The 288,358-nt window shown below is 37.3% G+C and overlaps 2 protein-coding genes across 3 annotated transcripts; one reads left to right on the top strand and one right to left on the bottom strand.

The window, feature by feature from the left end:
• Positions 1-111,759: 111,759 nt before the first annotated feature.
• Positions 111,760-114,350, top strand: SP8 (Sp8 transcription factor). Of its 2 annotated transcripts, XM_042927599.1 has the most exons (3): positions 111,760-111,828; positions 112,595-112,691; positions 112,848-114,350. In XM_042927599.1, the coding sequence occupies exon 3, from the start codon at positions 112,881-112,883 to the stop codon at positions 114,348-114,350; it is 1,470 nt and encodes a 489-aa protein (XP_042783533.1). In that variant the 5' UTR covers positions 111,760-111,828; positions 112,595-112,691; positions 112,848-112,880. The 2 variants fall into 2 exon arrangements, with proteins under 2 accessions (XP_042783533.1, XP_042783532.1); XM_042927598.1 differs by lacking the exon at positions 112,595-112,691 and having other exon boundaries at positions 111,808-111,828.
• Positions 114,351-137,986: 23,636 nt separating this feature from the next.
• ABCB5 (ATP binding cassette subfamily B member 5) lies at positions 137,987-265,303 on the bottom strand. Its single transcript, XM_042927597.1, has 28 exons — positions 265,276-265,303; positions 248,397-248,469; positions 246,108-246,162; positions 244,117-244,267; positions 240,647-240,701; positions 231,957-232,148; positions 231,700-231,871; positions 229,185-229,309; positions 228,927-229,104; positions 227,506-227,619; positions 227,085-227,195; positions 223,990-224,115; positions 222,507-222,710; positions 215,653-215,823; positions 199,556-199,717; positions 195,883-196,023; positions 185,164-185,307; positions 183,903-184,007; positions 183,649-183,726; positions 179,306-179,389; positions 170,838-171,041; positions 167,816-167,916; positions 166,803-166,943; positions 154,628-154,784; positions 151,762-151,959; positions 146,941-147,147; positions 140,496-140,642; positions 137,987-138,959 (listed from the first exon to the last, which is right to left on the bottom strand). Exons 2-28 carry the CDS (start codon positions 248,447-248,449, stop codon positions 138,762-138,764), a joined length of 3,774 nt encoding a protein of 1,257 aa, XP_042783531.1. The 5' UTR covers positions 248,450-248,469; positions 265,276-265,303; the 3' UTR covers positions 137,987-138,761.
• Positions 265,304-288,358: the final 23,055 nt, after the last annotated feature.

The following is a 288,358-nucleotide window of genomic DNA, read 5'->3' as shown; positions in this document are numbered from 1 at the left end:
TCCAAGGGATTGAATCAGGGCATGCTCAGTAAGGAAAGGGGTCTAATGAATTATTCCCGTTTCCCATCCAAAGTCAGAACCAATAAAAAGATAGACGTGGCAGTCTGGCAGGTGAAGAGCAAATAGTCAGTTTCATGCCTGATTAAGTTCTGGAAAACAATGCTTACGTATGTGAGGACTGTTGGATTCTTATAAACAGTCTAGAATTTAGCTAGACTCACCATCAGGTTCTGGCATATGAGCTGACTACTTTGCTGTACTACAGAGAACAGCTGAATGCACCCAGCATACAGAAGGGAGAATTCAAAAAAGGGCTTAACAGGAATGGAACCACACAGGTCTTCTCTTCCTCTATCGCTCACCATTCCTGCGTGTCCTAGTTAGCCACGCTTCCTTCCCTTGAGAGGTGGAAGTGAATGGGCCAAGAGTGGCCAGGAGTGTGTCCTCTAAACTAGCAGTTTTCCAAGTGTGGTCCAAAGACCAGCAACATCAGCAGCATATGGGAACCTGTGAGAAATGCAAATTCTGAGGCCCCATACCTGACTGGCTTGATCAGGCATACTTGGGCCTAACAATCTGCGTTGACAGGCTTTCCTGTAATTGTGATGCTCACAAAGGTTTGAGGACCACTACTCCATAGAGTAAATCTCAACACAGAATCCCTTGAGGCATTTTTTTAAATATCAGGCTGTCCAGACCCTCCTCCAGACCAAATAAACCAGAATCTCTCCGGTGGGGCCACATATCAGTATTTTTAATACTGTTGCTGGTGACTGAATATGAGGGCTTTCTGTACAGAGCAGATGTTTAAAACTAACTCTTTCATGGACACATTTGTGAGTTTAGGGAGACCTTATCCCACCCACTCACCCACATTGCTAGGTATCTCTCTCCTATAACTATCTAGAATGGTAGTTCTCAACTCAGGGCAATTTTGTCCCCCAGGGAAGATTTAAGAATGTCTGGAGACAGTTTTGATTTATAACACTGAAAAAGGGTGTGTAATTGACATCTAGTGACTGGAAGAAGCCAGGGATGCCACTAAACACCCCACAGTGCACAGGAAACTCCTCACAAGAAAGAATTACCCTGTATATGATGTCAAGGTTGAGAAACCCTGCTCAGTGGCATATATTTCTGAACCTATCATATAGTTGTATATATCAAGGTTTTTATGCAATAAACCTGTATTTTAGAACGATTTACAAAACCCTTTCCTATAAATCAGACTAATTTTTCTCCTCCACATGTAAATGAAGGAGATGATGGATCCTTGGTCAACATTTTTTCAAGTTATTTCCTTTATGATTCCATTGCAGTATAGATATCTACATTACAGGCTAACCAAGGCCATCTGCCATATTTGTTTTCTCACTCTGTGAAAACACTTGACACAGTGTCCCATGTAGAAGGCACTTGATGAATGCTATTTGATGATGACTGAATTAGCCTTTCCTAGCTGGGAAATGCAACTTAAAAAAAATTTTTTTAAGTTTATTTACTTTTGAGAGAGAGAGACAGAAAGCACAAGCAGCGGAGGGACAGAGAGAGAGAGGGAGACACAGAATCTGAAGCAGGCACCAGGCTCCAAGCTGTCGGTGCAGAGCCCGATGCAGGGCTCAAACCCATGAACCATGAGATCATGACCTGAGCCAAAGTCAGATGCTTAACCAACCAGGTGCCCCAAAATGCAACTTTTTAAATGCAGTGCCACCTTTTTTCCTCTTAGTATAACTTCAAAATCACTTTATTATGTGCAACCTTTGTATCCTATAGTTCTAGAGCTCTGCAGCTAACAGTTCTTCCCATATATCTGAAATTCCAGAGCAGCTCTCTGTCAAGTATGCTCAAGCGATCTCAGTGTGCTGGGCTCCCTGTAAGCATACATTTCCCTTCTCTTTCATTTAACATCTTCAATATGATACTGATACATTTCCTGCTAAATATATTCTATTTAGGGTTACCATACAGAATACAGGGCTCCAGGTAAATCTGAATATCAGATGGACAATTAATAAAGTTTTAGTATAAGTATTTCCTAATATTTCCTGGGAAATATTTGGGACATACTGACACTTAAAAAAGTGTTTGTTGTTTATCTGATATTCAACACTTATACTTCAGTGAAGTATGTCCCAAATATTTCTTGGGAAATGATTCCATTCCTTTTTTCCCAGGAAATATTTGGGACATACTTACACTTTAAAAAGTATTTGTTGTTTATATGATATTTAAATTTCACGGACATTTCATGACTTACCTTGTAATATATCTATCATCTCTTTGAAGAAATTTAAATATTTTCGATACAATTACTTGATAATTTTCTATTAGAATGAGTGCTGACAGTTCAATGGTATACCCAAAACAGTCACATTGTTTGCCAAAATATCAATATCTTCCATAGATGTTAGAAAATATGCACTACTCTGAGCCTCCTAAGTGACTTTCCAACCTCCTTCCACCTTCTTTTTTTTTTTTTTTTTCTATCATATTATTTATTTATTTTATTATTTTTTTTTTTAATATATGAAATTTACTGTCAAATTGGTTTCCATACAACACCCAGTGCTCATCCCAAAAGGTGCCCTCCTCAATACCCATCACCCACCCTGCCCTCCCTCCCACCCCCCATCAACCCTCAGTTTGTTCTCAGTTTTTAACAGTCTCTTATGCTTTGGCTCTCTCCCACTCTAGCCTCTTTTTTTTTTTTCCTTCCCCTCCCCCATGGGTTTCTGTTATGTTTCTCAGGATCCACATAAGAGTGAAACCATACGGTATCTGTCTTTCTCTGTATGGCTTATTTCACTTAGCATCACACTCTCCAGTTCCATCCATGTTGCTACAAAAGGCCATATTTCATTTTTTCTCATTGCCACGTAGTATTCCATTCTGTATATAAACCACAATTTCTTTATCCATTCATCAGTTGATGGACATTTAGGCTCTTTCCATAATTTGGCTATTGTTGAGAGTGCCGCTATAAACATTGGGGTACAGGTGCCCCTATGCATCAGTACTCCTGTATCCCTTGGGTAAATTCCTAGCAGTGCTATTGCTGGGTCATAGGGTAGGTCTATTTTTAATTTTCTGAGGAACCTCCACACTGCTTTCCAGAGCGGCTGCACCAATTTGCATTCCCACCAACAGTGCAAGAGGGTTCCTGTTTCTCCACATCCTCTCCAGCATCTATAGTCTCCTGATTTCTTCATTTTGGCCACTCTGACTGGCGTGAGGTGATATCTGAGTGTGGTTTTGATTTGTATTTCCCTGATAAGGAGCGACGTTGAACATCTTTTCATGTGCCTGTTGGCCATCCGGATGTCTTCTTTAGAGAAGTGTCTATTCATGTTTTCTGCCCATTTCTTCACTGGGTTATTTGTTTTTCGGGTGTGGAGTTTGATGAGCTCTTTATAGATTTTGGATACTAGCCCTTTGTCCGTTGTGTCATTTGCAAATATCTTTTCCCATTCCGTTGGTTGCCTTTTAGTTTTGTTGGTTGTTTCCTTTGCTGTGCAGAAGCTTTTTATCTTCATAAGGTCCCAGTAATTCACTTTTGCTTTTAATTCCCTTGCCTTTGGGGATGTGCCGAGTAAGAGATTGCTACGGCTGAGGTCAGAGAGGTCTTTTCCTGCTTTCTCCTCTAAGGTTTTGATGGTTTCCTGTCTCACATTCAGGTCCTTTATCCATTTTGAGTTTATTTTTGTGAATGGTGTGAGAAAGTGGTCTAGTTTCAACCTTCTGCATGTTGCTGTCCAGTTCTCCCAGCACCATTTGTTAAAGAGACTGTCTTTTTTCCACTGGATGTTCTTTCCTGCTTTGTCAAAGATGAGTTGGCCATACGTTTGTGGGTCTAGTTCTGGGGTTTCTATTCTATTCCATTGGTCTATGTGTCTGTTTTTATGCCAATACCATGCTGACTTGATGATGACAGCTTTGTAGTAGAGGCTAAAGTCTGGGATTGTGATGCCTCCTGCTTTGGTCTTCTTCTTCAAAATTACTTTGGCTATTCGGGGCCTTTTGTGGTTCCATATGAATTTTAGGATTGCTTGTTCTAGTTTCGAGAAGAATGCTGGTGCAATTTTGATTGGGATTGCATTGAATGTATAGATAGCTTTGGGTAGTATTGACATTTTGACAATATTTATTCTTCCAATCCATGAGCAGGGAATGTCTTTCCATTTCTTTATATCTTCTTCAATTACCTGCATAAGCTTTCTATAGTTTTCAGCATACAGATCTTTTACATCTTTGGTTAGATTTATTCCTAGGTATTTTATGCTTCTTGGTGCAATTGTGAATGGGATCAGTTTCTTCATTTGTCTTTCTGTTGCTTCATTGTTAGTGTATAAGAATGCAACTGATTTCTGCACATTGATTTTGTATCCTGCAACTTTGCTGAATTCATGTATCAGTTCTAGCAGACTTTTGGTCTTCCACCTTCTTTTGAATCAGCAACTAAAGGGTTAACATCCAGCCCTTGGCTGGGGTCTCCTAGACCTGGCTCAGGTACCTTCACTGTGACATCTGTTCTCACTGGTCAGTGCCTGGACACACTGCCATTAAATAGTTTTAATATCAGCCCTAATAATGACTCTCATTTTAAAGCACCCAGATGATTCCTCCAAAGAATCCAAACACAGATATAATTACATCCTGTGTATATATTTGAATAAACACATTTTTAAAGTCAAGTGTACTTTCATCTCAATTTCCAATCATGTCTTCTCCCATCTTTCCCCTTCCTAAGTAAACAGTGACAGTGCCTCCTTTTTTGAGGTTGCTTTTCTACCATAACAATTCTCCAGCTTTCCCAAGGGATTAGCCATGGTGCGATTTACTTTTCAAGGAGGGCCCATTTATCTTCCCCCTGACAAATTTCAACACATGCACAGCGCTAGCATGAACATTTCTGCAGATTAATCCCTCACCCTTCTCAAAGAGAAGAATTATTCTTAAACAATCTATTTCAATACGGAGTTCCTGGTGTGAAGTTAATTTCCACAAACCTTGCGAGCATGCTACCCAAACACCATCTCTGTTATTCACTGAGAACAACAGAAGCCCTCTGGCTTGTAGTTTTTCATCCTTATTGTTTAAATGTAAACAGGAAAGAAAGACAGGCCAAACCATGCTTTTTAAAAAAATCAGTGTTTCCTGCAAGCTCTTGGGATGGATTCTGGGTACAACACACTGTGGTCATTAACTATTAGTAAATATTTATTCAGCATCTACTATCCAAGCACTATATATATATATATATATATATATATATATATATATATATATATAGCATGCAATGAATGGTGAGATTTTACATATATGTGCAATTGGACATTATGTGGTTTTGAAAAACAGCAATGCAATATCAGCTATGTGTTCAGATCAGTCTAACAACCCAAAGAGATAATAGTGCTTTATAAAACATACCCATATCTTGCTGTAAAAAGAAAATAATACTTGATTAGATTATTAGGAGCAGCTAAAAACTATTTAGTAGGGCAAGTACAGAGTAATATACCCTGGAAAAATTACCAGGCATTACAAATATATAATGGCGAAAAACAAGTATGAACAAATAAAGCAGAAAGAGAGCTAGGGGACAGCCACAAGCTGAATATGAATCAGCAATTCAGTGCTATTGTGATAAAAGTCAATATGATACCAGCACAAATCAATAGGAGTAGAGTCGGCAAGGCTGAAACATAATTCTTCTTCTCTCCTCCCCATTAGTCAGAGGGAGGAAAGTATCCTGTTTTGGACAGCACACTCAAAAATCTGTGAGAAAGCCAACAGTATTCAAAAAGAGAAAGCCAACTAGGTAAAGGGATGGGAAGGGAGTCTGAACAGAAGAAGTGAAAACGCTTTCAAAAAGTGGCTCTAGGGTGACAGGAAAGCTGTTTCTAAGTATCTGTAGATTTTCAGGATAATTCTGGCTGGTGACTCTAACAATGGAGGTTCAAATAAGAAAAAATATCATTCTAAAATGAACCTTATGGACATTTCTGCTAGACTTAAGGAAACTCTTGCCTACCCAGCAGGACAATAAAACAAAAAAGGAGGTGTTGTCCTGAGATAAAGATTCTGAAGGGTTTATCCCTTAATTTTTAAAACAATATTTAATGCAATCTTTATGAGTTGATCAATCTACATGAAGATTAGGGGAATAGTCATGTTCACCTATATCCTAATTTATACAGAGACCATAAGACTTATATATCTACATCCTAAATGAACATTTTATTATAAAATTTATTATAAAATATAAAAAATTATAAAATTTATATAAAAATAAAATTGCACTGGATCCAGTGCAACAAGGCCAGCTGGGAAAAGTGGTAATATACTATCCAGCTACTTCTCAATCAACACACATCACTAATATGAAAGCAGACCATGCTCCTCTCTAAGGAACACCTACCTATACAGATTCCCCATTTCGGTCTCTGACTCAGGCACACAGCCATACAATAATTGCCTAAGAGCTAGACAGAATCTAACTACCTTCTAGATCATTCTGGATTGTTTCAAATTTACTGACTGAGGAGATCATATGGTTTAAATATTGATGTGAGGCATGTACATTTTTGTTATTGGATAATAGAAAAATTAAACTCATTAATTTGACTAATTTTCTGGCTAATTACTTTTTTTAGCGTGTAGTTTTATATAGTCTGATGGATATAAAGACCACACTGAATTGAGGAATAAGGACGTGGTCTGTTACGATGTGGCTATGGTTTTTCTCTTCAATAGACCCTTGTAAGGAATTTTTTTTTAAGATTTTTTTTTAAAGATTTTTTTTTTTCAATTTTTAAGTAACCTCTACACACAAACTCACAACCCCAAGATCAGGAGTCATATGCTCCACCAACTGAGCCAGCCAGGTGCGCCTATAAGGAATTTTCTTAATCTTAATCTTATAAGGAAAGGATAATAGCACTTTCACCCTTAATTTAACTTTTCACTCTTTCCTGAAATTGCCTTACTTTTCACATTGCTATTATGCTCATCTGATCATTAAGATACCTATAGAAGGAAGAGTCAGGCTCTGTGGTCTGGATTATATTTTTAGGAGAAGGAAGGTTACTTTTATACAGAAGGTTATGATGCTAATTATGCACATTACAGCTTGCTAAGAAGTTTGAGCATCAACATACTACCTCACGTTAAAAGTTCTTTTGTGTTTAAGAATCGTTCCTAGTGTTGAATGAAATAATTGTCCACATTTCTTAAACTGTAACTGCATTAATATTTCAGCACATACCTGTTCAGCTATTTTGTCACACAAGCCCTGTTCTTGCAATGATCTCACTCGTCTTCATCAGATGGCCCACATAACCATCCCTCCTAATCCACCCCCCAGCATGATAGACAATGATTGAGTGTGAAGAGGCAAGGACTGAGAAATGTCCTGCTCTTATCTTCCTGGGACTTCCTATGGAAACATCCTGGGAACTCCCTTAAGTCAGCTAGTCAGGAATCTCAAAGAGGACTCAGAATTAAAACCAGCGACTGTGGGCATAGTGACTGCATATTTGGAGCACAGACTGAATGCTTATCAAGGTGCAGACATTGCATTAGATACTCTCTGGGGATATAAAGATAAATCAGAAGCAAGATTCTACGTGGAAAACCTAAATTCTTGGGATTTGCAATATTGATTTTTGGAATTAGCATTTTTCAACAAAATTTTCTATAGAATATTTAAATCTTGAGATAGTTTTAATTCTCTTAACACGGAGATTTTCATATATTCCAAGTTCAAGATCTACATAAACAATAAGTATTTTAAAAACACTAAACTCTATGAGGAAATGATACTACATGATCTTCTGATAGGTGGAAATATATTTTTTTTAGTTTTTATTTTCTCCAGGTTTTTGTTGTTGTTGTTGTTGTTTGTTTGTTTGTTTGAGAGACAGAGGAAGCGCAAGCAGGGGAGGCACAGAGAGAGAGGAAAAATCCCAAGCAGGCTCAGCACTGTCAGTGCAAAGCCGATGTGAGGCTTGAACCGATGAACTGTGAGAAACTGAGCCAAAATCAAGAGTCAGACACTTAACACACTGAGCCACCCAAGTGCCCCTAGGTGGAAATATTTTTTTATGCAGAATCATGCTGTGCAATTGTATTGATTGGAAGAGAGATTTATTTTTACTCACCAACCTTCACCATTGAGAACCTTAATGCAGGATGTCTGTAGCCAGCAGTCAGGCTCATGTATCATGATTTCCACCTGAAAAACAGGTAGCAAAGGCAGCTTAATATGTTTTGGCATCATTGTCTAAAAATTGCGAGAGAGGTGTCTTGGTATGTCTGTGGTCTTACATCTTATGACAAAGTGGCTGATTAAGGGGACAGACACTAAAAATAACTGAGCTACAGTATCTTGTGTCAGTGACTAAAATGTGAGTTCTTACATCTCAATGCTTTTATTTATTTTTACTTTTTTTTCTCACTCTGTGTCATTGGTATGTACTTAAAAAATCAGGCACAAAATCATATTTTTGGGCTCAGTTGCCCTAATTGGCCTTTGCTATAGCTGCCTTGGAAAACTCTTTTCAATACCGAAGTATGTAAGATCAAAGTTCTGGTCACAATTTAGTACATTTTGAGACACATTGGCATAGTCCTAAAATTCAAGCTTTGCATTCTGTATGCACAAAATGGAAAAATGTGGACTCCAAATGAGTTAGAAGAATCTGTAGTACTTCGTAAGACAACATTCTAAATAGAAATTTTAAGTTCTAAACAGATATTTCAAAGTCTCAATCCAAGTACAAATCCCTTTCCCTGTCTTCCGGTGGTTCTAATATTAGATCCCTACTTAAAACCATTGCTGCACTAGTCAATTTGTCTAATCACTATGTATTAGTTTCCTATCGACACTGTGACAAATTACCAAAATCTTAGTGGCTTCAAACAGTACAAATTTATTATCTTACAGCTGTAGAAGTCAAAAGCCTGCAGCAAGTGTTCTGGGGCTCAACTCAGGGTATCAGCAGGGCTGCTTTCTTTCTGGAGCCTCTGAGGCAAAGTTCATTTCCTTGTCTTTTCCAGCTATTGGCTGCCTGCATTCCTTGATCTATGAACACTTCTTCCATCTTCAAACTTACCACTTCAGCCTCTTCATTTAAATTGTGTGGCTCCAAATGTACTTGTGTTTGCCTTTTCTAGGAACCACAGACTATCTAGCCTGGATACTTTTAAACTATATTATCAGTCTGAGTTGTTTTTCCATATACTAGTACAGTAGCATGAATTCTGGACCCAAAATTAAGGATGAACTGGCTTTAAGGTCAGTCCGCAAAGGAGACTTTAAAAAGCTCTTTATCCAGAGCTAAGGTCAATATGGACAGGTATCTGCATACTGTCTCCCTTTGGTGGAGGGCGGGGAGGGGGGCAGTTCGAGGGCACTCTCTGAGCATCTTTTTGATGTCCCTTCTTCACCAATCTCCAAACAAACTCCCACACTATTCTGGCCTTGGACTTTGCTTCCCGTCTCCCTACAGATAGAACTCACCTACAGATAGAACTCACATTCTAGGGTTTCAATGCTTGCTAAACTCCACATTTTCACCTTCTCCTTGTTTCTGGCCTCTAAGTATTTCCCTTACATTCCATTCGATTCAGTCATGCATTTACATTAATCTACCATTCTTTTTTTATTTTTTATTTATTTTTTATTTTTTTTCAACGTTTTTTATTTATTTTTGGGACAGAGAGAGACATAGCATGAACGGGGGAGGGGCAGAGAGAGAGGGAGACACAGAAACGGAAGCAGGCTCCAGGCTCTGAGCCATCAACCCAGAGCCCGACGCGGGGCTCGAACTCACGGACCGCGAGATCGTGACCTGAGCCGAAGTCGGCCGCTTAACTGACTGAGCCACCCAGGCGCCCCTAATCTACCATTCTTGAAAGGTCTATATTGGGAAAATTTCTCCAAATATTTAGTCCACCTTAAAAAGACCCTCCTTAAAGTTAAACTTTGAAGAATGGGTCTTTGGACTTTAAAAGGCTCATAACATGTTGAAAAGTATAGTAGATATTTTTAAAAATAAGATACCCATAATTGTACAAAACAATTTTATGATTAAAGTCATAAAGTTAAACAGAATTACCTAAGTGAATTAGGTTATGTTTCTCTGTTTTTAATTCTAAGAAAACCATAGAAATGAAGAGAGAGGGAGAGCTAGAGCGAGAGCGGGAGCGAGAGTGAGAGTGAGAGAGAGAAAAAACACTCAAACAATTACAGAGCCACTAGGGGCGCCTGGGTGACTCAGTCAGTTAAGCATCCAACTTTGGCTCAGCTCATGATCTCACATTTCACGAATTCGAGCCCCACATTGGGCTCTGGTGCCAGCTCAGAGCCTGGAGCCTGCTTTGGATTCTGTGACTCCCTCTCCCTCTCTGTCCCTCCCCCGCTCATGCTCTGTCTCTCTCTCAAAAAATAAATAATTTTTTTTTTTTTAAATTACAGAGCCACTCAACAAGGGATTGAGTTCTAAATAAACTGTTCAACAGACAAATGGATCATAAGATAAACTTGTTTTAGATAATATGGTTTTTGGTGAATTAACACAGAGCTGTACTGCACAGAGATCTCTGTTACATCTCTTTCTATATTAACTTTTATCTCAGTTTTTTTTTTTAATTTGTACAATTAAGCTGGGTTGAATGACATGTGGGTGTGGCTCAGCTTTCTACTGAATAACAAGTGTCATTTTCTTCACCAAATACAATAGCTACTTGAGAAACCCCACAAGAAGATAATTAATAAAACAGTTGGATTGGAATATTTTCCTTTGGCTTATGTATCCAGCAATTACTGCCTAATAATATTTCAAACAAATTAGCTAACTTCTATAGTATTTATTTTGATGATAGCATTGTTAGAAATATATGATTGCCATCAACAGAGACATATTAACTTTCTCAACCAGCATCATAAAACAACTGGCCAAGTACCTATGCTGTTCAATGATTCTGGCTCCTTCATTTTGAAATTGCATTTGAGTGCTCAATGTTGAAAGATGATTGACCACAAGGGATGCTGAAATCTAAAAATACATAATGCAATTGATTCATAAAGCCAAGGTTGCTAATTGGGTAATATTGTGCCTGCCCATCAATTGACTATCATAAATTTGACTAAGGTACCCTAGGATATTACATGGATTCTTTCACCCATAAAGTATATTTCATTAAATTGGACATTGCCTAGCACATTATGTATATTATAGTTTAAACAAAACTATTATACTATCACAAAACTGTTTCTTGAGTCCTTTAACCAGCCAGCACAAAATCCATGGATGCAAAACAGGAGTCATTAGAATAGGAAATAAAAAACTAATTAAAATGCCATGGTTGTATGCCAAAATTTGTTTTCCTAATGGCACTATTAGAGATCTAACATAGTTTTCTCTTATTTGTTTCAAAAGATTTAAAAACACAAGTTCCCTCTTACCTATTCTGGCATAAATAAAAAATCATTTGTGAGAAACATGCATAAATTATATACTGGTTTAATAAGATATTCTGTTCTCTTTGTTCATTCATTAAACATTGGTTTGTACACTAACTTATTCCTTTGTGTCAAAGGAAGCTAGGCACAAACAGCCTATGAACTGGTCACAGACATGGCATTTCCAAGTTACCAAGTTACTTCTGTAGTTAGTTACTGTTCAAAACTATATGTACCTCCAAATAAGGAACACTATTCTTGGGGTACAAATAAAGTAAAAAATAAGAACAGACAATATAAATCCAGTACACTGTAAGATCCATAAGGGCTAAGACTCTTTCTTGGCCACCATCAGCAGAGTGCCTTACACACACCAGGCACGCAATGTGTATAATCTTAACAAATGATGGAATGTTTAGTACAGAAGGACCCATTCTCGAAAGCTCACCATGTGCATGCACATGAGTGTGCACACACATGCATGCACACTCACACACGTATGCCCCTTTGGAAGAGGAAATACAATTACATTCTTTTAATGTTTATTTTTGAGAGGGCGAGAGACTGAGTATGAGTGGGAGAGGGGCAGAGAGAGGGAGACACAGAATCAGAAGTAGGCTCCCGGCTCTGATCTGCCAACACAGAGCCCTACGGTGGGCTCAAACTCATGAACCATGAAATCGTGACCTAAGCTGAAGTGACCTGAGCCGAAGTCAGACGCTTAACCTACTGAGCCACCCAGGTGCCCTGATTAGATCCAGATATTTAAAAACATACTCCCTGCCTCAGTTTCAGCTAAGCTTCCCTAAACAAACCAAGACTGAGGAACATCTCAGTCCCACGTCAGTCATTAAAATAGTCCCAATGCCACTGAAATTTTAATGCTTAATGCGAAAAAAAAGAGGAACAGATTCCGTGTTCTGGTGAATGGGATTTCTTATCTCCTCCTAAAACTGAGCGCCACTGGCTACTCTATATTCTCCTTCCCTGCCTGTTTATTTGTTGAGGGGTATACAGCGATGACCAGAACCACAGGTCTAGGGACAAATTTAAGACATGTTATTTCTTCCTCACAGAAGACCTAGCCATGAAATATTTTAGAATAGTGTTGTGAGAATCTACTTTGAAAATGAAAGAATGTTTATTGAATCTTCAATATAATAATTATGTTTTTTCTACCAGCTCCTCAACGATGAGGAGTGAGTACCTCTTAAATTCAATGCTTGTGTCCAAATGACTCATGAGTCTACAGACAAGAATATCAGTATCTTAAGAACCACTTTTTGAAAGCCTCCCTGAGGCTACCCAAGTATATTAATAGCCAAGACATGTGCTGGGATGCTGTCAAATGAGAATTTAAGGTGAAAAGGACCCTATTTATCTTACCTGAAAAATGATTTTAGAAGACTAGTATTTAGCTTCGTTTATTGACTTTTTGAACTTTCTAACAGCTGGTAGACTTCTTGTGCCTAGTTTTGCAATCTTCTGCTCTTTCTTCCAACCTTCTAAACACTATATTTTTATAAGATTATTATTTCTCTGAGCTGAGATTGGAAAATGTTTTATCGAGAAGCATTTTCGGTTGCCTACAACTTGGTGAAAAGATACTTACTCTTGTTGTTGAATTTCTGCACTGTTACGGTATTTGGAGAAATATTGATTAATATGAGCATATTTTCAAACTGCTTCTAGTTCACCAGTCAACTTTTAACCTTTCTTTAGGCTGCAGTCTCCTCGAAAGATGCACTAAGGAGTGATTTTTGCTACTACTGCCTCACCTTTCCTCTACCTTTATTTTTAAATCTTTTCTAAATGTTTTCACTTGGGAAAAAACTAAACTTTATGCTTAGAGGCCCTTAGCAATCTGAAATATGACCAGAAGCACAAAAAAAAAAAAACCCAAAAAACAAACAAACAAAAAACACAGAAAAATGACAAGAAATGTGGGTAGATATGAATGTATATCAAGCATTCCAAGCACACTTATTGTCCCATGGTTAACAAACATACAAGTGAACAATATATGTGTAAGTCAGGAAACAGAGATGGGTCATCCTATTTACAAAATCCCTGGAAATCCCAATCACTATTATTGTCATTCATCAAGAGATTTCATTCTCATAATTTGCAAAGAAAATAATTTTAATTTCTACCACTAAAAAAATATGTTGTACAAAATACATTTGCATGAACAGAATGGACAAGTTAGGAATGATGTATGGACATTAATCTTGCAATTTTACATTTAAACACTGCACTGATTAAAATGTGTGTCATTCACTTCCAAGTTACTCATGTCACTCTGTATCAGGGAATACAGATCCTTCCCAAACCCAAAAGGGTCTGGGAAAATAACGCATCCCTGTTCTTTATCTTTCTACATGCTATCTCAACAACGTCTCTTGAGAAGCTGTTTCCCCAATTACCCTTTGCTACACAACAAATTGTCAGAAAACTAGTGGATTGCTTTAATAAAACAATTGCTGTGCTGATTTTGCGATTCATGTGGCTGAATCAGCTGGAAGATGAGAGACTGGAAGATCTAAGCTGACTTTACTCACAAGTCTGATACTTGGTTCTGGTTGTGACCTGGGAAGCCTCAGTTCGCCAAATGGCTTCCCATCCTTCAATAAGTGAGTCTCTTCATGTGGAGGTCTCAGGGTGGCCTTTCCAGAATGCAAAGATAGAAACCACAAATTCTCTGAAGAGAATTCACAGTGTCACTTCTGGCACATTTTCTGCTGGTCAAACAAATTATAAGATCAGCCCAGATTCAAGGTGTAGAGAAAAAGACTCCACTTGTGGATGGAAGGAACACTAAAGTCATATTGCGAAGGGGACTGGTACAGAGGTTGGAGGAATCTGTGGTCATCAAATAATCTACCACACCTGGTTAGAAAGGCCAATTTCCCAGTTCATAGGGCAGGTGGACATCTATCCTGGACACTGGACTGTGGCACATACAGATATGGACTATAGCACATATGATATGTGTCAAGCATTTGAAAAACATGTTGTCCAATATTATAAATATTAAACATCCCACACAATTTTCAAGTAGAGTAATCTAAAACTATGGTAAATAATTTTCTCCCAGTCAAGCCAAGAACTTGATGTCGTAAGCCTCATGCTTTATGCTTCAAATGTTTATTTATCTTGAGAGAGAGCATGAGCAGAGGAGGGGCAGAGAGAGAGAGAGAGAGAAAGAGAATCCCAAGTGGGCTCTGCACTGGGCTGTGCAGAGCCCAATGCGGGGCTTGAACCACAAAATGCGAGTTCATGACATGAGCCAAAATCAAGAGTTGGATGCTTAACTGACCAAGCCACCCGGGCACTCCCATGCTTCAATCCAATATTTCTTATTTTGTGTCTTACAAGACAATACAGTGGCTCAGAATTCAGCTCACGATAGGCCAACTGGGTCACCATTTCTAAACTAAATAGTGTTTTAAATCTTCTTTTGAACAATACTATATGCCAAGAGATATGAGATAGGCCTATATAAGATAGGCTTTGGATAGAAAAAATAGGTAAGGGCATACTGAAATGGTAGAGATTCACTCCAAGTGATTTGAGAGAATAGGGGAAAGGAATCTCATCCACCTTAAACTGGAAGACAGCTGAAATAATGATTTGACTACCATAAAGATACATCTCTGTTATCACCTTTTGTACTGTATTTTCTTTTTTAAAATGTTTATTTATTTATTTTGAGAGAAAGAGAGAGCATGAGCATGAGCAGGGGAGGGGCAGAGAGAGAAGGAGACAGAGAATTCCAAGCACGTTCCACCCCCAGCGTGGAGCCCAACATGGGGCTTGATCTCACAAACTTGAGATCACGACCCAAGTGGAAACCAACAGTTGGATGCCCAACCAATGGAGCCACCCAGGCAGCCCTGCACTGTGTTTTACAAATGTCAGATTATATCCTACAGAATCTACAAGAAAAGCATAAAAAAAATTTTTAAAGCCATGTAAACAGAGAAGTTTGGTTAAAATTCAGATCTACTTTATATTATTTAAATTCCAGTGACAGCATCTAAATGACACAACCTAGTAAGCTTTCACTAGCTATGCCTTGATGAATGTAAAGATAGATAAATAACATAATTAATAGTATTTATTTTATCTAATTTAAACATCTCCAATATTTGCACTATAAATAACGCTGGTCATTAATACTGTAAGTACTTTTTAATTTTATCTCATTATAGCAAATACCTACAAAACACAGCTTCCTGTCCCTTTGCTTCTAGGTAAAGAATCTCTAGATTACAGAGAGGGTCATTTCCTACGCATATATGCACATATGTCTTTGTGCACTGAAAGTGGAAGATTTCTTTCAATTTTAAACGTTTTCCTTGGACAATGATCAATTTTTTTGTGAGCAGTATTTTATCTTTTAATTTATTTTAACTGCTTGAAATGGACCAGCTGCAGAGTGGGAAGTGTGTTGACATTTATCTGAAGTCTTATCTTTATTAAATCACTTGTATTATTGCACTACATAAACAACTTAATAAACACAGCAAATACTTATCTAACTAGATTCAGTAAGTCTATTGAGCTAGCCAATTTACTCTTAATTTTCTGAAAAAGATAAAACCTCCTGTATCAGTTGAGTCACTGGGGAAATTAAGTCTTCAGTTATCAAATCTGTTACCAAATCCGAAGTACCCCCCATGAGTACTTGGAAGGCTTTTGATTCTTTCTTTTCTATAGACACCCAACGGAACTGTATAGTGACCTTTCTACTCATTCCACTTGACAAATATAAATAGTCAGGACGGTTTTTTTATTCCTACCCTCCCCCAATACCCCAATAACTTTCAGTTGTCCTTTGCCATACTTGACATTAGCAAGAGATTATTGTTTTTTTTCTTCAAATATACACACTCATATTCACCATAAAGAAAAATGAGATTGGGTTTTCCCAAAATGAAATCAAGTGTAAAGTTTATAATGCTCTTTGTGGTCTGTGCTGTCCAATATGGTACCATTGACCACATTAAAATTTAAATTAATTTAAAACTTAGATTAATTATAATTATATAAAATTAAAAATTCCATTTCTCAGTCACACTAGCTATATCTCAAGTGCTTAGCAGCCATATGTGGCTAGTGCCTACCTGGTTGGACATCACAGAGATAGAACATTTCCTTCATCGAAGGAAGTTCTGTGGGACAGTGTTAGTCTAAACAACAGAAACAATGACCAATATGTGGTCTGGTATGAACACCTTCAGTTTTTTTGTGGGTTTTTTTTTTATTCTAAGGCCATTTCTTCTAATCATATTTTAAGGTACTTTTTATCACATTTTTTAAATGCAAAAAAAGTATACTGAAGGCTCTTTGTCCCATTTTTCAAGACAATCCCTTCACCACCCGTGGAAACCACCATACTGAAGTTGATGAGCATCTCTCCCACCCATTTTTAAAATATATTTTTCCTGGGGTGCCTGGGTGGCTCAGTCAGTTAAGTGTCTGACTCTTGGTTTTGGCTCAGGTCATGATCTCGTGGTCCAGTAGTTTGAGCCTCTCATCGGGCTCTGTGCTGACAGTGCAGAGCCTGCTTGGGATTCTCTGCGACTCTACTGCTCATGCTTGCTCTCTCCTTCTCTCTCTCTCAAAATAAATAAACTAAAAATATATATATATATATAATAAAACTTTCCAGTGAAAAGAAAGAATTAATAATATTATCTTTTCATAGTTTCATGTAATGCTTCTTACATTTACTTTTTGCTCTACTAGAGGGCAGATATATGATCTCTGTCATGTGGTAAAAGGTGCTTGAATGAACCACCAACGGCAGGCTGTAAGCAGTATGACACAACCCACCTTCCTGAGAAACAACATAAAAAGTCAAATATTTATTTTTAATATTCAAGTTAGTTACTTGAGTTCTTATAGTATCTGGGTTACAATTGCCTCCCTCCTGTGACATGCAAACATCAGATTTCTTAGTTTGAAGGTGAAAGTAATTTTTCTAGTCATCTCTAAGACAAAGCTGGAGAATATGCTAAACTGACCTCAGGTCCTGGTTCACCTCTGCTTGTTCTGTCTCCAGGATTTGGCAGGCATGTTGAAAATAGGCCACCCATATTATCAGAATGAGTTATTATATGCCAAGTACTTTACATATCATATTTTATTTAATCCTAATGAAAACCCACAGAAGAATGCATATTTGGATTCAAGGCTCAGAGAAATTAAGAAATTAGCAAAGATTGTGGAACTAGGAAACAATAGACCTTAAGTTCAAGACATTTGTCTGAAATTAAAGCTCTTTAAACACCAATTTTTTAATAAAGACTTAAGAATCATACACCTAATTAAGTAATTCAGAAAAACTAAATTCCAGCCCATTTTGACCAAAGTAGTTATGTGAACCTGGCAACAGTATTACTGACCACAACTCTTTCTAGTATTTTACTTAAAAAAAATAAATACAGGGGCGCCTGGGTGGCTCAGTTGGTTAAGCGTCCGACTTCGGCTCAGGTCATGATCTCACGGTCTGTGAGTTCGAGCCCCGCATCGGGCTCTGTGCTGACAGCTCGGAGCCTGGAGCCTGTTTCAGATTCTGTGTCTCCCTCTCTCTCTGCCCCTCCCCCATTCATGCTCTGTCTCTCTCTGTCTCAAAAATAAAATAAACGTTAAAAAAAATTTAAAAAAATAAATAAATACATACTATCACCTAAAGCCTCCATAGTCTCACTTATACAACTGGAGAATTAAATTATATGATTGTTAAGACTTCTTCCAAGGCTAAAATTGTGTGAATCTAAACGGAAAAAAAAAAAAATCATTAACAAATGTTGATTAAGATACATTTGTTATAAGTCTTCTATCAAAGAGAGACAAAAAAACAAATCCCTGTTCTCAAGGATCCAATAATATAAAGTAAATACCAACAAGTCACACATATAAAACATGAAATAGAGGAATAAACAAATATGACATACCTGTTAAATCTAGTGAATGTTAAAGGTTCAAATAAAAATGAATAGTGGAAAATGTAAGCCACAATTCAACTTTCAGTTATGTATATAATGGAAGCTCCATGAGGGCAAGAGATATGTCTGTTTGGTTTGCTTACCACCATTGTACACCTAGAATTGTGATTCCCATCAAATGATCACTCAGTAAATATGTGTTGACTGGACAAATAAATGAATGAATAGGCATTATTAAATAAACGGCGGAGAGCGGGCGGGGAGGGTGGGGTGCGGGGAGGTGGAGATGGGAGCAGGAAGAAGAGCAGCTCCAGGCATCCCAACTTCTTCACAAAGGCTCTGGGCACCAGGCATCTGACACGTGCCCTCCCCACTGCCCACATGCCCAACAGGAAGGTCAGCTCAGATCCTCAGTTCCTCTAGAGAACTCTAGAGATCGGCAAGGTTATCAGCCAAAACTGGTCTGCAAGAGTGGAAACGGAAATAAAAAATGGCAGCAGGAGAGGTTAAATCTTTGGACAAAAGGATGAAACAAAAGGGGAGAGGAGAGCAAAGGGAAAACAGGTTAAGTGTCTATCCAAGAAACTCAAGATTAAGCTGCAGAAAATGGAGAAACTAAACAAGAGGAGAGTCTAGCCTCCGAAGAAGCAGCAGAGGAAGAAACCAAATCTGATTCACACCACCTACATGTCTTATTAATGGTCCCTGTCTCCCTTCCTGAACAATCCAGAGGAATATTTTTTACCAATTATTTTGTAAACAGGCATTTTTTGGTGAAAACACTTTTAATAGGGAGGGTATCCCCCTTTCCTATTTTTTACATGTAAGTGCTTTTTTGGAAGGGGCAAAATCATTTGCTCATTGTTTATGTTTTCGTACAACCAGTAAATAGTGAAATATTGAATTATTCCAGGCTTTGAGTGTCTTGGGTATTGGCTTAACATTCCATAGATTGGGGGAGTGCTAGTTTCTACACCTATAACACAAAACATGCTGAATGGCAATTTTGAGTCAAGGTTGTGCATTTAATAGGTCTTGAACATTTTAAGTCAATTTTATTCCCATGTTTTTAGTAAAATCATTCCCAAAAGAAAACCACTTCTTGATCCTGGCTCTTCCCTGTCAGAATTGTATGTCCTCTGCCACATCATTCAGGGGTCGTGGTAGCCCAACTTTTCTAATAACTTTGTTAATGTGCCGGGAAAGTCTGAAATTTGGGGTATGTAGCATATATATTATATTGTGAATTAGTGGGACCTATAATGTAACAGCCAATCAATATTTGAAGATATTGGTAACTGACATCCTCTTAAAGAAGATCTGCCTGTGAATTTTGAGCTGGAAAGTCACCAGAATAACTGCTTAGAAAAGGGTCACAACTGTAGGACTTTTGAGATCATCAGCATGAATGTTGAGAATTGTGTATAAATTGAAATATCTATGTATTGATCCTCAAAATAAACAATAAAATCTCAATTATGAAAGAAAATAAATAATACATACATACATACATACATACAGTAACACGATCTTTTATATCTCAATTCAATGCCTCTTAGGGCCCTATGCAGCAAAAAAAAAATAGTCAGTGAAAGTATAATTTACTGATGCCAGTTTACAGAAGTTAAGAGACAGAGTTTGTCTGTTCATTGACTAACACAAGGGACATGAGAATACCTACCTATCTTGGTCAGTTAGAACTTCTATAACAAAATACCATAGACTGAGTAGCATAAACAACATATATCAATTTCTCACAGTTCTGGAGGCTGGGAAGTCCAAAATCAAGCTACTGGTAAGGACCCTATTCCTGAAATGCCATCTTCCCAGTGCATCCTTCCATGGCAGAGAACAGAAAAAGCTCTCTCATGTCCCTTTTTATAAGGGCACTAATTCCATCATGAGGGCTTTGTTCATATAATCTAATTACTTTCCAAAGGCCCATCTACAAATACCATCACATTAGGGATTAGAGTTTTGTGATATGAATTTGGGATGGCGGGAGAGCAAATATTTAGCCCACAGCGCTAGCTCAATGGGCTTCTATTATGTGGCTTCATTGGTATGTTTGTTATTAAAAGGTCATCTTCTCCCAGCCTGACCTTGGCAGGAACTGGAAGCTAAGGCATGATTTTGGAGGACTGGAGGAGAAGGGATGTTGCTCAGAGAGGGCCTACTTGGGACAGCTACACCAGACTACGCGCTATCACCAACAGCACTGATAAGCACTCTCAGTGCCTTGCTGTAGGCAATTCTTCTGGCCATCCTTGGGGAGTGGTCACTGTGCTCATCGGAAATTCTCACCACTGTGGGGTAAGGACCCGTTTACCCAGCTACCCACCTACATCGGGCATTGTCCAGTAGAAAGGCTTACACGCCTACCCTGAGACTTTGCTAGGCTCCAATGTTGACTGCCTGTGTACAGGTAGCAAGCATCCTACAGGAGAGTGTGAGGCAGGATAGTGTGAAGGCGAAAGCACATACCCCAGGTGCCAGATGAGGCCAGCTGATCAGGGAACCCACCCCAATTGCATTAACGTTTCCAGATCTGAGATACGTCAACAATCTGTGCTATGTGTTTCAAAGAGAAAAAGGATGCACAGCCACAGAAACTCCACATATCCATTCATCAATGGCATTAAATACATTATTTTAAAATGCATTATTTATTATTAACCAAAAATTTCTATCACCGATACAACAACAATTAGCTAAAGAGAATAATGGTAGGTGTTTATTCTAAATTGTTTATTTGCTTTCATGGCTAACATTTTTTTTAAATATCAACCTGTGCGAAAGCTTTTCAGAGCAGTAATTTGACACAGAAAGTATCTTAATAATCTTTACTCATTTCCACATTTTATGAATGAGAAACTGGGGCCTGGAGGGGTTAAATAACTTGTGTTAATGTTGGGAATGCAATTCTCCCTTTCACCATTTACTCAAGCCTTTCTCTGGCAAGGAGTTCTTTTTATTGCCCAGGAAATAAAGGTGTATGATTTTTCCAAGAAGTTGGAAAATTTCTGACTGTAATATTTTGATTGTCTTTGAACTCATCAAGATATCTTTATTTTTCATAACATGTGTAAATCATGAGTGGCAGGGGGGAAGCAATTATTTCTCTATTTCCAAAAATACATGGTAGCACCACATGGCCACTGAACTTCTAAAAAATTCTAGCCGTGTTGCTCTGATGCCAACTACTCACACACAATCTTTGCATATAGGAAATCTGAACCAGGAGAATTTTTGTAGCTTCAAATAGGAGATTAATGAGACTATTAGAACCACATGAATCTACCATCAAACACTTCAGAATGACCCCTTTGTCACCCACCGCCAAATAAGGTTTAAGAGATGATATTCTTAAAGCAGTTCAAGCACATCTTGAAGGAGAATTAAGAAATGGGTGATGGAAGTCCCTTATCTTGATTCCAACTAAAGAAAGCTCTAGCTATAATTATAGCTACAGACAGATGAAATAGATTAACTCACTTCCATCAGAATTAAACGTGCGGGTTTAGGAATCATCAGGTCTCAGCTGCAATTATGGAATCCTAGTGTTGATCCAGCTCGGTGACCTCAGGCAAATAATACCATTTCTCTGGGTCTGTTTCTTTAACTGCAAAATGGGGACAATAACAAGAACTTCCTCCCGGGATTGTTACAAGGATTAAAGGAGTCATCTGGAAGTGCTAGGAGTTGACCTCTGTTCCCCCTCAAAATATGTTGAAGCCCTCACTCCCAGTACCTGAAAATGTGAGCTAATTTGGAAAAAGAGTGTCTTTGCAAACATGACCAAATTAAGATGATGTCCTACTGAATTAGGGTGGGTCTTTAGCCAATGTGACTGGTGTCCTTCTAAGAGGAGGAGACACTCGGAGGGAAGAAATCCACAGGAAGACAGAGGCAGAGAGGGGTGTTGAGCTGTCGTGAGCTAAATTGTGTGCAGCTACAGGAGCCAGAAGAGGCATTGGGGGAAATGTGGCCCTACCAACACCTGGATTTTGAGCTTCTAGCCTTTAGAATTGTAGAAAAAGATTTTTTGTTGTTGTTTTAAGCCTCCCAGTTTATGGTATTTGTTTAGAGCAGCCACAGGAAATTAATTCAGTAAAGTTTTCACACAGTGCTTGGCACAGAGTGAGAGCTCAGGATATTATTATTATTACTCAGGAGTGATGTGTGTTTTGCTTTACATAGGGAGGGGTAATTCATACATTGTATTCTAAATCCTATCATAAGCTTCGGGGTCTTTCTTAGCACAGACCCCTCAGGGAAGTCACCTTTCCAGTGTCCAGGGCTCTTAAGAGCTACTTTGTCCCATCAAGGAAATTGTACCACTTGTCTTGTTATATAGCAGAAAAAGTCTGTGGAATCCCTTCTGGCCCAAGGCCCAGCCCAGGGAAGTTGTCTCTAGTTCATTCTCAAATCTTCACAACTGCCATTTCCCCCACAGAATTACAAATAACCTCCTACCAGAAGTGATGGATTCCCATTGGTGTGTGGAAAATCCACACGCCCACTTTTAGCCACACTCTGCTTGAACAAACTGAAGCACACGCCCTTCCCCCCTTACAGAAAATACAGAAAAGCCTTCAGCACTCAGCAAAGGTATAGGTTCTTCAGATTACTAGCTCCTCATAGTGTCTTGAAGGATCATTGTATTGTAAAGTTCAGGTTAAATTTGCATTTTCATGAATTGGGTTTCCTTAAAGCAGCAGCTGTGAGGAGACATTGCTATGATGGGCCTGTACAGTTCATTCAGTTTATTAAAGGAGCAAGCATGGATGCCATTAAAAAACAAAAAATCTGGGGCACCTGGGTGGCCCAGTCAGTTAAAAGTCTGACTTTTGATTTCGGCCCAGGTCAGGATCTGATGGTTCGTGAGTTCGAGCCCCATGTCAGGCTCTACACTGACAACACAGTGGCTGCTTGAGACTCTCTCTCATGCTCTCTGGCCCTCCTGAACTCTCTTTCTCTTGCTCTGTCTCTCAAAATAAGTAAATAAACTTAGAAAAAATATCTAAGAAGTCATGTGCAGGCCAGTTGTTAAGTGTTTATTCCTTTGCTTTTCACATTGTAGCATCACACAAGGCAGTAATCGTCGGCTGGGGAGACCAAGTCAAGTTTGGATGCAGTGTTCCAGGGAGACTTCAGTCTATCAGCAGAGTTCACCAATTAACGAGGCAGCACCTTGACCACATGGTGCCAAAGGAAACTGTATGTGGGGAATTCAATACTTTTCTCAATACATTCTACAAAAGACCTTGAAAACTATGAAATTATCTCCTCACTAACAAGGGGAAATCTGATTTACCTAACATCTTTATTTCTTTGGGGGTGGAGTGGGCAAAAGAGTGGAGGGGAGACGAGGGCTTCAGCAGGACATTTTTGGGTAGAAGAGCGGGAAGACAAAAGGGATGGGAATAGCAATTTACATTTATCCCAATCCCTCCTGATTGTGCCACATCTACAGTGAAATTCACATTTACCTCATGTGCAGAACTCACTTTTAGTTCATCGGGAACTCCATGTTTTCCAGGAATACAGAGGCAATGAGGCACAGTCATGATGAAAAATAATCCTGGAAGCATGATGCAGTCCCCAGAAGTAATGCAAACTTAGCACGGGTACACGCATTTCCATTTTAGGTCAGACCACCAAGATGAAGTTCTAATAGTGTTCCAATTCATTCTGACCTGAAATAGATTAGCAATTAGATTTTGAAAAATGTGTGGCATGCTACATTGTTAAATCACTGTAAATCAAGGGATGATGAACTAACCTGATGTTAATTGTGAATATTGCTTCCAGTCCTCATTTCTTTAACAATGTAGAACTATGCTTTATTTTCAATAGCTTTTCCAATATGCTTAATTGCATATTATAACTGAAAGCTCTTTGTAAAATTCTAAAGCCTTATCTCTTAAAGCCTTATCTATTAAACATTCTTCCATTATTATTTAACTACATTCAGTTCTTACACAGAAAATCTTCCCATTTACCACCCTCAAATAAAACTTTAGTAATTCTCAGTTTTCCTAATAAAATGATCTTTACAAATCCAATAAACTCCTCTCTTCTCCCCCTTTGATTGATAGAGATTTTAATCTGATAATACAACTCAGCAAGTATCCACTTTCATAAGTGCTGAATATAAAACACAGAAACATTTATTATTAGAATATCCCTAAATCATCTATTGAATAGATCCTAACACTAAAAGCATTTTCAAAAGAAAAGGGGAAAAGACACAATCCCATCACTACATTATTTTCTTTGCACTGGAAAAAAAAGTTCCATGACCCATTTTATTAGCAGTTTTCCAAGCCAAGTTTATAATGATTTCTGGCCTCTGCCCTTGGGTGCTTTCCAAGGGATTTAGAGGGATATATCACCTTGACTGATATGCGATATAACTATTTAGTATGGCTATGAAATTAACTGTTCACCCCTTACCCTGGGACTTAATGGGATCCAGGCTTGATATCATGAGCATTATTTAATAACTCAACACTCAAACTCTTTGCTTTACAAAGTTCAACATTTTAACAAATACTGACCACTTGTTGCTTTTGCTGAGAACCTCATTAGCCTCACAAAAGCAGAACATTCTTTCTACTCATTCCACAAATATTTATTGAGTCCTACTGTGTGCCAGGTCCTAAAATATGAGGGTGAACCAAATAAACCCTTTCCTCATGGAGTTTACAGTGAGAGCCTTCAAGAAAACTGGCTAGCATTCATGGTCTTTTAAAGTTTGTATAGATTCCCTACTACATTTACCTAGTTTTCATTTGCCTGAAATTCTGGGATGTTTTTTTTTAATCATCTCAACTCCCCGTGTTTTAAATACAGTATCTACTTATGTGGGGAAAAGGCTGAAGGAGTCCAAATAATTCAGTTTGTTGGGAAGACATTGTATTATATGTCAAACAATAATTCTAGAACATGCTTTTCCCAGATGATCTGAATTTATGAGACAGCACTGAATTCCATGTTACTACTGCAGTGTTTTGGAACCATCATCTTGTTACATGACTTTGCTTCATTGTTTCTCATGAATTGGAGGTGGAAGGGAGGCGGAGAGAATTAAGAAACTTAGCAACTTTGTTTTAAGGTATCACAAGCAATTTTTGCTATGTGTCCCCACAGTACTCAACACATAAATCTATATATTGCATATTATTTTCTATAACCTGCCTTTTCCATTCCAATTTCCAATTTCTACCCTATAATTTCTAAGTACACATAATTACTACTTCAGGTGTTAAATTCTACATTCGAAAGTATCTACACCCCAGCCCTCCAAAACAAAAGACATCAGCTAGCTAGATACAATTACCATATTATAAAATGTGCAAATTTTAGCAATAACCATGGTCTAAGAATATTTAAACATAGATACTCTTCCTCAAGGAGCTGAATTAAAAGACCTAATGGTGAAATCTAGGCTTTACTTTGACAATTCTGACATCAGGATATATCTTTACTAAGTGACTCATCTCCAAATGTTAGGAAAGCGAAATACATTTTGGGCACTCTGACTACTACCAGGCATTTTTCTAAGTGGTGAAGATAATGTCATAGGAAATAAAAACAACTTCCTGGCCCCATAAGGCTTACCTTCTAGAGAAAGAGGCAGATAGACTCTTTGCTCTAGTCACCTACTCAGTCACATGGGCAGGGAACCCTGCATGGTATTAATGTTGACAGGCAATGCTGAATTTGTCTTTGTCATGAATAGCTTACTACATTGAATACATAGTTTGAATATAGCAATTTACTACTAGGCAATCTACCAGTGGTTTCCAAGTAACATTTTGTGGGCAATAATGTTCATACAAAAACCACTGAGATTTAGCAAATTCTATAAATGGAAATAATTATGGAGGAGTATGGTCCCATAAATATCATTTAAAGGAAACCAAGCAGTTACATGTTTAGAGGGCAATTTGACAGTGCTCTCTCTCATCTGATACCTAGCCTTGACCAGTTGCCTGACAGCTGGCATCCATTCTGAGGGATGAGAGCCTGTGCTGTACCAATTGTTAAAGATTAAAACATCACTCTGGCAATACTTGCCAAAATTTTAGTTAAATGTGCCCTTTGACCCAGCAATTCCACCCACGAATATAACCTGTAGATATGCTTGCACATGTAACAAATAATCTATGTATAGCAAGGAATTGGAAAAACCTAAATTCCATCAGTGGAGGTCTGGTTAAATAAATTATGATACATCTAATGAATAGATTATTGCACAGCTTTTTTTAAAGTATGAGACAAGAAAAAAAAGGGGGGGCGCCTGGGTGGCTCAGTCGGTTAAGCGTCCAGCTTCTGCTCAGGTCATGATCTCGCCGTCCGTGAGTTCGAGCCCTGCGTCGGGCTCTGTGCTGACAGCTAAGAGCCTGGAGCCTGTTTCAGATTCTGTGTCTCCCTCTCTCTCTCTGACCCCCCACCCCATTCATGCTCTGTCTCTCCCTGTCTCAAAAGTAAATAAACGTTAAAAAAAAAAAAAAAAGTATGAGACAAGAGTGTGTAATGATATGGAAAACTCTTTTAAAAGCATTGTTAAATGAAAAAAATCGAGATGGAGAACACTGCAATGTGCTACCATTTGTGTATACATGCACACATATATACATACACACATAGTTGTTAAGTGCACTGCATGTTTCTCTAGAAGTATATACAAAAAACAGGTAACTGGTTGCTTGCAGGGAGATGATTAGGTAGCTAACTACTGGATAGTAGAAGGATCGCTTACTTTTTACCCCAAATCCCTTTGCTACTTTTTGAACTTTATAATATGTGCATGTATAGCTTTGTGTATACTACTTTTTGAAAGAAAGCCAAATAAACATAGTGCCCCATATTTTCTTTACACCAGGGAAAATTTTAACTTTATTGTAGACATTAAAATGAAGGACATAAAAATCTAACATCCTCAAGTAATTTCTACTCTAACCCCAAATTGTACCATGCATATACCTGCTCTTGGGGGTTTTCCCCTTCTTTGTCTTGTAATTCTAATAAAATGTTACTAAACTGTATTTTCTACATTTTCCATGATGTCTAATTCAGAAGACTGGTAAATAGCTCACGTGTAGTTTAGAACCCGTTCCTGATTTTTTTCCCTTAGGCATAATGTTGTTAAGTAGGGCGGAAAGTTACTTGCAAAGCCCGCACTCGTCAAGATAAAAGCTTAGGGGCTAGGACTGTATCAAAATCAGACTCATTATTCATCCTCTAGCATATTACTTGTCAATTTCTAGTCACAGGCATAAAGAAGAGTCAAACCTGTTGAACTTGACCTTTAGTTTTTAGAAAATTCAGAATTTCTTTAGAAACCACCAAGGTAGATACTTGAAAACCTTTGCAAGGAAGGAAGGAAGGAAGGAAGGAAGGAAGGAAGGAAGGAAGGAAGGAAGGAAGGAAAGAATTCAATTTAACTATTTAAATGCAATGTCTTTAATTTTTCACTTTACTTACTGTCAACTGTTGATGCACATTGACATAAGTAAAAATAGATTATTTTCAAAAGCTATCAGGGAAGATTTTTAATCTATAATAAACAAAGAAAAGTTTGCATCTCCAGAAAAGTAATGAAATTTGTGTCAAGATAAATTTAGCACTTACCATTTGCTGCAGATTTAAATCAATGCAGATAGCACTAAATAAAACAAAACAAAACAAAAAAAATTCCAAGGGAAGATTCAGAAACATTGATCATGGCCAAAATACGCCCCAACACTGTTAAGAGGTTTACTTCAGTAATATCTGTGGTCATTGCCTAGATCAATGAAACTCATTCTTTCAAGAGCATCCAATTACAGTTTACTGTTGAGTGAGCATTCTAATAAATCAGCATACTTTACATAGAATTAGACAAAGCCAACACACAGGTTAAGAACACAACATGAGAAATTTAGGATCAACTTCCCTTAGACCCAGAAAAATAGTCTTATGATATATTATTTCATTTAAGTTTGATTCATAGATGCAAACATTTCAAAGCCATGTCTTTCTGATAGATAGTTTATGACCAGCAGTATTAATAGAGTTTGATTAAGCACTTAAGACACAAGATCAATATACTTCTGTCATATTTACACAGTAAAAAAATGGCATGTTCAGTGAGTGCAAACCAACATGAACTGAGGTACTAAATTATTCACAAAGTTAACAATGATATTTTTCACAACTACTTTGGTCATTTGGAAAACGGGCCTTTTTAATAGAATTCAGCAGCTTCGATGTAATGGACTGAAACGTGAGTAAAGTAAGAGAAATATCAGAAACAAAATAAATCAAGTCAGTTAATATTGGCTTGAGAATTTTTTTTCGAAAGAAATATCCATTGATCATGAGTAAAGAATATTTGGTTGACAGCCAACCAAAATACTGCTAAAAACAAATGACTTAGGGTTTTTTGGCCACTGGTGGTGAAAGAAGGAATTCAGACCTTAAGCTCTCTTACAAGATGCATTGAGAGTTAGAGTTCATTACGAGAAATGTTACACTAAAATTGACATCTGATTTTTATCCAGTCAGACTGCTTAGTGTAGATAGCAAATCCTGATCATTAACATCCCAGAGTCAACTGAAGCACAATGTACAGATGAATTTAATTCCTGATGATTCACAGCAAATGTTTGCACAAGAAGAAAGCAGCTTCTAGAAGTGCGCATCAGGAAGCTCAAGGGAATCTCTTTTGTTTCTCTAGGATTGGAGGCACTGGAATGCTCCTCGAGTGCAAGTATTTGGGCTTCAGACCTTGGACTGACAGACACAATTTTGATCCCCAAAAGGAGTCTAATAAGTTTGGGTCATGACTGGAGTGAATCTTAAATGGAGGAGCTGGAAGATTAGAGTGGAGAGTCAGAAATGTCAAGTTACTGTCTTGGATTTGAACCAGGTAAACAAGGGCTAGGAACCAGCTACTGGGAAATGGATGAAAAGAGAAAGCTTTTGAAAAGCAGTAGAAAGATGATGAAGTTTGGAGCCCAAAACATCTGGGTTTGACTCCCTCACTACCTCTCTGCCTCGCCTCAATATTCTCATCTACGAAATGAGGATATTAATTGTACTTCTCTGTAGTGTTATAAGAATTTAATGAAAGTGTATGGAAAATACCTAGGACAGGACTCAAAAATGAATATTTAGGTAGATCCCCATGCTTTCTAATACTATAACTCAGAAGTACAGGGGGAACATGGCTTCATTATTTTGTCTTTAAATATTCTTATAACAGCAAGTATGAAGGAAAACTAAATATGGTCAAATTTGTTTTAGAAAATAGTGATTTTAAAATTTTAAACCAATGATTCTCATCCATAGCTGCTGTTGAGTTTTAGAAATATTAACGTTCTGTCTCACTCTAGACCAATTAAATCAGTATTCATGCCAAGCCTCAGTATTTCTTCAGCTCCTCAGTTGAATATACTATGTCACCAAGTTGGACAACTGTTGATTTATACAGTTTCTTTTGGGTACTTTTCAGTTATTTTAGATTACTATGATTTACTTAAACCTTCAAGTTTCATCCCTTGCGGCTGGGTACAAGTGTCACCCCAAAGTCTGGATTCTGTTAGCAAGATTACAAGAGGGGAATAGATGCTAAGGAGGCAACCCACATTGTCTCCCACATTTGCTAGATTTCCAATGTCCTCTAGTATCCAAATTTGGTTTTCAAGAGTCTTCCTAATCCTATTCTCTCCTACTTTGGAAAAATTAATCTCCTGATATAATCTTGGAGAAGTTTACAAATGTGTACTAAGGAGGAGATGAAACCATATCAATTTAATATTTGCAAAAGTTTATTCCCTGTACACTACTTTGTTATCAGAAATGGGCATCTTGGCCAAAACCATGACAACTGGAGCCCATGTGTTTAGGCAAACACATATAAGCACAATTTTGTCACATTTCTCCTACCTTCTGCTCCCCTATTTCCTCTGACATTGCATGGGGGCAGTGTCCTGCTGTAGGTACAATAGTAGCTATACAGTGATATGCATTTAGAATGGGAGTTAAAATTACAGGGCATCACAGTCTACTTGTTATTCTGTCAAGCATCAGGGAAGAATGCCAATTATAAAAAAAGAAAAAACCTGAACAATCAATTAAAATTGATCCTGGTTTGCTCCCCATTGATTCTCTGGCTGAAACTTGGACAAGAGGGAGTGCCTCTAGGAGACAATAACTATAAAGTAGAGTTCCTCCTGTCCATATTCCTGGGAGCTGTGGTATATTGAACTCCCTTTGGAAGGGGCAAGCACTGGAAGATGCAGATCATTTAAATGTGAAAAATTCTTATGTGGAAAAAAATGCAAGAAAAGAACAAGTTTCCTGCAAGCCAATATTCCATAATAGACTACTCTATTAGTAATCTATCACTATTATTCATATTTTCAGAGAAAAACTAGATGTAGCATTACTAATTGAGAAAAGTGTAAATTGATAGGAGCTGATAATTGACTAAGTTCAATGTGTAACTGACCTACAGATGGTTACTCTGTAAAGAGGCAATTTTGCTGCCAGTTAAGCTCCTTACCCTAGTGGCTTCTTCTCTAGGCTTAGCTACTCATCTCTGACAGCCAAATTCCACCAGGAACACCTTCAGTCATTATGCTTTAACTTCCATATTCTCTATGGTACTACTTTGACTCTCCTTGGGTTAGTCTCTATAGACTATCTATTGCCAACCCTACCTGCAGCCACTACCCTTCACCTTATAAACGCTACTTAACATCTTATTGCAACCTCACCTTTCACTCAAATGGAAGACACCAGTGTAATTACAGTGAAGAGTGCTTCAAATCCAGTAGGCCACTGATTCTCAAAGTGTGGTCTTGGGAGCAGCAGCAGCATATCTGGAATTTGATAGAAATGCAAATTCTTGTGCCCCATCTTAGACCCAGTGAACCAGAAGCACTGGGGATAGGGTCCAGCAATCTATGTTTTGACACATGGCTCTGATGCATGCTCAAATCTGAGAACCACTGCAGTATAATAAACTTTGCACTGAGATCTTTCTGTCAGTGACCATCCCTTTCCATTTGAGGGTGAGTGTGGATGGTTTGGTAGGTACTGCTCTTGTTCTTAAAAGAGATATTGTTGGCAGTTCCTCGATGCCGTAGCCACATGATAAGTTGGCTACAATCACCACTGTGTAAACCTTGACTTTAGGCTGAAGGTCAACGGCAAATTAATACTACATTCCTCTGTCTCAGGCTTCACGGCACACTTTGAACTTCTTGAAGCAAATTTGTCTTTTTCTACTAGGTATCATTTGCCAGAGAATGGACGACAAGTGGTGAGCCTTCGGGGAGAGTTGACACTCCTGATTTGAAGGTCTCCTTACATAAGCAGATGAACAGCCTGAGTTATTAGTGAGAAGAAACTTCCAGATAATTGTCTCTAGAACAATTCTTGAAGACTGTGACATGAAGAACTAAAAGAGTTTGCCAGAGGATGAGAGGCAGACTCAAACAAGACTGTCAGGTAACTTGGGACTTCGAGTAAGTTCATGAACTAGGACAACCAGGACTGAGCCAATGAATAAGCAAAGCTGTGCTCTCTTCATTTGCTAATAAAGCATGGATTTGATGGGATGCTGACACAACAGGAATCCAACCAGCCACATCTTTAGACAGTAGCCTTGGACCTAAGTAGGTCACCTTAAACTTCCAAACATAAAATCGGGCAACCTGGGAACAACAAGAAACTTTAGTAAATATAGTACAATTCCCTCCTCCTGTAGATTAGGAAACTAAGGCACAGAGATGTTAATGCTGCTGAGGTCTTACAAGTGGATTATGGAAAAGCTGAGACTAGAACCCAGCAATCCTGTCTTCCCCTCAGGGTCCTTACCTGCCAGGACTCAGATCTACCCATGCTGAAGGATGCTCTCATTAACTAATGATGACTGTTGTTCACAGGCATTCTATGTACCATGACTGAAATGGGGACAAAAGTTCTATCTCCTACACTTCCTGACAGACTTGATCATCTTGATTAAGAGTAGGGGTGACAGACCAAACACTGAGCCAATTAGTTGTTAGTAATTTCATTCCTGGAATAGAGCCTGAGGAAGTTACCTAAAATGTAAACAGTGGTTTATACTTAAAAAAAAAAAAAAACCTATAAAGAGCTTAATTGTGTGACAATAGAGGAATGATTGCATACATTTTGCAATTTCTGTATGATGGAATACCATGAAAATATTAAAATTATATTACAAAGAATTTTTAATGATTTGTCTTAAACATGCTTAATAAGCATAATGACAAGCAAAGAAAAAAGGAGGATATAAAAGACTACATGTGATACAATTTCAACTATATTTTAGATTATATAAATTTCTATTTTATATTATATTTAGAAAAATCCTATAAAGAAATATATCAAAATATTAATGTGTTTATCACAGTTGTTTAGGGAGAGAAAGATTTTATTCTTTTCTTTTTACTGCATGTATGTCTGATCTATGTTTTATAATCTGAGCACGTATTATATTTGTATCAGAATAAAAAACTTAGGAGGGAGAAAATGTGAGCAAATATTCTTAACGTTGGTGATTTCTTAAGTTCCCTTACACACAGGGAAATAAAGCAAATGTATTTTCAAGTTTCATGTCTCTATGTCCACCAAAAAAAACCAACTTCCTTAGAAAAAGTAAAATTTCAATTGCTCTCAAGAATGTCTTTTCTAAGTCCGCTGAAGAATTTAGTTAAAGTTTAGCTTTTGAGATAATTCACATTCCCAAACTCAGATGGATTTGTAACCATGATAAGATAAAGACAGCCTGCAGGAGCTTCTGATTAACCTTAGGAGTTACAGTCCTATAAAGAGGCATGTAAAATTTTAGAAGCCACATGCTATGATTATCTACACTACTGAACATGACTTTTTAATTTAGTAATAACACACACAGTATTTTAGCAATTATTTCACCACCAAAATGCTTCTGATAGGTTTGTCTGGCATATTTGCAGGAGTTTTTATGTCCATAATTTAAAACCCTTCTCCAATATTCTGGTCAGTTACTAAATAAATATAACATAGTCCCTGTTAAACGCCTAGAATCCCCTCTGGAATGAAGTAGAGTATAAGTAAATAACAAAAAGAATTTTTTTTTTATGATATCCTCATTTTGTAACTGAGAATGGATGAGTTCCTGAGAGGGATGATTCTGGAGAAGTGGGAGAACTTTCAAGATAGAAAAGTCTCCATATCCTCAACACTATTACCATCCAAGACTGTGGAGAGACTGGATCAGATAGGTTAACCCTATGAGGAGGGGAGATCAAAAAGAAGCTGGAGTCAGAAAGAGACAGATTTAGAGCAGGAAAAGATAAGATTATTGTAAAGTCATCCAGGCTGAGAAACAAGAGGCAACTCAAGAAAGAAAAGCTGAGTCTTAACTTCAGGGATTCTCTGTGAGTAAAATGAAGGAAACCTCATTGTTGCATATGTTCTAGTCACCCAGCACTTACTGAATGTGTATTCCAAACAAGACCAAATGCTCAAGTTTTGTGTGTGTGATGGAAAGCAATATGGACAAGAAGTGGGGAGGTGGACCAAAAAGATTGGACTTCTTCAAAGGCTAAGAGAGCTGAATGTGAGAGATCATGTTGGAATTAAGAAGAAGTAGGAGAGCTCTTTTCCTCCCTGGCTGTTTGAAGCTTGGCCACCATCATGAACAACACAATAACTATCTGGACCAGGAAGTTCATGACCAACTGACTACTTCAGCAAAAACAAATAGTCGTTGATATTCTTCATCCTAGAAAGGCAACAGTACCTAAGACAAAAATTTGGGAAAACTAGCCAAAATGTACAAGACCACACCAGATGTCATCTTTGTATTTGAATTCAGAACCCATTTTGGTGGTGGCAAGACAGCCAGCTTTGGCATAATTTAGGATTCCTTGGATTATGCAAAGAAAATGAACCCAAACATAGACTTGCAAGACATGGCCTATATGAGAAGAAAAAGACCTCGAACTTAAAAAAAAAAAAGGAACTAGGAGACTCAGCAGCCTGATGTAGCCACCCATACCATTCAAGTATGACAAGTGACAAGGAAGACCTCTAAACTCTGTAGTGGAGCAAATGAACCCAGGATCTATCATTAGGTAAAGAAGCAAGAGACAGAAGAATACGTGTGTTTACAGGCTACCTTTGTGTAAGAAGAGAGGGGCATTCTATGTTGTGTGTGTGTGTGTGTGTGTGTGTGTGTGTGTGTGTGTGTGTGTTTACAGAAGAAACTATGGAAGGATCACTCCACCTGCCCCCCCCCCAAAAAAAAACAAAAAAGGAAAAGAGTTACCTACTTGGGATAAGAAAGAAAAAGAGACAAGAGAACTAAGACAAAAGTTAGATCTCTCTGAGTTGTTTTATGGTTTTGACTCAGGAACTATGCAGCTGTTTTACATAATTTAAAATAAAATTTTTAAAGAGGGAATCCTTTAAAATTGAAAACAGGGGTGCCTGGGTGGCTCAGTTGGTTAAGTGGTCAACTTCTGCTCAGGTCATGATTTCTTGGTTCATGGGCTCAAGCCCCACATCAAGCTCTCTCCTGTCAGTGCAGAGCCTGCTTCGGAAGTTCTGTCTCCCTCTCTCTGCCCCTCCCCTGCTCATGTGCACGTGCTCTCTCTCTCTCAAAAATAAATAAACATTTAAAAAATAAATAAAATTGAAAACATACTTAAAATGAATATGGCCATGTATTAATATTAATAATATTAATATTTCAAACACTTTGAAACAAAGAATTTGACTATTCTAGCAGTATAGATCAAAAAGAGAAAAGGAACCACGATGAAATATTAAATTGCATTCAGTTTAAGAGTCTCTTATGAAGAGCTATTGGTAAAAATATCATACACACACACACACACACACACACACATGCACACACATATAAACATGCATATTCATATACAAATGGAGAGAAAGAGAGGAGAATAAAGCAAACAATTGATTACGGATTATGTTCATGCTATTGGGAAGTCAGATTTTCAGTTAAGAGAAAAGAGATACAAATATAAAGTCAAAAGCATTAAGTAAAAAAAGGGGTACTTTTATATTTGGATTGGAAATATCAATGCATGTTCATAATTTATTTCTCTTTCTTAAAAAGCATATCATACCTGCCAAATAAAAAGATTTAGAGCCAGTGACAACCCAGTAGCCTTGAGCACCCCATATCATGACATTTAAATACCATTTCCCACTAAACAGGAACCAGGGCTGATTCCAGGGCTGGAGCAGAAATTACACAGAATGTGCCTAGGATATATGATTGCTATCAATGTCTACCAGAGTCATATCAAATGAACACAGCAATCAATTTGAAATCATTCTTCCAGTTGAAAATGGGACAATGTAGGTATCAAGAAGAATCATGACTACAATGCATTGAAAGCTGTAAGCTTATAGTGCTAACCAAAAATAACGTGAGTTTCCTTTAAAGATTACCAGAACATCAAATTCATTACTATGAAAATTAATAGGCAAAAAATCAAGCATTTAACTGCATTTTCCATACAAATTGATTTCAGATTAATTAAATAGTTGATGAGCAAAAGTCCTCCTTTATAGAAGAAATGTGGTTAACAAATGCAAAAGGAATGGTTGAATTAGAATATCACCATTTTGCAACTTCTGATGAAATAACCCATCTCGCAACAATCTTCAATGGCTAAAAGCCATTAGATAAAAGATTGAGGGGGGACGTTATAATGGAAGTTTCAGATTAGCAAGATGTGACTTCACTGATCAATCTTACCATCCATTAAAAGTAGGACAACCAGATGTTACATGCCTCCTGCTGTTTTGCATTAGGCAATATACGTATTTATGAAGTATGCTCACAAATAATCAGAGTCGATATGTAATCAAGGGTCTAGATCTTAAAAACCATTTACAGGAAATACAAGGAAAAGAATGTGTGCTAAACAACAAAACACAATCAGCCAAATCTAAAATGTAGATAATTCTATAAGAGAAACATTAAAATAACACCAGTGGTAAAACAGACTAGGCATTTAGGAAGCCCTCCGTCTGGGTGTGTCTGAACAAACAGTCACAATTAGATCTATTTACAAATATAGAGACCTGGGATCTATTGAGTTTGACTCTTTGACACTGAGAATTGGTACCTTGGGAACTGCTTCCTGACAAAGGATTGTTGACATGATTTTACAACCTTTACAAATGGTGCGCAATGCGCATACACAGGAGATGGGTGTTAAACAGCTCCCACTTTAGAGCCTGGAACCGGACTTAAAAGGTTAGCTGCACATTAGAATCACAGGGGGCACTCAAGGCTGGGCCCTACCCGCCAGAGATTAAGTTTTCTTTTGAAATACCTGTCATGTGATTGTAATGAGAAGCCAGAATTGAGAACCACACTGACCAAAAAACCAGAAATAAAAGTTCCAGCCGGTCTCCTTCAGATACTATGGTTAAGAGCTCAGCTTTGGGATCAGACCCCTTCAGCTGAATCTCATCTTCACTACTCAGCAGTCATCTGATCTTGGGCAAGTTATATAACCTTAATGCCTCAGCGTCCTCATCTGTAGAATGGGGATAAATGAATAAATACATTAAAACATTTCCCCCCTATGATTTTTGAGAAGATTCACTGATTTAAGCATGTAAAGCATTTACAACAGTGCCTGGCATAAAATAATGGCAATTATTATACCTCACAGTATTTTCTAAAGGAGAACTGCCTTTGAGGTCTCACATTGGCTGAATGCCCTTGCAGTCTGGATTCTGCAATCTGCCATTTACACATCTCACAATACCCCAAAATGTTTCTTTTCGTGTCTAAATCCTCCCACTATACCAAGTTCTTGAGGGCACTCTACAGCAAGGAAAATATTGATCACATCCAAAACAGGAAATAATGTGGGGAAATGAGCAATTTAAAATTAACCATGGACTCCTTAGCTACCCTGTCACACTGGAAAACAGAATGGAGAGATTGAGGGATAAATTATAGGACGTGTTATGGCAGAAAAAGAAAATAAAGTGGGAGGAGAGAATGAGTTAGGAAAGGGATTAGTACAGACTAGACTAGAACATCACCAGAAAGGTGGGTGGGGGTGTACACAGAGAGGGTGAGGTGGGTAACAGAGATCCAAAAATACACCTATTATTCTTGTTTTTTTCCAATATATGAAATTTACTGTCAAATTGGTTTCCATACAACACCCAGTGCTCATCCCAAAAGTGCCCTCCTCAATACCCATCACCCACCCTCCCCTCCCTCCCACCCCCCATCAACCCTCAGTTTGTTCTCAGTTTTTAACAGTCTCCTATGCTTTGGCTCTCTCCCACTCTAACCTCTTTTTTTTGTTGTTGTTTTTTTTTGTTTCCTTCCCCTCCCCCATGGGTTTCTGTTAAGTTTCTCAGGATCCACATAAGAGTGAAACCATATGGTATCTGTCTTTCTCTGTATGGCTTATTTCACTTAGCATCACACTCTCCAGTTCCATCCACGTTGCTACAAAAGGCCATATTTCATTCTTTCTCATTGCCACGTAGTATTCCATTGTGTATATAAACCACAATTTCTTTATCCATTCATCAGTCTATTACTCTTCACAGTACTACAAAGGAGGCAGAGATTCCATTTTTCCTAACTTCTTAGCCAGAAGATTAGCTAGAATCTGAATCTTGCACAAAATACAATATCCTAAATATGGTGGAAAATCAAGAAGCTAATGAATCAAAACATACAGCCAGTAAATTAATGCCCATCTTTGATTATCTTAACTACAAAATCTGTCAGGGAACAGTGATATTCAGAGGAGGGAGCAGCCGATGAGCAGAAACCACAGAGACACTTGGTAGTAGAAAATGCAATTCATATTGCATGCTTCTTAATTAGCTAGCATATTTCCCAAGTTCATTTACCCATCAGCATAGGTCCTGTATAGAAAGTAGCATTTTTCCATGTAATTGGTACCCTATGTTTCACTATATGCTCAATTGGAATATTTCTTTTTATTTAGGCAGCTGCATAAACGTTCTGCTTTTCTTTTCAATCATACTCCAGTCTTCACCTCATCTCATGCATAAAAATATTGTGTGGAAACTGTCAGTTCATTGCATACACATTTTCTTTTTATTTTAAATGAATTTAACTTAAATCTGACTGAAAACTGGACTATTCTTACATGAGAAAAAGATAACAGCCATCAATACAAATGATTGCTTGATAAAGATTTTACTAGTGATCGTTTGTTGATTTCTTAACTGGTTTGTTTGTATAACACTCTGTAGCCTGCTAGGAAAGGATCGAAGCAATATCATTTACCTATAAAGAAGGCTAGCTACACTGAATGGAGGCATAGAGCACCTTGATAGTTCCCTGCACATCATTAGCAGAAAGCAGCGACCCTGTAGAAGAATAACTAGGAAGAAGAAAATCAGATTAAATAATTAGTGTCAATTAGCTCCAGCAAAATCATTCTATAAACAATTGGTCTCCAGCGCCCTGCTTAATTATGTGAGACTTCCATGTTCCTTACCAAGACTGCTTTGATTCATGTTGACTCTTGGGCTTCCCAGAGGTGTAATTAATTATTGTCTTGTAAATAAACTCTTGCCAATTAATGGAAGCAGAAAACAATCAGTACTTTTTTTAAAAAAGTATTCAAGGAGAGGACCTTGACTATACAAATGACCTTTGCGTTATTTTTTTAAGGGAGACCCATCTTATAGTTACTGGGAGTTGTGTATGAAAGCTGACAAGTGAAAACACATCCTTTCTACTTTACATACCAGGAAGGAAAACACTTTATGTTGTGTTGCTTTTGAAAATGTTTGGTATTCACTAGACACCATTCTAATTTGATCTTGAACCTAATTAAAATACATTTTCAAACATCCAATTTAAATAATCAAACAGTTCATTTTGAGGATATTATAGATATTGAATTCACAACCCACCAAACACACACACACACACACACACACACACACACACACACACACAATACAGATATGAAAATAACATTCCATTATTTAGGTATGCCTTTAAAAGCTAGCACCTGATTTCTTCAGCTCTTAAACATCATTTTAATCTCTCAAGAATGGTAGATGCCAACAAGGCTATCACCCCCAACAAACTAGCTCAATATCTTGCAAATCAGTGATGGAAGTTTCTTTCATATGTGTATTTAGGTCCTATCAATTATTTATGTGGCATTTTTTTGGCCTTAAAAATCATCACACTATCATATGGGAGTCCCATTTTTAAACAAACCCTTAAAGATTCTAATTTAATGAGACATTAGCCAAATTCCAAGACAAGGCCATCTGTATACAGTTGTCATACTGGGATATTTTAGGAAGTTTTAGGACCCCGTCCATATTACCAACTGGCCTATGTGCTCACAGGATTCTAAAAGACACACAGCATGGAACCTACTCTCTAAATTACTGCTCAGAAATGTTAATATTAAGATTGCATTCAGTGTGGTCACATTTCCCTTGCCATGTCCTTCCTTGCAACAACCATTGATGTTATGGCTGAGATCTTGGCCTCTAGTTCATTGCATCTCATAAATCTTTGGTGACTGGGAGAGTCAACCTTAAGTGAGAGTGATAAAGCATGATTATATTGAATTCCATGTATTAGATAACAAATAAATAAATAAATTACGTGGAATGATAAATCATAAGTTTTTAGTCTTTTACATAAAAATATTTTTTCTTTAATAAGCTGTCAAGTTCCATTCAGTGTTAATAACAGTGTCAACTTTAATTCTGTAAAGTAAATTAAAGGGAAAAATTAAGTAAAACTAGAAGCCAAAATCAGAGTTCTCATACTTTTAGATAAAGGCTTCATCACATCTAGAAAAACTAAGATCACTGAAAAATAAATCTCTGAAATGTGTAAGTGATATTTTAACTACAACACATAAGTAAATAAGAATATTAAAAATTAACATGGATTGAGTTAATGATTTCAAGAGCTTTTTCCATGACATATCAGATTTTAAGACATACATAGGATTGGGGAAAGGAAAAATCCAAAAGGAAAAGAGTTTCCTAATAAGTTGTATTATATATATAGTGTAAGGGGAACCAATTAAAAAGCCAAGGCATATTTTTGTCCCCAAACATATTAGGTAATATTTATGAAATGCTTAACATGTCTAAAAAAATAAGTATGCATAATGGAAAGTGTACAGCAAAAGGAGAGGGATGCTTCTGTGCAGAACTCAGTGGCATCAGAGATACAACTTTGAAACTCAGGGCTGTGCACACTCAAAGCAGACAGCAGGCACAATGACATGTTAAATTACCCACATGATGTATAGCTTAATGAACCCCCTTGTGTTGATCACGCTTGGCATTAATCAAGAGCCATGAACAGATTCCCTTATTTTCTCAATGCTGCTCTGATAAACTGCAATTTCATTTAACCTTGGACAGCAACTTTAATAGCTTCCACGGGACAACTGTCGATACCTTCCTGGGTATACAGTGATTAAACCGCAACCCAAGATGCATGTCATGAATTTTCTTCATTTGAAATTAGAATTTTTATTCTTAACAACTATTTGCATAAAATATGCTGAAGACACTGAGATGTGTAGAGATTTGCATTTATCTGAAGTCAGGATTTGCCACACTAAGTTAGAAAATATTAATTAATACCATATCCATGAGCATGTTTACTGATGTGTTTGTTTGACTCCTTCCAAATAACCCCTGCCCTGGACAGAAGCAGCAGAAGGAAGAAATTCAGAGTCAAAGTAACTTTGAAGCAACCCCCCCCCCCCCGAAATACCTAGTGCATGTACCTAAGATACACCCTGCAGGTACTTGGGAATAAATGGGCAGATCTTCCCGTTAGGTCCAATTGGGAAGTGAGTGATGTCTTCCCTTCATTAAAACTGCACATGTAATGGCTACATAATATGACTAAATCTGACTAAAGATGGATTGCTAAATATAACAAAATCATCCAGTTTCAATTTCCTTCCTTGACCTTAAATGTATTTGTTTGCTAAACATATCTGATGGCTGGTCCATTTCCTAAATTTTAAAAACAACAGCTGGATGAAAAATATGATTAGGCCATTTTCTTTACACATGGTGATCCATAATGCTAAGACATTTCTCCACAGCCAATTCTCTTGAAATTAGATTATGTGGAGTTTTCAGATGTGGGTTTTGTTTTAAGAGTTTGTCACAACTCTAACATCAGTAAAAGGTTGGATTAAGAGTCCAAAATGCATCAAAGGATAACCAATGACAATATTTCTTTTCCTCTGAAAGGAGAAAATTAATGAGACAAAGGCACATAGAGTATGATGAGCGGGGTAGGGCTGGAGAGGGGCATAGGAAGGTTACAGATTTGGTCACAGAACATATGCAATCCTCTATTTTTTGAGAAAATATTCATGGCAATCAGTGTGATATAGCCAGTATTTTCAAAATTTGGAAATTGGCCTCAGTGGCTACAAGGTGTTCAAAATGATAACTTTTTAATAAGTACCTGAGATTAGATATAATCTTATAAATCATTTTGTTTTATTTTCAGTAATTTGTTTTTCCTTTTTTCATGTTAATACAAGAATTTGGTTATTTGGGGGTTAGTAAGGCCTAGAGGGAAAACCATCAGATTAGAAATTAGGTCACTTGGTTCTAGACTTAGCTCACATCTGTGTGACTTTTGGCAAGTCATTTCATGTCTATACATAGATAGTCACTTCACCTCTCTGGGACCCCATGTGTCTAGAATGAGGGGATTAGGATTTTGCCATCTTTGAGCTTTTTCCTGGGATTTATAGTCTATGATCCATGACTAATTCCTGTGAAAGTATTTGGGTCTGAGTTGAGAGGTACATTTCCTTATTGTGAAAGAAACGAAAGCCCTATAATAGAGTCCGAACTTCCTCCCCAAGAGCAACATGACTTCCATTGTTCGGTGTTTGATTTCACACGTCTGCTCAGAACCTAGATCATTTGTGCCTCTGTTTAAAGCTGTGTCTGGTTGGTTGGCAATATTCAGAAGACTACAAAGAACTGAATACAACTTTCGTCTAAAGTTCAACTGCTATTCCAGAGAGAGATTTTTTTTGTCATTCTTTATGCAAAAGGAAGAAAACCTAGAGTTGGATCGATGGCGTCTTCACAGTACTTTCACTAACTTTTCATTCTGTGCCTCAAATTCCTGACCTACTAAAGAGAAAACGCATCACTGGTGGAACCCAGGAAGTTTTTATTACGATACAAAGTCATTCTGTTTTAATGTGAACAGCACATATGCCAGTCAGATTCTAATCAGAAATCCCTTCAGAGTAGAAATCCCTGAATCAAATGCGATGGAACAGGGTGTATGTAAATTATCGTCTAGGCACACAACTCTTCCTCTGCCCATCTAGATCTCATATAAGACAAATCATGGATTTTCAGGGCACAGGCAAATAGTCTACCATAAGCCACTCAGGTTCATGACTTGGCCTGCTCCCAGAGTCCAGTATCTGGCTTTCATCCATATTCTTGAATATACCCATCTTTTTCTGCCTCAGGGTCATTGCACATGCTATTCTCTCTGCCTGAATCATTTTTGTTTTTTGTTTCTACAGATTTTTAAAACATATTTATTTTTGTAAGAGAGAGAGAAAGCAGGGGAGAGGCAGAGGGAGAGGGAGACAGAGGATCCGAGTGGGCTCTGCGCTAACAGCCAAGAGCCCAACGTGGGACTTAAACTCACCAACCGCAAGATCATGACCTGAGCCGAAGTGAAATGGGACTCTTAACTGACTGAGCCACCCAGTAGCCCCTGCTCTTTTCTAAGTTTATTTATTTATTTATTTATTTATTTATTTATTTAGAGAGAGCATGCACAAGTGGGGGAGGCACAATGTGAGAGAGAGAGAGAGAGAGAGAGAGAGAGAGAGAGAGAGAGAGAGAGAATCCCAAGCAGGCTCCACACTGTCAGTGCACAGCTCAACACAGGGCTCAATCTCACAAACCGGGAGATCCTGACCTGAGCCAAAACCAAGAGTCAGATACTCAAGCGACTAAGCCACACAAGCACCCAATTCTTTTCCTCCTTCTTAGACTTCTCAGCTTTCACACCTGTTTCAATTGTCATGTCCCGAAAGAGGTCTCCTCCTGACAGACTCCTCCTATCTCCAAACCAATGAAATCTGAATTATGTCACCAAACAAATAAGATGTATTTTAAAGAAACTTTAGTATCCCTAAAATAAGGTTATTCATTTACAAAGAAATGATATGAAACCAACTCAAGAAATATTCATGGAGTTTGTAGTCAATGATAGTGGAAGGTGTGAATTAGTCCTGCCTTTAGGCTCATATATTATGATAAGTAGAACATTAATATATTTTGTGGTACACAAGTGTATTTGTTCCCAACAACAACAAATCTCATTAATATGGTGTTAAAATTAACATATCAATTTTTGTCACTTAGGCCAGGGCTTTCTGTGACCCCAATGTTTAAAATACTTAATAAAACTTGTGGCCCATTTTACTTGAATCATAATTTTGATTTTTAGTTGAGACCAATCAAGCAGCAAGTTATACAAGTCATAATATATATGTTCTAAAATGTGGCTATTTCCACAAATACTCAGTTAAAATGTTAATTATTCCATGATAATGAGAAAACAAAGACCCTTTTTCCAATGCAAAAACTTAGATTGCTTGAATATAGTAAAAGAAGCACAAAAGTTTGTTTTTCCTCACAAAGATGAAATCTCAAGAATCTGTGTAAAGAGAAAAAGAGAAGGAAATTTTCAACTTAAATCCAAAAATAACAGTAAAATACATAATTAAATAATTTAAGCTAAAGTTTAAATCCTTATTGTTGAAGGAATGTATCATCTCTAAAACAACAACTTTCTACTTTAGTTAATATTTGGTCTTATCTCCATAAAAACTCTTATTATGTAGGTATCATATAATATAGACCTTTCTCTTTCTTTTATTTTTACAGATTTAGACAGATTTAAGTCATTTTCCCAAAATCACACCCTTAGTAAATTTCAGAGTCAAGATTCCAGCCTGTATCTGTGTCTCCAAAACCAGATCTCTTATCTTTCTTTCTTTCTTTCTTTCTTTCTTTCTTTCTTTCATGAGAGAGAGAGAATGAGCTGAGAGCTGGGGAGGGGCAGAGAGAGAGAGAGAGAGAGAGAGAGAATCCCAAGCAGACTCTGCTCTGTCAACACAGAGCTCAACTCGGGGCTCAATCTCATGAACTGAGGTCATGACCTGAGCTGAAATCGGAGAGTCAGATGCTTAACTGACTGAGCCACGTAGATGCCCCTCCAAAACCAAGCTTGTTAATCATAAAAGCATTGTACCAAATCACCTCCATCCCACCATTGTGAGGTAGGGTTAGAGGAAAGAAAATCAAATCGAATTTAGAGGGCTACCTAAGTTGTCCTACATTATGATTTAACGAAGCACAAATCACGCCAATTTGCTACATAACTAAAAATCAACAAGGGAAAGTTTATAAGGCAAAACACCATATTCCAAGAGTCAAAACACAGACTTTCTGTTCTCACTTATTCCTACTGATTTATAAATTAACCTCAAAGAGTTTGGCTTTTAGTCTGTGCATATGTTTTTTCATTCACCCAGTAGGAATTGTGATAAATACCTCCAACTTACCTTATAGGAAAGTTCTCAAAATTAGTGAAATCCAAAAAGCTTTCATAGCTCTTAAAGATGCAATGAAAAACTTTTTTTTATCCCAAACAATCAAAGTGAATACCAATGAAAATTCCTTTTAAAGGATTAGAACCATCACTGTGTTATAGTATGTTAAATTAAGAATTAAAAATCAAAGGATAAAAGTTATAATCCATCAGTAAGAGGTGCTTGATGCTGGGCTAGCAAAGCTTAAATATCAACCACATCCATAAAAAATCTGAAAAAAAAAATCTGCTTGAAAAGCTGTCCACTGCTACAATTAAATATCCTCAAGATATAGATTTTTTCCTACTATGATATTTACCCATGACCTATATTTACATTATAAGATGTCTTAACTTTTATTTGTCCTTTCTACAGTTGACTCTATTGAGATTTTAGCATTTTCTTAACTTTGTTAACAAAAGAAGAGCATTCTATATTCGTATGCTTGCATACTTAATTATAAGACTATGACTATTCTTTTATGCTTTACTGTAAAAACTAACTTAAAAATAATAATTTTAACTTATTTTTCCTCTCTGGTTTTAAATCTTTTTATTTAAAACCTCTATTAACTTTTGAGCTCTAAAAAAGAAACCTTAGACCCAGGCAATGGAATACAAGTGCGTGCCAAAAAGAAATGATCTATCAAGCTATGAAAAAACATGCAGATACCTTAAATGTATGGTGCTAAGGGAAAGAAGCCAATCTGAAAAGGCTAATACTGTATGATTACAAATATATGACATTGTAGGAAAGGCAAAATCATGGAGCCAGTAAAATGTCAGTGGATGCCAGAAGTTATTGGGGAGGGAGAGATGATTAGGCAGAGCACAGAGGAATTTTAGGGCAGTGAAACTATTAGGTATATTCTAATGGTGGGTACATGTCATTATACGTTTGTCAAAACCCATAGCGTGTACAGTAACAAAAGTGAACCTTAATGTAAACTATGGACCTTAACTGATAATCATATGTCAATGTAAGTTCACTGATGGTAACAAACAGGTCATTCTGGCAGGAGATGTCGATAGTGGGGGAGGCTGCGAAGAAGGGGGCAGAGTATTTAGGAACTCTCTGTACCTTTCCCTCAAGTTTGCTGTGGACAAAAAACTGCTCTATAAAATAAATCTTTTTAAAAAAAAAAACTTTAAAGGAATCTAAAACCAGTCCTATGTTCTTTGTTCAGAGGAATTATCTCACTTTTGTATTATTTTATTGAATGTGAATTAAAAAGGGGCACCTGGCTGCCTCAGTTGGTAAAGCATGCAACTCTTGATCTCGGGGATCATGAGTTTAAACCCCACGTTGGGTGTTGAGCTGACTTAAAAAAATAACAAAAATTATAAATTAACAATAGTGAATAAAAAATGCTTCTGGTCCTAAAACTATCTTCAGAAGAGGTGAAAGGAAAATGAATTCTTCTAATTCTTTGTATACTTAGTCAAAAAATAAATAAAGGAAAGGAAAGAAAACGCACTCTCCATTAAAGTGAACGTCGCTCACCTTTTAAGGTGCAATAATTTGGCCTGGTCATTAGGGATCCACTTAGTGTCCTGGAAGAAGTAATTAAATAAATGGGCCCTTGTGGCCCAAAGAAGCTAATAGAGCTGCCTTTTCAATAATAAAACATACCATTTCATCCTGACAACATAGCAGTTAATTTCTAATCTGAAAAATAGGAGCTGCCAGGCTGGGCTGTGTTGCTCCTTTCAGATACGCTGTTGATGACTCAGAATTACAGTTTTTTAGCCAACTTACCTATATTCAATTTTAAACTCTTCACTGAGTTTAGATGAAATGGAAAATGTGAAGATGCAAGAGATCTGTTTTTCTAAGCTTCCAACTCCATTCCCTTAATGCCCCACATGATCATTTTCTGCTTTTATGTCTCTACGTATTTAATTGACTCTGTTTTAAGGAGTGGTCGCCATCCCTGTGTTCTGGGCTTGGCTAATGCAACTTCAGCCAAGTAACTTAAGATTTGGGGGCCTCAGGTGGACTAGATGAGCTATTTGTTAATCTCAAATTTAAAATTGTCATAAAAATTATATTAAACTCTGAAGATTGTTTCTGGAACAACAGTCCATGGCTTTTTTATGTGGTTGATTTCTTCTCATTCTTCAGGTCTATATCATGCCCTCTCTGACGACCCAATCTACAGTACCACATACCTAAACACACACACACACACACACACACACACACACACACACGCACACACGCACACAAAACACACATATGTACACACAAACAGGGGCATATGCACATAACACTTAGTTGCCAAGAACAATGATTCTGGGCATTTTTCCTTCATGGCACTCATCAAAATATCTAATTATGTTGTTTACTTCTTTTCCATCTCTCCCACAAAAATAGAAGCTCCCTGAAGGCTGAGACTTCACCTATCTTATCCACAGATGTATTTCTGGAGGCTGGTACAGTGCCTGGCTCATGGAGGGCCCTCAAATATTTACTAAATACATGACATGAAATGAAACCAGACTGCATATATTATAAAAACAAAATTTAAATCTCAATCTATGACGAGTCCATGTTAGCGATATGTATACTTAGACATATGTGGATATATAAAAACCATTAAAAACATTATGACTGTTTATTGAAATATCTCTGTGTGCCAGCACTAAATAAAAGTAGATGAATGAATGAATGAATGAATGAATGAATGAATCCATTCTGGAATTTCAGTGCACCACCATAATCAGGATTCCAAAGACTAAGCTGTAATCACATGATGCTGCCCTAATTTCAGCTTAAGTTTCTTGACAAGAAGTCATCAATTATTACCTTTGTTTCCTTTCATGTACATGTTGGTATAAATATGAAGAAAAATTTACAAGATACTTAATTAGACATCTTATATTGACTCTAGTGTAAATTGGCCATTCTCTTTGGTTGCATTTTTTTTTTGCATATTGTTAAGGCTAAAAATCCATACTCATTTCAAAATTATCTAATAAAATTTTTTAAATTCCAAAAGTGCCAAGAGGCTGAAAATAATTTCAGAAATTATATGGAAACAATTATGATAGATCCATCAATGTTATATATAACTTTATATTCTGGGTTATTCTCACACAGATACAAACAAAAAGGAAAAAATACAACATGGTGAAACAATGAATAAAGCAGAGGGCACTGGTTAATTCAAAGATTTTTCAGCCCATCACTAAATTGATCAATAGCTGAATACACAGATTCACTGGTTACTTTATGTGCACTTTAAAAAAATCATTAAAAATATTTTTATTGCCTTATATATCAGCGCCATTTTGTAGAGTGAAGAGAAGACTCCCGGGTTCTCATACCTTTCCTATCATCCTTGACCGAAACAAATCTCTCTCTATCCTATTTTTGCTTCCAATGAGAACGCAGCTGTCTTTTATTAGAGATGTTTAACTTACTGACTATATATATGTGGAGTTTTACATGCTTAACAGAAGATTTTAATACAGTTTTAGCTGCTGCTTGAGATAAATCAAACTCAAACTGACAAGTAAGCAACCGTGTCTGCAGAAAGTGGGGGGTTGTCTGATTTAAAACTCCAAGGAGCTTAGAAAGCCTTCAATCTCAGGTTGCACAAAATACACATTTTATTCAGCAAGACATGATAGATACTTTATGGCACGGTTGTTCTTTTTTTTAAATTCACTAGATGCAACTGAGAATAATCCAAAGCTATAGTATATTAATAAAATTAGCCAGATATGGAGAAAGAAAAAACTCGTAATATAAGTAGTATAATTTATCAGTTGCTTTAAAAATTTTACATAAACATTTTCTAATCTTAAACGCCTTAGCCAGTTCCCTTGTTTTCATATTTCTCTTCTATTACACTTGGTGCCAAACTCTTTTTTTTCCATGCCGTCCAAACATTTTCCTGATTATTACTGTGCATGATTGTGTATAAATGCAAAGCAGTTTAAGATTATGCAGGGAGAAATGGTTGATGCACGCATTTTACTTCATATACCTAGCTTATTACCATCCTGCTGCTTGATGAAAAATGCAGAGTATTTGTTGCAATATCTTTGTTCTTCAATGGGGCTATTCTTTACTTTTGTCTTTCCAGATTAATTACCTGAAATAATATTGCATTCTTCTGGTTGTCTACAGATATATTAAACCCCAGGACAACCCCCTCTTTTACAATAAAAGAAAATTGCTGGTAAAAATTTCTGCTTGACCAGATTTATAAAAAAATATTTGGTAGCTAATATAGTAATAATTAATTTAGGCAAATTTTTTTGGTAAACATTACAACCTCTGGGCAAAAACCAGCTGTGGAACAGGATCTAAGTATCTTATCTTGGTTTACCTATTAATTACCAAAGGGAATGAGATCTTTTTTATTTATTTTTGAGAGAGACAGAGATCACAAGGGGAGAGAGGCAGAGAAGGAGGGAGACAAAGAATCAGAAGCACGCTCCAGGCTCCCAGCTGTCAGCACAAAGCACAACAAGGGGCTCGAACTTATGAACCGCAAGATCATGACCTGAACAAAGTGGGATGCTTAACCAACTGAGCCATCCAGGCGCCCCAAGGGAATGATACCTTTAAATAGAGACAGTAGCAGACACTTCCTGAAGAAAGCAGTAAAGTTAGCATCACTGATAATGGGATACACTGACACTGTGTGACATGGTGTGATCACACACTGACACTGCGTTGACATAATGCAGGGAGGACATAACGCAGAGTAGCTAGGACTCCTGACAAAAATGCATAACCTGAATCTAATCATGAGGAAACAATCAAAAACAAATTTAGGGATGTTATACAAAATAACTGACCTGTTCTTTTCAAAATATCATGAAGAAACAAAATCTTGACGGGCTAGTCCAGATTAAGGAGACTAAAGAGACACAATAACTAAACACAATGTGTAATTCTGGATTGATGCCTGGGTAGGAAAAAAAGGTTTTGTTTGTTTTCTTCTAAATGACATTACTAGGACAACTGGAAAAAATATGAATATGGACTGTATATTAGGTAATTTGTGTTGTATTAATGTTAAAGCTCCTAAATTTGATGATTAGACTATATTAAATCACGGGGCGCCTGGGTGGCTTGGTCGGTTAAGCGTCCGACCTCGGCTCAGGTCATGATCTCCCGGTCCGTGAGTTCGAGCCCCTCGTCGGGCTCTGTGCTGACAGCTCAGAACCTGGAGCCTGTTTCAGATTCTGTGTCTCCCTCTCTCTCTGCCCCTCCCCTGTTCATGCTCTGTCTCTCTCTGTCTCAAAAATAAATAAACGTTAAAAAAAAATTTAAAAAAAAGACTATATTAAATCAAATTATAACTGTGAAATTTAGTTAATTAATTGATAATTAATCTGTATTAAATTAATATAGAAGACTGTGAGGATATATGCTTTAAGTATTTAGGGGTGAAGAATCATGATGTCTGCAACTTAGTCTCTAAAAATTCAGCATGTTAGATAATGATAAGGCATATATATTCATAAAGAAATAAAACAAACGTGAGAAAATATTGATAAATGGAGAATCTAGATGAAGTGTATATAGGTATTCTAAAATTCTGTAAAGTTTTCTATAAGTTTTCTGAAAGTCTGAAGTTTTTCAAACTTAAAACATAAAACTGAGAAAAATTTCTATAAATGATATCACAGCGACAAATGCATAAATATTCTTAAAGAAGAGGAAAAAATCAAGGTTAAAAAAAGTAAGTGTTCTAGAGTTGAATGGACTTGTTACCCATCCTTCAACATTGAACTATATTATTCATACTGAATATTTTTAATGTGTTAGCTTTTCTGTAAGGCTTTAAGAATTTTCCATTTGTCCAGTCTGGTATATATGCCTACTTGTCTAAATTAAGGTACTATTTTAATTGCTGAAGTTTTTCATTCACTTTTGCCATAATTAGCCAGTAATAGATTGAATTTCAGAGTTACAAACTTGAATATCTGAAACACATTTCAAATTTTCTATTCTCACTTATAATTTAGTTTAAACTTAAAAAAAAATCCTTTTGATGTCACAGAGGAAAGTACTGCTTTCAAAATAATGAGTTTAAGCATAAAAATAAAGTTTGGTTAAGTAATTGTATGTCTTTACAGACTCTTCTTTCACCATCCCAATTGTGTGTGTGTGTGTGTGTGTGTGTGTGTGTTTCAGAGAGTTTTAACATTATTACTTTCTATACATTTAGAAGGAAGCTAATGACACATTCCTGGTCTTCCTCATTCTTCCACTTTAAAGCTTCACTTTGACCTAAGATTCAAAAGAAAGATACCTTTAATAATTTTACTTCTTGACTCTTGTCCTCAAGTCTAACTACTGTCATTGCTTTACTAACTTGCCTGTGAATACCTATAAATTGCCTTAATTATGAAAAGAAAATATTTTATTCTAGGAAAATCTCTGTTTTTTCCTTCTTTAGAATTTCAGGGTCAATAAAGAACAGATGAGAAATATGCAAAGAGGATCAAAATATGCTCTCTCTTCCTGAGAGCCAATTATTACACTAGGATGTTCTACTTGTAAAGGCAATGGGAAAAGACCTCAGTTTGACTTGCACTTATTACAAAGATGGAAACTATGAAACTATCCCAAACAGTAATATTCATGAAATTAGGAAACTGGACAAATGATGAGTTGACTCCGAAGTCTACATTATTCTGTAAACTCCAACCTCTAACCAGCAATGTTTGAAAAGAGATCCCCTCATCCTTGGCAACACTATAATGTAAAATTTTGCATTATATAGAGCAGGCCAAGCTCACCAGATCTAAAATAAAAAATTGTAGATTCTCTTAATGTTAATTTTTCTGTTTTTAAAAGAGATAATGGCATAATCCATGAAAAGCTACTAGCATAGTGTCTGACACATAAACAACACCCTGCAAATGTTAGATATCTAATTTTATTTTTTTTCCTGTGTCTGCCTACCCTCAAAGGACTTTTCTTTCCATTACTTGCATTTTTAAAATTTTTTTAAATTTATTTATTATTTGAGAAGGAGAGTATGCATGCACATGGGAAGAGCAGAGTGAGAATCCTAAGCAGGCTCCATGCCAATAGCATGGAGCCTGACGTAGGGCTCAGTTGCACAACTGTGAGGTCATGATCTGAGCCAAAACCAAGAGTCAGACACCTAACCTACTGATCCACCCAGGTGCCCCCTTATCACTTGCATTTTTGATGCTCAGGCTCAAAAGCACCTTGCAGAAATCTATGTAGTCCTGATATTTGGCAAGTTCCATTTACCCAATTTAGAGCCATAACTTGGATTTTCCATGTTTGTACCCAGTTAGCTACATAACCACTCAAAACTCGCAGTTTGACCAAACTAAGTGACCTTTTTTTTTTTTTTTTAGCAAGCTGGCAGGTCTTTTGCTAGTATGACTCCTCTAGCACCTTGGCAGGCTTTCTGTGTGTCAGATTCTATTCTACTCTATTTAGCATAAGATTAGCAGATTGTTGAAATAATAGCCCCAAATTTGTCCACACCTTTCTGAATTCTTAGTTCTGAATTTATCACCTCCCTCCCAAAAGCTTACTTTTGGATAATTCCCTCCCACACTCACACTGGTCTGGCCTTGGTCATATTATTTGCTTTAAATTATGTGACAACAGTAAATGTGACATGAGAGAGACTTTAAAAGGGTGTGCACATTGGGGTTTGCCCTCTCTGGCCGATCTTGGAGACCCTGCCATCACTGCCATGTGAACAGGCCCAGGGCAGCCAGCTTGATAATGAGAGACATGTGGCCCTGTGTCCTGGTTGGCCTCTCAGTAGCCAGCCAACCTCTGGAGTCAAGCCTCTTCTCTAATCGTCAAAGACCACAGATGCATAAGTGAGCCCAGCCAAGACCAGTCAATCTCTGCCCTGAGCTCAGCTCAAATTTCCCAACACACGTGTCACGAGTCTTAAGTGACACAAACGATTGTTTTAAGCCGCTAAGTTTTGCGATGCTTTGTTTTGCAGCCACAATTACTGATAAAGAAACTGGTACTTACAAGTGGGATGTTTCTGTAACAAAACTCAAAAATACGAGGCATTGGCTTTGGAAGAGATGGCTGGTAGAGGCTGAAAAAGCTGAAAAGAAACTATGAAGACTGGAAAAACTTGAGGGTACTGTTAGTAGATGCTACAAAAGTGATGAGGAAACTATTATGGCAGGCTACCTACCTGAGTTAGGTAGTCTGAAATAAGCAGTAAAAATGGTGCCAGTAACTAATAAATGTCTGAACTTGGCTAGGGAGACTGCCTCACAGAAAATTAAACTTGTTCATCGACTTCTTTTGGCTGCCTATGATAAGGTAGTGGAAAGGAAAGATGAGCTCAAAAAATTCTGTTTGTAAGCAGCACTTAGGGGGAATACAGAGGGACCAGGACAGGCTGGGAAGTAAACTGTTCCTTATCTCCAGTCTCCCCAGCAAAAAATTGTCAAAGTAATAAATGGCTTCAGGGTAAAGATCAAATCAAAGTGTAGCTGTAAGTCCCTTTGTTAAGAACTCTAAAAAATTTAAGAACACGCATAATAGACACTCTCAAAGAAAACATGGCATTTAAAATTCTGAAGGGTATTTTCCCCCAGCAGCCTGACACACTCAAGTAAAAAGAAGCTTGTCTCAATTAGAATTGTGGATATAGTTTCCGGATTGGAATCAGATTCACAGAAAGCTCTCAACATGTTGGACTTAACTATACTGATAAAAACACCGCCATCTTGGATTGAAAGAGACCATGTCAGCTCAAAACAAAAAGAGGACTCTGGGCCCCCAACTTTCTACAGGAATGAAGAAGAAGGCTGAGGAAGCTATTTGGCTGCACACAAAAGCCTTATCTAATAAATCAGGATGACACCTCAGAAGGCCAAACCAAAACAAGAACAATGGACTAGGGTACCATTCCCAGAGAGCTGTAGAAAACAATATATTGGACAAATGCTCCCAGCCTAACCAAGGTGTATGACCCTGGAGTATGGGAATCTGGCCACAGATGCCTGGCTAGATTTCAGAATTTATATGGACAGGTGACTGCTAAGTGTCCCCCATTCTTTCCCTTTCAAATGGTTGTCTCTACTACACTTATCATATTCTTATCACTGTATGTTGTAACTTATCTTTCCAGTGCAACTGAATCAAGAGAAGCTGCATCCAAAAAGTCACTTCCAGACATGATTGTCTATCAAGAAATCTTAGACTTGGAACCCAATGTTGTGACTAGATGAAATTTAGGGGGTCTTGGGAGGGAGAGAGTATATTTGGCATGTGCGAGAGATATAAATCATGACAGCAGAGGCCTTCTGCAGTAGGTTGTGGCAGTAACCAACCCTAATTATTCACAGTTGTCTGTATCCATACCTTAGTCCTCTCCCACACTGGACTTGGCCATGTGACTTGTTTGAGACAATAGCAAAATGGAATCAGCAGAACCTTGAAAAGTACTCATACATTTGAACTTGCATGCTTTTGCTGCTCTTATAACCACCAGGTGAAAGAGCACAGACTAGCCTGCTGGCTGACGCCCAGTAAGATTGATTACCCCAGCCAACAGCGAGTAATCCCTACAAGCAGAACTAACTAGATGACCAATAGCTGACCACAAATACATGCATCAGAATAGTTAATAACCACCCAGTTGATATATGGAATTGTCAACACACTATTTGTACACCTGTAACAAATATAACACTGTATGTTAACTGCACTGGAATTGAAATTTTAAAAAGAAATAACATTAAAAAAAAACAGCAACAACAAAACTGATGACTGGCTCTTCATATGTGGTAGTAAAATAAACTTAAGCTAAAAAAAAAAAAAAACAAACAAAAAACAAAACAAAAACATAGAAGCAGCCAGTTGAGCCGATCCCAAATTGCCAACCAACAAATGGTAAACTGGGGGCCTGGGTGGCTCAGTCAGTTGAGCGCCAACTCTTGATTTTGGCTCAAGTCATGATCTCAGGGCCATGGTATCAAGCCCTGTGTTGGGCTCTGTGCTGAGCAGAGTCTGCTTGAGATTCTCTCTCTCCCTCTTCCCCTCATGCTCTCTTTCTCTAAAAGAAAAGAAATTTTTAAAAAAATGGTAAGCTAAGTGAATACATAAATAGTTGTTTTAAACCACTAAATGTGTGGTGCATCGTAGCATAGCAAAGAATAATGTTCTAGTACATCCAGCAAGTTAGAGACTTCAGGTCAAATCCAGCCCACCCTCTGTTTTTATACAACCTACAAACTAAGAGTGGTTTTTACATTTGTAAGTGGATGAAAAAAAAATCAAAAGAATATTTTATGAGATATGCAAGTTATATGAAACTCAAATTTCAGTGTCCATAAATAAATTTTATTGGAACACAGCCACACCTATTTGTTTATATATCACCCAGACCTGCTTTTTGCCTTCAGTGGCAAAGTTGAATACTTATAACAGAGACTCTCTTGCCAGCAAAAAACAAAAACATTTATTATCCGGACCTTCAAAAAAGTTTGATGACCCCTGTTCCAGCTCTAGTTCTTCGATGTTTATATGTGATCAAAAATAGCATAGCTGATATTTGGCATTAAGAAGGAAAGTGGGTGTTCCACATCTGGGCAGCCCAGGCATGGGCTTCAAGCCACCATCCACCCCCACATGAGGCCATCCATCTCTGAGTTCAGTGAGATCCTATCAGAAAAGTCAGAGAGCACTACCGATGACCAGAACCCTCAGGAGTGAATGAAAGGTGGTAACACGGCACAAGTGACCTAAAAGTTCAAGAGAAGAAACTGTGTGCTGTCCCTGGCTCTTTTTGCTGCCTGATGGTTATTGCAGCTGAGCAATTATTTATTAGCAGAACTCCAACTGTAGCAATTCAACAGTTAGCTCCTGCATGGGGAAATCCAAGCTTACATCAAAACAAACAAGTGACTAAGATTCTAATCTCATTGTAAATATTCTGCAAGTGGGGCGCCTGGATGGCTTAGTTGGTTGAGCATCGGACCTGGGCTCTGGTCATGATCTTGAGGTTCATTATTAGTTCCAGCCCCGCTTCAGGCTCCCTGCTGTCAGGGTGGGGCCTCTGTCCTCCCCTCTCTCTGCCCCTCCCCTGTTCATGCAATCTCAAAAATAAACTTTTAAAAAGTGAATAAATAAATAAAAATAAATATTCTGCAAGTGTAGATAGGGTGAGAGAGGATTGGAAACAAAGGACTAATGTAGCTCCTACGGCCTTACTCTCATTATTTCCATGCTACTGTCTTTGCTCACTCATTCCCCCTACGTTCTCTTTTTTCCCGACTCTTACTTTTGGTTGTCCCAACAGAACAAAACTGATGAATTGAAACTCGTTACACTTGAGTTTGACCAGCGATGAAGAAGAAACCAGAATATTTACCAGTGGGTGCTCTACGTCCCTTCACACATTCCCTGGTCTCTGACAATCCACATTTTGGGGAATGGGAATGAGAGCCAGCAAGAGACAACAGGTAGACAGAAAATGAGAGAAAGAAAAAGAGGAGGGAGATGAGAAAGAAAAGACAAAAACTAAAACAAAACAAAGCCAAAAACCTATTCTGATCTCTTTATACATGATCAGAAATAGTACAAAGGAATTTCAGCTATCAGAAGGAAAGCAGGAATATTAGTCCCTATACTCCCCATTTCGATAATTGTCTTTCAGTCTGAAAGTACAGTCAAATGGCTACAAATGAGAACCAAAGTGACCAGGGATTCTGAAGTGCATTGGCCACTTAGGTACCTTCAGTGTCTTCTAAGTTAGTATATAACATCTGGAAAAAAAAGAGTGATAAGCCTCTGATGGCAATTCCTACAACATTTGCCTGACTTTAAATTAAACCCATTTGCTTATTTCTAATGACAGACCAAGGTAAGAGGGTGGGAGGAGCATTCTGCCTGGGTGTCTGCAATCAGGGGGCACATTCATAGCAAATTTAACAACATAATAAAATTTAGTAAAAACTAGTCTGCTTTTATTATCACCGTGCACAGAAAATCCTAAATGATGTGCATGATAAATATTCCTTCCTACCTGAAAGAGCCACCCAACCACACTCCACCTTAGTACACCACTGCTTACTTTCATCAAAACTCTGGTTTCCATTCTTTCATATCCGTTGACACTTTAAAGCCAGCCTCACACATACATCCAGAATCATAAACAAAGAGACACACTGCAAAAGCACCGATCAACAACTGAATTTTACTTGAGGTTTTGTGGGGTGGCTGAGAGAGGAAATACATAATAGGTGATACACAGATCTTTAAAATTCTTTCTCTCCCATCCCTGATCCCTTTTCTCTTTTTTTGAAATCCCTCAGACTCTCCTCCCTCTTCCTGGCACCTGAATCTTCTTCCATTTTCTCCTCATACTCTGATCTCCCCTTTAATATCTCTGTCCCTTTCTTATTTAAGGAAATTTCTCCAATTTACATCTTCACCTATCAGCCCCTCCACAAAGCAAATAATGCATATGTTCCTGGGATGTTTTATTCTCCTTGGCCTAAAAAGGCCTGAGATAAGTGGAGGGTATAAATAATTAATACTAACTTAACACATCTAGTTGGTAATAGGATAATGTGGGTGATGACATTAAAAATTAATTTAGGGGTGCCTGAGTGGCTCAGTCGATTAAGCATCCAACTTCAGCCCAGCACATGATTTCATTATTTGTGAGTTTGAGCCCCGCGTCGGGCTCTGTGTTGACAACTCAGAGCCTGGAGCCTGCTTTGGATTCTGTGGCTCCCTCTTTCTCTGCCCCCTCACCTGCTTGTGCTCTGCCTCTCTCCCTCAAAAATAAATAAACATTAAAAAATTATTTAAATAATTTAAAATATATATAGGATGAACTGTAACACCTATTTAAAAATATCATAGAAAAACGCAAAGGTCATAAAATGTGAGTGAGAAATATTTTCTAGAGGTATTTCTTTTTATTTGCATTACATCATCTACTATGAAGATAACGTGTATCTCCACCATATTAGTTTAGCATTGGTGGTTTTCAATTTTATACCATTTATAATATTAAGAGACAATTCCTGATAAATTAAAAGAAAGCAGGCTTGCATTCTGAGACCACATAAGCCTTCTAGAGTGCTTACCACAGAGGGTGTTTTTCTATGGTATCCCCTTTGTGAAGTTGCTTATAGTGAAATTCTCCAATAGTGAAGTGGAATAAAAGGCCTAAATTGCTTCAGCACAATTCAGCACGGTTTCATTCTACTTTTCGAAGTACACTTTTACCTACAAGCATGTACCACTGTTAAGTGATGCACTTATCACACGCTGCAAGGGTGAAAAGTGCTTATATCGAAATGCTCCCTGTCTGCTTTCCCAGAAAGCAAAAATGAGAAACAAAAGTGGGTTCCCTTCCTGAAGGCTAAAATGACCAGGAAACTCTGCTGGATGAACTTTAGCTTTTCGCCGGTAATGCCTCCCCCAGCATCAGGCTCAAAAAAAAAGAGGTAGAGCCCATGAGTGGCTCAGTCTGATGAGCCTCTGACTCATGGTTTCTGCTCAGGTCATGATCCCAGGGTCGTGGGATCCAGCCTCACACTGGGCTAAGCATAGAGCCTGCTTAAGATTCTCTCTACCTCTCCCTCTTCCCCTCTCCCCTGCTCATTGTCTCTCTTTCTCTAAAATGACTAAAATGGAAAAAATTGTTTTTAAAGTGGGGGGTAGAGAAAAGTAGAATAAAATAGATTCAGTTTTGTCAGGTATTCATTGTCCCATAGTCTATTTTCAAGATAGAGAACTAAACATCAATTCTAGACTATACAAGTATCTGACCTTTCCAGAAGTGTGTTATCCTTTGCAATGTACAGTAAATAGAATTCTCATCAGGTGCCATACATGCAAATCTATGTTATTTTAAAATAGACTCCAAAAGTATCACATGAAAGTGATCTACTAGGTGATAAATCTAAGCCAGGACCCCATTCTCTTATCTATGAAGGCCGAAAATTATATTCCTCCTCTGTAGACTTTTTATCAGTGGACAATAAGATAAATGTTATTTCCTATTCAATAACATGCAAGAGAGATATTACAGAATATCCTTGATATTTTGGAATGTCATTTTCAAAACTATTTTTGGGTACCACAGTCCATCAATAGAAGATGTTCAGGGGCACCTGGGTGGCTCAGTCGGTTAAGCAACTTACTCTTAATTTTGGCTCAGGTCATGATCTCACAGTTCATGGTATAGAGCCCCACATCAGGCTCTGTGCTGGCAGCATGAAGCCTGCTTGGGATTTTCTATCTCTCTTCCTCTCTCTCTCTCCTTCCCCTGCTTTCCTGCCCATGTATGGTCTCTCTCTCTCTCAAAATAAATAAACATTAAAAAAATGTTCAAGGATGAACTGCAAACAGTCATAAATTTACTTTTAAATTATATACTGCCATACTATGTACATCTAAAACACAAAAATAGCAAAATTTACAGAATAGGATATTGAAGTATACAATATTTTAAAATATTTTATTGGTCAACAGTATTTTTAAAAAATATGATTCTCACTAAAAACATAATATTAATTACATTCATAGTATAATAATATGCTTCAATAGTTTCATAAATTTTGGTTTAATACCTTGCAACAGGATTTCAAAGTCTGCTTCTAAGTTCAGATTCTTTTGAGACACGGATTTTATAAGTGAAAAAGATTTCTCATAAGATATGAAGATCTCAAATGAAAGAAATGTGTCATTTGGCTGCACTTACTAATTTGTGATGCTCATTTTTCAATACCACCCAAAAATTATATGAAGGTTTTTGGTGAAACTTAGCTAGTAAATTTCTACCTTTGGGGCCCCTGACTGGCTCTGTTGGTTAAGTGCCTGACTTCAGCTCAGGCCATGATCTCATGGTTTGTGAGTTTGAGCCCCACTTCAGGCTCTGTGCTGACAGCTCAAAGCCTGAAGCCGGCTTCAGATTCTGTGTCTCCCTCTCTCTCTCTGCCTTTCCTCTGCTCACACTCTGTCTCTCCATCTCTCTCATAAATAAATAAAAATTAAAATTTTTTTAAAAAAATGTCTACCTTCTCTAATGTCCAACAATAGTTGCAAACTGGTCACAAATATCCAAACACATGGAAACTCAAGTTGGAAGATTTTAAAATGAATTTTTCAATTGTTTCCAAATTTAAGTGTGGCAAATCATTTTAAGCAATACTATGTAATAGTGAAAATATTTCCCCATATCTGTTTTTAAAATACTTCTCTAAAAAAAGGAATTTTCCCACTAATTGTGAAAACTGCTTCTATCTCATTGGTACATAGTAACTGAATGTCTTTGTCTATGTGAATTTCTACTAGGTAGCATTCTATTCATAGTTACTTATCACAGAAAGGTCAGGAAATTTGGAAACATGCATTTTGTAAAAGAAAAATACACTATTCATCTTAAAATTTGATAGTTCCTTCAAATGTTTTGTCTTGAAATAAACACTGAACTTCTGTAAGACATAAGAAATGTCCATGGTGACTCCCTATCTTACTAAATATCGTGAAGATTCTATTGTTTAGGGTAAGACGCTATGATACATAAATCTGCTTAGAAGGGACACATATAGTAGCACCTTGGTGGCTCAGTTGGTTAAGCGACTGACTTGATTTTGGCTCAGTTCATGATCTGTCAGTTTCTGGGATGGAGCCCTACATCACGCTCTGTGCTGACAGCATGGAACCTACTTGGGATTCTCTCTCTCCCTTCCCTCACACTCTGTCCCTGCCCCACTCACACACACACTCTCTCTTTCTCAAAATAAATAAACATCTAAAAAAAAAGAAGGGACATATGTAAACCTCAGTGCTCCAAAAGAGATGAAAGAAAACAAAGCATCTTCTTGTGTTCCAAGGTCCCCCTATTTGGAGAATAGCATGCCCTGAGAATAAAATGACCACCCAATTAATAGTCAAGCTTAATTTCTTTATAATTTCTTAGACCAAGCAAATATATAAATAAAAATTTGGAAATTTGGGTAGAACAGACCAATGAAACTAGAAGATGTTTCTTTGAAAGTATTAACAAAATTGATAAATGCTAGCCACTGTGATCAAAAAGAAAAAGGAAAGGACCCAAATAAATAAAATCAAGAATGAAAGAGGAGAGATCAGAACCAACACCACAGAAATACAAATAATCATAAGAAGATATTATGAGCAATTATATGCCAATAAAATGGGCAGTCTGGAATAAATGGGCAAATTCCTAGAAACATATACACTACCAACACTGAAACAGGAAGAAATAGAAAATTTGAACAGACCCATAACCAGTAAAGAAATCAAATTAATAATAAAAAATCTCCCAAAACACAAGAGTCCAGGGCCAGATGGCTTTCCAGGGGAATTCTACCAAATATTTAAGGAAGAGTTAACACCTACTCTCTCGAAGCTGTTCCAAAAAATAGAAATGGAAGGAAACCTTCCAACCTCTTTCTATGAAGCCAGCATTACCTTGATTCCAAAAGCAGACAGAGACCACACTAAAAAGGAGAACTATAGACCAATTTCCCTGATGAACATGGATGCAAAAGTCCTCAATAAGATATTAGCCAACCAGCTCCAACAATACATTAAAAAAATTATTCACCACAACCAACTCGGATTTACACCTGGGATGCAGGGCTGGTTCAATATCCATAAAACAATCAACGTGATTCATCGCATCAATAAAAGAAAGGACAAGAACCATATGATCCTCTCAATAGATGCAGAGAAAACATTTGACAAAATACAGCATCCTTTCTTGATAAAAACCCTCAAGAAAGTAGGGATAGAAGGAGCATACCTCGAGATCATAAAAGCCATATATGAGCGACCCAATGCTAATATCATCCTCAATGGGGAAAAACTGAGAGCTTTCCCCCTAAGGTCAGGAACAAGACAGGGATATCCACTCTCGCCACTGTTATTCAACATAGTATTGGAAGTCCTGGCCTCTGCAATCAGACAACACAAAGAAATAAAAGGCATCCCAATTGGCCAGGAGGAGGTCAAACTTTCACTATTCGCAGATGACGTGATACTCTATATGGAAAACCCAAAAGATTCCACCAAAAAACTACTAGAACTGATTCATGAATTCAGCAAAGTGGCAAGATATAAAATCAATGCACAGAAATAGGTTGCATTCCTATACGCCAACAATGAAGCAACAGAAAGAGAAATCAAGGAATCGATCCCATTTACAATTGCACCAAAAACCATAAAATACCTAGGAATAAATCTAACCAAAGAGGTGAAAAATCTATACACTGAAAACTATAGAAAGCTTATGAAAGAAATTGAAGAAGATACAAAAAAAAATGGGAAAAGATTCCATGTTCCTGGATAGGAAGAACAAATATTGTTAAAATGTCGGTACTACCCAAAGCAATCTACATATTTAATACAATCCCTATCAAAATAACACCAGCATTCTTCACAGAGCTAGAACAAATAATCCTAAAATTTGTATGGAACCAGAAAAGACCCCAAATAGCCAAAGCAATCTTGAAAAAGAAAATCAAAGCAGGAGCCATCACAACCCCAGACTTCAAGCTATACTAGAAATCTGTAATCATCAAGACAGTATGGTACTGGCACAAGAATAGACACTCAGATCAATGGAACAGAATAGAGAACCCAGAAATGGACCCACAAATGTATGACCAACTTATCTTTAACAAAGCAGGAAAGAATATCCAATGGAATAAAGACAGTCTCTTCAGCAAGTGGTGCTGGGAAAACTGGATAGCGACATGCAGAAGAATGAACCTGGACCACTTACAGCATACACAAAAATAAACTCAAAATGAATGAAAGACCGCAATGTAAGACAGGAAGCCATCAAAATCCTCGAGGAGAAAGCAGGCAAAAACCTCTTTGATCTTGGCCACAGCAACTTCTTACTCAACAAGTCTCTGGAGGCAAGAGAAACAAAAGCAAAAATGAACTACTGGTACCTCATCAAAATAAAAACCTTCTGCACAGCGAAGGAAACAATCAACAAAACTAAAACGCAACCGACAGAATGGGAGAAGATATTTGCAAGCAACATACCAGATAAAGGGTTAGTATGCAAAACCTCAAAAGAACCTATCAAAGTCAACACCCAAAAAACACATAATCCAATGAAGAAATGGGCAAAAGACATGAATAAACACTTCTCCAAAGAAGACATCCAGATGGCCAACCGACACATGAAAAAATGCTCATCACTCATTATCAGGGAAATACAAATCAAAACCACAAATCAAAACCACACCTGTCAGAATGGCTAACATTAACAACACAGGCAACAACAGATGTTGGCGAGGATGCAGAGAAAGAGAATCTCTTTTGCACTGCTGGTGGGAATGCAAACTGGTGCAGCCACTCTGGAAAACAGTTGGAGGTTCCTCAAAAAATTAAAAATAGAAGTACCCTATGATCCAGCAATTATACTACTAGATATTTATCCAAGGGATACAGGTGTGCTGTTTCAAAGGGACACATACACCCCAATGTTTATAGCAGCACTATCAACAATAGCCAAAGTATGGAAAGAGCCCAAATGTCCATCGATTAATGAACAGATAAAGAAGAAGTGGTATATATATATAATGGAGTATTACTCGGCAATCAAAAAGAATGAAATCTTGCCATTTGCAACTACATGGATGGAACTGGAGGGTATTATGCGAAGCAAAATTAGTCAGAGAAAGACCAATATCATATGACTTCACTCATATGAGGACTTTAAGACACAAAACAGATGAACATAAGGGAAGGGAAGCAAAAATAATATAAAAACAGGGAGGGGGACAAAACATAAGAGACTCTTAAATATGGAGAACAAACAGGGTTACTAGAGGGGTTATGGGAGGGGAGATGGGCTAAATGGGTAAGGGGCATTAAGGAATCTACTCCTGAAATCATTGTTGCACTATATGCTAACTAATTTGGATGTAAATTTAAAAAAATTTTTTTTCTAATTTTTGAAAATGTGGGGGCTCTTGGGTGGCTCAGTCAGTTAAGAGTACAACTCTTCATTTCGGCTCAGGTCATGATCTCATGGTTTGTGAGTTCGAGCCCCACATCAAGTTCTGTGCTAACAGTGTGGAGCCTGCTTGGGACTCTGTCTCTATCCCTCCCTCTGTCTCTCAAATAAACAAATGAACTTTAAACCTTAAAAAAAACTTTGAACATTTTCTTCATATTTGACAATAAATTTCTTGAGCATTCCTGGGTGTACTTCAGAGTAATGATCCCAATGAATGGTTCTGAAAAATACTACCTGGCATTTGAATTATTCCAGGATCTTGTGAAAATAGAGATCCTGGGCCTCATCCAAACCATTTGAGTCTGAAACTCTATGGAAGATGCCAAGTTGTTAGCAATTAATAACAAGTAAGTTATTTATTGTTGATAACTAACCATCCCAAAACAGAGTGGCCTAAAATGATGATTTTTGCCTTAAAATTCTGTGGATTGGTTGATTTGTGTCCCACTTGGTATCTGGCAGGTTCTGCTTATACTGTTGCCTTCAGCTGGGAGCTCCATTGGTCTGAATTATCCACCAAAGTCTCGTGCTGTTTGGGGATGTGGTGCTGATCATAGATGGGGCATCCTAGTCCTCCTTCATGTGGAACATCTTTCTCCCATGGTCCCTCACTAGTCATAGGCTAACCTGAGTTTCTTGCCATGGCAGCTGGTTTCCAAGATCATAGAAGCAAAAACTGATGGGTCTCTTAAAACCTAATCATAGAACTCAGAGACTCTTCTGCTTTCTACTGGTCACATGGACTGCCCAGATTCAAGGGGAAGGAAAATAATATTCTACCTCTTGAAGGAAGGAGCAGCATTCATGTATAGAGATAGGAAGAACTGTTAGTCACCATTGGACATAAGCATTTACACAGATCTTACATTTAAAATTTGAGCTCTTATAAAGTGATAAATCCAGCAATGACTGCTGAATTTAACCTAAGAGAAGTTTTCTGTATTCATATATGTTGTTACCTAGCTTTTGCCTCAAACTAGCTGTTACTGGTGAGAGTAACAACCCTAGATCAAAATATATGTACACACACAATAGAATATTCTAGAAAAGGAATTTCTCATGATGCTAAATTATATCACAATAATTAGTTTTCTAACCATTCTTTCCTAAAACATCGGTTTTATCCTTGCAAAAACAATTATAAATAAATACACGATTTGGGTAAAAAAAATGTTTATTAATGAAAGAAAATACCAACTATTTCAATGCCATGGTTTTACCTAAACCAAACCAGCCATATGTATTGGCAGAGTTGGCAGTGGCTGCCCTCATTACTGTCTGTAAGACCTTGGGTTAATCAATTTTCCTCTATTGATCTTTATTAGTTGGGGACTCAACTCAACAGGACACAGTTGGGGACTCAATATTTAATACCTAGCTAATTCTTATGTTTGAAGATTTTATAACATATTATTCTTTTTTTAATGTTTATTTTTGAGAGAGAGAGAGAGAGAACGAGTGCGCATTAGTGGGGGAGGGGCAGAGAGAGAGGGAGACACAGAATCTGAAGCAGGTTCCAGGCTCCAAGCTGTCACCACAGAGCCCCATGCGGGGCTCGAACTCACGAACTGTGAGATATGACCTGAGTTGAAGTTGGACGCCCAACTGACTGAGCCAGCCAGGTGCCACTATAATTTATTATTCTAAATAGAAACTTTCTCCCGGTCTTATTTGGGTATGAATCTCCAAAACACACTTCCACTCACATGTGAGGAACTGAATGCAGTTATTGATCTTTTTTAACTTCCTCAAACAAAGCTTTCTCTGCAAGTTAGTGTTTTATTAGAAAAGGGCTTGGGTGGCTCGGTTAGGCGTCTGACTCTTGATTTCAACTCAGGTCATGATCTCACGGTTCAGTTCATGGGATCCAGCACCACATCGGGCTCTGTGCAGACAAGTGCTGAGCCTGCTTGGGATTCTCTCTCTGCCCCTCCCTCTCTCTGTGTCTTTCTCTGTCTCTCAAAATAAATAAATAAACATTAAAAATGGCAGGGTATTATAAAGATATGCTTTGGGGAGCAAGCATTGGCATTACCATAAAAAAACATTAAACTCTAGTATAAGATTTGAAAAGCGTAGTCTGGGTAGACTTTCCAGCGAATCTTAGCTGAAATAACCAGTCTTCAGCACTATCAGCTTTGTACTGACTGAAGAGTCATTTGGCTACATGTGACTTTTACACATCTGTCAACTAAATCAGAGCTCCAAATGAAAAATCTGGCACCTAGAAACATTATGGGGATTTGTGAGTCCCCCTGGAGAATTTTGGGTCCATAAACCAATGAATAGATTACTATCACACATAAATAGAGTATTTTCATCTGTGACAGATATAATCTCGCTCCAGAACTCTTTGTGTCATGTAGCAGAAAACTATACTTGCTGTTCTCAAACCAGCCTTGGAAAAAGTTCAAAGATGAGCAACAACATTGAACATGGACCAAATCTACAGGATAAAGAAATGAACCACATTTGGGAAGATCTAAATTCAATCTCTGCCAATACCACTAACTTCAATCTTTGACTTAGCCCACTAACTCTGGCCCTAATATAAAGTACCTCACATTTCAAATCATCTCAACAGTTAAGATTTTCCAACAAATCTGTGACATCGTGTAACTAGTAAGAAAACCAAGACTCACTGAGTTTGTAACTTACCTAAAGTCACAGAGATAATAAACATGCCTCTATCTATATCCAGCTATTCTCTCACTATGTCATAAATCTCTTAAATCTATACAATGAAAATATAACAACTCTTTATTAAGTTTTAGATTCTGTTTATTCATTCAGAAAATGTGTTATCTATAACTAGGATGGATCAAAACATGGGTATGTAAAAAGAGGAATTTATGTGTCTGTAGAAGGCCAAGAAAAGATTGCAAGGGAAATATTTAATGTTCTTTGAAAGCACATTGGTATCAAGCACAGCAGAAGCACCCGTGAATGTGGAAGTATAGATGAAACAAGCATCCCAAGCTCTGGGGACACTTTTGGGGGAATTTTTTTGAGATCATGGTCTAGAGAACTCTGGTTTCACTGTGCAGAGGAGTGTTGAACATTCACATGTTGAGAATGTTGACATCCCTTTAGAAAGTCTCTGTAAGTGCGTCCTGGGCTCCTTGGAGATAGGTGAGGTCTCTGTACAAGTCTGATTATTCTGAAAGTGCAAATTATTAGCATTTAAAAGTAGAAGTGTTAGATTTGTATAGTGAGAAAAACTCCCGTGCATTTTATATTCTTTCTTGTAAAATGCTTCCACAAAGAGATAACGTATGGAAAATTCATTGTTTAAGTTTTAAGTCAAGCCATTAGAAATAAAATCTTCCCACTGAGCATACTGGGATCTTAATTTTAGTCCTTTCGCCCATTTAACAATTATTGACACAGCTTAACACTGGCATACAGCTAACAGCAAAGCGTTTTTTGGAGTTACCCCCATCTCCTCCACTGCCTCAACCCAAAGATCAAAATAGCATATTTCCTAAGTTAATCATCCCCATTGGGGACTGAATTTTCTTTTTACTTTTCATTTTTTAAATAAATATAGAACTATAGGAAGTTGCAAAAAGTGGTTCCCTAGCAACCCCTCATCTCTTCTTCATCTCTGTAATTCTTGGTATTTTGAGGATATTATAAAACTAGATTAATTTAATATATAACCTTTTGCTTATCATTTTTCTCATTCAGCATAATTGTCTTACGGCCACTCAAGTTATACATATACTCCAGTAGCTGATTTCTTTTTGTTGCAGAGTAGTATTCCATGCTTTTAGCATCATGTCTAAAACATTTCATCTAGCCTTAATCCTGGGGATTTTCTCCTTTGTTTTCTTCTAATGTGTACACATATACCCAGTGCACTAATACTTTTATTGATTTATTTTGAGAGAGAAAGCACAAGTCAGAGAGGGACAGAGAGAATGACAATCCCAAGCAGGTTCTGCTCTGACAGTGCAAAAGCTGAACTGATGCTTGAACCCATGAATCATGAGATCATGACCTGAGCTGAAGTCAGATGCTTTACACAGCTGAGCCACCCAGGTGCCCCTGTACTAATACTTTTTTTTTTTAAGATTTTAAAAAAATGTATTCATTTTTATTTTTTAATTTTTTTAATGTATATTTATTTTTGAGAGAGAGACAGAGCATGAGAAGGGGAGGGACAGAGAGATAGAGGGAGACACAGAATCTGAAGCAGGCAGGCTCAGGCTCTAAGCTGTCAGCACAGAGCCCGATGCAGGGCTGGAACTCATGAACTACAAGATCATGACCTAAGCCAAAGTTGTATGCTCAACTGACTGAGCCACCCAGGCGCCCCAAGATGGTTTTTTTTAATTTTTAAGTAATCTCTACACTCAACGTGGGGCTCAAACTCAGAACCCTGAGATCAAGAGTCACATGCTCTACCAACTGAGCCAACCAGCAGCCACCACCACCACCACAACGTACTAATATTTTATCCTAATTCATATCCCATGTACCTAGGGTCTCAGCAGAAACAAATGACCCACTTGAACAGATAATTAGAGAAGCTTAATAAAGAGTCATTTACAAAGTTGTAGGAAGAGAAAAAACAACAGGGGTGAAGAACTCCAGAGGGTGGCAACATTGGGGCACCCTTACCACCCCTGATGGGGCTAGAGGGGAGAACAGATATTATGACCCAAAGGGAGTGGCCATAGCTGTGGAGTCCTCGTGGAAGGAGCTGTGGCTTTCCTGGCAACCTAGCAGGGATGGAGCCAGAATACATACCTGAACTTCTCTCTCTTCCCTCCTCCCTGCTGCCCCAGACACATGGCAGTAGTTCATAAAGGGCATGGTATCAACTCAAGTTGGATTTTAGGAAAGGCATCAGAATTCCTATGTTTGTATTCTTTTTTTTTTTTTTTTTTTTTGATGTTTATTTATTTTGAGAGAAGGAGAGAGAGAATCCCAAACAGGCTCTGCACTGTCACCACAGACTACGATCAGGGCTGGATCCCATGAACTGTGAGATCATGACCTGAGCTGAAATCAAAAGTGGGACACTTACCCAACTGAACTACCCAGGCGTTCCCTACGTTTAGATTCTTAAGGTGCAAGCATAAAAAATAAGCAAGAGAAAGAGAGAAATGAGAAATTCCAGTGTCAATTTGTTAGATTTTTCTGATCAGATCATTGCTGCATGTATTCAGTGCATTTAAAATAAAGTATATGTAGGGCACCCAGGTGGCTCAGTCAAATAAGCTTCTGACTCTTGATTTCGGTTCAGGTCATGATCTCATGGTTTGTGAGTTCAAGCCCCACATCAGGCTCTGTGCTGACAGTGCAGATATTTCTTGGGATTCTCTCTCTCCTTCTCTCTCTGCTGCTCCCTGATTCCTACTGTCTCTCTCAAAATAAATAAATAATTTTAAAATAAAATAAGGGGCACCTGGGCGGCTCAGTCAGTTAAGCATCCGACTTTGGCTCAGGTCATGATCTCATGGTTCATGAGTTCGAGCCCTGCATTGGGCTCTGTGCTGACAGCTCAGAGCCTGGACCTTGCTTCAGATTCTGTGTCTCCTTCTCTCTCTGCCTCTCCCCCACTGTGCTCTGTCTCTCACTGTCTATCAAAAATAAATAAATGTATAAAAATTTTAAAAAATAAAATAAAGTATATGCAATACAAGAACTGTTTATTCCAAAAGCAAAGCAAGAAGTTCAAGCTGTACTGAAACTATTCATTATCTACTGTTTTTCTTCTCTCCAAAGGCAAGTAATTCTGATGAGGGTTGAGTAAAGACATTGCTTTCCCCAGCCTACAGGCACTTTCTGAAATGCCAAGCAGTAATTAACTTGAGAGGAGGTGGGCAGGACTTAGTAGAAAAGAGAGAGAGCCAGTGCATGGCAGATGGTTATCATTAGGCATTTTGTCCATGTGGAACCAGATCCTCACCAAGGATCGTGCTAGATCCCATGCTGCAGAGATGGAGGGAGGTTAGAAAACCAGCAGCAGCACTCCTGGAAACTGCAACCAATGAAGGAGGGCATAACTGTGACCTGGGACCACTCCTAAGTAAGTAATTTGGAGACACAGCGGTCCAGATCTCAGAGCAGCCTACAAGACTCTCTCTCCTTATCAGGAGTGGGGTCTGCAGGACCTGGGGCTGGGCTGGTGACCACTGCACGCTCCATGTGAAGGGGAATCTTGAATTCTTTACATTATACTCATTGACGTTCATATTGGTCTGTAAAATGAATGTCTCAAGCATGTAAGAACCAATACGACAGCTGAGAAAAGTAAGGATGGGACATTGACCTGGAGTTCATGGGGGTTACTCTGGATGGGGATTCTTTTTATTCACTCATTAAACACATATTTAGCAGGTTCCTACTAAGTGCCAGTTAGAGTTTTGGGTGCTAGGGATACAATGTTAAGTAAGTAGCAAGTCCAACTTTCATGGAACTTACATCCTAGTAGGAAATGCCATCAAGGAAAAAAAAGATAATAGAGATAATCTGCAAAGAGTGATAAATGCCATGAAGAAAATAAACAGTATTTTGATCATAACTGAGGGTGAGAGAGAGGAGGACAGCCATGCTAGGTGCAGAAGACTTCCCTGGAAAGGTGGCATTAGTGTTGAGACTTATTGACGGGATGGCGTGAGCGATGCACAGGAAAATCTGGGAGAAATGCAAACAGCTGGTGCAAAATAGCTGCAGCAGGCATAATGCTGGCCAGTTTAAGAAACATAAGGTGGCAAGGCTGGAGCCGAGTGAGCCAGGAAATCATACAAGATGAAAGGAGACATGTAAGAGTCTGGTGCCAGATCTCACTATAGGACGTGCTCCCTGCTCCATCTCAAACCTTAGCTGCAACTTTCAGCCTAGATGCTGATTAAGTGCAATTCAGTGAGGATGATGTCCTGTTGCTTCTGACAGTTACTGCAACCAAACTGATGAATTTGCAGGCAAGAGCCCATGGGAACCAACACCATCAAACCCTATTACCTTTAAGCTAATCAGTATAAAAGGACATTGCAGACCCCTAAGGATGAGCCAACACAGGTTTGCTAGATGATTGCTCAAGAAGCTTTGCCAGGCTGTTTTCCTCTGTGTCCATCCACCGAAGCCTGTCCCATTCATTAAGTACGAGCACTCTGCCTGAAAGTCTGCCACCAGCCTAACCAAATTTATCGAGAGCCAGGACTCCATAAGAATATACTCTGAACGCTGTTAAGAAATTTTACCTTAAGACTTAGTTTTGGCTGGGAACTTCTCTCATTATGATTAGAGGGTATGAGACTTCACAGCTGTGCACAGCTGATATGCTAGCATCAAATTGCCCTGTTAATCCCCTCTCGAGGTATTCATTCCTGGGAGACACGGGGACACATAGAATCACCTGATGCACTACCTTTCGACTTCTCAGGCAGGTTTTTTGTTCATTTGTTTGTTTGTTTTTGACCAGACTTTCGGGGGACTGCACAGAAGCAGAAGGAAGAAATAGGTTCTCCTTGACTCCCATCACTGCTTAATGTAGTCACAGGACTTTCACACCCGGTGGGCAGTTTTACAAATACGTACTTCTCTAATGGGCTAAAAACCTCTAGGAGAGCTCTGGTTTTGCGAGTAACTTCCAAGTGAAAGTTGCCATTTGATCCTAACAACAAGTAAAAAGCTGAACAGACTGAACATTCAACAACTCTTCTTGGATGCATAAGAGAAGGGAGGACCCAGGGCAAAATGCTGCCCCCAAGACTGGGACAGACGACGAGTCCCACCTTCCTGGGAGCAGAGACACATAAGCAGAAATCAAGGTGGGAACCAGTGCTGGGGGAGCAAAATCGGAATTGTCATTGACAAATTGCTGGAAGCTCAGCATGGACAAGCCCGAGAATGAAAAACATCAGGGGGACCTACTCATAAGTAAGGTCCCACAGTGTTCTAAGACTTACCTCCGGAAGCTCCACCAGATTCCCACCATAAATACCGGAGAAAAATCCCTTCATGCAGAGGAACGGGGAAAGGAACAGTTCGGAAACACACCAGAGCACTCTGTTCTAAACAAGGCCTGAGCTCAGGGGGAACTAGTTAACCAGAGCCTAATCTGCTGGAGTATTATCAAAGCCTAACTGACCTGGGGGAAATACCCAGCTCCAGCCCACTCTAGCTATCCTGTTCCACCTAAGGGGAGAGAAAAAAAACCTGAGAAACTCTCGTAGAGTTCACAGTCCCGAGGCATAGGCTCACTGAAAGACTGAGACTTAATAATAGGAATAGAGAATCCTTCCCTGCTCCAATACCCCACCACCACATTACTAAATACCTATTTATAACAGCTCGTTTACCTGGTAAATCATGTCAGGCTATCAAGAAAAACATGATAAGTCATACCAAAAGGCAAAACAACACAGTTTTAAAGAGACAGAGCAAGCATCTGAACCAGACATGGCGATGATGCTGGCTAGATTTATCAAACAACCGTGATGAATATGCTAAAGCCTCTAACGGATAAGGAAGACAGTATGCAAGAACAAACCAGCAGTGTAAGCCTAGAGAGGGAAATCCTAACAAAGAAAGTATCTTGCTAAAGATAAAAACACTGTAACCGAAATGAACGCCCTTGATAGGCTTATTAGCAGACAAGACACGTCTGAGGAATGAATCTCTGAGCTTGAGGATATAGTAGTGGAATTCTCAAAAACTGAAGCGAAGAGAACAAAGAAAAGACTGCAAACAGAAAACAGAACAGAGTATCCAAGGGCCATGCATGACTGGAAAACGTATAACATATGTGAAATGGGAATGCCAGAAGAAGAAAGGAACAGAAGAAACATTTGGGATAGTAACAACTGAGAATTTCCCAAATTAAAGTCAAACACCATACCACACAGATCCAGGAATGTCGGAATAAATGGCCCCCAAACCACACTTAGTCATATCATTTCAAACCACAGAAAACCAAAGATAAAAAGTCCTGAAAGAAGCCAGAACCTTACCTATAAAGGAACAAAGATAAGCATTGCATCCGACTTCTAAAAAATCATGTAAGCAAGAAGAGAATGGAATGAAATACTTCAAGTGTTAATAGAAAAAAACCACTAACCCAGAACTCTGTCCCTTTCAATTATCTTGCAAAAGTGAAGGAGCAATACTTTCTCAGACAAACAAAAATGGAAAGAATTTGTTACCAGTAGACCTGCCTTGCAAAAAATATTAAAAGAAGTTCTTTAGAGACAAGGAAAAAAATACAAGTCACAAACTGGGATCTACATAAAGAAAGAGATAGCATCAAAGAAAGAATAAGCAAAGGTAAAATAAGAACGTATATTTTTCTTATGATTTTTTTAAAAGATTTTTTTTTTTTAGGGGCACTGACTCTTGACTTCGGCTCAGGTTGTGATCTCACAGTTTGTGAGTTTGAGACCCGTGTCTGGCTCCGTGCTACTTGGGATTCCCTCTCTCTCTGCCCCTCCCCTTCTCATGCTTTCTCTCAAAGTAAATAAATAAAACTTAAAAAAAAAAAAAAAAGATTTTATTTATTTTTTTTTTTAATTTTTTTTAACGTTTATTTATTTTTGAGACAGAGAGAGACAGAGCATGAACGGGGGAGGGTCAGAGAGAGGCAGACACAGAACCTGAAACAGGCTCCAGGCTCTGAGCTGTCAGCACAGAGCCCGACGCGGGGCTCGAACTCACGGACCGCGAAATCATGACCTGAGCCAAAGTCGGCCGCTTAACCGACTGAGCCACCCAGGCGCCCCAAGATTTTATTTTTTTTAAAGAAATATCTACACCCCACTTGGGGCTTAAACTCACAACCCCAAGATCAAAAGTCATATGTTCCAGCGACTAAGCCAGCCAGCGCCCCTATTTTTCTTATTCTTAATTGATCTAACTGGTAAGTTTGTTCACAATACTAACATCAACAGTGTACTCAGTTACATATGGTTATGTATATATCCTCATGCAAAAAAAAGAATCTTGATACATTCTTTATACCCCTCACAAAAATGACCTCAAACTTGATCACAGACCTAAGACTACAAACTCCTATGCTATAAGCAGATGCAAAAGTATCAAACTCCCGAAAGATGACACGGGAGAAAAACCAGATGACCTCAGGTATGGTGATGACTTTTTAGGTACAACACCAAAGGCACAATCCATGCAAGAAGTAATTGATAAACTGACTTCATTAAAACAAAAACTCCTTCTTCATGGAAGACAACGTCAAGAGAATGAGAAGGCAGCTGCAGAGTGGGAGAGGGTATTTGCAAAAAGACAGTTGATGGGGGACTGTAATCCAAAATCTACATGGAACTCTTAAAACTCCACAATAAGAAAATAAAATAATCCTATTTAAAAAAATTTTTTTAATGTTTATTTGTTTTTGAGAGAGAGACAGCATGAGCAAGGGAGGGGCAGAGAAAGAGGGAGACACAGAATCCAAAGTAGGCCCCAGGCTCCCAGCTGTCAGCACAGAGCCCAGTGAGGGGCTTGAACCCATAAACTGTGAGATCATGACCTGAACCGAAGTCAGAGACTTAACCAACTAACCCACACAGGTGCCCCCAAATAATCCTATTTTAAAAGTAGGTGAATGGGACGCCTGGGTGGCTCAGTCGGTTAAACGTCCGACTTCAGCTCAGGTCACGATCTCGCGGTCCGTGAGTTCGAGCCCCACGTCGGGCTCTGGGCTGATGGCTCAGAGCCTGGAGCTTGCTTCCGATTCTGTGTCTCCGTCTCTCTCTGCCCCTCCCCCGTTCATGCTGTGTCTCTCTCTGTCTCAAAAATAAATAAACGTTAAAAAAAAAAAAAAAAGTAGGTGAAAGACCTTAACAGACACCTGACCAAATAAGATACACAGATGGCAAATGAGCTTATGTAAAAATGTTCCACATCATAAGTCATCACGGAAATGCAAATTAAAACAGCAATGAGATACCACTACACTTGTATTAAAATGGCCCAAATCCAGAAAACTGACAACACCAAATGCTGGCAAGGATATGGAACAAGAGAATGCATGTGGAACAACAGAATGAATGTTCAACAATGCATGTGGAATAGCAAACGTTGCTGGTGGGGATGCAAAATAGCAGACAGTTTGGTATACTATTAAGCCATACTCTCAATGTACAATCTAGCAGTTGTGCTTCTTGGTATTTACCCAAAGGAATTGAAAGTTATGTCCACACAAAAACCTGCACACGAATATTTATGGCAGCTTTAATGATAATTGCCAAAATTTGGAAGCAATCAGGATGTCCTTCAGAAAGTGAATGAGTAAACAGTAGTATATCCAGACAATGGACTAGTATTCGGTGCTTAAAAGAAATGAGTTATCAAGTCATGAAGACATGGAGGAACTTTAAATTCATATTACTAAGTGGAAGAAGTCAATCTGAAAATGCTACATACTTTATGATTCCAACTATAAGACATTCTTAAAAAGACGATACTATGGAAACAGTAAACAGTTCAGTGGCTGCCAGCCATTGAATGGGGAGGGGAGGGATGAATAGGTGGAGAACAAAGGATTTGGGGGCAGTGAAAATACTCCATATGATGTCATAATGATGGATACATGTCATTATACATTTATCCAAACCCATAGATTGTACAACACCAAAGGTGAATCATAATGTAAACCATGTGCTTTGAGTGATTACAATGTGTTAATGTAGGTTCATCAGTTGTAACAGACACGACATTGGTGGGGGTGGGGGGAGCCTCTACCGGGGTTATATAGGAAATCCCTGTACCTTCCTTGTAGTTTTGCTGTTAACCTAAAATATTACTGTAAAAAATAGTCTTAATTAACAGAAAATCTAGGAAAGACAGTCATATGCAAAGACATACGTGTCTGTTGGTGATAATGATCCCAAATAAAGATTTTTTTTTTTTTTTTCTGTAGAGTCTTTCAGTTGTTGGCTACCAGTGGAACTGCTCTCAGCCACAGTTATTGAAAGGACTGTGTTTAACAGTTACCTCTTGGCTGCTGTTGCAGTCCCTCAAAATTATTTTGTAGGACACTAACATACCATAAGTATTTATGAATTGGCTTCCATTAAAGTGTTCTTAAGCCAATTCTAAGTAAATTTCTTATGTTGTTTAAAAAGGGAATAGAGTTCTCACCTCTACAATCAGCAATTATACATAATTAGAATTTTGAGTATTTTTGACAATCTGTTATCTAGATTATAAGCACTAGAAATACGCCCATGATTGAAAATTATGTGATTAGTACCAGGTCTGTTAATATTTTTTAAAATTCAAAACTACAGGATTCTCTAGCGCTGAATATTTTTACATGTTCATGGACAAAGATCTATAATCTAATAAGGTCAAAGCACACTTCAAGATTAAAATCTTTATTTAAATGATCCATGTTGCCTGACCTTCCTTCAGAAAGTTCAAGGCTTTTTGTGGAAAAGCCCTTCTTAGAACGCCCTAAATTGAATGGCCACAGTTGAATAGCAATTTTCTACATTCCACTCAGAGTCATGTTAGCTTGCCTTTTTCAGACGTCATCAGCCTGTCTGGCTAAAACTCATGCCTCTCCTGATTGCCCCTTGCTACCCAATGAAAATGTAAAGTCGAAGCCATCTTTTCAAGAAGTTTCCTTCTTTGGAGAAGTTGGCCTGGTCCCTTCTCTCCTGACATACAGGATCATCAGTTCTCAGGAAGAAAGATGGAAGGAGGTATGAGTGGGAAAAAAAGAAATTCCCTGCCCAAGGCCCTACATTGAACAGGAAAATTTTCTCTTTTCTTAGCCATTCAGAGATCCTGACTGGCATCACCTCCCAGGACTCCAAATGCTTCCTTTCTTGTTATAATCCTCTTAAGTTCTTTTTTTTCCATTCCCCCTGCGATTCTGTCAGTGTTTCTCACTCATTCTCTGCCGGGTTTGGTGCCCCTCCTCCACCCTGCAAGCCTCACCCAGAAACCGGGAAAGAGGCCTAGGAGGCTTTCAAGTTTATGGCCCATTATAGGTGAATGCTGGGAGGTGTTCAGCAGGGCTGCGGAACTAATCAGTTATCTTAACACTAAGGACAGTAGAGCCAGGGTCTGTAGATGGCTAAATGTCACTGCTTATTTTAATTGTAAGGAAAAAAAGAAAATCAGTTTTATGAATCACAGATCAGTGCTTTGAACCAAAAAAAAAAAAAAAAATCCACAAAATCACCCACCAGATCAGACCAATTAAGAAAGAAAGGGGTGGGGGGAGGGACTCAAAAGAAAATTCTTTGCTTAGTGAACAAAACTAGAGTGAGGTAAATCAATGCTACTGCAGAAATTTTAAATGAAACAATGAGATGTGCTTTATGTTCAGATGAGGCTTATATGAAACCGACACTAAGGTTCCATATTCAGAGTTAATCACAAAACCATAGAACTGTGGGTTAAGCTACTGTGAAAGGTAAAATACAAAGCAACAGGACAGAGAAATTTTAATCAGGAACAAAGATTACCATAATCCCCAAATGGGCTTACTTTTGAAAGAAGAGACATTTGTAGAGGACAAACATTCTTAAAACAATAGGAACGGTGTATAAAATTAACCCAAGTAAGATCTAAACTCATGTTTTGGTGAGTCAGAATAGATACTTTCTAAAAGCAATCTGTTTTTCCATGAGGGACAAAACTAACTTTTTCTGTTCAGTGTGGTCCAGTTTTTCCAAGATTAGAATGTGAGCTTTTTGAAGGCAAGGGTTTCTTCAGGCTTCATGGCTTCTAATATGCAGGGATTACCTAATTAATAAAAAGTAAATAATTCACTCATCTAATGCTATCATATTCTTGGGCACTCTTAAGGAATGGTGATTGCTGTAAAGCTCCTTTCCCATTTGTTTTTGGAGAAAATTCCACATAAAGAGTACAGAAATGCAAATCATAGGTGATTATAAGAAGTCATTACTGTTTGACAACAATCATACCATTCAACAATGATAACAGAGCATATTACATGAAAAAATAAATTGGTTATTTTAAAAAAAGTGAGTTATTTTTTTCTTTTCCTAAGAGGCGAGATGTTTACAGTTTTCTTCTTACCTGCAGAAAAGACACACAGCCCACAGGACAAATAAGCTCCTTTTGTTGGGAGACCAGTCTATGGAATTATTGTAGGAAAATTAAGGGTTACTTCTTCAAAGGACCTTCTAAACAATTATGGGAATCTTAGATAGAAAAGCCAGTATAACAGTAAAGAAAGGTAAATTTTAATGAAGCTTTTTGTAGAAAGGTAAGAGCAAATTATAAGAAATAAACTTAATTTGTGGGAAAGTAGTATATTAACAATACAGGAAATTTTACGAGTTCAGAACAAGAAGGTCAAATTGCAAAAATATGTAGATTATGATCATGAAAATAGAGTTTCACTATATTATTCATTTCTGTGACCAAGTCTGCTCTATTTATCATCACATTTTGGTCTCCTTGCAGAGTGTGCAGAACTCTGAAGGACAGAGTAGTAAAGTGAACTGCAAAGGTAAAGAACAAAGTGTCTCTGTGGAGTTCAACTCCTTACTGAGCCAATACACATAATAACCCATAAAGAAGAGACCACTAACACTTAACATGATAATAATACTACAATAATAACAATCTATGCAAGGTTTACACTTTCCAAAGTGCTTTTACATTTATTCTAACTTCTTTGATATCCCCAAATAGAAAGTATTTGTCTTTGGCCCCTGAGGGAAACGTATCATTCATAAGATTGCTGGACTATCTGTGTTTGAGGAAATTCGGCCCAAATTGGAGAATGCTTTCCTCCCAAGCAAAAGTTTTGCACTGCATGTAGCATGATAAAATAGCAGTCCAGTGGAATATGAAAGCAGATTTAAATTGCTATGAATCAGTGAAATAAAAAGTTTATTGAAATAACAAGTTATTTATCTTGGAGATATAATTCTGCAAATCAACAAAATGATATATTTAGTAGAAACCGCTAGTGGTCTACCAAAACCTATTTTCCTTCTTTTTCTGGGCACATGACTACTGAGCTAGACCACATTTCCCAGCATCCCTTGTGGTTAGGTATAACCACATTGTGTGATGAGAAATAACAAATGCCACTACTCCATCTGAGCCTTAGGACACTGGCCATGTTTTCTCGAGTCTTCTTTTCTCTTTCCATTTGCAGGAAACTGGATAGAGGGCAATCCCACTTTGACCAAACAGATGGCAATGATGCTCTAGGGGATGTTTATGCAAGCTGAAGGAAGGCACATGGGTCTTTAAATGATCTCACGTAGCCAAATTGCCCTCAACTGTTCTTGTTGTAAGAAAGAAATATAAACCTCTATGTTCTTTAAGTCATGTATTTAGCATCTGTTTGTTCTATTGGATTATCTTTAATAACATTTTCCTTGAAGATGCAGAGTTTTCTCATGATAACGAATATCGTATATTTGTGAAGACATAGGTAATGGAGAGAGGGTTCAGGACACAACTGTTAAATGAGGCAAAGTTCATACATCCACAGTGGTATCCAATCATGATTAATGTTAACTAATTAAGTTAACCATCCATGAATGCTTATAAGTTTTAGTAATATTAATATATAAATTCTGGTCATCTTGAGTGATTAAATACATAGTGTATTCAAGGTATCTAAGAAACAAAGGAAATAAAATGCCATTGGCTTTTCACATATTGAAGATATTTGGGTCTTACCTGAACATTGTTAATATTTGATAAGTGTCAGAGTTAAATATTCAGTCCTGGGATTTTTACAATGACCTCCATGTTTATCCAGAAAGTAGCTTGAGAAGATATAAAGCATATTTTATATCTCAAATCTGATATTCATGCACTTATTGAGGTAATTTTCATCCTCACTCATTTATTGCCAGCTCTGCAATGAAGGACAGCTTTGATTTTGTGACATGGGAAGTCTTTGAGCCTGCTCATCTACTAGAAATGTTTATATTTACTTATGATATCTGTTTCTAGTTAGTAGAGAGAGGGAAAGTACTGTAATTTTTTTAGTTTTTTTAATTTTCAAAGTTTATATATTTTTGAGAGAGAGAAAAAGTGTGAGTGGGGAGGGGCAGGGAGAGAGGGAAAGAGAGAGAATCCCCAGCAGGCTCCACACTGTCAGTGCAGAGCCGGATGTGAGGTTTGAACCCACAAACCATGAGATCATGACCTGAGCCAAAGTTGGACCCAGGCACCCCTACTGTAAATTTTTTAAACAGAGAGGGGTTTTTGTGTTAAAAAACCCTAGAAACTTGAAAGAGAAATATTCTACCATATAAGACTATCTCATAAATAATAACAACTAATATTTATCGAGTACCTATTATGTGCAAGGTACTATTCTAAATTTTACATGCACTAACTCCTTTTATTTTCACAACAACCTTATGAATAAGTGGCAGAGCTATGATCCAGCCAAGAGAGTCTAGCCCTCTTAACTACAACCCTATCCTGTCTCAGAGGGTCTAGAATAGTAAAAAGAGCAATAACTAGGGTGCCTGGGTGGCTCAGTCAGTTGAGCATCCGACTTCAGCTCGGGTCATGATCTCACAGTTCGTGGGTTCGAGTCCCATGTCAGGTTCCGTGCTGACAGCTCAGAGCCTGGAGCCTGCTTCAGAATCTGTGTCTCTCTCTCTATCCACCCCTCTGCTGCTCGAGCTCTGCCTGCCTCTCTCTCTCAAAAATAAATAAATATTAAAAATTTTTTTTAAAGAATAAGAACTACTAACCTGTTGTACATTACAAAATGTTTTCATGTATATTAGTAAACTGAATAGTCACAGCATCATAAGGTAGAAAATATATCTGTTTCACAGATTAGGAAACATTTGAAAAATTCTATCACTTACCCAATGTTACACAACAAGAGATTGACAGACTAAGGGCATAAGATGTGAACCTAGATTTTCTAATCCTACTTCAACCACTTATTTCAACAAGTTCTCGGAATTTTATTAGTCTAAAATATAAAGAAGTTCTTCCGATAGCTATTTGTTGTTGTTGTTTTTCCTGTTGCATTCCCAGCACACAGTACAGTGCTTGGCACATAGTTGGACTGAACAAATATTTATGCATAAAATGAATGCATAAATAAATAAAGTAGACCTTGAAGGCTGAGTAGAATTTTGGCTTTACTTGTCAGGTTTGAGGTCAAGCGCTCAGGGAGATAACCCTTAGAACTTACTGAAGGGCCTTGGCCTATATATGTGAAAGCTATTTGCCTGCTGAGCCTGTGGAGAAAAAAGGCCTAGGGATACACCCAAAAGAAATGAAAACATATGTCCTCACCTAAAGTTGTACCCAAATGGTCAGAGGAACATTATTCACAATGGCCAAAAGGTAGAAACAACTCAAGTATCCATCAACTAAGATATAGATAAATAAAATATCATATATATCCATTCAATGGAATATTATTCATTCATAAAAAAAAGGATGAAGCACTGGTACAAGCTACAGCATGGGGAAACCTTGAAAACATTATGCTGAGTCAAAAAAGTCAGTCACAAAGGCTACATGTTGTATGATTCCACTAATATGAGATGTCCAGAAAAGGGAGATCTACGGAGACAGAAAGTAGATTAGTGACTAACTTGGCCTAGGGGAGGGGGGAAGGACATTTGCAAGATGATAGATAAAGGATATGGGGTTTCTTTTGGAGGTAATAAAAATGTTCTAAAATCTGTTATGGTAATGGTTGTTACAACCCCTATGAATGTACTAAAATCCACTGAATTGTATACTTTAAATAGGTGAATATTATGGTATGTGAGTTATATCTCAATAAACTTATTATTTTCTTAAAAAGAGTTGATTAAGAAATTTCTGGTACAGAGTAAAAAGAGTAGGAGTAGAAAACTTCCTTTTTCTTTTTCTTTTCTTTTTTCCTTTCTTTGTTTCCTTTTTTTTTTTTTTTTTTTTTTTTTGGCTGTCCTTTAAGAGATCTCTTTTCTGAAGAAATGTCTGATTTGTTTTCCTTTATTTTGCAATCTCTTGTAAATATGATTTCCTCTGACCTCTCTCTGACAGCTTCTAAATCCCAGGGAGTCAATTTCCTTGGTAGAAAGATTTTTAATTGAATGACTGTTGATATTCAGTGGGTTCTTTAAGAATTGACAACAGAATCTGATGACTTTGACATTGGCCAATTCTTTCCCCTGGGAAATTAAACAAACAGAGCCTATGTAGTTCATATTTATATTCAACTGTTTAGCTAAAAACCTACTGTAATTCAGACCTTTCTGTGTTCTTCCAAGTCATTTAAACAGCTACCTTGAGTTACCAATTCACTATAAGAACATTTGTCATGTGTAGATTGTCACTCACTGTGCTATGTACTAAGATTGTAAAGATAAGGTCTCTTCCACAAGGATTTTTTTTTTCAAAAATTTTTAACATTTATTTTTGAGAGAGAGAGAAAGAGCGTGAGCAGGGGAGGGGCAGAGAGAGACAGACACTCTGAAGCATGCTCCATGCTGTCACCGCAGAGCCCAATGTGGGGCTCAAACTCACAAACTTGTGAGATCATGACCTGAGCTGAAATCAAGAGTCAGCCACTTAACTGACTGAGCCACCCAGACATCCCTGCAAGGATATCTTAATTCAGAAAAGAAAGTAACCATGAACTAACTCTACGTACCATAATAAGAAGAACCCAGACAATAGGGCTGGCAACCCCCAGACAATGGAAGAAGAGGATGACAGAAGGAAGAGGCAATTTGAGGAGGGTGTCAATAAGCAGGGCCTTAAAATATACATAGGATTCCACTAAGCAAGAGAGGAAGTGAGACATTCCAATATGAGAAGAACATAGGTCAGGACTTGGGTTGTTGGTGTGATCTACTACAAGATAACATGAGTTACCAATGATCTGATAGTTTCAACCACCCTCTTCCATGCGTATTTACCTTGTCCATATTCTACCCTTGCCCTTTACCCCATATCAAACAACTCAAAAAGAGAACTTTATAAATGGCTGCATGCTCTACTTCATGGGCTCCTCATTTTCATGCACCCGCAATTCCACTTAAGAGGAATTCCATTCCTGCCTTCTGTCCAGCTCCAGGGTAAGGGAATCAGAGATGGCAAAACTTAACCAATGGTGATGCTTTGCCATTCAGCTCATAGGCTTTATAAGGGTCCCAGATAGGCATTTGGTATGGGGAATAAGTTAGCCTAAAATGGTTGCTGGAAACTTGTAAAGGCAAGGCTGAGGCAGCTCTTAGCTCAAGCTAGAGCTGGTGGGATAGGGCCACAGCCTCTGCTTATACCCCAGCATACTGTTCAGTGAGAGATGGCATATGCTGACCTTAATTCTGCAGCAGCCATGCTCTTCACGAGCATTCCTCAACAACATCAGGGCAATGGAATTGGGTTACCTGAAACCCTGAGGCCTCCATCTTCAGTTCTTTGGTAAACTTGTTGGCACTAATTCTACCTGCACTCCCCCAAAGATCCTCGCTTAAGCAAAACCATTTCCATGGTCATTTTGTTTGGTGAAGTTGAGGATGCCTAGGTTAGACCTGTATCCAAGGACCTTCTTATTAACTATACTACTGGATCAGATGGTAGATTCTTAACTGGTAATTAAACTCATATATTTTAGATTCTTAAAATATAATAGTGATTGAATATTAACACAAAACAAATAATTATAAGTATTAATATTAAGTGAACAATCTTGATAAATTGCTTAATTCGATTTATTAATTTTTCTAATACTCTGCAGAAATGAACTTGATTCAAACATGCAAAATAGTTCCTTTCCCAGTCGGGAAATTCTATACCCCAATCATGTGATTTATCTTTCCTTCTACAGAAATCATCACATGTAGAAGTCAAAGATTTACAGAATCCTTTCTAAAAATAAATAATTCACTGACTGCATTAGCGGAAGTATTGTAAACTTCATGAAAATCAGCTCTACCATTATTTCCTCTTGGTCATATGATTTGAGATGCTTTTAGATCTTTAACAAGTTTGTGGACTCATGCTTCTTCATCAATGGGGAGATAAAGGGACAAAAATGGAAGATATAAGAATACATTTGAGAAGAGGAAAATGACTTATTGTGCTAAACTGATAGTGAGATTGACATTTAAGTGATATTTAGTCAGATTAAATAATAAGTTAATAAATTTATTATTTTAAATTTAAAAATGAAAAATTGCAGAATAAATTGTGCTCAGTTTTTTAAATTTCCTGATTTGTTTTTTCAAGATATTTCAGCTTCCATGATCAGAGTATGACAAAAAGTATGTTAGTCAAAGTCAATAGCCATTTAACTGCCCACATAAGCTGGCTTCCTGCAGCTTTGAGGACATAAAAGAGTTAAAATGGACTGTGATGAACTTGTGCATTCCATCTGAAATGACAATATTGTGGTTAATGTGAAACCACAATGTTCATTGACTTCTATAGGTCACTTTATAAATTCAAACCATTGGTCTCTCAGCAAAAGATAGATGGTATAGTGAAAATAGATCAACACTCCTTCTGTGTCACTGGATGAGACAGGAAGTTCCAATATTCTCCTCCAAAGGTCTTATGAATTATTTGGTTGAGATTGCAAAATCATAGCCAGGAATCTGGCCGTAATTCAAAATAGCTTTAAGAAGGATTATACATTGGGACCAGGCTGAATTTTTGAAAGATTGTTTTTTGATCCTAGGATATGCTCAGTCACTTTAATCTAGTATCTATGTCTTGGAATTTGATTGTTGTAGTTGTTGCCACATCATTATAAATGAGAAAGGTATTCAGTCATGCTGAATGAGGATATTTATATGTAAATAGAAGATGTTTTGCTTTGGCAATACTACTATTCCTGGGATTAAAGTGTATATGATTTTTCAAGTGCTACAGTAGACCGAAAGAAAGAAAGAAAGAAAGAAAGAAATCATGATTTTAAAAGAACCAAAGACACTATGTGTTTTGAATTTTATAATTTATTTCTATTTTATGTCCAATATTTAGTGTTCAAAAAAACACAAAAGAATTAGAAGCACTTTACCTTACACAAATGATTCCATATGTGCATCCAAACCATTATTTTACAGTGATTATTTAAAGAAAAAGCTCTTCATCAAAATATTTTCTTGAGCATGTCTTGTCGACAATCCCAGTGTTTTATTAGTCTTTTTCTAAAGTGACATGATAAACCCTAATTTTGCAAATTAACTCAAAGCCTGATCTAACAACCTAACTAGAGTGACAGAAGTTAAAAACAATATGGGTAAGAATTAGACTCTGATAAAAAATTAAGTTAGAGTTTATTGTAAAAATTTCAAATCTCAAGTTCATCAAATGTTTAATGTTCATTTAACTTATTTGAGTATTCATTTAAAATTTTATGTTTAGAGAGAGAGAGACAGAGCATGAGCAGGGGAGGGGCACAAAGAGAGGGAGACAGAATCTGAAGCAGGCTCCAAGCTCTGAGTTTTCAGCATACAGCTTGAATCTGGGAACTGTGAGATCATGACCTGAGCTGAAGTTGGACGCTTAACCCACTGAGCCACCCAGGCGTCCTTTTTTGAGTGTTCATTTAGTACTTTCTATGTTCAAAGCAAGATAATGTAAGCTGGGAAGAAAATAAAGAGGCCTAAGGTACAGTCATTGCTCTCAAAGAACTTTCAAAGGAATAGGGGAAACACACACACAAAATTCTATGACATAAGATTAATTCTAGTCTCTTAGTAATGCTGCAAACACCATCTTTGACTCATACTTGTATACCTACTTTGGACCCTCACGTTGATTCCAGATTTACTCATAAGGGCAGAAAATATTTCAAATTTCCACCAAATATTTTTCCTTTGAGAGTTGTCTTATGACAAAATCTGTTTTAAAAAATTCCTAAAGTTTAAAACCACAATGAGATATCACCTCATGCCTGGTAGAGTAGCCATCATCAAAAAGACAAGAGAAAGCAAATGCTGGTATAGACTTGGAGAAAAGGGAACCCTTGTGTGTTGTTGGTGGAAATATAAATTCGTGCAGCCACTGTGGAAAACAGTAGGGAGGATCCTCAAAAAATTAAAAATAGAACTACCATACGATCCAGCAATTCCACTTCTAGGAATATATCCAAAGGAAATAAAAACACTAACTTGAAAAGATAGCTCACCCCCATGTTCATAGTGGCATTAATTAACAATAGCCAAGATATGGAAATAACCTAAGTGTCCATCAATGGATGAATGGACACACACACACACACACACACACACACACACGGGAATATTATCCAGCCACTAAAAAAAATAAAGGCAAGAAAATCCTACATTTTGCAGTAACATGGATAAATCTTGAAGGTATATACTAAGTGAAATAACACAGAGAAAGACAAATACTGTATGATCTCACTTACATATGGAATCTAAACAAACAAAAAACACACTAAAACAAAAAAACACTACATTCCTAGAGAAAGATATCAGATTTGTGGTTACCAAAGGTGGGAGGGAGGATGAAGGGGGAAATAGAGGCAGGTGTCAAAAAGGAATGAACTCACAGCTGCGAGAATAATAAGTACCTCAGATATAATATACAATATCAAGACTATGATTAACACTGCTATATGATATATAGGAAAGTTGTTATGATAGTAGTAGATCCTAAGGGTTCTTTCTCATCACAAGGAGAACATTTTTTTTTTGCTGTATGTATATGAGCTGATGGATGTTAACTAAAATTATTGTGGTAATCATATCACAGTATATGTAAATCAGACCATCATGCTGTACATCTTAAACTTATACAGTGATGTGTGTCAACTATTTCTCAATAAAACCAGAAAAAAAAACACTAAGCAGACATTTAGAAAATTCTGTTTGCCAATTAAGGCTTTAATAAAATTATATAATTAATAAAAAATTAAGTTTAAGAAAAAAGTTCTTAAAGCAATTTAAATATCTATTATCAAATATAAGTAAATGAATGTTGGATCATTTTTAACTGATATTTCAGAGTTAAAATATTGGGATTCTTATGGAGTCATGATTAAAATATATATTATGATTCAATAAAAATATTCCATATTCTACATTCTTGCAAAAAATTAGTTGTGTACTTTTAGAGTCACAACAATCTATTACTCTGTTTATACAATGGAGAGAAAATAATATTTTCCACACTCTTAATTATCAGATGTTCCATTCTATATAAAAAAGGCCTGTCAATGTACACTTTGGGGAAGGATGTTACTAACCTGTTTTTAATTCTTTGTGTTTTTTTTAGATTTGATTTTTAAGTAATCTCTACACCTAATATGGGGCTTGAACTTACAAACCCAAGGTCAAGAGTTGCATGCTCTGAGACAACTGAGCCAGCCAACTGCACCTAACCTATTCCCAGTTTTTGAGGCTCTATATAAATATTTGTTTGGTGCTACCATATATTTGTGGGTATAAGTTGAAATAAAAACATAAAAGGACATTTGGGAAGAAACCACCAGGCTAGTGAAATTCAACCAGTTTCCAGTGTCCCAATTAACATATGCCCTGGACTTACCAATAAAACTCTCGCAGTAGCTGCAATTTCAGGAATAGAGGGATGGTAAGAAAACTACCATCTGCAATCCAGACTCTGAAAGTGAGCTAAATACCAAAGTGAGACATGCTGAAGAAACAGCATGATCGTCTGAGAGACCACACCAGAGGGAAGATGCAGAAACATGCTGGAAACCCGCATACTGTATTCTCTTTAAACATTAATACCTAGCATATACAGAGCAAACAGTAAAGCCAGTCTGTTTTAGTTACTTATGATGGTTTATTGCTTATAACTGCATGCATTTGATACTACTGTACTTTCCTTTTACAGGTGAGGAAACAAAGCATTAGAGAGTTAAGTAACTTGCCCAAGGCGACCATGAACAAGAGCCAACATTCAAATCACTGTACTCTGAGCCAGCACATTCCACCTTCAAATTTTTAGGGATGTGTCAGCCATTATGGTCACACTATACTACATGTCTCTGTGGCATTCCAGTGTCAGGAATTCACAAGGAAAATGAACAGACAGGGCAACATAAACTAATGAAGAGTCATTATGGGATCATTATGGAGATCCCATATTCTTCCTGTTTATAAAGATACTGACAATATGGGGTCAGAGGTAGTGTAGTATAGAATTTATACTACATAGAGCATAGAATTCATAATCATGTTTTGCAAGTGCCTCCATGATGTGGAACTCAGAAAATCAATCCCAGTCTACTATTCACTTGAAAATTGGTATCCAAAGCCAATAGCTTTGGGTCCCATTCATTAAGATTAAGTTTCAGGGGCACCTGGGTGGCTCAGTCAGTTAAGCTTCCGATCTTGGTTTCAGCTCAGGTCATGATTTCACAGTTCATGGGCTCGAGCCCCATGTCCAGCTCTGGGCTGTCAGTGCAGAGCCTGCTTGGGATTCTCTGTCTCCCTCTCTCTCTGCCCTTTCCCTGCTTGCTCTCTATATTTCTCTCAAAATAAATAAACACTTTTTAAAAAGGTTAAGATTGAGATTAGAATATTGTCCTATGTGGTAGAGGAGTCTATAGACAGTGAAGGGCCTCAAGAGGACTACTGACAAAAAGGATGGGGAAATGTCATTGCCTTTTCAGTGAGAAAGATTTTTAAAAAGGTAAAGCCAATGCAATCTGCCTGGGGTCACCTCTCAGAGAGAGGAGAGCCAGTTCCAGACAAGAGGTCCTTTGTTCCTGGATTGTCTAGGACTAGCCTACACCAGTCCTGACTTTCTCTGGATAACGTAGATGCTTTTTCTTTTAAGAACCTTGTTCACTTTTGCATTATGTCCTTAATGCAAGGACATACTGTGTTTAATAGTGTGTTAAAAATACGTAAGGATAGATCTCCCCACTGGACTGCTTGAGGATAAGGACCATACCTTTTCATCTTTTGATGCCTAGCACCAAGCAGTGTGCCTACTGCACTGTGAGCATTCTGTATCTATTTCATGAATAAATGCAAAAATAAACCAATCAAAGCAATCAATGGAGAAAAGTCTTACTGAACATGGCAACCAAGGGTAACATATAGCTACTTAGGATTCAGAAAATGCCTCCCAGGGGCACCTGAGTGGCTCAGTCAGTTGAGAGTCCGAGTCTTGATTTCGGATGTGGTCATGGTCCCAGGGTTGTAGGATTGAGCCCTAGGCTACAGTTCCCCCACTGAGCACGGAGCCTGCTTAGGATACTCTCTCTCTCTTTCTCCCTTAGGGCCCTCTCCCCTGCTTGAACTATCTCTCTCTCTCTAAAATAATAATTTAAAAAATGCCATCCAATTTGTGGCACAAAGTTATCATTGACTACATTTTCAAATTTTGTAACATTTTATTACCTTTTAAGCAGCACTTATGATTGTACTAAAATGATAAAGTTAAAATGAACTGAGGCATATCATGTATTATAGTACAACAGAATGAAATCCTTGTTAAAAACATAAACTATATAGCCTATAACAACCCTTTTCAAACCTCAGTTTTCTCATCTGCCAAATGGAGATAACAAATTACTCATAATTCATTAAAGGTTTATCAGATTTTATATATAGCAATTTAAACTTGGCAAATGAAAATTCTATATAATTATAATTAGTATTAAATGTACTCCCTCAGAACATCAGAAACTAGTTACCTGTTCTTGCATAATACGTAATTGACACTTAGTAAGAAATTAGTTCACTTGTACAGCATATAATGGCCCATAATTCATTGGTTTATAAAAATAGATGTAGTTAGAGATAATGAGATAACTATCTAATAGGCAAGTTAAAAAGCATCTAGTTATCCAGTGGTGAAGACAACGCATATTAATGGAGTTGTTGGAGAATATCCTATCTTCCAGGAAGAAGGGAAAGGAAAGGAAGAATAATACCTTAGCATTTAATAAAGCCTGTGACATTCCAAACATTTTGCTAAGTAATATAATCGCATTTTTATTGAGTTCTCAACTATCCTATGAGATAGAAACACTTATCATCCGATTTGACAGAAGAAACCAATATTTAGTGAAGTTAACCCACTGGCCCAAGATTACAGAATGAGTAAGTGATAGAGCTTTTTTAAACCCAGGAATGCTGACTCCATTGCACTTTGCCACTATGAAATCAAGGAGATGGAATAAATAACAAAACATGTGAATTATTTCCTTCACTGTTACAACTTGGTTTTGTTTTTAATAGTTTGACTGGAATTTGGAGCCCATAGAACTGAGCCTCTGGGAACTTTAGCTTTAGCATTTCCCCCAAGTAACAACCTGAAAAAAATAGTATTGATTTGAGAAGCCTTAAAAGAAATCACATATCTACATGTTAACCACTTTAGAAGTAAAGGAATAGTTTGAGGGTGTTTCTTCAAATCATGTTTTTTTTAATTTAAAAATTTTTTTTAATGTTTATTTTTTATTTTTTGAGAAAGAGAGAGAGAGAGAGAGAGAGAGTGTGTGTGTGTGTGTGTGTGTGTGTGTGTGTGCGCGCGCAAGCAGGTGAGGTGCAGAGACAGAGGGAGACATAGAATCTGAAGCAGGCTCCAGGCTCTGAGCTGTCAGCACAGAGCTGGACGCCGGGCTTGAACTCACAAACCGCGAGATCGTGACCTTAGCCAAAGTCAGGCGCTTAACTAAGGCACCCAGATGCCCCACGTTTCCTTTTTTAAGATATTTCTTCAATTTTAATTTTTTCTATGTAAAATGTACACATGGTATAAAAATCAAATACTATTAAAAATGCTCCCCTCTTCCCATTCCCACTTCTCTCCACCATCCCCCCTCCAAATCCTATAGGCCAAAGCAACCACTTTTAAACATTAAACACATATTTTCAAATTGTAAATATATACTTTTTTAATATTACCCAATGATTTTATTATGGATGATATGTATGATGATTGACTCTCTTATACCACCTTACCTCCCTTAAAAAAAAAAATACACATTTGTCTCCCCCATCCAACCAATATGGTTATATCAAAATTTTTATTTGGATTAATAATTGGCATTTACTATATTATGACTACATAAATATTGTTTACTATTGAGCAAAATGGTATATTCCAATTATTTCCTCTTTCATTAACCTTTTTGTTTTTCCTAGAGTTCTTAAGAGTTCTTAGAGTTCTTGCTTTCCTAGAGTTTTTCCTAGAGTTCACTGATTTCACATTGGTTTAGTTTTCTATGTACTTATGGATATTTTTTTCTCCAGAAGCTGTAACAGATTTGCCAAATGCTCATTAATTTTTTAAAAAGTTCATTTATTTTGAGAGAGAGAGAGAGTGTGTGCATGAGCAGGGGAAGGGCAGAGAAAGAGAGAGAATCCCAAGCAGGCTCTGCACTGTCAGTGAGGAGCTTGAAGCAGAGCCCAAACTCATGAACTGTGAGATCATGACCTGACCCGAAAGCAGGAGTTGGATGCTTAACTGACTAAGCCACCCAGACACCCTGCTTATTAATTTTTTTTAGAGGTTTATGCAAATCAAAAAATCCATTCCTTTTACATTTTTTTAAAGCCCTCCCTCCCACAGCTTCCTGATTCAACCTGGATTAGTTGCTCTCTCCAAACCTAATATCTATTGGTCACTCTTTCCTTCACTTCTTCTCTTTGGTTGAGTTGTTTTCTGGACTCCATGATTATTTATCTCTTGGTTTGCTTTCTGGTTCTTTTGCTCTTTCATGATGAAAGATTTTGATTTTGATAGGTTTCTGGAGAAAGGACAGGAAAGTACCCACATTTTCAATCTGTTATATTTAACTAGAAATCCTTAAATCACGTTTTCTTCGGAGACTACTTACATTGAGTTAGCTTTTTATAATGGGATTAGACTTATTGTCTTCATTCACTAAAAAAAAAAAAGAAAAAAAATCATGAGTGTAACTGCAATTTAACATAATCACCAGCAGTGTTAACATCTAAGTGAATAGATTATGTGTATAATATGATCATTATAGCTACATGCTATACAGTTATATAATTTCTGAGTGCCCTGAAGTTAGCTGAAGTGAAGGCAAAATATTTCATGCTACTTTTCAGAATCTATATAAGGAATTGAAATGTTTGGGTAAAAAGCAAACTCTATTCAAAAAAAAAAAAAAAAGAAAGAAAAGAAAAGAAAAGCAAACTCTAGTCAACTTTATTCTTTCCAACACAATTTTTTTTCTCCAATACATAAAGCTTTGTTGCAATCAGTGGCTGTTTCCTCTGCTGAATATGGTGGAATCAACATCATTATCACTAAAAGTAGTAAAAGTAGCTTCCTCATTACTAAAAACAACTTACTGCCATATTAACTCACAAAGTAGTTATAATTTTATATTAGATTTTCAATCAAAAATTAAGTAGGGATTTAGACATTAAATAGGACTATAAATAGGACAAAAATGAAACACATTAAGATAAAGCAATAAATATAGTCCACATTTCATTTCTGACTCAGGGGTTGTATATATTCAAGAATTCAGAAGTTTTCATAATTTAGAATTTACTGTATATCATATAATAACAGAAACTGATGCAGCACTTTGTAATCAGCAATATTTCTACATAAAAATGTATGAATATTAACACAAAGTGGAAACATGGAGACTGTAAATAGCTTCACATCCATTCAAATTAGGTTTTAGTGCCAAACTCACAAACTTTCCATTTTCAAACTTAATTGCAGGTAAGAGATCATGAACTATGATTAAAGGAGACACCAAATTATGATTACCAGTAGACTGTCTGCCTACAAAACCTCAGAAGATTAACTAGAAAATTATAATAGGAATTTATAAAGGGGACTACAAAAGATAGAGCAAAAAATAAGAATCACTATAAGAATCAAATAAGAATCAAAATAAGAGGAGACTTAGTTTCTACAGGTAAAGCTTTGAGAAAGGATTCCTTTCCTGTAACTATCAGTGGAGAAATAATCAACTCACGTCTTTTTTTCCCTAATAATAACATTAGGTTGAGTCTACTGTACAAGAGTCACGGAAGGGTTTTGAGGAAAAGAAACTGAAATAACTATTTTTTTAATTTTTATTCATTTTTTATTTTTAGAGAGAGAGAGAGACAGAGGGAGGGTGCCCACACATAAGCAGGAGAACAGGCCCAGCGTGGGGAAGGGCAGAGGGAGAATCTTAAGCAGGCTCCACACTCAGCACAGAGCCTGAAATGGGGCTCCATCCTATGACCCTGGGATCATGATGTGAGCTGAAATCAAGAGTGGAGCACTGAAACTGACTGAGCCACCCAGCGAACCCAGAAATAACTATTATTTAAATAAATCTATCAAGTACTTCTAGGTAAATGGTATAAGGAAACAGCAAAGTCCTTTAAGAGTTAAAATCTGGAGCACCTGGGTGACTCAGTTGGTTAAGCTTCTGACTCTTGATTTCAGTTTAGGTCATGATCTCATGGTTTGTGAGTTTCAGCCATACATCAGGCTCTACACTGACAGTGCGGAGCCTGCTTGGGATTCTCTCTCTCCCTCTCTCTCTGCCCTTCCCCTGCTCCTGCTCGCACATGCATTCTTTCTCTCTCTCTCTCAAAATAAATAAATAAACTTAAAAAAATGGGGGGGGGGCCTAAAATATAAGACATCAGTTACAACAAAAATGGAGGCATTTAGTGCAGGATTAAATAAAAAACATTCTATAATTACAGGGCTCTGAATCCTGTGTACTTTGTTCTCATTTTGAATTTATGTAACTTACCCTACCTGCTTCTCCCCTGCAGGTATTTGAGATGATCTCCCTGTACTGAAGACCTTGCAGGAAAGACCTGGAGAGGAGCTGCCAAACTGTGAGCTCTTGAGCACCCTCCACATAGTGCATCCTTAAGTCAGTGCTTCTTTACCTCAGCTACAGGTTAGAATCCTTTGTCAAAATGCTTCCAGGGAGCTTTCAAAATCCCAGTGCACAACTAAACCAGTTTCTAATAGTTGGGCCCAAACATCAGGATTTCTGAAACCTTCTCAAGAGAATATGAAAGTATAGCCAAGATGAAAAACAACTGAGAGTCAAGGGAAAAGCCACAGGATGTGATGGCCATGCATCGAGATTATGCATGTAAGTTCATGGCAATGGAGCAAGAACTACCAGACAGTACCCTTAGAGATGCCTCAATACAATGCTACCTGGGTGTCTGGGTACAATTGTGGAGTAATTAAGGCATTTTTCTGATTTCCTCTGCTGTTGAACTCTTAACAGTTTAGAATAGGAACTAAACTGAAAGAAAAGGAATGAGCAAACCAAGATTTACCTGAAGCTGAAGTTCTGATGTAGACACAGCTGTTTTTTTTTTTTTTAGGTTTAATAACTCCCATGTTGCTAAAATCTACAGTCCGGTACTAATAGCTGATAGACCAATCTTCCAAATAACGAAAGAACTTCTAATTTTTTTCGCAACAATTAAAAAGAACTAATAAAAAAGTCTTTGCATTTTTCTTTTCTAGTATTTTATTTAGTTTCAGTTCCAGCTACTCTGCTCAAACTTCTGTGTCTGTATTAGTGTGTAAAAATCTTACATTTTTTGGTTATTTATGTTCCTAAGTTTCCTAAGGTAAGCAGCTAGGCTACAACGAATACCCTTAGGTCATTGGCAAAATACCCTTAGGTCTAGAAAGTAAATTTGGATTTTCAAATGGAAACTATCTTCAGAATTTATGCGTTTCTTCCACAACTTGTATGTTGAGTATTTTCCCAGGAACTTGGTTTTCTTTTGTTGACTTTAAAGTCTGTTTCACTAGAACTGCTCCCAACCTACCTGTGGAATGATCTAAATTTTTGGTGCTAAAAATAAAAATTAGTACTTTTCCATTAGGATTATTAGGATGATTAAAGACTAATTCACACACACACACACACACACACACACACACACACACACACACTTAACAGCCAGTGAAAAGAAAACCCAAAAGAACTTTGACTTTGTCTCTATCAATTTATCCAACTCAAAGCTGCAGAGTTTAACCAGAACCAGCCCAGTCACCAACCAATAGAAAAACTTAAAATGTTCATTTATTTATTTTGAGAAAAAGAGTGTGTGGGGAAGGGGGAGGGGCAGAGAGAGGGAGAGAGAAAATCCCAAGCAGGTTCCATGCTGTCAGTACAGAGCCCAACCCGGAGCTTGAAATCACCAACCATGATATCATGACCTGAGCCAAGATCGAGAGTCAGATGTTTAACCAACTGAGCCACCCAGGCACCCCTAGAAAAACCATTTGATTCTCTACATTCAAATTCTGTGACAGATCCAAGCCATGAATACCGTATTGGTAAAATTTGCTACTTCCAAACACAAAGACTCTTTGCTTATGTCCACATGTCTTATTTGGGAAGTCAACAGATTAGTCCTTATTTGGAAAGAAACCTAACCGGAACCTTCCAACTGGATTTTCCTTTCCTCTTCCATTCACTAACTACTTTTGGGTAGGCAAATGCACACATGTATATGGGTAACACATAAAGGCTAAAAGGGTGGCTAAAAGGTTGACACCATTGTTTTATTAACAAATATAACTCAAAGTAATTAAATAAGGACATATAGTAAAATAAACATTCCAGTGACCGTTAGACTGAAAGGTTCTGCTTTACAAATTAAAGGGAGAACAATACAATTACATGATAGTGCTTGTACAGACTTGCTGAATATGCGATGAATCCCTGACCAGCCAGCCAGTTGTCTCATCTCTTCTATCCCAGAAAAGATTGAAAAGAATAGGACAGCTGTAGTGTCCTGACTTTGAGACTTACTGGTGAATGGAATGACAGATGTAGAGACAGTGCCCCAAAGTGGGCAGGACCTCATCCCTGACAAACAAAAGAGGATGACAGTCCTGGAGCCCCATTTACTTCAATAAAATTTTCTTTTTAAACCAGCTGTCTTTATATATATATATATATATTACTTAACTATATTTTATATCTATATATATAAATATAGATAGATAAAAACATAGATAGATCTATCTAAGATACTGGTACAAGGCAGTATTTGCTGATTAGGTCTCAGAACACCATTTTACCTGATAATCCAAGCCAAACACCAACAATAGTTTTCCCTAACTCATTATTATTACCTTTTAATCCTATCTATACTTTACTAGATATACATTGTATGCTATTGCTCCATCTATAGCTTTATCATGTGTCAAATAAAAAGGGTTGCTCTAGTCTCATCTTAGATTTACGCATCAAAAATCTGAAAAGTAAAATTTTTTATTTGCAAAATGTTCCATATCTGTTACACGTATCTTCTTATAATCCACCAAAGACCCCTAGTTTTGTCTTCTTGCAATTCCCTATTGACCCAAAGTAAGGATTTGTACCCCTCATTAAACACATATTCAATTCTTTACCATATGTTGTGTTGGTGACTTCCTGCACTTTTGCTCTCCTACTCTGGGACTGTAAATATCTTGAAATCAGTCATCTATTGTTTATGTTTGTCTAAAGTAGGTGCTTGATTAATAGGACAATTCAAATACTTTATCTCATTGGATCCTCAGAGCCATCTTGTGGAGTTGGTAGGGCAAATAATATCCTTATTTTATAAATGAACAAACTGAGGCTCCAGAGTTTAAGTGATGTGTCACCTAATCTAATATAGAGAATTATAGTGAAACTGGAAATAGAAACCAGGTTTTCAATGTATAATCCGATATTTATTATATTTATAGCTTCTCCAAATGTATGGAAAAGTATATCAATTATGTAAGTGTTTTTATTCTCAACTTCTTTCAGTTGATCAATAAAAACAAATTTGCCAGGGGCAGAGACAATAAACCATTAGTAGTTGTCAAAAAACATGTATTGTAATTTAGGTCCTACATTTCTGAAGCTTAAATTCTGATTAAAACTATTCATAATGCAGTTGTTTGTTTAATAGGATTAACACAACCACCAATACTTTTGTTTTGCCTTGACAAATAGCTTTAGAAGATGAAGACTTTATTAAAACACAGTAAAAAGACATGTTAAAATGTGAACTACATAAGAATAAAAGAAAACATTAAATTACATTTAAATAATCAAAGTAACAGTGATTCTGACCCAAGGAGGTAATTGTATGTATAAAATTTAATGTTCCTGCTAATTTTTACATAAAGCTGTATGAATTTCGCACCTAAAAACCTGCATAAATTCATTGACATTTATTTGTAAAATGGTTTTAAGCTCCAGGAATTTCATGCAGTTAGAAGTTGACTTTCTATAGAAGAGAGTAATGCTAATGAGTGAATATTAAGCATCAGGCATAAATATATAATTATATACATTTCCAAAAGTGGGATAAATCACACATTAAGTTATGTCATAACTCAAGGACTTGTAAGAGGCAAGATGATGTACTTGATAGTCTTTGGATAATTAATTTTAATTAACATGCCTATATTATAAAAATATGAGAATATTTTAAATTAGGAATGTAAAAATATTCAATACAGGAAAAATATGGATCTTTAAAGCTAGAGGCAACCATTGGAAAGAGGAGAGGTTTTACTTCTTCTGCGTACCCATTAAAGCAAGGTCTAGACATTCATAATTATACCAATTAATTGGCCATTTTGACTAAATTATGTAAATGGTCTATATACACTTCTCAAAGTACATAACTGCCAATGCTCTTTTCACTTTGGTCAAGTCTACACTAGCTAGCAAAATGAAGTGGATAATTAAGACAATTATTCTGATAATTTAGATCAAACATTAATTAAGGTAAAAGCAGATTAATTTTTTTTGGGGGGGGGACAAGCTTGGATTGGAATATAAATGTTCCTTTTGTGTTCCACAAGCGTGTCGAAATGCTTTTTGTTTTTTTAAAATTGTTTTTGAAATCTGATTTCAAAACGCTTAGTATATATTGTTTCTACATCAAATCCTTAATCAGAATCTCAGGTTCTTAAGTTCCCAAGATACCTAGGTAATAGAATAAATAGCATTTTAGGATTGTTTGTACCAGCATCGGTATAAAACTCATTTCCTAAGTTCATAGACAATACTGATAACACTTATTCTGAATTCAAAAATAAAGTCATTGGAATGCTTTTTAAAAAGCAACAATAAGAATATATTCTTTACATTGGCATTATAGTTAAGTAGAATGCTCTTTTACCAAAAGTGTGCTGAAGCATCTAGAAGTGAAGTACAATGATGTTCATAATTTAAACGGGTGGGGGACAGAAGTATATGCATGTACATGAAATAACAAACAAGCAAACAAATAATTATATCCTATATCTACATATCTATTCCGACATAGTATGTCAATATCTATCTACCTACCTAAAGAAAGAGAGAGAGAGAGAGAGAACATGTAAGCAATTGCCCCAAAAATGTTAAACGATGTTAGCTTAGATGAATATGGGTGTTCACTAAAGTTAAATGTTTCATTTACTATTATTTCAACTTTTCTGTAGGTTTGAAAAATTTCAAAATATAAAATTGGGGGAAATATACATTTTAAGCCTCACATGAAATAACTAATAAATATTCAATACCCATCAAACCCCCATGAATATGATACCCCTGAGATTGAAAATTCTACAGTACCTCATTTCTTAAAACCATACTGTGAAATCTATACTAAAGATGCTTTCCAATAGGCCTTAAGTGAGCACTTTAAAATATTCCCAAGGTTTCCCATGCAGGGTATAGTTAAAGAGCATTCCACTTGAGATCCTTGCCTGAAAGGCCCTATAGAATTGCAAAGTATCATTATTAAGCAAATGTTCCTGGGCCCTTGGGTGGTTCACTTAAAACACATTTCACTGTATTGAATATTCAATGCCAAAAGCACACTGTTCAGTGTTAAGATTTGCAATTTAAACCCAGTTGGGAGAAGTAAAAGGTTCTTGTAATTTGCCTATACTGTATTGCACTGATGTAGTAGCTTTCATTGATAATTAAGTTCCAAAAATATGAGTTAGATTGTGTGAACAATGGAGGAAAGCTAACCTTTCTATTATAGCCTCAGCTCTTGACTTCTTGTATTTAAGATTACAGATGCTCCATTAAATCGATTTTGTGTTTAATCTCCTCTTGAAAAACAGTGAATGCAAGTCTCCAACTTTCTTTCCTCTGAGCAAACCCAAGTATTTGACAATGAAAACTACAAGGCTCAAACCAGATGATTAACAACGCCCACTGGGGATAAGAAAAGTTTAGCTTGTCTCTTTTGGGGTAGTTCTCCTCAACTAACTCTCACTGGATTTGAATGTCAAAATATATTTCACATTAGATTTTCAAATAATTTTTTGGAGGAATCAAATTTGAGAGGGCAGGGGGTGCATTTAAAGTGATAATATTGTGTTCCCTTTAAATAAATACATATGTTTTAAAACATCAGAGAATTTTTCATATGTAATGTGACTTAAAAAAAAGTTTCAATCAAATCTCTGCTTGTCATCCACTTCTTTTCCCTGGTTAAAAAAAAAAAAAAAAAAAAAAAAAAGGAGGTCCCTCAGTAAAATATAAACAATAAAAATATCCAGAACAAAGGACTGAACAAAATGAAAACCCATAAAGAAGAGAGGCAGGAGATTGTCATTACATCAGAAGAAAATTACTTGATTTCCTTTTGAATTTGTGCTGGAGCGTTGAGACCCATCTCCTTGGCTCCCGCTCTGAAAGAGGGGAAATGGCCAGCTGAGCGGTGGCTTCCTCGGATCCACTCACTTTCTCAAGCACCACTGGCGCTGGGGTTATACTCCAGCATTTGGTGAGTTTCGAATTTAGAGCTTCATAAAATCTAGTCCATACTCGATATAGAGCTTACCTTCAAAAGATTTGAAACTACCTTGGGAATGAGAGCACAAGCAGTGCACTTAGGGTCTTTGTGGGAGACCTCCCCACTTCTACAGTAAGGGAGTGGGGAGGCAGGCAGGAGTTGCAGTGACTCTCTAGCGTGGTACCGGGATCCGCAGCTTCAGCATCACGTGGGAACTAGTTAGAAATGCAAATTATCAGTTCCCACCCCTAGACTTACTTAAGCAGAAACTCTGGGGATGGGGCCCAGCAATCTGCGTTTTAACTAGCCCTTTGGGTGATTCTGATATATTCCCGCTGACAGAGAAACAAGAATATAAATTTTTAAAAAGAGCTTTCAAGTCCAGTCAAGACCTGGAGTGGGAGACCAGCAGAACAGGAGATTCAACTATTACCCGGGTCGGTTGGGTCCCAGGCCGCCTGACCTGTCCGCGACCCCCTCCCGCACACACGCCCCCCGCGGTCGCAGCCCCCCCTCCCACCGCCCGCCTCCCTCCGCCCCCCAGGCTGCGCCGGCCGCCCAGCAAGAGTCGGGTCGGGGGCCGGGGGACGCGGCGGGCCCCTCCCGCAGCCGCGCGTGCCGGTCGCAGCCCCCTCCCGCCCGGACTGCCCCTTTGTCCGCCCCGAGGGCGGCACCTTCCCGCCCGCTGGGTGTGCGAGCCCTCGGGGGGTGGGAGAGGAGGAGGGACAGGGGAGGGAAAGAGGAGGAGCGGGGCGGGCTGCTGAGTGCAGGGGTGGGGAGCCGCGCCGCACACCCGACTACCGGCCCGGCCGGCCTTCGGAAAGGGGCTTTTGTGGCCCGCCCGGGAGTCCGCGCGAAACTACCGCTCGGAGGCGGGGTGGCGCCTCCCCCTTGGCGGGAGCCGGCGCGGCCTTCCCGGCCCGAGAGCGCGGCAGCCGACGGCGTCCGGGCCGGCGGAGAGCGGAGCCGGCGGCGGTGCTCGGCGGGAGAGCGCGGCTAAGCGGAGGGGAGGGCCGGAGGGTGGGGCGGGGCGGGGCTGGGCCGGGCGGCGGCGGAGCGCTGCGCCCGCGCCTCCGCCTCCCGCGCCCGCGCCCGCCGCAGCTCCGGGTCGCGCAGGCGGGCGGCCAGGGACGCGTGTGCCCCCCCGCGGGCGGCCTGCTCCCGGGGCCGGAAGGTGCGAGGCCGCGCGGGCCTGCGCGCTAGGGCTGCGGCGGCTGACGAGCGGGCCCCGGGACGGCCGGCAGTCGCGGGTGGGGGGCGAGAGGAGGACGGAAGGGAAGGGAGGGAGTGGCGAACCGGGAAGAAAGGGGAGTGCAAATATTGTGACTGTTGGGTACGGAAGCTATCCGTGGAGCTGTCGGAGATCCCCACTCCTCGCTCTCGGAAGACTGCCGGGACGCCCGACGGCCCCTGCAAGACAGCCTACAAGGCTCCACAAGACCACCGTCACTCATTTCTTCCCGATCCTGCGACGGGTGGGAAAGTTGTCCATTAGGCACCTTTTACTCTAGTTTTCTCAAGGACAGGGTATTAATTAAACTGACTTCTTGGGAAGCTTCGGCTCCTGGGCGGTTGCCAGCTACTATTGCCCGCTGAAGTAAGGGGCGACCCTGTCTCCCTTCTATGCCCCCACCCAATCCTTCTGCTGTACCCTTGCGTTTTTCGTTGCCAGTCTCCTGACCTGATCCCTTAGATGGCCATAGAACAGAAAAGGGACACAAGATGAATGGTAAACTCTGTAGGTGAAAACACCCCGGGTATACTAGAAGCCGAAAGCAGGAGCATCTCTGAAGTTGTCAGGACGATTAATCACGGGAACCGGCGGACCTTCTCTGGTTCTTGTGTCCGCTGCGGCCTCAGCGAGCCCAGCCCCTGCTTGGAACACTCGGTCCGCAAGGTTCTTGTCTCCAACTGAATTATGAACTGGGACACACCAGGCCTTTTAAAAGGCAACATTGGGTTGTGATTTCCTCCCGCAGACTTCTAAACCTACAATTTTCCCACCTATTTCTAACCGTTTTGGAATTTCTAGTCTTAAATCTTCGGTAACCAACGGGTGGGAAATTCGAATTAGCGAAGCTTAAGAAAAAAATCAGTTTTGACTCGATTGGTAAATCAACAGCAAAACAACCTAATAAAACCAGATGTGATACCTAAGGCTTGTGTTGAAAATTTAAATACCATATATTAATTGGCTAAGTTTCAGTTAAATCTGCTAAGAGCTATTAAAACACAAATTGAGCAAAACACTCTTTAATTCCCTAATACCAGTCCATCAATAAAATCCATAGGCAGGTGTCTTTTAGCAACAACAAACAATACTTCTTTTGGTTTAACTTTGGCTCTTGTTAGAGTCCCATTTGGTAAGTATGCCAAAATTACAGAAATCATTTCTGTCTTCTTTTTGCTCTCTAAGCTTAGAGGACTTCTTAAACCCAAGCAGAAAAAAAGGTTTGAAGTGGGTTCATTAGTCCTTCTAACATTTTTATTTTTATCCAGAAAGCTTCAAATAAACTGACCTTGGACAGTACCAGTCAAATAGTCTGGGTTTGAAGCAACTGGTTTTTTTTTTTTTTTTTTTTTTTTTTCTAGTTTAAAGGGGTGTATGGGAAGTGTGGGGATTCTGCCTATGTTGGAATGGGTATCGTCTAGAAAACTACTTGAAGCATCATGTACAGAAAAATGAGAACTTTCTGTTAATACTGCCCTTTAGAAGGTAATGGACATTTCATTACAGGACTGTAAATGCTGAGTGTAGACCCCAAAGTCGAGGGCTTTTGTTCTTCCGGTGTTGGCTTTCTTCAGTTTTGTTCAAAAATCAATGTGTTTGCCTTATGAGACCCCACTGAAAAATGTTTTTAGAGCAATTATACACATGACAATAATCAGCTTATTTCTTTTATGTTAAGAAACGATGCAAAAAACTAAGAAAGAAACTTTTAAATAAAGACAGGAGAGGGAAAGAGGGACTACATAGGCTACTGCAGGTTAAGTGCAAACACTTCAAGAGGAAGGAGTTTGATCCTCACTCTCTCACTCTTTAAGTCCTGGAGTCTTGGCCCTTGCTTTGAATTAAAATGGGACAGCCTTCTTTGGTGGCCAGCAAGGTCCTTGTTATTTAAGATGGAGAACCATCAAGGCAAGGTGGGGGGAGGGGTGATGCTAAGTGTTCGGGAGAAAAGAAACTGCGAAACAATTCAGAAAGTTGGAATGTTCCGGTGAGAGGATTGAGGAAAATTGCGTTCTCGTATCTGAGCAGCCTTTATTACTTTTCCAGAGTCCATGATCAAGAATAAAGATTGCATTTCCTTTCAAAAAGTGAAGTGCAAGAGTCAATACTTGTCAAGCCTTAGAAACCCGTTCCCTGTTCCGTCGAGATGGGCGTTTCTGTGAAGGGGGTCTTCGCTCTGGGGTAAGGTAGACGCCCTTGAACCCAGTTGATTAGCGCATCACGCCATGAATTTCCTAGAGCTGATGTAGATATTTTATTTCTAATACATTCTGAAATGAGGGTGTAGTCTGCTAAGTGGGGCCCCTTGTATGTAGGTGTACACCCTGTTTCCTGACCCAGCAGCCCTGAGCTGCCAGGGAAGGACGCTAAGGCGGCTGGCGCCTGTCTGTTTAATAGGGGAGAAGGACTGCATAGACGTGACGCCATAAAGAGCATTAACCCAATCTGTAGCCTGGGTTGGCGAAATTAATCACTCCTTTCCTTCCGTTTCCATCTGGAACTCTCCAGTAACCAGCAAAATCATCTCTGTCTTTGCAGGTGGAGGAAGCTGAGCGTGAGCGGCGGGTCGGGCCAAGACCATTGTGAAATCCTGCAAAATTCACTGAAATCAGGGGTGAAAGATGTTCAGAAATGACTTGGCCCGAAGCTTTTGATGTGTAGGGATGAACGCGTTGTGGGGGTGTGAGAGCGCTAACCCTAAACTACCAAGGCTGCAGGGATTGTACTCACCCCAACGATTGTGCCCGTCCAGGCAAATGCCGGGTTCACACGACGCCCCTTTGCTTTGACCGATAGAGACGTCCAGTTCGATTACCATGAAAGATCTCCGGGCTAATTCAACTTGACCTAAATGTGTGACCCATCTCGTTTACTGGGGAAAGGGGTGGGGGGAGCGCTTCACTTTGGCGTTACCTGAAAACGTGGAGCTGTGGGCAGTAGTGTGTGTGTGTGTGTGTGTGTGTGTGTGTGTGTGTGTGTGTGTGTGTGGAGGGGTTAGGTGTGGGCACACATATTCCATTTCCAAACATGTTTTGAAGCTGTCTTCTCATTTGTAATTTACAAGCCCAGTAAATTTCAAAGAGCCTGATAGTGTTATCAGACACCTCAATGCACTGTCAGCTTTGCTCCAAAATTAGATTTTCGCTTTACCCTTGAAATCCTTTGCTAAGAAATGTGTGAACTCACTATCTGAATTCCCCTATAAGAAACACTCGTCAAGAGAAGTGAGTTGCATATATAACAGAGGTAAATTTTTTTATAAAGTTTATGTAAAGTATACAAAAATATCCCAATATATCGTATAGCCTCGTTCAGGAAAGCAGGTATCTTTCACATCCCCGCAAGAATTCTTTACCCAGTGTCCTCAAAGTGGTTTCTAATATCTCCACTTCTTAAGAAAAAAAAAAGTTAGCAAAAGCTTGCACCCAAGTTTTGGGTGGGATTCAATATTCTAAGCAAAATATGCTCAACAGATGATAGTAGAAATGAAGCCAGAAAACAACTCCAGCTATTTAAACTGCCAAATGAGACATAAAGCTGCATTGTAAAAATCATCTGGAAAACAGGTTTTCCCATTGAAGTCGCTATGTGTTAATTACTGTGAGCTGGAAGGCTGGAGATCGAATGCCTGGAAGCCGACTTTCACCCCGCATACGTAAACGGAAAAAGTGCTGAACCGCAGCCAGAGGGCTCCTGCTCGGACTCATTGCCATGCATGCCTAGACATTAATATGTGTTCATGGAGGGCTCGTACAGTACGAGGTGTTATTTCCTTATAAAGAAACACCAGGTCTCGCTTTCCATTCTTCTTACAAAATTATTCGCATTATTTATGCTACATTGAGCGATCTAATTTCTTCGTGATAGTCAGCTAATTGCTCTGGCAGGTAATTAGAAGCGGTTTACAACGCAAAGGGCTTTTGCATTGCCCCTTGGATTATTAAGTTGCGCTGTAAATTATACCATATTTGCTGGAGAAAAATTCTTTTGAGCAAGTTCTCTTCCTGCGATCCGAGATGAAATCGGCTCTCCCCCCCTTCCCATTACACACCCCTCCCTAGCCACCCCCACTGCCACCACACCCCCTGCTTTTCCTGGACTCGGAGTCGAATGATTCTAAAGCACGCGATTTTGTTCGTGTTCACTGGGCCGAAATAACGTGGCCATTATGGCCTGAAATGGGCCAGGTTTGAAGCGAGCTTCCTGCGCGCCTGCAATATCCAGCAGGCATGTGGGAAAAGAACGGCTTAAATGGGGACATCTGTTCAGTGCTGCTCATCTTACTCTTACAGCCAGGTCAGGTTAAGAGAATAACCTGTTCACCACCTTTTTTCTTGTTAATAAGACTATTAGAAAAAAAGCGAGCGCACACACACAAACAACACTAATTGAGCTGCCATATAAGCAAAGAATCAGACACACAAAGGTAGCAGCTGAGTTACAAGAGGAACTGTAAAAAATAACCATTGGGCTATTTCAGGGAAAATCTACAAGACTTCTGTCAGAAAAAGGAAAAGAAAAGAAAATCAGAATATGTGAGTTCAAAAATGCTCTCTACAAAAAATGGGTTTACTTAAGAGATTTTAAGAATTTAACGAAGAATGGTTTATTCTCAGGTTTTCATTTAATAAAATTGACCTTAAGGTAAACTCCAGTGGATTTTTTTTGTCTTAAGCTTTCAAGTACTCTGAGGCTTAGCACTTTTTGTTGGCGTTATTTAGATCTGTGTTATCTCTGAAGGTCTGTTGACAAACCCCAAGTGGGAGCATCCTAGTGTATCCCATGATTTTAGAAGAAGGAACTGTATCCCCTTTCATAAATATCACCCATTTGTAAACCTTGTACAATGGTTTGAACACATGTGTGGTTAAATCCAGAAACCAGTTCAGCTTCTAGATTATTTGTAATTAAGCACAATTCCCAAAGTAACATTTATCTTCCCGAAACTACGATTGCAATTGTCAACCGTCTGGAGGAGACGACGAGGTAATCTGGGAGCATTACCTCCTCTAGTAACAGAACAGAATGAAAAGAAATCAATAATGTTGAGGATAAGAATTTAGTAGTTTTTAACTCTGCATGTTAGCTGTGAGAAAGTGGTATATAATACCAAAAGAGAAAACAGCTGAAACAAATCCATTCTAGGAAAAAATCAAGGACGAACTCGTTTGAATGTCTAAGCCTCTCTCTCTCTTGCCTTGCACAACACACACACACACACACACACACACACACACACACACACACACACACCATTCACCCCAAATGAGCAAACTCTCTTCCCTATGTTTGTATCCTTCATTTACATGATGAAGGAGGAATACGAAGTGCTGTAGAATTAATTATCAATTTCATCTGCGGGCTGGCAGAGAGATGACTATGAAATATACCATAGAGTACACGCCTGCCTGTAAAACTAGCACACAATCATATCAACATACTATGAGAATGTGAACATTACGCATATAGATAACAAGTAAAGAAATAAGATTTTTTTGTTCCTTTAGTATAAAAAGAAATACCTATTTTGGTAAATATCTTCATATTGTCCTACCAATGAACTTACCTACATATTCATATGATTCATACATGGGAACAGTCCTCCTTGTCTTCTGACTATAAGTGATTTGAATGTCCTAGCTAAAGTGAATCAAAGTATGTAATGTCCCAAGTTAGATGAGTAAATTTCTTTTAATTAAACCGTTCCTAACTTTTGAATGTGTTGAAGTGGCAGAGAAGAAAAATATATTAAGCAGTGAAATGCAGAAAGAAAATATCGAGTCAATTAAGAAAATAGATGGAATGTTTTCTCAGGTGGTCCCATTTATTCATAAAGAGTCACCAAGGCAATGCTTTGCATCCACCAGGAGATCCAATGCAACTAGATGTAGAGTCACTATTGCTTCACTGTGGTCAGCAAATACATCCAATTAAGCAGTATCAGGAAAGTAAGGACTCAGCTGTAAATGTGGCCGGACAGTTTGAAACCGAATAACCTCACTAATAGGGGCTATTGTTCAGCGTGAAAGTTCCCATTTTCCAATCAGGAAAATACAGCCCTCTCTGGGCTCTGGACGACCGATCCCTTCCCACCTACGGTTCAACAATCTGCCACCAGCAAGGGGCTTTTATTGCCTCCCTTCCCAGGAAATGTTAGGCAACTTCCTAGTAAAGCCGCCCTAAAGCAGGAGTGGACAGCAAAAGGGCACCCCTCAGGAATCCACAGGTTCACGCCTGGCCAGGTTTTCTGTGCAGCAGGAAAGTAACTTTGACCAGAGAGCTCCCGACCTAGAGATACCCCCCAACCTGGCCCAGCCCGCTCCTCCCTGCAGCCGGCGGCGGCGCTCGGCTGCCTCACCATCCCTCTTCACGCTTTATTTAGTAGCCAGCATGTCCGCGCGTAAGGTCCCCTCACAGTGGCCAGGGATTGGGGGCTGCCTTCCCGTTTCGGAAGCGCCTGCCAGGGACTCGCGGCGGGCTCGGCGTTCACTCGGTCCGCAGCGGGCACCGGCAGGTCAGCTTCCCGAGCTTGCGCATCCCTGCCAACGCTCCGGAAACCGAGATGCGAAGAGCCCGCTTTAAACGTACCCAACGGAGGTACGCGCCTACATACAATAGTTCATGTGCATTTTTTTCCCCTATTAGCCTTTTTCAGCGCTTTGTGTATACTGGACCACACTTACGTCCCCAAACAGTATTTGGTGTAGATGTGTTGCCGGACACTTGAAAGCCTGGATAACTTTGATGTTTTCGACTATAAATCCCTAATTGTACTTAATGGTTACAAATGGTTTTATTTACTTGTCGTTGTATCTACACATTTTAATCTACTTAACCAAACAGCGGAGGCATATTTCACTCCCCACTCCCTGAAAAGGAAAAAGCAAAGATCGAGGCCTCTAATTTGCTTTTAGGACCTTTTATTTCTTTGGTTGTGAAAGCGTGAGAGCTCCAAATCACAGCATTGATTAGTCTTCAAACCCGCCTGCAAAAAAAAGCCCCCGTTCTTCTCTCCATCTAAGGAGATGTTGATGTATATTGTAGCTGCAAGGTGTTAGATATACTCGAGCAAGTTGTTCCCAGGATGTAAATTAGGTCCCAAAAGCTGTTGTCCAAATCGAAGAAACAGAGAAATTAATCTGGGAGACTATCCATCATCACCGGTAATAAAGAGAGCGACATGGATGAGACAGATGATATGATTAAGGGGCTGTGGTCGTTTTAATTAACTTTTTGCTGTCCTGTAATGATCAAACTGGTCACCAGACCCGGTCAATAAGCATGTTAATATCAAACAAATAAAACCAGGGATGATTAAAAACCTCCTGGTTTATTAAATTTGAAATTCAAATGAAATTTATGCTGCAGATGCATACAGAATGCTAATAGATTTTAGCTTTATTGAAAGTGGATCCCACAGGTTTGCAAGAAACAGCAGAATATCTGTCTACTCTCCTTGCCAGCAGGTTAAACTTCACATGGGGTGGGGGAAACTTTTAATGTTAGGAAGTCTGCACTTCCCACCTTTCTTCCTCCTTCCCTTCAAAACCTCTATATTGTCATAGCATAATACTCAAGAGTAATGATCAAAATCACAGAGGGTAAACTGAATGGTACACGTTTAGGAATGCTTTGCAGGACAGGCTGTATCTACCGTGGATTACAGATGTTCCTTCCTGTGGGGGGGTTTCAAGAATGATTGAGTCACTTCTCTAAAGTGGAGAAAGGGCTGCCATTAAGACCCACTCCCTTAAACCAGAAGTAAGATTATTGCTGTTTTAATTTTTAGTCAATTATAGATTTTTTTTTGTTTTTACTTTTTAACTCTGTGGTCTTATGCCTTATGACAAACACTTCTTTTGGGGACGGGTAGTAGAAGGAGCGTAGTATGAGAAAAAAATGCCCTTTGACCAATACTAATATGAAATAAACACCTAACTTTTGTAATGGGAGTAAGTGGAATATACATGTACGTACATATATGTGTGTCTATACACATCTATATCTCTGTGTATCTTTTAATGAAGAAAGATGCACATACAATCCTTTGTGAAAATCCCCAAATGCTGCAAACAACCTTATACAAATTGAGGAATCCAGTATGTTCATTAAATCCACACCAATGTTGTCACCCATTGTCATGGGAAGAATTACATATGATTCTAAAGTGAATTTATACAAATAAAAAAATTTTAGAAGTAGGGAGCTCAAAATTGTAATCACATGATGCTGAGTTGTTCTTATTCCTAGCATTTTTTGAGGAAACAGTGGTTAATGCTTCTATTTACTCTCAGAATCAGCACTTATTTAACTTTTTAATAGTCTTGCCTCACTTCTTTCTAGAAGATAGGAGATAAAATAAATAACTACTTAAAGAAGGGAGTCTTCTTTCAAAGCTTTTTTTCCCTCCACCCTTGAGGATGATGGTATTGATTAGAATTAACCCCCAAATTTAAACAACTGTGTATTAGGTCCTTAAAATGAATATCATTATAGAAAGAGACCAAAGCAATGAAGTTAATTCTCTTTTATTTGTTAAACGGAGTTCCCTCCTTCCCCCACCCCTTCCTCCTTCTGGGCTGGCCTGTCACGCCTTCTCAACACGCTAAAATCATTCAGAGTGGCTTGCAGGGAGAAACACGACATTTATGGTAAGCGTCAGCCTTCAGAGAAAGAAAGCAGTTCATTAATTTACTTCACACTTACTTCAAAGTATGAGAATGTACCTTACCCCCTTAATCAATAGATATGATGTACAGTCAATATCCCAACACTGTTAAAAAGGGGTCAGAAACACACACTCTCACAGGACAAACATCAGCCTCAACCATACTCAGTGAAACTTACACAAATGATACAACCTGACTTTGGAGTTTAGTAAACCCAAGAAGAATTTTTTTTCTTTTTTAAACATCTCCAGACGCTCTTGATGCACTTGAGGAGGGTCCAAAAACAATACAATAGTTTCCCCAGTCAAAAAAGACATTTCTTCCAGCTGGGAACATTTTAATCAATTCTGCCTTAAAAATTAGATTTCTTAGAGCATTGCTAAACTGCTTAAAACTATGAATTACTTTTCAAAAAGCACAAATATTCAGTGGTGCTCAAAAGGCTGTGAACTCCCTTGCTACAGTGTTGTGGTATTTACCGTGGTTTAAGTTGTTCCCTTGTGGTGGCAGTAAAATTGTAATGATATTTCTGAAGGCAACTAATAACACAAATGGAAAGCAGGTTCTAAAACCCACCGAATTCGACTTAAGTGTATCTATTAACACGCACACATACTCCTAGCTCTCAGACCCAAACGCCATTAGACACAGACGTCTCCATACATGTGGTCGATTTGCCAAAAGGGTTCTCTATGCTCTAATAAATAAAACCCAGAAATTTCAGTCAAAATCTTAATTTTTTTCTCAGATAGTGTCAGTGAGGTTTCCTGTAAAAATTTCTAAATTCCATAAAACGTTCCTCATTTTTTCACCCAAAGGAAAAAAACAATACTCTCCCATTCCCATCTCTATCTAATCCTTTTGTATTGAAATTTACTCTTCCTCGCGGGACAAACACGCCCTTTCCCTAGAGTGAAACTTGCACTTCCAAAGCCGATTCCCCTCTCAGGAGATTTAAAAAAAAAAAAAAAAAAAAAAAAAAAAAAAAGCCACCGAATCAAAGTAACAACGCAGGCGCACACAAGCCCTAACTCACCCCTAAAAATACTCCTTAGTTACCCTAAGATTCTACCCTTCCGTTGTAGGGCTGTGAAAGTATAAAGATAGGTAGTCATATAATTTCCTTCAAAAATGTGGTGACAGTGTCCAAGAAGAAAAAAAAATCACTCAAGACTTTAGGTACAAGGAATCAGAGGCAGTTGTCGACAGAGATAGCGTTTGTTGAGTATTTATTTACTCAATCTCACTCAACTTCGCGGTCAGTTTCACTCTTCAGATCGTCAATCTCTTTCTGTGTAGGTACACTTTCCTGCACCGTTCCTATTCTCCACCCCAGCTTTGTTGCACACACACGCACACACACCACCCTCTTCTCTCTCTCGCACACATTCACACAGCCTTCTCCCTCACTTCCTCTCCCGCACACATACTCATCCACCCTCCCTCCTCTTTCACACGCGCAAACCACATATTAATATTCCTCCCTCTACCCCTACACCAAGCACACTCACACCACCTTCTCCCCACACTTTACTGCCCTGTCCTTCACTCACAGTTACACAAGAGTACACTCACACCCTTCCCCAACACTTTACTGATCTGTCCCTCTACCCTCCTGTCACACATGGTTATATTGTCACCCATAACACCCTCTCTCTTCTCAGCACTGTCTGCCCTCCTCCCCCTCCGCCACAGTGTCCCTGCTACACTCACATCCACTACCCCTTACCCCCGCCCCCGGTCTGCACTGTCTTCTCCTTCTCATCTTGGTCACACAGTTACATTGTTACACACTCACACACGCTTTGTAACACGCGCAGCCACTCGCGCCCCTCCCGCTCTCGCTCCCCACCCCCCCGCGGCGGCCCGCGGCGGCGCCGATGACCTCACGGCGCGCGCGCGGCGCGGCCCGGCGAGGCCGCAGATTGGCTGGCCGCGCCTCCGCGGCACTTCAAAGCCGGAGAGGGAGCTACAATTGTGGTGGAATGGGCGGAACTGATCATTGTATTGCACACCTCTAAAAAAAACACTGCCTCTGATTTATCAATATAAAAAAGATCCTCTGAGAGGAGGAGGGCACTTTTGTGTGATGGCAACTTCACTTCTAGGGGTGAGTCTCAGGATTTTCTCTTGCTGGTTTAATTAGTTTCCTTTTATTGCCGATCGGAGGGGGTTAAAGTCGCCCCGGCCAGGCCACGGGCTATCAGTCTCTATTGAGAGCTTTTTTTTTTTTTTTTTTTTCCTTTAAATACAAGTGAGTTTGGAGAAAAGAAAGAGGGGGAGAGGGGGGCAGAGTCACTTTTTTTCAGCGCAGGAAAAGGTTCGAAGGGCATTTAGACAAGCCACCTCGCAGCGCCCGGCCGCTCCCTGCCCGGGAGACGTGCGCCCGGCCCATTTTATACGCGACGATTTCGGGGGTAAAGAGAGCAAGTTTTTCCTCCTTGAGCAAACTGCAGATTTTCCCTCTTCCCCTTAAAAAATACCGCAGCCCGCCTTGTCTTGCAGGTACGTTGAACCCGTCTCTCTCTCTCTCTTTACTATTGTAGTTTTTTTTTTTTTTTAATTTTTTTTTTTAAGCAAATAAAAAGGAAAGCAGGACAAGCGAGCAAGCCCTCTAGTTTGACCTCTTTAGGCCTGGGAGAAGCGACCCAGCATGGGTTTCTGGGGACCGGAACAGGATTTTCAAAGGTCTCTCTGGATTACAGGGGAAGCCCTCTTAAAAGCAATCCAATGGTTTTTCCCCAGGCTTCTCGGCAGAGGAAACTTCCTTTCTCCCCAATCTGGACTTTTTGCTTGCTTGTTTGTTTCGAGGTGCCTGGGGCCTTGTGTGCACGAGTGTTGTTTTAGGTGAGAATACTTGTCAAACTCTTCTTTAGCATGGCGCTTTGCTCCCGAATCGGATGCCGGCAGCCAAACTTGTCCCCTCCCGTAGAGTAGGAAGCAGCCGGGCGCCAGGGCTGTTGGGGGAGCCAGGTGAGTTGGTGGCGGCGCGCCGCAATGAGAGATGGGGTGCCGTGGGGCGTTTTGGAGGCTTCCGGAGGACTGATGCACATTTCTTTCCTCCCTCCCCCACCGGCCTTTTGCCCACTTCCCCCTCCCCCACCCATTCTCCTCTCCTCCTTCTCGCAGGAAGAACCGAGGTTGGGATCCACTCCTCTGGCCATGCTTGCTGCTACCTGTAATAAGATCGGCAGCCCCAGCCCGTCTCCCTCCTCCCTCTCGGACAGCTCTTCTTCCTTCGGCAAAGGCTTCCACCCGTGGAAACGTTCCTCGTCCTCCTCCTCCGGCAGCTGCAACGTAGTGGGTTCCAGTCTCTCGAGTTTCGGCGTGTCGGGGGCCTCCCGGAACGGCGGTACGTCCTCGGCGGCGGCGGCAGCCGCGGCGGCCGCGGCGGCGGCCGCGGCCCTGGTGTCCGACTCGTTCAGCTGCGGCGGCTCGCCGGGCTCCAGCGCCTTCTCACTAACCTCCAGCAGTGCCGCGGCCGCCGCCGCCGCCGCCGCCGCCGCCGCCTCTAGCTCGCCCTTCGCAAACGACTACTCGGTGTTCCAGGCCCCTGGTGTATCAGGGGGTAGCGGCGGAGGGGGCGGCGGCGGCGGCGGCGGCTCCTCGGCGCACTCGCAGGACGGCTCCCATCAGCCTGTGTTCATTTCCAAGGTGCACACCTCGGTGGACGGGCTGCAGGGCATCTACCCGCGCGTGGGCATGGCGCACCCATACGAGTCGTGGTTCAAGCCCTCGCACCCGGGCCTGGGAGCCGCCGGCGATGTGGGCTCGGCCGGCGCCTCCAGCTGGTGGGACGTGGGCGCCGGCTGGATCGACGTGCAGAACCCGAATGGCGCGGCGGCGCTGCCCGGCTCGCTGCACCCTGCCGCCGGGGGGCTCCAAACCTCGCTGCACTCGCCGCTCGGAGGCTACAACTCGGATTACTCGGGCCTGAGCCACTCAGCCTTCAGCAGCGGCGCCTCCTCGCACCTGCTTAGCCCCGCCGGGCAGCACCTCATGGACGGCTTCAAGCCAGTGCTGCCTGGCTCCTACCCGGACTCGGCCCCGTCGCCGCTGGCCGGCGCTGGGAGCTCTATGCTGAGCGCTGGGCCGTCGGCGCCGCTGGGGGGCTCTCCGCGCTCCTCCGCACGCCGCTACTCCGGTCGCGCCACCTGCGACTGCCCCAATTGCCAGGAGGCGGAGCGGCTGGGCCCGGCCGGGGCCAGCCTGCGGCGCAAGGGCCTGCACAGCTGCCACATACCGGGCTGCGGGAAGGTGTACGGCAAGACGTCGCACCTCAAGGCGCACCTGCGCTGGCACACGGGCGAGCGGCCCTTCGTGTGCAACTGGCTCTTCTGCGGCAAGCGCTTCACGCGCTCCGATGAGCTGCAGCGGCACCTGAGGACCCATACCGGTGAGAAGCGCTTCGCCTGTCCTGTCTGCAACAAACGCTTCATGCGCAGCGACCACCTCAGCAAGCACGTGAAGACGCACAGCGGCGGTGGCGGCGGCGGCTCGGCCGGTTCGGGTAGCGGCGGCAAGAAAGGCAGCGACACCGACAGCGAGCACAGTGCCGCTGGCAGCCCGCCCTGCCACTCCCCGGAGTTGCTGCAGCCCCCGGAGCCCGGGCACCGCAATGGCCTGGAGTGACGCCCATTCCGTGGCTGCCCATCTCCTCGACCCCCTCCCGTCCCGGTCCGCTTGGGCCCCGTCTGCCCCAGCCTCTGTTCCAGCCTCTCTCCACTGCATCCTGCTCGCACTTTCTGTCTCTTTCTGTCTCTTTCTCTCTCACTTAACTCATTCTGTGACTTTACTTTGTAAAGGGCATATGGACATGTAAGTAACACGCTCTCCTGGGCCCTGGCTTTCCCACTCCACCAGGTAACACTGTCAGAGCCCCGTGAAGCCGTAACCGCCGGGTCTTTATTTCTCATCCTCTCCTCGTCCTCTCTCTGCCATCCCCAGGTTGTGACGGGCATATCTTTTAGAGGGAAACGGCCGCTGGAGGTAGAGCTGGACGAGCATAGTGCCTGGGAGACCGGGGGCCTATGCACGAGCGGGAACAACTCCGCTGAGCACGGTGGAGCGACGCCGTGGGGAGGGCAAGGCAGGAGGCCCGGACAGGGCATTCCCGCTGGGGCAGCCGCCCACTGGGTTCCGGAACCTCAGTATCAGGGGGCTCGGCATCTGAGAGTCCAGCCTGGCCGCTGCGTGCCGCTGCCCTCCTTGCGCAGAGCTGTTGCAACTGCGTCGGGGTGCCCATCTGGCGGCACCAAGACCCGAAGTTTGCGGAGTTAGCTCTCCCAACGTCAGCTCTGCCTCTTTTCCTTTGTTCCCTGAGGTGGAACCGATTCAAGTTTCAGCTAAGGGCAGTCTTGGCGAATCGCTGCAGCAGCCTTCTTTCATCTTTGTAACATTTTTTTTTTTTTAACTAAAAAACTAAAGAAAAAAATGACAGCATTCTTCCACTTCGTTTCCCTTCTAGATAGTTTTTCCTCTAAGCAGTGAGCAAGTCTTTCTCTCGAAACTGCTAATATCGATCCCAAAGTTATTTTGATTGCATTAACTTAACTTATGGGGTGGGGGTGGGGTGAGGGTAGGTGTCTTTTTCTTATGCAAAAATACCCCTTTCCGGTGAGACCAGATTAACTATCTCCGTGTTTGTCCTTTTCTACCTCGTTTTTCACCGCTCCTGAGCATAATCTCCCAATCTTTTTTTGGTAGTCCAGCCATCAATTTGTATTGTACCCATTTCTGTAAATTCTTGGAATTCATTCAAGATTCTTAGGGTTAAACTTTTTTGTGTGTGATTTAAACTTATAAACACGTGAAGAAGCTATCGTTTATTTAAGACGAGGCTGTAGTTTAAATGCCAAAAGAGGGAAAATAGGAAAAAAAAAACCTTTGTAAAATATATCTGAACCTAATGGTTTGTACAACTGGAGAATCGTTCTAGATTAGTTACCAATTAATTATAACTCCACCAGTGTATGGGTGTGAGGTGCAGCTGTCCAGGAGACGATTTTGTATAGTATTTTTCTTGTACATTACTTCCAGTAAATATTTGAAAATATATTGAAGTAAAGTTGATTTTGTCACAAAAAATATTAAGAGTTATTGTGGCAGTGCTGAAGAGCTGCAGGTATTTTGAACTCACTTCTGGAGGTGCAGAGCCACAAACGCACTTTCGGGGCTTAGTTTTGCTCGAATATGAATTTAGATAGGTATCAAACTGTAACTACGACAATATTTGATAAATGTGGGATGACATTTAATTTAATGGAGCATGTACTTATTTGCATTTGCTGGCAGTTCAGGCATAGTTAAAGTGAGAGTTCTCCTATATTTCATAATAACTGGGTCTGCCAAAACCCATGTATTAAATAAATTGTCCAAGTGAAACTCAACTAACTTTGGCCTTTGTGTATTTCCTGAAGGTAATATTGTTAACTGTTAATAAACACTCCTGACACTACATTTAAATGTTTGCAGATTTTGCAAACTAATTGCTCATTGTAATGTTGAAATAATTTGGATATTTCACATTGAAATGAAAAGCCTTTCTCTGGAACATTTTAGACTTGCATTTTAAATGCATGAGATGTAATTGATTTATTTGTAATATTTTAAATGGTATTAATAAACTCAGATAAAAGACTAGGCCAGTTAATTTGTATTTTTTTTCTTTTAAAAATATGGACATTTGCATTTTATCTCAGTTAAATGTCTAATTTAAGCAAAGTATAACCCTGTTTTTGTAGGAATATTTAAATAATTGCCTTTAAGATATTACTTAGATGGAATGATCTATTTGGCAAAGCTGTGTTTCTCTATTTACCAAGATTAAGATTATAGTGTCTAAGAAATGTCATTAATTATTTACCAGTAGATTTAGCTCAAAGCATCAGGATTTACTGACCTCTTAAAATTTGTACTAAGTCACCAAACAATTCAAAGAAATTTCCCTGTTCTGCTTTCTTCTTTCCAGAAGGAGTCAGGTTATTGGCCATTGATTGTATTTGGTATTTAAAAGGCCAAGCCTTACATTGGAAGATCAATACATCTAAAATAAAAACATGGGTTTGGGGATAACTTTTGTTGTTAGGGGGTGGAGGAGGTCAAGCGAACAAAAGCTTGTTTTTGGCATTCCATGTCTTAGCTAAAGATTATGTAGAAGTAAATATCAGTAGTAGATTCCTGCTGAAATGAGTTATCTGTTCTTTTAAAGTCTCTAAACAGCCACCAAAGAAAAGGAAGGTTAAACCTTAATCTATTTACTAGGCTATTGTTCATAGGTGTCAATGATGCCAATAAAAAAATATTGTCTTGTTATGTCTAAGTGCATTTAAGCAATGAGTGTTCCTTGAGCCATACTTTGAAACATAAAATACTTTAAATGTTGACTGATGTTATATCAAACTATTTCATTATTAGATTAATATTATTATTTTGAATCAAATTGAATAAAAAGTTAGTGTGTTCAGATTCTTCTAAGTTTAGCTTCTTTCTTTCTCTTTGCATTCTCTCCCCGCCAAGTTCAGTCTTGGTGTACATCTGGACCTGAAAATTTTCCAATGAAATTTCTGTAAAGTCATTATTATCCATAGAAACTGAAGTGAAAATACAGAATACTATGAATATTATAAATCCAGAAGAAAAAACAATTAGGGGTACAATATTTTAGAATAATGCAATTTGTTCCCAAGGAGAAGACTGCCTTAATCCTGTTTTCTATGTAGGTACTTGAGCCATCCATTCCCTATGGTTTTAGGCAAGCAAGTTAGCCCTGATTTTTTGGTATGCTATAGCTCTAAATAATGGTTTTGAAAAGTAAAATAGTCTCTTTCTGTCACTTTCTTCCTAGGAATAATATGCAGAACACAGTTTAAGTGTTGTTTCTTTTTTATTGAAAGTTGCAATGCTGAGGGATTCGGAGAAAACGGTTCTGAAGGAGTTAAATGTAGTGGCAGGTAAGAGGAAAGCTGCTTGGTACATTTGTAATATAACTTGCATTGCATACAGAATCCCATTTGATTTAAGAAGTGGTTAATGACAAGAAGAGATATTTCTGAAAGGTTTCTTTGGGTTAGTTGAGGGGGGACAGATTACAAACTTTCACTTTTCTTCATCCCCTCCTCGTCCCCCTTCTAGCTCTGGTTTATTTTGTTTTGATGGTTACTGAGAGTATTTCTAGATTTACTTTGTGGAGGGTGGGCAGTATTCCTTTTGGGAGATGAACATCCTCTTCAGAGGACAGAAGATAAGGTGCAAAACTGTGATTTCTCTCTGCTTTGTCTGTGGTAAATAACGTTTTAACCGTGCCTGAAGGCTCACTCAAATAAAGCCAAAGGCTGGATCTCACTTTGAACCAAGGGACAAGCTTCCAGGCTTGCAGATCAAGGTAGAGTTAAACTAGTTGTTGACCCAGAGGTCAGGCCAGTTTATATCAGTCCACCCTCTAGAGACCGGAACAGGGCTATGGCTGAACCCAGCCTTTCAGTTGATCTGCTTTATCTCTTCCCCAAACTATCTTTCCTCCCTTGCTTTCTTTATCCTTTGCTGGTTCAATTTCTCTCTCTCTCTCTCTCTCTCTCTCTCTCTCTCTCTGTGCTCTTCATCTTAGGGACATGACTGTGACTTGTTGATGTTGGACTATCAACAAAAATATTTTACGCTGGAAACTTAAGCCGATGTGATACTCTCCCTTATCAACTGATATTCGAAAAAGTTCTTAGATGGTTTTGCCTTCCATAGACTTTCCTCTTACCCCAGTTTTGATATAACTTCACAACTGGGCTTCCCTTGGGGAGAGAATGCTGAAATTAAAAATTAAAAAACAAACAGGTGATGAGACTGGACTCCTGAGTGGTCAGATCGATAATCCTGCCATCAACATTTTCATCTCCCAATGGATCTTTTGGTGAGATTGCTGAATGGAATGTTACAGAAGGCCTGTGAAGGAATTTCTTTAAAATAAATATTTTATTTTATAGGATTAGCTTTCAAAGGTTAAATGATATTTTAGGTTGGTAAATTAAGGCAGGAAATCTAAAGAAACAAAATAGTAGATATGACTATTCTCTGGTTGCCTAAAATGGTAGAGAGAGATATTATAAAGAAAGAAGTTCTACATTTTGTTCAATTTTTCATATGAGTAGCCTCAAAGAGAGGTTAATTTGATGTAGGTATTTTGAATAAACTGGGTTTTTATATTCCTGCTGATTTTTGCTGCTTCTGTCCAAACAGGCATTATTATTTCTCCCTACATCTGTAAGAAAAACTAAGGTATGATCAATGCTTTTTGTTAAAAAAAAAAATATATGATTTCCACAGTCGTCTTTCTTTCTTTCTTTCTTTCTTTCTTTCTTTCTTTCTTTCTTTCTTTCTTTCTTTCTTTCTTTCTTTCTTTCAAACATAGGCCAGCAGATTAATTCTATCACTGTATTTAAAGAAAATCGTGTTAAGTAAGGAATCAAAAGGAGTGGGGTGTGGAGTAATGGTGTACTCATTTTCAAGTTAGGACTATGGTTCTGGGCGGCATTTTTTGAGGACTTTGCTTGTTATACAATTGTTGCTGTTGTTTAAAAATAAGATTCAGAATTTCCATACGCCCTATTTATTCCCTACTTCCGGATTAAAGGAAAGCCGGTAATTCCTCGCTGTCCTGGGCTCCAATCGCAGCGGTTTAAGGGGATGCGCGTCAGTGGCCATCTCTTTAGGTTCGCTGCATTCCCGGTGCGCAAAAGTGTTGATTTGCTGTAGCGTGGGGGAGGGGGGAAATCTATTTTCTTTGGTCCCTAGGCGCGTGTTTAATTTAATTTAATTTTCTGCGGAGTCTCCTGGCAGTGAGGAAGCAGCCTTATATATTTAGCTTTGGTTCCTAAGGACAGTCGGGGCTTCCAGAGCTCTAGGGACAGCGAGGAGAGCCTGCAGTGACTGAGAGCCAGGAATAAAGCGCCCGCTCAAAGCTGCCGCTTTTCACTGCTGTTCTAAAGCAATTCTTTCGAGCCCATCTAGGGGGGCTTCCTTTAAGCCCACTCCCTAACTTTGCTTCTCAGGCAAGCACTTCTTGCTGCGCGGGAGGGAACGGCGGAGGCGCCCTGTGCTTCCCTTGCAGGGCTCTTAGCTGAGGTCTGGGCTGCCCAAAGTTTCCCTAATACTCATATTCGGTGAATTCACGGGGAGGTTTGAGCCCCGGAGAATTTCTCAGCCTTTCTAAACTCTACTTCCTTTTTCCTCTCTCTGCTGCTTGACGTGCCGGCTGCTCCTCAGAAAGACACTCCGAGACCTCCAGGGAAGAATTCCGATCGGGCGGGCCACGTCTTCCACTCGGGGACTGCAGCGAAGGGTGGGGCCGCGGTCTGGGATCTTCCCGCGAGCCCGGGCGCCCGCCCGCTGTCCCCCTAAGTGCTGCCTGCCGGAGCCGCCCACCTAGCGTCGGGGCGCACAAAGGCGTCGCGGGCGCCTCCGCTGGCTGCGCGGACAGCGAGCGCCACCATGCGCCCGCGCTCGCTCTGCAGCGCGCCTGGCGCCTGTGTTGCGGGCGGGACCGGGCCTGAGCTTCCCAGAGACTCCGGCCCTGCTCGAGCCCGTGGGGATCGCGGTGGTGAGGCTTCCCGGAGCTCACCTCCTGGCTCTCCAAAGACACAGGGCCGGAGAGGGTTGGGGGTTTCCCTTCTTTCCTTGCTCTCCAAACTCTCAGCATCCTCGAGCGCCTGGACCTCTCTGTCCCCTCGAGCGCCTGGACCTCGGGCCTCTCTGTCCCACCCTGTCCCGGAGTGGCACGCCCTGCACTGCATCCTACCAGTGCCACCCGCGCCTTCCCCGGCATGGACGCGACTAGGTCGTTCTCCCCAAACTTGTTTGGATTTCTCTTAGCGACGACTCCCTGCCCTCCTTCACCCCCGGTATTCTTTTCTGGCCAGACTGCTGCATTCACTCGCGCCCGCCCCCATCCCTCGCGGCGTTCCACAAAGTACAGCGTCCTCCGTCGGCGGGAAGTTTTAGTCTTGTCATTTTATTATTGGTTTGCCACACTCAAATCAGGGAACTTCCGCACCTTTAACCACACTGCTGTCATCAAGGAAGCAAAAATCAAGTCTGATTGGCTGTGAAAAAACTGTTCTTTTTGATTTTGGGAATCAAAGAACAGTATAGCCACCTCAGTGACTACTTAGGGGAGCATTTTATAGATGGGGAGAGAGAGAGGGAGAGAATGAAGGTGTGTGTGTGTGTGCGCGCGTGAGAGAAAGAGAGAGAGAGAGAGAGAGAGAGAGAGAATATGAATCATTGTACCTGTTGAACAGTACTCAACTTTTCCTTACCGCCTTGTGCTAAAACCCAGCAACTTCTCTTGGGCTTTCTTCTCCCACCTTGCCTCTTGACCCTTTGGCACCTAGGTATTTGGGGAGCGCTAGCAACATTCTCCGGGGCCCATATTTGGGTGACACTTGAAGTAAGGGGAGGACAAGGGCACCCTTTAAAAGGTCTTTACTGGAGAATGTTCCTGCCTCTCCCTGGGCAGCCTGAGGAGCTGGCTCGTAAGCGTCTTTCCCGCTGCTCTCCTAGGCTTCTCTAGGACTTAGTCCCTCTCGTCTTGGAAGTTCATTGTACAGGTTTGGATTCATGGGCTACGCTTTGTACTATGGAGGTACGCCAAGGATTAAATTTGGCGCTTATTGATGGTTATGCGTGCACCGTCTATATGCGTTTGAGGCACCCTGTGATGCTGCTGCACCACGCTTGCGTCCAGGGAGTTCTCAGGGCAGCACACCTGCGCACGATAGGGCTCCATCCTCGTCGCGCCAGCGGCTAAATCCAGGAGGTTTATTGACGCCTATCCCCGTAGCGAGTCGAGTAAGGCAGGGGAATGACCTATCGGGTCTGCCGTGAGGGCCTCGAGTGCCAAGCCCCTGCAGCCCCCCGAAATAAAAATTCTGATCGCCAGAAGCTCCAGGATATACTTGCCGCGACCACCTCTGTATCCGCCACCACCCTCCTCCCTCAGAGTAGCCGGTGACTCGAGCCCCCGCCCCCCACCCCTCTCTCCGGGGTCCGGAAAGCCGGGAAGCGCTGGAATGCCGTGTTCTCTCACCCTATTGTGCCTAGGTGTTGCAAACCACTGGAGGACAGAGCTTCGCGCTTTGATCTCACGTCCCAGTCATTCTTTAGCACAGAGGGGTGAGTTTAAATTAAATTTCTTTCTTTACTGATAAGTTCTACTGGGCCTCAGAAGGTGAATAATTATGCAGTAACATTTCATGGGTTGTTGGAGTGGGGATTCCCACTGCGCTGCCACCAGGAACAGAATGTCCCCGGTACGCTCTCTGCTAAATGAAGCTTCTCAAGTAAGCTACAAGTGTCTTTCAGATCTCGGTGCAGATGATAGTTCTTCCCTGCTCTCACCTTTCTTCCTCCTGCAAAGCAGTTTGTCGTTACATTTTTCCATTTAAGTTTGTGGTTTAAAAATAATTTAAAAAACTTTTCTAAAGATCTTATATTTGAGGGTTAGAAAATATTGCTTTGTTGATTAAATATGCATTCCTATTGAGACAGCATACACATTACTGAAAGCTGGGGCCACATTTTCCTGGAAAAAGGGAAGAGGCACCACCTGGGATTTGTCTCTGAATATCTGAACTTAGTTTTGCCTTTTCTCTTCGCTTATTTTAGTGAATTAGGCTTTTTTTGCTTCAATCCTGAGAAAAAGGGTCAAGACTGGGAGCTGCCACAATCAGTTTTCTGAACCTACCTAGTTTGCAAATTCAGAAATGGACTTTTCACAGAGGGGTAGGTTAAAAGAGAAAAATACCTTTGCTGCTTTATTCAAAAATAGCCATCTACTATTAGAAAATGTGGACTTAATTTTTTAAGATTTTTAATCTCCCCCCAAGGTATTATGAAACAGCATTAACACTTGAATATTTAAATGGTGATGACGTTTTGATGCTCAAAGGGAAATTAGACTCAACCTAAATCAAAGAAATCTAAATTTGTAATTTAAAAGCACAATGGAACTCTTTATTGTTTTTTTTTTCCAGAAAAGACTTTATGCCCCATTCTCATCAGTGTTTCATTGCATAGCATTTTCCTTGTTTACTTTTCTTCCCTTTACATTTCTTTCTTTAAATGAATTAAGCTCCCACAAGCTTTAAGATTTCTAAATCAACACATAGAAATTGGAGCCTGCTTATCAAGTTTTCACTTTTCTTTTGGCAACTAATTTGAAAGGACCCAAACAATGAGTTGATTTACATTATGCTCATTTCACTCTGTACTCTATGTGAATGTTGAAAAAAAAGAAAACTCAATAATTCACCCAGGGTTATCTTTATATCTTTGAGGCAACTGATCCTTCAAGCTTTAGGTTTTTAGCCACTCCATTTTAAGCAATGACATAGAAGGAAGAAAGTAGATGTTTTCCCCCCTAGAGTTCAGATGATTGTGTAGTTCAACTGAAAGTAAAGGATTTGTACTGTGCAATTTTGCACCCAATTTAATGTCCCTAATTATGCAGGTACCCTATCATCAGGTTTCCTATCATTTCAGGAAGTTTTGTGCTCATTCTTCTACACTGATCAATGCTTCATTTCTCTCCTACATACCTATCCCTTATTTTGGCTTTTTTTTTCTTTGCATAAGTAGTTTCTTTCCCCTTTCAATTTAACAAACAATGGCCTTTGTAAGGGAGGGGAACCTGGTGGCAGGTGGAAATGCATTTAAAAGATAATCACATTAATTTAGTGATGTTTTAAAAATATTAAGTTATAAATATACTCTTTAACAGAATTTGTCTAGAGATATATAGAGTTTCTATTTTAAAAAGTAAAGTTTCTATTTTGGGGAAGATAATCATTTTAGTAACATTAAATTATATCTTTCCCAAAACTTTTAAGAAAATAAAGTTCTCGTGGGTGACAATTCAGTACTTTTTATACTGTGATGCAGATTAAATTTTGTTCTTTCTCCTAATAAATAACTATTTTGCTTAAAACTGTAGTAGTTTTGAGTAAGGTACACATATATTTTATTTCCTATGCCTTTACTAGTGACAGATTTTAGTTCATTATCACAATGAAATGTTGTGATAGTAATGAAGAGAGAGCAGTAAAACAACCTTGTAAATATTTTGGCAACACAACATCATATATTCTTCAGTTGCATGCACTTTGTAGAAAGCATATGATATAATTTATTTAGTATATGGTGTAATTAATAAACGTGAATATACTTTGCTTAGTGACATGTTCACTTGAGTGTTTTAGTATGTATATCCAGGAAAATCAGAATCGGTGAAGTGTTCCATTCTTAAAATTCCATCTGTTGTTTTGCAGAGAAAATTTTAGTTTCATAAGAGGGGTATGCTAGTGGTCTCTGTTGCAAAGAAATGGGATTTATATCTGTGAAGCTGTTTTGGAACTACCTTTATTATAGTCCAAAAGCAGTGCATCATTCTTTTAACTTCATTTTTTAAAGTAAACTTTTCATTTTGAAATAGTTTTACATTTATATAAAAATTGTAAAAATAGTACAGTGAGTTCTGGTAGTTTTCCCTATTGTTAGCATTTTACATTACTATGGTATATTTGTCAAACCTAAGAAATCAATATTGGTATGTAATTTTTTAAAAATGAAGAATGAAAGGCAACATATGTTTCATTGCACGTCAGTCAGTGGCAGATTGTAGCTTAGAAAAATGCTGACCTCATAATCTTAAATTATATAGAAAGCTGTTCCTCAGGAATATCCCTTTAAAGTATAGTTTCTTAGAATGAAAGTTTTTATTTCTTTCATAGTTAATTAAAATCTAAGAAAACATATCTAGCTCAATTTTTTTTCACATATAGAAGCATCAGATTAAATTTTGAAAGTTTGACAGTTTCACTTCAAATTATCAAAAATTTATTCTTAGCAATGTTTTATTTGCAGCCTAGACCTATTTTTTAGTTCTTCAATTTAAAATGATTTATTTATTCATTATTATTGTCCTTAATGTAGTAACTACAAAATACAAATAATTTAATAATTTTATTTATTCCCACCGTATTTTTCAAGTTAAATTTTAGGGTTATTTTTACGAAGGAACTAGTTTGTCAGTATAGAAAGCTTTAAAACCTAATGATTGTCTGTTTTTCTTTTTTTAAGCACAGATAAATGTATGTCCTGTAGGAGTAATACATTTGCATGGGTTTTTGTCCTAAGGAAGATTATAAGGAGTTTCATTAAAAAAAGGAAAGCATTCTTTATTTAGAATGTATTTTTACTATACCTAGGGTTGCCAGAGGAATAGAGAATACACAGTTAAATTTGAATTTTAGACAAACAACAAATGATTTTTTAATGAATATAATTTATTGTCAAATTGGCTTACATACAACACCCAGTGCTCATCCCAACAAGTGCTCTCCTCAGTGCCCATCACCCATTTCCCCCTCTCCCCCAGCCCCCCATCTACCCTCAGTTTGTTCTCTGTAACAAATGATTTTTTAGTATAAGTATGCCCAATGCAATATTGGCAACATACTTACACTAAACAGGATTTGTTGTGTTTGTTTTTGAAATCCAACTTTAACTGGATATCCTGATTTTTAATTCTCTTCTTTTCAAATGAAATTTATATATCCATAAAGACAAAATAACCTGTGCCTATTCATGAAAACGCTACGGACATAATGAAATTAAGATTTACTTGTTACCTGAAGGGTGAAAATATAAATTTGATTTTCCTTTTGCTCTTTTGTGTTTCTTATTTTTCAGCTCATTTGGCTTCATTCTGAGTTATCCTTACACATTTACAATACTAGTGCTATCCTGTGCACCAAGATAGTATGTTTAGCTAGCATTTCAAGAAAATATTATTATGCTGATGTTTGCTGGTCAGTATCTCCACACTTCTTTGTAATATTAATGCTGTAAAAAAGGAAGTATCTGTAAAAAATCCTAATTTCTGGGGCACCTGGGCGGCTCAGTTGGTTGAGTGTCCGACTTCGGCTCAGGTCATGATCTCTCGGTCAGTGAGTTCAAGCCCCGTATAGGGCTTTGTGCTGACAGCTCAGAGCCTGGAGCCTGCTTCAGATTCTGTCTTCCTATCTCTCTGCCCACCCCCCCACCTCCCTGCCCCGAGACTGTTATCTCTGTCTCTCAAAAATGAATTAACATTAAAAAAAATCCTAATTTCTACTCTTTAGATTCATGCAGTTGAGACGCTAGCTATACTGAAGTTTATTCATATAAATTCTATTCCGCAGGTATTTTACACCCATCTCCTGCTTTCACTCTTACTTCATTGAACTGCACAAACATGGACACCTGTATTTCTAAAAGTCATGTATAAGTTGTAACAGCAGTACTGTATATAAAATTCACTTGCTAGAAGTGCCTGGGTGGATGAGTCAATTAGGTGTCCAACTTCGGTTCAGGTCATGATCTCATGGTTGATGAGTTCGAGCCCCACATCAGGCTCTCTGCTGTCAGCATGGAGCCTGCTTCAGATCCTCTGTCCTCCTCACTCTCTGCCCCTCCCCAACTCCCTTGCTCGCAGGTGCGCTCTTTCTCTCTCTCTCAAAATTAACATTAAAAAAAAAAAATAAAATTGACTTGCTAGGCATTCCATAAATTATAACTAAATAATAAGATGTTAGAGTTCTCTATCCTAGGAGAGTTTGTTTTTCCTTCTGTGGAAGCATTGCTATAGGAAATGGAGGTAATATTTACTCATTTATGACATTTTCTCTTAATATAATAGTTTTCTTCTTGTGGTTCATCTTGCTGTTAATTTTTCTAATACTTTCTTATCTTTTGATAATTATTGTTTGTGATTATCCTCAGAAATAATGGGTAAAAGTCTGTGTGGCTTATATACAATACAGGCTAATAAGGGGTGAGGGGGAGAATGAACCTGGCATCTAAGGTTTATCCATCTTGCCTTCACGCAACTCAGAAACTGAAAACAGTATTAACCCGGGCCATGTATACCAATCAGATAAATCATTAGAAATAGTGTATGCAGTTTTTTTTATCCACAAACAGGAAATTTATCAAGGACCAGGTGTAAAGAGTAACCGCCTCTTCGGTTCTGCTTTCACTAGGCAACACAGTTATTACTGTGAGGCTTCAGAGAAACTGGTAAGTGGGAAGTTTAGGAAGTTTTGGAGGCTGGCTTGATGAGTGTTCCCTGGAAAATTAAATTGTAAGTAGGTTCCCACAAACCGTTCTACTTTTTTTCCCTCTTATTTTATAAAACCAATTCATTTGGATTAATAAATATTTTTTAAATTATAATTATCCCTCCAAATTCTAAGAGAGGCATTCACATACAAGTGCAAATTTGTCAAATCATATTATATGCATTCTAATCCAAATACTTTCCATTTCAATAGAAGTTTTAAAAATCATTTGTTTTTGGAGATAATTAGATGCTCACTGAAGATATTCTAGAAAGTACAAGAAATTGTGAAGCAGAGGAAACAAATTATCTTAACCCTACTTCTGAGATGTAATAATTGTGTCTTTATGTGTTTTTTTTCTTATATATATGTACAAGGGTATAACCCTTTTCCCCATTAATATTAAAATAAATTTCCCTATTAAAAATTATAAGCAAACATAATATTAAATGAGTATAAAATACTGTATTGACCATATATATCAAAATTTTACCTGCTTCCCTAATACTGGTCATTGAGTCGTTTCCAAATTATTGAACATCCTTATGCACATTTTGTTCTAATTTCTGATTATTTCCTTAGATGCTAGAGGAGAAAGGAATTCTTGAAGAATAAGAACATATTAAAGGCTCTAGATAAAGGGCTGCCTGCCTGGGTCTGTCGGAAGAACATACGACTCTTGATCTGGGGGTCATGAGTTCAAGCCCCATTTAGGTGTAGAAATTACTGAAAGAAATAAATACAAACTTAAAAAATAAAGGTTCTAGATAGAGATGACCAGAATACTGTCCTGGAACTATGTAGAAGTTTATACTCCAGGAAACGGATTGAGAGAACCAGCTTTAAATGCACTGAATTATTACTTTTTAAATGTTTATTTATTTATTTTGATGGGGGGAGGGCCAAGAGAGAGGGAGAGAGAGAATTCCAAGGAGGTTCCATGCCCAGCACAGAGTCCAAGGTGGGGCTCCATCTCACAAACTCTGAGATCATGACCTGAGCTGAAATGAAGAATTAGACACTTAACCAACTGAGTCATTAAGGTGCCCTTATATGCACTGAATTCTTGATCTTTGTTGAATTAATAAGGAAGAAATAAATTTCATTACTTTTTTTTTTTTAATTTAAAAAAGTTTTATTTATTTATTTTGAGAGAGACAAAGACAGTGTGAGCAGGGGATGGGTAGAGAGAGAGGGAGAGAGAGAATCCCAAGCAGGCTCTACACCATCAGTATAGAGTCCAACATGGGGCTCAAACTCATGAAACCATGAGATCATGATCTGAGCTAAACCTGAGAGTCAGATGCTCAACCAACTGAGCCACCCAGGTTCCCCTGAATTTCATTACTGTTGTAAGCTGCAAATTTTAGATTCCTAAACTTTTTTTCCATTTATTTGCCATTTTAATTTCCTCTTTTGTGAATTGTCCTACTGTGGTTATGCGCTTTTTAAAATAATATTTTTGTTAAGATTTAATTTTAACTAATTTCTACCCACAACCCCAAGATCAGGAGTCACATGCGCCACTGACTGAGCCAGCCAGGCACCCCAGTTATGCCCTTTTTTGAATGAGAGTCCAGTTGATTGCAAAATGAAACAGATGATCTGGGCCAATAGAAAACATTTTGGGGAAAGAGTGCTGCCTCTGGAAGCAGAAATTCTTTTCAAGCCTTCGTACCATACAGTTTCCTTAAATTGGAATTTGAAAATTGTTTTCCTTTTATTAGTTACTGGATTAGCAACAGGAAGTGGGCAGAATAGAACCTTATTTATGCTATCATTTTACAGAAGAATTTTGAGAAAACAACCTGTTCTATTTCCCAAAGAATGGACATTGTTTTGTACTGTCATATGGTACAGAAATATAGATTCAGTTGAACATGTTAGCTGTAACTGGTTGAAAAGTAAAAAAAAAAAAAAAAAAAAAAAAAAAAAAAAGAATCAATAGGTTTATAGAATAACCAAAAAAATAAATTAAGGTTTTTGTAATTTGTTAACTGAGTTAGCCAGGTGTTTTGTCATCTGGCTGCATAGAGCCACAGAACTGACATTTAAAGAAAATTCATTTTTCATGGTTATCATAGATAACTGATTTGAAGGAGCCATGATAGCTGTACAAAAAGATCTATTTTAAAACTTTAATCTTTTATGGCTATTGGAGAAATAGTGTCTAAGAGTACAGTCTGTTCTACTCAATTACTAATTAATTCTAAGTTTTTTAAGTTTCTTACATAATTCTATATGAGAGTTATTCTTTAGAAAGCTTGAAGTTTTGTAATACCTAGGTCACATATACAACCACTGAAGAGTCTTAAACTCTTGCGTTGTTGGAGGAAGGAAGGGAAGAAGAAAATGAGTAGACTGGATGTATGTATCTCTAATATAGCTTCAACTTATAGGACAGACAACTGTATCTTATAGTGATGCTTTAAATGATATATTTGCTTTTGTTCAAAAATCTTAAAAATCAAATCAACAAATACTAAATGCCAACTTTGTGTATAGTACTTTGGGTTAAAAATATGCCTTGAGCATGATCATGAATCACAGTCATAATTTGAGAACTTACTTATAATTGTAAAACAAAAGTAAAATATTTCTTGAGTTCTTTAAGGGAAAAATTATGATTTGAAAAAAATAATCACCCTGTCTTCCTGCCCTTATGACTCTAAAATTAACTACTTAAAAATTTAAAAATACGCAGGCATTATAGTGTTATAATTTTAACATGCTCAGAGTGTATTAAAATAACTTAAACCTTGGAATATGAACGTATATGTATTTACCAGGAATTAAGCCAATCTATTTTCATCCTCACATTGTTACAAGGGGACAAAGATTAATTTTGTTTGTACTCCAAATAAAGTTACTTGATTATTAAGTAAATTTAAATATTCTGCTGTGTATAACAAACTAAGAGAGCTCACTGATGGTGCTAAATAGATTTAGAAAAGTAATAGCTCTTTCTTTTCACTCTATACAGAAAATTCTAGACACACTAAAAAGAGACCAAAACATGAGGACAACAGCCTGTGCCTTTTTAAAACTGTAGTGCAACAGAGAAAATAAGTTAATACTTATCTGACTTCTTTAATAGTTCTATCCGTGCTCAAGCTTTTAACTAGTATTCATAAATTCTGTATATAAAGTGATTGGTTTTGGAGACTTTTTTTTCTTTGTCTAGAACAGTATTTTTCAACTTTTTTTTTTTTTTTTTGGTTGTTTTTTTGGTTAACAAACTCCTTTGAGACTCTGATGCAGGCTATGGATCTTATCTTTAAAAAGTGCTCATCTCAACACTTCTCTGATGACTATAAATGGACCTTAAATTTAGAGGTAGAGGTGTACTCTTGAGTCCTTTGTATGCTCGACTAGCATGTTACACATTTAGAAGAATTTCACTTGAGTAAATCAAAGAAAGTGTCTTTCTTTTATCTTTATTCTGTCATCTATCTTGGTAAAAATTAACATGGAGAAAGGAGAAGGGTTAAGTCTTGGCTATCAGAATGTGGAGTTTCTGTGAAGATTCCAATTTTACTGGAGGAGCAACTTGAAATACATGAGAAAAACTGTGGGGGAGTTGTCCCACACATTTTACAAGTATCTGATCAAAATTTTGTGATGTTTGCATTTCTCTTGCTTGTTTGGCATATGCTAGGTTTGTGGTATAATTTAGTACTGGTTGCTCCAAATGTTTGAACTTTTTTCTAGGTTAATGTCACAAGGTCTTCTGCAAATATGAAAATATATATAGAATTTTACAGTTTATAATTAAATTTAAAAACTCCAGTTTTAAAACAATTTCATCACTTGAAGCAGTATTTATTTTAGAATATTTGGGAAGTCATTTGTATGAATGGGAGCCTGGAGTAAGCATACCTGAATGACTTTTAATGACTCCACATTAGCCAGCACATTACCCAATACATATGTTACTCCTTTTTTCAGTTACAACATTTGTAAATCTGTCTTGGTTTCTGCATGATACAGCTGTCAAGATCTTTTTTTATCTTAACCAAAGAAAGGAATGATGCATCAGTAAGTGGGTTGCAAATGGAACAAAAGAGTTATGATAAACACCCTGAAAATAAAGATAGCAGGGATGATTCAACAATGAGAAACAATCTGTGTAGATACCAGCCAGGGTCTAATCTTCCCATATACTGTGTGTGTGTGTGGTGTGAAGGGGAAGACTCAAGGGCTGTGGGGAAAATGTGCTATTGCTGGAGCAGCTGTATTTCTAACTCTTTCAAGTTGTAACTGGGCTGTGTACAAGAACTTTTGAGTGTGGGTGGGCAGAAAAAACCCAGCTTCATATCAGAATGTTAACGAGGAACCATGTACCTATGTATTTTTGTAGTGTTAGGAGGAGGCAAATAGCAAGTTGTTTCCTATGTGAACAGCTCAAAAGTATCTTAACCATTTCCAGTTCCAGTTCCAGTTCCATCTTAGCAGGATAATAGGTTAGCCGAGTGTGGGGTATGGAATCAAACAGATTGATTTCTGTTGTTTCATTGGTGTTTGACCTTGGGAAGTTTCTTTAATTACTCTGTGCCTCACTTACCTCATTCAGTAAAATCTGAATAATAATAGAATGTATCCTAATGTCAGTAAGTAAGTTAACACCTATGAGGCTCAACCACAGTGCCTGATAGGTGAGTGCTCAATGAGTGTGAACTTCTTTTTAGTAGTTCTAGCTTTCTTTTTATTCTTGATCATATTATTGTTACTGCTGCTAACAGGAGCATTCCATTTTATTTTATTTTATTTTATTTTATTTTATTTTATTTTATTTTATTTTATTTTATTTTTTAATCTTTATTTATTTTTGAGAGAGGGAGAGACAGAGAGCGGGGGAGGGGCAGAGAGCGAGGGAGACACAGAATCCGAAACAGGCTCCAGGCTCTGAGCTGTCAGCACAGAGCCCGATGCGGGGCTCGAACTCAGGGACTTTGAGATCATGACCTGAGCCGAAGTCTGACGACCAACTGACAGAGCCACCCAGGCACCCCATTCCATTTTATAATGGAAGACATTTACCTTCTCTTTGTTATTTTGGAGGTTTTCTCCTTTCCCTATACTTGGGAATCCTGATGACCTTGTTGTTATTCTCGATGACTTTACTTTTGCTCCTGCCTTCCTTTGGTGTCCTGTACGAACCATCTGTGAGGGTCAGGCTTTTTCTTTTTGGCTACCATGTCTCATTAACCCTTTTCTCCTCAGGACACTTAGCTCTAGGAAACTGGGGACTACAGGAATTTAAGAAACTAATGTGGGCAAAAATATAATTCTGCCTGAATCGGGCCATGGAACTAGGAATTTAAATTTGTCTCTCTTTTTGAGGTTTTCTGAGGATATGATGGTGGAATATTTTTTCCTTCCATCCTAAACTGTTTGCTAAGGGCATATTACATTCTTTATTGTTTGAGTGTTTTCCAATATTTTTTTCTTTTTCTTTCTCTCTGTTTTCATTTCTGCTTCACAGTTGTCCAGAATGTGCTAGGAATTTAACAACTTCAACCTTTTTCTCAGAATCTTTTCTTGACTTTCAACTGGGCAGAAAATATTTTAGTCATGTATTATATTACTGTGATGTAGGTAAAGTTGATGATCAAACAAAGTACCTCCATTCAATAACAAATTTTACTTGGCATGTAAAGAATAGCATTCCATCATTCTGTCACTTACATCTACAAAAATACAAATGAGTTTACTAGATCATATTTTTCCCTCAGTCTAATATGTAACAATAATTGCATTCATTATAATTTTTCACACCTACTTGTCTAACTTTTGCTTTTCTGAAATCTCAGTAAACTTCTTTAAGTAGAACCTCAAGTTGAGACACTGGGTGGCTCAGTCGGTTAAGTGTCCCACTTGATTTTGGCTCAGGTCATGATCTGTCCTGAGATTGAGCCCCGTGTGGGACTGTGTGTTGGGCGTGGAGCCTGCTCAAGATCTTCTCTCCCTGTCCCCCTCCCCTGCTCTCTCTCTCTCTCAAAAATACCTACCTACATACATGAATGAATAAATAAAATCTTAAAAAAATAGATCCTCAAGCAGTTTAAAAACATTTTAGTATGATTAAACTGAACCTTGATAATTAAGTACAAATCATTAATAAAATATGCCCAACAAACTCAGTTACATTGGTGATGCTTTTTGGCATATTTCCACAGACATTTTAATCAAAGATACTATGCTTTTGTCCAAGAAGTGTGTCTCTTAAAAACATTTTTTTTTCGCTTGGAATATTTCTGTAATTTTGCCCATGAAAAAGCATCCAAATCCACCATACTTGTATATATGAGTAAACACTAAAGGAAAAACAGATCTCCTACCTTGGGCTGAATTCAGTGTTCTTCCAGTGGTGTGGATGTAGAAAATATTTTTAGAGTGTGGCTAGTTTTACTAGACTAGGTAACTGCTGCCAAAACTTTGGTTTGATCCTCACAATGACCCAATGTACTTCTGCGAGCAGTGACTGCAACTCAATTCAGCTAGTCATCTTCCTGAATAAATTGTGGACAGAGGTCCTCGGGGTGATGATGGAGACTGGAGTTAGACAAGGGTATGAACCCTAGAGCTCAGGTCTCAACAAATTACTGAATTTCTTTATGCTTTAGTTTTCTTTGTTTTAAAGAGAGATAATATTAATAATAAATGTCATTATAATGTTGATATGAGGACTAATGAGATAATATACATAAAGTGCTTATCTCATACCTACATGGAAAATTTCAAAAAAAACGTCAGCTCACTAGAAGCAGTGGTTTAAAATGGTTTTAGGCAAATCCAAAGTACACTGGGTCAGAAGTGTGTGAAAGCTCATATATTTGCAGTATTAAGGATGCTGTTTTTACTTTCTGGCACATAAAGTTATTCAGTGGAAAGAGAATAAGGTTAAGAAAGTAGAACTTAGTATAAACTTCTATTTAATAAATCTAGTCTTAGAATAAAAGGAAATAGCAGCAATAGCAGAATCCCAGTAGCAAAAGTAAAGAGTGAAGGGCAAATATATCCCAAATCCTGGACTAGCAATGAGGATACGTAACTGTTACAATGGGCAAAGCACAGTGCTTGGAGGCAAGATATGTGAGTGTTTGCTCTCTCATCAACATATAATGATGTTGGGCTGGATGTTTTCAGGGTTCTCTTTGGGGTGTTACTTAATGCAAATCTAAAGAATTGTCTTCTACGTGGAATAAATGTTTAAATAGTATTTAAATATTTAAATGGGTAGTTTAAGTAGTAGGCTGAGTAATGGACTCCCAAAGATGTCCGTGTCCTCATTCCTGTAACCTGTGAATATGCTGCCTTACTTATCACAAGAGACTGTAGATGTGACTAAGAATCTTGAGATGGGAAGATTATCCTGGATTTTCTATGTGAGCCCAATGTAATCACAAGGGAGCTTATAAGGGGAAGAGAGGAAGGTCAAAGGCAGAGAGAGATGTGCCAAAGGAAGGCAGAGGTCAGATAGATGTAGGCCAAAGAACATAGGAAGCTTCCAGAAGATGGAAAAGAACAAGGGACAGATTTGTCCCCAGAGCCCATAGAAACTGATTTTAAACTTTTGACCTCCAGAACTGTAAGGTAGTAAATCCATGTTGTTTAATCCACTAAGTTTCTGGTAGTTTGTTTGTTACAGCAGCAGTAGAAAAGTAATACAAACTTTATCAGTGTGGTTTTGCTAAAAGGAGGCAAATTGTGTTACTTGTACTATATAGAGACATTTGGTGATCCACGATTTATATATCTATCTATATATGTCTATATATATATATATATATATATATATACACATATATGTGTGTATATATATATATATATATACACACATATATATATATAATTTTGGCTTTAAATGAACTTTGAAGTTTCTGCTAATTCTTACTAATGGTAGAAAAATTAATAAAGGCTTGAAAACTACTGTGTCTCCCAACACCTCTTGGCCTTTATTCTTTCACTTCCAATTCTTCCAGCTTCCTCCCTTCACTAGTTCTTATGAGTGAGCTTTCTAATTAACCTATGATTCCACCTCACAAATGTTTTAGAGTAAGAGCTCAGAATTAAAACAATGAATACATAGGTGGACACTAATGGGAAATATTTTCATACAATAGGTAATACCCAAAGAACTTTGTGTATATTATGAAACCACAGACTAAAAACCAGGTTAGTAGTTATGACCTAAGTTGACTTAACATAGAAACACACTACAGCCTATTTTAAAATAGTAGGATATAAAGTAGATTGGTTGGGTTATACAATAGACGTAAATGGCGTTTTTTTTTTTTTTTTTCTTTTCACTAACATTTGTGCCATACCTTATCCTTGTTAAATTGTTTGTATTCCATGGGTACCCTCATTAGTATCTCAATTATTTTAAGACTCAATTTTAAACTTTTAAATTGTGGCAGTCCCAAAGCAGCTCGTCTCTACTTACTTTCTGCCTTTATTAGATGATAAGCCCACAGATCCTTATAAACTGTTTGAGACACCAGTTCTCAGCATGGTTGCTTGTTCTGGTGAGCAGTGAGTTTAAGAGAATGCTGCCTGAGGAGCATCCTTTAAAATCTTTCATAATAAAATGCAAATAAAAATTAGGCGGCACTATTAATTAGAAAGGAAAGTGTTCTATTGACATCTGTAGGTATGACCATAAGATTGGTGTTGATAGGTTCAAGGGGAAAGTGGGCATTGCAGGTATAGGTATAGGTATACCTTGGAGATATTGTGAGTTTGGTGCCAGACTACTGCAATAAAGCAAATATCATGATAAAGTAAGTCAAATGAATTTTTTAAATATATACTGGCTTCACAGTACATATAAAAGTTATGTTTACACTATACTGTCGTCTATTAAATGTGTAATAGCATTATTTCCAAAAAATGTATGTACCTTAATTAAAAAAATACTTTATTCCTAAAAAATGCTAGCCATCATCTGAGCTCTCAGCAGGCACAATCTTTTTGCTGGTGGAGGTTCATGCCTTGATGTTGATGGCTGCTGACTGATCAGGGTGGTGGGTGGTTGTTGAAGTAGGGGTGGCTGTGGCAATTTCTTAAAATAAGATAATTTTGCCGAATAGATGGATTCTTCCTTTTATGAACGATTTTTCTGTAGCATTTTACCCATAGTAGAACTTTCTTCAAAATTGGAGTCAGGGGCACCTGGGTGGCTCAATCGGTTGAGCGTCTAACTCTTGATTTTGACACAGGTCATGATCCAGGGGTCGTGGGATCGAACCCCACATAAGGCTACAACCATGTTGTAGATAGATGTTCTTGTCATCCAGGCTTTGCTGTTCTACTTACAGAGCACAGGCAGAGTAGATTTAACATAATTCTTAAGGGCCCTAGGATTTTCAGAATACGAAATGAACATTCACCTTAAAACTTAGTCACCAATTAGCTTCATTAGCTCTAATAAGAGTCAGTCTGTGAAGCCAGACACTGACTTCTCTCTAGCTATGAAAGTCCTAGATGGCATCTTCTTTCAATATAAGGCTGTTTCATCTACATTGAAAAATCTTTTGTTTAGTAGACATTGTCATTAATGAACTTGGCTACATCTTCTGGAGAATTTGCTGCAGCTTCTACATCAGCACTTGCTGCTTCACCTTGCACTTTTATGTTATGGAGATGGCTTCTTTCCTTAAACCTCATGAACCGATCTCTGCTAGCTTCAGACCTTTCTTCTGCAGCTTCCTCACCTCTCAGACTTCACAGAATTGAAGAGAGTTAGTAACTTGCTCTGGATTAGGCTTTGGTTTAAGGGAATGTTGTAGCTGGTGTGATCTTCTATCCAGGACACTAAAATTTCCTCCCAAAGGCTATTTTACTCTCTTATCATTTGTGTGTTCATTGGAGTAGCACTTTTAGTTTCCTTCGAGAACTTTTCCTTTACATTCCTAACTTGACTTTGTGGTGCAAGAGGCCTAGCTTTTGGCCTCTGTTAGCTTTCGACATGTCTTCTTCACTAGGCTTAATTTTTTCTAGCTTTTGGTTTAAAGTAAGACACGTGTGACTTTTCCTTTCACTTGAACATTTATGGCCATTGTGGGGTTACTGGCCTAATTTCAATATTGTGTCTCAGGGAATAGGGAGGCCAGAGGAGAGGGAAAATGATGGGGGAATGGCTAGTAGGTGAAGCAGTGAGAACACACACACAACACTTATCAAATAAATTCACCGTCTTAATGGGTGCAGTTTGTGGTGACCTGAAACAATTGCAATGGCAACATCAAAGATCAGTGATCACAGATTACCATAACAAATACAAGAATAATAATGAGAAAGTTTGGAATGTTGTGAGAATTAAAAAGATGTGACCCAGAGACATGAAGTGAGTAAATGCTATTCACAAAATAGCACTGATAGACTTACTAAATGCCAGGGTTGCCACAGATCTTCATTTGGTAAAAAATGCAGTATCGAGGGGTGCCTGGCTAGCTTAGCCAGTACAGCATATTCTTGATATCAGGGTTGTGGGTTCAGGCCCCATGCTGGGCGTGGAGCATAGTTTAGAAAAATACAATATTGAAGTGCAATAAAGCAAAACACTATAAAATGAGGTATGCCCATATTTGCTAATCTAGGAGGGATTACGGAATTAGAGCCTGAGGTTCTCCTGCTCTGAGGCTTTTAAGCATATCCATAGGGTACTGCCCTTTTCCTCCTGCCCACTCTACTCTGGAAACAGAAACCACTAAGAGTTCTATATCCATGTATAATAGCAAAGTAGCCACAAGGCTTTTCAGTGCTAATGCTTCTAAACAATACATCTGTCCCCAACCCCCCACTCCTATTTTTATTTTCCACTTAAAACAAAGAGGCATAATACACAAATGGTTTCAGTTTTTTTTTATAATACTTCTGATCATTGGCATTGTGTACTTTAGAGAAGGTGGCTGTGTCAATAAATGGAAGAAAATACAATTAATAATAGAGATAAAATCACTAGATGAAATTACATATTTAAGTAAAGAGAAAATGTGACTCAGTTTACCAATACTGTTATTTACACTTAACTTTTAGATAATACATACATTACATAAAATGAAGTACATATAAAATTTAAACAAATTAGTTGATTGAATAATAGAAAATGGCTTTTAAATTTTTCACCCATAATAAAACTAGCTTTTATTTTAATAAGTGGTCATACACTGGTATGCCTATAATTTATTCTGCAAAACTCAAAGCTTGGAATAATGAAATCTTCAGAATGGATCATGTGAAGCATTTCACTTACTGGCAAACTAGAAGATAACTACCTAATCCTGCTGGGAATTTTACATTGTAGTCCTTCTTATCCCCTAACAAAGGGATATAATGGAGTTTTGGGAAACAGTGGATATTCATTAAGAGAAACATTGAGAGAGAGATTATGAGAGAAAGTCCTATGGTTTGGAGAACAGGACTCACTCAAAGTACTTTGATATGTGCTGCAAAATGCTGAAAGTTCCAAATTATAATCATTCTCTCTACAATGTCTGGCCCAATGACATCTTTCTCTTTACTAAAATTTTTCAGTTTAAGTTAACTGGATAATTTTTTCCTTCTTGGAATATATTCCCAGTTTTATAGTAGAAGTTGATAGGAAAATAGGTTGATTTTGCAGAAAACTGTTTTATAAGCAAATGTGACAGAACATTTTTATAAAGGAGGGTTGCAGGCATTATCTCACTTACATGAGTTTAGCAAATTTTTGTTTCCTTTAAAAAATCTGAAGAGAAGATGGTGTGTACACAGAACATGTCTGTACTTGAATAACATGATTCTAGTTATTGATATATGTAATAAAAGAGATCAAAGCATGCCAAATAATTACTAAGTATTCTTTCTTTGCATTACACAAAGATCAAAATATATGCTAATTCTAACAGTATCACTGCACTGACTGTGCATTTACTAATTTAAAATATATATCTCGATTTCTCAGGAGCTCTTGATGAGTTCCCTGTTCCTTTATTTTTCCATTTTGCAGAACTACTATCAAATCTGCATTCTGTATTGTGGACAGTCTGTGAGCAACCACTAGGCAAGTCCTCCCCTGGCTGGCCTTATCAAGGGCGTGCTGAACCACCTAGAAGAGAAAAGGGCCCATTATTGCTAGCTTGAGTTAGATGCTAATATACTTATCCAAATCAAATTGATAAAGGTAATCTAATAACATTCTTTCTGTATTTGCTTATCCCCAAGGAAAACTGCCCAGCTCTGTGAAATATTCACCGTATTCAATAGGAATCTAGCAAAAGTAACCACAGACACATTAAGACTTTTAACTAGAAAAGCTTTTGTGATAATGAATAAAAATGAGATGGTTGTTTATATATATGTAAGCAGTTCTAAACTCAGAGTCAGAAAGTAGTATTTCTAAACCTAAGCAGAATGCCTAACTTACTTCATTTCTTCTCATAGCATTCATTTATTTTAGTAGAATTTAGCTAGAAAACTGTCCTAGCAAAAATCTCAGATGCAATGGGTTATAATGTTGTATAGAGGAAATAGGAGTGGAGGGTGAAAACCAAAATTTGTTGAACAAATTCAACAAATTTGTTCAATATTTGTTGAACATACAAAATGTTCATTCCAGTGATGGATATCTCACTTAAATCCTTGCAATAACTCTATAAGGTGGGTTATTTATTTATTTTTTTTCATTTTTCTGGTAAATAAACTGAGATTCCAAAAGTCCAGGTCACTTGACCAAGGTTACACTGCTAGTAACTGATAAATCCAGGATTACAACTCAGGCATGTCTGATTCTAAAAATCATGTTTTTCTCTTTCATAACAGACTGTTTCCTTAGAAATCAAAGATAATCATTTGTAAATAGCAATCATGTGGTGGTCAACCACATGAGCTCTTAGATCAGACATCCTCTCTTAAAATTCAGAGAAGTTACTTAACTTTTCTAAGCCTTACTGAGCTAGCCTATCAAATGAGCATGCTAATAAAATAAGCTAATTCATTAAGTTGTGAGGATTGAGATAATAGTATATAATGGACACTTGGTAAATATTAAAGATTGTCATTCATTCAACCAGTGTTCATTTAACAAGTAAGTGCCTAGTATGTGCAAGAAACTACTAGAGGACAAGGACATAGCAAAATTAAACATCTGAAGGAGCCTGCAGTGTAGGTCTATTGTCATGTGTCTCTTGGCTTTCTTGTTTCCTTCTCAAATGTAACTAATAGTCTATTAAAGATGGACTAACTATAGGTTCTGACACTGCAGTGTAGATTACTCTTTTATGCATGCAGATTGCCTTATGAATTTGTTTGGTATCATAAGAATAATAATAATAAAATAGGAAGATTATTTTTCTTGGGCTTTTACCTTGACTGGAGAAACATTTCAAGAATTGGGCCTTTTTGCTAAACCAATTCAAGTGAGAAAACCTTTGTAGAACATGAGCTGCCCTATGTCCCAACTCTTTCCCACCTCCCCACCAGCGTGTAACTTTTTTTTAAAGGCCAAAACCTTAATTAGAATTCGTGACCTATGACTACAGTTCTCTCCAGGTTTTTCTCTCCTCAAGCTGACCTTGATTTCTTCCACAGTACTCCACTCTCTTATTTGATATTATATTCTGAGATGAAATAAAGAGAATGTTACCTTTTCACTCTCATTATCAAGGGCTGAAGTGGCCTCGTCCAACAATAAAATTTTTGGTTTCCGGAGAAGAGCCCTTGCAATAGCTAGCCTTTGTTTCTGGCCTCCAGAAAGCTGTGTTCCTTTTAGTCCAATGTGTGTGTTGTATTTCTATTACAGGAACATGCAATTAAGAAAGCAAGGCTTGGTTATTTAAATTAGCATGGCAACTGTGGGCGAGAACCATCTAAATATTTCAAATTTTGCTTCTCTTAAAAATTTGTGTCCCAACAAGTTCTGAAATCTATTCTTGGCCTTTGTTGCAAATAAATGCTAAACCAGCAGTAAGCACTACCATCTCATTTACATATCTAATCTGATCGCAAACAGCAGACCTTTGCCATTATGCTTCTACAAAGGAATTGTTCGAATTAAAGCATAAGAAAAGAATTATTGGCAAAAAAAGTTCTCAGTAAACACAAATCTTTTCCATTAAATTACATTACCTTCTATTTTCAGGTCAAAACAATTAAAGGAAATCACTGGGTTTCCTCACACTGCCTCTTGCCAAACCTCTATGGGCACATCTCTCCAGGTACTGGGATGCTGTTCTCAGTGGTACAGGTAACTGCCTGACAATAAATAAGGCTGATATCTGGAGACAGTCTGTTCACCTTTTCAGGCCATAATAGTGACATCTGGCACTCCCAATGTTTCTACAGCCCTTCTATTTACTAATGTCCTCTTCTCCAGTGTTTTCCTCCACAGAAGGATAAAGAAACTACGGGAGGAGTATCCTGAGGCTGCTGTAGTCTGCTAAATGATGACTGTCAGTTCAGTTGGTGCAAGCAGGCTCCCGATTTATTTTTAGATTGTCCCATTGACTCTACTTCCCTCTGAGGTTTCACACTGCTTTCAACTAGCTCTTGCTAGTTGTCTAACAAATATATACTACTGGTATCCAGACAAAAATGTGTGGATGGATCTGCTCCACTGGAAAAGCAAGGCTAATTATACAACTTTCTTTTTTTTAAAATTTTTTTAAAGTTTATTTATTTTGAGAGACACAGAGATGGAGTAAGTGGGAGAGGAGCAGAGAGAGGGGGAGAGATAGAATCCCAAGCATGCTCTGCACTGTCAGCATGGAGCCCCATGTGGGGCTTGAATTCAGGAAACTGTGAGATCATGACCTGAGCCAAAACCACTGGATGCTTAACCAACTGAACCACCCTGGCGCCCCTAATTATACAATCTTCTAAAGGTGGATCCTGTAGCAGCATCATTGAAAACATGCAGCATGTGATTAATATGCTATTCATTTTGTCTTAGTGCCTTAGAGAAGCTTGAATTAACTGCCTTTCCCTCCATATCTGACTGCCTTCAAGGGGTACCATTTGGGCAGAGTGGGTATTGAGAGAGCCTGTGACACAGCTTTATGATAAATGTGTCTACTTCACCTCAAAGTTCATTTTTCAATTTAAAATGTGATTTTTTGCTTCATATAAAACAATGGGTGTCTCAATTACCACAGCCCAGTAAAAGTGTCTTTTCTGAAGTGAATGCTGCCCAAAGAAAACAGACTTTATCACTTCTGTAATTTTATTTAGGACTGTCAGCAGGCTGGGACTCTTCCCTCTAAAATGCATTTTAGGGCCGCCTGGGTGGCTCAGTTGGTTATGCGTCCGACTCTCTATCTCAGCTCAGGTCATGATCTCATGGTTCCTGAGATTGAGCCCTGTATTGGACAGTGTGGAGCCTGCTTAGGATTCTCTTTCACTCTCTCCCTCTCTGCCCCTTCCCCACTCACATGCATGCACACACTCTCTCAAAATAAATGAATAAATATTAAAAATTCACTTTATGAAATTTGGAACCATAGGGCAGGATAACAGATAAATCTATGTCATTCATTTCCATACACCACATAGTTCCCATCCAAATTAGAGAATCCAATCCTAAACCAAAAACAGAGAGAGGATTGGGTGGGAATGATAATGGTTTGTAGCTCTTTCTGGCAGTCTCGCTTAAATTGTACATAGATTCTTCTTGTGTAGCTAAAGAAGACACAATACTAGCTTAGAGGTCACTTTGCATTTCTTGGCCTTCTCTGGATTGCAGGAAGATATTAGTCTCAAGAATGAATTGGATTAAAATTAAATTCAGATGGTTTTGTCCATCTTTAAGCAGAACAGATTACAAATGGGGGTATACACATGGTCTCAATACCAACCTAAAAACATTTTCAGATACTTAAAGTGGAGGTTTTTATTTTTTAATGAAGAACTATAGACTTCTATTCTCCCGTTTAAACTGAAAATCTCAATCAATTTTTTGGCAATCAGTGGGATGAATGGTGAGTGTCCTGGAATATTCAACCTGTTTATGAGATGCTCAAGGAACAATGGCTCCTTGATAAGAACCTGGGGCTAAAAGCCAGTTGGGTCCCGGAGAGAATATCCAAAAAGAGTCTGATCCTAAACCAACTACATTCTAGAGAATCCCTGCAGGCTCTTGGGAGGAACTTCAGAGTGATTTCAGTGGTTGAAGTCTTACCCAAGGAGTCAGGATGTGATTTGACTGAGAGCTGCAGCTACACTCGGTGTGTTTCTCAGAGGATCCCTAAGACCAAGGTGGGGTTGCTTCAACTCCCCTACTAGGCCAATATTTCCAAATATCTGTAGGTCATCTCCATGGCATATAGAATAGACGTGTTACCCTTAGCACACTCCAAACTGACTTGCTGTTTGCCCTCCTAGGTTGAGTTGCCAGACAGGTCCACAATCCTTTACTAGAAACCCTTAAAGATATATCCACTTAAGAATTCTGATTTTTATTTGTCTGTTTGACTTTCTCTCTCTCTCTCTCTCTCTCTCTCCCCGCCCAATGTGGGGCTCAAACTCACAACCCTGAAATCAAGAGTCACATGCTCTACCAACTGAGCCATCCAGCCCCTGTTTGTTTAACATTAGAAAAAAATATACCATAAATTGTATATACTATGTATTATATATATTTAACACGTGACATGTATTAACACCCCCAGAAATGTCTGGGGAAGCAAGTGGTAATCAAATATATGAGTATTTATGCAGAAATATTGGATTACTCATTCTTTTTTTTTTTTTTTCAATTTTTTTTAACGTTTATTTATTTTTGAGACAGAGAGAGACAGAGCATGAACAGGGGAGGGGCAGAGAGAGAGGGAGACACAGAATCTGAAACAGGCTCCAGGCTCTGAGCTGTCAGCACACAGCCCGACGAGGGGCTCGAACTCACGGACCGTGAGATCATGACCTGAGCCGAAGTCGGACGTTTAACCGACCAAGCCACCCAGGCGCCCCTGGATTATTCATTCTAAGTAGGATTAATAAAGGCTACATATAGCCTCACATCATTTTAGCCATCAAATATGCAAAATTTGTGTGTCAGGCATGGAGTTTAAGAGCTTTTGGAAATTGGAACTGGGGAAAAGAAAATGTGGACTTGCATTGTTCTCATCCAGAATGTTGTAAAGCACCAGGACTTGTCCTTTTAATGCCAGTCTCTGCCATACCTCAAAGGCCACAATGGCTTCTGGATGAGCAAACAAAAGGCTGAGCTCAGCAGCAATTTTTTTTCTTTAAAATCTTATTATGTTATTTCTTTGCCTAAAAATGTCTAGTGGTTTCCTATTTCCAATAAGACAGAGTCCAAACTTCTTAGCCTGGTATATCAGAACCTTCACATTCAGTCTCTGCTCATATTTTGGCCTCTTCTCAATTCCCTAGTTTATGCCTTTTGCTCAGGATTTTAAATTTCTTTCCCTCCAAACACCTAAAACTGTTTTATGTGTATATGTTTCCACACGAGCTTATTCTGTCTTCTAAGAATGTATTTGTCCCTTCTCAGCCTGGTGAATTCCTCTCATTCTTCAAAACCCAGTTTGTTTGTTTGTTTGTTTGTTTTTAATGTTTATTTATTTTTGAGAGAAAGAGCACGAGTGGGGGAGGGGTGGGGGGAGACACAGAATCCAAAGCAGGCTTCAGGCTCTGAGCTGTCAGCCCAGAGTCTGACACAGGGCTTGGAACCTATGAACCGTGAGATCGTGACCTGAGCCAAAGTCAGATGCTTCACTGATTGAGCCACCCAGGCACCCTTTCAAAACCCAGTTTAAAACAACATCTTCTGTATGGTTTTCTCTGAGCTCCTAGAGACTCTGTCATTCCTTCTTTTGTACTCTCATCATATGCTCTGTGTGTTTTTATTCCAGCAGGCTGTCCAGTGTATCATACACTTTCTCACCCAGTTTCCACAATCCTCAGCCAAGTCTTGGCAATTCTACCCTTACAGTATCTTTTAAATCCTGTTCCTTGCTTTATTTCACTTTATAATTACTAATTCAGGCATTCATAAAACTGGAAATAGCTCCTACGTGGTCTCCCAACTCCCTGTATTTTCTTCACTACAAATGATCATTTACATTACTGCTGGATGTAATGTCCAATGCCCTATCTCAAAATGATATTTTGGTACCATGGCTCTACATTTTTTTTTTTTTTTTTTGGAGTAACATTGATAAGTAAAGTTAAAATTAAAAACACTGAGGGGTGCCTAGGTGGGTCAGTTAAGTGTCTGACTTTTGATTTTGGCTCAGGTCATGATCTCATGTTCATGGAATTGTGTCCTGTGTTGGGCTCCACACTGACAGTGCAGAGCCTGCTTGGAATTCTCTCTCTTCCTCTCCCTCTGTCCGCTGCTTGCATTCTCTCTCTCTCTCAAAACAAATAAATAAACATAAAAAAAAACCAAAAACAGTGAGAAACTAGTTATTCTTTCTTTTAGGAAATAATATCATCTTGGTTCTCAAAGTTTTTTACTGTAAAAAGTTAGCGCGCTGAATCTCTGAAATATGTAGTTTTGGGTAAATGTGGGAACTAACACAACAAAAATAATGAAAGATAATAAACAGTTTAAGAATAAAAGTCAAATGGTATAAATATCAAATGGTTAACATTTTACCACACATAAATTAAAGAAACAAACCTATCAGGATTATGGGGATAACAATCTGACCACAAATTGACAATACAGCGAATGCCTTGGTTAAAAAGGAGAATTACCATGGAAAGATACTCATAGGGTCACAATATTTATAAAAATATATCAATCCTTTCATTATAGTTAGTACTGTAGAATCTTACTGGAGCAGGAGAAATTGTATTATTTATGGCCCCTTTCTAGTTATAGGCACCATTTAGTGTGGACAGGAGATGGTGAGGGAAGATCTACTTTTCCTCATCCTCAGAGAGTATGGTGACCATTACCCTCCCCCAAAGAACAGGATACTAGATTGTTTAATGTTTATTCAACTTAGGCATTCCCTTTTAAGGTGAGCTAGAAAATAACGTTGTAGAAGTTTGTTTCTAGTTAAAAGTAGGTATGTATATTTTAATTTAATTTTGTTTTTGTAAGCATGTATGCAGGTATAAACATTCAGATATTATAAGCACTTTAAGTTACAATTACTCATTTCTATTCATGGCTTCTGGATTTGTATTAATGCTTGCCATACTAAAGCTCTCTCTATAGTTAGCCAAGATTTTAACTTTCCTGTGTCAGCTGTCACAGAGAAGTGACATTGTGTTTGTCATTTCAGAGAAGTGACAAAAATGGCAGGCAAGGACTTAACATTCTAGTGGGGAAAGAGGACACTAAAATAAATCTATAATCCCTCAGGGTAACTTTAGATTGTGATAAGCACCCTGAAGACTATATGGTATGTGATGGGAGTGGTGGGGACACTTTTCATAAGGTGGCCAGGGAGAGTCTCTGCAAAGATGGCATTTCAGAGAGCTTGAAAGTTAAGGAGATAGCTCTGCAAAGAGCCAGAGGAAGGGAGGTTACAGCAAGTACAAATGTCCTGAGGTAGGGAAAAACTTGGTGTGCTTCTGAGACAGAAAAGAGGACAGTGTGCCTGGAGCAGAATGAACACTTGGAAGGAGATGGAGAGGTGAGCAGGACCACGTCACAGAAGGCCTTGCCAGCTACGTAAGAAATTTGGACTTTATTCTAAGTGCAAAGGGATGCCATTAGGAAGTTTTAAGCAGGAAGGGACAGAATCTGATTTATGTTTTTAAAGGGTCCCCCTAGGTACTATGAGGAAGAAGAATTATGATGCGGCAGACTGGAAGCAGGAAGACAGATTAAGATGCTACGTAATCAGAGTGGGGGGATGATGGTGGTGTAGACCTAAGTAGAGTGTGTATGGATAGAAGGTAAGCAATCAAAATAAGAAAACGAATTCGGTGAATATTAATACAGTTTGGTCTTGGAAAAATTGGTCACAGAAAAATCTCAGTCTTCACTTTTTATGCATAACTTGATTAGATACTGGCAATAAATAAATTGTATAATTCAAGGAGCACATAAAGACAACCACTTAGGCTTACTTGGCAGTTTTGTAATTCAAGATTTCAGATATTTTTCTTACCGCAGGGAGACCCTCAATGAAAGAGTGGATATTTGCTGCATTTGCTACTTCTTTTATTTCATCGAGTGGCACAACACGGCTGTTATCACCATAGGCAATGTTCTCAGCAATGCTACGGTCGAAGAGTACGGGCTCTTGAGACACGATGGCTATCTGGGAACGGAGCCACTGTACACTCAGTTCCTTTGCATCCACACCATCAAATAGCTGCCAAAAGCAGAATGGAGAGTGGCATGTGAAGATCCAACAACTGTATTCTGTTGCAGTTCACTGTATTCAGACAAGTACAAATTATAACAAGAAAAATAGGAATTCAAGGTATTTCACAGTAAAATGCTACCCAAGGACGGATCATAAATCATATGCGGTATAGAAGCATAGTGTAACTGCCTAAAATGCCAGCTCCTAAACTTATTTGACATTGCTGTGAATGGCCACATATTCTAGAGACTTGCCTGGAGTCTAGAGTCAAGGCTGGTGCTCTGTGCTGAAGTCTGATGGAAAACGAGCAACCTCCACTGTAATAGGACCCCACTTTATTAAAGCCCAGAGAGAGAAGGTAGGGACCTATACAGTAGTCTTCATGTAGGTGTATGTCATTTTGTACATAGCCGTACTTATTCACATGAACATATAATAACACTCAACCGACATTTGATAAGCATATCTACTAGCTGATGTGGACTCTTCAAGTGCCAGGGAAATAGTGGTAAGCAAGACAAAGCTCTTGCCCTCCTGCAGCTTACATTCTAGTGGAGACAGACAGACAATAAACATACTAACAAATAATCAACTCAGAAAAAGAAAGTGTCATGAAAACTGAATAATGGGATAGGGACTGACTGAGGATGTGGGGACAGTGTGGGAAGCAGGTGGGTGGATGCATTATTTTCTACAGAGTAATCTAAGAAGGCTTACCTAGGGAAGTAGCATTTAGATTGAGACATGAGTGATAAGAAGGAGTCCACAAAGAGGTTAAAGCAAGAAAATTCCAAGCAGGGGAACAGCGAGAACAAAGGCCGTGAGTTTAATTTTTTTTTTTTAATGTTTATTTATTTTTGAGACAGAGAGAGACAGAGCGTGAGTGCAGGAGGGGCAGAGAGAGAGGGAGACACAGAATCTGAAGCAGGCTCCAGGCTCTAAGTCGTCAGCACAGAGCCCAATGCAGGGCTCAAACCCACAAACTGTGAGATCATGGCCTGAGCTGAAGTTGGATGCTCAGCCAACTGAGCCACCCAGGTGCCCCACTAAGTGAGTTTAAAGAACACTAAGAAGCCAGTGAGACTGACACATAGTATACAATGAGGTGGGGAGTGATAGGGGAGTTTAGTGAGAGAGGGAGGGGCCAGATCATGGGATGGACTCCATTTTATACAAACTGCAGGAGGAAATCATTGGAGGGTTTAAAGGAGAGGGTGTGCTATGCTATGTGCAAATAGATGACTGTTACCTATTGTGGGACTCACTGTTAACTCATTGTTATCACTGGTAATAGGGAGCCATTCTGGACCATTTTATTTTGCAAATAGTCATTAAGAATCTGTGATGGGAAAAAAAAACCCAACCCTGTAAATTGGAGGAGAATGAGGACTAATATGACATTCTTTGACTTTTGGGGATTAGAAGAGGAGGCAGAACAGGAAGTCTGTGTGTGTGTGTGTGTGTGTGTGTGTGTGTGTGGCGGGGGATGGGGGGTGGATGTGGTGGTTGTTGTGTTGCTGGGAAAGGATAATTGAAAACCTGAAAATGTGGAGAGTAAGAAAGGCACTAGTGACAATAAGTCACTGGAATGCTAAGGATGAAGAGGTTGCATTTTTTTGAAAACAGGATGCAGGACTTAATGGAACTGATTCAGATAAGCCCTAACCATGCATAAAGTTTTGAGAGGTGGGCGGTAGAAAAGGCCGGTGGGAATAGCAGGAAGCCTGAATCAGCTGGCAGAGGAAACTTATCTCTGTTTTAAACCAGAATGGTATAAAAAGAGCCCAGGTATGGATATTAGACCCCTCCTCCAACACCTGTATTCTAAAAGAATTCTATGCCTTGTAAGATCAAAATTCCTGTTTTCTTTTTTAAAAATTTCTAATTTGTAAACTTTTAATTTTTTAATTTTCATTTTTAATGTTTATTTATTTATTTTGAGAGAGAGAGAGAGAGAGAGAGAGAGAGAGAGAGAGAGAGAGAGAGAGAGATGGAGAGGGGCAGAGAGAGAGGGAGAGAGAGAGAATCCCAAGCAGGCTTTCAGGCTTTGCACTGTTAGCGCAGACACGGGGCAGAAACGCACAAACAGTGAGATTGTGACCTGAGCCGAATAGACTTTTAAAAAATTTTTTTGAGTATTAGTTTCAGGTGTACAGCATAGTGATTTAACTTCTCATACATTATGCTATGCTCACCACAAGTGTTACTACCATCTGTCACCATTCAAGGCTACTGCAGTATTTCTGGCCATATTCCCTATGCTGTGCCCCTTATTCTTATGACTTACTCATTCTACAACTGGAAGCATCTCCCACTCCCCCCTTTATGCATTCTTCCCATCCCCCCTTTCCCTCTGGCTACCACCAGTTTGTTCCTCTGTATTTATAAGTCTAATTCTGCTTTATTTTGTTTATTCATTTGTTTTGTTTTTTAGATTCCACATATTCCACATATGTATTTATCTTTTACAGTCTGACTTATTTCATTTAGCATATTATCTTTTAGGTCCATCCATGTTGTCACAAATGGCAAGACCTCATCCTTTTTTATGGTTCAGTAATATTCCATCACATATATATATCTTCCATATACATATATTCCATTATATATATATATCACATACATATTCCTTATACATTTGTCTATCAGTAGACACTTGGGTTGCTTCCATATCTTGGTGCTGTAAATAATGCAGCAATAAACATAGGGGTGCATATATTTTTTGAATCAGTGTTTTCATTTTCTTTGGGTAAATTTCAGTAATGGAATTATTGGACCATATGGTATTTGTATATATAATTTTTTGAGGAACCTCCCTACTGTTTTCCACAGCTGCTATATCAATTTAAATCCCTACCAATAGGTCATGAGGGTTCATTTTTCTCCACATCCTTGCCAACATTTGTTATTTATTCTCTTTTTTTAAATGTTTATTTATTTTTGAGAGAGAGAGAGAGAGAGAGAGAGAGAGAGAGAATGAGCGGGAGACAGCAAGAGGGGGACAGGGACAGAGGATGCAAAGTGGGCTCTGCACTGACAGAAGAGAGCCCAACACAGGACCTGAATTCATGAACCATGAAATCATGACCTGAGCTGAAGTCGGACGCTCAGCTGACTGAGCCACCCAGGCACCCCTAATTCTTGTCTTTTTGATTCAGGTCATTCTGACAGATATAAGGTAATATCTCATTGTGGTTTTGATTTGCATTTCCCTAATGATTAGTGATGCTGAGCATCTGTCCATGTGTCTGCTGGCCATCTGTATGTCTTCTTTGGGAAAATATCTCTTTAGGTCCTCTGCCCATTTTTAAATTGATTTTTTTTTTTTTTTGGTGTTGAATTGTAGAGTTTCTTTCTACATTTTGAATATTAACCCTTTATCAGATATATCATTTGAAAGTATCTTCTCTCACTTAGTAGATTTCTTTTTTGTTTTGTTGATGTTTCCCTTCACTATGAAAAAGGTTATTTTGATATAGTCCCAATAGCTTATTTTTGCTTTTGTTTCCTTTACCTTAGGAGACCTACTTAGAAAAATGTTGCTATAGCCAATGTCAGAGAAATTACTGCCTGTGTTCTCTTCTAGGACTGCTAGGTTTCAGGTCTCATGTGTATGTCTTTAATCTATTTTAAGTTGTTTTGTGTATGATGTTAGAAAGTAGTCCAATTTCATCCTTTTACATGTAACTGTCCAGTTTTCCTAGCACTAGTAATTGAAAAGACTGTCTTTACCCTATTATATATTCTTGCCTCCTTCATCAAAAATTGACTGTATAAGTGTGGCTTTATTTCCGTACTCTGTATTATGTTCCATTGGGCAATGTGTCTGTTTTTGTGCCAGTACCATACTGTTTTGATTACTACAGCTTTGTAATATAACTTGAAGTCTGGAATTGTGATGTCTCCAGCTTTGCTTTTCTTTTTCAAGATTGTTTTGGCTATTCAGGGTCTTTTGTGGTTCCATAAAAATTTTAGAATTGTTTGTTCTAGTTCTGTGAAAAATGCTGTTGGTATTTTGATAGGGACTGAATTAAATCTGTAGATTGTGGAGTTCCTGGGTGGCTCAACTGGTTAAGCGTCCAACTTTGGCCCAGGTCATAGTTCCATGCTTTGTGGGTTCGAGCCCCATGTTGGGCTCTGTGCTGACAGCTTGGGGCCTGGAGCCTGCTTCACATTTTGTGTCTCCTTTTCTCTCTGCCTCTCCCCTGCTTGTGCTCTGTCTTACTGTCTCCCAAAAAATAAAATAAACATTAAAAAAAATGAAAAAAAATTTGTAGATTGTTCCAGGTAGTGTAGACATTTTAACAATACGTGTTCTTCCAATCCATGAGCGTGGAATATCTTTCCATTTGTATCATCTTCAGTTTAAGATCAAAATTTCTGCCACTATCATGACAGAAGAATCTTTGAGTCTTTATATTTTCTATTTAGCCTCAAAGTCTTATCCATCATTTTTGTTACTGGCTTGCTTGTCTGATTAGTTAAGGGAGAGATTTTTTTTTTTTTTAAACTACTGTCCTGTTTGCCCTATTCAAACCAGTAAGGATGATTAAGCCCAAGGGAATGTTTAAGAATAGCACCACCAAAAACGAAATAAGCTGTATTTAAAATCAGTCTTACCACTTGTCCTTTCATAGGGTCATAAAATCTCTGCAGAAGGTGGACAGAAGTGCTTTTTCCACAGCCACTGCTTCCAACAAATGCTACTGTCTTTCCTTTCTCAATACTTAGGGATAAGCCACAAAGGATGAGAACATCCTGGCGACATGGATAGGAAAAAGAGACCTCTCGAAACTCTATATTCCCTTCACATGTATCCTGGAAAAGAAAGTTAGCAGGGTTTAGAATGATGACTTAAAAAGATTGTAACACATTATAGCACACTGGCCGAGTGTTTTCTGAAAATTATGCATGTTTCTACATCATTTTATTTTAAATGGTATTCCTATTGAAGAGCTACTGACTGCATGATTGTTTCTTTCACTTTTGTATGGATCTTTATATCTGTACTTCTTGTCTTCATTACCGGACTTCACCAGCTTCTTAAAAAGCACTGGTTTCCTCTGGCTTCACTACCTAGACATAGTCTAATCTGCAGATTTGCTGTTTGACAAAATAATTACATATGTATACATAATATATACATATATACATACATATATATATATACATATATGTATATATATGTATGTATATATGTATATATATACACATATATTTATATTTATATATATGTATATATTTATATATTTATATATACATAAATTTAGTTTGTGTTTTACAGACCTTTATCACTTAATTCATAATAGCTGGGATCCTCATAAACTATATGTACAAATGTTATTTTTGTAAGTTGGACCATGTTTTACAGTTAATATACATTATACTTTGAATTGGGTTTTTGTTTTTGACTGGTTATTATTTGACAGTGATGCCTAAAAGCTTATTTATTTTTCTCTGTATGCTTTGATATTTTAGGGGTTGATAATTTGTAAACAATACTTCTATATACCAGGGATGTTTATAAAAGACTTTCCAGAACTATCACTAAATGATTAACTTTCCCTTTATATATTTGGTTCATAGAATCTAGGTTCTTTTTGAACTTTATGTTTGCCCTAAATCAATTACATTTTAAATAGGTTTAATAGTCATGCTCAGCATATTCTGAGTGCAGCATACAGGTAGAAGGCAGAGGTAGGTGGAGGACAGGGGCATCAAAAAATGTTTGAAAATGATATTCTATTGTCAAAGAACTGTTAGGAGATATGGCAAAAAGTTAAGTGCAGTAGTAGTAATAGCTTATTTTTAGCTTATTCAGTGCTTTCTGTTTTGCCCCAAAATGAATATTGTTTATGCAATAATGTTTGACAAAATAAACCCAGAAATTGAGAATAATGAAGAGTGTATTATTTTGTGTATGTTCTGTGCCTTTGGGAAAGGCATAGAGATATTCTACACTTCTAGACTTTAATACATTTTAAAATTTATTCTTACTATTTTAAACACTTTATTATGGAAAATTTCAAACAACTGAAAAAGTAGAGAGAATAATGTAATGAACTGTCTCCCAGCTTCAATAATTTCTGACATTTGCCAGTTTTGTTTTAGTAGGCTTTAATTTTTAAAAGCACAGTGAGTGAAATTTAGAAGTATCTGTATATTAAATAAAATGAAGATTAAGTAAATTAATTTTACAGTCTTTATTAGAAACGTTTCCATATTCCATGCCATGTAATGTAGTTCTAGGAAGACATTTATCAGTGAGATACTCAAATCCTCTACTGTAAGGTTCTGAAAGAAATGAGTAACAATGTTATTATCCATCTAAATCCTAAAATTAAAAAGAAGTTTTCTACAACCTTTACTTTCCAAAAGACAAGTATGAAATCTTATTTTGACTGTGATGCATCGTTGAGCATTCTATTTTGAGAATTTCAAGATCTTTTTATTTCTTTAACTAATGACTGGCATTGGCATCCCTTTTAATAATTATGTAGCTTTAGTAGTAATGTACTATTTTAAGCTATCATATGTAAAATCGACTGTTAAAATTCGAGTGGGAAATATTTTTAAATGAAAAATTTCTCTTAAGTATATACCTAATGGCTATTCTTACTTTTAAATTTAAAATGTCTAGGGGGTGCGTGGGTGGCTCAGTCAGTTAAGCGTCCAACTTCAGCTCAGGTCAGGATCTCACTGTGGGTTCGAGCCCCACGTCGGACTCAGTGCTGACAGCTCAAAGCCTGGAGCCTGCTTCAGATTCTGTGTCCCCCTCTCTCTCTGCGCCTCCCCTAGTCGTGCTCACTCCCTCTCTCAAAAATAAATGTTAAAAAAATTAAAATGTCTAGAAAAATCTTAAAGTTGAATTATATAAATATATGATATGTATTTAATATATAAGATACTATTAAGAGGCTTGTTTTGAAATTATATAATCTCACTATTATTTCTCTTTTAATATTCATGGTCTTTTAAAGTTTGTGGCTAAATATGTGTGTCTGTGTATATATGAATTTAATAAATATACTTCCTTTATTTCCCTCTTCTGTTTGCATATGTAAACTATAAAATATGGGGTCTGAACCAGGAGGCATTGTTCACTTTGTATATATTATCAGAGAAAAAAACGAATTAACTCTACTGCAAATCTTCATCCAAGACTAAAGCTTCTGTTGTCTAAATAAAATTAAATATATGTTAATTCTTTGTTCAAGAACATTCTCAAGGCATCAAGCAAATAAACCAGAAGTATGTATTTTTCAATATAAAATATGTAGAGGTTTCAGTAGCAGAGGTAAAAATTTGCTTAAGACAAAACCCCCTTTTTCCCTTTGTAGCTATAACAGTTACTTTATACAAGTTTTTAATTCTTTATAGCACTATCTTTTGAAAAGTTATCACATAATGCCTTCATTTAAGTCTCTAGAGAGCATGCATACAGATAATTAATAATGTAGATATTTAAAATCATAGTTGTGCTTACTGGTGTTTTCCCTTCTTGACTATAGCTGTCTATAGTTGGTTTCTTTTCCAACAAAGCAAACAGATGTGCAGCCCCAGATTTGGCTCTTGAATATTCAGGTACCAAAACAAGTGTTTCTCCAATGGCCATAGCTCCATATGCAATTGCAGTAAAAACTCTGTCAAAAGATAAAACATTTGAATCTGAGGTCCATTTTCAAACAATAGGACTCTAAAAAATAAAGGAAAAATTAGGCACAGGAATATAACCTTTTGGTCCAGACAATACCACTAATGCTAGAGCCCCAACCATGATATGTCTTTTATAATTTTCTACCAGACAGTGATCATCTGTAGCGTTGTACATCAAAATAACCTTTGGAGCTCAGGTAATCTTAAAAATTTCTCTTCCTATTAGAGACCAAGATCAAAGGCCCTAACAAGTAAATATAAAACTTTCTAGTCACTTTGATACAAGGCTTACTTGCTTGGAGATGTGACAGAGAATTCAACTGACAATGGGAAGAATGAGTCTGCAGTAATGAGATCTGAATTTACACAGTAGATATGAATGTTTTTTTCCCTTTTTTTTTCTTTTTTTGCATATAATGTAGTTAGAACAGATAATTGATGTCAGATGATTGGTTATCTGCCTGAAGTACTACATGGTTTAAAGAGAGCAAAGAATGGAGACTGCACTTTTTAAGGTCCTCAAAACAAAATAGGACTAAAATATACCTTAGCAAACCTGGATGAAGAGCTTTGATCTTTTAGGTATGCTATACAGATTATGATCTGTTTTAATTATAAAATAGCAAGTATGAAAATGATGTCTGGAAGCATACAGAATACTCACAGATATGTGGCATATCATGTGGCCATGGTTAAATATTTTTCTATGTTCATTTTAGCCATGAAAACATTTTACTATAATAAAAAATAACGTATCTCCATAGCAGAACTAAAGGTATAATTCAGCTAAGACTGGACAAGTTCTAGTGGCTTTATTTATTTATTTATTTATTTATTATTGAAGGGTAGTTAACATATTATTATATGTTACATTAGTTAGGTGTACAGCATAGTGATTCAACATTTATATACATTATAAAATGATCAGTATGTTATCTGTCACCATATAAAGTTATTATGTTATTGACTTTATTCCTTATGCTGTACTTTACATCTCTGTGACTCATTTATATTATAACTAGAAGGGTGTATCTCATAATCACCTTCCACTTCTTTTGCCCATCCCCCTACCCCTCTCCCCTCACTGGTAAGTAAAAGGACATCACGGGACCCACTTGCTTATTTGCTATGCTGGATCATAGCAAGGTAAACATGTTCTGATCTCCTTGTGAATTTCTCTGGTGGATGTTGATGAACTTTCTTCAGTGACCTAGAACTCAGATCCTGAATCTTGTTGCCTTTGAAAGGTCAAGCACAGTATAAAATATAAAAACAACCAGTTTACTTGGATGCTTATTGTTCTGTGATGTCAAGGCATTTTTAGTACTAATGTTTACAGAAATTGTTTAAAGCTCAAAATGCCATTCAAAATACTCACTAAATATCAGAAGTGATTACTGAGTTTAGGTAACCCATCAGAGTTTTTGTTTTTGTTTTTTGTTTTTTGTTTTTTTAATTTTGAGAGAGAGAGAGAGAGAGAGAGAAAATGCCTGTGTGTGTGAGTGGGGGAGGGGCAGAGAGCGATAGGGAGAGAGAGAATCCTAAGCAGGCTCCGCACCATCAGCGTGGAGCCCGACTCAGAGGCCATTCCTATGAACTGTGAAATCACAACCTGATCTGAAATCAACAAGAATCTGACATTTAACCAACTCAACCACCACTCAACCTCCCCCACATTTAGACTTTCTAATGGGAGCTGATCCCACTGTCTCAAAATACATCCCTAAGGGGTGTCTTTGGGGATGAGGTGAAATTTTCCAGTGTCTTCAGGGAGAGAGTTGACTCCAATGAAGAGGGTTGCTCAACACACCCTGACCTCCTCCTGGCTGGCTCACCAAAAAGGTGTTACAGGGTGGAGTGGGGAGACCTGGGCCCTGAGGCCTCCACCCAGCCTGTTCCAAGGATGTTCCTGGCAACTCTGGGTCTCATTGCAAGAAAGAATTCAAGGTCGGACCAGACACAGTGGATGCGTGGTAGAAGCAGGAACATTTATTAAAGTGAAAATACGCTCTGTGAGAGTGGGATGGCTCAAGGGAGAGCTGCACCTTGTTTTTGTTTTTTTAATGCAAGGAAAAATCTGACTGAGTCAGACTTAAGTCTTAATCTGATGCAATAGTCAGCAGGTGAGATGGAAAGATCATTGGATTGAGTTAGGAGACCTGGATTCTAATCCCAAAGAGATAGAGGCTTCTCAGAACAATACAGAAAAATATTTCAGACATGGCAAAATATCTACCTGTCCTAAAATTTCCACCAAAAAAGTCAGTTTAAGCATTAGGGATAAATATAAACAGGGCAATGTCTTTGTTACATCCCTCTTAAAATGGAAGTTACTGAGATGGGGAGAAGGGCATTCCATTCAGAACTTTTATCTGTGAGAGATATACGACCTGAGGGATGCACAGTAGAGGAAGGAAAATTTCAGTCGAAAAGGGAGGGAGAGTACCAGCTAAAAGCCCTGATGCTGTCTTTCTTAATTGAGGGGAGGATAACTCCAGATAGGGGTTGATGTTAATGAGGATTATACAGAGGAACCTAATTTTGTGGTGATGGAACTCTTACCATCAATCAGGGTGAGTCAGGGACATTCATCTATTTTTTCCCCAGGTGGGTTCTGTATAAAGATAGGCCAATGCTGGTCTGCCACAGAACATGCCTTAGCTGACTATGGCCCAATTAGCTAGAATGAACTAACCTGCAGTTCAACTCTACTCAAAATGTATTTATTGCACAACTTTTTGCACAATTTATTGCAACTCTCTGGGTTGGCTAGGGTTGAGTGAGAAGAATATTGAGCAGGAAGAGGTCTGGGAAGGATTTTCAGGGGCTGGGCTTCTGCTTCCTTAGTTTTATGGGTTCTCCTGGGTTCATGGGACCAGTGACACTACATCCTCACTATAATGATTCTTTTAAGCATGTCCAAACAGTGGGGAAATCCCCTTGCCCATCATGGCTGCTGAAATCAAATTGGAATTTTACAAAGATCCTTTGTCTAGGAATAACACAAAAAAGTATAGAAATGATTAATCCTAATTTTAACACAACTGATCCAAATAGGAATACCCTGCATAGTTACTAGCTCTAATCTGTTTCCCCTTAATCTTGCTTCCATACCCAGTTTGTATACCTTTGGTGACTTACTCTAATAGGAAGTATACTAGGAGGTTCAGAGCCTGGGCTCTGAAGTCAGACCAGCAGGACTGCATCCAAACTCTACTGTTTATTTATTAGCTGTGACCTTGGGCATGTTCTCTGTGCTTCTGTTTCCTTATTGGCAAACAGGAGATAATAGGGCTAGCTACATCTTACAGCATTGTTGTGAGAATTAAATACATTAATAATATAAGATGCTTAGTGAAGTGCTCAACAAATGTTTAAATCATTATTTTTCCTCTCACAGAATTGAAAGTTAATGGGACACTTTCTGTTGAAAATCAGCTCTCACACTTCTATAGAGATACATTAGCACACCAGCACAACTTCTAAAGTCCTCGCTCAGTAAGTTTCTTCTTTTTTACTGGAAAGCAGAGTATTTTTCCTCACAGATGTGGCCATTATCATTATACCCACACTCATAACTCTTTTCCCCTAACATCCATATAACACTCCAAAGATCCTTTTCTTCTGACCCTAAATCCCTTCTTCAACACATGGGAGATAGAAAAATACACAACTTATATTCATTTGGCACTCTGGGTTTTAGAAAATGTTTTCATATACTTGTTACCACTTCATCACCTAGGAGATAAATAGGGCAGGAACCCTTATCACTTCTTAACAAATGAGGAGACTCTCGCTCAGAGAAATTAAACAATTTGTCCAGGATCACTTAGTTATAAAACTGTAGGGCTGGGACTGGAACCTCCTTATTCACTGTACTTTCCCTTACCTGGTGTTCGTTCCAGTGGAAAGCTGGCCCGAACTGTCTCTCCCTGCATATTGGGGCTCGTTACCACTTGTATCCCATTTCAGAATCTCCAGAGGGTCCTAGATATCAAACCTGCCTTGATTTGTCTCCTTTAGATACCTTCAGTGGTTGATCCCTCTATCTACTCTCCTTATCTTGTCTTCTTCTCTTCTGGATAATCCCTGGGGAGGAGCCTGGTACAAGTTGGGTGGCTGCCACAGCAATAACACTGAAAGAAGACTTTCCTGTTTTCCTTGTTTTGGTTAATTAAGGCTGCTCTCCTACCCAATTATAATGATGACACACACAGTTCTTCCATGGCTATTTGGTCTACCTGAGTAAAGATGGTGGTGGAGGCCTGGCTTGCTTCCTTCTATCCCTTAGTATTTCAAGATATCAACTAACTACTAATATTCATTGAAAACCCATCTATGTTGCTCTTTTGGCCAATAGTCACATTTAATATTCAAAGTTCAAAGGATTACTTGTCAAAAACTTTATTTGGCCTTTTGGAGGATTAGGCCACAACACAAAAAATACCTGGCTCTGCTTCTCAGCAAGTTTTCAAAGCTGTGGTTTTTATTATCACTGTACTTAAAGTTACCATGCCCATCTGCTTCCTGCTAATATGTAGAGCAAAGAAGGAGGAAACAGATATAGAGGGAAGTTCTGAAGTGAAGGTATGGAAAGTTACAGAAACCCTCTGCTGGACACTAAAAGTTTCTGAGCTATATTGCAAAGGGCAAGTCAGCTAGAAACAAACCTAAAGGTGCTAATGGAAAGTCAGACAGGAGAAAATAAACTTATTTTGTATTTCTCAAAATGTGCACATTTATAGTGAAGTAAATTGAAAGTGTTGCCATGGTTAACAGGCAGAAGGGGAGAATTTTACTACACATATGTGTGTGAAAACCTAAACAAGAGATTTTCCAAATGCCTACACAGTGCTACAAGGCAGCAGAATGAAAATGCTCTCACCTTTTTAAAAATGCTTATCTCAGAGAAACGTTTACAGTAACCGAGATGGAGGAAGACAGCTTCTACCATAAGAATTGTATGTTGCCTTCTTTTAAGAGGAAAAAGCTAACGCTTATAGTAGCCTTGCTGATAGACTAATATTATGAGCACATCAAAAGGATTTTGCTGTTAACAATTATCCATTTTCCTTTAAAGGGCTCACTGTCATTTCTGACAGAGACAGCTCACCCATTCCTGTAGCTATAAATCATGAAGATACATTCACATTTATTGGCTGAATAACATATCTTTATTTTTTAAACAATAAACTAAAATATGACTTCACTAATTTTTATACAATTCTAGAAAAGTTTCTGGTAGTGGCCAATAGAAAACCCCATGGTTTTAAGCAGGTAAGGAGAGCAGCCTGGGATTTAGTCCCTATGCTCGTATTTCTTAAAGTGTGGTCCTCAACTTCTGTGCCTCAGAATAATCTGGGATGTTTCCTAAAATGTAGTTTCCTGGCCCTATATCAAATCTACAAATCTCTGGGTTAAGTTTGTGAGGGGAGATGCGGGTATCTGCATTTTTAACCAGCTTCTTGACTGGTGAGCTAGGAAACCACTGATTACAGAACACACAAAGTTCTTTTCACCTAAGGAGGTTCTAGGAGGAGGAAGTTTTCTTTGTAAACTTCTTCCATTCAGTTAGTTGATTAGATAGAAAGCTGTCTGTCACCCTAGATTCTGAAAGGCATAGAGTCTACTAGGCCAGGTATAATTCAGTGTGTCTAAAGGACACTTGTCACATATTCATGGTAGTTGGGGGCCACAATGGGTCTTTAAGAAGGCTGGAGACTTTGGTGTTGATGGCAAATCTCATCTATTCACATTTTGCATAGACCGGTATCCATATTTCCCAGATGCTCTCCTTTGTCCATAGTATAAAAGTATGGGTATCCCTACTTTGCCTGTAGTCTGGTTGAATGAAACTGAAATGAAAAATGATACCAGTGACCCTAGCTCAGATAGCTCCCTATTTCTTCCTTTCCTCAGGAAGAGAGGAATACCAATTCGATACTGTTCATTAACCACTGCCCTTATATTAATAGTCCAACATAAGTTCTGACAGCTAAAAATGTCTCCATGGTTCCAGAAATGACCGTTTTTAATGAATTTAATGAAAAGAGATTCAGGAAGTGTGATAGGTTAGTAGTAGGAGGAGTTTTTGTATTGGAGCCTTTTGATTCCCCTCTATTTCAGAGTCGTAAAATAACATTAAGCAAGTTACTTGTTCCATTTACGTTAGGAAACAGCCCAGCTCTGGATATTCACATGTTGGAAAACTAAAGAAGAATAAAAAAAAAAGTTTATAGGAGATTCTATGAACTTTTCCTACAGAATTAGTAATAATAATGATCATAATGACAATAACAATAAAAAATGTCTGCTAAGTAAAGCCTGTGGCATCTTGAATTGTGATTTTGGGCATGTTAGCTAACTGTTGTCTTGAGGCTTAATGTTCCCCATCTGTAAACTGGGAATCATACTGCACATAGTAGTTGAGAGGATTAAGCAGTTAATATATGACAAATCACTAATATTGAGTAAGGACTCAGTCAAGATTTGCTGTTATAGTGATTATTGTATGAAACAGAATGATGTCAATTGCAGGCATGACTATATTTAATATGATTTTGAGGCTGCATCATTCTTCAGCTAAGAAAATTCTTTGCTTATTTTTAACCTAAACAAATCTCAGTAAAGAAGTGGACTCCCAATTACAACCATCCTATTTTTATATAAAAGGTTGTCCTTGACTTAGACCCAGTCCTTCTGCCAAAGCAGCTGGTATTAGATGTATCAATGTAGAAGGGAAGAAAAATAGAAAAATCTGTGAAAAACAGGAGTAATATATTGACTCTGGAAGCACATTTCCAGGAAAACCTGGACTGCCTAATTATTCACCAATCCAAATTTTCCTCTTTATTTTTTTATTTTTATTTTTTTTAATGTTTATTTATTTTTGAGAGAGAGAGGGAGAGACAGAGCATGAGTGGGGGAGGGGCAGAGCATAAAGGAGACACAGAATCTGAAGCAGGCTCCAGGCTCTGAGCTGTCAGCACAGAGCCCAACGCAGGGCTCGAACCCATGAACCACGAGATCATGACCTGAGCTGAAGTTGGACCCTTAACTGACTGAACCACCCAGGCACCCCCTCTTTATTTTTGATTCATTTATTTATTCAATAAATATTTACTGCATGCCTACGACATGCCAAGCTCTTGTTTTTGGCTCTAGGGAAATATTAATGACCAAAACAGGCTAAGCCCTGCCCCACAGAGCTTACAGTCTGTGCACTCAATACAGCAACAGAAAAGATCAATTCATGTAGTGATAAGTGCTATCACTAAATAAAACATGGTAATGGGATATAGAGTGATAAGGCGGATGGGTAAAGAGACTACTTAACAAAAGTCTCTCCAGGGAGTGGACTTACCAGCAGAGGGCAGGGTGGTGACAAAGAGGCAGCCTGGCAAAGACCTGGAGAATGAACATTTCAGGAAGAGGGAAAACCAAGTACAGACACTGAGATGGGAGTTCTAGGGGCAGAAATGGCAAGTGTGTGCCATTTGCAACGATGTGGATGGAGCTGGAGTATATTATGCTAAGCAAAATAAGTCAATCAGAGAAAGACAAATACCATATGATTTCATTCATATGTGGAATTTGAGAAACAAAACAGATGAACATATGGGGGGGGGGAGAAAAAAGAAAAAAGAGAGAGGGAAAGAAACCACAAGAGAATCTTAAAGATTCTTAAGAATTCTTAAAGAACAAACTGAGGGTTGATCGCAGTAGGGAGGTGGGGGATGGGCTAGATGGATAATGGGCTAGATGGATGGAAGGCACTTGTGGTTTTTTTTTTTTTTTTTTTTACGTTTATTTATTTTTGAGACAGAGACAGAGCATGAATGGGGGAGGGTCACAGAGAGAGGGAGACACAGAATCTGAAATAGGCTCCAGACTCCAAGCCGTCAGCACAGATCCCAACGTGTGGCTCGAACTCACGGACCGCTAGATCATGACCTGAGCTGAAGTCGGACGCTTAACCGACTGAGCTACCCAAGTGCCCCAAAGGAGGGCACTTGTTATGATAAGGCTGGGTTGTATGTAAGTGATGAATCACTGAATTCTACTCCTGAAGCCAATATTGCACTGTATGTTAACTAATTAGAATTTAAATAAAAATTTGAAAAGAGAAAAAGACATTAAAAAAAAAAAAACTTTGGCAAATTAATGCAGGGACATCTTCTAACTGTATTTATGGTTGTGGATGTGTGATATAGTTAGTGTTCAGTTATTTGAATTTAAAATTAAACCAGAATACTTTTGAATTTTCATGAAAAAAAAAAAGGCAAGTATGGGGCTGACAGTTCACAAAAAAGAATGGTGATTAAGTTTAGACAAGAAGTCAGAGGCCTGATCTGTAGGGCTTTGGGGTTAAAGTAAGGAATTTGGCCTTATTTAAATTTCAATGGGAAGTCATTACAATATTTCAATAAATTGATGGAATTAGATTTGTGTTTTAAAAGATAAGCCTAGCTACTGTGCCAATAATGGATTACAGGGAAGCAAGAATAAACACAGGGACATTAGTGAGCAGGTTGTTGGAGTGAACCAGTCACGAGGTTAGGAGGTAAGGATGAGGGTGACATGGGCAGAGATGGTGAGGAGTATTTTGGAGTTAGAGCTCTCAGGACTTGCTGCCATATGTGGTAGGTAAAAGCGAGAGAAGCAACAAATATGACCCCAATATTTGGGCTGAGCAAATGCAATGGTGGTGCTATTTACTTAACATAGGGAAATCTTGGGGAAGAGAACCCTTGAGAAGAAAAAACCTAGAGTTCTGTTTTAGACATAATAAGATATTATTAGACATCTAAGTGGGATGTCCAACAGATAGCTGGATAAGCATGTGGTGTTCAGGGAGCTGGAAATAAACAGAAGGGAGTCCTCAGGACACAAGTGATACTATCAGACTGGATGAAATCAGTAATGAGAGTGTGTAGATGAAGAATGCTGAGAGCTCTAAAGCCCGCCAACATGAGGAGGCCTGGCAGAAAAATAGGAGCCAATCAAGGAGCAGAGGAGGAAGGGTCAGTGAAAAAGGAGAAAAGCCTAGAGAAGAAAATGTTTCAGGAAGGAGAGTGTCAAATGCTGCTGAGGGGGTCAAATTAGGTAGATGGGAGAATGACCACTGGATGACTGTCTGGGTGGGTGAGATGGGGGTCAGTGGTAACTTTGATAAATCTTTCTAGTGGCATGGTGGGAACCAAGGCTTGACTGGAATGAATTTAAAAGATATTGGAGATGAGAAGGTGTAGAGAACAAAAATAGGCAACTCTTTGGAATTTGTTTTGCTGCAAAGGAGACCAGAGAGTCACTAGAAGTAGGTAGAAGGGAACTTAGGGTCATGAGAGAGATTTCTTTTTCTCAAGACAGATGATTATAAAGCAAAAACAAAAAAATAGTAGTGACAGAAAAACTAGTGTGAAGACATGATTGCAGAAACTCATCATAAGCAGGGACAGTTATTTCTTCCATGGAGATGGCTGGCATGGTGGACCACATGGTAGTGGTGAGTTTGGTGATGGAAAGATGAGGTAGTTCTCCCTTGACTGCTTTGTTATAGTACCTTCAGGTAAACCCACTGGAAATCAATTAGGGTCACAATGTTTTTCAAATATTACATTTCTTCTGTGAGAATTGGTAAAACCATCAGACATCCTACATTAGTATGGATATACTTAACTGGCTTGTCTCTACTAATACTAAGGACCAGTAACCCTGAAGAAATGAGACCCTGTGAATTTAAAGATGGCTGCAGAAAGTTCAGAGCAAAACAAAGAAAATATGTTCAAACACTTGGCTTGCAAACAAACTTCTGGAATACAACCAACTTTTAAGCTTGTGATTGCTTGTATCACATTAGAACCAAGGGAAAAATGCTAATTTAACAGGCTGGCAAGCTGAATAAATTACTGTAAGTGATTCTACATTTAGCTTCTTGTTAATCTAAGTAAATTAGTCTGTGTAATCAGAATGAAGCCCAATACTAAATGTTATACTGTGGTTTATATGTTTATACAGGCAATACTGTACACTGTTTTAAAGTGTAGGAAAACACAGAACAAGGAGCCTACACTTTCTATTGAAATTTTAAATATAGATATTCCATTTTACCAGGAGATCTGCTTCCAGGAAACTGCTAAGTGGACTTATAGTCAGGTAAGATTCAGGAATACTGGGTTGATGAACTGTGGACTATTTTCTTCTGAGTGCCAAGCAAAAAAGCTTCCTGGGAACTCAGTTAATATTTGATAAATAAATACATACACAATCATATGAATGGAAACCAAATATTGTAACTTATTCTGAAATTATTTGGCTTTAAATGATTTTTTGTCATCTCCTCATATTGAATATATTCTCAAAATACAAATATGTGCCATCACTGAGGAATTCAAAAGAATGTGCCTGAGTCTTGGGAGGTGAATCCCAAAGAGGAGTTCCCAACATATTTTGCCAAATGGCAGCATGTTTTGTATAGGTGTCATCTCCCAAGTCAGTGTTCTAAAGAGGCTGATCCTTACTTTGATGTGTATATTTTGGGAGGCTTGTAAAAAAACATAACATTACATTTGGAGTCAAATATTGTATAGATTTCTCTAGCTCTAAATATTTAGCAGTGACATTTATTTTTCCTTTCTTTGTAGTTCCTTTTTTTCCTCCATTTTTTTCTTACTATATTTATGTTTTCCTTTATATCCTTGAACATTTTTATAGTAACTTATTTAATGTGCTTGCCCCCTAATTTCATCATCTCTGTCATTAATAGATCTATTTTTGTAACTGTTTTTTTTTCTATTTATGGATCACATTTTCCCTTTGCTGTGAATGTCTATAGTAATTTGTGTTGCAAAGTGGATGTTATAAATATTATATTGGTAAGTGTCTGCATACTGCTGTCCCTCTTTAAAGAACACTGAATTTGTTTTGGCAGCCATTAGGTTTATTGTGGAGCAGCTTTATCAGTTGTAGGTTTTTAAGCTTTGCTAAGGTCGATCTAGAGTAGTTATTACTACAGCTATATTTTAGCTCTCTTCTGAGGTTTTATCCTTCCTGGATCACTACTGAATACTCTGTATTCAGGGAAGCTTTTTCACTCTGGCTGCTTTTTAAAATTTTATTTTATTTTTTCTTTTTAGAGAGACAGAGAGAGAGAGAGAGAGTATGGAAGCAGGGGAGAGGGGCAGAGGAAGAGAGAGAGAGAGAGAGAGAGAGAGAGAGAGAGAGAGAATCTTCAGCAGGCCCCATGCTCAGCATGGAGCCCGATGCAGGACTTGATCCCATGACCTTGGGATCATGACCTGCACCGAAATCAGGTTGACACTCAACTGACTGAGGCACCCAGGTGCCCCTAGCAGTGGCATTTATGATACAACTTAGCAATGTTCTGTTATTTTACAGAGTCTTAAGAAGTTCAGAATTAACATTCAAAATTAATTTTTCTGATTTCAGAGGTTGAAGTTAGGTGTTCCTAGAAAGTAAAGCAACTCAAAACTGTGTGAACAGAATTCAAAATGGAAGCTCCAACAAGTGCTTTGGGAAGAGGCAGCCTCAATGGGATGCCATGATTAATTCCAAATGTGATTTTTCTAAAGGGAAATATTTATGTGTATTTCTTCTGGAGCAATTTGCTTAGCAAAGAACTCAACCTTTACATCACATTTGATAATGCCATCTCCATCCTGGGAGTTCCATGAAGGCTTACAAATTCTCAAAGGAATGGATGACAAGAAGGCATATTTTACCCCTACATTCCCACATTCAGTAAACTGAAGTAGGGAGAAATTTATTTGGGTGTTTAACTTAGACTGCCTGTACTATATCAGTATCAGTATTTTACCAGGTAGACTGCACTTAGAGATATTAAGTAACAAAAAACATTTAAAAATTTTCCCAGCATGTCTTTCCCACCATGTGATTTAGATGAGAATGCACTATAAACTAGGCATCTTTCTGGCTAATTTAAGTACATAACCCATTTACAGGGTTTAAATATTTCCACAACTTACATGAACATGCCCTCTGGGGTCATTCGTCCAGCTTGAATTAAATAGACTCCAAATCGAAACCCCACTGCATAGGCAAAATATACAAAAGCATGGCTGAATGCATAACAGCTTCCAACGATCTGTGCTTTCTTCAAAGTATTTCTGAAAAGCATAAAATTTACTAAATAATGGGACATGAGGTATAGCAAGGTAATTTAAATAAATGTAGAGTAATGAATACAGAAGATTAGCCATATTATTTAAGGCCATGTTATATATCATTAAGCCATGTTATACATTTTTCTAAGAATGAGAGAGAAAGTGAGTTTTTTTAAATAATAATTATTATAGAGAAAACAGAAAACATAATGATTCTCTCTATAGCTATACACTCTATAGCTCATTGTAACAGTTGCCTCTGTATACTTTCAAATGAGAGGACAAGTCTGTGAATGAACAGCTAATGAGACTTGAAGAGATTTGGTTTTGAAGCATTTAGAAATATTTTCTATTGTAATCTTTCACTAGCACAATAAATAGTGGAAATTAAAAGGTGGTATCAATCACAAGCATGAGTGTAAAATAAAATAGTACAAAGCTATCTCTCTGATAAAGTAATACAAATAGTATCATTAAGTAAATGTGATAAGGAGGACTAGTTTAAGATTAAAAGGAGTGATCACATTTGTTATGTATACATTCATTTTCAAATATGAACTGTTTTGGAGATTCAGTATAAAGGGCTGAGCAATCTTATTTTCTTTGTTGAATATGTTATTTCCTCAATTTTGTTTCAGGAAAATAATAAAAATGTGCATAGTTCATAGCAGTGTGGGAGGACCTAAAATTTTCTACTTGTGCTTGTTCTCAGTTCTCCTCTTGATGAAGTCATATGAGAAATTCTGATATGCCATTATTAGGAAAGATTCCAGAGCAAATGAATTGGTAGGCAAATCACTGCAGTCATCCAGGAAGGCTGCCTTCACAGGGACAACTATAGTTAGTGAATGGACTCAGTATGAATCTACAATCACCTGTGTTGTGTCTGAAGCATCTCCTCGTATGTTCGCTCAAAGGCTTTTTCTCTTGTTAATGACACTATAGTCCGAATATTTCCCACAGCTTCAGTTGCTACCTTATAAAATAGGACAATAAGATAGAGAAATAAAATTAGTAATGGTTAACTTCTCTGTCTGTGAATTCCAGTCACTTATACTGGGGGCATATTAAATAAAGCATTAAGTCAATTAAGTTTTCCTGACAAGTTTTCTTAGCTTCTTTTTTTCTTTCCCAAAAACATTACAGGAAAATAACATTTTAGGATAACAGGCTCAAGGAAAATTTTTAAAAAGATTTAGTTGGCTGATCTAAATTCAGTCCCCTTCAGGTCTTCACTGAATTTCTATTTAAACTGGTTCCAAGGGTGCCTGTGTGGCCTAGTCGGTTAAGCGTCTGACTTTGGCTCAGGTCATGATCTCGCAGTTCGTGGGTTTGGGCCATGCATCGAGCTCTGTGCTGATAGCTCAGAACCTGGAGCCTGTGTCTCCTTCTCTCTTTGCCCCTCCCCTGCTCACACTCTGTCTCTGTGTTTCTGTCTCTCTCTCAGAAATAATAAATGTTAAAAACAATTTTTTAAAACTGGTTCCATAGTCAGAGAGATCAAACATTAGCATTATGTCATTTGCAATTGTGCAAAGGAATTATGAGATAATTCAAGAAGACAGTAAAAAGAATCAAATACTTACTTGTAATTATTTGAGAAATTGTCTGACTCTAGCACAGAAATGCGAATAGCAACCCCCCAAAAAACTCAGAAACACTGCAGTAAAGTAATATGGGTATGACTATTAAATGCTGCATAAGATACAGCCATTTCTCATTTTGATGTTTGTGAACTTAAAAAGATATTTAATTCATATATAATTAATGATTTTCCATATTTATATAATTTTTGAAAAGAAGATTCCTTCTTTTAATCACATGGGATCCAAAATGGAAGAGACTTTTGGCTTAGAATAGCTTGTTGGACATGAGAACACATGTTGACTTGAAAGAGAAACTTCCTGCTTTCACATTGTTTCTAGAATGGCAGAGTGGATTGAGGGACAGAGGAAGACCTGGATGGACGCCCAGTGTTATTTAAAGAATAGCTTGGGTTACAGGAGAGAATCAGATTTCTGGAGGTGGGCAGGACATCCAGATTCTGCTCTCAATTTTGACTTTGAGTTGTTCTAAATTCTCATTAATTTCAAAGTAAACTCAAAGAAACCTCCATTTGTAAAATACTATGTAGTATGCAAGAAAAATAGGTGAAAGGGCTAAAACCTTGAGGAAAAAAAATGAACAAAAAAATCTTTAAGTCTGAAAAGTAAAACATTTGATGATTTGTCCAAATCTACATATGCAACTGAAGAAGGACCAATGTGCTTTATTTGGTATTTGGTAAATAGATTAAAAGCTACTGAGGAAGACACAGACTGTTTGTTTGATTAGAGTTACTGATTGTGTAGTCTGAAGTTATTCTAATAATATGAAAAGGAAAAATTAAGGATACATATACAATTAAAGCTCATGACATAAAAATTAAGATGAGTAAAATACAATCAATTAGGGCCCCATTAATTTTGGAATTTGTGATAATTTTCACCACAGGGAGGGCCAAACAACTTTTCACTGTCTCTGAGGCAAATATATGCTAAATAATTCAGTCTCTACTGCCCAGACATTCCAAGTGTCCTCATCTAAGTCAAGAAAGGTAGAAAGGTCCAAGGGTCACACAAGCCGAATTTTGATGAGTCATGTGCTTGGCATCCCTATTCATGAATATTCATGCTATTTATAGTGTGCCAATGGTGATAGTCACTGTGATATAGACCATAACTGGTATTAAAATCATTTCTATAATCAGAGGATGTTCACCCAAGTGATAAAGCTCTTTGAAACTATATCATGAGAAGAATAGCTTAAAGACCTGGGGATGGGTGACTAAGAGGAGACTTGGCATTTAACGATGTGGCTTCCTAAAAGCTGCCACAAGAAACACGCTTTGGACCTCTACTGAGATGAAAGCCAAGCAATGTAGAAGGCCACCAAAAACAAATAAGTAAACAAACAACCTCCTCCAAAAAACCCCCCAAAACAACCCCAAACTGCCTACGAGCCAAAGGATATTCAAAGGTAGGCAGCTTGAGAAAGTAATGCACTGCCTACCACTGGAAGGAAAGGACAGGTAAAAGACAGACAAGGGATTCCTTCTTTAGGTAAGTGGTTAGATTAAATGATATTTCTTTTAATTCTTACATGTTATGATATGATAATACTAATGTTTCCCTAAATCTCCAATAGAATGATTTATTTTTATAAATAATGATTGATCCTGAGAAGCTTAAATATGACAAAGCATTTTCCCAGTATTTAAATTATTGTTTATTTTGATTGGTATAAAGATGGTCCTTGTTTCTAAAGCCTTATTTTAGGCACTATCAATAGTAGCAAATTGCCTTATTTTCAGTAACTGTTATATTTCCTCCTCATTTTGAAAAATAAAATAACTAAAATCATTTAAGAAAATTTAATTACCCAACAATCAGAGAATGGGGAATCATGATGTTAGCAAATTCCCCCATGATATGGTAATATGGCTGACACCACTGAGTGCTTACTGTCTTCCAGACACTATCCTAAAATGTCTTACATAGAATAATGCTAAATGTTATATGTACTACTTACAAAAATCTGAAAATGGTATTATTATTATTACCACTTTACAGAGGAATAAATTGAAGTTCAGAAAGGTTGACATAACTTGCTCATATCATACATTTGTTAGTGATAGAATCTGAATTCTAATTCAGCCAATTTGACTCTAGGGACTACGCTCTAAATCATGAATCCTACTACTATAGCATATCTACACCCCATCCTAAACTAGTCCGTATGCATTTCAATGAATGTACTTTACAGATTCCTAAGAAAGAAAGTTAACATACTGTAAAAATGGGAACTCTCATTGTTTTCCTCTTAAAATGTTATGATGGTAACAAGTCTTTATTTTACCTTCCCAGCACGCTTAAGTTCTTGCTTATCCTTATTGGCAAATCCAGTCATAGCTGTGGCTTCAATCACTCCTGTCAGAGCAAGTATTGGAGCAATACTCAGAATCAAGAGTGTCATCTCCCATCCATATATGAAGGAAATGATAACTGACAGTCCCATGTTAGTTGCATTTTGTGTTAAGACACCAATCCTTGAACCTGTTACCTATAATCAGACAGATTTGGGGGGAAAAAGTCAATTAATTTTATATTTACAAGAATTTCTATTATAGTTTCTTACAAAACAAGACAGGCTTTCTTTTTTAGGATTTATACTTACATGTTTATTTTGAGCTTGTACTTAGAAATTAAATAATACCCATACTTTAAAAACTGTCCTCTACTAAGGAGTGATTATGCTTTGTTTACTTTATGTTGGATATTGTTGTCCTTTGACATGTCCCTGTCATTTTCTGAATATGTCCTTACTTTCTGACACAAAAAGGTTCTCCAGACTCTATCCCTGGAATCTAACATTTCTTCAAGATGTCCTAGTTTCTTTCGGTGGACAAAGTTATTTAGAAGTAAATATATGGTGTTAGTTGTGCTAATTATTAATGGAGTATCAGTGGACAGAACTGGGGAGTGTGTGTGTGTGTGTGTGTGTACAGATGTATGCACAAACTGAAATCTGTATTTCTCTGTTTATGTATCTTGAAGTCCATGAATTCACATCAGTATCTCCAATACCAATCCAACACCACAGTGTTATTTTCAGTTTTGTGCCTTCTTATATTTGGTACCCCCATCTGCAACAGTGATAAACCTGGCTCCCATTTTTAATAGATTTATGTGATCAAGCTCTCTGTAGATAACCAATCTGACATCACGGCCCCTATTTATCTCCTGTAGGGATACCCTTCTCATTCTGCTCTGGTGTGGCTTTCCCACACCAGGCTGCCACCACACAAGGAAGCGTAACTCACAATATGTGGACTCCAAAACCCAACATTCCCCTTTCTCCTACAATGATGGAGGGGCTGGCACTCTTGGTCACTATACCACAATAGTGCTGAATTGAATGATTGATACTATATATTAAGAGGTATGCTTTGGATATTGTATCTTGTATTCCATTTTGAGCATTTTATAATTTGATTTCCTTGAGAAAAAGTCTAAAGCAGCATTATCAAGATAGAAAAGGAGTTGGAAACATCATGGTAAAAGGTAACTTAAAGAAATTCTAAAAGAAAATCTCAAAATAAGTAGAAATATCTTTATAACTATTTTACAAGAACTAAATGTCTTATGAATCAACTTTCAGTGGGACACATGATAAGTAATAAACTGAAATGTTAAATTCCTTTAGTGCTAGGATGAAAAAATGAGAACCCCATTTATCTAGAAAAACAGGTATAATCAACAAAGATATCAATTCATATTTTAAAAGATTTATTTTATTATGATCATGAAAATATGACCATTGGAAAAGGTTTGGATTATGTTAACATTTACATCCTTTCAAACAAATACACAAACATATTCAGATTGGATTATTGTGTATATGTAGCTTTGTATCCTGCTTTTATCCCTTTACATTATACTGTAAGCTTTTTCCTGGGTCACTGAATAGTCTTCAAAAAATATTTAGATTGCTTCCAACTTTACTAAAACAGAGACGTAATGAGCACCTTTGTGCATAATTTTTATGCTCATTTTTTATTTCCTAATGTTGAACACCTAGACTAGAGGTATATGTTAAAGGGTATACATTCTTACATTCTTGATAGATATTGTCAAATTTCTTCTCTAGAAGATTATACCAGTTTTTACTAAAGTACCCCCAAATTAGTATCATCATTACAAATAACAACAATAAAAAGCCCTACCTCCCTAAAGGCTCTGCCTTATTCCTAAAAAAAATTTTTCTGGCTTCAGCTTCAAGACTGTATTTGGTAATCTGCTATTTCCCTTTTTCTCGATAAACTGTTAAAGAAAACTCCAAAAATGTAAAAACAAGTAACAATTGCAAACATCAAACAAACCATTGAATAATGAAAACTAAGACAACAGATAAAGTATTTTAACTGTCTTAGCATGTTATACATTAACTCTAAGACCTATGAGGCTGAAATATGAATGTCATTTGCTACTTAATACTGATTTACACTCTGTCTCTTGACAGTTGAAGGATGATGCCGGAGATAAAAGATGTTGAGATGTTGTATGTTATGGGATGGATTGTGTTTCCCCCCATCCCAAATTTACATTTTGAGGTCCTGACTCCAAGTTTCTCAGAATGTGGCTATATTTGTATTTGAGATCTTTATTTTTTGTTTATTTATTTATTTTTGAGAGAGAAAGAGAGAGAGAGAGAGCTCACAAGTAGGGGGAGATGCAGAGAGAGAGAGAGAGAGAGAGAGAGAGAGAGAGAGACAGAGAGAGACAGAGAATGCGAATCAGGCTTCAGGCTTTAAGGTGTCAGCACAGAGCCCAATGCGGTCTCAAACCCTGCATCAAACAAACTGTGAGATCATGACCTGAGCGGAAGTCAGATGCTTAACTGACTGAGCTACCCAGGTGCCCTGGAAATGAGGTCTTTAAAGAGGTAAAGTAAGTTAAGTTCAAATAAAGTCTCTAGTGTGAGCCCTACTCCAGTATGACTGATGTCCTTATAAACAAAGGAAATTTGAGGCACCTGGGTAGTGCAGTTGGTTAGTATCCAACTTCAGCTCAGGTCATGATCTCACAGTTCGTGAGTTCGAGCCTCATGTTGGGCTCTGTGTTGACAGATCAGAGCCTGGAACATGCTTCAGATTCTGTGTCTCCCTCTCTCTCTGCCTCTCTCCTGCTCACACTCTATCTCGCTCTCTCTCTCTTTCTCTCAAAAGTAAATAAAAATTTAAAAAAACTTTAAAAAAAGAAAAGGAAATTTGAATGCAGATATGTACTCACATATGGGAAGGACTATAGGAGGACACAGTAAGAAGATAGCTATCTACAAGTCAAGCACAGAGGATTCAAAATGAAACCAATCCTGCTGACACCTTGATCTTGGACTTCCAATCAGAACTGTGAGGAAATAAATTACTGTTGTGTAAGCCACCCAGTCTGTGGTAACTTTTGTTATGGCAGCCCTAGCAAATGAATACACTTAACATATTCCTCTCCTCCCACCTAGCTGCCTATTGGGGATGGTGGTAGAATAAGAAGAATCTGAATTTAGTTTTCCTGTTCCAGGAAGAATTAACATAAAAAACAGACATTTGGCCTTGAAAAATATTACAAGAACTGAAGGAAAATAGAACAGAGTCTTAAAGACCTAGAGGATAATGTAACTCTGAAAAGAATTTAGGACTGGAATCAGAGGAAATTTAGTTAAACTTCCATAGATTCTTTAGCAACATGCATGAATATACAAATTTTTCTCGGAAATTAAAAACAGGAAGTCATGATTAAATAATTCTTGAGATAAAAATTATTTATGGATTATTACTATATCTATGGAATTTTGCTAAATGTAGAGAATACAACTTTTGTAAGAAAATGATAGTGTACAAAGAGGGATGGCTAGCATAAGAAACTAAATGACAGAAAACTCAGTATGCAATTGTAGAAATAAAATTCCATATGATAGGATTTCTGTTTCTGGTTAACATGGAGTAACAGGAAATAGATTTATCCTCCCATCTGAAACAAAGGCGGAGATGGGAAACAAACAAGGTGAACCCTATGATTGCCCCAGTTTGGCCTTTGAAAGAGCTTCCAGGCTAAAGTGGAGGGTGAGTGAACTAAGACAGAGCCTAACAGACTCCCAAAGTTAAGTTTAAGTTTAACTTTATCCCAAAGTTAAGATAAAACTGAGAATCTGGGGCATGGAGAATCTCAAGGAAGCTAGAGTTTGCAGTATAGAACACCAGAGAAGAGAGAGGTACACAGAAAGAGAAATATGGGTATCTGCAGAGGGTCCTTCTTGAATATTCAGCTAAGTAGTGCATGTGTGAGGGCTGGGAATAGTTCCCAGTCACACCAGTCGGACTGGAAAACCTCATGTCCTCATAGGGCATTGGGTAGAGTATGTAGAAAGGTCTTACCTCAGTAGGCTCTTGTCCTAACAAACCTTAAAATAAGACCCAAAAGGATTAGACTGTTCCAGGTAACCGAATTCCAGAGGGAAAAAAAAAAGAATATTTATAGAAATATAAAAATATCCAGCACCCCAAAATGTTATATTTACAATGTGTGCCATCTTGTAAAAAATTACCAGATATGCAAAACAGCAAAATAGGACCCATGATGGCATAAAAATCAATCAATTAAACTAGCCCACAACTGACACAAATGTTAGACTTAGTAGATAATGATATTAAAAGTTATCATGGTATAACATATATTCAAGAAGTTAAGAGATAAGGAACATACAAAAAAGATCCACATCAAAATTTTACAAAGGCAAATTTCAGAGTCCATAAAGTTTTATTGGAGCACAGTCATGGTCTTTCTTTACCTATTGTCAGTGGCTATCTTAGAATTATAATGATGGAATTGAGTAGTTGCTAGAGAAACCATATGTGCCACTCTCCTCACTTTGTACTGTTGCTCAGTGTGCTACAAATCTGTGATGCAATTATAATTTGACAGCATGTTGAATGCCACATGAATTGCTGTACTGTGACATTTTATCTTAGTTTTAAAAATTACCATTGTATGTACATCATCTAAAAATAAGAAAGGAAGAGAAGAGTAGACTTTGAATGTCCTTTTAAGGCATAATGGACTGTGGATTACTTTTTCTGATCAGATATCACAGTGTTTTTATTATGCTATAAAGTACTACATAGTACTAAAAATATATAAAATAGGTCAACATTTCCAGATGAAGCATTCATCATTATATTCTTAATTCACAAGAAACCAACATTCAGAAAATTTGGAAAATTTTAAGTGGAATATCTGATTTCAGTAGAATTTCTTCATAAAACTGAAAAGTGAAAATGAAGCTGACACCAAAGTAAGTTTCTGAGTGGCTCATTCATTAGTTAAGCAAAGAAAATCAGTTATGGATAATGAGTTAATTAAATCATGTTTAATTGCAGCAGAGGAAGAAATGTGTTTAGTGAGCTTAAACCTATTATCAGATGATTATTAACCTTTTGGTAAGAACAGTTGCTCAAAAAGTGGACAACATTGCAGCAACACCAACAGCAATAAAAAACCAGGTAGCTTTTTTGAATAGTTTTCCCTGGCTCTTGATGAGTTGACATATGTTACTGGTACTGGTACTGGTAAATCAGGAGCCAATGCTGAGTTTGAAGTGACTAAAAAATTTGTTACTATGAATGGTCTGTGTGGAGCAACTACAGGTGATAATATTTTCAAAGAAGTTAAGAAAAAATGAAGTCAGTATAAACTGAAGTGGAATCTACTAAGATATATTACAACTGATGGTGGTAAGATTTATAGAGTAGGAAAAAAAGCTTAGTTGGACAAATTTACAAACTGTGAAAATGTAAGATGTTTAAAGCCTAAGTTTATTTCCTGTATTGTTTATCAGCAGGTATTTTGTGGAAAATAACATCACACTTTATTGGACCAGTATGGTCAATGGTGAAGTTCATTTACTCTTATAGATTTAACTATTTTTATTTCTATTTTTGTGAAATATGGAAGCTGAATATCTTGACTTGTCTTACCACACAACAGTTTGAGGGTTTAGGAGTGATAAGGTTTCACTGAAATATTTTGAGTTCAGGGTTGAGACTGAAATTTTCCTTTACAAGAACTACCTTTAACCACTCTGGCTTTGGATATTAGCTTTTGCTGTAGACTTGGTAATGTTTCTTAATGAATTCAACCTAGAATGGTAAGGCAAAACAACAATTACTTGCCAATGTTATACTATGGTAAAGTCATTTTGATGATTGCTAACATTTTTTTGAATCACAAAAAATATCAAACTGTTTTTATATACTTCCTATGTCAAAAAGTTAAATCAGGAAATGAGGTCATCCCTGTCCAGGTAATGATATTCTAGTTCTACCTAATCAATTCATCTGGTTCTTGGAATTAATAAATGAAGTTTTTATGATTTCTTGGGGCTATATAATTATAGTTCTGATGAGAAGAATTCTTGGAACTAACATTGTATCTGTCAGTGGTGTATCAAGTGCACATTGTGGCATGAATAACACACTTTCTTGTGGACAAAAATGAGGTAACACTTTTGGGTGATGAAAAGGGGTTGCTAAAATATACAGAAATAATACCTTGTAATTCTGTGGAACCTAGATTCCCAAGGAATCTAAAATGGCTTTGTACCTTTAATAACACTATATGTTACACAGAAAATAGTCTGTTGACAGATGTATGGCAATAAGCCATAACCTTGGGCTGAAATAATATCAGTTAAATTGGTTGTATTCAGTAAACTATTTCAGGAATCATGTTGTTCCATGACTTTATTTTACTAACATGTTTTTCTCATGACTCTCAAAGTACCAGAGTTTCTAAAAATGGCTAAGAGTGTATATATTTTTGGCCATTAGTAAAGGTTACAAAATAATATTTACTATTATTAAGGAGCTAGTTTGTGAACACTTATGCTAATATGTATGATAAAATAAAATTTAACTGAAATTACATGATGAAGAAACTGAAATGGAATATGCCTTAAATTGATACAATAGGAAATATGACCCCGAATAATTATTTCCTAATTCATCTCTAGTCTAGTGTGTGTTTGTGAGAAAATACATAGTAGATAAACAGGATTGGTAAAGAATTCTTCCTTCTGCAGAAAGAGTATCCATTGAAGTTAGATATGAACCTACCTTTATACTGCAAAGCAAGTGTTTGTGTAAATTAATTACATGGTAGTAGACATAGACTTACTCTTAAAAAACTTCTTTTCTTATTCTGCTTTCTAAATTCAACAGCTTTAAAATCTGCCATCAGTAATTCAATCATTTATTCTTTAGCTACTACTTTTTATTCAATGCAAATGGTCTTACTTGCCCAGAAATTATTAGGAGACCAACATTTACAAATTGGAACAAGAAAGTTTCCAGTGATCAAACAGAATTAGTCAGATGCTTGTAAGCAATCAGGCTGACAAATGTTTTCATTAATTTTTCTCAATGAAAGACAACACTGTTTGTTAAAAACAACTAATGAATGTAAGGAAAGTAATGTTGGTCTCAGTTCTAATTTGTTCTTTTGGCTGAAGCAAATACTTGCTAAAAGAGATGATATAATATATATAAAATATGGCTGCTAGCAGAATTTCACTGGGATTGTAAAAATGTTGAATGATAGATAGTAAGAAAAAAAGAGCACAGTAAAGAAAAAGAAAAAAAAATGGCAAATTTTGTGGAATGGGGATTCAACTGGAATTATAGGGATATTTCTGCCTAGTATGTGAACCCTATAATTCCTAAACATAGAAATTGTCATTCTATTATGCTATGTAAGATTAATGCTACGCTTCTTACTTAACTATTAAGTGAATATTATTCATGATTTTTTCCACTTACGCGAGTAAAATTGATTCCTTAGCCTTATTTAAAAAAATTAAATTTTTTTTAACGTTTATTTATTTTTGAGAGACAGAGAACGACAGAGAACGAGCAGGGGAGGGGCAGAGAGAGAGGGAGACATAGAATCTGAAGCAGACTCCAGGCTCTGCGCTGTCACACAGGGCCCCATGCAGGGCTCGAACCCACGAACCAGGAGATCATGACCTGAGCCACCCAGGTGATTAACCGACTGAGCCACCCAGGCGCGCCTATTTTAAAATTTAAATTCTATCTAATAAATTTAGGGCATTGTCTTCCAAATAATGAAAAAGAGTTCAGAAAAAAAAAAGATGATGCCACTTTTCCTCTTGAACCCTTTCTACATCAAAACATTAGTTTTGCAAACCATTATGGATGCACATGAATATTAACAACTGTAACCAACTTGTTCTATTATTTGGTAATACAAATCTACCCTTAGAAGGAAAAATTACACTTTCTTCTTTTATTAAAACTTCTAAATTGTGTGTGTGTGTTTTCATTTTGTTACTTTTTCTAGTCTTACTATTTAATTCGGAGCTCTTTTCTCTAACTCATTTGTAGTATCTTCTTTAGTCCTCTGGTTATCCTATTACAATTGCTAAATCTTTTTTCCCCTTTTTTCCCTATTTTTTATATGAATATATATAGTTGACATACAATGTTATTATTAGTTTCAGGTATACAATGTAGTGATTCAATGAAATCTTTTTTTTGTTTTGTTTTGTTAAAAATATCCAGAACTGAAAGGTTTCCCTCTTTCCTTTCTTGAGAGCTCCCAGTTAGTCTTGAGACTTGCCTGGTCCCCTTAAAGATGTGGGTAATCTTAGTATTGCTCACAAATATGCACTGACACATGTGTGTGTACAGGTATGTATGTGTCTACACATACACACAGAATACACACTCCATTTAAAAATAAAAACAATGTACATACTCCTTGGATTTGTGCTATATCCATGGCTAATATTGTTGTCAAGGCTCCTGTGCTGTTTTCCTTATCATCAAACCAGGAAATATCCTAGAGAAAAAGGAGAATTAATATACGGTTATCAGAAACAAGACAAAAGAAAACGAAACAAACATTGTTATCAAAAAGATTGTTCTCTGATTTATGATTCTGCTCTAAGTCAGAAGGCATTTACCTTCTCCCTCACTCACAGGTATTTAATTCTTATAAATAGTATGGATCAAATGACTTTTGTTTCTTACTTCACAAAGATCTATACTTAGATACAAAATGAAGAAAGTAAGCCCAATATCTTGGAACCATTACCAATGCTACAGTACTGTATAATAATCAACATCAAAAATGGTCATTTTGAACCACTAAGTAAGTTGTAATTTCAGTGAAGAGCAGACTACTTAAAAAGGTAACGCACAACATGATTTAGAAATATTTCCAAAACTCTCTATCTAAGCTGATTAATGATAAAAAGTCTATCTCCTCTTTAGGACCCACTTAGGCAAGATTTTCCCTGATACTTCATATTACTCCTGAGATCCTATAACCACTGGGCATTGTGAGAGGCTAAAGAGGCAAAGAGGCTGATGTAAAACCCCTGTGGCCAAGAAGCATGCAATCTGAAGGAGATAGGTCAAAAATACAAGCAATAAAAGCATAACATTATAGCCAATTTCATTTTCAACAGCAAATAGAGATAGCACTTCTTAGCAGTTCTCAACCTGAGGCATTCTGATTTCCTTTTATTAGCTATTGAATGTTTCCTCCCACTTACTCAAACCACTTAGATCTCTTGTGGATTAAAATCATATGGAGCCTGTCTCTGAAAAATGACTTATTTTTAGTAAGTGAAAAGCCAAAGAATTGTTGGCTTACACCTCAGCCAGAGCCCTGACACCCAGGTTACATGTTTCAGGCAACTAAGGAAAAAGAAGCATAACAGATAGAGGGCTGTGCATTAATCATACAGTTATGTGAGAAGAAAGTTCCCATGGAGGAATATGACAAGAGCAAGGGTGGGCACAACCCCAGCATGACAGCACTACTCTGTAAGCCCTTGCATTGGGAAGGTGTCCCAAAGAGTTGAGGGTCCAAGATGCCCAAAAGTGCATCCTACAGAAATCACAATCTGCACTACCAATTGTCCCTTTGAAAACACAGCCCCACTCATGAGCCTAACATATTGTGAACATACATCAGCAATGATAATAACTATAGCATTCTTGAACTGGACGGCATTACCTGTTTTTTTTTATTGTTATACTAAAAAAATTAAGATAAACTTTACATATTCTAATTATTTCTTTATTTAAACACGGTATGGAACACACAAAGAATTTTTAGATACAATATAAAGTAAAAATGTAGAAAGATAATTTATTATGGAATATTACATTCTTGATTCTAGAGTATCTTCCTATAACACACTAGGTATAGTATATATATACGACTAGTCTTAGTCATTATCTGATCTTCAATCAGCAAAATGTCCAAAATTACTTTCCAACAAGTCAGTATTGTGTACTCTAGGCACTGTATTCCAGCATATGCCATATGTGCTAAAACATTTAAGAGTTTCTGGAACATAGCTGGTGTCAAATAAAATTTGGCTTGCTTTCTCTTTTTCTGATGGTAAAATGATTGTAAGTAAGGCTATCAGGTTTTTTGATAGTAGTAAATCCATTTTTTTTCCCTGTCAGTAATACGCTAGAAGTGAAAAATACAATAACACTATGATGCCTACACATTTGGTATGTATTTTCTCAATCAATCATCATAACTGTATGAGGTAGATACTATGAATATACATATTTTATAAATGAGGAAACCGAGGTACTGAGAGATTAAATAACTTGCCCAAGGCCACATAGCTGGCAAGTGCTAAGGCCAGGATTTGAACCTATGCAACCAAATGCCAGAGGTTTTATTCAACTATCCTGTTCTATCTCCCATTGAACTGAAGCATTACAGTTGAGTTTCATTACCTGTTTCTCCTGTGTCAGGACTTAATACCTCAAAAGCTTTTGGAAGTAGCTTTTTGAGATCCCTTAGTGCTTACCATTAATTCTATCATCTCATGATTTAAAGACCCCCCAAAGAAGCCCTAGCCAATCTAATGTAAAGAGAAATAGGCAAAAATACGTGTCTGTTCACAAACCCAACAGATCTACAGGTCAATATTTATCATTAGGAAATATAAATTTAGCTTTGAACAATGAATTATTTACAACCATTGAAGTCAGCAACACTTAGAACATTCTTTTCAAGTGGAAGGATGTCAACTAATCAAATAAAATACAGATTTTATACCTATAAAAAGACCACACCTGATTCCATAAATACTTCTACCTCAAATGAGGTTCCAAACTAGTTATAAAAACAACACAAGTCTCAGCATGCTTTTTAAGCCTTAGAAAGCCTTAGGACAACAACATAGGTAATAAGAGTTAGGCTAAACTGCACATTGGGAGCACCCCTTACTATAGACAAAACTGAAATGGGGAAGATATTTATGAAGAAAAGGCCAAATATCCTATTGTTCCCCCTCCATTTTAAGAAAGCAAAGACAAGAAACAAAAAAGAATGCTGAAGGATACAGAGGGAAAACAAACAATCAGCTGGAAGGGGCTGAGTTGAATTTATGGAGGAATATAATAACATCTGATGAATAGTGCAGAGTTTCTGTGTGTGTCTTTGTGTGTATTTTTGCAGGACCAGAGTTTTTGGCTTAAAAACTGGGGGCTTCTTATGGGCAGAAGCTACTTTAGCCTAGAGTGTTACTATCCAGCTATTCACATGACTAATGTTAAGAAGAGGATTAATGTCTAGTATTAACCATCAAGATACTGGATTAACAATAACCACTAGTTAAACTGGGTGCTAGACTTGAGACTCTTCTACCAAAAGCACACTGAATCTCTAGAAAGGCAGTTCAAAGTAATGTTTGGTTAAGTTATATATTCTTTTGTTCAAAACATTCAGACATTCAGAGAACACTGTCAAAAATCCCTAGAAATTAAAAATAAATTTCCTTGAATATGGAAACATATAAACTCATAAAGAAAAACAAAAATGACCAGAAACTGTCAATAAGTATGAAATTTTAATTAGTTAATTAAAATTCCACCTTATTTCAAAGATTTGAGGTAAAGACATAAAATGTTCAGAAGTAAAAAAAAAAAAAAATTAAAGTACAAGTTTAGCTTGAGTGCGTTGTGCAGGCATTCACTGGTTTCATAATCCCTCAAATAGATTTTTTTCTGGCTTAAGGAGAGTCTCCAATTATCTCTGATAGGCCTTTGACCAGAATGTCAGGCACCAACCTCTTCAGAGCATCAAGTTGCTATGGGAAACCTTGCACTAGTGGGGTTGAATTTTGTATCTTGTAGTTTCCCAAGAGCACAAAGGCCTGGGCATTTTGTTACGCGGCAGTCCTCTGAGCGCTACTGCTAAAAGTCACAAGAGGTAAAAACTGGTTTTGACAACTCAGCTGGTGTGACAGTAATTCTATTTCTGACAAGAAATGAACTTGGCAGGAAGCTATTTGCTCTTGCATAGGGAGCTCTGGTGACAGAAAGTATGATGAAGGGCTCCAAATGATTACCGGCTTTCAGGGAACCCAATACATCTCAGCCTCCTGAAAGAATTTTAGAAGTGCCAATCTGAGACATTCCTGCCATTTGCCCCTAAGACTCACTTCTCAAGATTACTACTTGATCTACCTATTTTTAGTTATTTCACAGGTATGACTGATCATCTATATATGGCAGGCCAACCCGCCAGCTGGACTGCTACCTGAATTCAGGACTCTTCTGATGAGGACAGAGAGACTGACTGCTTTCAGAAGTGGGGAGTGAGGAAACTTAAGCAGTGCACATGGATGATAGCTAGAGGAATTAACTCCTCCTTTTAAAAGATGTTCCCCAATATACTGTAGCTCTTAATTCTTCTTTTCACTTTTTATTTGGTCTTTCAATCTGATCCTAGTACACTACATTATCCATTTAAAAAAAAAAAGATTTGTCTAGATAAATGCAAGGAAAAGGAATGGACTCTAAATATTGTTTTCTGTAAGTTGTATTTTCTTTTTTTTTTTTTTTTTTTGTAAGTTGTATTTTCAAACATAACAATTTTGGACTTGCTTCTATTAGAAAAATAAACTAAGAATTCTAATGTCAGGTGTTGATGGGAACACAAAAAGCACGCTTTCAAAGGATCAAAGGAAAGATTATGTGAAGAAATTGACTTGAAAAACTACTAGAATATTTAAGAACACATTTTAAATAAAATAAGAAAAAGATAAATGAAACACTGACCTGATATAACATGGCTTTAAATGCCAAATGTCTTAATCTCATGGTTAAAATTTCCCCTGCTCTGCCATAAAATAATCCCTGGAAAACAAAAGAAAGGTATATTTATTCTTAACTCTTTTTTCTATTTCTTTGTAACAGTTAATTACTATATTTACTTATTTATACTTTATTATATTTTGTTGTTATTTTCAACTCAGAGAGGATGACATAAAAAGTAATCATGTTCAAACTTGTTTAATTCATTAAAAGCTTACCTGAATGAAATAACTGACAAAGCAAATAACACCCAAAATGACAAATATCATGGAATAAATCTCTGAATCATGCTTTAATGTGGTTTTATCATCATTTTCAAACATCTGAGAAAAAAGAGATTTTTTATTCAGGTTATTGGAAGAAAATACAAAAGAAAGAGAAAAAACTAAAACGTCTATCCATCAGGAATTTTTGACTGGATTTCAACATAAGAAAAAGATTATATATACATTTCCTGGGGAAAAGAACTGCACCATTATTCTATTCACTACATTCATTACATATGATAAAAAAATGATTTGCTGTCAATTTTCTCACTTAGGCTATGTAAATATGAGATCAGACAATGAGTCTTCTATCTGTGATTATCACAGTATATTTTCAAAGAAACTACCAGTTTGTTTGAATTACTATTTCTATTAACTGCTAATAACTTAGGTTTCTTAATATTATTTTATTTAAGGTATTAACCTGCAGCGTGAGGTCTTTATACATGTCCCTAGAAATTGTTCCTATAATTAGTAATTATACATATATTGCCATCTATGTTGACACAGCATAGCTGTGCAAATCTGGGACTGAAGACTTAACGTGGCTCAGTCCTTGAATCCAGCAACTCTCCTGAGTCCCTCAGCACAATCTCAAGCTCTTGTTATTTCCTCTCCCTCGTGAGCTGACTGGTAATAAAAAATGGCCATTGTTTGGACTAGTTGAAAGAAGAGTAGTCGTCTTTGTCTATTTTATTGCTTCAGTGCTTTGGAATGCTGATACGGCAGTGGAGTCAAAATTAGAAAACAAAGTAATTTCTTTACTGATTGCCCAGTCAACAAGGCCCAGCCAAGACTTCACAATAGAGGCTGGCTTATCCCCTGAGAACATTAGTTAACCTTCCTATCATGGATCCCACACTATGGGTGACCCACCACAAGTCCCAATTTCCCCATTGCTGAGTCAAAGCACATCAGGTCTGTTCTCTCAGGCTACACTTTGTTTAAAATTGTTAAAAATGGGGCGCCTGGGTGGCTCAGTCAGTTAAGCGTCCGACTTCGGCTCAGGTCACGATCTTGCGGTCCGTGAGTTCGAGCCCCGCATTGGGCTCTGGGCTGACCGCTCAGAGCCTGGAGCCTGTTTCAGATTCTGTGTCTCCCTCTTTCTCTGACCCTCCCCCATTCATGCTCTGTCTCTCTCTGTCTCAAAAATAAATAAACGTTAAAAAAAATTTAAAATTGTTAAAAATATTAGCAAATTAGCTTTACTTACAGTTATGATTTTTGCAAAGATGATGGAAAATACTGGATGAACAGCTCCATTTAGAATAGAAGCCAATGTCCCCAGGACCACAGAAAGCCATTCAGACTTGTTTAATTTAAAAATTTTTAACATAGAAACTTCAGGAAGACTTGTCTATGAATAAAATACTTTGTTTAAAACCTCAGTTTGAGAGCGTAATGGAACCTAGAGAAGTTAACCAATCTTAAACAGAACCAATAATGTAAAATATCAAATATAATTAGGAGACAAGAGTAAGAGTAGAATATATCTTAGAAAAATTTCACCACCCATATTACCTGATGTCCTCAACACATACAGGAATCTTATCCCAAAGTGACTCTCTGAGCAATTTATCCTTTTGGTATTTCACTGTTACTATCATTTAAAAATTACAGATTAACTCACAAGTTCTGACAGCTAAGACTCACTGAAGAAATGACAGTCATATTTTCTTTATTCCTGTTAAACTAGATGGAATATTATACCCTAAGATAAGACAAAAATCTAGGTAGAAATGAAGCAAGACAGAAAGTAAGAATTTTACTAGCTAGCATTTCAAGCTTGAAAGTTTTCTAGTTTCATGACTTATTGACAGAAACATTTATCTAATATCTTAATTTAAAGCTTGTTTTGGGGTTCCCATTTGTAAATAAAATGCTGCAATATCTGAGCATATCACTTAAACTTACCAAGCCTCAGTTTCCTCATCTTTCCAAGGGGGATGATATCATTTCCTATCTTCTTGGATTGTTTAATTTAGAGTTAAGCTTAACTCAGTATTATTACAGAAGAAGGATTATATGATGCAAAATCCTAGGTTTTATACAGAGAAAGCACAATGCAAGTAACCATTCTGTCAGCCCTCCCAGTGGAGAGGTAGCAGTCACAATGATCAGAGGATAAATAATATGATAATGATTTCTCCTTACTCTTGTCCAGCATGCATAGGGGATTTATTTCAGAAATCTAAAATATCTTACGGTTTTGTAGTGAGTAATTATTTTGAATAGCAAAGTAGACAGAAAACTACTAGGCATTTCTTTTTTATTTTAATTAAAAAAATGTTTTTATGTTTACTTATTTTTGAGACACCTAATGAGAGAGCACAAATTGGGGAGGGGCAGAGAGAAGAAGACAGAGAACCTAAAGCTGCGCTGTCAGCGCAGAACCCGATGCAGGATTTGAACTCACGAACCGTGAGATCATGACCTGAGCTGAAGTTGGACAATTACCTGACTGAGCCACCCAGGTGTCCCTAGGCATTTCATATGTTAAAATTGTCTCTTGGCATTCACTCTAGAAGTAATGACATTTGTGAACCTAATAACAGGAGAATTCTTCGGGAATGATTATAAAATAGTCTGAAATTCTTGTGTTAATCTTAGTCTGGCAACTATAATGTAAACTCTTTTGTTTGAACAATAGAACTTTTAAAGTTCTAAGGTATTTATGGTCTATTTTTAGGATGGGTAAACCACAATTATATTGGGTTACTGAATAATCTATTTCCTTTCTGAAGTTTTCTGAAGATCATCATCACAAAAAGCCTCACTTTTCAGTTAGGTGACTGTCCAATATACAGAAATTTATTTCACTTTTTATTTTTTGAAAATTTTTATTAAAAAAAATTTAATGTTTATTTTTGAGAGAGAGAGACAGAGTGTGAGCAGGGGAGTGGCAGAAAGAGAGGAAGACACAGAATTTGAAGCAGGCTCTAGGCTCCAGCTATCAGCACAGAGCCTGATGGGGGGCTTGAACTTATAAACTGTGAGATCATGACCTGAGCTGAAGTTGGATGCTTACTCAACTGAGCCCCCCAGGTGCCTCAGAATATACAGAAATTTAAAAAGTTGCATACCAACTCTGTCAAGCACTGAGCACAGATTTTCTGTCAAATTTGTTATAAAATTGCCTCATTTTGCAATGAAACTAATGAAACTAAGACTTAGTGTGTGCCAGAACATAATACCAGTAAATTAGAGACAGTAAATGTAGGAGGGCTATCTCACTCCTACAGAATAATGTATCTTTTACCTTTTGAAAAATATACAATAACAGGTTAAATGAGTATTACTGAAATAATGTTATAAAGATAGAAAAGAATAAAGATAAGAACAAAATGAAAGTAAGATCATGAGTTTCTATGTTATGTAAATATGTTATAGGTTATTACATGTTTTAAGAGAATCTGATATAAAAATATATGAAATTATAGGCATTTTGTAAAGAGATACAGAAGGGCTTTAAAAAGTTAAACCTTCCTAAAGAATTTTAAATTTCATACATTTTATTTTATTTTATTTTTTATAAGTTCATTTATTTATCTTAAGACAGAGAGAGAGAGAGAGAGAGAGGGAGAGAGAGAAGCCCAAGGAGGTTCTGCACTGTCACTACAGAGCCCAACATGGGGCTCAAATCCACAAACTGTAAGATCATGACCAGAGCCAAGATCAAGAGTTGGATGCTCAACCAAAGGAGCCACCTAGGCACCCCCTAATTTCATGTATTTTAGAGCTATAATGAGTTATTATAGTCTTCATATAACAGGCTGTATATGTTTAAAATGTAGAACTTGGTAAGTTTAGACATAACTACACACCCATGAAACCATTACCACAGTCAAGATAATGAACATATCCACTACCTCTAGAAGTTTCCTACAGCCTTTTGTAATCCCCCTCTCCCACACCTCTCAGCTGCCAACCCTCTTCTCCTATAATCACGGGCATGCTGTTACTACATATTATTTTTCATTTCCTAAAATTTTATATAAATGAAATCATACAGTATGTACTCTTTTTTTCCTCTGGCTTCTTTTGCTCAACATAATTGCTTTGAGATTTATTCATAATACTGAATAAATTAACATTTCATTATTTTTATTGGTGAATGGTATTCCATTGTATGAATATACCACAATTTATATATTCAGTCACCTCTTGATATGAATTTAGGTCATTCCCAGTTTTGGGCTATTACAAGTAAAACTGCTATGAATATTCACATTCAAGACTTTGTGTGGACACAAAGAAATGAGTTCATTTCTTTCAGGTAAATACCTAGAAGAGGAATGCTTGGATCAGATAGTAGATGTATGTTTAATTCTTTAAGAAATTGCCAAACTGTTTTCCAAAGTGAGTTTGCCATTTTGTATTACCACTAGCAAAATATGGAATGCTTCTGGCTTCATATCACTGCCAACACTTGCTAGAGTCAGTCTTTTTAGTTTCCACCATTGTAATGGTGTGTCATGATATCTCAATTATGAGTTTAATTTGCACTTCTCTAATTACTAATGATGTTTGGCATCTTTTTGTGTGCTTGTTTGCCATATGCACACCTTCTTTGGTAAAATGTCTATTCAAATATTTTGCCCATTTTTCTTTTTCTTTTCTCTTTTTTATTTTTTTTTTAAGAGACAGAGAGGGAAAAAGTGAGCAGGGAAGATGGGCAGCGGGAGAGAGAGAGAGAGAGAATCTCAAGCAGGCTCCACACTCAGCACGAAGCCTTAATGTGGAGCCTGATGCAGGGCTCGATCCTATGACCCTGGGATCACGACCAGAGCTGAAATCAAGAGTCAGACGCCCAACTGACTAAACCACCCAAGTGCTCTTTTTGCCCATTTTTTCAATTGGGTTGTTGATATTCTTATTATTGTGCTTTGGGAGTTTTTGTATATTTTGGACACAAGTCCTTTATTAGATATGTGACTTATAAATATTTTCTCTCAGATTATGGCCTATCTTTTCATCTCTTAAAAGCATTTTACAAATAGCAAAGGTCTTGATTTTGGTGAAGTCTAATTTATCATATTTTTTTTTCTCTTTTATGAATTGTGCTTCTGGTGTTGCATCTAGGAAATCTTTGCTAAGGTTTTCTTACTGGATTTTCTTATGGAAGTTTTTGAATTTTAGGTTTTATAGTAAATTCTGTAATCCATTTTGAGTTAATTTTAATCTGTGATCTGAGACATGGATTGAAGATGATTATTTTGTATATTGTTGATACAGCTATAGCATCATTTCTTGAAAAGACCATACATTCATTATTCAATTGCCTTTACTGTACTTTTGTCTAAATACAATTAACCATCTGTGTGTGGGTGTATTTCTTAACTCTATTCTGCTCTATTGATCTATTTTAATATAGCTGTATATTAAGAATTGGAATTAGGTAGTACAAATTCTCCAACTTTGTTCTTTTTCAAAGTTGTTTTGATTATTTTATCCTTTTGAATTTTCATTTATAATCAGTTTGTCGAATTCTACAAAAAAGCCTGCTGAAATATTGATTGGTATTGCCTTGAACCTATAGATCAATTTGGAGAGAACAGACGCCTCAATGATATCGACTCTTCTTATTTACGTACATAGTATATTCCTCAACTTATTTAGGTCTCCTTTCATTTTTCTTAGTAATATTTTATATATTTCAGTGCATGGATCTTATAATCTTTTATCAAATTTATCCCTAAGTATTTCATATTTTTGACAATATTGTACATGAAATTATTTTTAAAATTTCAATTCCTATTTTTTGATTTTTGTACTTTCTTTTTGGTGCATTCTATAGGATTATTTATATAGATAGTCATGTTGTCTATGAAGAAAGACAGTTTTCTTTCTTTCCTATTTGGATGCCTTTTATTTTCTGGCCTTATTGCACAGGCTGGAACTTGTGGCACAATGTTGAATAGAAGTGGTGAGAGTGTACATCCTTGTCTTGTTCTTGATTTTAGTTCCCTCACTATTGAGAGTGATGTTAGCTATAGATTTGTTGTTTATGCCTTTTATCAGGTTGAGAAAATTTCTTTTAATTCCTGGTTTGCTGAGAGTTATCAGGAATAGACAGTGCATTTTGTCAACTGAATTTTATACATTGATTGAGATGATTATTTTTTTCTTAATAAGAGGTATCACATTAATTTCTTAATGTTAGGCCATACTTGTACTCCTTAGATAAATCCTAGTTGGTGATGATATAGCATTCTTTTTATACATTGTTGATTAGACTTACTAAAATTTTGTTAGTAAGTTTTCCATCTATGTTCATGAAGTAAATTTATCTATAAACTTATTTTCTTGTAACATCTTTGTCTAATTTTGATACCAGAGTAATATTGGTCTCATAGAATTGGTCTCATAGAAGAGAGAATCTCTTAGAATCTCATAGAAGATTGGTCTCATAGAATATTTGTCTCTTCAATTTTCTATTTGGTAGAATTCACCAGTTAAGACAATTAGTTCTGAAGTTTTCTTTAAGGAAAGGTTTTCACTACAAATTTAATTTCTTTTTAATAGATATAAGATTAAGTTATTAATTTATTCTTGAGCGGGCTTTGGTAGTTTGTGTCTTTTAACGAATTTGACAATTTCATCTGAGTTGTAAGATTTATTTTCGTAAATGTTTTCATAAGATCATCTTATTCTTTAGAGGAGGGAGAGAGAGAGAGAGCATGCATGTAAGTTGGGGAGGGGCAGAAGGAGAGGGAAAGAGAATCTTTTTCCTTTTTTTTTTTTCTAATTTTTTTTTATGTTTATTTACTTTTGAGAGAAAGAGAGAGAGAGACAGAGGTGTGAACAGGGGAGGGGCAGACGCAGAGTCTGAAGCAGGGTCGAGGCTCTGAGCTGTCAGCACAGAACCCAATGCAGGGCTTGAACTCACAGACTGTGAGATCATGACCTGAGCTGAAGTTGGATGCTTAACCAACTGAGCCACCCAGGCTCCATGGGAAAGGGAGAATCTTAAGCAGGTTCCATGATCAGAGAGGAACTCTCACAACCCTGAGATCATGACCTGAGCTGAAATCAAGAGTCAGATGCTTAAATGACTGAGCCACCCAGACACCCCTATTATTCTTTTAATATAGGTAGAACTTGTAGTGATGTTACCATGCTCATTCTTGATATTGGTAATTTGTATCTTCTTTCTTAAATTGTTCAGTCAGTCCAGTGGTTTTTCAGTTTACTGAGGCTCTCAAAGAACCAGTTTTGGATTTCACTGATTTTTTTTTCTTATTTAAAAAAAAAAAAGTTAATTTATTTATTTTGAGAGAGAGAGAGTGAGAGCACATGCAAGTGGGGTAAGGGGCAGAAAGAGAGGGGGAGAGAAAATTCAAAAGACTCTATGCTCAGAGCAGAGCCCGACTTGGGGCTCAGTCTCATGACCATGACATCATGATCTGAGCTGAGATCAAGAGTGGGATGCTTAGCCAACTGAGCCACCCAGGTGCCCCAACTTTTTTCTTTATAATTACCTTCTTCCTTATAGTTTCTTAAGGCGTAAGTTTATTAATTTGAGATCTTTCTTTTTATGTATAAATTTCTTTCTCAGTGATACTTTAAGCCTCATCTCACATTTTTTTTAAACTGGAGTTATTTTTATTTTTTTAAAGTTTTTATTTAAATTTCAGTTAGTTAATATATAGTGTAATATTAGTTTCAGGTGTACATTATAGTGACTCAACACTTCCATACATCACCTGGTGCTCATCATGACAAGTGCACGCCTTAATCCCCATCACCTATTTAATCCACCTCCCATCCATCTCCTGTCTGGTAACCATCACTTTGTTCTCTATAGTTAAGAGTCTGTTTTTTGGTTTGCCTTTCTTTATCTTGCTTTCCTTCCCCCCCCCCCCCCCCCTTTACTCATTTGTTTTGTTTCTTAAATCATACGGGAATTTGTCTTTCTCTGACTTATTTTACTTGGCATAATAGTCTCTAGCTCCATCCATGACATTGCAAAAGGCAGATTGCATTCTTTTTTTATAGATGAGTCATATTCCATTGTATGTATATGTATGTATTCATAGTAGTATTCATTTACTAATGTACAATTGTAGTGTTTTCATAAATTGGCAATTGTAGACAATGCAGCTATAAACACTGGGGTGCATATATTCCTTTGAATTAGTATTTTTGTATTCCTTGGGTAAATACCCAGTAGTACAATTGCTGGATTATAGGGTACATTTTAATTATGTTTGGTATCATTTTCATTCAGCTCAAAATACTTTGGAATTTCTCTTTTGATTTCTTCTTTGATCCATGCATTATTTAGAAGTGAGTTGCTTAGCTTCCAAATATTTCAAGATTTCCAGGCCACTTCTGTGCTTGATCCCTTCTCTTCTCTTCTCTCTTCTCTTCTCTTCTCTTCTCTTCTCTTCTCTTCTCTTCTCTTCTCTTCAGATTTTACTTTTAAGTAATGTCTACATCCAAAGTGGAGCCTGAACCTACAATTCCAAGATCAAGAGTCGCATGCTCTACCAACTGAGCCAGCCAGGTGTCCCTCTGCTCTTGATTTCTGATATAATTCCACTTTGGTGAAGTAATATACATTGCATTACTTGAATTTTTAAAAACATATTGAGACCTGTGTTATGGCTTAGAATATGGTCTGTCTTGATAAATGTTTCAAACGCATTTGAGAAGAATGTGTATTCTTCTGTTGATAGGTGGAGTCTTCCATAAATGTCTATTAGTTCAAGCTGGTTGAGAGTGCTATTAAAGTCATCTATACCCCTGCTGAATTTTAGTCTACTTGTTTCATCAATATTTAAGAGAAGTATTGAAATCTCTGGTAAAACTGTAAATTTTTATTCTCTTTTTGGTTCTTTTATATATTGATCCTTTAATATAATTATGAAAAAAACCCCTCTTTATCCCTGGTAATATTTTATTGCTTTGAAATATACTTTGACAACTATTAACATCACAGTCTATCTTGAAGTAATATTACATACCACTTAGGAGCCTTAAAATAGAATATTTCCATTTCTTCCTCCTAGTCTTTTGGATACTGTTTTTACAAATTTTTACTTATACTTCTGTAATAAACCCTATACTGCAATGTTATTTTTTTCTTAAAAAAGTAAATTATTTTTGAAATACACTTACAAAAGTATTATTGGGGTGCCTGGCTGGCTCATTCAGTAAAGGATGTGACCTTTTTTTAAGTTTATTTATTTTGAGAGACAGTGCGTGTGCATGCATGCAAGTGGGGGAGGGACAGAGAGAGAGGGAGAGAGAGGATCCCAAGCAGGTCTGCACTGTCTGCACAGAGCCAATGCAGGGCTCTGTCCCACAAACCATGAGATTATGACCTGAGCCGAAATCAAGAGTTGGACGCTTAACCGACTGAGCCACCCAGGTGCCCCAAGCATGTGACTCTTGAACTCAGGGTCATGAATTCAAGTCTCGTGTTGGGCATGGAGACTACTTAAAAAAATTATTAATCATTGTTAACTAACTACTCCTGACCCTTTGTAAGCCTTTGTGAAAGGACTGTTCTCTTTCCTCCTTTCCCGCACATCTTTCCTCTGCCGTTGGCAGTTTTCTTAATGTGCTGATCAGTACTCAGATGAAGACTCAGTGGAGAACCTATGAAGATCTCTGGAACTCTGAGAAACTCTCTTCTTTTAGTTCTTTGTTCTAAGGATGCTGCCTAATTTGGCTTCCTGGGCTCTGCATGGGTTTCCCCTTCTAGCTCTGAGGCTTGGAAACTATCCAGGCAGTAACCTGGATCAGTGATAAGATTTATTTCATTTGTTTCTTCTTCCTCAGGGATCACCACGTCCAATGTTAGAAAATTGTTCCACATGTTTTGTTCTGTTTCTTAGGTGTTTCAAGCAGAAAGGTAAACCCAGTTCCTGTTAACCTATCTTGGCTGAAAGCAGAAATCTCTAATTTCATCTGGTTTTCATAGCATTTGACACAAATGATCTCTTCCTCTTTTGTGACACTTTCCTTTGTTGGCTTCTATGATACCATACCCTCCTGGCTTTCTTTTTATTTTCTAGCCATTCTCTAGATTCCTTTGTTGGCGACTGCTTTTCTACCTGAATTTAAATTTTGCTGGGTCCTGCTTCTCAATATCCTGTCCTAGTTGCTTCTCCATCTATAATTTATTTCTAATTAGACAGCTTTAATCAGGTCCATCAGGTCTATTACTTAACCACTGTCATCTCTTCCCTGCCTTGTTCTCCCTGATCCCACTCTGGTTCCCAAACACCATTCTCCACACAGCAGCCAAATCAAACAGATTGGTTCATGCACTTTTCTGAATAAGACCCTCTCATGCAACAGTTCTTAACCTGCTTTGTGTCAGGGACTCCTCTGGAAGACTGATGAAATCTGAGGACTCCTTACCAGAAGGATTTATAACAATGTGCTAAATAACCCATGGGTCTCAAAGAAAACCAATAAATTGAAATATAGTATTCAAAATATTTAACAAAAAATTCAAAGTTGTGACACAGTTATGGTTGTGTTTCATTATTAGCATATTAAATAACAAGATATAATAGTGATGAGTGTAAAGATATTCTAACATGTCTATAACAACTGTAATGAGATATCAAAATTTCTGTGATTTTCATTGGTGATGTTATAGGCCCTGGTCATAATACTGTAGTTTGTTGTTCATATTCATAATTAAATTAATTTCTCATCAAGGATAGGTGGGAAAAAAGTTATGATATTTTTTCTAATTCAGGTTAATTGCCTCTGAATTCTGTCCAGATTTTCCTTGTGGGTCACGGACCACTGGTTAAAAACCTCTGATGGCTTTCTGACAGAGTAAGGAAAGAATCTAAAAGACAAGATCAAAATCTTACTATGGTCTACAAGGTGCTGCCTGATCCAGCCCCTGAGTATCTCACACAACTCTTTGCTCCTTAGTCACTGTGACCCCAACTCCAGGCTCTTATATTAGCTGTTCCCCCTATTTAAAATAATACCACCTCTGTCTTGGCTACTGATTTATTACCTTTTGGGTCCAAATGCACCCTTTTGCCTGATAAATATTTTTCCTTTATCAGATAGTAAGATGTCAAGCTGTGTCAGTTGAGGGTACTGGAAAAACACCACAGGGGGGAGTTTTTCTTTATGGTGGCTTACTGGGAAGGCTCCTGCAGGATGAGTTTTTCTCTCTGCTACTCTCCTTGCACAGTTTTTTTCAGAGTTAATTGAGTGCAGTTTTCTCGTGTGTTTGGCCACCAAGTGCTTTGTCCAGCTCTTGGCTTGGCCAGGAGAGGCCTAACCATGGGACCCAGATAGCACTGGCCTGTGATTCAGCCAGGTCACTAACGCATGCACCTTACTACACATGGGGCTGTACTTGACTCTTGCATAGGGCAACCTGTCCAGTTCCTGGTTCCAACAGTGCCCTGTAGCTTCTCCTGGCACCTAGGGGTTCTGGCATGCCACAGGACAGATTTCCAGCAAACCCCACCAGTGAGGTATCTTATCAACTTCTCTGCCATCCAGTGAACAAAAGTTGTGCCCTTTGAAGTGAGGCATGAATCTCAACCTTGGCTGGGGAAGAATCAGGGCTCTTCTTTGGGTCTCTATTTCAACCTCACTAGTGGTTGCTACTTTTGTCTGCTACCTCTGCATTCTTTAGAATTCTCTTAATTTTCACTAGCCAAATACTGCTACGTCTAAAGGAACTAGAAAAAGAAGGGCAAAGCCCATTCTTAAGAGATTTCTTGCCTCCAAAATGACCTGTGACATAAATGCAGTCTTATTTGAGGACCTCTTTCTTAGAGCATTACTGTAATACTACAGTGAAGTTTGGGAAAGATTTGCTTTATACACTTAGTGCTAAAGTAATATTTTATCATATATTCTAAATATTATAAGAATTAAATGAAAATTAATTGGAGAACATGTGGGTAAAACTTGTTGATATTTGTTAAACCATTACCTCTTTATATTGGATGGATTCCTCAGACTTGCCAGTAAAGTCTGACTTGATGTTACTCATAGAGCACAGAGAAACTGAGTTGGTATTTTTTTCAGTAGAATATGCCATTGGTCCCATCTGTTCATCAGCTTTTTTAATATCCTTAAATGAAGAATATACATGTCACCATTAGAATAATGCCTTCAAAATTCAAAAGAATTTTATTAAGCATCCCTCTAAAACTGTATTGCATCTGATACTGAAAGTGATATATTCTTGTGCAGTTCTTGCTGAAGTTTTCAGGCTTGATAGAGGACTAGTAAGTCCAACTTATACTAAAATGTTAGTGGGTGACAATAGCTTATTGTGCTTTCTTTTCCAAAGACCTGTATAATTAACTGGAGAGAACAATGCCTTAGTTGAAAACAACTATTCCACTAGAAGGGACAGATTTTAGTAAAAAGAACTTTGTGAGGGAGAAGACTTCAAAGATACTCTTTCTGATTCCTTATTCCTAGCCTTTCATGAAACTTATAAATTTATAACATATAGCTAGGCACTTAAATGTGATGCTGGCTCTAGGCTTGAGAGAAATGTCAGGAGACAATAACACTTGCTAGGCCTGCAACTGCTGCCCCTTCTAAACTGATTGGAAAGCAACTCAATGGGCCAGCTCCTAGAGAATAAGAAATCGCAGAGACATCAAGTTAACTTTAAAGACACTGTTTAAATGATAGGGCAAGGAGGAAGTTCTAAACCAGACTGCTCCAAGTCTAGTTTTTGGGCTTTTTGGCTACTCAGAGAAATGAGATCAGATTTAGTGAAATAAAGAAAAACTACACGTTCTCTGCTCAACTGAATATGGTGTGAGTAAATTTGTGACTTCCCCACGAAGAGATGAAGAGGGAGACAAGACAGAAATGAGGAGCCCAGTTTGGATGATGGTGTCCCAGACCAGGTTGGAGCAGAGACAGACAGCCTTAGGTGAATTTAGGTGCAAAAGAGCATATGCATATGGAAGGCTTTCCAGACACTGTGCTTCTTTGACAAGCTTAACAACTGTTAATCAGTCATTTCAAAGTATGGTAAGCTTTAACCAGCTTTATAGTATCTTAACATCTTTAATCAGACATTCTTTTATACTATCACTTTATTTATTTATTTATTTTTCTATAAATTTCTCTACCAAGAAAGAAATCATTTACTTGGATTTTTTCAGGAGCTATTTATTTTGTGGCAGGCTTAAAATGAAATTTTGACCTCTTCTCATAATAAATTTTTCTAAGAAGGTGTTTAACAGGTCAAAGGCAATTTCTTTTCCTGAGAAGACTGCTAGACAAAATACTTATGATAGGAAGTTTTAGTATGTATCTATCCACCAGTTTTTATTTCATTTCATGTGAAAAAATCACTAAAGGAATATGTCTGTAAGTAATCATATATGTTTAAGATAAATAATTACAGCATTACTCTTCCTGGTTTGAACTTTTCTAAAAAGTTTGATTGGATAATACTAGCAATAGTAATATAATAAAATTTAGTATGACAACAATAACTCTAAATACTTTACATGAATGACTCATTTAATACTTACAGTAATTCATAAATAAGTTACTTTTATTTTCTCCATGTTAAAGATTAGAAAACTGAGGCACAGGGAATTTAAATAATTTACCTAAGGGCCTAAAACTATTAAGTGGCATAGTCAGAATTTCAAATTATGGTGTCTCCAGAGCTCATAACCCTAACCACTGCTATGCTGCTTCTTGTGATTGATTCTCTTAACAACAGTAACTTTACAACACTTTTGAGCATCATGAATTCTAACAAACTGATTCATTTGGACATTACAGGTATAGTGGCAAATAAGCACTTTCAGAGTTTCAGAAATGCGTTACTGTTTAGGTAGATACCACACATGTTATGTTTGCTATGCAGTACCCAGAATATTGTAGTTGTTCACTGAGTATTAAAAATGGTATTGTTTTATCAGAATGAATCTTATTTTTGGTAATCAGAGACTACTAATCCATTTTGAATAAGGTGTTTTAAATACTTATACATTTATACCACAAACATTCAATTTTTGTTTTCCTTACATTGTGAAACTCTTTAACATAAGACCTAATAATGGAGTGTTAGTTTAGTTATAATGAAAAATAAAGGCACGTTACTTCAAAGAAAGATACAAGTGTAGTAGTTTTAAAAAACATCAAAATAGGGTTAATTTAACCATAGCTATTTGCTTTTATTGGTATCCTTATTAGTTTGAAAATATGGAACTTAATAATTTCATAAGTTATCAGGTCTACTCTGGAATGAAAATCATACAGATTCAACTGTCATATAATGGCTAATTTTATTTTTAAAGAAAAATATGGCCTAATATGAAATAAAATTGAAACTGGCAGGTTTTGAATCTATATAAGATTACATTTTCAAACTTTTTTTTTTTTTTTACTCTGACTGCTTTATAGAAGGTGTTTAAAAATAATTCATTCTAGCATTGTGGAGAAAGCTAGGGTTCAGAATGTGAAGTTTTAAGTGTGAGGAGGACACGGAGGCTCATAACTTTCTAAATTTCATAATTTGTGAAATAATATTTTTAATTAAGTTTTCCATTGTAATTCCAGTACAGTTAACATACAGTGTTATATTAGTTCCACGCATACAATATAGTGATTCAACAATTCCATACATCTTGACCTACGTACTGACCTATTTTCACTGAGCATTACACTCTCTAGCTCTGTTCATGTCATTTCAAATGGTAAGATTTCATAATTTTTTATGGCTGAATAATATTCCACTGTATATATACACCACATCTTCTTTACCCATTTATCAATCAAAGGACACTTAGGCTGTTTCTATAATTTGGCTATTGTAAATAAAGTTGCAATAAATACAGGGGTGCATGTATCCCTTTGAATTAGTGTTTTTGTATTTTTTGGGTGAATACCAAGTAGTGCAACTACTGGATAATAGGACAGTTTTACTTTCAACTTTTTGAGGACGCTCTATTCTGTTTTCCACAGTGGCTTCATCAGTTTACATTCCCACCAATAATGCATGAGGGTTTTTCTTCACACCCTCACTAACACTTGTTGTTTCTTTTTTCTTTTCTTTTTTTTATTTATTTTGAGAGAAAGAAAGAGAGAAAGAGAGTGCATGTGCAGGTGTGGGGCAGAGAGAGAGAGGGCTCTCAGTGTAGAGTCCGATGTGGGGCTCGACCCCATGTACCATGAGACCATGACCTGAGCCAAAATCTGGAGTTGGATGCTTAACCAAGTGAGCCATACAGGCATCCATTTCTTGTGTTTTTGATTTTCACCATTTTGATAGGTGTGAGGTGATATCTCACTGTAGTTTTGATTTGAATTTCCCTGATGATGAGTGATGTTGAGCATTTTTTCATGTTGGTCATCTGGATGTCTTCTTTGGAAGCCTGTTTGCAGTGTGCCTGGCAAATATTAGGTGCTAGGTTCCCATTAATTCTTTAATTTTCATCATATTATCTAGCAAAATGCTGGGGATATTAGTCACATTGCATTTATTCACAGAGGAATTATAAATAAGCCTTGGTTGCTTTGTGAAATCTAAGATTATGATTCAGGACCTCTGTGGTATGATCTCTGAAAGGTTAAAAAAAAAACAACCCTGCTAACATAGCATTATGTTACATAAACATTACCTGTGACATTACAAGCGAATAATATAGACCTTGTTTTGTCATTAATTCAGCATGTATTCCTTTTTCTGCCACCATCCCATCTTTTATGGTCACAATCAGATCTGCACTTCGAATAGTGGAAAGTCGGTGTGCTATGACAATTGTAGTTCGACCTTTGCTTGCCTACAAAACAGTAAGTATAGAAAACAAATATGAAATTAATAGAAATAACAAACTTTGCAATATTCAAAAAAGCTTGTTATTTTAAATATTAAGGAATCCTTGAATCTAGAAATTTGGACTTAAATGGATTAGGAAGACCAATAAAAATAATTTGGTAATTTAAAATGTAAACATACTCCTATCATAAGATCCATCCATTTAAATCCCAGATATTTATTCAAGAGAAATAAAAGTGCATGTCCACAGAAAGGCTTACATATGAATGTTCAGAGCAACCTTATGTGTAATATCCCAAAACTACAAACAAACTTAATAACTTAAATGGGCATCGATACCAATAAGCTCAAACAGGGGTACAACCATACAATGGAATACTATTTACCAATAAAAAGGAACTACTGATACATTCCACAATAAGGACAGGTCTGAAAACAAGTATGCTGAGTGCAAGAAGTCAGAGAGTATAGAATACATAATGTATGATTCTATATACACAAAGTTCTAGAAAATACATACTAATTTATACTGGCAGTAAACAAACCAGGGGTGGTCAAGAGCCAGGTAGAAGAAAGAGGGTTGGGATGGAGTATTTACAAAACGCATGTAAAAGTTTTGAGGAATGATTGGTTGGCTATGTTGATTGTGGTGGTTTCACAGGTGTACATTTATGCCCAAACTTTTCTAAGTGTATACTTTTATATGTGCAGTGTAAGTCAATTAAACCTCAAGGAAAAAGAATCTCAAACAAAAGAACCAGCTTATTTATACCACCCAAGGTGGCCATTCTTGAAGTTCTGTAAGAATCCTGAATGGGACTGAGGCATTTTAATGAAGGTTATGCAAATGTAATGATAAAGTAGATTGAGGAGCAACTAACTATTGTAGGTAGAAAGATTTATTTTTCTTAATTTTGGCAAAGTCTGATGAAGCACACATAATTATATTGTTAATTGGCAATTACTAGAATATGTGAGTTTCTCTAGGTGATATTTATGTGATATAGTCTGAAGAAGACAAGTCTAAACACTAAAATGCGTAGTGCTCCCTTTATTTTTCATAGTGCAAATATAGACTTCTTTTCCTTCCAAGATTTTATTTAAATTTGTTAGTTAACACATAGTGTAGTATTGGTTTCAGGAGTAGAATTTAGTTATTCCAAACCTATATATAACACCCAGGACTCATCACAACAAGTGCCCTCCTTAATGCCCATCACCCATTTAGCCCATTCCAATAAACAGTGGAGCTCATGCATCCCTTCAAATCAGTATTTCTGTATCCTTTGGGTAAATACCTAGTAGTGCAATTGTGGGGGTAGTCCTATTTTTAACTTTTTTGAGGAAATCTCCATACTGTTTTCCAGAATAGCTGCACCAGTTTGCATTCCCATCAACAGCGTAAGAGAATTCCCCTTTCTCTGCATCTTTGCCAACACCTGTTATTTCCTGTGTTGTTAATTTTAGCTATTCTGACAGATGTGAGGTGATATCTCATTGTGGTTTTGATTTGCATTTCCCTGATGATGAGTGATGTTGAGCATTTTTTCATGTGTCTGTTAGCCATTTGTATATCTTCTTTAGACAAATGTCTGTTCATGTCTTCTGCCCATTTCTTAACTGGATTACTTTTTTTTTTTTTTTTTTTTTAACGTTTATTTATTTTTGGGACAGAGAGAGACAGAGCATGAATGGGGGAGGGGCAGAGAGAGAGGGAGACACAGAATCGGAAGCAGGCTCCAGGCTCTGAGCCATCAGCCCAGAGCCTGACGCGGGGCTCGAACTCACGGACCGCGAGATCGTGACCTGAGCTGAAGTCGGACGCTTAACCGACGGAGCCACCCAGGCGCCCCGGATTACTTATTTTTTTGATGTTGAGTTTGATAAGTTCTTTATAGATTTTGAATACTAGCTCTTTAACCAATATGTCATTTGCAAATATCTTTTCCCATTCTGTTGGTTGCCTTTTAGTTTTGTTGATTGTTTCCTTTGCTGTGCAGAAGCTTTTTATCTTGGTGAAGTCCCAATAGTTCATTTTTGCTTTTGTTTCCCTTGCCTCCAGAGATGTGTCTAGTAAGAAGTTGCTGCAGCTGAGGTTAAAGAGGTTGTTGCCTGTGTTCTTCTCTAGGATTCTGATGGTTTCCTGTCTCACATTTAGGTTTTTCACCCATTTTGAATATATTTTTGTGTATGGTGTAAGAAAGTGGTCCTATATAAACATGGGTGAATGATAATTGGGAAGAGAGTTTTTATTGTTTGTTTTTTGTTTTCCTCAGTCTATTATTTTTATGTGGTAATTCTAAGTCTTGCTTATGAATGGTATAATATAATAGGCAAATTTTTTTTGTTTTATTTTTTATTAAAAATTTTTTTCAGTTTATTTATTTTGAGAGAGACAGAGGCAGCACACGTGCATGTGAGTAGGGGAAGGGCAGAAAGAGTGGGAGAGAGAGAGACAGAGAGAGAGAGAGAGAGAGAGAATATGAGAATCCCCAGCAGGCTCTGCACTATCAGCACAGAGCCTAATGTGGGGCTCAAACTCGTGAACCATGAGATCATGACCTGAGCCAAAACCAAGAATCAGACGCTTAACCAACTGAGCCATCCAGGCACCCCTAGTTTAGTTTTTTAAAATCAACTTTATTTTAGGATCGTTTCAATTTAGGGAAAATTTGCAAAGATACTACGGTATTCATGTACCCTGCACACAGTATCCCCCAGTGTCAATATCTGACATTTCTATGGTGCATTTTTTACAACAAATGAACCAGTATCAATATCTTATCAACTAAATTCTATACTTTATTCATATTTCCTTAATATTTACCTATTATCTTTTTTCTGCTCCCAGATCCCCTTCAAAATACATTGCCATTTAGGCATCATGTCTCCTCAGGCTCCTCTAGTTGTGACAATTTCTCAGATATTCCTTATTTTGTACAAACTTGGTATTTGAGGAATACCAGTCAGATACTCTGTAAAATGTCTCTCAATTTGCATTTGTCTGATGTGCCTAAGTTTTAGAGGTAAGACATTCAGACTATACTAATCCCACTTTTCTCATTTCAACTTCAAGTCTGAATTGTATTCTGGATCTTGGAGACCTGAGACTTGCCTACAGCATCTTAAAGGGGAATGAATGTAAGAATGCTGTTGTTGAGTGGGCATTCATTAGCACTACCAGTGCAAAGGTGAAAACACTCAAGACACCCAGGTTCCTGACCCATATCTCTCTCATTTATTCAATTACATTTCCTTGAGGTGACAAATGTTATTTCTTAAAAGCAACCAGATCTCAAAACTTACTGATGAAGCTATAAGATGTTACCAATTAGCTCAATGATTTCACAATACTATTAAATATTTCTCATAGCAAATTCATATGTATGAAATTTACTTAAAAATATAAAAGGGCACATATAACACATATACTCTAAGGAGAATGTAGGACAGAAGGAGTTGTAAAATCAAACAATGCGGAGACTGCAATTAGAAAAGGTTTGAGAAGAGTATGCAGTCTCGTGACATAATCAGAATTATAAGGTTTCTTGAAGCAGGTTGTATTGTTCTAGACCTTCTTTTCTTCATGGGAGACTCACTTTGCAGGCATTTTTACAGACCTATCTACTAATATTTCTTCACTTCTTCGGCATTAATTATGGAACAAGTTTACTTATTTTGCAAAAGTTCATGCTGTTGTCTGACATCTGAAAACAGACTGTAAGGGATGACATTTCTGCAGCTGTGCCTCAGTGAGCACTGATGTTCCCTCAGACTGGAATGGCCTGCACTTACTCATCTCTACCATCTTTACTCTGCTAAGCTCATGGTCTAAACTCTAAACATTTGATTAACTTATTATAGAATGATTAATGTTTGAATGTATCAAATAAATCACATTGCCAATTAGAAAAATCGATATATAGAAGGTTTTCTTATTTTGGGGGAGGACAAGGCTTAGGAATACTTTAGATTTACAGAAACCACTCTTGTCTTGAGGGGAAGATGGCAGTGTAGGAAGACTCTGAGCTCACTGCGTCCTGCTGATCACTTGGATTCCACCTACACCTGCCTAAATAACCCAGAGAACTGCCAGAAGACTAGCAGAATGGAGTCTCCGGAGCCAAGTGCAGATGAGAGATCCACGCAAGAGGGTAGGAAGGGCAGCGATGCGGTGCGCGCTCCACGGACTGGCGGGAGGGAGCCAGGGCGGAGGGGCGGCCCGCCGGCCAAGCAGAGCCCCTGAGTCTGGCTTGCAAAAGCGGAGGGGCCGGACGGAGTGTGTTCCGACAGCAAGCGGGACTTAACATCTGGAAGGTTATAAACTAACAGCTCTGCTCAGAGAATGGGAGGGCTGGAGGACAACCGGAGGGAGAGTTGTTGAGCCCCAGAGGACAGAGCGCAGCTTGGCGGGGAACAAAGGCACTCGCCAGCGCCATCTCCCTCGCCAATCCCCCAGCCAAAATCCCAAAGGGAACCAGTTCCTGCCAGGGAACTTGCTTGCTCCAAGCAAACACCCAACGCTGTGCTTCTGCGGATCCATCCCTCCGGCGGGTCTGACTCCCTCTCGGTGCCACGGGGCCCCTCCCGAAGCGGATCACTGAAGGAAAAGCGAGCTGAGCCTGCCCTTCCTGCCCCTGTGCACCTTGCCGATCCACCCCAGCTAATACGCCAGATCCCCAGAACCACAAGCCTGGCAGTGTGCAAGTAGCCCAGACGGGCCACGCCACCCCACAGTGAATCCCGCCCCCAGGAGAGGGGAAGATAAGGTACACACCAGTCTGACTATGGCCCCAGGGGTGGGCTGGGGGCAGACATCAGGTCTGACTGCGGCCCCGCCCACCAACTCCAGTTATACACCACAGCACAGGGGAAGTGCACTGCAGGTCCGCACCACTCCAGGGACTATCCAAAATGACCAAACGGAAGAATTCCCCTCAGAAGAATCTCCAGGAAATAACAACCGCTAATGAACCGATCAAAAACGATTTAAACAATATAACAGAAAGTGAATTTAGAATAATAGTCATAAAATTAATCGCTGGGCTTGAAAACAGTATAAAGGACAGCAGAGAATCTCTTGCTACAGAGATCAAGGGACTAAGGAACAGCCAGGAGGAGCTAAAAAATGCTATCAATGAGCTGCAAAATAAAATGGAGACAGCCACGGTTCGGATTGAAGAGGCAGAGGAGAGAACAGGTGAACTAGAAGATAAAATTATGAAAAAGAAGAAGCTGAGAAAAAGATAAAAAAATCCAGGAGTATCAGGGGAAAATTAGAGAACTAAGTGATGCACTAAAGAGAAATAATATACACATAATTGGTATTCCAGATGAGGAAGAGAGAGGGAAAGGGGCTGAAGGGGTACTTGAAGAAATAATGGCTGAGAACTTCCCTGATCTGGGGAAGGAAAAAGGCATTGGAATCCAAGAGGCACAGAAAACTCCCTTCAGACGTAACTTGAATCGATCTTCTGCACGACATATCATAGTGAAACTGGCAAAATACAAGGATAAAGAGAAAATTCTGAAAGCAGCTAGAGATTAACGTGCTCTAACATATAAAGGGAGACCTATAAGACTCGTGACCAATCTCTACCGAAACTTGGCAGGCCAGAAAGGAATGACAGGAGATCTTCAATGTGATGAACAGAAAAAAAAATATGCAGCCGAGAATCCTTTACCCAGCAAGTTTGTCATTTAGAATAGAAGGAGAGATAAAGGTCTTCCCAAACAAATAAAAACTGAAGGAATTTGTCACCACTAAACCAGCCCTACAAGAGATCCTAAGGGGGATCCTGTGAGACAAAGTACCAGAGACATCGCTACAAGCATGAAACCTATGGACATCACAATGACTCTAAACCCATATCTTTCTATAATAACACTGAATGTAAATGGACTAAATGCGCCAACCAAAAGACATAGGGTATCAGAATGGATAAAAAAACAAGACCCATCTATTTGCTGTCTACAGGAGACTCATTTTAGACCTGAGGACACCTTTAGGTTGAGAGTGAGGGGATGGAGAACTATTTATCATGTTACTGGAAGTCAAAAGAAAGCTGGAGTAGCCATACTTATATCAGACAAACTAGACTTTAAATTAAAGGCTGTAACAAGAGATGAAGAAGGGCATTATATAATAATTACAGGGTCTATCCATCAGGAAGAGCTAACAATTATAAATGTCTATGCGCCGAATACAGGAGCCCCCAAATATATAAAACAATTACTCACAAACATAAGCAACCTTATTGATAAGAATGTGGTAATTGCAGGGGACTTTAACACCCCACTTACAGAAATGGATAGATCATCTAGACACACGGTCAGTAAAGAAACAAGGGCCCTGAATGATACATTGGATCAGATGGACTTGACAGATATATTTAGAATTCTGCATCCCAAAGCAACAGAATATACTTTCTTCTCGAGTGGACATGGAACATTCTCCAAGATAGATCACAAAACAGCCCTTCATAAGTATACAAGAATTGAAATCATACCATGCATACTTTCAGACCACAATGCTATGAAGCTTGAAATCAACCACAGGAAAAAGTCTGGAAAACCTCCAAAAGCATGGAGGTTAAAGAACACCCTACTAACGAATGAGTGGGTCAACCAGGCAATTAGAGAAGAAATTAAAAAATATATGGAAACAAATGAAAATGAAAATACAACAATCCAAACGCTTTGGGATGCAGCGAAGGCAGTCCTGAGAGGAAAATACATCGCAATCCAGGCCTATCTCAAGAAACAAGAAAAATCCCAAATACAAAATCTAACAGCACACCTAAAGGAAATAGAAGCAGAACAGCAAAGGCAGCCTAAACCCAGCAGAAGAAGAGAAATAATAAAGATCAGAGCAGAAATAAACAATATAGAATCTAAAAAAACTGTAGAGCAGATCAACGAAACCAAGAGTTGGTTTTTTGAAAAAATAAACAAAATTGATAAACCTCTAGCCAGGCTTCTCAAAAAGAAAAGGGAGATGACCCAAATAGATAAAATCATGAATGAAAATGGAATTATTACAACCAATCCCTCAGAGATACAAGCAAATATTAGGGAATACTATGAAAAATTATATGCCAACAAACTGGACAACCTGGAAGAAATGGACAAATTCCTAAACACCCACACACTTCCAAAACTCAATCAGGAGGAAATAGAAAGCTTGTACAGACCCATAACCAGCGAAGAAATTGAATCAGTTATCAAAAATCTCCCAACAAATAAGAGTCCAGGACCAGATGGCTTCCCAGGGGAGTTCTACCAGACGTTTAAAGCAGAGATAATACCTATCCTTCTCAAGGTATTCCAAAAAATAGAAAGGGAAGGAAAACTTCCAGACTCATTCTATGAAGCCAGTATTACTTTGGTTCCTAAACCAGACAGAGACCCAGTAAAAAAAGGGAACTACAGGCCAATATCCCTGATGAATATGGATGCAAAAATTCTCAATAAGATACTAGCAAATCGAATTCAACAGCATATAAAAAGAATTATTCACCATGATCAAGTGGGATTCATTCCTGGGATGCAGGGCTGGTTCAACATTCACAAATCAATCAACGTGATAGATCACATTAATAAAAGAAAAGATAAGAACCATATGACCCTGTCAATCAATGCAGAAAAGGCCTTTGACAAAATCCAGCAAACTTTCTTAATAAAAACCCTCGAGAAAGTCGGGATAGAAGGAACATACTTAAAGATCATAAAAGCCATTTATGAAAAGCTCACAGCTAACATCATCCTCAACGGGGAAAAACTGAGAGCTTTTTCCCTGAGATCAGGAACACGATAGGGATGCCCACTCTCACCGCTGTTGTTTAACATAGTGTTGGAAGTTCTAGCATCAGCAATCAGACAACAAAAGGAAATCAAAGGCATCAAAATTGGCAAAGATGAAGTTAAGCTTTCACTTTTTGTAGATGACATGATACTATACATGGAAAATCCGATAGACTCCACCAAAAGTCTGCTAGAACTGATACATGAATTCAGCAAAGTTCCAGGGTACAAAATCAGTGTACCGAAATCAGTTGCATTCTTATATACTAATAATGAAGCAACACAAAGACAAATAAAGAAACTGTTCCCATTCACAATTGCACCAAGAAGCGTAAAATACCTAGGAATAAATCTAACCAAAGATGTAAAAGATCTGTATGCTGAAAACTATAGAAAGCTCATGAAGGAAATTGAAGAAGATATAAAGAAATGGAAAGACATTCCCTGCTCATGGATTGGAAGAATAAATATTGTCAAAATGTCAATACTACCCAAAGCTATCTACACATTCAATGCAATCCCAATCAAAATTGCACCAACATTCTTCTCGAAACTAGAACAAGCAATCCTAAAATTCATATGGAACCACAAAAGGCCCCGAATAGCCAAAGTAATTTTGAAGAAGAAGACCAAAGCAGGAGGCATCACAATCCCAGACTTTAGCCTCTACTACAAAGCTGTCATCATCAAGACAGCATGGTATTGGCACAAAAACAGACACATAGACCAATGGAATAGAATAGAAACCCCAGAACTAGACCCAGAAACGTATGGCCAACTCATCTTTGACAAAGCAGGAAAGAACATCCAATGGAAAAAAGACAGTCTCTTTAACAAATGGTGCTGGGAGAATTGGACAGCAACATGCAGAAGGTTGAAACTAGACCACTTTCTCACACCATGCACAAAAATAAACTCAAAATGCATAAAGGACCTGAATGTGAGACAGGAAACCATCAAAACCTTAGAGGAGAAAGCAGGAAAAGACCTCTCTGACCTCAGCCGTAGCAATTTCTTACCCGACACATCCCCAAAGGCAAGGGAGTTATAAGCAAAAATGAACTACTGGGGCCTTATGAAGATAAAAAGCTTCTGCACAGCAAAGGAAACAACCAACAAAACTAAAAGGCAACCAACGGAATGGGAAAAGATACTTGCAAATGACATATCGGACAAAGGGCTAGTATCCAAAATCTATAAAGAACTCACCAAATTCCACACCTGAAAAACAACCCAGTGAAGAAATGGGCAGAAAAAATGAATAGACACTTCTCTAAAGAAGACATCTGGGTGGCCAACAGGCACATGAAAAGATGCTCAATGTCGCTCCTCATCAGGGAAATACAAATCAAAACCACACTCAGGTATCACCTCACGCCAGTCAGAGTGGCCAAAATGAACAAATCAGGAGACTATAGATGCTGGATAGGATGTGGAGAAACGGGAACCCTCTTGCACTGTTGGTGGGAATGCAAATTGGTGCAGCCACTCTGGAAAGCAGTGTGGAGGTTCCTCAGAAAATTAAAGATAGACTTACCCTATGACCCAGCAATAGCACTGCTAGGAATTTACCCGAGGGATACAGGAGTGCTGATGCATAGGGGCACTTGTACCCCAATGTTTATAGCAGCACTCTCAACAATAGCCAAATTATGGAAAGAGCCTAAATGTCCATCAACTGATGAATGGATAAAGAAATGGTGGTTTATATACACAATGGAGTACTACGTGCCAATGAGAAAGAATGAAATATGGCCCTTTGTAGCAATGTGGATGGAACTGGAGAGTGTGATGCTAAGTGAAACAAGCCATACAGAGAAAGACAGATACCATATGTTTTCACTCTTATGTGGATCCTGAGAAACTTAACAGAAACCCATGGGGGAGGGGAAGGAAAAAAAAAAGGAGGTTAGAGTGGGACAGAGCCAAAGCATAAGAGACTCTTAAAAACTGAGAACAAACTGAAGGTTGATGGGGGGTGGGAGGGAGGGGAGGGTGGGTGATGGGTATTGAGGAGGGCACCTTTTGGGATGAGCACTGGGTGTTGTATGGAAACCAATTTGACAATAAATTTCTTATATTGAAAAAAAAAAACCACCCTTGTATAATGGAAAAATATTTTACCATATGTTTGAGGCTTTTCTTGTATTTTTTTTAAGACTCTGAAATTTCCTGCTAACTAATAATGATTTAAATCCATTCGTGAAAGAAAAACCCACTAGCTACAAATACAATAGGATCAAAATAAGTGGCTTAAGGGACAAAAGTGAGTCTATTACAAGCCTACGTGGGATCCTCAATTTCAGTGGGGTATGGTTTGAGTTTCTTTCCCAACGAGGCAATATGGTTTTAGAAAAAGGATAGTGTTTTTTTTTCTTTTAATTCTGGTAAAATATACATAACATGAGATTTATCATTCTAGTCATTTTTAAGGGTAGGGTTCTCCTGGATCAGAGAGGCCAATTCCTTCTGTGTCACTATTATTTTATACTCAGACTTATATTGCTATTCTTTTTTTTTAGTGGTAAAATAATCATAACATAAACTTTTAACCAGTTTCAACCATTTTAAAGTGTACAATTTAGTGGCATTAAGTACATTCATATTTTTGTGTAATCATCACTACTATCTAACTCCAGAACTTTTTCTTCATCCTGTGCTGAAATTCTATACCACTCTGAACCATAACTTCCCATTTCCCCCTTTCCTTAGCCCCGGTAACATCCAATGTACTTTCTGTCTATGAATATGACTATTCTAGGTATCTCATATAAGTGTAATCACATAATATTTGTCCTTTTGCATCTGTCTTATTTTAGTTAGCATAATATCTCTAAGGTTTTCCATGTAGCACGTGTCAGAATTTCCTTCCTTTTTAATATTGAATACTATGACACTGTACACACACATAATGTGTTTATTTATCTGTCAAAGAACATTTGGGTTGTTTCTAACTTTTGGCTATTGTGAATGATGCTGCTGTGAACTCTAGTATACAAATATATGTTTGAGTTCCTTCTTGCAATTTTGTTTGGTATATACCCAGAAGTGGAATTGCTGGATTACGGTAATACTATCCTTAAGAAGAGGCTAGTTTTGAAGAATGATCCAGTTTCAGATTTAGCTTAAATCCCTAGCAGATGCATAATCTTGGGGAATATAGCATGGTGGTTATGTGAATGAGCTCAAGAAATGTGTCTGGGTCCACATCCTGGCTTCACTGTTGCCTAGCTGTTATTCGGCCTGTCTGTGCTTCAATGTGCAAATCTGTGTAATAGGAAAATAAGTGTTCTGATCTCACTGGGTTCGTATAAGGATTAGCTATTATCACCCATTTGTTCCTTTATTATGCCTACAATAATGACTCAAGAATGGCTTTAGAGGGGATCCATGAACCTCTCAATGTTTTAGGTAAATTTTTGTGTACAAGAGCATTTGTAGATTTTTCTGAAAAAGTTAGTGGTTTATTTTTCCCTTTCTTAGATTCTTAGATGGGGCCCTGATCCATCAAAGGGGGAGAAGCACTGCCCTAAAATAAATTAGTGGTCTATAATTTAACACCAAGCCTAACAAATGTGAGCTTGATTAGGCAGGCTTATAAAATGTTCCATGATGCTTTTAGGATGAGATAGTCTCTATGCTACCTTTGTTCTTCTGGCTAAATTCCAGCCAAGGAAATCCCCTTGCAGAAATTCCCTTTCTGTTCTCAACTATTATCATGTTGCTACACATGGTTTTGAAAAGAAAGAAAAAAAAAACAAAAGAAAGAAAAAGAGAAAGGAAAAGAAAGAAGAAAAAATTGAATAAATCCCTAATTTCATATATAAAAAGTAAAATATTTAATTGTCATAGACGCACCAAAATGTGTAATAATTAACCTAACTTTGGATAACCACTTGTTTGGGCTTAACTTAATAAAGTAGCCCACAGCTTAATGCAGCATACCAATTTTCTTATTGTTCAATTTTTCAAGTTATATAAGTATGTTAAGATCCTCTGAGGAAGATCAACGGGATGCATCATAGTGAGAAAGAGCAGTAATGATAAAGAAAAGCCCATGAAGCCTGCAACAAAGCAGCTCTATCTCTTTAAAGAATAAAACTGTGATGGAAACCCTTCCCTCATAATTAGCAAAGGGTCTTTTTAAAGGTTCTCCATTGATGTGGTGTAGCTGAACCCCCTTAATAATAATTATGCCTAGATTAGCATATCACTTTTAACATCTCAGAGTGTTCACAGGCTTTATCCCAAAGTCAGTGTGGGCTTCCTCTGCTTCCACAGGGGCCTACAGGTCTTTACTGCCATGCCTTCTGTACTGGGACAGAATAGAAACCTGCTGCATTGGCATGCTGGGTCCAAACCAGTAGCAGAGTGGTACCACATAGTCTGTGGCATAAATCTTTATCCATTGACACTTGATCCTCCTAAGGAATAAGATAAGTGAAGCAAAACTAGTTTGCAGTAAGTCTAACTTAAGAATTCCAGAAAAGAGAACTTTAGACCTTGGAACTATTCTGTATCAAACTCATCCCAAATGCATTTAACAAATGCTTACTGGCTGTCTAAGGACCAGGCCTCATTCTAGTGCTGGGGACACTGCAGTTAACCAATCAAAGCCTTTGCCACTAGTGAGTTTACATTCCAGTAGGGGAACAGAGACAATAAAATAAACAAATACATACACAGTATGAGAGCTGATAAGAAGTACTATGGCATGTTTAAGGAGCAGCAAATGTGGAGGAGAATGATGGGGTGTGAGGTTCCAGGAGCTTAGAGACTGATTCCATAGAACCTTGTCACTTACTGTAAAGATTTTTTTTTTAAGCTTATTTGTTTGTTTGTTTAGAGAGTGAGTGCGAGCACACTTGCATGCATGCAGGGCAGGGGCAGAGAGAGAATCCCAAGCAGGCTCCTGACGCAGACCCATGCAGGGCTCAATCTCACCATGAAATCCTGACCTGAGCTGAAATCAAGAGTTGGGCGCTTAACCCACTGAGCCACCTAGGTGCCTGGTAAGGAATTTGGTATTTACTTAGAGTGAAGAGTGAGTTAAAAAGCCACTGGAGGATCAGATTTACATTTTAGTGGCATCACTTGACTGATGTGATAAAAACAGATTGATTGGGCATGGGCTGAAGCAGGGAGTAACTGTTGCAATATTCCAAGTGAGGAGGGGAGCCTGGGGGGCTCAGTCAGTTGAGCGTCCAACTTTGGCTCAGGTCATGATCTCATGGTTCCTGAGTTTAAGCCCCGCATTGGGCTGACTGCTGTGCGCAGAGCCTGCTTCAGAAGCTCTGTGCCCTCTCTCTCTGTCCCTCCCTCTCTCATGCTCTCTCTCTCAAAAATAAATAAATGTTAAAAAAAAATCCAACTGAGGACAAGAGTGATAGTTCCCTTATGCTCATTTTAGTCAAAACCTACCTTCTGCTCCAGGAAACTACTAATTTGATTTCTTTTTAAAAATCACTATAGATTAGTTTTAGTGGTTCTAGAACTCAATATAAGTGGAAGACAATGGGGGTAATGGAGAGGAGGGGTGGGAAGGAACAAGTGAAGGCTGGGCATGGAGGGGGTGGATACAGCATTCACCAATAAGAAGAGATATATTTTATTGTTCCCTCTTTGTTCATTTTGTAGTTTGGAAGATATTTTGAGCTGGAACTGTTAACTGCTGTGGGTTAGGCCATATCATGCAGCAGGTCTGAGAGTTCTTAGACGAGCAGAAATGAGATGTGCTGTGTGCCCTACCCTCCTTAGGTAGGAACCTCTCCAAAGGTTTGATTCCACAATCGCCCTCTGTGTGGAATGTACAGAGGACTCTCAGGGCACTGGAGCTTTCATTACCTGGCCTTTTTTGAACTCTCCTCTTTGCTATGAGTCACTTTCCAATAAACTGATGCATATATAATTAATTCCGTTTATTGTGCTACTTGTCACCCCTTTGTTACCATTTACCTTCATCCCATAAAAGACCAGCAAAGCAAACTTAAAGCAGTTTCACACCTATATGTCTCTACAATGTCAATAATTCTCTCACCTTTAAAAAGTGAAAAATAATAAGAGTAAATACATTTTTAAAAACTTAAATTCCCTCATAATTCTGCCACACAACTGCTGGTATTTTCATATATGTTGTCTTCATTTTTGTGCACATGCACACCTATTATATATAATTGTAATCATAGTTTACAAACGATTTGTGTTCTTCTGTTTTTATCATGATACAGATTTAATTTTAACCATTAGTAAAAAGAAAACTTTTATTAGTTTATTATGTCACTAAGCAACTACTTTAAAAGTCTGAACAAGTTCTGATCACCTGAAGTGATTAACACATTGGTTGAAAAGATAATGGACACTTAGACTTTAACAACTCTGGAACCTATTACAATGTTTTTAAATATCTTATATATATGTCAATTGTATCTCAAGAAAATGAAAGAAAAATCTTATGTAAGTTAAAAGATGGTTGGTTATATTAAGTGTAATAATTTTTTGGTACATTCAAGCCCTAAGTAACTAAGCATCACCATTACCGAATACAATTTGAGTGCATTCTGTAGAGCCCAGTCCCAGTTACTAAATTTAAAAAAATGAAAAAGGCATCAGCCATACCCTTGAGGGAATCATTGTTTCTTTTCCACTAAAATTAACCAAACTGGTAAAGTATCTACAATAAACATGGACTTTCATATCACTTCCTTACTTTATGGAAATAAGAAATATCATGAACAACAGGTGGCACTCTCATTGTGGGATGAAAACAAGGGTAAAAACATATACAATTTAATTTGCAAGTTTATAATAGTAACTAACAGATTATTCAATAAGCAGTGGGCACTCTGGCTGCCAGTATCCATTTCTGGTTGCACAAAGTTAGTATTTAACAAGAAAAGTCTGTAATTTTCTTAGACACAAAAACACAACACGTTTTCAAACAAGTTCAAAGTAATTTGTGTCATTAAGCCTTCTGAAAGGTTTGAAGGCCATGACTGATTGACTGATTTTTTAAAGAGAGAGAAAGAGAGAGAAAGAGAGAGAGAGAGAGAATGTATGCAAGTGGAGCAGAGGGGCAGAGGGAGAAAGAGAGAGAATCTCAAGCAGGCTCCATGCTCAGTGCAGAGCCCAACACAGGGCTTGATCTCATGACCATGGGATCATGACCTGAGCCAAAATCAAGAGTTAGATGCTTAACCTACTGAGCCAGCCAGGCATCCCTGAAGGCCATGATTTAAAAGAGGCGTTGGCCATTGAAAAAAATATTCATGGTTTTTCATGTCACTGCCACCAACTACTGTCCCAAATGCAATGCAGTTTCATAAAGGACCATCACTGTATTGAAGTCCTGAAGCAAGTCAGTAGCATGCAGTAAGCAGGAGGTTAGTATGAAGTTAGAGGGCCAAGGGCTCTTACAGGAGAATGATTCAAGGGTAGGGCAAACCACACTGTATGCTTCCACCCTGGAGGTGAAATTAAGTTAAAATGATTACTTTGGGGTTGCCCTAAAGAGGAAAAGTGGTCAGAGAAGAGAATCCTACAGGTGTGTATGCAAGAGGCTAAGAATGGATGTGGTTATAACTGTGATAGTGGTAGTGGTATGGGGTTACTATGGGGAGGTGTAAAGTGTAGACCATTGGAAAGGAAGTATATATGGGATGACTGCGTGGATATCAGCCCTGTATGTTTTTAGCACCAACTATAGCATCTTCTTCTTTCATCCAAATCACTTCCTATCATGTATAAGTTGTTTTTTTTTTTTTTTTAATTTTTTTTTCAACGTTTTTTATTTATTTTTGGGACAGAGAGAGACAGAGCATGAACGGGGGAGGGGCAGAGAGAGAGGGAGACACAGAATGGGAAACAGGCTCCAGGCTCCGAGCCATCAGCCCAGAGCCTGACGCGGGGCTCGAACTCACGGACCGCGAGATCGTGACCTGGCTGAAGTCGGACGCTTAACCGACTGCGCCACCCAGGCGCCCCTCATGTATAAGTTTTTACAAGGGTGAACATTCTGCATCAATACCTTAAAGAGGGCTCTGAACTCAAGAAATAATCCAGTGCAGAGCCATACTTTCTTGTATTTAAAAACAATGTTGAGCCAGGAATATGGAAATAAGAAATGATCTGCTTACTTACCTTCTCCAATGCAGCTTGAACAACTGATTCACTTTCTGTATCTAGGGCAGATGTAGCCTCATCTAAGATCAGGATCTTTGGGTTTCTAACTAAAGCTCGAGCAATTGCGATTCTCTGTTTCTGTCCTCCACTCATTTGTGCTCCTTTTTCTCCTACCAAGGTATTAAATTTCTAATGAAAAATAGGAAAGAGCACAGAAACAGAAGGCAGCATGATCAAATTATTAGAATAGGCAATGGCAGGCAATAACAGTTGTGTTTTAATACCACCTTAACCACTACTTCAGCCTGGCTGCTTTTGACCTTTGAGTTGTCCTTTGTGAAAACAAACAACTGTTGGAAAAAAAAAGAGTTCAATAAAGAGACGACCAAAGGAAAATTTGGCTAGGACTAAAAGAAATGAGAATGTATGATAGTCAAGGATTTTTAGGGAGATTAATAATATTTGAACCAATCTTGAAAGTTTTTAAAGACAATTTAAAATGTACCGGTATCTTTAAAAGAACTGCTGTAATACAAACACATTCTTAACTATCTGAAATGTTTAACAGCAATTTAATATATTATTCACAATTTCCTTCCTGGATATTCTGAAAAAAGGTATGAAAAGATTAATGCAAAACAAACTTCTCAAAATTTTTTTCAGTCTTGGGACACTTTTGGACCTTTTATTTCTTTTACTTTTTATTTTTTGGGATATACCTCTTTAACAAATGAGATATTTGAGGTTGGAGGTAATTTCTAGAAGTAATGAAGCATAGTTGTAATATTGTATTGGGTTAGGTCCATGACCCAAAGCTTATTTCTTCAAGGATATAAATTTAAATAGTTTTCTAAACCTTTGATTTCTAGAGTTTGACCTTTACATTAAAAAAAAAACACATGGGGCACCTGGGTGGCTCAGTCGGTAAGCCTCCAACTTCGGCTCAGGTCATGATCTCACGGTTCATGAGTTTGAGCCTTGCATTGGGCTCTGTGCTGACAGCTCAGAGCCTGGAGTCTGTTTCGGATTCTGTGTCTGCCTCTCTCTCTGGCCCTCCCCTGCTCGTGTTCTGTCTCTCTTTCTTTTTCTCTTTCTCTCTCAAAAATAAATAAACATTAAAAAAATTAAAAAAAAAAAAGAATTGGTTTGTTGATATCCACAAAATAGCTTTCTGAGATTTTGATTGGAATTGCACTGAATCTATAGATCAAGTTGGGAAGAACTAACATCTGGCAATACTGAGTTTTTCTTTCCATGAACATGGAATAGCACTGCATTTTAAAAATTCTTCTTTGATTTCATTCTTAATATAGATCTTGTACATATTCTGTTAGATTTATACCTAAGTAATTCATTTTTTGGATGTTAATGTAAATGGCATTGTGCTTTTAATGTCAGATTCCACTTGTTCATTGCATATATATAGGAAAATGATTGATTTTTGTATATTAACTGTGTATCCTGGAGCTTTGCTATAATTGCAGTGGGTATTTTTTGGTCTGTCTTCTTTTACTTAGTATAATAGTTTTCAGATTCATTCATATTGTGTGTATCAGCAATTCACTCCTATTTATTTCTGAGTAGTGCTTCACACAGTGTGAATCTACCTTAAGCTACCAACTTCAGCAAAAACAAATAAAAACACAAAAAAACCAAAGAGCTCAGTTAATTCTGATTTTCAGTTAACAGTGAATACTTTTCTTAGTGCAGGTATATTTCATACAATATTTGGGATATACTTATGATAAAATTATTCATTGTTTATCTGAAATTCAAAATGAACTGAAATCTTGTATTTTATCCAACAACTTTATATCAGTTGCAATTTATCTATTCAGCTGCTGCTGAACATTTGCATTATTTCCAATTTTTGAATATTATGAATAAAGCTGCTATGAACATTCATGTACAGAATGTTCTTGTGGTCACATTTTCATTTCTTTTGGAAAAATATGTGGGAATAGAATGCTGAGTCATAAATGTATTATAAGGTTATTATGTTAACACTATAATAAAGTGTCAAATTTCTTTCTAAAATGACTGTACCAATTTCACTTTATTCAGAATGAATAAGAGATCTAATTGATTTACATTCTCATCAGAAGTTATTATTGCTTTTATTTTTAATTTTGGCCATTCTAACAAGTATGAAATGGTATCTCATTGTGGTTTTACTTCACATTTGCCTGGTGACTAATAATGCTGAATATTTTTCTTTTTTCTTTTTTTTTTTGAATATTTTTCATTGGTATATTGTCCACTTCTTTGTGTGTGTGAAATGAAATGTCTGTTCAAGTTTTTGTCCATTTTTCTGTTTTATTATTGTGTTTGTTATAAGAGTTCTGTATATATTCTGAGTGCATGTCCTTTGTCAGACCTGTGTATTGTAAATATTTTCTTTCACTCTGTGTTTGGCCTTTTTACTTTCTAAATAGTGTCTTTTAAAAGGTTTTGATTTCAATAAGGTTCAGTTTATCATTTTTTAAATAGTAAATGCTTTTCTACCTAAGAAAAGCTACCTTGGCTTGGTTAAATCAAGGTCACAAATGTTTTTCATTTAAGTTTTTGTTTTTGAAGTTTGATAGTTTCAGTTTTTATATTTGATTTAAGATCCATGCCACATTAATATGTATACATGGTATGAGGGAAGGGTCACATTTTATTTGTTTTTCCAGAAGGATATCCAATTTTCCCAGCACCATTTGTTGAAAAGACTTTCCTTTCTCCCAACAAATTAACAATGGCCTTGTCAAAAATCATTTCACTAGATATGTGTGGGTCTATTTCTGGACTCTATTTTTTCCATTGATCTACATTGTGCCATTTCCACTTTCTTAATGCTGTCTTAAAATTATATATCGTAGGTCTTCCAGCTTTGCTGGTTTTTTTTCATAACTGTTTTGTCTATTTTTAGTCCTTTAAATTTTCAAACAAATTTTGGAATTAGCAGGTTGATTTCTAGACACAAAAAAGACTTCTGGGATTTCGATTGATATAGCATAAAATTTATCAATTTTGGAAAAACATGTATCTTTAAAAATACTGAATTTCTAAATCAATGAATAAGTTACACTCTATTTAGATCTTTAATTTCTTTCAGCAATGTTTCATAATTTTTATACAGAAGATTTACACCTTACATAACATTTAGTCTATTTTAATATTTTTTGATGCTATTGTAAATGCCACTTTTTGAGAGAGAGAGAGAGAGAGGGAGAGAGAGAGAGGGAGAGAGAGAGAGGGAGAGAGAGAGAGAGAGAGAGTAGGGGAAGGGCAGAGGGAGAGAGAGAATATTAAGCAGGCCCCATGCTCAGTGCAGAGCCTGACATGGGGCTTGATACCATGACCCTGGGATCATGACCTGAGCCGAAATGAGGAGTGGATACTCAACTAACTAAGCCACCCAGGTGCTCTGTAGATGACGCTTTTAATTTTGATTTCATTTGTAATTGTTGCTATGATTTAGAGATCTAGTTGACTTTTTTTATAGTTATAGGTCTTACTAAGATTATTTCTTTTTTAAAAAATTTTTAATGTTTATTTTTGAGAGAGAGAGAGAGAGAGAGAGAGAGAGACAGAGATTGGGGGTGGGGAGGGGCAGAGAGAGGGAGACAGAGAACTCAAAGCAGGCTCCAGGCTCTGAGTTGTCAGCACAGAGTCCCATATGGGGTTTCAACTCACAAGCAGTGAGATCATGACCTGAGCTGAAACTGGATGCTTAACTGATTAAGCCACCCAGGTGCTCCTAATATTACTTCTTTTTGAGTGACTTTTGGTAGTTTGTGTCTTTCAAAGAACTGACTCACAGCTAAGTTGTCAAATTTATATAAAGGCATAGCCTTGTTCATAGTATTCCTACAACATTTTAATGTCTTTAAGATTAATAGTGATGTACTATCTTTCATTCTTCACATCGGTAATTTCTCTTCTGCTTTCAGATTCTTCATCAGCCTTGCTACCAGGTATTGATTTTATTAATCTTTTCAAGGAAACAGCTTTTGATTTTAATGATTGTTTCTAATATTTTTCTTTTTTTCTTTTTTTCTTTCACTAATTTTTGTTCTAGTCTCGATTATTTCCCTTCTTCTGCTTGCTTCGGGTTCAACTTGCTCTTCTTACCCTAGTTTCTCAAGTTGGAAAGTTAGTTGATAGATTTTAGGTCTTTTTTTCTTTTCTAAAAGAAGAATTTAGTGCCATAAGTTTCTCTTAAAGCAGTTCTTTAACTGTATTCCGCAAATACTGATACATAGCAGTTTCATTTTTATTTAGTTAAAAAAGTCACTAATTTTCCTTGAAACTTCCTCTTTCAGCCAGAGATTATTTAGAAGTGAGTTATTTAATTTTCAAATATTTGTGGATTTTCCAGATATATTTCTCGTAGTGATTTCTATACTTTAATTCTATTATGGTTTGAGAACATATATTTATTGTATGTTTTCTTTGAAATTGCAAAGTTGTTTTTTTAATGGCCCAGAATATTGTTTACTTCCGTGAACATTCCATGTGTACTTGAGTAGAATATATTCTGCTGCTATTGGGCAGTGTTCCATAAGTGTCAGTGAGATCTAGATGGTCAGTAGTATTGTTCAGGTCATCAATAGCTGTACTGATTTTCTGCCTACTTGTTCTATCAAGTACTGAAGGCTTCAACTAAAATTGTGTGTTTGTCTGGTTCTCCTTTCAGGAGCAGCAGTTTTTGCTTCATGCATTTTGAAGCTTTTCTTAAGTGCTTAAGCATTTAGATTATAATTTCTGGCTTATGGATCATAGTTTCCTATTTCTTTGTATATCTAATTATTGCAGAATGTACACTGAATTCTGTGAATGTTACGTTGCAGAAACTCTGAATTCTGTTTTCTTCTGAAAACAAAGTTAATTTTTGTTTTAGTAAGCAATTCAAATATTGCCTGATCATCTTGAACTTGTGTAATTCTGGTTTTACACTTTGTTAGGGGAATCTGTTGAAAGTCTCAAAATTTGGCAGCACCCAACCGGTAAGTTCTGTCTCCTCTGGGGATCTTGTCATGGCTTGATTTTGTTAGGGTAGGTCTAGAGTCAGCCTACTCTAAGGTATGGCTTTACTCTTAAGGTGTGGCTTTTTTTGGTGGCTCAGCTATATGTCTGGGGTATTTAAAATGTTAATGTAATCTCTCCATTCTGGCTGGGCTGTGCTTTCAACAGACTTCCAGTATCTTTATTCTACTCTCAGCTTTGTAGTAGCTGCTCTCTAGTAAGCCTTGGGAAGTCTTATCTTCAGACAAGGATTTCCAAGTGGTGCTTACAGGGACTTCTACCCCCACACCTCACTCCACAGGTCTCTCATTGCCTCTCCAGTTGCTTACGCTGTCCTGAAACTCTATCTCTGTCTTTCAGTTTAGTGAAGTGCCATGTTCTGTCTAGATTCTAGTTCACAGAGATGGGGGTCAGAGGTGTGTTCCTCTGCAGAATTGCTGCAAATTCATGGAATTTCCTCATGAGTTTCCTTTCTCTCTGGAATCACAATTTTGTGCTACCTCTTGTCCAAAGCTTGGAAACATACATCCTATGCTTTTCTGGTTGTTGATGGGAAAACGCTAGCAAGTATCAGTTAATCCTAATATATTAATTTTAAAATATGTGTATATCATAGAAATAAAGGCATTTATTTAAACACATATTTCCCCAATTTTTCCACTGGGGATGTCTGGAACTTTTATTTATTCCTGTGCTTACTATTATTTCTCTGCTCAACCATGGCTGTGAAATTTAGTTTCCATCATGAGTCAGTATCTTTAATTTGTTCTTTGGATTATGTTTTTAAGATTTATTATTAATTATATAGCAAGGGGCATCTCTGTATAAATACTGGACTTTTAGTAAGGCAAGTAGTAACTTACAGAGTGTGATTTAAGATGTCCCAGAAAATTCCTAATTCCAAGTGGGAAACTAAAGATCTTTGGTGTTTGACGAAGGGAAGTCATTCAAAGTGCCAAAAGAAAGGTCAAAGAAGTTTGTTTTCGCAAACTACAAGGCAAAGGATGACCTTAAGCCATTAATGAGTTTGCTATTCCAATTATGACCATAAATAATGGAGATAAAAGGTAATTACTGATATAACAAAAGTTTTTATTAAAAGAAAAAGAAAGAGCAAAAATTATTATGACCCATGGAATATGGTTTATAAAACATATACACTAAAATAAAGTTTTTTGTTATTGTTGCATTTTGATATAGTAGAATTTTATTCTGTACTTTAATTTCAAATCTCATCCTTTCATATTTTACAGGGTGCTCCCCACAATAGTTTCACGTGATACTGAGGAATGAATACTTTGGGAAATGTAAATAAATGGCTTTATAGCTATCAATTTTAAATACCTTTTAGGATATGATATGTCCTAATATCAAGAATCTTAGTTTACTATATCTCTTTCCAAGTATGATAATACATTTCTTGTCCAATATTGGATCTATGTGCTTCTAAAAATGGTCATAGTTTCCTTTTGCCTTACCATTGTCTGTGACAGTCCCACTCTTAGCCACAAGATGGCCTTGCAAATCAACATTTGGCAGACATCAATTCTCAGCTTGGACTGATGAATTTGTTTCATATTTCTTTGTTATATTTTAATATATCCTTCATTTATTTTTCTTTTCCATTTGCAGTGAGAGCCAGTAAGAACTAAATATGGCTTTAAAAAACTGACCTTCAATGATGCATTTCTTCTTTTGGTTGCTGCCATGCTTTCTCATTCATAGATGTTTCATCTAGGACAATTCAGCAGTTATTCACACTCCTCCTACTCTGTAGAAGTTATTGTTTTGTTACCTTATTTTGGAACATTGAACTGCTTTAGCTCTAAATAAGGACACAGGTTACATAGTGTACTTACATTGGGAAACTCCATTATAAAATCATAAGCATTTGCTTCCTTTGCTGCTTTCTCAATCTCTTCATCGGTCACACCATCTCGTCCATATTTAATATTATTATTAATGGTGGTCCCAAACAAAACAGGCTCTTGGCTGACCACTCCAATATGTTCTCGATAATACTGAACATTTAAAGTTCTGATGTCATTCCCATCTACTGTGATCTGCCAATCCAAAGGAATAAATCATGTGGTGATACCTTACACTGCACTGGGTTTAGAGTCTTGTTCTTTAGTTCACAGTTTAAGCTGAGAAGCAGGCTATTTCAGGAATCAACGATTGGCTTCTTTTGATAAAATATTTATAGCATGTGTATTGTCAACAGCCTTTTCTGGTAGATGTGAACCAATAAAACCTCAAAAAAAACACTGGCTTAAAATATTGCCAAACCACTTGAATATCCTTATTTTAAGATCCACAAATTAGGTGCTACATAGATCCCTGGCTATAGGAGCCACAAATGTTGTCATGTAGACACATGTAACAAACTTCAGTTTTGTTAACTTAAGACTGATGTGAACTTTGCATTTTTTTTCTAGGAAATACCCTTTCTTCAACACCTCACTCTGCTGCAAAAGTCAAAAGTGTCTTCTATTCTTTCATATAAATAATAGTAAAAGAATACTGTCTTCTCCATAAATAGTGCCATTACCCATTACCCCACATATTCCAATGACAGAAGCCGAGGTTTGATAATTATAACTCCCAGAGCTTCTCTTTATCACCAACTCTGGAATTCTCTCTGGGCATGAGTATTCTATGCAACTGCTTTATATATGGAATGCTTAACCATAATTTATTTATTTAATATTAACATGGATACATGAATCTAGTATACTCCAAATGAAAACTTAGGAAGTCAAATTTAAATGAACCAGGCTCTAGGAGAATAGATTTTCTTTTAAAAATAACAGTTGAAAATTTGAATAGAAGCATTAAGATTTATGCTTCTGTGACTATCATAGTCTTGTTCTCTATGATATTTACAAGGGTAACAAAGTCAAGTGCAACATTATGGATGACAGAAAAAAATGAGAGAGCATATTTTCTGCAGATATTCTGCTGGGATGTTTTGAGAAATGGAAAAACTTGTAAATTCTGGGTACTACAAATTATGTCATTTTCCTCCACAGCTTTCATCACCTTCTAAAATACTATATAATTTACTTATTTGTGGTTCTCTACTTATTACAATGTAAACTTGATGAGGGTAGAGGTTTTTATGCTTTGCTCATCTATGTTCCCTAGCACCCAGAACAGTGCCTAGCAATAGGTGCTCAATAAATATTTGGTGGATGAATGAATATGCAGGAAAGAAAATGATATGGCTTCTCTCAGGTCCACTGTTAAATCAAAGTTGAGATAGCTGTAAGTTCCCTATAGTAGGTGGTATTTCCTAATTTCATCATGTGGGCCATGCACGATTTTGCTAGGTACACTTACAAAGCCGTTGTCAGGATCATATAACCTCTGAAGAAGCTGGACTGCAGTACTCTTCCCACTGCCGTTGGGGCCAACCAAGGCTACTGTCTCTCCAGACTTAATTTTGAGATTCAGACCTTTTAGGATCTATTGGGATGTAGGGGGAAAAATTCTATATAACTAGGATAAGTGAGAATATGATTCACATATTTTCAGAAATTTAATGTAGAATTATAAACAGAAAAAGAATTCTGTGACACTTAAAAACAAATTTAGACCGTGTTTTGTTTCATGTACATGTATAATAAAAATCTACATAATTTTGGAAAATAATATTTAAAAATGTCTTACCATCTCTCTCTATAAAGAGGAGATCTAGATTAAAAGTACACAAAAAATATTAACTAGCCATAGCAAACTGTTCACATTTTCGGCTGAAATACTTTATATCAATTTCATGACTACTAAGTTAGTAAAAGTTTTTTTCTTTTAATTTGCAACAATTGAATGAAATCTTGCCAGATATCTTCATGAGCTATTTAAGGAAGTTCTTTCTTAAAAAATATATATTTAACATTATTGAAAAATACAGTAAAACCTTGGCTTGTGAGCATAATTCATTTCAGAAACATGCTTGTAATCCAAAGTACTTGTTTATCAAAGCTAATTTCCCCATAAGAAATACTGGAAACTCAGATGATTCGTTCCACACCCCAAAGATATTTATATGAAAATGATTACAATACTGTAATATAATATAAAATAACAAAGTAAATACAAAATAGAAAGAAAAATAAACAAATTAAGCTGCACTTACCTGGCTGGTGTGGGGGAGATGAGAGAGAGGAGGCTTATTGTGCAGGACGACTTTCACTATCACTAATGGAATCACTGCTATCTATTGACTCAATGGAATCTTTTTCTGCATGGGGGTCACTGTTACACTTACACGGATGTCGACTACAGTAAAGTATTAATAAACTCTTGTCATACTGTATTTAATGTAACTGGCAATAAGGCAGCAGAGGAAAGGCTCTGTATCTGCAGGCAGCCTGACCTAGAATGAAGCAAAGCCTTCCTAAGCTTACTCTTGTATGAAAAAGCAAAGGGCTATCCATAGGGGCTTTGAGGTGACAAAAAAATACACTAGTGCCAGTTGTGAGCACCTTCCAATGTTCTGAAAAATCACTGATTTCTGCCAAACACTACAGCCTGACACTCAGCATCCAAGCATGGGAGATGATCACCCACAATCTCACATCCCGCAAAAGAAAGAGAGAGAGAGAGAGAGAGAGAGGAAACCATTGGCTCCATTGTGATCATGTGACATTTGGCCTCACATACTATTCGTATTGCAAGACACTGCTCATTTACCAAGTTAAAATTTATTACAAAGGTTTGCTTGTCTTGCGGAATACTCATAGAACAAGTTACTTGCAATCCAAGGTTTTCCTGTTGCAAAGTAAGACAACTGGCAAGACTCCTTAGGTGCTCCCATGAATGAATTCCACTATTAGAAACCCTCCTTTTCTAGTGCTGGATCTCATGGGGACATTGAAACTCAGGGTAGCACTTTAAAATATTTCTCAATGCCTGGAGGTTGCTACCAGCTTTTAGTGTCCTAGGGACTTGCAGTGTGAGAGAAGCCTGACAAATAATGACAGAATGGCAGAAGCCCTACCAAAATGACAACAGCAATCTCGTTGAGAAACTCTCATCTATCTTTGCTTGCATTTATTATGTACTCAGCTTAAAAACATGGGAATCTCTCTTTGGGCTCTCACTTTGATCTCCCTGTTTGTAAATAAACAGACCCTTTAAATAACTTAAACATAAAACTTGCAAAGGGTCAAGCAGAGAAGAATTCTTTGAAGGAGGTGAGAAATTCAGGACTCCTGGTGGGAGTACCTCCTCTGTCATCTCCACTTTTACCCTGGAGTTGGTTTCTGTACTTTTGTTGGAAGAATATGTGTTTTATTTATTTAAAGTGGTAACGAATTTCTTTGTTTGAAATTATTCACTCTTTAGCTTAATAAAAAGGGATATATTTCAAATGTTCACTTAAAAATAGTTTGAAACCCAGAGAACACTTTACCATGCAATATAATGGCACAATTGGTACTTAAGTCTCTAAGAGCCAACCCAAATGTAGTTGCAAATGTGTGTTTCTGTTAAGAAAAATGGTAGAAGGCAACACTATGTCAATAATGGTGATTAAGTAACAAAAATTTCAAAAAAGAGCTTTGAAAAGAGAATTTCAAAGACATAGAGAAAAATAAAGAAGTAGGAGTAGGCAGATCTTTTCTGAATGCAAATTATGCAGGGACATTTGGGCACTTTTATAGGCATTAAAGGTTGATGGCAAGAGTAATTTTTATCAATTTCATTTAAAATAATATTGTCCTTTTTGTATAAAATAAGTGTTTTATTAGTAATCACTCTTTGCAATTTTTAACTGTAACTACTTTTTTTGGATAAATATACTAATAACATGAAAAGAGGAGGACAGAAGAGACAAACGTTTTCACAAGAACTTGTCAAAGACTGAACAATGGAGGGTAATAAACTGGGCTGCATGTGCACCTGTGCACACGTGTGATTGTCTGCATGTATCTAAAAGTGAGAAAGAAAGTACCTGAGACACAAATGCTGGTCCAGTAAAGCTCTTAGGAAAAGGAGAAGGAAAAGGCACAACACATGCATAATTCCTCAGGTTAGAGACTCTGAGGTTAAAATGAGTTACCTTTGTTGAGTGGGATAAAATTTGGGGACCACTAATAGGTGATGCCATCAATCCAAGACATTTTGGTGTGCTCCCAAATGCAGTGAAGGAATTTCAGGGAGTTGAAAATGTTTTAGTAAGTTGAATGTAAAAAAGAGGCTGTGAAATGTAACTAGCTCTTCCAGAGTTATTTGTCCATTACTGATCTATCTTTCCTTCCTTCCCTCCTTCTTTCCCTCCCTCCCTACCTTTCTCTTACTTTCTCCTCTCTCTTTTCAAAGAAGAGCAGCAAAATCTTGGTCAAAATAATCCTAAATACTCTCTTAAGAAGAGATCTTAGCCAATAAAAGACAATATCAGGGTACTGTACAATTCTGTAATTAAATTAACCTACCTTGATAGATGGTCTTGATGGATAACTGAAAGAAACATTTTTAAATTCCACAGTTCCTTCTATGCATTCTGGTTTATATCCTGTTGTTGAAAAATTATCTATAGCAGGTTTCTTAGAAAAACAAAGAGAATGTTACAAATCTTCAAGGGAGTAAGTTGATATTCTACATCCTAAAAACAATTTAAAGATGGTTTACTTTTACAATGCTTTCTTTTCTGCTTCCAAACCACATTGAGTTAGACATAAAGGTTTCGATAAAACACAATGCCCTTGTAGAAGAGTTAAAACAATCTCTTTGCGTATCTAATTATCCAACGTGGATTTTGCCCATCTTTTGTTTTAATGAAATGAATGTATGTATTTTTTTGGTTTCTTTCTTGCAGTAATTGTATTTATCTTTCAAAGCAATGTGAAGTCTTACCTTGTCAATAACCTGGAAAATATTAAAGGCGGCTCCCCTGGCTATAGTGAAGGTTTCAAAGCTAGGGGCTGCTGTTCCAATGCAGTAGCTACTATGGATTACACTAAAAAAAACCTATAGGAACAAGAAAATAATATTTAATCTTCCTCAAATATATAAGAGACACAATAGAATAAAGTGTATATTTGGTTGGCACTCAGAGAGATATATCAGAGAAATTAGGTAGGAAAGAATGGAAGCTGCTGCCAAACATAAAGGAAACACAAGTTAATCCAATTTTACATGGCTTTTTCTTAATGTGGAACAACTTTTGATTGTCTCACAGTCTCATTATCACCTGCTGGGAAGCTTGAGCACGAAAATCTGTTTACTGAGGAAGGCTCACTGGTTGAGTGAGGAGGTAAGTTGCACTCCCTCCCTGCTGGTCAGTCAATTCCTTAAACTTTACAGAGAAGGATGGGATAGATTTCACTTACATAGAGACATTGTACTATTTCTGTCCAAACTTCTGAATTCTTATATTACTGGACATCTTTCAGTTTCAGACACATATATCTCTGCAAAAAGTCAAATAAATAAAGTATCCCATAAGCCAGGTGCTTTTTCCTTATTTTTACAAACGAGGAAGCTAAGGCTTAGTGAGTCATTGGCCCAAAGTCACATATAAATTGAGGAGTAAGGATGTGCCCCAAATTCCTCATGCTCAAATTTCATTTATATAAAAGTCTTAATTATGAAAGTCTCAAATCTAAAAGATGACTTTAGTTGACAGAAATCTCCATAAAATGGGAAGGCCAAATGAGAACTGAAGTATATAGACCAGACCAATTCAGTTCAGCAAGACAAACGGTCTTTAATCCTGAACTGAATTGTTTATTGTTGAAATTTGGGAGGATGACCGAATAAACTCAAATTCAATGCATAACTCTAAGAGTTAAAAAAAATCTAAATTGTGATGTTGGAGAGAGCTGTAGATGATAATTCTGTTTTTAACATTAGTATATGCTGAAAGGACAGAGGAAGGTCAGGAGAGTTTTATCTACAGAATATTACCAGAGGAAGCCATTCAGCAAGGTGAATGTAGAGTCTTGTCTTACCTCAGCAAGCTTGGAAGGAGAAAGTCTCACTAGAGAATGGCCTTTTTGATTGCTGGATTAAGAAAACTCTATATCCCAGGGGAGAATTCAGTTATGATTCTTCTAAAAGTATGATGCTTTTAAAGATATGCTGGATGACTAAATCCTGCCAGTTCATAGATATAATTTAAAGATATACCCAGATAATTTGAAGGAAACAAGTATTTGTTTGTTAAAAACATTCATCTTTGAATATTCATAATTATTCAAAGACAGATTTTGTCTAAACTCTAGATAAGAAGAGATTATATAGGCAAGTTACCTTTGTTCTTAAATAAGACTTACAGCAAGAACAGTTCCGATGGTATAACCAGGTTCTCCACTAAGAATCAAGGAGGTGCCATACCAAAAAGCAAGTCCATAGGTTCCATTCATAAAGAAGTACACTGCACCAAGAGAGAGTTTTGAAGCTATAGCCTTTCTTATGCCAACATCCTTTGCATCTTTTAGATTCTGTGTATACCTTAAAAAGACAAGACACAATGTAATAGACTTTGGGGAAAATAAAACCAAGAAAATATTATCATAATTAAAGGAACAGACCTTTGAATTTCTTTTTCCTGGGCTCCAAAGGCTACAACTGTTCGGATGGATGACAAGACTTCTTCTGCCACAGCCCCAGCTTTGGAATAGGCATTTAATTCCTTACTGGACAATGAGATCATTATCTGTAACAAACCATGACCACAGTTAACCAAAAGATGACCTTGAGTTAACAATGTGCAGAGAACTTAATTCAGGTGGAATCTAGAATAGCAGAATTTTATTATTGAAAAGGTACTTAGTATCATTTAATCTAATTTTCTCAGTTTGCAAACGGGGAAAGCAATGGCCAGAGATATTAAGTGACTTTTTAAAGTCTCACAGCAGTGAAAGAACATAGTGTGATATAATCTTCAATCTAAATCTTTACTCTGTCTTCTACAAGCAGAGCTTCCCTGTTTTCTCTCTGTATTTTTAAAAATTTAGAATATGGGTACTTATGCTAACACAATTGGGAAAGACGATTTGGAGATGGGTTTTAGGGACATAGTCCTTTTCAGGTGTACTATGGAAACTGGTGAGCCTGATTTGACTTGATTTATTATCATGTAAAAAGCAAGTCTTCCAGAGGCTATGGGTCACAGTACCAGGCAGAGGAAGATAATCCTGCATATGTCTGGAGTGTGACCCCTGAAACTATTATTGCATAACACAGCCTACCTAGTAAGTGCTATATCTCCAGCACTTAAGAGGTGAGATTTCAGAGACAGAGAGGAAGGAGAATATCATTCTTATCATTATTAGGCAGGTTTTAAAATTTTTCAAAATTTTAAAATCAGAATGTGGCTTTTACTCTATTATATATTCCACTTACTACTCCTTTAATTAGTAACAGATTTCATTTAGTAATTAGCACAATGGTTCAATGAAATGGAATAGGAGGAAAATTGTCCACTGAGCTGTGAGTCTTAAACTATTGCCTACTCACATAACAAATCTATCCATTTTCAAAACACATTCCAAATAATTGGAGATGATTTTACGTAAGACATGCTTGGACAGTTGTTAAAGTCAGAAGGTAGCATAAACTGAATAATACTTATTTTCTGAATTCACTTAAAGATAATTATTCCTATGTCATTGGAGAGGAAGCAGCACCTAGCAATAACCACTGTACATAGTGAGTGTTTAATAAATGTTTGCCAAATTAAATTGAACCAAAGGAAGCTGGAAACCACCCAGCCTGGCTTCTTTAGTCATTTGAATAACTTTGACCTTATTTGCTTCTTCCTTACAACCAGTTCATACAGTAGCAGAACTGTATTTCCCACTGTTGTTCCTTTGAAAATTCTTGTCCACGTTGCTTCCCTGAGCAATTTTAAGTTTAGGCTCTGATCTTAGTAACACATAGTGGGTAATCTTCCTACTGAGTGGGTCCTAATTTCAAATATGCTGGGGATGAAGATTTTGACAAGGGTTACAAGGTCAATCCTAAAAGCCATACTAAATAAAGATTTCTTGTCTAAACATTGAAGTCTATCAAGAAATCATTCAACTATAGAATATTTTTATTGCTGAAAATTCTTGTTTGATTGGATCTGTATATTGCTACCAAATAAACTCTGAATTTTATGACTTTGATTTCCATAAAGAACAATTGGCTTTGCAAAATTAAAAACCCCATCTATCCCTAAGAATACACGGTGCCTCCAATCTAGGAGATGGATATATACATTGGTCGAATTGTCAGGCTTGATTTAGAGAAAGATATTAGGGACATATTTGTTGCTTTTGGACTTCACAAAGAGCATTGCTTTCAAATACAGGGTATACATGGATTAATATCTTGTGCTATGCTCACACCAGCACTAGAAATATAATTTAACATGAAAATGCATAATTTATTTTAAAAATTGTATCAGATTTATATAGTACATAAAAGTAGACATTAAGCAGACATTTTCAATGTAATTCAAGTCTTATAAAAATATGAACTTGAAATGGCTGACATAAAAAAATGTTTACAGTTTTAGCAATTTCTTATTCTGTTTTAATGAAATGAATTGCACACATTTATCTGGAAATTTAGAACACATAAGGCTCTTCCAAAATCCAATGTATAATGGCGTAATTCTTTATCCATGCTATCATTTGAAGTTGCACTAGGCTACCAAATGAAGAGGAATGCTTTTGTTTTGTTTTGTTTTGTTTTGTAAGTAGGCTCCACACCCCATGCATAGTCCAATGTGGGGCTTCAACTCACGACCCTGAGATCAAGACCTGAGCTGAGATCAAGAGTCAGACACTCAACCAATTGAGCCACCCAGGTTCCCGAAGAGGAATGTTTTTTAATGTTAGTAACCTCTTTAATGTTAGTAACTAACCTCATTGTAGCCAAATAACTTGAAGACAAAAGGGTGATTAATAGTGAACAAAATCAAAAGTATTTGTGATGCATAACATCCCTATTTTTAGACATAGGAAGTGAATAGAAATGACTTTTTTGACAAACTTGATAAAAAACCTAGTTCATATTCTTGCTTCCAGTCAACACTGCATTAGCTATCTTGCCTACCCTAGAAAACATGGCTGCTGAAGCAATTATAAGAGGTGATGTGGAGAGAGTCACCAGGGTGAGTTTCCAGCCCTTGACCAAACCAATCGCCAGGCCAATAGAAAAAGTAGACATGTTTTGAAACAACAGAGCAATCTTGTCTCCAATACCATCATTGATTTTGTTGATGTCACTGAAACAAATAAATAAATGCATTTAAGTCATTGATATATCATATATGGAAACAAAGTTGATATACTACAAATCCATCCTCTTACTCAGTCATACGAGTGTTAAGTTCACCAATGTCACAACCATCAAACCAGCTCATGTCCTGTGCCAAAATTGAATGGAAAAACTGTTTTCGAATTCTTTTGGTCTGTCGTGCTGCAGTCATAACCCAAAAGGAAATCTGCATGTAGCCAAAAACCAAGGCAGCAACTCCAATTCCAATATAATATAGGGTCAACCTGAAAAAAGATTATTGGAAACATTAGTGAGACTCAAGTACAGTTTTTTCCCTTTGTTATCAACAACAACAACAAAAGAAATCTACCATAATATTTGATTGAGAGAATTTGTGCTTTAGCCTATAAAATAACTAAAAATAAACCTCCATAAGAAGAAATAAAATACACTGAATCTAAAAATTTAGGTTTCCCTAGTCTAGAATATGTCTTTCTTACATTACTAGTAGAAATTAGTATTTTAAAACATTTGTTATTTATATCTTCTTTCGTAATTTTTAAAATTTTCATTTGAAAAGTTACATTGACATAATTAAGATAGCTGTATGTGGAACAGGTGGATAAAGAAATGAAAGTAGTCAAAAAACAGTGTATAAAATATTATATATATATATATATATATATATATATATATATATATATACTATTAAATATAAAATTCAACTTCAGGAATTTACCATAAGGAAATATATAAAAAAGATTAATCTAGATGGATGGTCATGTTAGCATTAACAACAATAAAGAAAAGCTGAAAACAATCTAGCACTAGACCAGATAAATGCAGTCATTTAAAAAATGTATACTGGGTACCTTCTATATGTGAGGTTTTAGAGATATAGTCATGAGCAAGATGATAAGGCCCTATTCATGAAAAATTTACATTCTGGTGGGAGGAGACAGACAATACACATAGAAAAATAATGTCAGGTGGTTCTATGAGGGAAATAAACAGGGTGATAAGTCACAGACTAACGAATGGGTAAAGGTGAGTCGGGAGAGCTGGTGCAAATAGAGTGGTTAAGAAAACATTTTTTGAGGAAGTGATATTACAGCTGGGATACAAAAGGTAAAATGGAGCCACACATAAAAATAGCAAGAAGAGTGTATTCTAGGGAAAAGAAGAACAATAAGGTCTGAGGCAGAAAAAAGCTTAGCATGTTCTAGGAACAAAAGAACTCCAAAGTGGTATGAAATGATTAGGCCAGAGAATTTAGCAAATATTGTAGGGTGACCATGGTGCATTGCACAGATTTTATTTTAAGAGAAGAAGTAGACCATTGGAGGATCTAAGCATGGGCTGACCTTATCAGTTCAACTTTTAAAAAGATCAGCTGGCCCCTCTATGGAGAATGAATGGAAATGAAAGCAATGGAAGCAGGCAGTTTAGTTAGGAGGGTATTGCAATGGCCAACGTGAGAAGGATAGGGCCTTGGATAAAGATGCAGCTTAAGTATAAAGAAGTGGAAAGATTCTAGTTATATTTTTGAAATACAACAAACTGGAATTGCCAATGTATTGGATGCGAGGAATGTAGGAAGGGGAGAAATTAAGGATAACTACTTAGATTTTGATTTGAGCAACTGGGTGAAAGGTGTGCCATGTACAGCCATTGATGGCTGGGGATGGAACAGATCTGTAGGAGATATCAAGGGTTTTGATTTAGATATTTTAAGACTGAGATGCTTAGTAAACATCAAAGTGGAGATCAAGTAAGAAGCTGAAAATGAGAGTTAGGAGTACTTGGAACAGGGTCTAGGCTAGAGATGTAAATTTGAAAGGCATTAGCTTACAAGTGGTAATTAAAGGATTGACTGAGACCACCCACAGAGGGAGAGAGAGAAAGTGTGTGTGTGCGAGTTAAATGCAGATAAAAAAGATAAGAGGACCAAGGAATGAGCTCAGGTACTCTCCAAACAAGGTAGTTTGGGGTGAAGAGAAAGAACCTGCAAAGAAAGCTGAGGAGTGGCCAAGGAGGTCGGTGGAAAGCCAGGAAAGTGAAGTACTAAGGAAAACAGAGAGAAACATTCAACTGATCCCCATTATTCCCAGATTCTGTGTTGGCAAATCTGTGTGCTCACTAAGGCTTATTTTTAACCCTGAAATGAATACTCAGATGTTTTCATTGTTACTCATGGACATGCATAGAGTGCCAAAAAATTTGAGTTGCTCAACAAAGATGATCCCAGCTGAAGTTGAACAAGGCAGCACTCTGCCTGCTTGTTTTAGTTCTCACATTGTAAACAAGTGTCATTTTTTGTGGCATATGTAGTACCACGTTTTTCTAATTTTTGTATTTTTTCTTGATGATTTCACTATTTAAAATGACTCTTAAGCAGCATGCTGAAGGGCTATCTAGTGTTTCTAAGTGTAAGAAGGCTGTGGTGTGTCTTATGGAGAAAATATATGTGTTAGATAAGTGTCGTGTAGGCGTGAGTTATAGTGCTATTGACTATCAGTTCAATATTAATGAGTCAACAATATATATTAGATAAGATGTCTTTAAACGTTAATACGCACAAAATGAGGTTATGTGTTGACTGATGAAAATGTTGTGACCAGAGGCTCACAGGAACTTAATTAACCCTGTGTTTAACCTAGGAACAACAGTTTAATATTTCTAATTCAGTATTTGTGACAACTTTAATAAAACAAAAATATTGCAAATAAACAGAACTGGATGTTTTCTAATGAGAGGCTTTATAAGGACAGCATAAAACACTAGAGGTTTAATAAAAATCACCTTACTGATTTTTTTTAATGTTGTGGGGAAAATGTTTATAATATTATAAGTAAAAATGGGTTGTAAAAACAAATGAGAAGAAGAAATGCAAGATCTGCACACTGGAAATTATAAAACATTGTTTGGAAAAATTAAAGATATAAAAAAATTGAGAGGTAATCCATGTTCATGGATTAGAAGACTCAAAAATGTTTTCAAGGTGACAATATCCCCAAACTGATTTATGCAATCCAACTGATCAATGCAATCCCTCTCAAAAATCCCAGTAGGCTATTTGGCAGAAATTGGCAAGATGATCCTAAAATGTATGTAGAAATGAAGAGAACTCAGAAGAGCCAAAATGATTTTTAAAAGGAACAAAGTTGGAGGACTTACATTTCCTGATTTTATTTATTTATTTGTTTGTTTGTTTATTTATCCATTCATTCTCTAAAACTATACTAATCAAAACAGTGTGATACTAGCATAAGAACAAACATATCAATAAATGCAACAAAACTGACAGAACAGAAACCTTTACATTTGGACAGCTGATTTTTAGCAAAGGTGCCAAGGAAATTGAGAAAGGAGAATAGATAAGTTTTTCAAGGACTTAGTGCTTGGGACAAATGGATATAGTCACATGCAGAAAAGTTAGAATCTTACCTCATAACAGTCACAAAAATAAACTGAAAATGGACCATAGACCTAAGTATAAAAGCTAAAATATTCAAAGTCCTAGAAGAAAACGTAGGAGAATATCTTCAAGATCTTGGGTTAGGCAAAGAATTCTCAAATCCAAAGGCACAATCCATAAAAGAAAAAAACCTGATAAATTTTACCTCATCATCAAAACTTAAAATTTTTGTGTTTCAAAAGAAACCTTTAATAAAATGAAAAGGCTAGCCATAAACTGGAAGAAAAAACTTGCCAATCATACATATGACAAAAAACTTGTATCCCAGAACTTATAAAATAGAACTCTCATAATTTAATAATAAGAAAAGGCACAATTAAAAATAGTCTAAATATTTGAGCATTTAACCAAAGAAAATATATGAATGCTTTAAATGTATTGAAAAAAAACTTCTCATTATTAGTCACTAGAGAAATGCAAGTTAAAGCCACAATATGATACCACTTGACACCTATTACCAAGGCTATAATAAAAAAGACAGACAATAAACAAATGTTGACAAGCATGTGGAGAAATTGGAATCCATATACATTGTTGGTGAAAAAGCAAAATGGTGTAGCCAGTTTGGAAATGGTTTGGCAGTTTCTTTAAAAGCTAAACATAAACTTACCATATGACCCAGCAATTCCACCTAGGTAACCACCCAAGAGAAATAAAAACATATATACACACAAAGATAACTATACTGATGTTAATAGAAGCATTATTTTTAAAATAGTAAAAAAACAGAAACAATCTAAGCGCCCATCACCTGGTAAATAGATAAAAAAAAAAATGTGTACCCCTGAAATGGATTACTACTAAGCAATAAAAAGGAATAAACTACTAATACATGTTACAACATGGATGAAACTCAAAAACACTATGCTGGCTCAGTGGGTTAAGCATTTGACTTTGGCTCAGGTCATGATCTCATGGCTTGTGAGTTCGAGCCCTGCGTGGAGCTCTGTGCTGACAGCTCAGAGCCTGGAGCTTGCTTCAGATTCTGTGTCTCTGGCTCTCTCTGGCTGTCCCCTGCTTGTTCTCTGTCTCTCTCTCTCTCAAAAATAAATAAACATTAAAAAAAATAAACAAAATGAAGTGTGTGTTATAGATAAGTGCCCTGGAATGACTCAAGCCTTTTTTTTTTTTTTTAATGACACAGAATCCTGCGTCTCCATCTCCTTCTCCCCCCACCCCCTGCTTATGCACTGTCACCCTCCCTCTTTCTTTCTCTCTCTCAAATATAAATAAACATTAAAAAAACCACTATGCTAATAAGTAAAAGAAGCCAGGTGCCCTACATATTATGTTTCCATGCACATGCAATGTCCTAAATGTAAATCTTTAGAGATAGAGAGCAGATAAGTGGTTGGCTGGGGCTGGGTGTGGAATGCAGACTGACTGTGAGGGAGGGATCTTTACAGAATGATGGAAGTGTTCTAAAAGCAGATTGTCATGATGGTTGCACAACTCTGTCAGTTTACTAAAAATCATTGAAGTGTACAGTTAAAACCGGTGAGTTTTATGATAAGTAAATTATGCCTCAATAAAGCTATTAAAATCATATAAACAGTATAATTCTAATTATATTAAAATTATGTATGTGTGCTCATACATGTAAAAAGATTATAATAATAAAAACAAAACTAATGTTTATTATTCATTAGTGGCAGGATTATAAGTGATTTAATTTTCTTCGTGCATTTTTTCTTTTCATGTTATGTACAATGAAAATATTAAGCATTTAATCAGAAAAGGTAATTAAAATAATTTTTACAGAAGCACTGATTCACTTTTTAATAGACTTTTCCTTAAGAACAAAGAAAATAACACATTCAATTTATTGCAAATTGAAGATACTATAGTTATTACCTCTCATTTATCTAGTAATCAAACTTCCAAACTACCTGGGACCCAGAAGAAGAAGCCCCAGTAGTCCCAAAGTCGAGGTACTTTATTTTGCACCAGTAAATGAAACTACCTTCATGGTCTAAGTCTTCTGATTCAAAACCACATGCAAATTAAGGCTGATTTAATAGCTTCATTTATTGAGCATTTATTTTGTGTTAAATATTATGTCAGGCCCTTGACATATCTGAGTATCATTGAATCTTCAGGAAGTATTAATATTTCATTTTGCATATGAAGAAACTGAAGCTTACAGAAGCTCCCCAACAGGTTCCATAGTTAAAAAGTGGTTAAAAATCCATCACCTTAATCCTGCACCCATGATATGAATCCTGAATATAAGATCTGAATCACTCTAGCAATATTTCTGAGGAGAAAGCATTCTCAAATAGATTCAGGAAACCCTGTATACCTAGTGTCATTCTTCCTTGGAAACATGTGAACATATCAAGAAATCAAAAACTAAAGATATTAACTTTGTTCAATGCAGGATGTCTCAGACCGATTAACTATGAATACTCACCTCCTTTTAAAATGTACCACATATTAACAGTCCCATTTTACACAATTTAGGAATTATTCTAGGTCCTTACTTGATGCAGCAGAATTTGCTATCTACTTAATCTATCAGCCAATATCCGATTTGATCTTCCTCCTAAATAAGAGAACCTTCATTTTATTTGAAGTGGCAATATGCCCAGCTAAAATGGATGTGGTCCTATGACTAGAACAAAGACAGAAGGATGCTGAGTCCCTAATGCCTTTTGAACCATATTTCATCCTTAGACTACCAACTTTCAGATATTTACATGTAAGAGAAATAAATTTCTATCATGGTTAAACAACTATTACCATGGGTTTTACATTAAATGCAACTGAAGTAAATCTAACAGAGCCTTGGTAATCTAGTTTGCCCCTTCATTTTCAAGTAGATTATGAAAGATATATTAGAAGTAGCAAAAAGGAGGGAACAACTTGCTTAAAAGTTCATACAGAATTAATTAATTAACCCTTGACAGACGAGGGGGCATCATATTTACCATCAATCATCTCGGGACTATTTAATCATTATGATTTGGACTCGACAAGAAAATACTCAATTATTTTCAGAATATTTGGTAAATAAAATAAGGATACAGGCTGAACATCAAAAACATTAAACTTATATAAAGCTATGAGTCATTATCTGTAGATAATAACATAGGTAGAATAAAATTCTTTGGTTCCTGATGATTACAGCTGAAAGAAGTATTTTTACCTTATCCTCATCCAAAAAAGAGGATATAAAGTAATGATTCTCAGAAATGTGTTCATCAAAACATTAGTTCCACAGGATGTTACTAGGTGTTTGGGGGAAAAATGGGTTTTATAGTCAAATAGTAATAACTGGCAATAAATGGAGCTTTACTACACTTATCTGTCCTATGTATATCCAAAAGGAGGTTGTCATATGATATTGTCAAAATCAGTTTGACCATGAAATCTTTTCTCTTCATGTATCTCAAATATCCCAAAACAGAACACTGGTTTGAGGAACAATAGCATAACAAATACAACAGATCAAAAATGTTAAGAATGTTTCTTTGTAAATTTCAAAGTCTTTTAATAACTGTATGCAGACATATCTCTTCATTTTATTCTCCCTTTTATTATCTGTTCTTTAAATGGATGCTACTATTTTTCAAAATTCCAAAATTCTTTGTAAAAAGCTCAAACCTCATCATTATACATCAGAACCTCAGTTTAATACTGTAAGAATAGAATTCAGTAAAAGGCAATACACTGGATCTCAACAAGGAATTTTCAAAAGACCCACTATAAAGAAATTTTATGTAAGAGTTGCTAAAAAACAGAATCAACATTCAAAGAGAGTTCAGGCTGCAGCAAAGTACAACTGGAGGGGGTGCCATTTACACTGCATGCTGTCCAATACAACTTATTGTGTCAAAGAAAATATTCCATATCTGTGATAGACAAGATGACACCAGCCAAATGTGGCTATTGAACACTTGAACTGTGACTGAAAATGAGGAACTAAATATGTAATTTTATTCAATTTTAATTAATTCAAATTCAAATAGGCATATGTAGCTGTGGCTAACATATTGGACAGGGCAGGTCAAGGATTATGGCCCAGAGAGTTTCACTGCAATGTGATAGGTGTCCCTTGTGTTGTGCAACATGTAGGATTCACTTTTGGGAGTAAAATGAGGGATCACTTAGGTCCGTAGCAAAAACTCTCATAATTTTAGTGAGACACTACTAAGTCCATTGAATATACTCAATAAACAGCTTCGCTTTAACAAAGTCAACACATAACAGAGGAAATGATACCATTTAATATATAAAACACAAAAACTGAATGCCCTTATAAATTATTTACTTCAGACTTTGCAATTTTTAGTTTGAATACAACATCACCATAATAGTCTCAATAATTAGTCTCCAAAATTAGTCAATAAAACTTTACTGTTATTGTTTTTAAAATTATTTCATTATTTGAGCAGCTGGGTGGCTCAGTTGATTAAGTGTCATACTCCTGATTTTGGCTCAGGTCATGATCTCATGGTTCGTGAGTTCAAGTCCTGCGTTGGGCTCTGTGTTGACAGCATGGAGCCTGCTTGGGATTCTCTCTCTCTCTCTCTCTCTCTCTCTCTCTCTCTCTGCCCCTCCCCCACTTACACTCTCTCTCTTTCTCCCTCTCAAAATAAATAAACATTTAAACAATTATTTTACTATTTTTAGTATTTGTTGCACATGATTTTTGGTGTTTAAGGTTTACAGAAGTAGCATTTTTCTCTAAGATTTGTAAGGAAAGTAATTTGAAAAAAAAGAAAAAAATAAGTTCTTTAGTCTTTAGGATATGTACCTTCAGTTCTAGAAGGCAAAATTTGTCTAAAAATACAAATCTCAAAATGAATTTTCTACTGATGACAATTCTGTCAAATACAATTTAAGGCTTATGAACTTAGTGACTTTCAAATAGAAGAAAAATTATATAATGACTCTATTTTGTATATCCAATGAAAGAAAAGGACACATTTGTGGGGTGTGCCTGGGTGGCTCAGTTTGTTGAGCGTCTGACTTAGTCTCAGGTCATGATATCGTGGTTTGTGGGTTCAAGCCCTGCATTGGGATCCCTGCTGATGGCACGGAGCCTGGAGCCTGCTTCGGATTCTGTGTCTCCCTCTCTCCCCACCCCTCCCTCACGCACAGTCTGTCTCTCTCTCTCTTTCAAAAATAAATAAATATTAAAAAAAAAAAGAAAAGGACACATTTGCTTTAATCACTTATATGTAATATTAGTGATGAAACCTTAGTTTTTTTCTTGTAAGTACTGAATAAAGCAGCGTGCAATAAACATGATACTGATATTTTACATTACTTACACAGTAACACATTAACATTACTTACACAGTAATATCTTCATTCAGCTTCTCTTGAGACTGAGTACAATTCTGGTGATTTGCTGTAACACAGTTTTTTAAATTATGAAGGCAATTAATTTATAATTGGCCACACTGTTTCATACATAGCCCTCCAAATGAAATATAATGCACCCTCAAGAAAATGGACTTAATATCTTATGGTTTATGATCATCTTAACTTTCTATTCTTTAACCTAAAGTTTGAAACTATTATTGCTCCTCTCAAAAAGAACTCGTGCAATGTGAAAAATTGTAAGGAAATATTAACTATGTGTCTCATATCTGGAAAAAATTCTTTAGGACATCTCTGATTCCAGACAAAAGTTGTGTAAGTAATAGTAATAGAATTCATCTTTCCTGCTGAGATTATGCATTTAGAATTCAGTTTGAGATATCCCAGGGAATAATTTAGAAAGTCCAAGAAAAGCAGGAACACATGTGAAAAATTCTAGAAGTAACAGTCATGGTAAAAATTTAAGTGAAGCTCATTGAAATATGTTGGGTGAAACAAGGATAGCAACATAATAAAACAGTATTTAAAATAATCTTTGGATTATAAATTTTATATGTAAACTCTTCTAAGAGTTTTTTTTTTAAGTTTATTTATTTGAGAGAGAGAGAGAGAGAGAGAGAGAGAGAGAAGGGAAAATGAGCAGAAGAGGGACAGGGAGAGAATCCCATGGGATTCACAACACAGGGCTCGATTCCACGACCATGAAATCATGATCTGAGCCGAAATCAAAAGTCAGATGCCCAAAATATTGAGCCACCCAGGCGCCTCTACATGTACACTTTTCTATACATCTTCTGGTAAAAAATACACCATACATTAATTATTATATCAAGGTTGTGATTTCACAAACAGCACAAAACAGTGGTCAATATCCACTATCCACTATCATAATTTTCTTTCTTAAAACTTTTTCAATAAACATTTGAAATGAATTCTAGACATCTCATCTGTTCATCTTTTACATAACTGCACCATCATCACATATGATAATGTCTATGATCTTTATATGCGAACAATAATCTTTTCCTTATTCCATTTATGGAATTATGGTAAGAAAACATTTTAAAGAAATTTATTCCACATATTAGAATTAATACAGAAGTACTAAACTCTAGTGGAAAGTTTTAATGAAATTAACTGAGCTAATTAAGAGAATAAACATTTTTCGTAAAAATGGTACCTAAAATCACATAAAAATGGCATATTCTCATTTTGGAGATTATAGTAATAGAGGTAGCATATGCAAAAGTTAAGTGCTGGCACAAAAATGGGCCCTTGATCAGTGACAGTTATTATTCATATTTTCATTTGTTGGAACAAATAATCCTCTTCTACATTTCTCCAGAAAATCAATGTTAAGTTGAAGGTATATAATTTAATGTCCTCACTTCTCTTTAATAATATGTTGTACCAATAGTATCCATGTATTTATCTAAACCTTTACCAAACCTCTTTTGGTATGGTTTGGTAAACGTTCACCACATTTGACAAACACCACAATGAAATTTAAAAAACCTGGAGAAGGCCTAACCAAAATCAAAAGTCAAAATTCAAAGCAATATCAGTAGTTATGTTCTGCCCATCCTGTCTAAAGCTGGTAAGAGAATCAATTATAGAGTAGCTCTAACAAAATGAATATTCCTAAGCATATTGGCTTAGGTTGCTAGATTGTTCCTTCCCTCCTTCTTTCCCTCACTCATTCATTTGGAGAGAGACACAGTTGGCAGTCAATAAATATTTACTCAGTGAATTGGTGGCTTCATTTGTTTAACAAACAGAATAGCATCCTTAATTTAGCTTCTATCATTAAAATACTAAAAATTAATTGTGTAGACAGGAGATCATCACATGAAAAGACAAAGAAGTGGAAGCAATGGCTTTATCCTGCTCAAACAAGACTAGGACACTTAAAAGATTAGCCTTTAGGTGGAAAACAAGAGGATATATGTTAGTATTTAAATTTAAATAGGACAGAGAGGGGAAGTACAGTATATAAAGCTAGGCTTATGTCTAAAAGACAGTTCAAGTTTTAATGACACATTTATCTCAGTTATAATAAACAGCTACAAGGATGCTTCTTATTGTATAATTTGTGGAAAACATAAAATCAGGGAATTACTAATATTTTTAATATCCTTCAGATTAAAAAAAAAGGCTATGGATACTATGTCAGTGCATAAAATTACTGGATTTACCTCTAAAGAATGTTACCTTGAAGAACACGACCCTGAAATAGGATACTACAAAGGTAATGATACATGAAAGACATCTATAACTATGGGAAATATAAAAACACCTTTTCCCCTATGCCTGATTATTAGATTTCCCTCCTATCTTTATTCAGGGTATTTGTCTCTAGTATCGTAATTTTCTGCATGCTCATTTTGGCTTCCTTGCTGCATTATGTTCTACAATCCCATGCATGTCTATATACGATTAATGAAACTTGAAGCAGTTATCTGAGAGATTTTGTCACTTTTGATTTCTTCTTTTTAAAGTGTGTATTATGGGGGTTCCTGGGTGGCTCAGTCAGTTAAGCATCTGACTTCACCTGAGGTCATGATTTCATGGCTAGTGAGTTTGAGCCCCCTGTCAGGCTCTGTGCTGACAGCTCAGAGCCTGGAGCTTGCTTCAGATTCCATGTCTCTGGCTCTTTCTGTCTGTCCCCTGCTCATGCTTTCCCTCCTCTCTCTCTCTCTCGAAAATAAATAAACATTAAAAAAATAATAAAGTGTGTATTATAAATAAGTGCCCTGAAATGGCTCAAGCCTTTGATTAAATCACGATATGATGATCACTTTTGATAGGAAATTATTTAATTTCCTGGAGAGACAAGTTGAGGTACACTCAGTCTCAGATGATTTTTTTTTTTTTTTTGAGAGAGAAAGCAAGTGAGGGAGAGGGGCAGAGGGAGAGAGACAGAATCTCAAGCAGGCTCCACGCTCAGCACAAAGCCTGACTTGGGGCTCGATCCCATGACCCTGGGATCATGGCCTAAGCCGAAATCAAGAGTTGGGTGCTCAACCAACTGAACCACCCAGGTGCCCCTCAGATGATTTTTATATACTATGAACGGAAATGGCTTTTGGACTTGAACTGCAACAATGGTTCTCTTCTGGGTCTTCAGCCTGCTGGCCCACCTGGCAGATTTTGTATATATCAGCTTCATAATGGCATGAGCCAATTCCTTAACAAAAATTTCTTTCTCTTTCTCTCTATAAATATATACACATGCACTCACATCCTTTTGGTTCTGCTTCTTTGACAAATACTAATACAGACTTTGGTTCTTTAGTCCCTGGCAATATGGAAGCATAAAGACTTATATACATATCATGTAGATACTGTTTGACAATATACAAATCTGTATTATGAGCTCTCTGTTTGTTTTATTTAATGCTTTTGAGTCCCCAGAAACATAGAAAAATAAATACTGTGCTCACTTGTATTGGTTTTGACTAGACATCCACTAATAAGGTTATCACTCATTTCTCCTAAAATCAGTGACATTACAGGAAGACAGGCTCCGTTTACCAGTGATGCCAGTAATCCCAGGATCATGAGTGTGATGTCCAGTCTGTCAGCAAAGCGAAACTGAGGAAAACAAAACATAGTAGCATTACAGCTGTAAAAAACAAAAATAAAACCAACCTACAGTTTTTGCCATCAAGTAAATGTTATTTCATAAATTAAGAGACTCAATAAATGTGTAAAATCATGGAAAAGTATTTTATATATAAAATTAAAAAAAGGATCCCTGATATTAATGATTTACAATGTATTTTGAAGAAGTTGTTGCTGGTTGTTGAAGAAGTTGCTATAAAGTAGCTCTATCTCTAAAATAAACATTTAAAAGATTTTTTAAAAATTAAAAAAATAAAGTAGCAAAATCTGTACAAATTATGCATCTATGACACAGGTCAGATAGATGTGGGTATGAATCAGAAACTTCCTTCCATTTGGTTGATTCTAAAATAAATTAATATATTTTGAAACACTGCAATGACAATATCTTGGCTTATGGACAGTTGAACTTCAAACTTTCAATTCTTTAGGTTTATCAACATCATAGCAATGATAAAAGTAAGTGCAGTGAACGGTAACCATGTGGTAAAAATTAGTTCACCAAATATAATAAATTATATTTTTCATTCTTATTTAAATTCCTTTGATTTTTTTCTAGCTGGGGCAGTATCTATTCCATAAGCTTATTTATAATAATAATTTGTAAGTCTGTTTGGAATAAGAAAAAGATAATTGAAAAAGAGAAGAAAGAAATCATTGAAAGCCAAATACTGAATGCTTTATATTCTATTCTATAGCAGATCCCAACAATGCTATTCCAAAACAAAAACATGAACAAAACTTGAAAATACGGATTATTTATCTTACTGAGAGGTCAAGATAAAATGTATAGTGGTACTGAAATGAAATTAGATTTGTATAAAAGCAAGAGGAACTTAGTACATATTTTATGAGTGGAGACTGAAAAAATTTAATGTATTACCATTTATTCATATGATAGCTAATAAATATTTATGGAGTAACTGCCACAGTATTGTACTTGGTACTACAGATGATAAGAGGGCATCTGTTCATCCACCTTCCTCCATAACAGTGTGTTATGTCTTTGATAAAGTTTGTCATGTTCTGCTACTTCCCAGGTTTTTTAGAATTTGACTTTTGAAAAAGCAGGTACTGTTTTGTGTGAATTTCTAATGATACTGATAGCCAGAATGACATACAGATTAGAGTAGGTAGAGGAATTGTTTTGGGAACACATTCCTGAAAATGGTCCTTGAACATAATCCTAAAGACATATGCTAACATACTTTTTTTAGGTATATGTTTTATAAAATATTTACATAATTATTTTTTATTTAAAAGAATTTATATACTTTGAAAATAACCAAGCGACTTTTATCAATGTATGCATCACACACACATGCACACACTTTTTTTTTTTTTTTTTTTTTTTTTTTCAAAATTGGGATCATTGTGTAAATACTGTGCTTTTTTTCTTATCCCTTATTATGGAAACGTTGGGTTAATTATATTTTTTCCTATGAGAGGTAATATTTTAATTACTTATAAAATTACCCTTCTTCCCCCCACAATAGATGTGAACTATCAATCATTTTTTTTTTTTAAATGTTTATTTATTTTTGAGAGAGAAAGTGAGACAGAGTGTGAGTGGGGGAGGGCCAGAGAGAGGGAGACACAGAATCGGAAGCAGGCTCCAGGCTCTGAGCTGTCAGCACAGAGCCCGACATGGGGCTCGAACTCATGGACAGTGAGATCATGACCTGAGCTGAAGTCGGACGCCCAACCGACTGAGCCACCCAGGTGCCCCTGAACTATCAATCATTTTAAGCACTACTAACAATTCCCTAAAATTGTATGACATATGTACTTTTTAACTGATTTCACTTACTATCTCAATAGGTCCAACAATTTGTTTTCTTACTTTGGGGAGTTCTTGTAGTTTTCTGGAAAATAAATGTTGAAGATGGAAAGGTTACAATGTAAATATAACTGCAGATTTTTCCAGTTAAAATTGTTCCTAACTATCAAATCTCACTCTTGATAGCAAATCCGCATCAACAATGAAATTTTAAAAACACACTTAAGGATATACAGTACAAGGTTTTTATCATAATCAATGGGAAAACTAAGTTGTCACTGGCTATGTCTACATTAGTTAGGATAACAAGTGAAGGCAAACCTCTGGAATAGAAATTTTTTAATTGCGGTTAGTTAAGTACATTCATATGGTGCTCCCATCACCACCATCCATCCACAGAACTTTTATCTTGAAAAACTGACTCTATACCCATTAAACAGTAATTCCCCTTCTTCTCTCTTGGCCCTAGCTTCTGGCAACTACCATTCTATTTTCTCTCTCTATGAATCTGACTACCTTAGGTACCTCATGTAAGTAGGACTATATAGTATCTTGTTCTTTTCTGTAGGGTTTATTCACTCTATTCTGTAGGGTTAAATACCTTCAATGTTTATCTATGTTGCAGCACATGTCAGAATTTTTCTCCTTTTTAAGGCTGATTACTATTCCATTGTATGTATATGTATATAACATATTTTATTTATCCATCCATCCACTCATCAGTCAATGAACACTTTCAGAGTGCTTCTACTCTTTGCCTACTATGAATAATGCTGCTATGAATATGGGTATACAAGTATCTTTTCAAATCCCCACTTTCAATTCTTTTGGGTAAATAACTAAGATCAAAATTGCTGGATCACATGATTATTTTTAATTTTTTGAGGAACCATTATACTGTTTTCCATAGCAGCTGCACTATTTTATATTCCTATCAACCATGCACAAGGATTTTCTACATACTCACCAATACTTGCTATGTTATATTTTGTTTTTTAATTATTATTTTTAATAGCATACATCTTAATGGGTATAAGGTGGTAGATTGGAATTTTTAAGATTTGTAACAAGAGGAAATGTAAGCTTTTAATGAAAGAAGTACTATTAAGTATGCATTAAATAAGTATAACATGAATTTTGTCCCCCACTGAAAATTTCCTTTCTTAGCTCACATTTCAAGTCCAGATGAAAACTATAGGTTTTATTCATTGCTTTCACAGAAATCTGTCAATTAAAGACACATACACATACAACATTCTTATACATTAAAGGAAGACTAGAGGGCAACATTAAGTTTTCGAAAAAAGACATCACAGAAGGATGAACTTCTGACTCTCCTCTCCAGCTTTGTAACACAGCTCCATCAGCTTTGATAAATGTCAAGTCACTTAATTTTATTCCCTCTGAGGTTAAAAATTCATTTAAATACTGGGCCATTTTGTTCTGAGATGTTTCACAGATGACAACAAGTGCTTTAAGATTGTAAAGCCCTTCCTTTACCTCAAATGCTGATTTGAAAGTTTTTATTTTATTATTTAAGTAATCTCTACCTCCATCATGGGGTTCAAACTCATGACTCTGAGATCAAGAGTGGCATGCTCCTCTTGACTGAGCCAGCCATGAACTCCCCACATCCCCCCAACAAATGCTGATTTTAGCTAAGACTCAGTAAGCTCTGTTTTCAAATTTGTTTCAGGGAAATATTTCTGTCTTTCATTGACCTTCATGAAAAGCCTCTGAAGGAGGGTTTGGGTGGTCTTTTGAAAGTCTCTTTTCTACCAGAATTTAAAGCAGAAAATAGTACATGAGGAGATATGGTGGGAACTGCCTTTCTGGCTATTTGTAGCCCTGCATTAAGGAAACAAGCTATCAAAAGAGGTCCTCTTGACTTTTACAGCTTATACATCTAAATTTAACGCCATTATTAAAATAAAAGTGAAACAAATAGACTTTAAGCTATTTCAATTTTAAATCTAGTAAATTAATGGATTATAGGTATAGGAAATTTTTCTAACATACAAACATACATAAACACACAGACATCTATTCAGTGAAAAAATAATCAGAATCCAGTATTTTCCTGCATTAAATGTGCCACATGGACTGAAGGATCCCTAGAGAACTGAATTGAAAATATTCAGGTATTTCTTCTCTTGTACTGGTAAGCTACAAGAAATTCACTGATTATGTTGAATTCCAGCACAAAAATAGCACTGCTATTTTTGGAAAAAATTACAAACATTTTTGCTATAGCTTTGAAAAGGATAAAGCATATCTGAAATTGCAGAAGGCTTTCAGTAGAATCTAGACAAAGCTTACCCGTTTCTCAGATAATTTTCTTGCATCTCTTCAGCTCTTTCAGAATTTGCCATCTTTTCACAATTTAATTCTTCTGAAATATTAATAAATATATCATGACCATGCATTCTTTACATCCCTAACAGCTTCTGAAAAAGTGTGATGCTGAGTTTCACCCTGCCGTCCCACTCTGCACCCTAATTGAAGTATCTGGTTAGGTAGCTCATTTATTCAGATTTTATCATTGAATTTACAGTTTTGTTGCTTTATTCTCAGCTTAGATTTGAAGCTAATAAAAATTCTAGAAATGAAATAAAAGGAAAGCCAGATCCTGTGCACAATGCATGTTTTTTCAGGACACTGGATTGTATTCCTACACTGCCACTAATTTGATTGTAATTCATGACACTTTTAAATGTATCTCATGTTTAGTTTTCTCTATAAAAAGTTGATGCAACAGGGGGCACCTGAATGGCTCAGTCAGTTAAGCAACCGACTGGATTTCTGCTCAGGTCATGGTCTCACATTTCATGAGATGGAGCCCCGCGCTGTGTTCTGCTGACTGCATGGAGCTTGCTTGGGATTCTCTCTCTCCCTCTCTCTCTCTGCTCCTCCCCCACTAGCACTCTTTCTCTCAAAATAAATAAACATTTTTTAAAAAGTTGAGGCAACAGTTTCTGTTAGCCAGCAGTTTGAAATTTGTTTTTAATGTTTATTTATCTTTGAGAGAGAGAGAGAGAGAGAGAGAGAGAGAGAGAGGGAGAGAGAGCGTGCGCAAGCCAGGGTAGGGGCAGAGACAGAGAAGGAGACACAGATGCCAAAGCAGGCTCCAGGCTCTGAGCTGTCAGCACAAAGCCGGATGCAGGGCTCAAACTCATGAATCGTGAGATCATAACCTGGGCTAAAGTCTGCCTCTTAACCAACTGAGCCAGCTAGGCACCCATATTAGCCACCAGTTTGAAGGAATACGGTATCTAATTTACCAAATATAAGCAAGTTAGAGCTTCTCTCATGTACAGTTATCAAAAAATTAGAATATTTTGAAAACCCATTCATCATTAAAATTATATTAAGAATAATGTATACTTCCTTGGGATGACACTTCAGAATCTTAGCCTGTCTTAAGATTGGAATTATGTACATAAATTTTCATTTCATTGCAAATGTAGAGATATTTTGACTGAATCTTACTTGTTAGGAAATATACCATATTACCTATATTGAGATAATTATAAATAGTATGGATTTAAATTGTAGAGTAGAGTTACTAATGAAATATTACCCAAGTGTCTGAAAAAAGCAAACAAACAATACCGTTTTTAATAGTAAGCTTCTCCATGAAGGAATAAGGCTCAATGAGTCAATTTTTAGTGGCTGATAAATAAAGCATGATATGAATACATTGGCATACTTTTCCTTTTTCATAAATCAATGGTCATAATTTCACATAAGAAATATTTACAACTGCCATACTTGACTTTACATTATCTCCAGTTATTTGACATATATGTAAGGGAAATAATAAAATAGACTCTACCAATCATTTGAATTTTACAGAAGTTAACAGCTATACTAAAAACCTTACAAATCCATAAAAAGAAATCAAAACAATTTGGGCTTACCTCAGTGAGTGCATGATCCGTTCATTTAAACCAAAATTGTGTGTGGTTTCTCTCCTCAGCAAATACCTAAGTGTACTCTTAAACTGTGCTTTACTAAGCTTATTTTCTGATCATTATGTAATATCTGATTATGACAATGGTGACTTTCCAGGTAAAGCACACAATGTTCTTCATGCCATACTGCACATGGGAAACAAAGTGAGCAAAAAACACCCCCACTGAGCCAAAGAAATACCTTTTAAAGATCTGTAGTGTCTTTAATTTTCTTTTGTGCTTTTCTCAAATCTATATCATGTTCACTGACACATTCTTATATTACAATTCTTAGTTACCCTATTAGATTGTATTTCTTTACTTACTCCTTCATAAATTCCTTGAAAAAGGTGTTAAGATTGCATTATGTATCAGCTGCTAGTTTATAGAACTAAAAACATATGTTCCCTTCTCCTGAAGAACTCACATGCCCCCCTCCACTTTTTTCTCTATACTATGTCCTTGCTGCTCAGTGTGGTCCCAAGACCAGTAGCATCTGCAACACGTGGGGCTTTACTAGACATGCAGAATTAATTTTTTTAAATTATGGCAGAATATACATAAAACTTAATATTTTAACCATGTTTAAGTTACCATTCGGTGACATTAAATACATACACAATGTGCAAGCATCACCAGTACAGAAATTTTTTATAATGCCAAACTGAAACTCTGTACCCATTAAAAAATTTTCCATTTTTTCTTTTCTCCAGTCCCTAGTCACCACCATTCTGCTTTCTGTCTCTATGAAGTTGCCTATTCTAGGCATCTCAGATAAGTAGAATGGTACCAATATTTTTCCCTTTGTGTCAGGCTTATTTCATTCAGCATGTTTTCAAGTTTCATCCATGATATGTCATGTATCAATGTTTCATTCCTTTTTTTTTTAAGTTTATTTATTTATTTTGAGAGAGAGGGAGAGAGAGAATCTCAAGCAGGCTCCACACTGCAGCTGCAGAGCCTGACATGGGGCTTGATCTCATGAACTGAGAGCTTATGACCTGAGCCGAAATGAAGTTGGACACTTAACTGAATGAGCCAGCCACGTGCCCCAAAATTTCTTTCCTTTTTAAGGCATAGTATATATGTACATATACCACAGTTTGTTTACCCATTCATTTGTTGATGGACATTTGGATTGTTTCCACCTGTTAGTGACTGTGAATAGTGCTACTATGAACATTGGTATATGAATATTGGAGCCCTCTTTCAATTCTTTTGGAATTGAAGTGGAAATAATGGATCATATATCAATTCTGTTTACCTTTTTAAGAAACTGTCATATTGCTTTTCACAGTAGGTGTACCATTTTACATTCCTACCAGCAAAGCACAAAAGTTCCAGTTTCTCCATATCTTCACCGATACTTTTATTTTCTAGTTTATTGGTAATAGTAATCCTGACAGGTATAAAGTGGTCTCATTATGGTTTTGATTTGCATTTCCCTAATGACTACTGAAATTAAGCATCTTTTAATGTATTCATTAGCCATTTGTATGTCTTCTTTGCAGAAATGTGTATTTAAGTCACTGCCCATTAAACATTTTTTTTTATACTTAACTTGTAGTTCCTTATGTATTCTGGATATTAAATCATTATCAGATTATAGGATTTGCAAATACTCTCTCCCATTCTGTGGGTTGTCTTTTCAGTCTTGTAATTGTAGCCTTTGATGCACAGAAGTTTTTTATTTTGATGATGTTAAATTTATCTATTTTTGCTTTTTATTGCCTGGGCTTTGGTATCATAGTCAAGACATTATTACCAAATCCAATGTCATAAAGCTTTTCTCTGTTTTTTTTTTTTCTAAAGGTTTGATAGTTTTAGCACTTACATTTAGATCTTTAATCCATTTTGAGTTAATATTTCCACATGGCGTAAAATAAAGGGTCTAGCTTCATTCTTTTATATGTAGATATCAAGTTTTGCCAGCACCATTTATTGAAAACACTGTTTTTCTCCACTGAATGGTCTTGACATCCTTGTTGAATATCATTTTATCATATATGTGAGAGCTTATTTTGGGGCTATTTTATTCCATTTGTCTATATGTCTTTATGCTAGTTCTACATTCTTTTGATTACTATAGCTGTGTAATATATTTTGAAATCAGGAAGTGTGACTCTTCCAAATTTGTTCTTTTTCAAGATTGTTTTTGCTATTTTCAAGATTATCTTTGCTCTTTGCCATTTTGCTACTGTTTTGCTATTGTTCAGCTATTTGCTATTTTTGCTATTTGCTATCTTTTTAAAGATTGTTTTTTTATTTGCTATTAAAACTATAGGATTTTTAGGATGGGTTTTCCTATTTATGCAAAAAAATGTTATTGGGATTTTCATATGGGTTACATTGAATCTGTACATCACTTTCAGTAATACTTTTGGTCCTCTTAGATCTGTAGATCACTTTCAGTCATATTAATAATATTATAAGTCTTCCAGTCCATGAACATAGAATGCCTTTTCATTCATTTCTGTCTTCTTTCCTTGACTAAGTTTATTTCCAAGTATTTTATGATAATATTATAATGGAATTGTTTTCTTAATTTTCTTCCCTGATTGTTAGTGGGTAGAAAAGCAATTAATATTTTTTTAGATTCCACATATGAGATCATACAATATTTGTCCTTCTCTGACTTATTTCATCTAGCATAGTTCCTTCAAGACTCATCATAAATTGGTTTTTCCTTTCGTGAGGACTTCCTTTTTTTGGCTGAATAATATTCCATCATGTGTGTATGTGTGTGTGTGTGTGTGTGTATGTATGTGTGTGTGAATACACACCACATTTTCTTTATTCATTCATCTGTTGATGGACCCTTAGGTTGCTTCCATTTCTTGGCTTTTGTAAATAATGCTGCAATGAACATGGGGGTAGAGATATGTCAAGATAGTGATTTGACTTCCTTCTGATGTATAACCAGAAAGGTAACTGCTGGATCATATGGTAGTTCTGTTTTTAATATTTTGAGAAACTTCCATATTGTTTTCTACAATGGCTGTACTGAATCATACTTTTTAAAATCCATTCCAGAGGGTGCCAAGGTGGCTCAGTCGGTTGAATGACTAACTTCACTCAGGTCATGATCTCACGATTTGTGAGTTCGAGCCCCATGTCGGGCTCTCTGCTATTGGCATAGAGCCCTCTTTGGACCCTCTGTCCCCTTCTCTCTCTGCCCCTTCCCTGCTCGTTCTCCCTCTCTCTCAAAAATAAATAAAACATTAAAAAAAATAAAATCCATTCCGGAAATGCAGAATTTGGATCCCACTCTAGAACTACTGAATATTTTAACAAGATTCTCCAAGTGGTTTGTGTGCACGTAAAATTTGGAGAAGCACAACTATAAAGTATTTAACAAAAAGTCTTGGTAAATAGAAGGCACTAATTCTCTAGAGGAAGTTTTCTTTCTGTTAAAACTAAGAATATAAAAATAAAGTTAAAAATGCAGTGTGATGGTAACACATTGTTCTTATCTACTATCCACAGCAAGGTTTTAAAGTGTGAACAAAGGACCTCTGGTATCAGAATTGCATGGAGTGCATTTTATTTATTTATGAAAAAAAAATTTTTAATGTTTATTCATTTTTTGATAGAGGCAGAGCGTGAGTTGGGGAGGGGCAGAGAGAGAGAGAGGGAGACACAGAATCCAAAGCAAGCTCCGGGCTCTGAACTGACAGCACAGAGCCTGGCGCAGGGCTCAAACTTACAGACCTTGAGCTCATGACCTGAGCTGAAGTTGGACACTTAACCGACTGAGCCACCCAGGTGTCCTGCGTGGACATTTTAAAAAATGACATACTGGTAAGTTTTAGCCATAGAATTAAAACAGGGCAATATCGTAAAGAATAATATAGTAGATATACTGTCTAGTCAGAGAAAGCCTCTTATAGAAGATAATGTTTAAGGTGAATTACAAGAAGGAAGTTGCCATATAGAGATCAAGAAGAGTATCCCAGGCACAGAGAGTATGATTTATATGGTAGAGAGAAAAAGTGCACTGAGGCAAAGGAATACAAGATGAAAGAAAATAACAGGACAGTGTGGAGGTCATCATTATATGGGAAGATATAGGATGGTCATGATGGCTGTCCTTTTGTTCTTCCATATCATCCAATGTTTCAAAAGGAACAGGGGATTGGTTTGAAACATGTCAGGTGTGAGATACTGATGAGATAATCAAGTAGTAATGTCCAAAAATCAATAGGTAATGTGAGAATAGAACTCAGAACACCTTATGTAGCCAAAGCAGAACCTGTCAGTCAGCCAATCCTTACCGATTAATAACTATGCAGAGGTTATCATATCAAGTAATACAGAGGATACAAAGAAATACAAAATTAGAAACAAATATTTTGTTTACAAGGGATCTTGCTTTTAAAAAAAATTCTGACTTCATATGCCAAAAGGGAAAGTCATATGACAAAATATCACTATGGAAATAAATTTTCTGAGTGGCACTTAATTAAGCAGGCTGGATTAGAATAATCTGATGCATAGCTAAAAGGGACTGGTTGGATGGAAAACACAGGATTTCTGATTAGATAAAAGAAGATATGAACTTTATAGAAACACCGAAAAGAACATACTACTAGTAGTAGAAAGTATTAGTAGGGAGATTATTATTGTATATGAACAAATTTCAGAAAATTTTTTTTGTTTCCTTTTTCTTCATAAAGCTCTTCTTTCTGAAATGGAGGAGTATTTTATACTCTTCACAAGCTCCAACTGTTTTCATATCCTGTAATATTTATATACTGCAATTTCTCAAATGCTGTTCCTTTTTCCCCTCCATATGTCTAGCTGGACTGTAGAGTTAAGAGCTCTAAAAATATGTAAATCCAAAGAGATGGTTGATTTTATGTATCAATTTGGCTAGGCAATGGCATCTAGTTGTTTGATTAAATACCCATCTAACTGTTTTTGTGAAAGTACTTTTTAGATGTAATTAACACTTAAATTAGTAGAGTCTTAGTAAAGCAGATCACCCTTCATAATGTAGGTAGTCTTCATCCAATCAGTTAAAGGAATTAAGAGAAAAGGCTGAGGTCTTCTGAAGAGGAGAAAATTCTGGCTTTAGACGGCCTTCAGTCTTAAAACATCAACTTCTTCCTAGAATTTCCATCCTTCTAGCCTGCCCTGAGGATTTCAGACTTGCCAGTCACCATACTTATGTAAGTCAATGCCTTAAAATCAATCTCTCTCTCTCCACACACACACGCGCGCACGCGCACACGCGCACACACGCACACACACACACACACACACACACACACAGCCAGATATACAGATGCCTATATATACAGATAAACCCAATGGGATATATATATTCTATTGGTTCTGTTACTCTGAAGAACCCTAATCCACCCAGTAAGACAGGAGCTTATATGATAACTAGTACATAGAGTGACTACTCTAGCAAGTGAAAAGAACATTATGACTTAAAATGGTTTTGCTCCATGGATAAGAAGGGCCCTGAGGTTAGTCCTTAAAGTATGGTTAAGATCTCAATAAGTGAAGATGTGTGGAGGAGGAACAAGAATATTTTAGGATTGCAAAGGTGAATTATGTAACAACAGAGGAATGAGACCAGTCTGGTTAGAATGAACAGTTTATGCACAAATGGATAAACAGATAAGGTAGATAAGATTGTAGAAGGCATTTAATCAATTTTTAAGGGCAAATATAATTTTCTGACAATGAGAGGGACATAGCCACTGGTATTTGGTATTACTCTTTAAAAAATTAATTAATTTTTAAATTTACATCCAAGTTAGTTAACATATAGCGCAACAGTGATTTCAGGAGTAGATTCCTTAATGCCCCTTACCCATTTAGTCCATCCACCCCCCCACAATCCCTCCAGCAACCCTCTGTTGTTCTCTATATTTAAGCGTCTCTTATGTTTTGTCCCCCTCCCTGTTTTTATATTATTTTTGCATCCCTTCCCTTATGTTCACCTTTTTTGTATCTTAAATGCCTCAAAGCAGTGAAGTCATATGGTATTTGCCTTTCTCTGACTAATTTCGCTTAGCATAATAGCTTCCAGTTCCATCCATGTAGTTGCAAATGGCAAGATTTCATTCATTTTGATTGCCGAGTAATACTCCATTGCATATATATGGTATTTGGTATTATTGATCTAATATCATGGGTAGACTGGAAGGACTTGGGGAAAAATAAGATTCAAGTACATTCATTATGGTGCAGTGTCATAGCAGTAGAAAAATTATATGTGAGAGACATTTTTAAGGGAAGGTTGACAGGATATAGATTCATAGAACGATAAAGAAGGAACAAAAAATAAAAATTCAATGACTAAGCTTCATTATCTGAAATAAATGAGAAGCAAAGATGGAAATGGGCAAGTCAATAGAGGGAGGTGATTTTGGGGAAAAGGTGATATTCAATTTAAAAATATGTTTGGGTTGATACTGGACTGTCCAAGTGAACATACCTGGCATACAGATGGAAATGTGGTACTGATAATTGGGAAAATTGCCAAGCTAGAGAGATACTTGTGATGGTTATCTGAACAGAAGGAAAAATTAAATCTTTGAGAATAAATTTGCTTTAATAATTTGACAATGGTATATAAAAGCACAGGTGACATGGTACAGTATAGATGCTCAGAATTTTCCTTCTAGAGTGGTGCCATCTAATAGAACTTTCTGCAAAAATGGGAATATTCTGTTTACTGTTCAAACAGAATATGGTAGCCAGTAGGCGTGTGTAGCTATTGGGCGCTTGCAATATAGCAGTGAGAAAAATGATTTTCTATTTATATAATTTAATTCAAATTTAAGTAGTTACATATTGCAAAAGGCTATCATACTCAGAAGCATAGTTCTAGAATCAAACTGCCTAGACTCAAAATCTGGATTCCCCATTCACAATACACCTATAATTTTGGCTAAGTCATTTAATCCTTACTGAACAGCACTAAACACAGTGTTTACAACTCAATTAACACCTAGTGTCCTTTTTAAAATTATGTAACTACTTGTTTTATTTTGCCACTTTTCAGCAAACAACCCATATCAATTAACACAAAATGTGATTGTAACATCACTATTAAAAAAAAAAAAAGCAAAGTCAGAGTTAGACAGGGATCAAAAAGATGAAATAGGAGCTTTCTACCATCTTCTTTTCAAAGCACACCAATCTAGACAATCATTCATATATAAGAGTGCCTTTGTGGAAGTCCAAGGGTCCAGTGGAAAAGTTCCAGCACACTGTTAGAGCAAAAAATTCTAAGATAGGATGGATTGAAGAAAGTTAGAGAAACAGTGTCACTTTCTCAGCTGGGTTGGAAGCTGCTAAAGATACCTATTTCTTTTTTACCCCATCCACAATACTGAGGCATGCTACATAACTGCAGGGCAGGGAGTGGCTTGGGGAACAACATCCAGGGCTTGGAATGGAACATAAAAAAAGGAATGCAGATTCTATTAACTGCATGGCAGGAAGCCAACTCATGAGCTGCTGGGGACATCTTGCCTGCAGATCTCCCCTTAGGTGGCCCAGGGACACCCCAACATTCTGCATGACTTACCCACACCCACCAACCCCGGGGGTAGTGGAAACAAGTCTCTGCAGACAGCTAATGAGCATATACATGCATAAAAAGCTTGCCTGACTCTGTAGGACTGGGAGACAACACACAAAACTGAGCACTATTCTAGGGAAAGCAAGCAAACAAGAAGCTGTCAGCATCTGGCTTTGCAAGAGAAGGCATACAATCTTAGGAATTTCCAAGGGGACAAGAAGTGGGGAGCAGGCATATCCATTGAAAAGGCCTGAGAATGCCTCAGAATCTCTAATACTGCTGATGGAGGTATTTTTATCCCTAAGCCAGTCAGTAGACAGGAGGAGGTGACTGTTACTTTAAATATACAGATAGTATTCCAAGACTTTAAGGAGCATGAAAAATCAAGGAAACATGACACCACCAAAGGAACACAATGATTTTCCATTTCCCAAAGAAATGGAGAGCTACAATTTGCTTGATTAAGAATTCAAAATAGTTGTTTCAAGGAAGCTAAGTAACCTATTAGAAAATACAAAGAAAGTTCAATAAAATCAGGAAAACAATACCTGAACAAAATGAGAAGTATAACAGTGAGAGAAATCATAAAAACAAAAAACAGAAATTCTGGAGCTGAAGAATACAAATGAATAAAATTAAAAAAAAATGCAATAGAAAGCATCAATAGACCACTGTATCAAACAGAAGAAAGAATCTATAAAGTAGAAGACAGGTAGGTCATATAAAATTACCAGTCAGAGGAGAACAAAGAAAAAGAATGAAAAAGAGTGAAGAAAGCCTATATGAATAATAGGACACCATTAATAGAAACAATATAGGTCTTATTAGAGCCCTATAAGGAGAAGAGAGGGATAAAGGGACAGAAAGCAAATTTAAGAAGTAATGACTGAGAACTTACCAAATCTAGGGAGAGATCTAGACATCCAAGTTCATGAAGTGAAGAAATTCAAATTCTTCACATACAAGGGAATGCCCATAAGGCTATCAGTGGATTTCTCAGCAGAAATCTTGCAGGTAAGGAGGGAGTAAGATAATATATTCAAAGTACAGGAAGAGAAAAAAACTGCCAACCAAGAATACTTGAGCTGGCAAAGTTGTTCTTCCAAAATGAAGGAGAGTTAGATTTTCCCAGACAAACAAAAGCTGATGGAATTTGTCATTACTAGACCTGCCTTACAAGAAATGCTAACAGGAATTCTTAAAACTGAAATGAAAGGAAGCAAATATATAAAATTAACATAAAAATATAAAACATATTGATAAAGTATGTACATAGTCAAATTCAGAATACTCTATACTGTAATGCAATGGTCTGTTAATCACTTAACTCTAGTGTAAAATTTAAGATCAGAAGTATTAAAAATAATTATAGCTGTAATAATTAATTATTGGATACACAATATAAAAAGAGGTAAATTATGATGTTAAAACATAAAATGTTGGGGAGAGGAGTTTTTGTATGTGATCAAAGTTGCTATCTGTTTCAAATAGACTGTTATATCCAGAAGATGTTTTATGTTGATCCTCCCTAATTGCAACACACAGTAACCACAAAGCAAAAAACTACAGTAAGTACACAAAGGACAAAGAGAGGGCAATGAGACCATACTACTACAGAAAAATCATTAATTCACGAAGGAAGAAAGAGAGGAAGAAAGGAACAAAGGAACTGCAACACTGCCAGAAAACAATTAAAAAGATGGCATCAGGAAGTAAGTATCCATTAATGATTACTTAAATGTTTTCAATTCTGTAATCAAAAGGCACAGAGTGGCTGAATGAAAAAACAATTAAAAAACAAGACCAAACTATATGCTGCCTACAAGAGATTCACTTCACCTCTAAGGACACACATAAGCTCAAAGTGAAGGGATGAAAATGGATATTCCATGCATTTGGAAATTAGGGGTGGCTATACTTATATCAGACAATAACAAGCAATAAAGAAGACCATTATATAATGATAAAGGGGTCAATTCATTAAGAGGGAATAAAAACTGTAAATATTTATGCACTCAACACTGGAACACCCAAATATATTAAGTACTAATAAATGTAAGGGGAAAAATAGACAATGGCACGATTATAGTTGGAGGCTTTAATACTCCACTTTCAACAATGGATAGATCATCCAGACAGAAAATCAATACTGAAACAACGGACTGGAACTTTAGATCTAATGGACCTAACAGACATCTACATTATATTCCACACAATAGCAGTGGAATACATATTCTTCTCAAGTGCACATAAAACATTTTCCAGGTTATATCATATGTACACTCATAAAACAAGTCTTAACAAATTTAAGAAAACTGAAATGATACAAGCATCTTTTCTGACAATAGTATAAAATTAGAAATAATGGAGAAAAACTAGAAAATTCATGAAGGTGTGTAAATTAAACAACATACTCCTAAACAACAAATGGATTAAAGAAAAATCAAAAGAGAAATCCAAAAATATCCTGAAACAAATGAAATGGAAACACGATATACCAAAAACTTATAAGATGCAGCAAAAGCAGTTCTACGAGAAAAGTTTAAAGTGGTAAATGCTTACATTAAGAAAAAGAAAGATCTCAGGATTCTTGGGTTGCTTTGGTTATGCATCTGACTCTTGGGTCTCAGATCAGGTCACAGTCTCAGAGTTGTGGGACTGAGCCCCACGTCAGGCTCTACACTGATGGCGTGGAGCCTGCTTGGGATTCTCTTTCTCTCTGTCCCTCCTCTGCTCTCTCTCTCGCTCAAAAGAAAAAAAAAAACAAGAAAAAGAAATATCTCAAATGAACAACCTAACTGTACACTATTAGGAACTAGAAAAAGAATAAACCAAACCCAAAGTTAGCAGAAGGAAGGAAATAACAGAAATCAGAATGAAAATAAATGAAATTGAGACTGGAAAAACAGTAGCAAAGGCAAAAGAATCTAGAATCTGGTTTCTTGAAAAGATAAACAAGGTTGACAAACAGTAGCTATACTAAGAAAAAAAAAGAGAGAAGATTAAAATGTGTAAAATCAGAAATGAAAGAGGAGATATTATAACTGACACCACAGAAATACAAAAGATAAAAAGAAACAATTATAAAATAAACAATAATTGAACACCAACAAACTGGATAACTTAGAAGAAATGAATAAATTTCTAGAAAAAATATAACCTACTGAATAATTAAATAGCAAAGGGACTGAATCAATAATCAAAAATGTCCCAACAAAGAAAAGCCCAGGACCAGATGGTTTCCCTTAAGTTCTACCAAACACTTAAGAAGAAGTAACACCAATCCTTCTCAAACTATTTCAAAAAATTAAATAGGAGGGAACACTTCCAAGCTCATTTTACAGGACAGCATTACCCTGATACTAAAGCTAGATGAGGATACTATAAGAAAGAAAACTACAGGGGCGCCTGGGTGGCGCAGTCGGTTAAGCGTCCGGCTTCAGCCAGGTCACGATCTCGCGGTCCGTGAGTTCGAGCCCCGCGTCAGGCTCTGGGCTGATGGCTCGGAGCCTGGAGCCTGTTTCCGATTCTGTGTCTCCCTCTCTCTCTGCCCCTCCCCCGTTCATGCTCTGTCTCTCTCTGTCCCAAAAATAAATAAAAAACGTTGAAAAAAAAAATTAAAAAAAAAAAAAAGAAAGAAAACTACAGGGCAATATCCTTTTTGAATAGAAATGCGAAAATTCTCAACAAAATACTAGCAAACCTAATTCAACAGGACATTAAAATGATCATATACCAGGGTTTTTATAAGCCCTAGTAATCCATGTTAAACACTCAACCTGATATAACATGAATGATGAATAAATGCTAGCCATTTTGATTAATGTTTAAAAAAAACAAAACAACAACAACAAAAGGATCATATACCATGATCAGGTGGGATCCATCCCTGGGATGTAAGGATGGTTAATTATATCCCAATCAATAAATGTGATACATCACAATAATAGAACAAATGATAAAAATAATATGATCAGCTCAATAGATGCATAATAGAAAAAGTAGTAGACAAAATTCAACCTCTTTCATGATAAAAGCTCTCAACAAATTGGATGTAGAAGAAAATGTACTTCAACATAATAAAATCCATGTATGTTAGGCCCACAGCTAACATCATACTCAATGGTCACAGTTTAAAAGCTTTTCCTCTAAGATCAAGAACAAGACAAGGGCAGGAATGTAAATTGGTTCAGTCATTATGGAAAACATTATGAAGTTCCCTGAAAATATTAAAATAGAACTATCTAATGATCCAGCATTCTACTTCTGGGTATATATCCAAAGGAAATGAAAACAGTATATTGAAAAGATATCTGTACTCCCATGTTTATTGCAGCATTACTTACAATAGCCAAGACATGGAGACAATCTAAGTATCCCTAAAGAAGATGTGGTAAATGTATAAAATGGAATATTATTCAACTCTGACAAAGAAGGAAATCCTGCCATTTGGCTTTGAGGGCATTATGCTAAGTGAGATAAGTCAGACAAAGAAGGACATATCTCACTAAAAAATGGAACCCAAAAAAGCTGAATTCTTAGAAACAGAATAGAATAGTTGTTTCTAGTGGCTGGAAGGTGGGGTAATCAGGAAGATATTGGTCACAGAGTGCAAACTTGCAGTTAGAAGATGAATAAATTCTTGAGATTTAATGCACAGCATTGTGATTACAGTCAATGATACTGTATTACATACTTCAGGGTTGCTAAGAGACTAGACTTTTTTTACTCATTAAAATCACTTTATTTGAAGCCCAGATGGGATAATTAGCTTTTTTTTTTTAAGGATTATAGTAAATACTTATTAAGTGAATGCAACAAGTTGGAGTCATTAAACTTAAGACACTACATCATAAATGTTCTAAACACAAAATGAAATTATAATTTTGTGATATGATGGAGGTATTAGCTAAAGCTATAGTGGGAATCATATTGCAACACATAAATGTATCAAATCAACACTTTACATTTATACAATGCTATATGTCAATTATGTCTCAATAAAAAAGAATAGTTAACAAAATAAGAAACTTCACTGAGGTGTTAATAGTAGAAAAGCTACCTTAGCTAGATAGATTTAAGAAGATTTTGAAAAATAATGACTACATGATTCAAAAGATAGAATACAGTAGAAATAAAGTAGTATTATTCTTTTAATCTTTATAGAATTATTGGATACTAAAATTTATCATAATAATAAACAATGTTACCATTATAAGACATATTTAATTTTTAACCTTTAAACTATATTTGAGATATGAGTTCTCTCAAGAAAAAGTCTCATCGGAAATTCATCACAACTTATGAGCAAGAATTAAAAGCAGAATATCAGTTTTCCACCTCAAATATTCCTGACGATGAAAAGTTCCAAAATCATATATAGTTTTCAGACATAATACATAATAAGAAAAGCTATGTAGAAGAGAAAAAAGTATTGTGAGAAAATATTACTGTCTTTCACTTACTTCAGATCAATGTCTACTTAGCAAGACAAATATGCTGTATAGTCACTGTAGGATCTATTAGCAGCTGACAGTGTTTGGAAAATTATGGTTCTTCACTGTCATGTTAGACTTTAAAATTTTCACTGCCATTTTCAATAAAAATTTTAGAGTTATTCTTTTATACTGGAAGTTCATTTTATGATTTCATATTTAGGAAAGTATCAATTTTTATCACTCAACTTTTGGCATTGGTACAAAGTATATATGTGTGTGTGTGTGTGTGTGTGTGTGTGTGTGTGTGTGTGTGTTTATGTATACATGTATATTTATATATTCAAAACACCTCTAGTATTATGGGAGCATAGCGTAGTGGAAAGTTAAAAAAAGAAGTCTTTGTGAGAAAGTTTCTTTTAGTAACACCATAGTCTTCCTTCTGCTTTATAGTATCAACCCACAATATCAACTAAATTCTCAGTAGGTTTGCTTACCACATTTTCCCGTGAATTCTAACCCTTGTCCCTCCAAAATTCATGGGAATAGAGTGGTCAGTTTACTTTGGTCTGAGCCTAAATGAACACTTTAAAGTGCCTTGTTAAAAAAAAAAAAACATTAAAAATCCTCCTACTCTAGAAGTGCTCTGCCAAGACTAACTCAAAGCCACAAAAGATTAAAGTTTGGTGCCAAACTGGGACCTGTAAGAACTGTGTGATCCTTTAACTCAGCAAAAATTCCATCTTTAACAGAAACTCAGAATATTAAACATAAGAATACAAAGTAATTTTCCAGACTAAGAGCATTCGGGATAAAACCATGGAACGCTATAAAGGAATTCCCCAAGTGAAAGTCTTTCTTTGGAGTAAAATGAAAGGATCATAGCAATCTCTAGAGAAGAGACAAGGTCTTGCACAGGGCAGAAAGCTGACCTTGCCATAGAGTTATTTTCTGATCTGGGACTCTCTACATGTTTGCTCTGTTTTCTAATAAAGTAAGTACTTATAATGGTGACTAATCATTTGTCCATTAGCTATCTTTTCACATTAGGAACAAATTCATTGTTTTACTCTTTGAGTTGGCAACTGTAATAAGAGCTCCAAACATTAGTGGTGCTTGTAGCATACGTGAATGGGTGGCTTATACACCAGCTCTGTTTTGAGCATTACCCTGCTATGCACTGTGAAAAGTATTTTATGGAAGCTTCAATAAATATTAGATATTATTACTACTATGCAAATGATCTTATTTAGTCATTGCTTTATTAGCCTTATTTTTACAAGAGGAACTTGAAGCTTTGAAGACTTAAATAACATTGTTAACACAACTATTAAAGTGGTGGAACCAAATTTGTCTATTCTAAAACCTAAACTCTTTTTTAAAAAAATATTTATTTCGAGAAAGAGAGAGAGTGCAAGCCAGTGAGCAGGGGAGGGGCAGAGAGAGAGAGAGAGAGAGAGAGAATCCCAAGTAGGCTCCACGCTGTCAGTGCAGCGCTTGACATGGGGCTTGATCTCACAAACCACGAGATTATGGCCTGGCCAAGATCAAGAGTCAGACACCTAAGCCACCCAGGTGCCCTTAAAACCTTAAGCTCTTAACCAGTGAGCTATAAATTTGAAAGTCACCATGAACTCTTACTTTACAGCTGCATTCTGGGGCACACTAATTTCTTGGATTCAAAAGGCAAAAGAACGTCCTACTCTTTCAGCTGCATTGAGGCTCATATTTTGTTTTACTCAGTCTGTGAGCAAATGCTCATGACAGCAGTCAGAAGTTGAATCTTACTTATAAATCGGAACATATCCTATACCCTCTATTTCACATACACATTGTGAGAATGTAATGACATAATGTAGGTGAAAGAGCTCTAGAAATCATAATGCAACTTCTTTACATCACAGGATTGTACTGTCTTCGTCCCTATACTTTAACACTAATATTATTTACTGAACTTTATTCTTCACTAGCTATTGAGCTAAATGCATTGTATACATATTTGCTCCTTCAATCCTCACCATAATTCTATGAGGCAGCATTGTAAATCATTTTAAAGATGAGGAAACTGAGATTCAAAGTATTTAGTTTGCCTTAACTTGGATAGTCATTCAGTGACTGATTAGGAGTTTTTATCCATTTATGTATGCATTTGAAGAGGAGGTATTAATGATACATCTATATGGAGATACATGTATATACTTATCTACATATAAAATAAATATTATCAGCCCAACATTTAGAGAGAAGCTGCTACTAGAAGATACCTTACAACCCAAAAGCTGATGGCTGATTGTAGACATGGCTCAACGATGAGTCTTTAGAAGGACGTAAGGTAGGCTACTGGTTTCTCTGTGATTATTAAACTATGATTCTTGCAGCACCTGTGTCAGGATGCAGGCTTCTTGATAAAAATGCAGATTCCTGATCCTCTGCTCAGATTATTGAATTGGAGTCTCTGTAAAGTATGAACCATGAATATACATTTTAACAAGCTCTACAAGGGATTCAATGCAAATTATAGTTTGAGATCCATTGCATAAAGTAATGAGCACTGTGGTTCTATCTTTGGTTGTTTTATATATAGAACTTTTTTTTAAGTTTCTCTTCTAAATGGAGGAAAAATAACTTCTCAGGGACAAAGATGCTTTTACTTCAAAATATAAATTTATTTCATAATATGAATTTATGAAAGATTACATTAATGTAGCTCTGGTGTGTAAAATATCCCATTCAGACAGCCAGGCACTCATAAATGTATTTCATCCATCAATAGGCCATCAATTCCATTTTCATTTAAACATCAATTAAAAGGAAAGGTATAACTGGACACAAGATTAATTTCCTCCATGCAAAGAAACAGCAGCTAGTCACACGTGGGGACCACTTGCTTGTTAATAGCTCCTTCTGTAAATAAATTACACAATTAAATCACAGGACCTCTAAGTGAACAATCAGGCAAGTTGATAGAAGCAATACTTTTTCCTTCTGAGTTTTATAAAGGTTTCTGAAATCATTTTTAATTCACAAGAGGGAAAATGACTTTTCCTTAGATGACTCACAGTATTTTATTCATATCAAAAACAGATTGTAGAGACTTCTGTATATCATGAATCTAGCTTAATGTACTTCGATTTTACTAATTTTTCCTAAGGGATATAGAGTGATTCATTCCAAAACAGTCTCAATGGAGTTGAATTTTCCTCTCTCCTGAAGTTTCACCTTAAAAGGAAAACGTATCTCAAGGAAACCTCTGAATATTGTCAAAAAGTATTAGATCAGTAATACATTTACTAATGGAAGCTAATTTGCCAAACAGTTAATGAGATTGGGGGGAGGGGGCTGCAGCTCAAAATGTACCTAGGATTTGTTTTAATCAGGTATGGTAAAACATCCAGATATGGAAATGATTGTCATGAAGAAAGAAGTTTATACTCATAGATCCCCAGAAAAATGAGGCATGCCACTCCACTCAGGGGACACAGGGAAGTACCAAAGCTGGCCAGGAGGCAGAGAAACCAGGGGAAACTCTGCACAAGAGACTTCACTGTGGTTTCCATGGGAAAGGTATAGCAAAACAGGATAAGCAGGCTTAGAATCGACTAGTTTGAATAATTTCATCAGATTCTGGGGGTTAGGGGCTGGCTGTCTCTAGCTGTCTGGTATTGGTCTTGGGGTAATTAGGGCAGGGGGATAGTGGCTTGTTCAGCATGTGATAGCCTAATTAAGGAGATGTTTGAAGGTACGGGCTCTGGATTTGTTCACACATGAAAGGAGCACTCCAGGATGAATTCTTTGCTATCTCTAGGAATTAGCTAACACTGGCAGGGGCAGTTCCTTCAGGGTCAGCGAGGCCCCAAGACCTCAAAGCATCAGAAAATACAGAAAATAAAAGAGCATGATCAATACAGCAGAAGGTCTTGTGCTGTGGCTGTAAACAGGAAAGTTACTGAATTCAAATGTTAGATATACTTGTAGCATGTGTGGGTGGGTGGTTTCCTACATACCATCTCTATTCTGAGGTCATGTGTTAATGTTCTATTACTTCTCAAAGAGTGAAAGGGCACTTTTTAACACTTGGCTTTAAATTCTTAACAAACTTAGTATTGTAATAGCATTTTAAATTTAGCAAGAAAAAAAATTAAAATCTCCAGCAGTATTTGGTATCCCGGTCCATCTGTTCTGAAATTCTATGTGTGGCCAAAGAGAAGTACTAATTGGTTTTCTTCCTTGCAGCACCAAACACTTGACTATCCTAATTAAGGAAGGAGGAGACCTGGGAAAACTTGTAAATCTGAGGAACAGCTACATCTCAACAGTAGCTACTATAGGCTACTTTTCCTTTTTCTGTACTGGAACATCTATGACTGATTCTATGTTTCTTGGAAGACTGGATTCTGGTACTACAGAAACTTCTGCAGAAGACTGAAAGACTTCAGCATGAGGAACAGCAGTAGTATGGCGTGAATTATTTTAGCACTGATAGTCTGAACTGGGTTACCTACTTGGCTTATTCTTCAAATTTTATGTATTAAACAACAAGAACAACAACACAATTTTTCCTGAGGGAAGTATATTAACTAGGACTATTTAGGTTAAAAGTGATTGAGATGTCACACATCTCTTTCTCTAGCTGAGCAAACTTTCATTATGTTTTCTTATGAGTAAATCAGTACCTGTTCCTCCCTGGTTAAAATCAGTGAACTAAATTTGTATTAGATTGAGATACAAGTAATAAAGCTTAAAACAAAGTTTATTACATAAACAATACAACAGCAATTGCCTCTCCTTGCAAAAGGGGAAGTTATTGACTATAGATTGCAGAATTTTGTTGCCAAAAAGGATCCTAAAGCTCAAGGGTTCCCTGCTTAGTTTTATATCAGAGTATCTCCTGGGGATCTTTGAAAAATACAGAATCTGACACTCTATCTCAGCTGTACTGAATCAGAATCTTTGGCAATCTTTGGCATAATGCCCAGAAGTGTGTACTCTCTAAAAGCTGCCTGGGTTTCTGAGATGTGTGGTTGGGTTTGGAGTTGACTGATCAGAACTTTACCAGAATGCCTCTTAATACTGGAGCATTAAAAAAAATACAGACATCAGAGCTCCACATGAGACCTATTGGACTAAATGTCTGGGAAAGGATATAACAACATGTATGTATTAACATACACACACATATAATAGTAGTCTTACCTAATCCTGAGCTTAGGCTAGAGAGAATTATTATATTCAAGTTTTGGATTCAATCTTAGAAGACCACAGTCGTCTGTTTATACTCAAAAAAGGGGTATATTTCATTATTTGTTCAAAATATTTGCTGTGCCTCCCTACTATGCCCTTCTCTGGAGCCCATCCAGAGAAGTACAGAAGAGTACATTTACTGTTTCACTGACATTAGCCTTGATTCTATAACTTGCTTTGACTGACAAATGTGAGTGCAAGAGGCCTGTGCCTCTTCCAAGAAACTCTGAGCCATCGCAGTCAATTTATTTTTTCCCTCTGCCACCAGACTAGGATGTTGTTAGTGGCTGCTACTTCAGCCTGCATCACTGAATACAAAGACTTGGAACAGAGCTCTAGCCAATCTACAACGACTGTTAATGTGAGTACAAAATAGACCTTATTTAACTCCCTTAGATTTTGGAACCCCCACCCCGATCCCCTATTCCCTCTTCTGTAACAGATGAAAGAGTGAGAATTAGAACCCAGGTCTCCTGCCTATGCCTTGCTGTTTCTATAGCACTCAAAAGGAGAAGATAACTGCATCTGTCCTAGGTGGGGAGGGATTATCTGCTCACATTGCTAGAGCTGAAACTGGGGAGAAGTGTGTTTTTGGTATACTCAAGTAGAATTTAAAATAGAGATCTCAAATTTCTTCCAACTCAGATATTGTATTGCTCTTTGACATTCCTAATAAAATATCACTGCCCATTGCTGTTACCTGGGCTAGTAATATTTGTGGAGGTATATAGTTGAATCCTAACTGGCATTAATCTGTGGGGCTGGCTGGGAAATAAACCATGGTATATAACATTCCTTATATGGAAACAAGTTTGCCAAGTTCCAAATAGTAGGCACAAAAGGTGAACTTCTGAAACAAGCTCTTGCTTTTTTACTTCAGGCTTCAGATAAAATAGAGAATACTCAGATGTTGTTTTCCAACAAAATATATACATTTTAAAAGGGTGATTGTGATTCACATTCTGCCCACAGGAGGGCCACAGAAGTTAGCACTTCACAATATTTTCTTGCAATAAATTGGTTTACATATTCATTCCTACAGCTTTTTTCTCCCTCCACAAATCCAGATTAACTTTACAATTTATAACTTGAGTTAAAAAATTTCAAGGTTGCTATATAAAAATTTCAGTCTGTTCCAGTTCTTCTAAACCCTTCATTACCATTCAAACTGTGATGTCTACAGATCAGAATTCCTATTTCATTTTCATAGACTTAGAGTATTTTCCCCAAATGCATTATTTTGAAGTTTTAGTATCTGAAACCAAGAGAGATGATGGAGAAATAATTTTAATCATTATCAAAGTTAATTACTGACAACTCAAAATTTAAAAGCCAGGATTTTGGTATTTCAAAATATCGAATTGGAAACATGAGGACAATTATTCTTAGTAAAATGTAAATAATCATCATTATTTGACTATCATTTATTGGCTACCTACTCTGGACCAAAATTTTATTTTACATGATTCTAATCCTCCCCAAAGCAGCCTGGCAAGGTATATGTCACTCTCACTGTTTGGGATGCGGAAACTGAGTCCCAAGGATGTCAGTCTGTCATAACTACTATGTGACTTTAATGGGAAGAATTGGCATTTGATCCCAAGTCCCTCAGAAGCCAAAATCCACAAGCTTTCCTTATACCACATTGCCTTTCTCCCATTTGGCTTTGAAATGAGTTTCTACTCTGGCTATCATATTTATCATCTCAAGTTTCTTCCTCAATTACATATTTTATTTCCAAAATAAATATTTATGCACATAAAATTCTATCCTAACAGGAAGCAGAGAATTAAAAATCACATAATCGCCATGAAAGCTCTGGTGATCTTCCTACGGGAAAGGGAAGTTGTGGTTTGCAAGAAGCACATGCAGGGACCCTTTACAGCAGTTTGTGGGCCGTTGGACCACAGAAGGTTAGGGGAAGGCACTTGGAAGGCAGAGAAAATAATATGTATTTGAGATATCTTTTTAAGCAAGCACAAGTTATGGGAATAATTTGATTTATTAAATAATCTGCAACATTTTCTCTATAAATGTCTTGTCCAATTACTAAAAAGTCAGAAGCCATGAAACCTTCTAACCACTAGATGTCACTGTTGCTCATGAAATAGAATTGCCCAAAGAGTAGTTTGAGGAATGCCTCCTGTCCTCTTCCCTGAAGTTTACCCTTCATCTAAGAGCTATGAGAGATATAAAAGAGATCAAACATATGGGCCCTGATGCGGAACTTGTGTTTTCCTTGGAAGAAGAGAGAGAGAAAACTTATATGAATAATTACAGAGTATCACAAAAAATGGCGTTCATTTGTGTATACTTACAAATACATATACTGGGTGGAGGTAGTAGGAACTGCAAGATCTCAGTAATAAATGTAAACAGGAGTGGCTGTGGATGGTTCCACAGAAGTGGGACTTGGGTGATGTTCTAAGGGATAAAAGATGGCCTAGGTAAGAAGAGAGCAAGATCATTCCAAAGAGGCATGGCCTGAGCAGAAGCACGGAGGTGGAAATAGAGAGCTGGAATAAAGTGGAAGAGGGGGAGTTGGCTGTGGAGGAGACAGATTGTATAGGACCAGAAACAACCAAGAGGAGCGTTGTAATTTACCCTCCCTCCTGAATTTGCCTCTAAAACTTTCTGAGCAGAAGACGGATATGAAAAATACTCCATTGGAGGAAGATGAACTGTTTGGATATTGGGGTGGGGTACCAGCTAAGAATCACAATTTATGTCATTCCCTGGTAAATCATTATTTGAGGTTTCTTCACTGTGTTAATTACTTTATTCTGGTCCCTTGGTCATTTGTTATGGTTCCCCTCCCGCCAAATCTTGATCCGGGTTTAGGAATAATACTGGTACCTGTTGGTCTTCATCTAGAGCAGAGGCTTCTGCTTCTGGTCTGGTCTTGTCGCCAGAGACTTGCCTTCCTCTGGCTGATTATTTACAAAATCATCTGAATTTGCTCTCAGGGACGTTCAGTCAGGCAGCTCCCTCTGAAAAGCATCGAAGATATGCTTTCACCTCAGGGAGAGCACGTCTCCAGAGGCTCCTCTCTTCCAAATGTCCTAAAACAAGTGGGTGACTGTTTCACGAGGTTTTCTCTTTTGCTGGGAGTCCACATTATAAAGTTCTGAGAGCAAGGAAAACAAGCCTTTCAGATTGTCAGGCTCTTTAATGAGGTGCTCTGCGGAGGGAAGAACGGCAGACACAGGCTGGAGGACGTGGCGTGGCGCTTTTAGAGGGTCAGCCCGCATCGTCGGTCTGGTAGCGGGATTCCACCATCTGGAGGCCATCTGCCTCTCCGCGTCTCACAAGCCTCCCGGCAGCCCCACTGCTGCATCCTGTCCTCAAGTAAATAAGCCATAAAGGTGCTGGAAGGACCAACACGACGAAGACTCCAAAAACGCCGCCGCCCTGTGTGAGCAGAGGGCCAAAGACGGGGTCGCAGCCCTGTGGCGGGAGTCTGGGTCCTTCCTGCGGAGGTTTGCGCCCAGTACATCCGGGTCCTCCCGCACGGTATCTTCGCTTCCGGTGGCGTTGCTTTCCCGCCACAGCTGACTGAGCCGTCACAGCCTGGGGAGAAGCTGGGTTCCTGCACGTGGTGTGGAGGATGGAAGCGCCTGGGGGAGGAGTTCACGGTAAGGAGAACGGGTTTGTTAAAAGAGGTGGCGGGCAGTGGTAGTGTTTGTTTGCCGAGCTATGGCAGCAAACTGTACACGTAATGCAAGAACTGCACTAACCTCGCTTGGTTTCCTCTAGCTGACGATTATGTGATCCTGAATGGAATGAGCCTAAAAATAGGCTTACTTTTCAAATTTTTAAAATGTTTGTTTATTTATTTAAATATAATTTGTTTTCAAGTTAGCTAACATGCATTGTGTATATAGTGTGCTCTTGGATTTGGGAGTAGGTTCCCATGATTCATTGCTTACATATAACACCCGGTGCTCATCCCAACATGTGCCCTCCTTAATGCCCATCACCTATTTTCCCTGCCCCTCGCCCACCATCAACCCTGTTTGTTTTCTGTATTTAAGACTTTCTTATGGTTTGCCTCCTTCTCTGTTTGAAACTACTTTTTCCCCTTTCCTTCCCCGTTGGTCTTCTGTTAAGTTTCTCAAATTACACATATGAGTGAAAACATATGATACCTGTTTTTCTTTGACTTATTTCACTCAGCATAATACCCACATTGTTGCAAATGGCAGAATGGCAGAATTTCATTTTTTCTCATTGACAAGTAGTATTCCATTGTATATATAAACCACATCTTCTTTATCGACTCATCAGTTGATGCACATTTGGGTTCTTTCCATAATTTGGCTATTGTTGAAAGTGCTGCTATAAACATTGATGTACATGTGTCCCTATGCATCAGCACTCTTGTATCCTTTGGGTAAATTCCTAGTAGTGCTATTGCTGGGTTGTAGGGTAGTTCTATTTTTAATTTTTTGAGGAAGCTCCACACTGTTTTCCTGAGCAGCTACACCAGTTTGCATTCCCACCAACAGTACAAAAGTATTCCCCTTTCTCCACAGATGTTCCTCGCCAACATCTCTTGTTTCTTGAGTTGTTAATTTTAGCCATTCTGACAAATGAGAGGTGGTAACTCATTTTGGTTTTGATTTGTATTTCCCTGATGATGAGCAATGACAAGCATCTTTTCATGTGTCTTTTGGCCACCTGGATGTCTTCTTTGGAAAAGTGTCTATTCATGTCTTCTGCCCATTTCTTCACTGGGTTATTTGTTTTTTAGATATTGAGTTTGGTAAGTTTTTTTATAGATTTTGGATACTAGCCCTTTACCCTATATGTCATTTGCTGATATCTTCTCCATTCCGTAGGTTGCCTTTTAGTTTTGTTGTTTATTTCCTTTGCGCTGCAGAAGCTTTTTATCTTGATGAGGTCCAAATTGTTCATTTTTACTTTTATTTCCCTTGCCTTTGGAGACATGTTGAGTACTAAGTTGCTGCAGCTGAGGTCAAACAGGTTGTTGCCTGTTTTCTCCTCTAGGGTTTAGGTCTCTTATTTAGGTCTTTCATCCATTTTGAGTTTATTTTTGTGTATGGTATAAGAAAGTGATCCAGTTTCACTCTTCTGCATGTTGCTGTCCCGTTCTCTCAACACCATTTGCTGAAGAGACTTTTTTTCCATTGGATACTCTTTCCTGCTTTGTCAAAGAGGAGTTGGGCATACATTTGTGGGTAATGTTTATTTATTTTTGAGAGAGAGACAGAGTGTGAGCAGGGGAGGGCAGAGAAAGAGAATCCAAAGTAGGCTCCAAGCTCTGAGCTGTCAGCATGCAGCCAGATAGTGGGCTGGAACCCACAAGACATGAGATCATGACCTGAGCTTCTTAACAGACTGAGCCATCCAGGCCCCCCTAGAAGCTTAAAACTTGTTAATGGCTTCTCGTTCTCCAACCTCACCTGATTCCACACCTCTAAGCATCCTGTGTGTTGGGCCTTCTGTCCTTTAACTTCCTTGAGTTCACCATGCTCATCCTGTAAGCCCCTTGCTCATTTGTTCTCTCCAGAACTCCCCGTCTATCTCTTTGCCCCTCTCACCCCTGACTGAAGATTAGCTCATACTCATTCCTCAGCATCACCAACTGTCACTTCCTTGGAGAGGCCTTCCTGGGCCAGCTTTTTTATAATAAATACTTTTATATGTGCTTTTCCTTTGTAGCATTCTGTGCATCCCCCCCCCCCGCCCCTTCTCAATTACATCTCTTTTTGTGTGACTATTTGATAAACCTTTGTCCTTTGGTAACAGGGTCCATGTCTGCATTTACTCATCATTATTTCTGTTGTCATCACTATGAGAAACAATAAAAATCATTGCTTCTCTGTGTCTTTCATGATTGTGTGTGTTGGGCAGGGGGGAGAAGTGAGGTGGTTAAGAAGCTGAAAAGGCAAGTTAAATTTTTCTAGATAAGAGAACTCTAATCCTTTTAGCTTCACTCCACGTTGCCTAAGTAAAGTAACTTTATATTTCATTACTGAGCCACTTGCACTCTGAGACCTGTAGGGCATGGAAATGATAGGGTCTTAAAATCTGACTGTTAAAATTAAATATTATATCCAGTAAGTGAGATAAAGCTAAAAGCATTCAAGCCATTCTGAGAACATTTCCACAAACAATAAGACCTTTCCTGAAACTCTGCAAAATCCTTAGGGATTCTTGGTTAAGACTTCACAGATTACTGCCTAGAGAAGTAGAGGCATCTGTAGCAATGTAGAAAAAATAACTTGAGATGGTCTTTGAATTGCAAGAATGAAATTCAAAACTTTACACAAAATTTTTAGCTAAGTCTTTGTTTTTTTGTTTTGTTTTGTTTTTCAAATTTGTATTTAAATTCTAGTCAGTTAAGATACAGTACAATATTGGTTTCAGGAGTATAATTCAGTGATTCATCCCTTACATACATAAGTGCTCTCCTTAATACCCATCACCCATCTAGCCCATCCCCAACCTATCTCCCTCCATCAGCCCTAAGTTTGTTCTCTATCTTTAAGACTCTCTTACAATTTGTTTCCTTCTCTCTTTTTCCTTTTTCTCCCCCTCCCATATGTGCATCTGTTTTGTTTCTTAGATTCCACATATGAGTTAAAGCATATGGTATTTGTCTTTCTCTGACTTATTTTGCTTAGCATAATACAGTCTAGCTCCATCCACATTGTTGCAAATGGCAAGATTTCATACTTTTTGATGGCTGAATGATATCCCACTGTATATATACATATATACATATACAATATACATATACATATATGTATATCTTCTTTATCCATTTTTCAGTCAACGGACATTTTGGCTCTTTCTATAGGTTTGCTATTGTTGACAATGCTGCTATAAACATGAGGAGGCATGTACCCCTTCAAATCTATATGTTTATATCCTTTGAGTAAATACCTAGTCGTGCAATTGCTGGGTCATAGGGTAGTTCTATTTTTTACTTTTTGAGGAAACTCCATACTGTTTTCCAGAGTGGCTGGACCAGTTTGCATTCCTACCGATAGTGTAGGAGGCTTTTCTCTGCATCCATGCCAACACCTATTGTTTCTTATGTTGTTAATTCTAGCCATTCTGACATGCGTGAGGTAGTATCTTACTGTGTTTTTGATTTGTATTTTTCTGATGATGAGCGAGCATCTTTTCATATGCCTGTTGGCCATCTGGATGTTTTCTTTGGAAAAGTGTCTATTCATGTCCTCTGCCCATTTCTTAATTGGATTATTTATTTTTTGGGTGTTGAGTTTGATAAGTTCTTTGTAGTTTGGATACTAACCCTTTATATGTTGTTTATATGCCATTTGCAAATATCCTCTCCCATTCTGTAGGCTGCCTTTTAGGTTTGTTGATTGTTTCCTTCAGTGTACAGAAGACTTTTAACTTGATGAAGACCCAACAGTTCATGTTTGCTTTTGTTTTCTTTACCTCCAGTGACATGTCTAGTGAGAAATTGCGGGGGCCAATGTCAAAGAGGTTGTTGCCTGTGTTCTTGTCTACAATTTTGATGGTTTCCCGTCTCACATTTAAGGTTTTCATCCATTTTGAAATCATTTTTGTGTATGGTGTAAGAAAATGGTCTAGTTTTACTCTTCTGCATGTTGCTGTATGGTTTTCCCAAGACCATTTGTTGAGGAGACTGTCTTTTTTCCATTGGATATTCTTTCCTGCTTTGTTGAAGATTAGTTGACCATAGCTGTGGGTTCACTTCTGGGTTTTCTGCTCTGTTCCATTGATCTATATGTCTGTTTTTGTGCCGGTATTATACTATCTTGATCATGGCAGTTTTGTAATATAGCTTGAAGTCTGGAGTCATGATGCCTCCTGCTTTTTTTTTTTTTTTTTTTTTTTTCTTTTTCAGGATTGCTTTGGCTATTCCAGGTCTTTTGTGATTCCATACAAATTCAAGGTTGCTTTTTCTAGCTTTGTGAAAAATGCTGGTGGTATTTTGATAGGGATTGCATTAAATGTGTGGATTGCTTTGGGTAGTATGGATATTTTAACAATGTTTGTTCTTCCATGAGCATGGAATGTTTTTCCCTTTTTTTTTGTTCTCTTCAATTTCTTTCATAAATGTTCTTTAGTTTTCAGAGTATAGATCTTTTGCCTCTTTAGTTAGGTTTATTCCTGGGTATCTTATTATTATTGGAACAATTGCAAATGGGATCAATTCCTTGATTTATTTTTATCCTGCTTCATTGTTTATATATAGAAATACAACAGATTTCAGCATGTTGATTTTATATCTTGAGACTTTGCTGAATTCATGTATTAGTTCTAGCAAATTTTTGGTGGAGTCTTTCGCACTTTCTACATATCATGTCGTCTGCAAATAGCGAAAGTTTGACTTCTTCCTTGACAATTTGGATGCCTTTTATTTCTTTTGGTGTCTCATTGCTGAGGCTAAGACTTCTAGTACTATATTAAATAGTAATGTTGAAGGTGGACAGGGCTGCCTATCTTATTCCTGACTGTAGAGAAAACACTCTCAGGTTTTACTCATTGAGGATGGTATTAGCTTAAGGTCTTTCATATATGGCCTTTATGAGGTTGAGGTATGTTCTTTCTATCCCTACTTTGTTGAGTTTTTTTTTTTTTTTTATCAAGAATGGATGCTGTATTTGTCAAATGCTTTTTCTGCATCTATTGAGAAGATCATATTGTTCTGATCTTTTCTTTTATTAATGTAGTGTATCACATTGATTGATTTGTGGATATTAAACCACCCTTGCAGCCCAGGAAGAAATATCACTTGTTCGTGGTGAGTAATTCTTTTAACGTACTGTTGGGTTCAATTTGCTAGTATTTTGTTAGAAATTTTTGCATCCATGTTCATCAGAAATATTGGCCTGCAATTCTACTTTTAAGTGGGGTCTTAAAAGGTTTTAGAATCAAGGTAATGCTGGCTTTGTAGAAGGAGTTGGGAAGTTCTCTTTACATTTATATTTTTTGGAGCCATTTGGGAAGAGTGGGTATTAACTCTTCTTTGAATGTCTGGTAGAATTCCCCTGGGAAGCCATCTGGCCCTGGACTCTTGTTTATTGGGAGATTTTTGATTACTGGCTCAATCTGATTGCTAGAAAAGAAATTTTTTATTTCTTCCTGTTTCAGTTTTGGTAGTTTATGAAATTCTAGGAATTTTTCCATTTCTTGCAGATCACCTAGTTTGTTGTCATATAATTTTTCATCATATTGTTTTATATTTGTTCATATTTCTGTGGTGTTGGTTGTGATTTCTCCTCTTTCATTCATGATTTTATCATGGGTCCTTTCTCTTTTCTTTTTGATAAGTCTGGCTAGCATTTTATCAATTTTATTAATTTCAAAGAACCAGCTCTTAGTTTAATTGATCTATTCTGCTAATCTTTTCTGTTTCTAGATCATTTATTCCTTTTCTCATTTTTATTGTTTCTCTTCTTCTGCTTGTTTTAGGGCTTATCTGCTGTTCCTTTTCTGGCTCCTTTAGGTGTAAAGTTAGGTTGTGTTTCTGAGACCTTTCTTGCTTTTTGAGGTAGGTCTGTATTACAATATACTTCCTTCTTAAGACTGTCATTGCTTCATCCCAAAGGTTTTGCACAGTTGTGGTTTCATTTTCATTTGCTTCTATGTACTTTTTTTTTTTTTTTACCTCTTTTCTAATTTCCTGGTTAACCCATTCATTCTTTCGTAGAGTATTCTTTAACCTCCATGTATTTTGTGACTTTCCAAATTTTTTCTTGTGGTTGACTTCAAGTTTCATAGTGTTGTGGTCTAAAAATATGCATGGTATGTTTTCTATCTTTTTGTTGAGGGCTGATTTGTGACCCAGTATGTGATCTGTTTTGGCAATGTTCCATGTGTACTCAAAAAGAATGTGTATTCTGCTGCTTTAGGATAAAATGTTCTGAATATATTCATTAAGTCCATTTGGTCCAGTGTGCCACTTAAAGCTATTGATTCCTTGTTGATTTTCTGCTTAGATAATCTGTCTATTGCTGTAAGTGGGTTGTTAAATTCCTTCACTATTATTGTATTATTACCAGTGAATTCCTTTATTTTTGTTGTTAATTGATTTATATATTTGGGTTCTTTCAAGTATGGGGCACAAATATTTACAACTGTTAGATCTTCTTGATGGATAGACCCCTCAATTTTGATATAATGCCCTTCTTCATCTCTTGTTACAATCTTTGTTTTGAAATCTAGTTTGTCTGATATAAGTATGGCTACTCCGGCTTTCTTTGACATCCATAAGCATGATAGATGGATCCCCATCCCCTCACTTTAAATGGCAGGTGTCTTTAGGTCTAAAATGTGTCTCTTGTAGGCAGCATATAGGTGGATCTTGTTTTTTTCATTTTTTGGTTTTTTTTTTTTTAATCCATTCTGATACTCTCTGTCTTTTGATTGGGACATTTAGTCCATTTACATTCAGAGTGATTATTGAAAGATAGGAATTTAGTGCCATTGTGTTACCTGTAGAGTTGTTATATCTGGTGATGTTCTCTGTTCCCTGCTAGTCTTCGTTGCTTTCATCTTTTTTTCCCCACTCAGAGAGTCCTCTTTAATAATTCTTACAGGGCTTGTTTAGTGGTCATGAACTCCTTTAGTTTTTGTCTGGGAAACTCTTTATCTCTCCTTCTATTTTGAATGACAGCCTTGCTGGATTAAATAATCTTGACTGCATATTTTTCCCATTCAGCATGTTGAATACATTCTGCCATTCCCTTTTGGCCTGCCAAATTTCTGGACAGGTCTGTTGCAAAACTGACCTATCTTCCCTTGTAGTTTAAGGACTTTTTTCCCTTGCTGATTTCCAGATTATTTTCTTGTCAGTGTATTTTGTGAATTTGATTATGATATATCTAGGTGTAGGCCGATTTATGTTGAATTTAATGGGAGTTCTCTTTGCCTCCTGGATTGTGATGTCTAGGTAAGTTTACAGCTGTAATTTGCTCAAATAAAACTTCTGCTCTTTTTGTCTCTCTTCATCTTCTGGACTCCTATGAAATGAATGTTGATACATTTTAAGAAGTTGCTGAGTTCCCTAAGTCTACCTTTTTAATCCAAAAGCTGTCTTTTCCTCCTCTTTTCAGCTTCATTATTTTCCATAATTTTATCTTCTGTGTCACTGATTCGTTCCTCTGCTTTGTCCATCCTCACTGTCATGGGATTCATTCAGGTTTGCATCTTGGTTATAGCATTTTTAATTTTGGCCTGACTAGATTTTAGTTCTTTTATTTTTTAGTAATGAATTCTCTAGTGTCCTCTATGCTTTTTTAAAAGTGCAGCTAGTATCCTATAATTGTTGTTTTAAATTCTAGTTCAGACATCTTATATCTGTATTGATTCATTCCCTTGTTGTAATTTCTACTTCTTGTTCTTTCTTTTGGGGTAAATTGCTCCACCTTGTCATTTTGTCCAGAAAAAAACAAAACAAAACAAAAACAAAAACAAAAAAAACAAAATAGATGCTGGGTGTGTTTTGGTCTGCTTGTTAAATGAAGCTAGATCCAAAAAATAACAGTAAAAAAAATACATATATATAAAATTAAAAAATAAAACTAATAACATTAAAAAATAAAAATAAAAAGGAAGTTAAATCCTATTTCCCCTAGAGTTGGAGCTTGGAGCACTCTATGATCAGTAGACTTGATGTGTGTGAGGGGTTTGTGCTGGTCTTCTGGGGGAATGGCTTGTTGTGCTGATTCTCAGGTGGACTTGCTGTAGTGGAGATGCCCAGGAAGTGGGCAGCGGGGCAGTGGCTTCGTGTAGCTGCTGCATTTTCCACTTGGTGGCACTGTTAAACTCACTGAAGTAGGTCACTACTGGTGGGGGAAGGTTGAAAATCACTTTGCCTTGCTCTCTTGTCTCAGGATTGGAGAGCTGTGTCCACCAGTCCTCAAGAAGCCCTCACAGACCAGCAAACAATCACCCTTCCTGTGTCCTCAGTTTCCTTCAGATCCCCTGCACCCTGTCTATGTCTGAGTTGTATGCCTGCCAGGCGGCATAGCCCTTCTGTATTTTATCTCTGGCTTGACTGTGTTTCTACACTCTAAACTTTGGAGACCTCTGCAGCAGGGCCCCATGTTGATCTTCTAGGAAAGGGTCTCATTGCACTGTGATGGTGCTGGCTTGTCCCAGAAAACAGTTGTGTGAGCAGCTTGGAGTTTATGGTAAATCATAGCACAAAGGCAGTGTCAAGGTTTGCTGTTCTCAGCTGGTGTCTCTGTTCCTATGCTGGTGAATGGCACAGCTCTGTGGTGCCTGCCGGGTCTTTTGTCCCTGGAGAGGCCATATCACCTCTACCAAAAGCATTCCAAGCAGGGGAACTGTTTTCCCCCATGTGACTTAGGGGATTCTCAGACCCCTCTGCCTGCTACTAGGCCTCTGCCCTCCCTCCCCAGCAGAGCACCACCAGGTGTGACCCTAGTGATGGCACTGACATCTGAGACTTCAGACTCTGTGCTCTGCTGTTTATAAAAAACTGCAGTATTTAAACCCTTTCCTTTTTCCCAGTCAGTGGTTTTGGGGAAGAGTTTTCCTGTGAATTTCTCCTCGTGTGTTTTCATTCTTTTTTCACGCTTTCTCTCTCAGAGATCATGGCTCCCATCCCTTTGCAATGCCTTTGGCTCTTTTCTCTCCCAAATCAACTCTCTGCAGTTCCTACCTTCCATAAGGTGGTTGTTTTGTTTTTTTCTTTTTTGCTTGTAGACGTGTAGCTTTGCTCTCAGTCCTCAGATCAATTTCTTGGGAGGTAAAAATAATTTAATATTTATCTAGCTGTGTTTGAGGTAGAAAGCAGGGTTGGTGCTTGCCAAGCAAGGTGCCTTACTCCTCTGCCATCTTAACCCCGCCTCTAGGTAAGTCTTTGTTGCAGACAGTTCATAAATATATTTTTTGCCACGTGGCCAAGGTAACACAACAAGCATTTTGTGTAGTGATGACAGGATTTCCCTATGTCCAGTCTACTGTGTGGGTAAGCCATGTTAAAGCCTTGTGAATGACTTAAATTATATTCTTGACATTATGCTGGTAACCCTCTCCTAGTAAGCAATGAGTAAATAAGCTGATGAAGACCTCATGCAGCTAATAGTGTGATTAGATTAGGAAGAGCATGGTTGCAGGAGATGACTATCTGTATTTTTATATATATTTTTATGATTAGAATTGCATTGGATTATATGTTTTATTTTTTAATTTTAATTTTAATTTATTTTTAGAGAAAGGGAGAATGCACATGAGTGGGGTAAGGGGCAGATATGGAGAGAAAATCTTAAGCATCTTAAGCAGGCTCCACACTTAGCATGGAGCCTGACAGGGGGCTTGATCCCACTACCCTGGGATCATGACTTGAGTTGAGATCAAGAGTTGGATGCTAACCAACTGAACCACCCCAGTGCTCCTGGATAGTATGTGTTAAAAAAGATTGCAACCATGTTTCCCATTTCCATATGCTCTTCTAAAACCTTCCCCACTCAAGGTTTGAGGTCTTTACTCCTCTCTTTGAAATTGGGTGGCATTTTGTGGTTGTACTGACAAAGAGAATGTGGTAGAAGTAACTCTGCGTGGTTTACAAGGCTAGGTAAAAATATGTGATGTGGCTTTCACTTTTTTTGCTATATCTCAGGATGTTCGCCTTTGCAACCCAGTGACCATGTTGTGAGGAATTTGAAGCCACAGGGAGAGGCCAGGAGTAGGTTTATCAGCTCATAGACCCAGCTAAGGTTTCAGCCTATGGCCATTATCAATTGATGTATGCATGAACTTTCAGTTGATTATAGCCCAGCCTTTGAGCTGTTATGAATGATGCCAGGTAGAGCAGAGATAAGTTGTCCCCACAGAGCCTTGTCTAAAATACAAGTTCATAAGCAAAATAACTACTGGTATAAGACACTAAATTTTCAGGTGGCTTGTTAAACAGCAGTGGATAGCTAGAAAAATAGTCCTAAACATGGAGCAAACCATTCCATTTCAGCTTGCCTCTGAACTTTTTTTGATGCTATTTCTTGTGACCGAAATACCCTTCCTTTCCTTCCGCTCCTTCCTCTCCCATTCTTTGCACTTGTTTAATCTTCCTGTTTATTTTTCTTGAGTCAGCTCGGTGTTAATTTATTTAGTGAGTCTTCTATACTTGGTCAAATACCTCTTCAATGTGTTTAAACCTTAATAACAGTTTTGGTCACAAGGACTTTCAGAATCCATTTAATTGTCTAATGTCTACACTTGTTGGTGCATTCATCTTTGTATTACTCATCCTTGTATCGTTAATCTTTGTACACCCATGGTGTAACAAAGTGCCTGGCTCTATGATCTGCTACCTGTGTGAACTTGGCTGAGTTAATAAATTTACCTAAGACTCCCTTATATTATCTGTGAAAGGAGATAAAAGTTCCAACTCATAGAATTTTGTGAATTTTGGAGAATAAAGTCATCTAAGCTGCTGGCACTGAGTAAGTACTACATAAATGTAGCTATTACAATTATTAAAATAACCTCAAAATAGGAGAAAACACTCAGAATTCAAGAAAGCATATCTAACAAATAATATTCTGATATACATTAGTGAGAGTTCTTAACCCCACTCTTCTGCTCTTCCACTGAGCAGCTTGGAACCCATTACCTTTCCCCACAATATGATTTTCTTTATACACTGCTCACAGAGGGAGGGTAGGTATACAGCTTAGAAAAGGAATATCAGTTGGACTGATGAGTGGATTTCAAAACTTATAAAAGAAACAAAAGTCTTGAATACCAAGTTCTTCAGGCAAAAAAGCTTGGCTTTGGATATCAGAATCCAAACTCCTGCAGGTAATGAGACATGGAGATTATGCCAAAATCAACAGAATGTATGATGATATAAGGGTTAATGAGAGATATCCAAATCCTGCTTTGTATCCTGTCACTCCCACCTCCCAAGCAGAAGGGAATTGGTGCATTCTATTCCAGGTTTCCATGTGTAGCTATGGTAGACTGGAAGCCTGTTAGAAGCCCCTTGGTTATCAGGCGGCTGGTTAGCAGACCAGCTTTGGCCTGATGAATAACCTGAGCTAATAGCTCTGAGGACCTCTTCACAGAATCCTTTGTACCCTGTGGGTGAGAGAAAAGATCCAATGAGGGTACATAGTGTTGAAAGAGATACAGTTAACTTGAAGGAACCTGGCTCAAGACAAGAAAGATATGGAGTATGTGTATATTTGTGTGTGTGTGTGTGTGTGTGTGTGTGTGTGTGTGTGTGTGGTGGGGACAATGGCTAGAGGCCATTATCATCAGGGCCTACCAACCCATGACCGTAAGCTCCTGTTGAAGAGATTTACAGCTTATCAGATACCAAACACTGTAGTAGTTACATTTTTTTCCTGGTATGATGTATAAACTCCCAGGTGTGGATGACTAATTTGGATACAACTAATTCATTTAGGCAGAGACTCCTTTTTTTTTTTTCAATTAATCCCCCTTTAGAATTCAAGTGAATGGACAGCATGGTGATGTCCAGACTATTGAAGCAGCACCCCACTGCAAACTCAGTGGATTTAGGACAATCTATTGACTATTTCCTGTTGAAAGCCCTTCCAACAGCATGAATCTCATCAGTGTGGTTTCCCAGTACACTCAGCCAGCTCTCCCCACCAAGAAGCCAATGCACAGGCTTTTGTGGAGGCCAGCAAAAATATTCCTCTCCTGGAGACGTGCTGCCTTGTCAAGACTTGCAGCTCTCAGCAACATCGAGCTTCTTATCACTATAATCTGGAAAAGCACATGCTGTTCTCAACAATCTTGGCAACAGGCTTTATGAGAAAATTTTGTGGAAGTTGTCTTTTCCAGTTATAGCTAAACCACCAGGGTCAAATTCTATTTTGTACACAAGATCCACTGATGAATACTGTCGCAAAACCTGCAATATCCAGAGATAAAATGTTTTAAATTCTGAATCATGTGCTATTCAGAAGAGAAGCACAACAGGGGAAACAGAAGAGAGGAGCAGTTCTAAGAGGGGATATTTATCAGATGGTCTAAGTTATTGTCCTAGTTCCAACAGTTACTAGCTCTAAGGCCCAGAAAGCTATCTTACTTCTTTGTTCTTCAGTTTTCTCTTTTGTGTAATAGACAAAAATACCCACTTACCCTGTGAGATTTGGGGATTAAATGAGAAATGCCTACAAAGCATAGTGCCAGGCATTTTGTGACTTCTCAATGAACATTGACTACTATTGTCATGTTTATTATTATTTCTGGCATTGATGGTTGACAGGAAATGTTGGTTGCCTACCCTGCATCCATTTCCTGCTGCCCCATCTTTCTTGTAAACTGAGTATTGATTTTGTGTATTTGTCTAGAAGCTACATACTGTGAAATTTTGACTGAAAACTTGCTCACTAACAATAGATTCCCTTCTATTTCTGGGCACACAGGAGAATGGCACTTCCTCACTTGCTTGAGGGCAGGCATTGCCATGTGACTTGCTGTGGCCAATGAAATAAAAGAGATGATGCTTGTCACTTCAACCATTGGCACTCCAGATAATAAAAGTCCCAAGAGAAGACAATTAATGCAGAACTTTTGTCAGAATATGATAGGCATGTAGCATGAGTGAAAAATAAAACTTTCCAGCTTCAAACCTTTGAAATGACTATAATTAGCTGTCATCTGTTACCATAACTTTACTTAGCCCATCCTAGCTGGTATAGAGAATAAACTTCACAAAACCTGTTTTACTCTTTGATAACTATTTTGTACAGTATCCTTTGATTTATTTTTCAGAAATTATGTTTACTACAATCAACTTTTTTGGTACAAATTCTCAGAAATTATTAGTTTATAATTGTTTTGTTCTTATCATAATACACTCATTTTAGCTTTTGCCATTGTGAGTTTTCTTTTGTGGCTATTTTTTTTTTTAACAAGCTCACTTTTCTTTTGTCAAAATTTGCAGATCTAAATTCCAATAAGAAGAGGTAGATATTCTGTAATTTTCTAATCAATAATGAAGGCTTATTAAAAAGGCAGCTACATGGAAAGGACTTTAGGACCAAATTGATAGGTTCCAAACCTGTCTCTGCCATGGCCTCTGTGTCACTTGGGATAAGTTGCTTCTTTGTGCTTCACTGCTCTCATCTATAAAAAAGGGTAATATTAGCATCTAACTCATAGGGTGTTTTATAATATCCTATTATAATTCTATAATTAATTTTCTGATGAGAGTTAATAAATCACTTTTCAAAAACTCAGAATGGTGCTAAGCTTTTAAAAACTATACATTTTTAAGTGAATAAAATGTACAAGCTTAACTAGTGTCCATTTTATCTTATTTTTTTGTTTATTTGCACAAAATATAATTCTTATTTGCTCTGTTCTTGTGGCTGTAAATTCTATCAACAAGATGTTAGTTTTTGTTGGTTTTAATCTGTAAAAATTTCACCAAGACTAGAATATCATGTATGAATGTTACTAGTGATATATGTTATAAATTATTTTAAAAGTTAAATTTTAGCTAAACCATGTGAAAACTGTGAATCATTCTTCACAAATATTTTAGGATTATTCTATGTCCAAGATTGGTCTATTGTATTACAAGTATAATTTTCTGTATACTTTGAATCACTGTAGTCTGGGTCCTTTGAAGTGAAAAGCAAGCAGCAGAATAAATATTTCAGGTCACATAGCACTGGAGTTAAAAAGGCAATCTAGAGAGAGTAGAATCAACATTTTCTACTTCCTTTTTTTCCCCCCACACAGGGATGAATCTTCTACACATTCATACATTGTTATTCAGTTGTCCAACAGATGGTAATTGAGTGCCAGCTACATACCAGCAATTGTCTAGGCACTGTATATGTAACAGCAAACAAACAAACAAACAAAGCCCTTTCTTCATGGAGCTTGCATTTGAAACAGGGGTAGGGGGAAATAGACAAAAGCAAAGAAATACATATTTAGGTGATAATAAGTGCTTTGGAGAAAAAGCAGACTAGGGAAGATGGACAATGTCTGAGTATGAAATAGGGAAAGCAAGAGAGCAAGATGAAGTGGTGTATAGAAGAAGAATACTCTAGGTGGAGGGACAGCTTAAAGACCCTGAGAGGGGGCGACTGCTTGGTTTCTCTGAGGTAGACTAGCGATGTGTAGGCCATAGTAAGGCATTGTAGGGACTTTGACTTTTACTTTGTGTGAGATGGGAAGACAATGGATGTTTTCAGGCGGAGGAATGACACTGTCTGAGCTCATGGACCATGGAGCTGGACTGCTTCAGTGGAGGGTTGGCTCCCTGACCTGTTAGCTAAGTGGCTTTGGGCAAATTGCTTTTTGTTAGGGTCTGTGCTTTCTTTCCTATAAAATGGGATGATCATGGCACTTTTAATGTGAGATTAGAATAAGGACCAAAACAGTTAATATTTGTAACATGCTCTGAATGGTTCCTGGTACATACAAAATGCTGTGGAAATGTTTGCTATGTGAATTAAGGTATTTCAAAAAGTATCACTTTGTGGTATGGATTATTTATCATGTGTATGACTGTTACATGGAAAGCACTCTGTAAATAACATTCAACTCCAGCATTTTAGGTTTGTGTATTTATGTATTTATGCATTTATTTATTTATTTGAGAGCCTGTGTGTGAGAGCAGGTGAGGGATAGAGAGGGAGAGAGGGAATCCCAAACAGGCTCAGCACTGTCAGCACAGAGCCCGATGGGGTCTGGAACTCATGAACTGTGATGTCATGACCTGAGCCTAAATCAAGATTTGGATGCTTAACCAACTGAACATTCCATGTGCCCCTCAACTCCAGTGTTTTTAAAATACAGATTGTGGTCTGATTCATGAAGTATCACAGACATATTTAAGAAGGCAGGAAGCACTGTAGAAAGAATGATGAACTTGCAAATGGAAGACCTATAGGTCTGGTGTTACTTTTCCACTGAGATTCTGATTCTGACTTATTTGAAGTGATGTAGGTGGGCTGTATTTGGATTGTGTGATTTTCATATTAGAATTTAATTTAGATAATATGAGATTTTTTTCTATAAATGATTTGAAATGGAGCAAAGGGCAGTATCTTTGCTTTTTCCTTTCTTGGGGAATATTGTGGTAGTGGCATGGAGATGAGGAGTGCCATTGTAACATTCAGATGAATATGCTTAAGTCTGAGATGTCTGGGATGGTGGCCTGCTTTCCCAGGCAGGGCCTTCAGGATACTCTACACATTTACCCCAGAGTTACATATCCTGATTCAGAACCAAAATGCAGCATTGGCAAAGGAGATTTCTAGATATATGAACTGGAGGTAAAGTCTCCTAGTTATTCATGGTTTACTCTGGCATGCAAGGGATTCAGAGGGAATGAGGGTATGAGGAATCCTCATGAATCTCATGTTTGTGTATGCATATGAATGTGTGTTCATGTGTGTATAGCTTGTATTACTATTCTTTTAGACCAGAAGGAATTTAATACTTTTACTTGGAAACGTTAATTTTTTTTCTCTTGATAACGAGCAGTGGATGGCTTGAAAATAAGATCGGTTATAGAATAAAATCAGTTATAGAACAAATGAGCCTACCTTTTCTTTATACATGTTCTCGTAAAAGAAAAGTTGCTGGACATCTCCATAAGTAGCCATTTTAATTTATATTTATCTTTATATTTGTAGTAGTGATTATATAAGCTTCCCTTTGTGTGAAACATAGCTAGATAATTCATTTACTTGCAAATCTCAAAAAACATTTTGAACAATCTAATAAAGGTGTAAGTATTTAACGTATTTAAAGAGTCAAATAGGGGCACCTGAGTGGCTCAGTCGGTTCAGTGTCCAACTTCGGCTCAGGTCATGATCTTGTGGTTCATGGGTTTGAGCCCCCCACATCAGGCTCTGTGCTGACAGCTCAGAGCCTGGAGCCTGCTTCAGATTCTGTGTCTCCCTCTCTCTCTGCCCCTTTCATATTCACACTTTGTCTCTCTCTCAAAACTAAACATTAAAAAAAAATTTAAAGAGTCAAATAATAGTAAGTACTGAAATATCAGCAATTTGTGGAACATGTAAATTAGTGGCAGAAGATTTTATGTACATACATATATACCTATTATTTATATTTGATTCTAAGCATTTCATGTATAACTTCACC

The sequence above is a fragment of the Panthera leo genome, chromosome A2, assembly GCF_018350215.1.
Source record: "Panthera leo isolate Ple1 chromosome A2, P.leo_Ple1_pat1.1, whole genome shotgun sequence".
Taxonomy (NCBI): Eukaryota; Metazoa; Chordata; class Mammalia; order Carnivora; family Felidae; genus Panthera; species Panthera leo.
The sequence above is the reverse complement of the archived record's forward strand: the minus strand, read 5'-3'. Positions and strand labels throughout refer to the sequence as shown.

Bases quoted from the DNA above. Each gene is read 5' to 3' on its own strand.
- SP8 (XM_042927598.1), top strand. From the start codon at position 111,808: ATGGCAACTTCACTTCTAGGG. The intron at 111,829-112,847 runs GTGAGTCTCAGG...TCCTTCTCGCAG, and splicing joins TGGCAACTTCACTTCTAGGG to GAAGAACCGAGGTTGGGATC.
- ABCB5 (XM_042927597.1), bottom strand. From the start codon at position 248,449: ATGGCAAATTCTGAAAGAGCTGAAGAGATGCAAGAAAATTATCTGAGA. The intron at 229,310-231,699 runs GTAGGCAAGATA...GGTTTGTTACAG, and splicing joins CAGCAGCCATGTTTTCTAGG to ATAATGATCTCATTGTCCAG. The intron at 138,960-140,495 runs GTAACATTCTCT...TTTCTCTTCTAG, and splicing joins TTGATAATGAGAGTGAAAAG to GTGGTTCAGCACGCCCTTGA.